The 288,358-nt window shown below is 42.2% G+C and overlaps 7 protein-coding genes and 1 long non-coding RNA gene across 18 annotated transcripts in view; 3 read left to right on the top strand and 5 right to left on the bottom strand.

Annotated features, from left to right (window-relative positions):
• cdc42 (cell division cycle 42) overlaps window positions 1-5,024 on the top strand; it is a 15,038-nt gene extending 10,014 nt beyond the window's left edge. For 2 of the 3 annotated variants that reach the window (XM_030419524.1, XM_030419526.1), the window contains exon 6: window positions 3,146-5,024. In XM_030419524.1, coding sequence (XP_030275384.1) covers window positions 3,146-3,235 — 90 coding nt within the window. In that variant the 3' untranslated portion in view covers window positions 3,236-5,024. Of the gene's footprint in view, window positions 1-805; window positions 2,324-3,145 lie in introns of those variants that run through there. The other variant, XM_030419525.1, reaches the window with a different exon arrangement.
• A 12,558-nt stretch (window positions 5,025-17,582) lies between these two features.
• Window positions 17,583-41,400, bottom strand: wnt4 (wingless-type MMTV integration site family, member 4). Its single transcript, XM_030418745.1, has 6 exons — window positions 40,681-41,400; window positions 21,230-21,311; window positions 20,271-20,424; window positions 19,725-19,856; window positions 19,311-19,453; window positions 17,583-18,461 (listed from the first exon to the last, which is right to left on the bottom strand). The coding sequence occupies exons 1-6, from the start codon at window positions 40,755-40,757 to the stop codon at window positions 17,991-17,993; spliced, it is 1,059 nt and encodes a 352-aa protein (XP_030274605.1). The 5' UTR covers window positions 40,758-41,400; the 3' UTR covers window positions 17,583-17,990.
• Window positions 41,401-174,205: 132,805 nt separating this feature from the next.
• svbp (small vasohibin binding protein) lies at window positions 174,206-178,625 on the top strand. Of its 2 annotated transcripts, XM_030421283.1 has the most exons (4): window positions 174,206-174,307; window positions 174,677-174,779; window positions 176,010-176,144; window positions 176,305-178,625. In XM_030421283.1, the coding sequence occupies exons 3-4, from the start codon at window positions 176,031-176,033 to the stop codon at window positions 176,389-176,391; spliced, it is 201 nt and encodes a 66-aa protein (XP_030277143.1). In that variant the 5' UTR covers window positions 174,206-174,307; window positions 174,677-174,779; window positions 176,010-176,030; the 3' UTR covers window positions 176,392-178,625. The 2 variants fall into 2 exon arrangements, with proteins under 2 accessions (XP_030277143.1, XP_030277142.1); XM_030421282.1 differs by lacking the exons at window positions 174,206-174,307; window positions 174,677-174,779 and adding an exon at window positions 175,267-175,407.
• Window positions 178,626-179,480: 855 nt separating this feature from the next.
• fbxo2 (F-box protein 2) lies at window positions 179,481-184,736 on the bottom strand. Its single transcript, XM_030421281.1, has 6 exons — window positions 184,581-184,736; window positions 183,272-183,336; window positions 182,242-182,368; window positions 181,654-181,746; window positions 181,431-181,569; window positions 179,481-180,029 (listed from the first exon to the last, which is right to left on the bottom strand). Exons 2-6 carry the CDS (start codon window positions 183,306-183,308, stop codon window positions 179,895-179,897), a joined length of 531 nt encoding a protein of 176 aa, XP_030277141.1. The 5' UTR covers window positions 183,309-183,336; window positions 184,581-184,736; the 3' UTR covers window positions 179,481-179,894.
• A 1,686-nt stretch (window positions 184,737-186,422) lies between these two features.
• LOC115584082 (integrin alpha-5-like) lies at window positions 186,423-230,438 on the bottom strand. The gene is made up of 30 exons (XM_030421480.1): window positions 230,077-230,438; window positions 221,387-221,511; window positions 219,022-219,122; window positions 218,467-218,590; window positions 217,924-217,985; window positions 217,708-217,753; window positions 217,400-217,525; window positions 215,481-215,525; window positions 215,122-215,165; window positions 214,902-214,958; window positions 211,362-211,414; window positions 210,465-210,673; window positions 209,691-209,882; window positions 209,554-209,599; window positions 209,353-209,466; window positions 207,576-207,631; window positions 206,845-207,002; window positions 204,667-204,804; window positions 200,101-200,168; window positions 195,480-195,627; window positions 194,443-194,535; window positions 193,920-193,999; window positions 193,621-193,701; window positions 193,423-193,528; window positions 192,940-193,098; window positions 192,683-192,790; window positions 189,566-189,679; window positions 188,592-188,693; window positions 188,332-188,454; window positions 186,423-187,256 (listed from the first exon to the last, which is right to left on the bottom strand). The coding sequence occupies exons 1-30, from the start codon at window positions 230,274-230,276 to the stop codon at window positions 187,173-187,175; spliced, it is 3,162 nt and encodes a 1,053-aa protein (XP_030277340.1). The 5' UTR covers window positions 230,277-230,438; the 3' UTR covers window positions 186,423-187,172.
• A 9,881-nt stretch (window positions 230,439-240,319) lies between these two features.
• bin2b (bridging integrator 2b) lies at window positions 240,320-255,175 on the bottom strand. Of its 3 annotated transcripts, none has more exons than XM_030421485.1 (13): window positions 255,138-255,175; window positions 254,652-254,852; window positions 252,476-252,556; window positions 251,070-251,124; window positions 250,527-250,621; window positions 249,555-249,650; window positions 247,761-247,868; window positions 247,582-247,667; window positions 245,553-245,628; window positions 245,341-245,423; window positions 244,416-245,142; window positions 242,164-242,256; window positions 240,320-240,819 (listed from the first exon to the last, which is right to left on the bottom strand). In XM_030421485.1, exons 2-13 carry the CDS (start codon window positions 254,742-254,744, stop codon window positions 240,706-240,708), a joined length of 1,707 nt encoding a protein of 568 aa, XP_030277345.1. In that variant the 5' UTR covers window positions 254,745-254,852; window positions 255,138-255,175; the 3' UTR covers window positions 240,320-240,705. The 3 variants fall into 3 exon arrangements, with proteins under 3 accessions (XP_030277345.1, XP_030277343.1, XP_030277346.1); XM_030421483.1 differs by lacking the exon at window positions 255,138-255,175 and adding an exon at window positions 254,959-255,108; XM_030421486.1 differs by lacking the exon at window positions 255,138-255,175 and having other exon boundaries at window positions 240,320-240,816; window positions 254,652-255,112.
• Window positions 255,176-262,228: 7,053 nt separating this feature from the next.
• Window positions 262,229-275,292, top strand: txnrd3 (thioredoxin reductase 3). 4 transcript variants are annotated; one of them, XM_030420621.1, is made up of 17 exons: window positions 262,229-262,348; window positions 262,434-262,602; window positions 263,348-263,408; window positions 264,313-264,422; window positions 265,677-265,784; window positions 266,023-266,095; window positions 266,224-266,406; window positions 266,485-266,627; window positions 266,804-266,919; window positions 267,452-267,677; window positions 268,198-268,290; window positions 269,159-269,235; window positions 270,225-270,381; window positions 270,867-270,974; window positions 271,871-271,966; window positions 272,082-272,216; window positions 274,102-275,292. In XM_030420621.1, the coding sequence occupies exons 2-17, from the start codon at window positions 262,486-262,488 to the stop codon at window positions 274,162-274,164; spliced, it is 1,866 nt and encodes a 621-aa protein (XP_030276481.1). In that variant the 5' UTR covers window positions 262,229-262,348; window positions 262,434-262,485; the 3' UTR covers window positions 274,165-275,292. The 4 variants fall into 4 exon arrangements, with proteins under 4 accessions (XP_030276481.1, XP_030276485.1, XP_030276484.1 ...); XM_030420624.1 differs by having other exon boundaries at window positions 262,254-262,307; XM_030420623.1 differs by having other exon boundaries at window positions 262,255-262,319.
• A 789-nt stretch (window positions 275,293-276,081) lies between these two features.
• LOC115584168 (uncharacterized) lies at window positions 276,082-284,985 on the bottom strand. Of its 3 annotated transcripts, none has more exons than XR_003984508.1 (3): window positions 284,887-284,985; window positions 282,820-282,964; window positions 276,082-276,315 (listed from the first exon to the last, which is right to left on the bottom strand). It is a non-coding gene; the product is annotated as an uncharacterized LOC115584168 (long non-coding RNA). The 3 variants fall into 3 exon arrangements; XR_003984506.1 differs by lacking the exon at window positions 276,082-276,315 and adding an exon at window positions 281,953-282,575; XR_003984507.1 differs by lacking the exon at window positions 276,082-276,315 and adding an exon at window positions 281,953-282,575 and having other exon boundaries at window positions 282,820-282,950.
• Window positions 284,986-288,358: the final 3,373 nt, after the last annotated feature.

Raw genomic sequence — 288,358 nt, 5'->3', positions numbered from 1 at the left:
AAGGAAAGAGTTCTGTTTCTATCAAGATTCAAGACGGAAGTAATTAACTCACAGCTGATGTCACATAAAAAAGCTACTGTTTGAGAAGTTAGGGATTCATTTCTATATTTAACAGGGGAGCTGTGGTTGTCAGAGAACCTGCTTCAATAGTGTGTCTGGCTTATTGTTTATTTTACAGTTAATAGGACTAAAAGTAAACAGCATAATTTAGTATTTCTGTTGTTCGTAACTAGTACTTCTCTTGGAATGTCTTTATAAATCAATCAGTGCTTTCATGAGCTTCGCGGCTGATCAAGTTGTGAGTACTTGTGTTGGCATCAGTGCATCCCTGTTTGGAATTTGAGGAGGGAACATGACTCAGAGTAGAACAGATGAGCTCGGCCTCACTCAGGCAGGGAACAATAGTGTTGATGGAGTTGAGGTGTAGCCCCCACCTCCCTGCTCTGCTCCTTCCTTCCTCTTCCCCCCCCCTCTCCCTGGCACAACTGTTGCATAGCTGCTGACGCCATTTCCTGTTTCCTGTCAGGCATCTCAGCAGTCGGTCCACACCTCACTCTCAGCTCACTGCTCAGCGACAGCCCTCTCTCTTTGCTGTAGAGTCACTCTCACCAATTGCCCTTCACTCTTTGTCTTTGTGCCATGCATCTCCTTCAAACAGATTTCCTCCTACACCTTCCCTCTGTATTTCACCCAGACATGTTCCTCCTTGTTCTGCCATGTTCCTCTTATTCTCCTCTCCCATCTATCTCTTTGTGTTTGCTGTGCTAATTGTGCTGTTGTTCTCTTCCCTCTCCTATCCTTGTAGCGAGGGCTGAAGAATGTATTTGACGAAGCTATCCTAGCTGCCCTAGAGCCACCTGAGACGCAGAGAAAGAGGAAATGCTGTATATTTTAAACTCTCTCTGCCACTGCGCTCATGTCTTTCTCCTCTATTTCCATTCCTCTCTGCATTATTATCATTCCTTTACCCCATGTCTATCCTCTCCTTGTTATCTTTACATGTGCTGCTTTTGAAATCTAGACCAATCTCAATTTCAGCCATCTAATTTCCTGATCCATCAGTGGGCCACCAGTCTAACTCTACTCATATTGAGAGAACTTTTACAACTAACTTTGTTTCATGGCCTGATTCACTGGCTCAAGTCCTTCCTGCACTTCAGTGACTTGTTGCCTTTTCTAACTTGTAACTGCTGATATTTGATTTGGTTGGTGTGTTAATGTACTTTATATCTTCTTTCAGGAGGGGTTTATGTGAGTTTAGTTTTACATCACAAATCTAGCACCACACCACTGTATCATTCCTAGGCTTCCTACTGTGGCCCAGTGCTCATTAATGCGGTCCCTGGCCGACAGTAGAGCGGTATCCTACAGAGGATGTAGGACGTAATTTGGGATGTAGCCATTGTTATAGTTAGTCTTTCCCCTCTGTCCTGTCGCAGTAGTTAATGTGAGGAGGGTTTAGACTAAAGTGAGGGCTGGGTGGCTTCATATGGCTCCACACTGAGATTGAACTCAACACTAAACAGATCTTCCATTTCTTATGCTAATGTATTTTTGGTACTATTGATGTCTGATTTAACAGAACTTGGAGTGTGACTATAGTAACATGTAGGGGGTTTAAAGTCATATATAGGGAGTGTTTGGCGTTTTTGACAACATAACCACTAGATACAGTGTTTGGCACCATGATGGTACTGTGCTATTGATCGGGTTTATAGCTAAGCTACACTTGATGTTTCATTAAGTTGTATGCTTATGTAAAATGCTTTCTAACTTGTTTGGCGTACCTCTCCATGTATATGATGCAAATGTGCCATCAAAGGAAAAGTTCACCCAAAATGAAAATCTAGTCATTAACTACTCACCACCATGTTGATGGAAAGTCGGTTGAAGTTTCGCAGCGGACTTGTTTTAAGAAACACAAACAACAACATCATAAAATGGTTCCATACAACTCGGCTTGCATAACGCGAATATCTTTTTTAAGCTGGTATCTTCACTGTAGCCGGAAGCTAAAAGGGTCAGCGTGCACCCCGTCTAAAGTGGGTCGATGAGCTCGACTGCATGCCAAGGAAGTTAATAATGAATTTCTGAATCAATTTAATCTACAAATGCTTCAACACTTTTTTCTACGTGGACTACAAAACTCACTCTTGTGTTGAGTTTCCGTCGACATGAGGCTGAGTAGATCATTTTCCTATTTTGGTCAACCTTTTCTTAAACTGTGGTGCATATCATGCCATCCTGGAAGTCCAGATAATAAAGAGCTATAATTGTGTGAAATGACTTGTGAAATGAATTAATAAAGGACACATGAACTTGCTCTCCGTTCTGTGGCTCCCTTATTTTCCAGTTCTTTGTCAGAGAAGAATGTAGTGGGGTTAGTTGACTGAGTTAAGCAACGCTGAGGGGCTTACTGCTTTACTGCATAGTACAGCACTGTGTCAGAGCAGCTCTGGTTACTTCACATGACCAAGCTTGTGGTGTAAGCAGCTCTGCTCAGGGGCAGAAACAAACAGAAGAAGCAAAAAGAAACACTGAGGCAGAGAATAGACCTCATTTGTGGTGCTTATTATTTTAAATATGTGTTTTCTGTGTTGAATCTGGATGTCCTCTTATAGTGAATAAGTCAGCATGTTCAATCTGAAGAGTAGGGCCAATGAAGAAAAAGCAAAATGGGCGGTGTGGAATGAAAATGCTCAGATACCATTTCTGTTTTGTGCCGTGGCGTCGGGGGTTATGCTCTGTTTTTCCTCCACTTTCTCGTTTGACTTGCCTTTGATTTCAGCACCCAGTTCAGCTGCACTTTGCACTCAAACATGCATGTGATTTATGTTGTAGACACTTGATCCCTGATCTGGCTGGCACACACACACACACACACACACGCACGCATTTATAAGAAAACAGCAAATCCTCCTGAGTTGTTTGTTTCAGATATGATTTGATCTCCTTTCGCGTAATTGTTGAATTGTTTTGTCCCCAACAGCACGCTCACATCTCCCATTTTCTTATGACACTCTACTAAATGATAGTTAATGCTGCTTTGTTACCCCCTAGCTTAATTGTGTTTTCCCTCCCGTTTTTTTATTTGACCTGTGTGTGTTTCATTGAGCCTTTTGTGTTTGTGTGTTTGTGTTCACAGAAAGGCCTAAAGAATGTGTTTGATGAGGCGATATTGGCTGCATTGGAGCCCCCAGAGCCCAAGAAGAAACGCAAATGTGTGCTGCTATGAGAGGCTCCTACCTTTACAAAGCGCACACACACAGAACACATACAATACATGCAACCATCTTAAATACATACACAAACACTTGCATTCTCACACACACACACAGACACATACCCCTTTCCCTTGCTCTGCTAAGGCTGGTTGACAGCATTGTCCTCCGCAGGGAAGACTAGAGAGAAAACAGCCGACCAAGTTTCAGATAATTGTCTGCAATAATATGAAGCTTCACCCCTAAATCTGAGTTTGGGACGAAGATCAACCTAACCTGGCCAACAGGCCGCTGAGGGGTCCGGGCAGGGTGGCACGGCCTCGGACGGGAATCCAGACACCAAGCTTAGAACTCATTCTGTCGAGCTTTTGATAGATCGATTTTGATTCAGTGTTGTGGCCTAATCCACTTTTAGATGCCCAGCCATTTAGTCGTCCTCAGCCAATGTATGGATATGTCATGGATATAAGCCCCGCCCTGCGCCAGCCCCACCCCAGCCTCTCCCAGCTGCCCGATTGGTGGCTGCTCATGCTGCTGGTCCCATCCCCTCTGTTGACGAGCACACTCATCACCCGATCCCTCCCTTCTTTCACAGCACTACCAGAAGAGATTCTGACAGTGTTGTTTTGTTTTTGTTTGCCAACACCCCTTTTCTCCTCAAACACACAAGTCTGAGATATTTATTCCATGTTCCAGGTAGACGCGCTCTTAACCACTAAGGAGACTGTGCAGGTCTGACAGGACTCTGTAATTCGGGCAGTGCAGGTGAAACTACACACAGCTCTCTCATTGAGGAAATTGAATTGGTAAATATTGCCGTCTAGTATCCCGTCCTCTTAGAGCGGACTTCCACAGTGCAGAGTCACAGTCCATTTGGAGTGTGGTAATCACTTGAAGAGCTAAAGGCATCCAGTAGTAATGGGTCTGCTAGTCGACCGCAGGAATTGGCCTTTTAGATGCAGGGAACTTAAACAGTGTTAGCAGAACAAGCGGTGTGTTCTTTATGCGTTGCCAGGGACCAAGGGAGGGTAAAGCAGGACAGTGTTTTAACATTGTCGTCACCTCACACTTCGAATGGGTACAGCAGAGACATCTGTGTCAAACTAATGATCCGTGGCTGGCACCAGCAGCCAAATCTGGAGATCTATATTTAAACAGCTGATCAGTGAACTTCCACCAGAATTCTGTGCCAGGTCAGAATTTGGTGCCTTCCTGTAGCGTGTTTTATTCAGGCTGCGTGTCTGAGGTGTGAAGGGCTGTCCACTCTGTTGTACCCATTCAAACTGTACGGTGCTGCATGTAGCTGAGCCTCGGTCTCTGTTCTAAATGATAGGTTTAACAGATGTAATTATAATGTAAGCTGGCACACAATGTTGATGTAGGCTCCAGGTGTTTTTACCAAAACTTTTTTTTTTTCTTCATTATTTCTGTTTGTGTTTTTTTTTTATTTTATATATATAAATATATGAAAAAAAAAGGTTACTTTCACTCCTTTTACATTTAGGGGTCGGAACTCATCTGAACTCTTACCTGCCAGTTTATAGCAAGAAAACCTCTGATTGGTTTAGTTGAATAAAAACCTCCAATGGCAGAGAGACTGTTTGGTTAAAATTATTTGTGATTGGTTGGTTCTTGTTTTTCTTAACTGGTGGCTTAGAGTTGGGTTGATATCCAGTCCAAGTCAGTATAATTATTATAACCTGTTGTTGTTTTGGTGCAAAACCAAATGCTTTGTCTAAAGTCTTTGTTCTTTGTATATGCATTCTTTTCAAAAATATTAAACTTATACCTTAATTGCCTTTACCACTTTTCCTTTGCCATTCTTTTTTTAAATTAACCGTACAACCTTCTTCACTACTGGACCGAATCGTTTTATAACCCTCATGAGTGGAAAAAGTTTTTTTTTTGTGTGTTTTCTTACATATATTTTTATTATATTTTGCTTTGGTAAAACCTTCATACAGGTGGGCCAAATCAAAGTGGCCTACATGTAAGGTGTACATATGTATATTGATCAGGTAATATAAGCACAGTTTGCCTCATTCAATGTCCTGATGGCACGAGGAGCGGGGCGTTGTGTGTTCAGCCAGCAGGAGGTGCCATCCACCCAAAAATCACCCCTGATGTTGCTGCCCCTCTTTGGGTTACAGTGACGCTGATAAGTATGGAAGCAACTGATGTTAGTCAGAATCTTATGTGATTGATTCTTGCTGTATGGTTGGACTTTAACATTGGGATTGTTTGCGCTCGCTGGATAAAGAGTGGACAATTGTGAGGTAAGATGAAAATCACCCAATAAGGAAATATGTATATAAATGAAACAACAACAACACAAGTGGTTATGTGTCACAGGCTTCAAAGGATGTAGAAGTACCGTGTGTGGAGGGATGACTCAAACTACAGGGTTGCATTATGGGAATTTATAGAGCGTCAATTATCCATCTCAATCATTTGGTCTGATAAGTAGTACTTTGCAAAGGTTCACTTTGGGAGTTTACCCTGAATGACTTAAAAAATTAGAAGGTTCATGTGAATCTTCTTTTATAATTTGAGTCGGGTCTATCCAGCTGACATACAAATTACAGCGATCGAGACAGATAGCTGCCCATGTCCAAGGTTTTCTGCCTGATGAAAGGCAGTTTTTCCCTCACCACTGCCGCCAAGTGCTTTCTCATGGAGGGATGTTGGATATCCGTAAATCATTTTATAAAGAGTGCGGTCCAGACTTGCTCTATATGAAAGATGTCATGAGATAACCTATGTTGTGATTTGGCTCAATACGAATAAATTCAATTTGGATAAATGCACAGAAATGGAATCGGAAACCTTTCTGGGATTACGTTTCTTTACAGGACTTTCAATGTTAAGGTGAATTTCTTGTCCAACCAGATTCCCAGGTATTTGTATGAGGACAGCGCTTGTAATTAAGTTTTATAATATGTTATACTGTATGTTATTATAGAGCATGCCATATGCTGTTTATAGAGTGGTCGTGATTTCTGGAGACATTTATGAATTATTTCACCGTGCTGTCAACCAGCGGTCTGCAGGATCAGCTCAGCTCACTTCGAACCTCCGCCGAGGTGATAGGAAAAAAAGTTAAATGGCACAAAAGACAAAGTCAAAAGTCAAATGGAGTCCAGTCACCCTGCAGTGGAAAAACATTTCATGTATCTTCATAATCTTCATCTCAGTGTTCCCTCTGACAGACAGTCATTGAACCATTATAATGCATCTGCACTGAAGCCGGTTTGCTTTAATCTTTCTGATCTCTAATCTCGTCAATAAATACAACTGCTGAGTGCTGACAGAAGCAATGACATCATCGGTAACCAATGAGGACCGCTGATTGTGACCAGTATTTTAAAATAAGTTCAAATCTGTTTTTTTTTTTTTTTTTTTAAATCTCCAGCTTTATGAAAGTGTATTGACTGATAATAATCTACACTAATCCTGCCTTTCTAGCTCTAACACACACACACACACACACACACACACTAGTATATTGCTGTAATGTTGGTGTTGACAGATCCGTATCACTTTCACACAGCTCACACAGATGTCCAGGAATTCCTCAAATGGCAGCAAATGAGGGTGATGTCCCAGGTTTGGTGACCTGGATCATCTGCCACAGACGGCTGTACCCCGCACCCCCACCCTTGGCGCCCTCCTCCACCCTCATCCACCCCTGTGAGGCGTTCACGCATTCCCTGCGTTTCTGGAGTGCTGTCTGTCAACGCCTTCTTCCACTAAAGAGACGCTGACAGCCATTAATTATCACACAGGCTGAACGAAGGGCATTCCTCTCTGCTGAAATATTGGTGTACACAGACACACACACACACACACACGCACATGTGCTCATCAGCCCTCTACGTCCACACACAAAAGCAGAGGCGCACCACCTGGCCTCCATTGGTCTTCATCATATTTGACAAATGAGTTGAAATGTTTTGTCCTCTGGGGTCGTCCAATCACCATCCAGCCTGGCTGAGTGTGTCCTCTGGGCGGGGACGAGCAGGCAGAGGCGGGGCTGTAATGACCAGGCAAACCCATCAAGGGCGCCTGAGCAACCTGAAACACACACACACACACACACACACACAACACTGGCGGAGAGCTGCCTGTGAGTCTGCGGCACCCGATTTTATGAGACGACTTTATGATGATCTGCACAGATACTGACTTTTGATGAAAAACACGCTGAGGATTTGAGCAGTTTATCAGAGCTCAGCAGTAAATCAGTGTTCAGACTTCTCAGCTATACACTGTACAGTGCGGAGGCATGCCTGCTATGTGTGTGCATGAAAATAAATCTCCAATACTGGCTAGAGATAGGACACAGTCTGCTTATCCAGGCCAGGACTGAACCTTTGACAGTCTCTGCTGCGAGGAGTGTCCAAAGCTCCTGCCAGCACATTGAACCCAATGTGGTTTTCATGTAGATGTTGGCGGTGATGTAGAGGGGGCAGGTTTGGCCCGGTCCGCCTGGTCCAAATGCTCTCCAGCAGGTAGGGTGAGGTGGTGGAGTGAGAGCAAAGGGGGCCATCTTTATTTTAAACCCATACATGTTGTAGATCATGTGTAGAAAAGGATCCACCCTGAAGGATGTCCTGTCCTCCTCTGTGCTCTGTCTTCTTTTCACAGTGTGTGTTCATGTTACAGAATACACCCATGCAGTGGGATATACTGCCATAAATAACTGCTTGTATTAGAGACATCAGCACAGAAACTGTTTTCAAGAGTTGGTTGATCCATTTTAGTGAAAAATAAACCCACCATATTCTTGATTTTATGTGCCAAGGTTTAAGATGTCTGTCTTCACTGTAAGTGAACAGATTGTCATTTATTGTAGGCTGCATTTATATTGCATCTATTTGCATCTATTTCTATCCAAAGGGCTTTACAATTTGCCTTTGATTTATCCTTCACACACACACACACACACACACACACACACTCATTAATAGGAGTGAGATTCTGACCATCAGAAGCAACCAGGGGCTCAGTGCCTTCCACAAGGAAACTTTGACATGTTGACAGTAAGAGATAAAAAACCACCCGCCATGTGATTAGAGGACGACTGTCCTAAACCACGGCCTCACATCACACTGAAACAGAAGTCATGTTGATGTGCATCCCAGGTCAAAGGGGCATTGGGGGTAATGAGGTGGCAGACGGGCTTTAGAGCAGGATAGTCGAGGTGTCTTTCAGTGAAGTAGAAGCAGCAATATTATGGCTGCATGGCAAAAGCATGGAGATACAAGAGTCAAAGGATGTCATCTATATAAGATGGGAATAAAAGCATTATGAAAAACGAGTAACATGTTGATGAAGGTTCTTAGTCATCCAGGTCACGGTGAATCTAAGTGCTGTATTGTAGGCGACTGGAACTAATCACCCAAGAGGCTTCTTCAGTTCCAACTAACTGGAGGGGAGCTGCAGGCTTTTAAACCCCGTGTGGGAGTGTCCTTACAGAGTCGCTAAGGACACGTGTGAGTTTCTCTGAGTTTCAGAGTCGTCGGGGCCACTTGTGGGGTTTTGACCACTAGGTCTAGGTGAGCCCAGGTCGGAATGGCTGTTAAACTGTCTGGGGGGGGGAACTCAGTACTCAGAGTAAAGTGTCATATCAAGACTGAGATTAGTGCACACGTGGTGGAACAATCCAATGCACTCAGTGTGGAAACATCCACTTCTTTAGGAGAGGACACAGTTGGACATGATATCTGTCACTGCCAGAGGTATACAACACACAGAGGAAAGCTGAAGAATGATCTCAGTGCTGAATCTTAAGAATTTACTCAGTGTTTATGAAGAAGACTGATGTCCGTGTCATGTGAAACCAAAAGTCAACAGTGAGTTATTTTACCTTCCCAACATAGTTAACTTACATCACATACATGGCGTAGCTCGAGCTACTCACTTAAAAACATGTGCACATAATTTAAATTACGTAATCAACGTATATTTTATATTACCACCCAACCATGATCTTTTGCTAACCTACATGGCTGAAGGGTCCTGTACGCCTGTCACTGGAATGCTGCATCTTGCTGAGGTTTGGGAAGCATTAGCTATACAGTCGCTCTGGCGTGAGGATGTGTTGTCATGTTCACTGTGTTACATGTGTGGACTGAACCTGTTCACCTTTAGGATAATACAATATGAACATGGTTCAGGGAGGTTAACAGTTGATAGGTGGTATGTTTAATGGCAAAGAAGTTTCAGTTTCTTGTACAAAGCCTTGAAGATGAGACAAAGAAGCCCTTCGTCACATTCAGTTTGTGCCTTGCAAACCCGTGTAGGAGGGCCAGACATTGGCGTGGCCCAGAAATTCAAAGTTTGTAGATCCAGGATTGCCTCTAATTCAATTTAGGCTTTTTGGGCAACGTGTTCTTCCTCGACTGAAAATGATGAAGACAACCAGTCTGATGGGACGGCACCAGCAGTGGCCAATTAGAATCCAAGGGGAGCTCCGTGAGATCTCCCATGTATGCTTTATTTCATTCTGACTTTTCACGTTTATGCTGTAATGCTTCTATTTCATATTGTATCGATTCTTAGATTTCATTTATAAAACATAACACTTTTCAGTACTGTACTTGTGGTTGCATTGTGCTGCTGCAGTAAAAAATATGTTTATCGTAAAAGAAGCAGATCCAAGTGTCGCGCTCATTTTCCATTCCTGTAAAACAACAAAAGCGTACGTGTGTGCATGCGAGCGTGTGTTTTGTGTGAGTCGAGTGCGTTTTCTGACAGCCGTACGACCATCAGGTGACGCTGCCACTGGTCACTGAAAGGATTATTTTGACACGGCAGGTTGCAGTTGGCTAATAGATACATGTAACACACACGCTCCAGCCCCTCTCACCCGCATACACACACCTGTTTAGTGTCCAGGTGTTAAAGGGAAAGTTCTTTGCAGTTCAGCCCGAAATCTCCTTGATGACAGACACATGGCTATAACCACCTGTAGAGAGAGGTGTGTGTTAGTGTCTGTGTGTGTGTGTGTGTGTGGCGAGGTAAGTTCACAGCGAATCCTCCATACCAGCATCTAGAGATGAAGCTCAGCAGCGAAAGCTCTCATCAGCAGCGTGTCGTCACTTTCACTCCTCCCGACTGTTCCTCCCTCTCGATCCGATCCCTCCTTATCTGATCTGTCCGTGCCGGGATGAAATGTGGCCTGAGTGGCCTCGAGATGAGCGCCTGGAATTCACTACAGTCCAAAGCGGCCTCGGAGGGTTTGCACGGACAGATGCGATAAGCAGGCCAGGTTAAATTTCACTGTAAATGTCTCCGAAAATTAAAGGTTCCATCTGCCCAGCGTTGAACCCTGAGCTGTCTTCGGTCTTTTTTTAAGTCCAAGTGAGGTCCCGAGTGTTGTTGAGCAAATCTGAAGCGTTCGTGAGTGATTGCAAGCGTTTCAGCTTTCCAAACTCTAACCACGGTAATTTTGTGTTTGAGTCTTGGTCATGTTTGTAAAAAGCATTTACACAAGATGAAGGTGCTTCTGAGACGTCCTGCAAATTCAAGGATGATCTGACAGCTTCTGTCCTTTCAGCAGGCAACCCAAAGCATGGTATTTTTATGTTCAAGTGACAGAAGCCCTGCAGTGGTCATAGTCAGTGTTGAGGGTAATTTCTTCAAAATAATCCGTCAGAGTACCCAGATTACTTATTTGTTGTTACCATTAACATAGCATTACTTCTGCAATTCAAGTAATTTGTTATTTAGTTCACCTGCTCTCTTCCTGTTTTCTCAGATTCCCAGAATATAGTCGTGATATTATGAGGCTGTAGTCGTCATTTTAAGGCCTGTCGTTAGCCCGTATGTTTTTTTGAAGAGAAATATCAGAAGCGCTAAAATGAGGAAGCATTCAGTTATTTGTGGAACCCAAGCAGGAGCATCATTCACAAGATGCCTCAGATTCATTAGTTAGCACATGCGGCTGTCTGCTCCTCTAATATTCTCCTGTAAGGTAACAAAAAGACTGTCGCTTGAAATTACGACTTTTTATAACAAAATCACGACTTCGACTCTATGCCCCGATATTACAACTTCTTTCTCAAAATATTACATCATAATTCTCTTTCCCTAGTACTGCATGCGTCTGCCTCAGTTCCCTGTCAGGTCGTTGGCAGAATAAAGAGCTGTAAATGTTAAGTTGCGTCTGTCATTCCTATAATCAGGCTGCAGGGTTAGCGATTGTGAGTCGTTAACAAGGCTACAAAATGACCTTATAGTGAATAAATTCACGGCACATGTACAGTTGGCTACACTCTGTCTGAACAATATAACCGACGTGTCGCAAAGGGCTTTTACTGTACTTTTTGGTCACTTTAAAGTACTCCAACATGTTACTTTTCTCAGTAGATAACACAGTTACTTAATGGCAGTAATCTTGTAACGTACGGAGTAACTTTTAAATGTATTGTTACCCAACACTGGTCGTAGTAAGTATGACGGGAGCAAAAGTGAAAGTCAGGTGAAGTTGTTATAAACTCATTTTACACAGCCTGATCAAGGCAGGACTGTTGCGCCTGGCTGTTCTGTATAGAAGGTACAAAGGTGATCGGGGGTCAGTGCTTTGAGCCAGCAGCAGAGGAGGTGACAAGTGAGGAATCGACATCTCTCCAAAAGGAGCTGCCCGCTGAGCCTGCGGGATGGGACGGGGAAGTGACGTGTTGACGACATGTTATGTGTGTGACCTACGAATGGTAGATTTAAATGGAGCTATCAGCAGCTAGCAGCCGCTTCAAGCTGAGCAGAGGACGAGACCACGTAATGCCATTGCTTACAACGTGCGGCTCTACATGAATGTGAAACGTCACACCCAAAACAATCTTTCTCTTAATGTGACCTCGTCGTTTGCGGCCCTTAACCCGCCATAGCTGAGGACCGATCATTCCCTTCTGTTGACTGATGTCAGATCAAAAAAAACACCTGGAGGACTTGAGCTTCGAGCGAGGAAGCAAAGGCATATGTGATGCTGAGATTGTTTAGTGGGATGAATCTGTTCAGAAAGCGATCAGCTGGTACGTTTCCTCCCGTCCTCACGTCACTTCCTCACGTCTGTCTCCATCGCTTGGAGGTGCTAAGAAGCAAGTGAGAGATGCGGATGAGGGAAGCGAGGAGCCACGTGAGCTAAATGATAACTGTGCTCACACATAACGCAACTGGCACGGTTAGCTACCGTTTATAAGACAAACAGTACATTTTGCTGTGGTGTGCTCATGTGACGAGGTTTCGGGCTGCATCTGTGTCAGTCTGTAGTTGATTGTCCGAGTCTCTGTCACGGCCTGCGGGGGGTTTACGGGTACATAGCGAAGGAATGCAGTCCCTAAGCTGTGGATCGCCTCCATCACTCTTCAAAGTCACCCACCAACCCCCCCATTATCCACCTCCCCTGTAGTTTGTGTCGCCGCTCCATCCCCGCAACGACTTCAAACTAGTCGATGATCGACCATCCTTATTTTCTCTGCAAAATTATTCCTACACAACTCCTCGTCAGCCCGCTTCTACACCTGTAATGTATGCACATGAGTAAAGTTCTACGTCATGTAACGACAACCCATCACCCCCTGTGAATTATGATCATATTTGCCCGATCAGCGTCTGCGAGTTACTTTTGCAGCCGCAGGAAATGGTCTCATTCATGTCACAAAACAGAAGTGACGGAGTGAGTGAGCGAGCGCTTCTTGAGATTAATGGCTCGGACCATTTTCATGCCTGTTATTGACATTTGTACCGACGGCACGGCGTGAGAAGGACATCGGCGTGAAGGTGAATCACAGTTAACAGAAGGACCCCTGCGGCAACAAGGAGCCTCGATGTGTCCACGTCTCGACGCCCGTGGGCCCGACCCTCTCGCCCGCTCTGCTCGTGTTGCACAACGTGGCCGTTTCAGGGCAAGAAACGGCGGAGACACCAGAGGAAAGCCGAGAGGGAAGAAGAGGGGAGGAGGGCTGGAGGAGAAAGAATTGCAACTGTCATCACAAACAAGAACCATCTGTCTCATTTGTGTAACTTGTTTTCTTTTAATATGAGAAGTATGCTGAAGAGATCTGGGAGTTTGAGAGAGGCCTGGGAGGGCCGGGCCCTGGGCTAAAGCCAGCCTTCTCCTGGGTTCCATGAGCAAGGGGCATTATTATCCAGCCAACCTGCACTGTTAACCCTTCACACTCACGCAACACGGGAGAGAGAGAGAGAGAGACGGCATCAGAAAACCTTTAACCTGAGGTATGCAGAGGTACCCGAGGTGTAATTTGAACTATTAGCCGCCTGTCTGGGGGAAGAATTGACTGGATGATTTATGCAGAAGGGCAAAGTCACACTATCATTATCACATTACCTCTCATACCTTCAGGAAGTATTTATTAGAGATGCATATTCTGCAGGTTGTGAGTCACACGCGCTGTTTAGACACACGGGTTGATGCACGGTGTGCCACAAGCACTCCATGCTTACACCGCTGTTATTACATCAAGGTTGAAATACTGCTTAAATGTTAGTGCAGTGTAATCTGCAGGACCTCTGTGTTTTGTCTGCCCAGGAGGAGCCTAACATTGTGGCTGCAGAGAGCTGAGGTGAGACCAGAATTCCACTGTAACAACGTGAATAACTACCAGTCTCGGAACAAACCCCACGTAACAAAATGCTATGACACACGTCATATGTTTAGATGGGATAGGTCATTTGTAAACAAAATCATAGCATTCTGTTTTAGCATTCTTTGACAAAACTCATTTCCTATCATCCTCAGACCATCACCAGGTAAAGCTCAGCTCGACAGAAGAGCTGATCTGATGGTTCACAGGTTAACGGCAGGACGGAGAGGACTCCAAAATGCTGAAACGTTTGTTGATGTTTTGAAGACAAAGCACAGACCTTACCGACCTGGGTAATTTATCACGGGCGCTGTAGTTTTCGTCTGCTTACAAACTCGTTATTTTTCTTTGGCCAACACGTCGTGATTTAGGCTCTCTATGGCTAACTGTGCTTTAATGGCTGGTCAGTTTCTTGCCACCTTATCTGAGTATGTTTATTGCAGACAAACTTATAATAAGCTAATATTGAATCAGTGTTGACAAGTTAAATGAAATATGGTTGGTTTTGGGGGAATTTGGGAGTCAACAATGCCTGTCGCTGTGTGTGTTTTATTGTACTACTGCAGTTAATTAATAATAGTATATAATAGTTAAAAGTTCATTTATAATATAATATAATATATATATACAAATATTATAATCTCTCTCTAATTTACATATTATTGAAGAGTTTACCTTTTTTTTTTTTTCAAGTAAGTGTGCTAATGTAGGGTACCACTGTAAAGTGAGACTGTGGCTGTTCAAAGTAGTTGAGCATGCGCTTTTGTGCGAATTAATGACAACAAATCACCTGGTAAGGAAGAAGATAGAAAAACTCCTAATGTCAGGTACTCTGTAGCAAAAGAGAAGAGCCTGTTGTGCAACAGCTTGCAGTAGGAGGTGAGGAGGACCATGTGTGAGCCCGCTCTCTGCTCCCGTGTGTGAATTTCTGTTTATTCACCACAGCACACAGCTGCCACATGTAGCTCTATCACTCAGCTGTTCACGACACATCGACTGCGTGCTGCTCCGTCTCCTCAGACAGGGTGCGCTGTGCCGCTCCCGGGGTGGTGCTCCGAGTAACTAAAGGTGTCCTCCGTCCGAGTTTACGAGCGATCCAGTTTGTGCCAGAGCCCCCGTCACCTTCGATGGAGACCAGCGCGGCGACGTGATGGTTGGCCTACAGGATGGCGGTGAATGCTAAAACCGTGGAACTTGACTGACACAGAGGCGTCAATGAAACAGCAACACATTTCAAAAGTGTGGTAACTCTAGCTAACAATGGTCAGCTGCGGCAGCCGACTGTTCATTCGTTGAGAAAGGGTGTGTTTTATTGCTTTCACCTCTCTGTAGCCTGCAGGAACAATGTATGTACAAATACAAAACAAGCCATTTTATTGCGAGTATTTTTTAACTATACTTGTACAAACATTTGTCTGTCCGAGTGGACTAAATACAGTTTGAGACGATGTATATCTAAGGTGTGTGTATTTAACAGGTGGAAGGTGGTCGTTTCATTCCACAAATATTTGTACCGGCCTTTTATAAACCCCAGAAATCTGTTGCATCATGATTTCGACGCACACTCCCACACACGCAAAAAAAAAAACACTAAGTGGTAAAACCCCACTGTCAGCCTCTTGTCTCGTGTCTCGCCACAATTGCAGCAAACCACAAAAGGCATTACAGCTCTCTGACTGACTGACGGACTGCCTTACTGTACATCTGGCTGTCTGGCAGACTGAGCGCGCACACACACACACACACACACACACACACACACACACGACGCACATGCCAACAGACATTCCCAATCAGTGTGGCCGCCACCACCCACCTCATCTATGCCATCATAGTGGCTTAATGAAGGACAGATCCCCACCGTCGCAGACCAGGAGTGGTTAGGGTTACACTTTCCGCGAAGGGGGAGCGGATTGAAACCAGCCTAATTCAAAGATATTGCAGGAGAAAGAACTAGAGAGCTGTAGGGGGGTAGCATGATATTGACAGAGACAGAAGTAGGGAAAAAGCTTGTGCCATGTGGTCTGCATTTCACTGTAATCCCTGTTCTAGCCCGGTGTTCCTGCCTCTGTTCCCTCTTCAGCCCAAACCCAATCAGGCGGTCGCTGAAACCCGAGCGGCCACTCTGGTTCTTCCCACAACCAGACGACCAGATTCCCAGCGCCGCGGGAAACGCGTCCATTAAGCGCTGGTTTATATACTGTACGCGGTGATATATTGCGCATAAATTATGTTCATAGGTGTCAGGGGTGCAGGGAAGGACCCCGGGGTGTAATGTAGCTCACACAAACAAGCACGCACACACACACGCTTGCACAAAATGCTGCACGGTGCACACTGTGGCCACATAATAATGCAGCTGAAAGACACGGGAAATGGACGATTTTATTGAAATATGTGTATGTCTGTCAGCGGGGCTGTGTGCGTGTTGTGTGCGCGCGTGTGTGTGTGTGTGTGTCACGGAGCTTGGTGGTGGAATAAGATCTGCTCCTTTTCACTTTCCATCCTTCTGTCCTCTCATGTTCTTTCTTTTCCTTCTGGGCAACATAGCTTTTGTGGCATTCTTTCTCTCTCTCTTTATCTCTCACACACACACACACACACACACACGCACACACACACACGCAAACACACGCAGTCCTTTTGAAAGAAGTGACAACAGTCATTTTTGACACAGCATATATTCCATATTAACATACATTCATAGGCAGTATAGTCTTCTTCAGTGTATAAGTCTTTACAGATCTACAGTATGTCTTTATAATGATAGCACGTTATTATAGGAAAGCTTGGCTTTATGGTGGTGGTACAAGACAACAATAGAGTCCTCACAGTGGCATGGGAAACTGTTTGTGTGTGTGTGTGTGTGTGTGTGTATGAAATGAACAGGGATGATTTCAATACGTGGTCGGATGTTTGTTTCTGCGGGGCGAGGGCTCTATGTGCGCTTGGAGAGAAAGTGCTTCAGTCATCATGCATGGCGAACATGCTCGGCAACCCTCTGGCGGACCCCTTTGTCGATGTGTGTGTTTACATTGTGTGTGTTTGCCGGCGCATGCACGTCTCTGCGTGTTTACTCGTGTTCGCATTAAGCCAACTTGCATTCGGCAGATGGCGACGTACGGGAGGGGCACGAGATCAACATGGATCCAGATGAGCACGCACAACATGATGCTCTGAAATGGTAACAAATCAAAAAAAAAATCGGATCTGGAAACTGTTCGGTTTATAAGGTTCCCCCCCCCCGTTGCAGGTAGCAGCTGTGGATGCACAAATGTCGTTTTGGAGCAATGTTTGCTGGGTATGTGTGTGTGTTGTGTGTCTCGTGCCCGTCGCCTGCCAGTGCTACGGGCCTACAGAAAAGACAGGAAGCAGCTGACAGTGGCTTTCACCTGTCCATCGTCATCCTCCCTCTGACCGATAGAGAGGGAGTGTGTGTGAGTGGAGCAGCATCAGGGCATTGCAGGGGGCAAAATAAACGACTCAGCCGCAGCTGAACCTCAGCGCAGCTCAGGAAGCCAATCGCAGTCAGTCCGTCTGCGATGCGTCCCTCTTTGTTGTTCAAGTCCGTCCTCTGACAGACTCTCCCTTTTTGACATCCAGCACTCGAAGTGAGTCCCCGAAGCAGCAGCAGCAGCAGCGGCAGCAGCAGCAAGAACAGAGGGGAAACCACCCTCCACTCGACCCCACCCACCCACCTGCCCACCCATGGGTCCAGTTTGTCCCTTATCATCACCACTCATCTGTCCCCTCCTTCCAGGTTCACCCCCCCCCCCCGTCAATCTCCTCAGTCTCAACAAATAAGTTAAACATTACAAAAATAAGAAGCATCAATGACAAAGCAAATATGAGAGTGATGGAGGGAGGCAGAAAGTGAAAAGACGCTTTCTACTCGAGAAGAAACAAACTGCCTCTGTAGCTTTGTAGGAAATCCCATGCATAATCTATTGATATCCATTACGGTGGCATAAAATGAATAGGATGACATTTGACCTCTCAGCCACTCAGTCTGTTTTCCGTTGACCAGTAGTCGGAGGGTGGGGGCGGTTTCAAGCAGGAGAAGATGGAGCTACACGAGTCGTCCTCGCTCCCTGGCCTTGGAGTAGCAGTGCGGGGCGTTTGTTTAGTTCATCAGCAGTGCCCTCTGTGCAACCCACTCCCATCACCGGCAAGTGTGCATCTCTACCATTTTGCGGCACTGTTTGCATTTGACGTAACAGCACCAGTGGAACTTACAGCTGCACCTGTCCACCACCTCCACCTCCTGCGTCTGGAAGCCGCGGCCGCAGCACATTAGCTCGCAGCCGTCGATGGCCTTTGAGGTTCTGTTACACTGGCGGCCCACTGTGCCCAGCATACCCGGCGAGCGTGGGTCATAGTCGCAGAAATCTGGACTCGGGTCCAGGTAGACCAGATCTTCATCCGTGTGAGGCTTGAACTGGGAGTTTCGAGGCACCAGGACTTTGGTGGTTCCCACCTTGCGCTGCTCCACCTCAGTGGCGCCGTCAAACTTCTCCTTGATGACGTTGCCCACCTTGCGGAATGGCGGCATGGCTTTCCAGCAGGTCTTCACCTCGCAGGAGCCCGACACACCATGACATTTGCACTCCACACGCATGTGTGACAGGATGGCCTGCAGAGAGGCCAAAGAACCTTTGGTTAACGGACAGAACTCGAAAGAATGTGATTACACTGCATATGTCTGTAGAGACCAGCTGCTTTGGATATCAGCATCTCTCAGATATTAGCTGTTTGTGAAGTTTAGTCTTGATCTTCAACGACCTGAGACTCAAGCGGAGTTATCGTAAATGACTTGAGACATGAACTTCAACTTGTATTGAATGACTTGATACTTGCCTTGGGCTTATTTTCAAAATGTCTTGAGACTTGAAATGGACTTATCTTGAATGACTTTAGACTTATCTTGGACTTGTTTTGGTTGACTTGGTACTTGACTTATCTTGAAAGATTTAAGACTGGACTTGGGCTAATCTTGAATAACTTTGAGACTTGACTTAAACTACTTTCAAAAGACTTTTCCCAACTTTAGAAATAAACTTTCTTCTCTTGAATTTGTTTGCGTTATCTCGTCACACTGTACGTTTTGAGTCCCCTCTGAATCAGAGAGAGGCTGAGTTGACGATCTTATACAAGTACAGGTTCAAGTTTTGTCTGGCTAAATTAGGATTTTTTGGTTCCTGTTAATAGGAGCCATTGGCTGAGCAACGACTTTATCCACAGTCACAGCTTCAACCAGCACAGCCTGCTGGTCATGTCAAAAGTGTCACATCATCTCTCCTTCCTGTTGTATCTGCATATTTGTCTTGTGTATTTCTCTGAACCTCAGATGTGGATCAACACACTAACTGTTCCTATGGATCTGGGGGAGGGCAAAATGTATTGCGAGCGAGAGCAAAAGTAGTTCGGGAAGAAAGATCCCACTACGACATGTTCACACAGTACAACAAGGGCAGCGAGTTACCTTCCTCCCAGCCTCGTTGTTGTGCAGGTTCATGAGAGCCCGACTGGACGACTGGCCTTTACTCCGCTCCCTCACGTCCACAAAGGACTGAGAAAATGCTACTCCATACGCAATGTTATCACTGCAGCCCGACCACTGGAACCCTATGAAAAGATGTGAAGTTAAAAAAAAAAGAGGGGGTCATGTTGATGGCACTGTCACCGGTCTGAGATACAGAGATAAGACAGCGCAGTTACTGTAATATGCAACCTGTGATATCTGTCTGGCTCTGTCAATAAAATCATTATTCATAATGTCACGCTGTTCAGTCTTTTTTTACATTAAAATGTACTGGATCACCTTCTGTTTCCTTTGCGTGTGTGTGTGTGTGTGTGTGTTTGTGAGAGAGAGAGAGAGAGAGAGAGAGAGACCTACCCTCTGGGCTGACTCCATGTACATTGTGGTCACAGCCACATTTTTCCAGCTCTCCGCTGCTGCAGGCTCTTGTGACCGCAAACGCCACACTGGCTGCTGAGATGGCGTACACAAAGGCTGCCTCACGGGTGCCTAACACACACATCACACACAAACACAGACGCACACCAACGCGGTCGTGTTATTTCATTATGTAACTCAGGAGACAAGTCATTCTAAATGGCAAAAAAAAACAGCGTGTGTGTGAGGATAACGAGTGCAGTCAAGTCCAAGGACGAAGGCCAAGATGTCAGCATGCAGGAGCCGGTTCAACCGCAAACAAATGGAAACAAGCTAAAAAATTTCAAAATACTTTAAAATGACGTGAAATGATCCAATAATCCATGCTCGGGTCCCAGTTTTCTAAAGAAACGCAGGTAGAAACGCTTGACAGATGAGCCTGTTGCACTGTCAGTCAGCTGTAGCGCTGTCCGTCACACGAGTGTCTCGTCCGTGTCCAGATGCTTGCCGGGAGATCTTCATTAGCGGAGAAGAGTATAAACTTACCCTGGGTGACCACCTTGCCAAACACAGGCATGGTCTCCAGAGTGGAGCAGTTCCATCGACGGTTGCGAAACTGGAACTGACACTCGTCTATAGCCAGCTGGGCTCCCCGACGCACCGCATCCATCACCTCCACACTGCGCTTACAGATCTGAACCTGGAGCGGAAACACACAGGAACGACATCAGCCACAAACACAGTGCCCATTACACTAAGAAAACACTATTTAATCCATCTCATAGATGCTGAGATATTTCACAGGACAGGTATAAATTTTGAATTCCTTGCGGCTTGGAAAAAGTTAGAGGATCGCCAAAGCCATTAGGATTCCAGTGACTTTGCGAATCCTTCCAATATTTGTTGAATTATTTCAGTCGGGGCCAAACTGTTGGACCGATCCGCTAATAGAATGAATTTGCCTTCCCTGGAGCCATGTTGTGTTGTTAGCATTCATATGCAGTATGAAAAAGGTTTGCATTCCCTAATCAGTTAGATTGTTCTATTTCTAGTTTTCACTGGAGAATATTGGCACATATAGTCTTTTCTTTTTTCTTGTCTTTTTTTCTGTCCATATCGGACGGCCAGACAGCTGGAAAAAGATGGGTGCAGATCCATTCTGGAAGAATAAACACCCAGAGTGGCATCAGATTGTTCTCTCATCTGGAGCAGTTTACTGACGGGAGGAGAACTCAGATGTGACTTCTTCACTTTTGAGTAAAGCTGTGCATTTCTCTGAGTTTGAACACTTTTGGAAACGTTAGGGGTAATGTATGTGCACAGCTCAACACAGCATTACATGTCTAGTCATCTTTAGAAACTAAAAAAAATAATAGTTCCATCGTTACATATTATATCTTCTCTCACAGACGGGTGTGTTAACTCTGTAAGTCTAGCAATATATACGTTTGTAATTCATCATCTACATGTTTAAGTCATCGTCGTCAGTAGGCCGAGTTGTGTACCTGTCGCTGGATGAGGCCTCGTAACCTCTCGCATGTCTCCTCGTCCCTGATGCTTCCCACTGACGACAGCTTGGCCAGATACCTGACGGACAAAAACACAACACAACAGGACCTTTAAGAGCGCAGTGAGAACACCATGGAGGTTGCAAATAAACATCCAGAGACGTGACTGGAGGTGCCAAATCTGATATGCAATATCCGATATAGAGGTTATGTATTATCTCCTCTATTGCATCACTTTGGGACAGCACAGTCACAGCTGATGTTCCCCTTTAATGATTGATGATTGAATTGGACGACGTCGTTCAGAAGAAGCAGAGCGCGTGTACAGAGGGTTGGTTCCCATGACGTTGTGGGAATGTTTGGTACAAATGTCTGGTTGTGAGCACACTGAGAGGAGGGAAAGTGGCTTATCATACACAACCACCTCCAGGCCAGACAGGTCAGGGAGATACACCACACACACACACACACACACACACACACGGTCTAAGACGTGTGAGAAAGTGGCATCAGTCTGGATGCCCCGACCCTCACACGTCCACCTCACATCACTTCAGTCTCATATCTCCAGTCCCAGCTGCACCTTACAGAAATAGGTTTTCTCATAAGCTGGCGGTGAGTCTCACAGCCCTGACCGCGTACTGTCTGCACTGCTCGTTTCAACAAATGTTGAGTCTAAAAAAAACCCTTTTGTTTTGTCAAGCAATAGAAAGTTCAGTAGTTTGTGAGATGCAATGACTCATTTCTAGTGCAGTCGCATATTAGAATCGTCTTCTTCTCTTTTTTTTTTTTTTTTTTCTTTCAAAGGAAAAGGTCCACGTTCTTTCTGAGATGAGAAAATTCACATTGCATTCGTGTTTGTGTGTCCAGGGACGGAGTCTTAGCACAGCATAAAGAACCTGGCCCAAAGTGAAAAAATGCCAACAGCGCTTAAACTCACTAATTAACATGACGTATGTTGCTTGTTGAACTTGCGCTGGAACAGAAGCGTATAAACAAGACTATCTTGTTTTAGGAGGAGTTACATGCTGGCGGTGTTGATCAGCAGGTGGTTGATAAGGACTGCGAGCAGCTTTCTGGAGGTTACCAGAGACCACAAACTGTGCTGACATACGTAGGTAATTCTCACACATAATTAATTCCAAAAAAAACACAAATTGTCCTTTTTACATTGCTGTGACGACGCAAACAAAATTCACTGATCTAATGAGTGAAATGTAGAGGTGCTGCTGGATCTCTCATCGGCAGTCTGATGCAGGATTTCCCAAACTCTTCTGTTTTTCTAAGTCTTTCTCGCTGCCTTCAGCCTTTTTCTGATTCAAAGCTTCCCTCCTTGCCGTGACAAACAGCCACATACTGAGAATCCAGAACGCCGTCCCTTCGATATCCTGCGTTTGTGTCGCGTTAAAGAGGATGTCACCGCAGTCACGTGCTGCATCGCTATGGTGATCAGCTCGGAAATCCTGCCAACTTTTAGGGAGGATTACCAGCAGTGGAAAACCCAATCAGGAGAAGTACCTGGCACCAAAACCGAGTCGAGCCGAGCTGCACCACGCTGTGGAGATGACACGGACTTTCTCATCTCACTCTTAAAAGCAACGCAATTAAACGGACTTCCTAAAGTGTTGAACTGTTCTGTTCAGGGATGGTAAAGAAACCACTGTGTTGGTTGACAACATCCAAAGTTCACAGTCAAAATAAACCCAAAAAAAACATGAAATCCAAGTTTCACATCTACATCAGATCGTCCACGGCCTGAAATGTGACTCTAGGCTACAGAGTGGTCCATGCTCACCTAATGAGAGGAACTAAAGCTGGCACCCACTGTGAAATGCTGCACCACAACTGCGTAACAGGAGTCTTGAAGGCATAAAGGAGAAATGTATGAATATTATAACCGGACTCTATACACACACACATGAATTCAGTATTTACAGGCTCCTTTGTGCAGCGGACGGAGTCTGAATATCAAAATGGCCCTGGATAATAAAGTAAAGCGAATTCCAACCAAATTAACTTTCAGGCTACCGTTCTGTACCAGCAGACATGTTTCTCCTTAAGGTTTTCTCGAGCTTGTTTTATGAGTCTCGGGTTATGAGTTCCCGAGACCACACATACCTCTGTAAAGCCCTGTTAGCCCGTCTCAATCAAGCCGTGGCACACGTCCAGACTGCACAGAGTCCTGAAGTCGGATTATTGACAAAGCTATAATGCACAACACAAAGTCCTGCTACCGATGTTTTACACCCGCTGATCGAACTGATGATAAATAATCAGGATGTCGTAAACCCGTCTACAAGACATCCGGATTATTCATCAGCCGAAGTAGCCGAACTGCATGTTTATCATTATGTTTAGTACTACGCGTGCATGTGGTAGTATAATAAGTCGTCGTCCCCTCAGAGGTCAAACAGCTCCTCCTCTCCATTCACCCTCTCATCTCCTCCTCTCAACACTTCAGATAATCGTTCTCCCTCCGTCTCTTTGATGGCCTTCTCTCGCTCTTCCTCTCGGGACAGTGTCAGTATTTTCGCACTCATCGCTCTGATAACCCTCCCCCCCCCCGCTCTCTTCCACTCCACCTCATCTCAGCCGCATCCGCTCCCACCTGCCCCCTCGGCGGTGACCTCACCCTCTCGTAAGTGTGACTCAGTTCGCTATATTTTCGCCTCGTGGACCCTCTCGTCGAAGGCTGCAGTAATCAGTAATTCGTTATCAACAACGGATTAAGAGTGCGCAAGGGGTCGCTTGTGTTGGCAGCGAACAGCCGACCGCTGCTGTCAGCTCCACGGAGCATTCAGTGTGTTTTAGCTCACTGAAAAACTGTTCGCCGGTCACACTGCAGCTTTGCCGTTTGCTCCACTCTCACGGCGCCATTTTTGACGGCGGCAGGCAGCCGTTTACGGAGAAAAAAACCCTGAAAACCAACTAGTAGATTATCTGCTCAACACCAAACAGCAGACAGACACAGTCAGAGAACAGCTGGTGAACACAGTGGAGAACTTGGGAGCTAGAGAGCCAGAACTTGCAGCTCACAACTTGTTGAATACTGGCTCTTTGGGTTGGTGGCTGGCCTGATCACTATCAACTATCAACTATCTTACACACTGGACCTTTAGCATTGTGAGATTTTCATAATTTCTCAGGGAACACAGCATGGAGAAAACAATCAGACGTATTACTGTGGCTGGTGTCTGCAGTGTGAGTGAGTGCAAGAGCAGACTGCTGGGTCTTGGCAGAGGTATGCGCTCTACTGAGATCCATTCTAGAAAGAAAACGGAGCAGGAGTGCCTCAACTAAGATACGAAAAGCGCTTTCAAAGTAGTTTTTCCCATGAAGGTCAGTGATATAAAAATGTGGAAAGACAACATCAAAAACAAGGCCTGCTAATAAAACTGTCCAAAGTCTCCGGATCAACGACATTTTTTTGTGAATTGATTTGCAGTGAATCTAAACTGTTGGCAAATCCTGAACCCCGCTGTCTGTCTCTCTCCGGCTCTCTGTGAGGTTATGTCTCCTCTGAAATCTACAGGTCCTGACCCCCCCCTTGGATCAGCCCCGCTCTGATTTACTCCACTGCAGTTACGAGCTTTCATCAAAGCCATGTGCGGCGTCTGATCCCTCTTTGTTGTATGGCGTAGCCTGCGGCAGGGTGCTGCGTCCTGCAGGGAGACCATCAGACGGCGATAAAAACAACCCAGGGAGAAAACGCAAGATGATGGAAAGCTGCTGTCTGATGGGCAACGCCGCGCTTACAGAGACAGTGTGGCATCCCGCTGCCCTGACAGTCACCCTGGAAACATTTAATAAACACTGGATAAGCTGTTATTCAGGTGATTTTCTGCGGTGTGTGTGTGTGTGTGTGTGTGTGTGTGTGTGTGTGTGTGTGTGTGTATACATGTGGGAAAGCTTCAGCACAGGCCTTGGGCGAGTGTGTGTGAGTGCCCTGTCTCACTTTATCTGTTCACTCTGCTGTGTGTACCCTTCGCTTCCCAGAGACGAGGTTAAAAAAACACCCCGACAGAGGAGTCAACCCGTACAAGGACACAGCAGCAAACACACACACACACACACACACACACACACCATCATCTCAGGTCTCATCCTCATTCCTCTTGCTCTCTCCGGCCTCTGGTGGTTGCGTGCTTAAATCCCAGGGGTCTAAGCCCGGTGGAGCCAGTGGTGTTGTGAAGGCTGCAACGTGTAATGCAACACAAACACGCAGCGGCCTGCGAACGCACCACGGTCCAGGTGGAATGCTCAGTACCTCCCACCCAGAGCCCCCCCACGGCCTCACGGGAGGCTGAAACTGCAAATAAGAGATAATTCTTAAATAGATGAGAGGCAGGTGGTTATCTCCAGACAGGAAACAAAGGACATGGTCAACATGGTGAACACCACACAAAAATGGTTTATATTTACGAACTGAAAATGCAGTAATCCCTGAATAATGCATTATGCATTAAAGAGAGAGAGACTGAAGTGTGGTTGAACGTTCTGAAAGCATGTAAGTGGGCCTTTGAGCTGCAAGTACCCTTTGAGTCAGATGTGAAGATTGAAACAACTCTCATGTTTATATTGTAAATAAGTGGTGTGTTATACTTTTGACAGTCTGAAGATGGAGCTGAGATTGAATTCGCACCTGCGATAACTGCCAGAAAAATAGTTCTGGTCCGGTTAGCCATTGTTAGCAAAACCAGCTGCTAACGATGCAGCATGTGGTATTTTGTGCACACCTGAGTGGCGTCCCCAGAGATATAAATTGGACAGTACTGTGTTTAAGACTGATTTGATTGGATACAAATAAGATATAAGTGCTAATAAACAGTATATTGTATACACACAAAACGGCTTTGACGATTGTTGATGCGCAGAGCAGCCATCTTGGATTTTAAAGGTCAGTGTTGGGGAGGCGTGTCAGGCTTTCCGGGTCAGAAAGTACGGCTCCAGGGGATATTCCAGCAGGGAATTCGGAAATTCCGACTTCAAATAGAACGCATCATGAGAACCGGCTAGGAAGCAGTTATCTTAGCTTAGCATTAAGACTGGTAACGCCTAGCTCTGTTCAGGGGCAACAAAATTCTCCCTCAAGCTCACTTATTAAAAGGCTGTTTCTACTCTGTTTAATCTATAAGAACTGAAATGGAAAAATGACACGTTGGATATTCACTGTCATACAGGTCGCCTGTTGTGTTGATTGGGATCAGTGACGACTTCAATGGTATCGATCTTCCCATCTAACTCTCAGCAGGATGCCAATAAGTGTATTTCCCTAAAATGAGTCAAAGTATTCCCGTTTCTCAAGCAAAAATTCTAGTTAATTGCTGATTTCTTCCCTTTAAAATGTGAGAATTGCCTTTTTTGTGTGCGTTGGTGACTATTTTTACTGACAGGACTACTCATTTTATAGAGTAAATAACAAATAAATGAATCATATAAAACAGCTCAGCCCTGCTGACAAGTAGTCTCTGATGACTTAAGAGAAGTCTTGAGGTGTCCTCTGTATGTTCTGTGTACAGTGCACAACACACGACACAACAGAAACAAGTAGAATTGCATTGATCTGATCAGAAAAACCTTTCCTTTGTACTTAAAAAGTCCTTTTTAAACCCCGGTTTTTACCTGCCTCACATGGTGCTGCACTGTCCAGCCTGAAGTTCATCTGATCCATCAGTTGTATGCCGTTACATCACTATAAAGGCAACTGAGCTGAGAGCCAATGGAAAGGGGAATTAGGGAAAGCAGAGGGAGACGTTCAGGGGCGGGAGGGAACAGAAAGCTTGACACATCTGCATGACTGTCTTGTGCTCCAGTGCACGTCTCAGCATCCATGCTCACACATATACACACACACACACACACAAAGTGACACAAATGCTCACAAACTGCAGCAGACTCACTGTGCCTCCATCACCTCTAGTGTGTATTTATATGAAAATATCCTCGTGTTTGCCTTTCCAGCACTGAGCACACAGCAGAGGTACACACTGACAGGTAAATATAGCGTGGATGGGAAGCGCGAGGAGGAGAGCTGCAAGAAAGAGTCTCAGAAACATCTTTTCTAGTGGAGCACTGTGCACAGACCTGCAGACACTGATGTAACAAGTCACTGTTCAGTGTCTGATGCATGGACAGTATTTTTCTTTAGCTCCATGCCAGTGAAGTGCACAGAAACCCCCATTCAAAATCCCATTCACTTCACTAGTAGAGACTCAGCAGGTAGCACAAATGTAAACTGCTCATAAAGACAGGTATGACCTGAGCTAACCCTCCCTGTCACCCCTGTGGTGGACACCTACAGTATGTAAAACATACAGTGGCCTGTAGAGGGCACTATTCTCTCAGTTTATCTTCAGCCACAAAACCACAGCACAGCACCGAGCTCTTCTTCTTCCCTTCTGAAGCTTTTCATGGCCCTCCTCCTAGCTTCAGATGATCACACTGCTCTGAGCAACCTCTGTCATGTCACATAAGAACACCAGCGTTACATGCACGACGGTTCAGTGCCTGAAATATGGAAAGACTGAAAAATCCTGTGTATAGTTCCCACTTTCCTAAAAGTCATCTTCGCACATCAAGAGAATTCTTCCATGAGTTTGGATCTTTAGTGTTTAACCAGCAACACGTTAAGTATGAATTTTGGCGAAATGCATCTTAACACTGAATATCTGCACATCTAGAAACCAGCATGCAGGTGAAACACCTGCGCGATGTCAACAAGTCCATAAAATGCCTTCGTAATCCACCCGAGTGAGGGACTGTTGTACAAGTCACATCCAAGAGGAGGTGACAGCAGACCTCAGTTATTTCCGATGGAAGAAATATAGTTCAGCAGTCGTTTCACAGAAAAAGTATTGAATGTTGAACCTGTTTGAAGGTGTCAACAATCCTCAGCATTTAGAAAATGTACCAAAATGTTGGTAAATCTGCCAGAATCAACAGTATGTATCATACATGGATGAAGCGCTCAGGCTAGTGTAGTCACGTTGCTGGAATTTGTAACTGTGATACAATACGGAATGATTGAAATTCAATAATACAACTTTGGAAAAAATAGAACATTTTTAGATTTTTATGAAAAGATAAACAAACCAAGGCTGTCTTTAAGAAGAACTGCATTCACTTCTGACTCAAAAGAGCGGGTGGATTTGGACCAAGGCGGCACTGCAGCGGAGTGTGTGCGTGTGTGTGTGTGTGTCAACTCACAGCTGGTACTGGTGTATCGATCCTGCAGATAACTGAAGCAGTTTCAAATAATCCGAATCGATATGTATCAGTGTGTTGATATATTCGACTGCAGCATCTCAAACACCGAAGTGAAGAGTGTGTGAGTGAACTTGACCTGTACGGTCCACTATGTTTAATCTACACTGTAAAACAAGATTTTCACAACACAGTCTTAAATAAGGGTATCTGATTGGCTGGCAGGTCGGCAGATGTGTAATGGAGGACGGACATTTTAGAGATTAACAGTGAATCAAAACAGTGATCAAAATACTGATATATGTGATAGGCCAATATCGGCTAGTGATGTCAGCTAACTGATCAGTCAGGCAATGTATTGAGGAAAGATTTAGAAGAGAGGAGAGAATGGGTGGTTCAAGACTCTGAGGGTGGTGGTGGTAATAATGGGTGGGTGTGTGGGTAATTGTATGGAGGACTAAATGGTTCTAATATTGAGTCATAACATTCAAAAAAGCCTCTATACAAAGGCTGCATACATAGACTTATGTAGTCAGTGACAAATCAAATAAACGTAGGTTGGAGAAAGATACGATGAATGAGGGGGAAGAGGAAAGCAAACATTTTTTCCATTCACTGTCTGACTCAGTTAATTTTAAACTAAGACACTGACGGAGTGAGTAAAACTGAAGCAAAGCAGGGAGAGAGGCAGAACAGAGCGATGAGAAGGCAAGGCGGCGAAAGTGAAAACTATCTGTTGAGTTCAATTAACACATTTACTGAGCAGCCAGAGGCTCACACTACGAGAGATTGTGTGTGTGTGTTTGTGTGTGTGTGTGTGTGTGTGTGAGGGTTGTGGTGTTGGCAGAGCATGTTATTTTTAGGGGGAAATGAGCTCTAGTGGAGCCAGCAGCATATAAATACACCCAGACACACGCGTGGGCACCTACACACACACACACACACACACACACACACACAAGCACACACACATCTTACACAAAAACACACTTTCAAACACATTTGGGAAAAGAGGCAATAAAAGGCATGAAATTAACCTCCTGCCTGGTGTTAGTGCCGTGGTCCCTAAAGGCGAGGAATCAATTAGTGTGTGTGTGTGTGTGTGTCAGTATAATGTCCATGCATACCAGCCTCATCCAACCATCTTTTTTTAAATGTCACTGTCCCCTAATTGTTTGCTTCCTCGTCATGTTTGGGTCTCTAAAGATCTTTCAGGTGATGTCACAAACACTCCGGCGGTGGCGGCCATGTCAGAGGTCTGTTGCTCTCAGGAAACAATAGCTGCGAACAGCTGATTGTTTCTAAATGCAGGACTTGGCAGGAGATGTTTCCTGTGCTGTGTACCTGTCACCATTTCTTCATTCAGGCAAAGTTGGCTTATTAGCTAGCTAACCATACGGCTGGAAATTGGTGCAAATGTATCATTACACCGAACTGACACAGGTGGGATTGGCACAGATGACAGCCATCAATGGTCATAACAGCTTTTGAGTGAGCAAGTCTCTGTATCTGTTTACAACCCTCCATTTTCAGGGTTACAGCTTTATGTTGTAAATGCACAGTATTCTCTCTGTAGTCTCTGGTGACTTTCTCAAAGCTGAACCATATTTTCTCTTTTTTTCCTGTTATAGGAGTGAGTATGATATTGCATGCTAACATGCTCACAATGAGGTAGTACTTTATAATAACCATCATTCATAAATGACACATTTTTAGTAAATATTTATGTGACTGTTAAGAAACAATAAAATTATGTGTAAACCTCATATAAGCTATTGCTTATGGTAAAGTTGCAGCTGATGTTTATAATACTGTGCAGTTTATCTATAAACATTATTAGGACGGCCTGATGTTGATAAACCTTTACAGTCGTTTAACAAATGTTTAAAAGGCACTGCATTGTTCGTTAACAGTCAAATAATTACTATCTACTGTTTAATTAACAATCAATGTACCATTAATTATTGATTGTTAATATAAAGTGTCTAACATGCAGATGTTAAGCAGTTACAGTGTTTCACATGCAGCATTTGTACAGCAACAAGGACAGCTGAGACTGATGGAAATCTTATGTCTTGCAGGTATTTGGTCAGTTTTTATTCAATTGGATGAATTGTAATTTTAACCTCATTATAGCGGAAAAGTAAGAGGACTATCAAAGTGATTGTGATTCATCCTCTGGGGACCATGAATGCCTATACAAAATCTCAATCATCCAGTTGTTGTTGAATTATTGGCACTGCCATCCATAAAGCCATGCCACTAACACGGCTAGAAGGAATAACTTTGTTATCCAGATAGATTGCAAAGGGTTCAGAAGCTAACGTGTGGTTTGGATGTATGAGAAGATAAGCTGGCTGGTAAAACTGAAATCATTCATAGGCAGAGGGCAGGTTTGGACATGCACCATTTACACTCCTGCTTACTATTTACACAGTTAACACACATGTATCAACTGTGTGTTGTACACAAGTATGTGTTTATAAAGAACTCTCTGTGTACCGGCCTCTAATATTCAGCATGGTTCTCACCTATTGGCTACCGACTACTAAACAGAATACCTTTCTTTTATAACTTTAAACCGCCTTAAACTTTTCATTTAAACTGAGATGCTATGTGTGTGTCAAGTCACTTAAAGGGATAAAGTGGCGGTGAATGTTACCTTAAATATTATTAAATTATTATTATTATTACACAAAGTTTGCACTTTCATTACTCCTGGACACAGACTTGAATTAAGGAACTCCTAACCTTGTCTGGCTTGTGTTAAGCCTGTATCTCTCTACACTCTGCAAATTGTCATGATTAAGCTATAGGCAGTTCCTGTTAATGGATGCACAGACATATGGAGGACCAAACCTGACATAAGTATAAATACATAAATAAATGCATAAATGCATAAATAAATACATAAATAAATAAATACATACATAAATAAATGCATAAATAAATAAATAAATGTATAAATAAATAAATGCATAAATAAATAAATGCATAAATAAATGAATAAATAAATAAATGCTGAAATAAATGTATAAATAAATAAATAAAAGTATAAATAAAAGAATAAATGCTTTTTATTTATTTCTACATTTCTGTTCACCTACATTTATTTATTTCTGTATTTCTGTTCACCTACATTTATTTATTTCTGTATTTCTGTATTTCTGTTCACCTGCATATATTTATTTCTGTATTTCTGTGTCCATATGTAAATGAGGAGGTAGGAGGTCCTAACCTCAGTCAAGAGCATGATTGGTCAAATCGGAGAGCCAGACAAAAGCAAACGATTCCTGATCTCAAGCCTCGCTCTCTGTAACGTTGTAAAACAGCTCCAGTTAGCTTAATGGCCTCGACCAGTGTGACAGGTTAACTGGCGTTCATTTTTAACTTGCGAGGGTCCTAGATGTGCTGGTGGTGTGGTTTGAGAATCCTGTCTGGAGAGCCATGTCCGCTAACGAGGAAAAACATTCTGCTCATCGCTCCAAGTCATGTATATGTGTATTCGTTTTGACGTGGCTTGAACACTTCTATCCACACGGAGAAGCCAGGGCTGCGACTTGCAAACCACTGCTAGACGAGCGCTACAGAGCACAAATCGTCCAAAAGTGCATGTTGTCAGTCTCGTATCTTTGTCGTGAATCTCTGTACTCTCAAACAACTCATGTGTGGAACAGTATTAAGCATTTGTTCACGCTGAGCGGCTCAAGAGCGGCATGGACACCGCTGTTAGCAGTTAGCTGCTCGCTGTAGCGCTAAGAGCGTAGCGTCCCGGTTAACTGTTGACACATGTTACCACCGAGAGTGAGATACATGTCTGGGCTTTCCTATGAACCATTGTCGCTACTGGTGTTTGTATCACGGGTTGATCTGGATGTCTCACGATTTGCCACAGCTGATTGACCTCACGCTGAGCTCGGGCTGGATGTCAACGTACTCTGCAGACTGTTTGACCAGCAGGCTGTATGACAGTGTACAGTTTTCACACTGACTTAGCTTCAGCTTAATAACGATGTATGCGGCTCGGAACGATGGCTTTAAGCGACCATTTAAACAGTGCGGAATGAAAAATACCCGATGGTAACCGGTGTCACAAGGTAGCCTGGACGCTGCGCTACAGCGTGCAGCTAACAGCTAACATAAGAGCTAAAAGGGGTCTCCACTATGCTCTCGAGCCGCTCGGTGTGAACAAATGCCTCAGCCTGTTCCACCCATGAGTTATTTGAGAGTACAGACATTCACGACAAAGATATGAGACCGACAACATGCACTTTTGGACGATTTGTGCTCTGTAGCGCTCGTCTAGAATACACATATACATGACTTGGAGCGATGAGCAGAATGTTTTTCCTGGTTAGCGGACATGGCTAAGGACCCCTCTCTCTCCAGATGGGATTCTCAAACCACACCACCAGCACACCTGGGACCCTCGCAAGTTAAAATGAACGCCAGTCAAATTCATAACTAAACCAGAGCTACATGAACAAATGTCAACAACTGCAGCTAACAGTTAGCTGAGCAAGCTTGCTGGTAGCCAGCAACATTCCTGTACAGTGTACAGGAATCAGCGCTGCTAGTAAGGCAGAAGTAGTGGACCCTCATCGAGCACACTCCTGTAACCAATCATGCTCTTGACTGAGGTTAGGACCTCCTACCTCCTCATTTACATATGGACACAGAAATACAGAAATAAATATATGTAGGTGAACAGAAATACAGAAATACAGAAATAAATAAATGTAGGTGAACAGAAATGTAGTAATAAATAAAAAGCATTTATTCTTTTATTTATATTTTCATTTATTTATTTATACATTTATTTCAGCATTTATTTATTTATTCATGTATTTATGCATTTATTTATTTATGCATTTATTTATTTATACATTTATTTATTTATTTCAGCATGTATTTATGTATTTATGTATTTATTTATGTATTTATTTATGCATTTATTTATCTATTTATTTATTTATACTTATGTCAAGTTTGGTCCTCCATACAGACGACCATCAAGGGACTTACTTACTTTTGATACTGTGTTAAACTTCAGGAGTCTCTGCAGCATTTTGGGGTAATAAGGAGCCTCTCATTTCTAAGATTTCTAAGTGGATTCATGGACATCTCAGTGGAGGTCTGAGTTATCCTTGAGAAGTCAAACTGAATCCAAAAATATGTGTATCGTGGCTGAGTGTTCAGATTTGAGTTAAGACTCCAAGATGTGAGTGTGATTTTGGCACAAATTATGGCAATCGGGTGCGAGGGGTTTTTCTAATGATCCCCTCTGATCAGGCATTAATGCATACATAAAACATTCTCTGATGGGTGTCTGACATGGTTTTTTTCAAGAAAGAAAAGGAAATGTGCCACATTAAAAATGCTTAAAACGAGCCCTGCTCCTTCTCCCTCATTAATTAGTACCAACTAATTAATACCGGAACATATCAATGTGCTTCGAGGCCCGCCTCTTAAAATCAAATTCTTATTGAGCTTAGAGAAAATTCACACTTTGAGAGATACATTTGAGAACTGCCTTCTAGTGTCAAACTCAACTACATCGTTATAAACACTGAAGCTCAAACAGGAGGACTTTAAGTGCTTCTCACTAGCTTCTGTGAGCTGAGTGTCACAGCCAGTGCTTCAGTCTGAGCTGCTGTTGGTGAGCGGGACAAACAACAACTGACTTCCAAGTGTTTTTAAAACCAGCGTCTGCACCTGTCTCTGTCACCTCAGCAGCGTCTTCTCCTCAGGCCTTTACTTTGAGTCAATTTGCATATTTTCAAGACATTTTCTGAGTTTTTTTCTGCTGCTGCCATGTTTGATTTCCTCACTACCCAATGCAACTGATAGACTCTGCCGTATACATTCAGAAATGCAATCAGCTGTTCACAGCCATTGTTACCCAGGACCACAAGCCCACCAACATGGCCGCCGGAGTGTATGTTATGTCTCCTAAAAGCCCCGTGCACCTCTCTGTGGATCTGCCAGAGCTGTCTCTCGTCTTTCAGCAACCCAGGTGTTTCCTCGTCACCCCGAGCTCTCCTGGCGGTAATCTGGTCATCCTGAGCGACTCCCCGCGGCTCCGACTGTGTCACGATAATTGCACGCGTGCCGGTGACAAGAGGGCCTGAAATAACATGCCGCAGCTTTACCACATTCATGCGTTTGTCCGTGTGTGAAAGAAGAGTTAGGCGCCAGCGTGCAGAGCAATGCCAAGGTCTCTGCTTTCTCTGGTTACCCATCAGCTGCCCTCTCTTTAGCACCGCACCATGGCTGGTCCAGGACGTATGCATGTACATCCACACACGTACACACTTGACACACACAAAGACTCTGAAAGACAAAGAGAGACACGCGGGAGGGGACGCAAGAAAGAAAGAGCCACTGACAAGACGCTGAAAGTTTAGAGGGAGAATCGTTATAATTCTGCCCAAACCGGAACATTTTGTAATAACGAATAGTGAACTTTCAGCCATGTTGGTTTCCACACTGCGGTTGCTCTGCTGCCGTATCTTTTGCTTCATGTTGACAGTAGCAAATGGCATCCAAAGCTGAACCCACTGTTCCCTACTGAAAGTGAAATGTTTAAAAAGCAAACACTCCACTCTTTCTAGGTTTTAAAGGGCATGAGCTTTCTTGAGCAAATAAATGAGGATTATAATCCTTTCTCCGGAGCAGATTCATGACAGTTTAACCAAACAAATAAACGAAACCAACGGCGCTTTCATTTTTGGTCTCTTCTTTAGACACATGCCAGATGTAATCCTTCTTTTGCCACAGCGGCGGTGAGAGTAATTATTTACGGCCACAAGGGTTTTTCATATTCGTGGGTCAGTGTCAAAGGTTTCTTGACTTTGTAAGTAACCTTTGAGAGAGCATTTGAGTCACATTTGATTAAGCATTAATATCAAAAACAGTCCTTGTAGTGATGTGGTAGAAATGAGACATAGGGCTCGGTTTTCATATCGGCAGGGCCTGTCTGCTCAATGGATCACCAGAGTCACCAGGATTCATCTCAAATCATGAATGTTTGTACCAAATTCCATGAAAAGTCAATGGATCATCAAGGTGAATTAGTGCAATAGCTGTTGAGACATTTCCATCTGGATCAAGTGGTGCATCAACCAACTGACCAACAGGGTCAATGCCATCCCTTCAGCCATGCCGCCAACATTTCTAGGAGACTTTCCTCTAAGAAAATCAACAGCACCAGCTGTTTCAGCAACTGCACCCAAATGACATTTGTTTACACCGAATCGACAAAGCCCTGCAGCTGCCACAGGAGTTAGGGTTCTTGTCCGTCGGGAGCAAAGTAGGAAATCAGGTGACATTATTATGTTTGTCTAACCTTAACTGAGTAGTACTTGAATCCAAACCACGATGTTTCCCTGAACCTTACCAAGTCGTTCTGTGCCTTCACCTAATCAAACTTTGACCACACTGGTGCTGTGGTTGGCCACTCGACACCATGGAGATGACTCCAACGTTTGCACTGGGTTTATGAGCATACTGGCAAATCAGAAAACATTACTGCTCAACTTCTTAAGGAAAATCAAAAAAGGCTATATGCCGGAGCCAGGTCCTCGTCAGCTTTCACAGAGGAGTAACAGAAAGCATCCTGACTGGAAACATCACAAACCGGCATGGCTTGTGCACGGCCCGGGACAGGAAGTGTTCTACAGCGGGTGATTAAATCTGCCCAGAACATCATTGGTACCATCTAGAGAGCGGTAGTGACATTGGTGAGGTGAGATGTCTACACAGAGCCCAAAGGATACTTAAAGCCAACACCCGCCCAGCCACAGTCTGTTCACCCTGCTGCCGTCTGACAAAAGATACAGAAGTATCCACTGCCATACCACCAGACTACAGAGCAGCTTCTTTCCCCGGGCTGGGAGACTCCAGAACTCATCTCAACACTCCACTATGAATAGTTTGAATAGTTGAATAGCACAAAAAAGAATTCTGTTGAGTCAGTACATTTCTTAATTATTTGATTTTTGATTGTATGCATTCACACACAGCAGACACACAACGTCCCTGCCGCCTTTGTAACTGTCTGTGCATATGTCTCTCTGTGAGTTTGTGCCTGGTTGGCGCACTGGGAGTTCTTCTCCGGTCAGCGTGGTAACGTCTGCGTGTGTGCCACTGTTGGGAAACATGCCAGCTGACACGCTTCATCAAAAACAAATCACACACTTACTGAAACTCCGAAGACACACACACACACACACACACACACACGGCAGACCTGGAGCGGCGTGCCGTGCAGGTGCAGCAGAACCAGTCGGAGCAGGGTAAAAGGAGGAAGAGGAGGAGGAGGAGAAGAAGGGTGACGACGGACAAATTAATGAAAAGTAGCATTCAAATCCCCATTCAGCAGCGGGACACTAAACATGACTCAGCAGCCACAGAGATTTGGCAAAGTGATCACATCCTGGCTCACGGGCTAAAGGTGACAGGCACAGGCAGAGCCACAGGTGAGGTAAACAAACAGGCTGCGGTTTGATGTGACGTAAGAACAGCTGAGAGGTGTCAGAAACATTTGAGCTATTCTGAATCATATGCAGTGAACACAGAGAGACGACCTGTCAACAATCCGGAACTGGAGCTTCAGCTAACAATTATGTCCATTATCTTCCCAGTGCGCTCATGATTAATACGTTCAGGATTTGATCTATGAAATGTCACACAGTAGAGGAAAACGCCTCCCACGATTTCCCAGAGCACAAAGTTAAGTATTCAAAGTGCTTCTTCTTTTGATGAACGGTCCAAAACCCCCTGAAGGTATCTGGATTGCAGAAGAAGACAGACGAGAGGTCAGAGCCAGTTAATTTATTTAACAAGGCGATAAGCAAACATAACTGAAGACTGTCCAACACATTTCTTAACCACGCGTTCAGTGTGAATTTATAATCTTGCAAATACTCGCTATTTTTTTCAGCTTGGACGACACTGGTTTTAATATTAAATCAGATTTATATCAAGTGTGCATTAAGTGTCATCTAATTCATGGAAAAGCTACAAGGACTGATACCCAATTTGTTTTTATTTTTCATTTTCTATTTTATTTTTTATTCAGATATCCATGTATCGGACAATATGTATTTGCAACAATCCCTTGAATGAGGTTATCAAACACTTTTGACAAAGATATGTAATAGAGGCAGGATATTTTTCAGTTAAACAATAAACTTCACTGTCAAAAATGAAATCCATGCCCTGAAACAGTAAACTATGCCGGGAATTTAATGATTCTAAATATTATAACCTCTACTTAAAAAACTCTTCATATCCCTGCATATCAGACGATATATATGACAATGCCGATATATATGTGAAAGCCCAATACTGACCAATAATATCAGCCAGCCGATATATCGGTCGGGTTGGGAACACACTTCCATGTTTGTGAGGAGGTCATAGGGACTGACAACAACACAACCATCGCAGACATCAGATTAACGTGCAAAATGATGTATTACGTATGATGATGATTAAGGTTACTAAGCACAGTATTAGCCTGCATCACAATCAAAGCAAATGATAAGCCGATTTATCAAAATGACTTAAAGCTTCTCACGGCTCATTGCAACGCTCTGTCAATGTTATTGGTAGGATACAGTTTCTCCACAGTAATCAGCCCACAGGACTGAAATCTTGACTGTGTGTAATAGTGTGACTATCTGGACTACAGGGCTATTGTATTAACACATGTTCAAAGCAGCCACACTCACAACTACTGTGACAATATCGTATTACTATAAACGCATGATGGAAAAAAAACAATTACAGTGCTGCTGTGTGTATCAGTCAGTGTTCAGATGAAGGTTTGTCGCTGTCTTTCAGCTCTGTCACTCCTTCACGCTGCGTGTCACGAAGTGTAGACGCAGAGCAGATGCCAACGACACCACATGGCACGCTTCCAGCGAGAACAGGAAGTTAAAGGACTGAAAAACAAAGTCGGAGCAGGCCGACTCTTTGATGAGACGCGCAGTGCCAGTTCCTGATTGTCACTATTGTCAAAATGCAATGCAAGTGGCCTGATTACAAACAAACTGACCACAAACAGCTTGAGCCGTGCATGGCTGGCCCTCTCTCCACCTCATTTCATTAAGACATCTGATTTACAGTGACACTCGTAAAAAAAAAAAAAATGAATATATGACATGTGAGTCGTAGTGAGCAGTTAGCTGACATGTGAGAGATGGAGGAAAACAAACAGCAGCGATACTTTGAGGCGTTCCTTTGGCTGTTGAACAACTGTTCTGAGCAGTCTCGGTATGTGCAGCAATAATGTGTCTCCTAATTGCCCTTCCATCCTGTGACCCTGAGTGTACCTGCTGCCGTGTGGAGGTGAAAGTGAAGCTGGAGGGATTGTGGAGGTGTTGAGGGCTGACATACAGCAGCCCCGCGCACATTCTCCACAACAGTGCAGTCCCGTCGAGCAGACTGGCAGCTCGGCAGCCTGCCTGTACATGTCTGCAGAGCTGCTGCTGTCACCACGCCTTCAGCCCCGAACAGCACAATTAGCCTGCACTCAGTGACAGAGTTCAAGGTAGGCAGAGCTGTTTGTCGAGGCTCTAATTTGATTTATTCTGACGAATCTGTCAGCAATATCAGTTAGGCCGCGCGCAGCCCTATCCAGATGTAAACACACAAGGCCGTGCTCATCCTTTTACAAATCTGACAAAATGTGTGAACACGGGGGAAATAACTAAGTGAAAGTAGAGATATGGAAGTGAACACACAGTCACTGTTTGGCACAGCAGTAACCTTTTTATGTGTCACGTCTGGTATTCACACCGCGGGAGCGTCGACTCTCTGCAGAACACAAAAGGTTCTCCCTAACTGATGAGCGCCGCTGGTTAATTTGCAGAAGTTAAGAGGAATGAATGGCAGCAGAAAATGGAGCGGAGCCTGCGGAGGAATGCAGAAACCCACCTAACCACCTCCCACAGGCTGCCAGCCGGGAGAGCAGGCACACACATGCGACCCGACCGACCAGCCCCAGGAAGAGGTGGCACCGCACTCCTCGGCTACAGAGTCACGCTGTGTGTTCCCCCTCCGTCTGAAGGCTCCGACATCCCCCACATCACATCAGCACACCTACAATGAAATATTCTGCTGCGGGTTTGCCGTCCGTCTGTGAGCTTGTCGTGACCTTGTTGAACTTTTTCGCTTTTCCCCCTCATCTCCTACATTTGTACCGTCACCTCGCCTGCAGACTTTAATGGGCAATGAGTGGTCATGTGTATTTTCATTTCAATATTTTTTGTATTACTGTATATGTTGGGAGATCTAGGGAGGATTTAAGGATGCAGGTCAGGATTTTATTTGTGCGCCTTTGAAGGATTTTAAAGTGATGAACTGTCTCTTACCATTTACAAGAAAATAAGCAGATTAAAGGTGCATTATTTAGTTTTTTGGGAAGAAATGTTAACCAGAAGAGAAAAGTCTGCATCCGCAATGATTAAATTAATGTCTGAATATACTGAATAATGAACTGCACTCGAAGGACAACACAATGTCAGACTGTTTCACTTTGTTCATATTTGCAGGACCCGTCTGAGCTGCCGCCTTTCTAGCTCTCTGAGAACAGCATGTTTAATCAATAAGGGGAACATGTTCATCACATAGTTTGAATTTCTTTTCCAACAAAAAAAAAAACTACATTGTGCATCTTTAAGTTTTAAAAATATAATTTCCAAACTCTTCTGAAGGAATAGGGCTGAGAGTTACCAAGGCAAAACTTTTCTTTTTTTAAAAAAAATATACGTGTATTATTGTCTCATTTCCACATGCCATATAAAATGTTATTTTCATACATAAAACCTCTTTCACACATGCAAAATTTCACGTCATTTTCAATCAAGAATATGAGGTTTCACCTTTATGGAAACCTGCACCTTTCCAAATAGAACATGTGCTTTTTCACTTGCGGCTAACTCTTTCTGTAGGGGGGATGTTGGTAAGTTATTAAGTCAGGGAGTGTGTGTGTGTGTGTGTGTGTGTGTGTGTGTGTGTGTGTGTGTGTGTGTGTGTGTGCGTGCGTGTGTGTGTGTGTGATGGTTAACAATTAACCTGCGCGGCCACTGAGCCGGAGGGAAAGGGGACAGGAGAAGATGAGCGGACATGTGAGGATGAGGAGGGACAGGAGGAGAAGGAGGTCAGGTGAACGACAAGGAGAAAAGTGAGGGATGAGGGTCCGCTCTCTGAGTGGAGGATGAGAAAGTCCAACTTACAGCCAGTTACTCGCGTTGGCCGAGAGGAGCGCGCAGCAGAGCATCAGGACGCACCGCAAAACATATTCCTCGGTCATCTCGAGAGGGAGGGAGGGGAGGCCGGTGAGAGCTGAAATAATCCCGAGGTGGACAGGGGCTCGGCGGCGAAAAAGAAGCGGCTGCGGGTTCCGGGGAAGGCTGTTAATCCATCGTCCCGCATCCAGTGGCTCATCCACCGGGGAGGCGCGCAGCTTCACGGTCCGTCCGTCCCGGTTCTCCCGTCCCTCCCTCTGTCACTCCGCGCTCAGAAGGGACGGGGAGAGAGGAGGGAAAAGAGGGATGCTAAAAATACGATCAAAAAACTGTGGAGCCGCTCGGGGCTGAATCGGAGCCTTCTTCTTAATCAACGTGTTTGCTTTCCTTCTCCAGCTGCGCGTTGACGCCAGCCGAGAGAGCGCGTGGAGAGGCGAGTCCAATCAAAACCAAGACGGCACGAGCCGTGAGGAGCTTCTTCCTCCTCTCTCTGTCTCTCTCTCTATCTCTCTCTGTCTCTCTGGAGGCTGCTCACCCGCTGCCGGCTCCGGCTCTGCTGTCTGTCAGCGCGCCGCGGGCTCTCCGACTCTCCCCGGACACATGCACACACACTCTGAGCGTAAATACGCACGGGTCCTCCTCACACGGCACCGTCTCTCGGTGAGTCTGGCTGAGGAGAGAGTGTGTGCGCTGACTTTAGCTGAGGGGCGGCGCGAGGATATAGAGGTATGGCAGCGAGATGGGAGTTTTTTGGGGATGAAGGAGGCGGGTTTTACAGCGCTGCTAAGGTAGCGTGTGTGTGTGTGTGTGTGTGTGTGGGTGTGTGTGGACGGGACAATGTGTGTGTTTTAGAGGTCTCCTGGGAGGATGCAATAGCGCAGCCATTCACTAATGCCCTCCCCAGCCGCCCCTCCACCTCCTCTCCAACACACACACACACACACACACACACACACAAAACGCTCCTCAAACCGCACACACTTCTTGGCAGCACCTCACTCCCCCTGTCACACACTCAACCAAATATTCTGCGGTCAACAGGCTATTTAAAGCTTGGCTGCAAAATGTCTGCATTTGAAACCAGCAAATCCCCAATAATATGACAAATGTCAGCTACACGCTATTGATTGATGAAAACGTTGTAGGAGGATAATAAGGTGAAGCAGCCGCGCTGGACCGTGACACCGCCGAGGAGCGTAGATGACTCACCTGGTCCTGGCGCGGAGAGAAGAGGAGCGAACACCGAAAGATGATATTTTATTTACATAACAAAAAAAACACAAAAAAAAAGAAAGAAAGAAAGAAAGAAAGAAAAACATCATGTGTAGAGGAATCAAAGCTGCCGGGGCCATCATCACACAGGACTGCTTCAAAAACCCACAAAATTTCATTTTGAACTCAAGCGAGATCCCTAAAGTTTCCAAATACACCGAATGTGTCAGAGTGAATTATGTGGAAAGGGGGAAAGGTGTATAAAAAGATGCACAAACAACGTGGAGTATTGTTGTTGAACACGTCGCTGCCGTAACAGACTCCTCCGTGGACCGCGTTTGAATGTCCAGTCAGTGTGAGCAAGTTAGTTTATCAGCTGAAGTACAAAGTTGTTAAAACCAGTCTGAGAGAAGACAGAACCTTAATTTCACCCCACTGGAAATGTGTGTGTGCTCAACATTCATAGTGAAGCACATACCGTACCTGTACGTACACACATGCTCATAAATTAGAGCTCTTTTGTCATCCTGACACTGGGCTACATCCTCTTAGATTTTGGATATCATTACATTGTGAAATGACGCAAGTTTCGTCCTGCTTTTAAAGGCTCCATCACAGTAGATCGGTGTCATCTTCTGAACTTACCAAACACGTTACTGATGATTGTTTAACTAAATGAATCTCATCGTGTTAATATTTGATGAAAGTGCCAGTAGTCATGCCTACAGTATTGTTGCTATATCGATATTGAGGTATTTGGTCTAAAATATTGTGATGTGTGAGTTTGATCCCCAGCTCTGATATCTGTAAGATTTAGAATGATAAGAAAAATAAAACAATAAGAAATAAGAAAGTATTAAAAAAAAAAAATGCCCAGGACCAGTGTTAAACATAAAAATAATGCATTGCCATCATGATGTAGAGGTGTGACAAGTCAGCAAAATGCAATAGAAAACACATGTAGTGTAGTAGATATAAAGGTCACATATTATATTATATTATATTATATTATATTATATTATAATCAAAAAGATTTTATGATAGGATAATAATTGACACTATCATCATTTAGTGATACTGTATTTATTATTTATCTATTTAAGTTCTATTACTGTCTGTACCTATTTATGTTTCAATAATATGATTTAGTACTATATACTATATCCATTACAGAATGCAATAAATATATTAAAATATCATTTTAAAAAATAAGAACTGCTCCAACTGCTTTGTACATGAAGACATAAGGCAGGAGTGCAGTATCAGCACCAGAGGGCTGTTGTAATAACTGATACTATAACCAGTTCTCACAATTAAAGTGAACAAACAGATAAAGAAGGTGCAAACAAAACGCCATGAATGAATAGAAACCAAACAGAGCACGGCAAGACCGCGAAGAACAGACATATTAATGTCTGGCAACACCATGGCTCTCGTGGTGGACGAGGGAATACAAAACTTTTTCAAAAACTTTTTCTAGAGTAGAAACATGACCAGCACTGGCTACTATGTCAGGCTGAGTAAAAGGAGACGGGTTTGAATATTTCACTCACTGTCACCATCAGAGCTTCAATGACGAGCTTGAACAAAATGATGTGGAATACAATATGTTTCACTGTCAGACAACGTAAAACAAGATTTTTTTTTTCTAAGTTAGTTCAGGAGGAAATAAAAAAGGAACATTTCAAATGAAGTGGTTCAGAACAGTAAACATGTGTGTTAACGTGTGACAGCAGAGGGGGTTTCACTCACAGCCGGCAGATGTGGAAAGACAGAAAAAAAGTGAAGGACAGGAGACTTCAGCAGCAGCCTGTCGTCACACATGGCTCAGTCATGAGCTTGTGTGTGTGTGTGTGTGTGTGTGTGTGTGTTCATGTGTGGGCGGTGGTGGTGGTGGTGGTGGCGGTGGTAGCGGTTGAGGTTTGGGTGATGTGTGTGTCTGTGTGTGTGTGTGTGTGTGTGTGTGTGTGTGTAGTCTAATCTCATTTCACTTATTGGGTTTTAGGGAGCTAAGAATACACCCTGCTGGGACGAGACGCTGCAGCCGCGCCACCAGCTGTGTGCAGTGTGGCTCCTGGCTGCCAGACACACACACACACACACACACACACACACACACACACACACGCTGTAGCGTTGAGTAAGACAAGTCATCTGTCTGATTTTGCATACTTAAAGATAAGATAAATGTGCGTTGGTCCCTGTGGGGAGGTTTTTGCTGCCGCAGCCAAACTAAACGAATTCAGCAGTGGAAAAAAAAAGTCGAACACGAGCCCAAAAACAAGAGTATCAGCTAAACACTGAAAACAGCGACTGACAGGGGCTCCAAAGTTTTCTCCTCATCTGAGCGGAAAGTGTGCAGGTTCTTCAGAGAAAGCCACAGAGTCGAAGCTTCTGGACAGCAGAGCGTAGCTGGTGTGGGAACCTGCTGACCTACATTCTGGGTCCGACAGCCTCTTCCAAAACTTCTGCTCCCACTGAACCCGTCGCTGCTCCACAGTCAGACAGATGGCACCTGCACCGAGCTCAGGGGACGGTGCAAACCCCACCGCGCATTACAGAGCCAGCACGAGAGCTGCTGCTGAGCAGTCTGCCGCTGTCGAGGCTTCAGCATCCGGCGCTGACGTGAGACAACATCCCAGAGTGCATCAGTGCCACCTCAAAGATGTCACCTGCGTCAGCCCTGCTGCTGATTGGCCAACAGAGGGGGGAAGTGAGTAAAAGAGCCTGTTAATAAATCAACAACTCATTGAACGCTCTTACATAACTGAGACGTGCCTCCTCATCATATCACCTTCTTGCTGTAAACAGCAGTGGGTGAGACATCTGTTTGTGAGTGAGAAATGTGGGAAAATGTGGAAACTTGTTATAGTAATCATAGCTGGAGGTTTATATCATAATAACGTTTGTTTGTTTTGGGTAAATTCACCACCAACGTGATGAAATAACAATTTAGTCGTGGAAATACTTAACCCCACGGCATCAACAACATTCTTTTTCTTAATCTTTTAAACAGACAGATTGTTGTAAAAGTGCGCATTCACTTTTTTTTTTCAAGTGAACTAAAATATGTCTTATGTCACATATCTCTTCATGTGGACAAGCACAATGTGTAAAATGTGATACACGGTATATCTAAGTTGCTACTTTCCTTTCTTGAGTTTCTCCGTATTTCTCTATGTAACACTTGATTTAAAAAAAAAGACATTTTTAATAAAATTAAAATGTTAAAGTTAGAGTCTTTATATATAAACATACATAAATAAAAAAAAATAAAAAAAATTCTACGATCTGCTGTTTACCACAAACAGAAAACATGCTACAAGTGATTTCGCAGCTGCCTGAAAAGTTCCGATTTCTGAAAAGCCACAGTGTACCCTGGGAACTCACGCTTTAAACAAGCACTACAGATGGCTCGGTCATGTTGACTTCAGTATAATTTTGTGCTGTACCATATGGCCGGGAGGACTCGCCTGCTGAAGGGTTAAGTTGTACGGCTTCCACATTCGAGCTTTTCCCAGGGAAGAGAAAAAAAAGAAACCTTGATTAAAGGAAGTCCTTTCAATGAATTGAGTTGCAGCCGAAACTCATGTGAGACCTGCGATGTCAAAACCAAACTAAATGGCTTGTTAATGGATACAACATGCACACAACATAAAAACAGCAGCAGCCAAACCAGAGTGAAATGAGCTGCAACAAGAGAGAGAGCGAGCGCCCAGTGAGCAAAGTGTTCTCAAATAATATATCTGCTTTTAAGGACATTTTACCCGCAATAAATGATCAACGATAGTGTTAGAAGTGCTTCGATTATTTACTGGAGCAAAATGATCATTTAACGCGATTAAAATACAACATTATGAGTAAAAATGTGTGCAAAAGTCTCGAAGAATGTAAGAAATGAGAGAATACAAGTATGCATGCAGCAGAATATGTTGTTTGACTTCTGATTAGAAACATGTATACTCGGATTATTATCTTTAAACATCAACACGATAGAAGCTTTTAAAATGTTGTAATAGGTGGAGGTGGGACTAACATTCTCCTATCTAATACATCTTGACTTAGAAAAATGCTAAATCCCACCCCCCCAAAAAAATAAAATAGTGTGGACAATGAAGTGTGTTTAATTCATTTATGATCATATTAGCTACTTATTTGATTGTTATGGGAGAATTAAGCCGGCACAGGGAACAGTCTCTACAGTGGTTGTGATTTGTGGCTCCAAATAACTCCTTGTTTCTGTGGTTTATTGGTGTATTTTTTTGTGTTTTATAATATTTTAGCATAACGTATAATGTTGTAGAAAAGCAGAATTCTTCTTTAAATAAATACACAAAAATTAATATGCATTTTTTTTTTTTTTTTATCCTTACATAATGCTGGACTGGAGGCGTTCATTAATCAAATCAAACATTTTACTTATGTATGTTTTCACATAACACACAGTTTCAAGTTTTCCTTGTCAAATGTAATCGTATTTAAAGTCAATTCCTATAATATATTAACACATTTTTATCTCATTAAACCCTATTTTTAATACCCTTTTTCAGCTTGTATTCACTCTGCTGTAGCCATGCCATGTGCTTACATCCATCGGTTACCTCTCTGTGTAACACTCCCACACTGGATTCAGATGCCATGCGCACGTACAAAGGATTCAAGGGAACCTGCACATGTTGAATGCTGCTTAAAGCCCATTTTCTGCCCCCGGTGACTGATGAATGGGTCTTTTCTAATAGAACTATGTGACACTATCGACAAAACCTTTTCAGCGTCACGTCCGGTAAAACCACAGGTGCAGCCAAATCAGCCGGGACTTAAATCTCTGAGCACCACTCATCAGCTTGGCCGGTGTTGTTTTCTCTTACATAATTGTAACATGTGATTAACCTGCTGTATCTCTGCATGTATTTTAGAGTATGTAAATGTGAAGCGGTCGCACAGCTGTCGGTGGACGTGTGGAGGGTTTGACTGAGTCCTCCGCGTGCAGCTGTGAACTGAACTCCTGCTGTGTCCTGAAGTATCCTCTGCTGCTCACAATCAGGATCAAATCTAATTTGCACAAAACACACAAGCATGCGAGCACTCGCGCCAGCACTCGGCAGTTTCAGCCCACTGCTTCCTCTCCAGTGCTTTGTGTGTGTGTGTGTGTGTGTGTGTGTGTTTTGTAACTAACTTCCATTCGGTTTGTTGAAGTGAGATCGCTGCGAGCATGTGCCGCTGCTGAGGGAGACACAAGCTCACACACTCATGCTCATTCAAAATCCCTCTCTCTCTGTCACACACACACACACACACACACACACACACACACACACACACACACACACACACACACACCATCGCCTGTGAAAGAAACCATTATCCCCCATGGAGCCCCAGACATCTGGGCTCGCTACACACTCTGTGCAGGCAGCCCACACACACACACACACACACACACACACACACACACACTGCGCATGACTGTGTGTGACAGATAGAGACAGTGAGAGAGAGAGAGAGAGAGAGAGAGAGACGGACAGCATGGACGGTGTGTGTTCTCGCTGGACACATGAAACACACTGAAAAGGGGGTCATGAGAGAAAAGGTCCGAGTCAGGACGTGTTACCCCAACGACCCCCTCGTCACCATGGCAACGGGGAGCTGGCACACACGCCCGGCACAAAGGCATTCTGGGAAAGCACAGGTTTTATATTGCCCCTGGCTTTACACTCCTGTGCCATCACCCCGGTAACACTAATGCCGCTCGGCCCTCTAACATTTACTCTCAGGCGACACACACAGTCGCGCACAAATGAACTGTTCACACTCACACACACACACACACACACAAAAAGAGCGTGTGTGTGACCCCTGGAAGAGTTATGACAATTCTGACAAGTCTCTTCCTCTCTCTTGGTTTCTCGAGATGGACCTCATACATCATTCTGCCTGAAGGGAGAGAGAGAAGGAGAGAGAGAGAGAGAAGGAGAGAGAGAGAGAGAGAGAGAGAGAGAGAGGGGAGATGTTTGAAGAGGAGAACTGGTGTTGGGGTACATGTGCAGTAGGGTCCTGTTACGGTCAGGTTATGGCTGAATTTAGATTTGGTTTTGTCTCTGCGTATTTAAGCACCATGACAAGCTTTCAGAAATCTAGATAAGCGCCTATCCTGGATTTGAAAACCCGAAACAATTCTAGTACTCGAGTGCGAGGCTTGTGCCAGAGTACCACCAGGGCACAAAGCTTTGAAGCCCTTTGACTCCAGATTTCTGCTCATTCTCTAACCTGTGAACGACTAGCTGGAGTGAAAGTCGTGGGGCCAGACTGGGCTCATCCAAATGTCCGTTGGGAGAAAATAAAAATATGGTATTATATCTAATTCATTTGGCGTGAAATTAAAACTGAACTGAAAGTGAACTGTGGTGTCAATTAAACAAGCGAATGGAGACCGTCTCAGCACGTGGGTCTGTTCCATCACGCACCGCTGTGAAAGCAAAGCAGACCAGCCCGCAGCCTATTGTGATGAGTGATTTAAGCATGAATCCAACAGCTAAACTATTATTAATATATAAATCTATCTCCTGTTTATGGTCTGTCAAGTGATCTGTATGCCAGTATATACAAGATCATCCGGTAACCATGGCAGCTTGGAAGCACGTCACCACATCTGTGCAGGGATGTTTCCTGATCAATCACAAAGTGAAAGGAGTTGAAACAAAAGTGTGCACCTGTGTCCATGTCAGTGTATTTTGGCAGGTCCTTAAGAAGAAGTGAATAAAAAGTCGCGATCGCACAGTAACTAACAATAACAAAAAGGCTAATAAAAGAATTTCTTTGTGAGACAAAGAACACAGCTAACGAATCAGCTGCAGTACAGGTGCTGCGTGACCTGAATTCCATGACAAAAACTGTCCAATCAGTGAGTAACTTTTCAGTCTACTGAGTTGTTCCATTATAAGAAGTTGGAGCAGGACACCGGACCAGAACTCAAAGGAAAAAAATCGTTTTTCTTTTTCCTTTTTTCTTAACTTTTAGAGGGGGTCCTGACTAAATGAACCAAACTGCAGGTATGATAACGACCACAGGCTTCCCTTCACTGCTGCAGATACTAAGAAAACCTCCAAACGCAAGAATCAAGTGGACAAGGAGGTGAATGAGCAGATCTCTCTGTAGCCGGTGTTAACACTCCGGAAATGTATGTAAAAAAAATAAATAAATAAAATGAAATGAAAGTCTTGCAGCAGGTTAAAGGTTAACATGCCGTGTGCCTTCCCTGCCTGCTCTCTTCAAACACAAGCTGGATCAATTCTGTTCAATATTGACGATAGATATCAGCGATGACATCATGTTGACTTTCCCTCTGCATCAGCCATTCATTACACTGATGACTCCTGAAGTCTAATTTTCCTCCAATCAAGTGAAACCTAATCTGCCACAAAAAAATCGGATGATCGTTGTGAGTAATTACACAGAATAATAGCTTTATAATTGGACTAAAATACATTTTTGTTTCAATTCCCTACTTAAATCATAGCTAAGCGGAGGCAGGGATAAAATGACTTCTGACTTGTTGATTCAGTTTTCTTCATTTAATGTGATCTACTGCTTTATTATTACTTATTTTGAAACATTTCCTTGGGCCAGTTTATGTTTTTCTTCCTGACGGACCCAATTATTAGTCGACTTTACCCTCTGTAGGGACTCACTGATCTCAGAGGGAATTCGTTGTCTTTGTGTTTTATTGCTATGATTAAAATATAACTATTATTGTTATTTTACTGCCCTTTACATCACAGGTTCAATTCCCGCCACACAGATAAATCAGATTTCAGTGGACTGGATTTTGTTGTGCTCCTCTTCTGTCTATTTGTGCGTCGTATCTAGCCCGTAGTTACTGATTAGCCTGGGTTGTTGCGTCCTCTGACCCCCCCCCGTGCCGCAGCCACAACACAAATGTCAGAGGTCAAACGCCCTTTGGCCTCCTCCCTCCCCTCCCTCGCTTTGTTACCCTTCCTCCTCACCCTCCTTTTCGTTTCATCGTCTTCTCCTTTCTCCTTCGACTTAGCAGAAAGAGATTTTCACAGGGTGGACGTAGACATGATTTCTGGTGGAAGAAGTGGAGGGATGCAATGAAGTAGAAGAGGATGATGTTAGAGGTGTGTGTGTGTGTTTGTGGGTGTGTGTGTGTGAGAGAGAGAAAGTGTGTGTGTGTGTGTGTGTGTGTGTGTGTTAGGTGTCACGAGGGCTGTCTGGGGTTAGGCCAGTAAATGAACAGCTGAGAGTGGTGATTTAGTCTGTATAAAAGCAGCCCAACTGTCATAACAAAGACACTCTGACAGCAGGCCAACCGGAGACAAAGAGGAGTCACTGGCCCCCAGGAGGCCTCCAAAGACCCCTTTGGACACACACACACACACACACACACACACACACACTTACACAGACAATGGGGACTCAACAGCGGGCTCCCAGAGGCCTTGCTAGGGTCCAGGGGCCAGACTGAGCTTGGGTTGAGGAGACCTGAGAGGCTTCCATTACAAAGCCTGGCAGGCGTCATAGGACCAGAGATGTCAATGGGTCACCCATGGGCCCTGTCCCTGGCACCCTCAGTCTGTCTCACAGGGTGACGCTGTATCAGCAAAAATCTTAACCAACAAGTGCATATAGTGTAGAGATGATAAATGCTGCAGTGTGTGTGGGACTGTGTCTGTCTGAATAACTCAACAGCTCTGATATAGCTGATTCAAGGCATACACTTGAGATGCTAGCCCTAAACTTTCCATGTCAGTGTTGCTGCGAGGGCCTGCACGATCGAAATTTCATCACTTGTCAGTCAAAACAGATTTTTTTTTTTCATCAGAGAATGACCGCAGTCGTTTGCTAGCTTTAGAGCTGCACAGATCAATATTTTTGTATTATTGGATCAAATCGATGTTTGTAAAAGGACATCACTCAGCAGAGTGTTTCCGCCTCTCCCCTGTCATCCTCTTGGTTTTAAGGCTCACAGCACCAAACAGCCAACAGACAAAGTTAGCAATTAGCTGAGAAGACAGACACGGTTAGCCACTAGCTGAGCAGATGGACAAAGTTAGCAACTAGCTGAGTGGACATAGTGAGCAACTAGCTGAGCAGACGGACATGGTTAGCTATTAGCTGAACAGACGGACAAAGTTAGCATCGAGCTGAGTAGACAGACAAAGTTACCCACTACCTGAGCAGATGGACAAGGTTAGTGACTAGCTGAACGAACAAAATTAGCGACTAGCTGAGCAAAGGATAGCTACTAGCTGAACAGGCAGATAAGGTTAGCAACTCGCTAAGTTAGTGTATAGTTTGAAGCACAGTAGACCATTTCGCAGCTAAAGACAAGTATTTACTCTAAGCAGTTGGTTACGAACAACGACAAAAGGAGGATGAATAGTGTGCAGATGTTTGCTACCTTAACCCTAACACATTAATAAATGTTGGCTATTTCACTCACCCAAAGTGGACTCCTAGTTTTACCCACACTGCTATGGGTCATTTCAGAAGACAATAAAAATGTTTTGCAATTTCTGAATGTGGTCTTTCTCTCTTAATGAAATGAAAGCAGTGTGAATATATCCAGGCAAAAACGTTTTACGTTATATCATCAAAACAGTAATAACTCTCTCAATAATAATACATGAAATTAATTAGAAGCTAGACAGGGTGGAGGACAGCCTAAACATTGTTCTTTGAGGGTTATTAATCTTCAGCCTCATACTTAAAAGCAAAATATATCCTTTTTGTTATTTGCCCTGTTTTATAAGTATTATTTTCCCAAATCCTCTGAAGTTTTTCTCCTCATTTTCTCGTCTGTCAGTCAGCCGGAGTCCTGCCGGCCTGTCCAGCATCAGTAAAAGGATGAGTGTGGCCCCTCCATCCTATTAGGCTCCGATTAATCAGCCCTTTCTTCAGAGTCGAGGAGCGTGATGAGGAGAGGCATTGAGCCCTCTGTAACCTCCCGCGCCCCTCCCTCCTCTCCTCCACCCTGCTACCCATCCACCTGCTGTGGCTTTGTCTGTGGCTTTGGAAGAGCTTTGGCTTTCAGCAAGAAGGCAACACTGACCACACACTTCAACCAACGTGCACACACTCAAGCTGGCATAAAGGCTGGAAAAATCTGCTGCCACAGAGTGCTACTCTTGGGCCACCAGAACAGGGTTCTGACCATGAAGGGACACTGAAAGTCATACTGGTGAAATTTTCTGAGTTATGATTGCAGACAGGGCGAGGCAAGTTTCACTTCAGGTTTTATAGACTTCCCACACCACAGTGGAATGATGTCTCTGCTCAGACATCTCATACAAAAATAATCAAAACACAGTCCTGGACAGTTGGGTGGAATCTGATCAAATTATAATTAGACCTTGAAAATGGCTTTGTCTCCATGAGATTAACAAGCATGAAGGAAGTCTGGAGACAATCTCATCTGAAAATGTGATATAATGGGAACTTCAGCCTTTTTACTGCCTCTGAGTATTGAAACTGGACTTTCCCATACTTTTCCCTCAGCTTACAACATAAGCTAAGCTACAAAGCTAACTTGTTTTTAACGTTTTGCAAAATGAAGGCTCCAGTCTTCCCTCACTTTGATAATATTCAAAATAGGCCTTGATAGAGGTAGGCTAACAGCTGTCTCTTTGACAAGACTAACACTCTACAGCCATGCTAGCGGCTCTTCAAGGCTGTACTTAGGCACAGTGGAGTTCTGAGCTAAATGCTAATTTTTGCGTGTTAACATGCTCACATTAACATGCTAACATTCTGATGATTAACAGGTAAAATGCTTACCATGTTCAAGGTTCTGGGTTTAAGGTTTGTTTACAGTCAGCCTGAGGAATCAAGCTGCTCTGTAGTCTGGCAGTACAGCAGCAGACACTTCTGTATCTCTTGCCAGATGCAGAACCTTCCTGTCCTGGACTCTACAGGAACCATGCCAGTTTGTGATATTTCCAGTCAGAATGCTCTATGACTCCTCTGTAAAAGTTGTCGAGATCTTAGCACCAGGATTTAACCTTCTTAAGTTTCCTTAAGCAGTAGAATCTTTCACTCAGTATACTCAGGATTCTCAGGATAAGTGAAAACACTGACGAGAATAAAAGTTTGGGAATCACCATAAGGATTCATCATCTGTGCACCAGGAATATTGACACTAAAATGGTAGACTAACCAACTTGCTGACTTACCGATGGTCTGACATTGCCATCCCTACAGCCATGTTGCTCACTTTACTAAAGACTTACAACCTGGAGAGTTTACCTAACCCTAATAAAGTGTTTTTGCACCTTAACCCAACCAGACATTAACCACAGTTGTGCCACATCATAAAACACAATTAGTTTGTACAATGCGCACAATCAAGAAACAACATATACAAATCTTGTGCTTGTCTACGATCACTATCTAGCATCAACCCCTGTAGCGTACCCTTTCACTCCTATTCTACCTGGGTTACGCACACTGGTTATTCCACCCTAAGGCAAAAAGTTGGAGGGAGAAGGTCGAGGTCATCGACTACATAGGTGCTGGCTCTAGGGCTGGCTGGCCCTCTCTCTCCCCACATTTACTGGCTGTGACTTCCTCCGTTTCTGGTGACAGAAGCCACAACTATGCATGTGTTTATTCCTCTGCGTCACTCAGCAGTTTCCTCACGAGTGGAAGGAAAGTGAGGAAAAACTGTGTGTTTGTGTTGAAAGTTCCAATTTGCCATGTGCATGTTGACAGGAGTGTTCTATACCATGGTTGAGGTGATAAGCAGCATATTGCTTTGCAAGTGTGTGTGTGTGTGTGTGTGTGTCAACTTGTTGAGAGGTCCAGGTCCTCAGGGTATGTTCTCCTACCTTATCAGAGGCGTTTGTGAAGCACACAGGAAATCAGATAGTTGCCTTCAGCTGCGAAGGTTTGTCCAAGTATTCCAGGCACTGACCACAGTGCTGGTGTGAAAACAACAACAGCCGACAGCTCCAGCCTGCCGGGCCTCGCTCTCACCGCGGGTTTCCCTTCCCGGTCCAGCCCAGTGTCATTTTGGCCCACACATAAACACACACACACACTTGCAGCTGAATTTAATTTAGTTCATTCCCCTGTTTTCTGAGGGTGTTGAACCACATCACCTCTCGCTGTCACCACGACTCAGCCATCAGGGATTGACCACAAGTGTGCTCCTCTTTGGCTGCCAGGCAGCATCATGCACAAATATACACACTCATACAACTCATATGTACATATATACAAAGCTATATGTGTGTAAGAGCAGTATTTACTCTCTTTCCCACATGCTAGTTGACCTTTCAAAGACGTTTAGACATATTCAAGAACAAGGACCCTTGTTGGAATAACACATAAGAATAAAGCATAAAAGATATCAGCATCTTTTTCATTTTAGAAATAGTGTTGACACAGCAAAGTCTTGGATGCTACAACAAGGCAAGACGATGATAGAACTACATTCATATTAACCTGGAAATGACTCATTATAGGCCCTACTTTAATTGGGCAATTGTAATGGAGTTATTATAACTAAGGTTCAGGAACAGGACCACGCCAATCCACTTGCCGACCTGCCACCCAGGTCCAGCCACCTCGTCAACCTAACCACCTGCGCCTCATCAATCTAATCACCTGCGCCCAATCAACCCAACCACCTCCACGCTCGATCTCATCACCATTCCAGCCTACATAAGGTAAGCCAAACCATCTCTCTCCCGTTCGTCGCACGTTCTGATAACCCCCCCCCCCCCCAGACCCTCTCTCTCTCCCTCCACCAACCCTTCTCACAGGACCACTGGTAGCCCAGCCTTCGTCACCACCATTCCACGGCAAGGAGACACCAGAGTAGGGACCCGGGCCATCCAGCACACGAGCGGGGGGGAAGATGAAGCCACGCCCGTAAGGACGCGCACTCATCGAGACGTACCCCCACCCTGAGTCTCGATCGTCTCCCCCCCCCCCTCGGCCACACGATGGCTCGGCAACCCCTTTTCATCCACCGACCCCGGCCCCCTCTTCCTCATCCAACCCCACGACCCTTCTTCCTCATCCAACCCCCTCAACCCCTCCTTTTTGTTCCGTCCTCTCCAAATCGTCTCAATACATAATAAACTATTTCAACCGTTCAACTTGGCGTGGTCTTGTTAGTGAACTGACCAATGTAATGCCATTGGTCTTGGGTGCTGAGATTGTGTGGGCGTCTCTATGCACTACCACTTGGTTCACACTGTATGTGCAGCAGGGCAAAGTGCAAAAGAGCTGGATGGAGAGGTGGACTGATTGGAGGGTGGGGTAATTAATACAAACACTTCAAATGACGAAACTGCTGCTACTGCTGTCTGGATGGAGCAGAGCAGCACTGTGCAAACACACAGCACCACAAATCTGCAGCCAGAGGCAAATGGTGTGGGATTTTTAGAGGTCCTGTCTGTAAGAATAGTTGATTTTGGAATGTATTTCTGACTGACGCTTGGGTATCACCCAAAGTTGGGAATAAGACTCAAAACACTTTTCTATTGAAAAGTACCTTTAGATAAGATAATATTCAAGTAATACCTTGAAGCATTTTTTATGATTGCATCAATCGGATACTATTTTTATGTATTTTACATTGTAACTGCTTATATCATATCTTATAATGTTTGATTCATAGTGCAAGAAAAATGTAAAGGAGACTCAATGAGTGAATAACAGACGAGCCTCATGAGAGGAGAGGTTGTTTACAGTCAGTGGCGTGCGCAGACTTTTTGAAGGGCAGGGGCGAAAAGAAGGGCACTTAAGCGCGCATTTTGGCTCCCAAGAGGACACTTTAGCGCGTGTTTTGGCTCCCAAGAGGGCAGTTTATCATGTTTTAACCAGCCAAGGGGGCAGTTGAGTGTGTTTTGCCAACCAAGATGGCACTTTAGCATGCCTTTTTGGCTCTCAGGAGGGCACTTTAGCGCGCGTTTTGGCTCTCAGGAGGGCACTTTAGCGCGCGTTTTTCAACAATTGGGCCACGAGGGGGGACGACTGCCCCCCCTGCCCCCCCCTTGTGCACATCACTGTTTACAGTACATGTTTAACCTTAATGTTTTATTAATGCCACACATTCACCGACTAGGTAGGACTTAACTAAACTACTTTCTGTACCTCATATGCATTATTCTGATATTTATGCACATTTGCTGAAAATGTTTGCCAGTGCGCAGTGTCGTCTTTTCTCAGAAAAGAATCTAAGACACACTTTCCAGCCAAACTACCGAGAACTATGTATTCACTGCCTCATTTAAATCAAACTCCGACATGTTTGTTCTTCCCTGCCACCTGCGCTGAGCACCAAAATACCACACAGACGGCAAAGCCAATGTCAAGGTGAGGAAAATACCAAACTGAGGACTGCTTGTGCTGCTCATTGCCCTGCTTATAATGAAAATTGGTCTTTGTGCCTTCTATAAGTCTAAATAATTTCAACGTATTTATGCTTTATCAGAAGGAAAATAATAGTTTTCAATCTTACAGAAGAAAAAACTTAATGGATGGAGACTTAGTAGTTGGTGTGGAAAGTAAATGTCCCTCATCTTCCCTGAGCTGTTACTACGGGTGCTATCCAGGTTTCACCCGCTGCATGGGAGTAAACAAGAGCTTGTCCACAGTGCCATAATGACCGGCTCTTTGTGACTTCCCTGGAGTTTTTGGCAACACATTTTAAGCTCTTGACGATACATAAGGATAATAAAGCGTTGTGTCATTTGAACACAAGGTGAACATTTATGTAATACTAACCCTGATCACCGGCTGCTCATCAGCTGTGCCCCTGCATCCCCAACTGTCCACCGGTCTTTGTGGTTTTCCTCTGTACACCTCAGAGTGCCTCTGTGTTGGACTATCAGATGGCAGACGGGGATTTAAGGTCGGGGATCTTTCCTGTGTGAGGTCAAAGCTCTGGTATTTCCAGTTGGAATCACAGTTCCACGGAAAAACCACAGCGCGAACCCCACGATCCCCAATTACCAACACACACACACGCACGCACGCAGAAGTCGCTGTCACAAAGGGACAGCACATGTGAGAGGCACACACAGATTTGGTATGTCCACTCTACCGACCTGTTGTGGCTAAAATCAGAGGTACAGTATATCTCTCAGTACAGACAGCCGGGGGATTCTGTTCTTGGGTTCAGAGGTGAGGGCTGGTAATACAGATAATATAAAGAATCTACAGTTGTACCATCAAAAGTCAGCCATATAGCTGGTGCCATCATGAACACAAGGGGAGAGGAACTTCATGATGCTGCTGATGTGTCAGGCCATGCTCGCCCATTTCCTGTCATTTCCATGATTTTATAGATGAAAAACCTGAATCTTGACTCTTAGAAATAAAAAAAATAAAAAAATACATAAATGTTCTTGGGTTGTGGTTGTAAGTCAACATCAAAATACTATAAAACGTTTACTTGTCAAGTGTCCGTTGTCAGCCAGCCTGTCCCCATCAAGCCAAAGTCCAAAGAAGGTGAAAATCCCCTCAAAAACTAGTCCTGACATATGAAAAAATGCTAATCCACCCAATGCTAGGACCAATGTGGCTCAGGAGGTTGAGTGGTTATCCATCAACGGGATGGTCAGAGTTCTATCTCAGGCTCCTGCAGTCTACATGTACAAGTTCTACAAGATACTCAACCCCAGTTTGTTCCTAGTGGGCTCTTCCTTCTGTGTGTGAGTGTGTATGAATGTTTATCACTCCTGATGTGCAGCTGGCACCTTGTATGAGAGCCTCTGCAGGCGGTGTATGAATGTGTGTGAATTGGCGAATGCTCACTTGTGCTGTAAAGCACTTTGAGTAGTCGGTAAGAGTAGAGTCCATTTACTTGAATCAAGTCAAAACAACCTAACCAGTAAATACCAGAGCTGTGTGCAATCCTGTGTGCTCTGCAGTCTCTGTTTCAGTCCACCACTTTGGTGAAAAGTGACTGCAATGGCTCAACAACAGATTAGATGGGTTTCTAAAACAAATTACTTTGCTTTACATATTCAATGGGTTACCATGAAATCCAGATATTAATGTCAGGGTGAACTGTGATAACTTTAGAGATCCCTAATTAGCTTTTTCAAATTAAAACAATTATGAATATTCTAATTTGTCCTGTACGGAAAATACCTGCAAAACTGAAGACATTCCCATCAGCCTCAGCTGTAATTTTTTCATCAGTGCAAATCAGTAAATATTAGCATGCTAACACATTTAACTCGGTTGGTAAACATGGCAAGCATCAGCATGTTAGCATTGTCATTGTAGGCATGTTCGTATGCTGACATGAACCTTAAAGCATCAAGGTGTCTGGTGCAGGCATGGATGCAAACTTAGTTTAAAGGAATTCTGACTCTTCTTTTTATCACACGTGCAGCCAATGAAGGCAGGTGTTGGAAGTACTACTCTCCAAAGGAAGCTGTGCAAAATATCATTTGGCTCTGTTCTTATGGTTTTCATGGGTAATGGTGAGTGTTTTGGTTCAAAATAAAATTTGGTTATCATGACTTTTATTAGGATGAACAGGAACATCGCTGCTCTCAGTTCCTTGCAGCAGGACCTCAGGAAGCTTTTCCCTTTTAAGCCCCCTTTATTGTCAGCCCTGCGTGTATAATAAAGTTATAAATAAATTGATTTTGATGCAGGAAAAAACTCTAATTCTATTTTGAGTCCAAGAATGTCATGAATGCAATGTGAAATCAGTGGTGTACTCTTTGAAATGTGGCTCTGCACCTCTTAGCTGTCCTCATGGCTCTGTTAACAATCAGCAAGTTTGAGTTTGTCGGAGCTGATCAGCTGATTCTTATGATGTGCTCGACTTCCTTGTTTGAGTTGAAATCAAAAAGATGATGTTTGTTGGGTAAACCGGGAGACAGGGAATGGAAACTAAGTTGTCTTTCTCATGTTGAGAATGTTATTGATGGCCCATATATGTATATGAGGAACTGATTTGCCTAAGGGGCGTCGCTACTTTGCAAATACATTTCATGATAAACTATAATTGATAACTTAGCCTGCCAAAAGCCAGTCCATCACTTCATCAGTACGCCTTCATGGGCTTAAACGCATACAGTGACACTGGTAACCCAGCATCTTTCTTCATGAATGCAAAAGCACACGCCTGACTTCAAACCATAACACCCTTTCCCCTTCCCTTTACCCATCCTCACATTATGATTTGTAAATAAAGGATGATGATTTAGGACAGCAAACAACTTTCCTGGTACATGCCTTCAAATACACTCACACATAACTGCACGGATACACACACGCATACACACGTGCAGGCATGACACACGGAGGAGCGTGCTCAGCCATAAAACCACTGGGCTCCAGAGACAAAAGCCTTGTCATGCTCTGGTGGGGTCCTGTCACTAATCCACACAGCTTTAGGGGCTGCAGACAGCAGACACACACACACAGTGTAGATCTATGTGAAAGAGAAATTCGACACACACACTGCCTGGATTTGCGGACACATACTTACACACACTGGCTCTGTCACACACACGGACACAGACAGTGGTGTTGTATAGCCGGCTGGCTGGGTGTTAAGGCCAAGAAGAGCTACTGGCGACAGGTTGGAGAGAGGAGATGGCTCACTAAGCCTAATCCCACAGGGGAATGCTGTCTGGGGCACCTGACCGTCAGACCCCTCACTGTGTGACACTGTGTGTGTTTGTGTATACGCTTACTTACATGTAGTTTTGCGTGTGTGTGTGTGTGTGTGAACTCTGGACGAGGGCAGTCATAATTGGAGCTTATCGCCCTGAACGGGGCAGAAGGAGAGGTGCCAGGGCTGGATTGCGGGCGTCTGATCGGAGCTGGAGCTGAATGGGAGGGTGGGGGGATGTAATGAGTCATCCAGATTCTTACGGGCAAAGCCACACACAGCCGGAGAACATATTCCATACACTGAACTCAGTCCATCCCATAAAACTCAGCATCAATTACTTTAATCCACAGATCAAAGATAGCACAAAATGTTTGATGTTCATCTGCTGATATTCTCTGGAACCTGCTCAGACAGATTGGCACGTCCGGTTTGCTTTTAGTATATCAAATTGCCAACACATTGGAATGATAGTGGATTTTACTACCCAAGGAAATACTGGCCGACCTGAAACGTCTTGTAAAATTCAAAGTCAGTACAACTAAGTGACCGATCCATCGAGCCCCAAATGGATTTGTGGTCACATTGTGATCTAGATGAACAGGCACACATATGTTCACACAATGGCTATAACAATATATATTATAGCATGATACTTCATGTGAGAAATATTAACTTAAGTAAACTTAAGTTTCAATCTCACAGTCGAAGTTATCCAGTTGTCCTAGATTTAGACAACATATTGCTCCTCCTGGAAACAGTTTAAAGAAGAATTTTAGTTGAAAACATTCAGTGTGATGCATGTGTATGGTGCTGCAGTGACATCCACTGAAGTTAGCATGCTAACCAGCTAGCCCTTCCCCCTTATGCTCCAAAGTCACTGTGCTAGCGGTGTGAACATTAACACTCCCTGGGCTCCCAAGCCCCAAGTCTTAACTGCTAGCTGCACTGCTAACTGAGCTAACAACCAGAGGGCAGCTGCACTTAGAAGCAGTGGTTACTCAAGTGATATGCGGTCCCCAGTTGGTTTGGAGGATGAATTTGACATATTGTTGATTCTTACATATTGCAACCTAAAAAAAAAACACAACATTAGATCATAATTAAAATCTTAAGCAAAGTTATATTTTCATCTTCTTATATATCATCATCTACCAAGTCAACATGTTCTCACTTGCAACATGTCAGCTTCGCCAGTTTAGTTTATATACTAAACTAGTATTTGAGGGACGGACACAAATCAACAAATGATTAGTTCTAAAACTCATCATAGAGGCATCAACCCTCTTCACAGTAGGTGATTATTTGTGTCACATTAATTTACATTGAGTGCCTATTGTCATCTGGCCGGGGACTACAGCAGGATATTAGCCATGTTGGCTAAAGCTGCCCCTTTTTACTGTTGTTGATGCAGTTAATTAATTGGGATTGTCTTCGATATAATAAACTAATAAACACATTTCATATTTCATCTTTTGGTTTTACTGTATGTGTTGGATTTGATATTTGTAATGTTAGCAATTATTTTGCCCCCCAAAAAACTATGTATTGTGGGCCTGTACCACAAAGCAGTCATCAAATCAGTTTCATTAACTGGATAATCAATTTAAGATCTTCAGATGTGTGGCCACACACTTCGTCTGGATAAAATGTCAAAACGTTCACACAATTTTTCTCATTCTTGCACACCTAGATACATATACCATCTGTCAGAAGGCACCAGAACAAAGGAAATGCGACCAGGCCTGTCTGTTTCCACGTTAATATGTGAACGATTTTTACAGTTTTACATAAAAAATTTGAGTGGAAAAGCATAAAATTTGACAAAAAAAGCATAAAAAAGATTTTAGGCTTGGCTGAGTTGGAAAATTTGAGAGAGGTTCAGGACACTATTGTGTTCCTCAGATTAATACATGATGCAACTCACTGTGTCCTCTTATATAATAATTTAATGGCACCTGTTACCACCAAATGTTTACCTTGATGAACCAGGTCAACTCAACCAACTCACCAAGCTAGTTTTTTAGGAAGACTCTTTGTTGGTATGTATCTCTGTCCTCATTAAGTTACTTCTTAGATTTGACCTGATGTGAAAAAAGTTTTGTTGTTGGAGGTCCCAGGGGGATAGACGGTGAGAGGTTTTGGAAGAGCATTTGCAGCTCACACTCCATCCGTTTGGTGAATTCCTTTGAACATATGCTGGTGTTGTTGTGAGCAGAGGTGGAGGCTGAAGGAGCTGAAGAAGTAGATGGAGTTTTGTCTGGTGTCCAGCATCTGGAGAGACTCACTCAAATCACAAGAGACTTTTATTGATTTTCTGTTTTAAACATTTTGCCTTTCAACAGTTCCTCTCCCTCTCTGCCACGTTACGAGAGGATTGTCACGAAGTGAACTCGAGAGGAATTTAGAGATTAAAGCTCAAGAGACGTTTTGGTGAGGGTGATGGAAGCTGTTTGGTCGGAGGTGTCTCTGTAAGAAGTTGAGATAGGGTTAGGGTGAAACAGATAGAGCTGCATTTTTCGTTCATGATGAGGGAAAAGCTTATTGAACAGAGGCGCGCTGTAGGGACAGACAGATGTTTCCTGATGTGGTCGTAAGGGAATTCATGTAAAACATTTGCATTCTTCTGCCCCTCCTTGCAAGTGATGGATTTTGAAAGGCTCCTGCAGTCATTGACCTGTAGATGACAGAATATGGCTCCACAACACAGGACACTTCACAGAGAATATGTAGAGATGTGTATATATACATATATATATATATATATATATATATATATCAAACCTCCATTTCCCCGCAGCAAGCCAGTCATCCCTCCATACAGTCTGGGCTCTCTCATCCTGTTTCCTGTCATCTCTGAAGCTGTCCTATCAATTAAGCCATACAAAGGCCAAAAAAACAATTGAAGAAAAATCAGCTTCAGAGATCGAAACTTAAATCGTTTCCACTTTAATCTCCCTTATCCTTATCTTCATGTGTGTTAACACCAGCAGTCCTGTTTCCTATGTCTTCTCCTTCTTGAATTACTGTTAAGAGAATATTCACTCTTAAGCCCGTGCATTGTAGACCTGTCAGCATGTGCCACTAGAACAATCAAAATGTATTTCATTTTTTTGTTTTGACCAACACATGAATGCTCTACTGTTGCAGTTCTCTCATATTATTGTTCTGTTCAAAATCTATAAGCCTGACGTTAGTAAACTGGATAGATAGAACCTGATATGGTACATTGATGATTTACTTTTTAGGCACTTTTGCCAATAACTTTGTCCCAGAGAGCTGGTTGTCAGCAGATGATCTATCTTCATATGCCATTAAAGAAAAGCTCTGCAACAAAACTCAGTCCAGTTTTCACAGACAACTACAACAAGATCTGTTCTGGGCTCTGCTGCTATCAGCTGCTCTAAAATAAGAAGACAAAAAGCCACAAGACTCTGCCCTATGAAACAAATTTTACTTGTATTAACCACCTTTAAATTCTCATGTTTCAATCTCATTCTGATTGCTAGTCAACAAAACAGCAGCTGGGGTTCACTAAGACTAAGCAGGGCAGGTGATGAGCTGCTCTTGCTAGGGTGATGCTTCCTTTGTTGGCTGAAATTCCACTTTTACAGTATATTGTGTTTGCAGTTTTTATCAAAATAATGTGTTTTTGTTTTTTGGTTACAATCTAAGAAATCACAAGCCAGCGAATAAATCAGCAATCTGTAACAGAACTATTTGCTTTCCCAATGCAATAGCCAAAGTAACTCATTCGACTGGTGGGGTGTGTGTGCGCATGTGGGGTGTGTGTGTTTGTGTTTGTGTGTGCTTGCGTGTGTGTTTGCTTCATAGCTAGTAACTATTGTGCTTGTGAAAATGTGCACATTCTTTGCCTGTTGTGTCAGTCATTCTGCTCGATGTCTTGCATCAGACCCCGCAAGCACTGTGAAGAAATGCTCCAGCAAATATCATTCTGGTTATAGGGGAAAATAAATGATCTGGCTCGTTTTAACCCGACCATCCATCCCCGACCCCCTGTACAGACTTTTCACTCTTCATACGACTGCCCCTCACTTCCTCCCTTGCAGTCGCAATACTTACTACAGCCACGAGTGGTCGCCGCCTTACAAAAAAACTAAATATTGGTCGCAATAAGCGGCTGTCATTTTCGCCATGAACCGTAATATTTGCGATGAGGACGTGCGTGTTGACCATCCACATATCCACCAAACCAAATGTACAAGTGCTGAGCATGGAACTTGTGCCGTAGGCGCTCGAAACAAGTTCCGTGCTCAACGCCTTGTATTTCTTACTCCTGTCAGGTAAAACATTTGAATTACAATTTCAGTGGACAGAGAAAGAACAAGTCTGGTAATGAAATTTAGAAGTCAAATATTCGGAGACAGCCCCACAGTCAGACCTGAAACCTCAGGCTCAGGTGATCCGTATCACTCCTACCGCAAAAAATAATTTGCTTAAGCTAACGTGAAACAGAGCTTTGCACTTCTCGGTTACAGTTCGGGTCTTACCCTTTAACCTTTTATGCTGGCTCCACGTTCACCTTTTGGCTTCCTCCCCTCCGTCTAACAGTATTATTGACACCCCGGACCCCAAAGGACCAGCCATTATCATTCTGCCTTGTGGTCCAACACTGTCGTTGCCTCATCCTACTTCCAATATGGTTATGATTAATCACTCTACCAGTAATCGGAGTGCCCTTCTTCCCTCCCGTCCCCTCCCTCTTCTTCCATGGGATCCAGATGACTGTCTGATGTCGGGGCATGAGACAATGGGATCCAGATGCGTGATCGATGGAGGACGGACAATGTTCATAAGCAGCGAGGCATTGTGGTTTAGAGTTACAGACATACGGTCCCATCCGCCGGCCTGGCCCGCCTCATGGCTGCTCGGGTGATTAATGGGACTTTACTGGCAACGAGAGGGACCTGTTTCCGCTCTGACACAGATATAGAACAATACGTTTTGTACACCACACGCACACTTTGAATTGTTAATACATGAATTCATTTGTGCACACACGCAGGCGCACATGTGTGCTCCACTGTCAAAATGATGTGTTCCTTGACGTGGTAGGGTAGGCGGAGATTGGATGCGAGGGGATATGCGGGGGGGAAACGCAGCAAGGACATAAGAACGATGACACGAAGGATGCTTAGTGGGTATGTATTTCTGGTCAGAACACCACGGAGCGTCTTGTAAGTCACATGATCGGCAGGCAGTGAGATATCGTCATGTAGACCGTCATCTGGAAGAGATCACTGAAGCACACGTTCATGCTTAAGCAATGCACTTGCAAGGCAAATTCAGCACAAATCAATAACTGATAACTGCCTCGGGGCTGTCATTTCTCCTCTTCTTCTCCATTTACCATCGCCTCAGTCCCATCCTTCATGTCTTGCGTTTCTCCCTCACCCTGACTCATTTTTCTCCATAAAAGCCCCTCACAGCAGAGCCCCGCTGTCTCTGGAGTGCTGGCCTGGCGGCCGTAGCGTACTGTATGGCATGGCTGCAGGGTCATATGCTGAGCAGATGTGGTTCGTGTGCAATCTCTGGGTGGCTCCGCATGCTATCTGATGATAAGCGGTGGATCAGATCCGAGCTGCTGATTGCAGACTTTTGTTTCCATTTGCAATGAATCTGTCTGATTTGTCTTGTAACTGGTGTTTTTCATATAAACTGCACACAAACGCGCTCCATATGAAAAACATGTACTGTAATAAGCAGCATGTTGTGGATTAAACATCAGAGAGATTGGGGATAAACATCTAGTCTGATAGCTGCTCCGAAACCATAAAGCAGTGTCATGTAAATGTTTATTTCTGCTCTCTGCAGCAAAGTACAAAGGTTACAGGTTTCTGTACATGTTCATATTGTGTATGATTTCATTACTGCCCTACTGCTGTTTCTTTCACACCTTTAAAGTGCTTTAAAACACACTTTATTTTATGACTTTCTTTGTAATTTGCAATTTACCGTTATTCTATCACATTTGCTCTCCGAGGCTACAGTGAAGAGCATAATCTTTGCATCACACAGTGTGTCTTTCCTCCTACAATAGTACATGTGACATGTACCAAAGCTTAGACGGTGTTAACATATCTGCTTATATTGCTCCGTCTCTCTTTCACAAAGTCAAACGCGCTGCCAAGAAAAACAGTTTGCACACGAATGCAGTCAGACGCTGCACCGCGGCTTACCAGAGGTATCATTCTAAGTGTCAGGGATTGAAAATACAATAGCTTGAATCAACACAGAGTGATTAAAATCTCACTATGAGGGAGGCAGAGGTTTATAACCACTGACACTCCCCAAGGTTAGAGCTCTCCACCAGGGTCTCTCTGTCTCTATTAAGTGGCTCCCTGCTGTCATTATTTTTAAGCAGCATTTTGCCAAATGTAGTCCGACAGCGGAGATGGTCTCACTCAGACTTTTTTTTGAGTTTTGCAACGATACAATATCATTGTTGTGGATGCATGCTTGCCAGTTTTTGGTTTTCGAAGAGCAGATCAAAATGGATTGAATCAACCATGAAGATGTTCACCCTAAGTAATAACATAGTATGGTAAAGCTGTAATTCATAGGAAATGGACAGATTTCGAGGGTAGCTCTAAAAGCCTAGTGGGCAGCATAGCCGCTAACTGCTGCTCAGTACGTCGGATTTGATACTCTTGGCCGTTGCTATGTTTGGCTGTAGTGACCAGCCGCCGTGCCAGCTGCCGTTAGCAAGTAGCTCAGTTAGCTATCTGTGGCCCTATTAGCCGACTACAGGCCGCCCGCACTGCAAACTCTGATGATGGGGGGGGGGATTCATCGTGGGCCTGAGGGCTCAGCTCAACCTCTGAGACAGGCAGATGCCAGTTTGAGGACAGGGGATACAGTATAGAAGTGGTTTACAGCAGCTCCCATCAAGGCTACGACTTCATTGACAAGAAGCATGGAGAAGCACGAAGCAGCTGAGGAGGGAGAGACAGTCAGACACCAGCAGTGGGTGAAAACAGTGTGTTGAGCTTGACTTTGTTCACAGTTTGCTCTTTGAATTGAGGATTTATTTCAACCAAACCTGTTTTGTTTTTTGGCACTAGCAAGACTATTCACACTGATGAAACTCGGATACCACGTCATTCCAACGGTGTTATACTGGCTGACATCACCTGAACTAACTGTAAACTATTAATTCACAATAATAATAATGTTTTAAAGAAAAAGAGATGCTTGTATTTTGCACATTTTCACAAGCTCTGTAGGAGGTAGAACAATTAACCCGGTGTATAGGAGTGAAACACTGTCTATGAAAGCCACAGCAGTGATGGGCCTGAACTGGTGATGGTCAGTATATTGACAGTGCAACACAAGCTTTATTTAGCACAATCCCTTCAGTTTTTAAATGGATGATGAGTGATGATGTTGGATCTCACATCATCTCAGATCAATCAAATCAAACTGTCCTAATAAATCCTGTTAACTTTTCTATTTGTCAAACTATTGAATTCAATTAGCTTAGCCTAAGACTCTTTTGCAATCCACTGACAGCCTTTTGTACACATTTAATTAGACTTAAAATCAACAAGCATCCTCAATCAGAAATACTTACACAACCCTCTAGATATGACAGGATAGGACATTTAACCAATTATATCAGAAGTATGAGAGGATCACTGAATCATAAAATATTCACTGATCAGTATATAATGTGTATACAGCATCATACAAGTAGTTCTGATTTCAATACCTGTGGGATGACTGTGTCAGTGCAGGGGTAAACACCGTGCGCAGCATGCAGTTGATCAACTATGAAGTCCAAAACATCCCTCCACCCTGCATGTTCCCGACATTCTCCCCAGCTGTTTCATATCACAGATGCATCACAAACGTGGCCATGCATTGAAGTTGTTTGTTGATCAGAACTTGAGTTATGAATCTGTATTCTTGAGGCCTCATCAAGATGTTGACTCGAAAACAAAAAGCATATTCCACAAACAGCCCGACTGTGTAAACAAATTACATCCAATTGTTACTAATTATAGCAAATCAGCGCATGTACAGAACAGAAACATGGCGATACGATAAACCACAGATGTTCTTCATGACCTTACTCACTGTCACTGTCAGGCAGAGCACGGTCATAATAATTTGCACATTTCCTAAACCCTGATTTTTATTAACTTTTACAACTAGAAGAAATTCAGAGATTTCCATAGTCCATTATTCACAAGACATCCAGGCTGTAATAGATCATCACTTAAGCCTAACTGTAATTCAGATGTCTGTCCTATCAGGTTCCGTTCTGTCAGTCGTGTAATCCAGTACTGACAAGCTCAGATGAGCAACAAGAAACCATGAACGTCTTTCAAACACTTCAAACAGCTGGAATTCAAACTTTATACATCTGGATAGATGGGTAGATCCAAAATGTAGTGTTTTCATCATGAGTTATTCAGTAGTATCAAGTTGCTCATACGATTGTGGCCTTTCTCTGTTTCCACAGGTGCCCTGATCACTCCTCTCGTCCTAATGTTCAAACTTTGCATTTTTTTATTTGCTTAAATTTTAAGATTTCAGCTAAAAGAATCATCAGTGTTATAATTTTTATGGATATCGAACTGACTTTTGACCATACGAATGTGTGATTCCTATAAAAGAAAAAAAACTTTAAAGTGGCAATTTTAGAAAGGTGAATTTAAAACATGAGAAATGGCAGGATTGGCAGGCAGATTTTAAAGCATAATATTCCAATGCAATAAATCCACATGTATATCATTTTGGGTATTCAACAGCAAGGACGTTTCACAATTAGGTGAGTACAGTAATACATTCACGTCCTAAGAAACAATATAAAAAATAATAATTAAGCTGTTGCGTAAGGAAATAAATCATCTTGAATAAAAACAATAGCTCATCTGTAATAGTGTCTTGTATATTAAGTGTGGAAAATGAGTCTGGTCTCCAAGTCAATATTTTTGTGACTGTCTGTGTGCACCATCCTCCTCAAACTGCCTATGACCCGGACAACGTAATTGTCAGACACAACTGACAGAAACCTGTCTGGTGACATGGGTCAAGTCTAGTCCACATGTACACTGGTATTTTTGGAAACTGCGTCTTTAAAATAAAAAACTCTCTAGTTTTAATACTGTCTCTCTCCGTCCATACAACACATCTGCAAATGCATTTCACAACGACATTGAGGTCGACTGTGCGTACGCGTTTCGTAGTAAACAGGAAACAGATTATATATTCCAGTCAGTTTCTGGAACAAGGCAGGGGAACGGGACTGCTCTGCACAGAATCTTCCTGGGTACTTTGTCAGAAAGAGTTTGACGGTGATGCTACGAACACTGAGCATCAACCTGTTTCAGTGATGCAAAACGCAGAAAAGGCAAGCTTTGTTTTAAGAAATACCTGTGTGTGTGTGTGTGTGTGTGTGTGTGTGTGTGTGTGTGTGTGTATGTGTGTGTCGCGGAGCTGAGCCAGTGTCTGTGTCTGTGTGTGGCTTGGCTGAGTGTGTGTTTTGGATTGTGTGCGGCCTCAGGCAGGGGGTGGTCAGTGTGTGTTTTGGGGTCACTCCGAGGGTCTCGGATGGAATTACCTCCCCCTATAACACACACACGAACATATGTGTTCAACAATACACACACACTGGGTTTGTGCTGGTTCCAGTTGAATGTGATTACCACTCCATTGCTTCTGGTATGAGTTTAATCTATCACTCTATTCTGACACTGCGCTTCCATCACCAGCCCGATGGTGAGTCAGTGTGTATGTGTGTGTGTATGAATCTTGCCACCCAGGATGGAGACCACGGTCTAAAGAATCTGCCTCAGGCCTACTGTGCATATGCGTGTGTGTGTGTGTGTGTGTGTGTGTGTTTAGGTCCTGATCACAGCACCCTATCTCTTTTTGTTAACACCTCCCAACTCCTCTCCCTCATCCCCCACTATCCAGATGTGGTGCTGCACTGGTGAAGGTGTGTGTGTGTGTGTGTGTGTGTGGGTCGGTGGGTGGGTGGATCAGTGTTGTGATGTTTCCACGGTGTCTGTGTTAAGATGTGCGATTTTATCTGTGCAGTTGTGTGTGACTGGTGGCGGCGGTGGTGGTGGTGGTGTGTGTGTGTGTGTGTGTGTGTGTTTTGGGGCTGCGGGGCAGCTTTAGCATGACTGATGTGTTGTGAGCGGTGCTGAAGGACACCTGAGACAGCAGGCGGATCAGATGGACATCACTCCATCAGTAAAGTGTCGGTAAGTCACACACGCATGCACACACACACACACACACACACACGTACACCAGTCAGAGAGAAGAACAGGAAGCAATGAGATGAGACAGCGAGGGAGGCATAGAGACAGACACAGAGAGGGAGGCTTGAATGTGTGTGTCAAGTCGGAATGTGTGTGTTCGGCAGGTGAAAAATGAGGAAGCTGTTTTGTAGACAGAACGAGCGTAATTAGTACCACACACACAGGCACACACTCACACACCTTCTGAGAGGGCTGTGCATATGACGTTTGACAGTTTGTTGTGTTCATGGGTTTGAGAGATTATCAGCAAAGCTGCCAATTTATTTTTCATGCAGTTTGTAGTGGAGGACAGCATCATACTACAGACTGTAATGTACTCGAGTGCAAGTTTAAGGTACTTGTCGTTTATCTGTTTATTACTTTAACTACTTTTATCACTGCTCCACATTTAGGAGGAAAATATTACTAACTCTGAAGATTAGATTTGAGATATAAAACTATATATATAGATACAATATATATATATATGCTGAGCTAGATCAAATTACTAAATAATGTTGAAAAAAGTTACAGTTAGCTCCAATTCAACCAGCTACAGCATCGTAACGCTGCTTAGTTAAGTCAAAATGTAATGCCAAAACGTTGTTTGTTATGTGAACATTCTGGTTTGATTTCCTTTACTTAAACAGAAACCAAAGTACTGGATGAACTGAAATTGATGGTGGTGCAAAATGAACCAACGTCAATACAGTTATCCACTGGGGTCAAGAAAGTGTCGTGGAAATCCATCCAATAGCTGTTGAAATATTTTAGTCTTGACCAAAGCGGCGGACTGACCACCACTGTCAACCCCAGAGCTGCGGCTAAAAGTATATCAATGTGGATGAATCAGTTTGGGGCTGAAAACAATCTAACTAACATATTATCATTTCAATAACGAGCTTTGTTAAACATTTGCCTGTCCACATATCTAGCAGGTGTAGAGCAGTAATATTAACTCTCTTTTTAGCTGTTTTTGGTGTCCACGTCTGGCTCTTTAGCTGTTAAATACTGCATCATATTCACCAGCTACTCAGTAGCTTTGGGTGTCATTTGGACAGGTAGATTTGGTTTATTAGTGCAAAATTCCCTACAGCACTACACTGATCGCTACACGCACCAACCGTCACAATGTATTCTGATCCATTGTACATCCAAATTATAGACAGACTATAGAAAGTTTCAAGTATTGCATCTGAGTCGTCCTTCCACCACCATTTATGAGCTGAGTTCAGTGTGTGTGGGTGTGAGTGTGTGGGTGGTTTTGGTGTGTGTTGGACTGTTGTATTGTGACAACAGTCCCGAGGCATGAAGATGTCAGACAGACTGAATCAGAGCGGCAGAAGCAGGAGGATGGAGGGTTACAAATTCTCTACAAATTGGCTCCCGTTCAGGACACAGAAGCCTGCTGATGACAGACGTTCAGCCTCGCGGGCCAACAGGTAGAAGCTGACATTTAATGCCGTTTTTTTTTTTTCCCCCCCCACATCTCCTTCAGTTTTCAGTGTTTCTCGCCCCTTTGTTTTGCTTGCTGCTGCTCCGTCACACTCATAAACACATTCCTGTTGTCAGGTTTGCCGCGGCTCTTTCTCTCCCACCTCCCTGCGTCCCGGCCCGGTCGCGGTGATACGGCAGTGACACAGGCTCATTCACAGGCAGACACCTGACACTGAGCCGCTGCTCTCACACACGGATTAACACTGGCATTCCTCCATCCGTCCCTCCATCCCTCACATATGATTCCTCCCTTCTTTTTCACCACATTTCCTACCTTTCCTTGTTTCTCGCCGAATTGTAATCCTTCATATTATATCTTTATTCAACGTCTTCGCTGTCTCCCCATTCACATTCTTTCCTTCCACGTTGTCTTGTTTCTTATTCCATGCTTTCTTCATTTAATCTATCCATCCCAGTCTTTATTCCCTTCATTTGCTTTCCTTACTATGCTCATTCTCTTCCCAATGTATCCCCTTCAGTCCTTCCTGAGTCCCTTTCCTCTTTCCTGCAAATCTTCTCCTCCCTTGCCCCTTTCCTCACTTTCTTTTCCTTTTCCCTGACTTTCCAATTTATTTTCCCCTTATGGTGTCTCATTTCCTCCTCTCCCATGGCTGGATTAACCTCCTAGGTGGGCCACAGGCAAACATTTCTTATCGGACCCCTATTGACCCCCATAACATATGCCAGAGTTCCTTATGAAATAATTGTATTTGCAGTCTTGCAGCACTATGCTCGAGGTTTTAAGTGTGTTATTTACTTGACACACAGCAAAAATGGAAAAAATACGTAAGTAAGACACATCAAACGACCACAATATAACCTAAAACAGTTAGGGCCTTAAAAGTGAAACTCAAATTTCACTTTTCATGACAGTGGTGCTTGTCCTTCCTACCTTTCAACTTCAACTTTAGAATGACAATGTTAGGGATGAATCTGAGTATTTTCAGTAAGCCAATAGAAAAATATATATTTTCACTTCATTTTTGTTTTATTTAAGAGTTGTTTCTTGGCTTTATTGCTGAAACTGGTATCACCTTTGGTATATATTAATTCAGCAGCTTTGGAGAATAAAACACAGGTTTTGGATTAAAGGGATAGTTCGGGTTTTTTGAAGTGGGGTCATATAAAGTACATATCTATAGTCAATCTGTTTCCTACCGTAATCACCGATCAGCGCAGCCTCAGTTTGGAGAAGTAGAGAGCCGCTCCAGCCCAGACGCTCAGCTTTGTACTGCAGTGAACGGGGTTCAGCAAAAAAGCGAAATTAACCACCTAAAACAAGGCTCACCTAAAAAAATCTATATCAGGTCAAGTGTACGTTGTATAGGCAAAATTCACCGTCAGACCGCGCTTTCTTTTGGCACTACATTTTCTCAACCGCAGAACCCCCGTATCCCTACGCATTAGCGCTAATGCGGAAGGATATGGAGAGTTAAGTTTCGTTTTTATCGAAAGTAAACCTCTCTTCCAGCTGCCGCTCTCAGATCAGCTGTTGCCCAGTTACGCTAATGCGTAGGGATACAAAAGTTCTGTGGTTGAGAAAATGTAGTGCCAAAAGAAAGCGCGGTCCGACAGTGATGTAAAGCGGTGTGAATTTTACCTATAAAACAACATACACTTGAACTGGTGTAAAAAATTTTACGTGAGCCTTGTTTTAGGTGGTTAATTTCGCTTTTTTGCTGAACCCCGTTCACTGCAGTACAAAGCTGAGCGTCTGGGCTGGAGCGGCTCTCTACTTCTCCAAACTGAGGCTGCGCTGATCGGTGATTACGGTAGGAAACAGATCGACTATAGATATGTACTTTATATGACCCCACTTCAAAAAACCCGAACTATCCCTTTAAGCACAGCAGACTTTGTGAAATTCCCTGCTCACGGCATCTTTCTGCTGTTCAGCCAGAGCAGCCGAAGCACAGGAAAGAGGTCTGGGAAAAATAAATAGACCAAAGTGGGGCTCAAGACAACGGGAAAACAGAGACTGTTGTTGCCACATCTTGACAGAGACCTGTCTCCACCACATCATCATGGATCAGGCTTTTGCAGCTGATGTGTGGATCGTGTTGTGAGCTGACAGCGCACAGGTCTGAGGCATGCGAGGGGAGGTGGACTGTGTTGAATTTTAGAGTTCTTATTTTACGCTGTATTTCCTTTAGCAGGAAACGTCTCTGTGCATACATAAGAGTACCTTATTGGTTTGGAAACTGGTATATTAGTTAGGGACGTAATTAAATTTGGACCATTCCTGGACAGGATGGTCTGCACTCATTGTGCTGCCTGATACATTGATTTTAGAAGTTATCCAATAGTGTCATTTATTTGACAGGAAATGTCACCACTGGCACTACTCTGTTGGTTTTGGAAGTTGGCATGTTATTTTGGGAAGTTAATTGAATTTTTTTTAAATGTTATAGTCACGCTTCCAGATATTTCTCCTTCAGAACTATTATGCTGACTTCCAAAAACAAAACCCTTGCTTACATGATCAGTATAGAAACTCTGCATTCATTTTGCTGCTCGATATGATGACTTTATAAGTTATCATCTTGCAGTGTCATTTATTTGCAGGGAGTATCCTATCGGTTTGGCAACTGGTATGTTACTTTGGGTGGTGAATTGAATTTGATGCTTTTGAAAGTCACACTTTGAGGTCCTTCGCCTTCCCAAATTAGTTCGCCGACTTCCATAAACAATACTTTTATTTCCATAATCAACATGGATGTTCTGAATTCATGTTGCTGCATGATTAAGCTATTTTAGAAGTCGTCTAACGGTGCAATTTATTTGAAAGGAAACATCCCTACCTTATTGGTTTTGGAAGTTGCAGTATCATTTTTGGAAGTTACGAGAAGTAAAAAGATTTTGGAAGTCACACTTTCAGGTATTTTCCCTTCCCAGATTACCATGCAGACTGAGAAAAACAATACTTTGACTTCCTCTTTTTGCTCCGTTGCTAAATATTTTCCCTATTTTATTCCCCTTTCTTCTCTCTTCTCTTTAACTACCCGGTTCCCTTCCTCCATCCCAGCTCCCTCCCTCCATACTCACTTGATTTGTGTGCTCTACATGTTATGGTGGAAATGAGTCGGTTTATGAGGAGAGTTAAGTTTCATAACCCACCATCTCCCTGACCCTGGTCATATGAACTACAGCGGCCCCGCTGGACATTATGCACACACACACACACAGCCACATGCAAGCGCGTACACGCACTCTAGCGGGTCCAATAAGAGTGGGAAGTGTGCTTGGATGCAGTTCAACAGCAAACCCACCTTAAGTTTTCCCCAGTGCATCCTATAAAATGCTATATCTCACATCTACTCTGGCTGTGTGGAAAATCATTACACCAATTCACACATCCGCTTTTCCCATCTGCACGCAAATGTTGGCCGGAATCTCTGAGAACGATGTGCTGTAGAACAAAAACATATAAACACACAAAGTTCATCCCTTCTCTCAACTTTCATTGCCGTGTATAAAATGAAGGTCGGACGATGTTGGAGTGGAGCGCCGAACGCACACGTCGAATGTCAAGAGCTGAAAAAATGAGGACGCACTTTAACCTCACAGGTGCTTGTAAACAATGAAAATACTGCAGAGGAAACTTCAGCAGTAGGTTGAAGAGCAGCTCTAGGACAGCAAATATAGACATTGAATGACTGGATCAACAGAACAACTATGTCATTTTATCGTTCTCAAAGGCTCTGTGGAAACTTCTGAGTTGTGCTTGCCACGTTATCAGACTCCATTTCTGGAGTGAGGCACTCGAGAGCGCGCCAAAAGTCACATCCTTTGGACTGTTGCTTAAAATCCGACACAGATGCTTTACAAACAAACCCGTGGTCCGAGAGTATAGACTTTTACAGGCGACTAATGGAGAGCGGGAAGCGAAGCAGTGTTAATATGTGATTGTTCCTCCAGAAAAATTGTGGGATTGACGCAAAAATGAAGGACTTTTTGGACCTGAAATTATGGAATATCACCAGACTTAAACGCTAAGTTTGATTACGTTTTATGCATCCAATTTTATAAGTGAAGTCACTGCCACACTGGTATTACAGAAATAAAATAACCTAGAAAGCTGTCAGGAAGTGGAAGTGGGTAAGTGGGAGCGCACCTGACAGATTCAGCTCCTGGAAATGAAGGAACATGACTGAGGATCGTCTCTCTCAGTCTCATCACCTCTCTGTGCGTCTGTCAGCGCCCGAGCCGTCTGCTGCGATCTTATCTCTCAATTACTGCACCCAGCACATTCCTGTTAACCACACACATGCATGCATGTGCACACGCACCTGCGCGTTCAATGCAAAACATCTCAATATGAGGCACTGCAAGCCGGGTCTCATAACTGCCCTGACATTACTCCCAGCCATCGCTTAATGGGTCACATTTTTCTCGCTGGAAGCACAAGTAACATTTCTCTCACAAGCAAAATCACAAGCGCCGAAACAACTTTTGCAGCCAGAGCTTGTCAGCTCTGTCAAATGATGAGAAATTGCCTTTGTTGTGTTCCATATTTCATACATTTCATTTAAATCATTAAGACACGGAGCCATCACATTCACACACTCGTTTCTCACACCCACTCAAAACAGTGTGAGCTCTCAAGAACAAATGAATCTCACTCATAAAAAGTTTTGAAATACTTACCCGCTGACTCATGTTAGTCTAAGAAATGTCACAGAGCATGAGGTCCGCACACACACACACACACGCACACACACACACGCAAGCACACACACACACGTCGAAAACACATGTGCGCACCCAGGGGCCATTTTGACAAGTGTGAGCCCTCCAAACTGTAATAACACTCAGCTACTCCCTATGAATCATTAGAATATTCAGAAACAGACAGCGTGTGTGTGTGAGAGCGCGTGTGTGTGCATGCCTGCAGTGTGTGCTGTGAGCCCTGTGCATGCCACACACTGTGTATCAATCTTAAAAGGGGCTGACAAAGATTTCGTGGGAACTGGAAAAGCAGGGTGGACACCTCTTGCTGAAGTGAAACCAACCGACAAGATTTGATGAAAATGAAGATTCCGGCATTCGTTCACTATCCATTGTAGCCACAGTTCTTGGGGAGTTTGGGATAAAATGCCCAGAGGTTAAAGCATAGACGCACACTTTAACACCTCAAGCACACACAAGAACACACACCAAGAGTACACATTCAATTTTTTTTTCTGAAACTGAAGAACAAAACTGCTTCCACTCTGTGATGCTGAACTCAGGAATCAGGATCGTTTAACTACAGGTGGTTGTGATTATGGGCAGTCTGCTTGCTAGTTGTTTTACGCAGAGAGCAACTTTGGATATAGGAACCATGGACAGGGGCTCTTGGGTTTTGGCAGCCATTTTTCTCAGCGACTGGCACCATGAATAAACGACTGTCATGTAGCCAGCATTAGCTTATCGTTCCTCCAGCTTTCAGAAAGTTTGACCGCAGTTGGCACTGACAACGTGTGATAGCCACACCCACTTCATTTGCGTACACAAACCTGAAATTAAAAGAGCTGGGAAATAAATGCGTCATTATAAAACAAAACCCCCTTTGAAAAAATTCAAGTTGTCTAGGTTCTCTTTTAAAATAGAAACGTATTTATTTATTTAACTATATCGATTCATTTTAATATTCATATTGAAGTTTCTTCATATATTTATTTCCCTATTTACTTATTTCAGCATATATGTCATTGGCATATTTATGAATTTACACATCTATGTAATATTGACTGTCATTGCAATCTGAAATTTCTAAAATCAAGTCATACTGCACTTACTAGAGCAATGCAGGTAGAGCCACCCAGAGGAAAACTTTGCTGCTCAAAGCTTGCTCCTGTATGGCTATGGAGCCGTAAAGGAGCTCAATGAGAGTTCTCATTTCAGTCTTGTTTTGGTCTCAAACATTTCTCATTTGTTTCTCCTAAAATTCCTTAGGAGCAATAGGTGAGACTTGAGACTTTACCGCTTGCTCCTTTCCAGCACTGGGGAGACATTCTGAAACTTCATTGAGAGCTTGATGAGATCTCCTTTGAAACTTACAGGGAGCCCAAGTTGAGATTTTCCGCACCTGTTTCTCAGGAGAAACAGTTGAGAAACAGGAGAAATCAGCCACAGCCTCACTTTGGTCTCACAGAGATCCCATAGTTGTCTAGGAGAAATGAATGAGACACTACTGAGATCTCTTTTCCAATTTTCGTTTCCTCTGGGCACTAAGGCTCAATCCCAATACTCCCCTTCTCCCTACTACTTATCCCTAACCTCCATTTTGCTCATTCACCTCCAGGGCGGCCTGATTTTCAGTGGGAAACTGAGGTTTTTCAGAGGAACATTTCAAACCATGGTCATTGTATCATGGTCCTTTCCATATGACAAGCAGTGAACAATCACTCCTAGCTTCTTGATGGCTTGGTTAACTCGCTAATGTTACATCGTAATTGATGATTTGTGCATGAAATATTGTATGGAACCTGGTTGTTGTGGAGATTTCAACCACTACCCTTGTAACCCTGTTCAGAGGGGCAAGAAGTTGGGGTAGGGGTAAGATTTGGAAATGGGATTGGACCTCAAAACATCCTGTTGATTTCCCACAGCTCACATTTTTCATGTGTATTCTATAGCACTATGTTGAATTACATGCAGCTGTTTCTCCAAGGCACATTTGTAATCTTTACTCCTCCCACAGTATAACTGTCAGTCCGATCTCCCTGCACTGTACTTCCTCCAGCGACCTGACACATACATTGAAATAAAAGGTGCTGTTGCATTTCTCTGATTCTGATCAGTTCAACCACTGAATGACCTGTATGTGAGAGGTAGTAGTGGCTCACTGGTAGTTAATATATAATTAATCCATGTGTGACTGTTACCATATGGATAGTTGTTGGGTAATGCTAACAGCTAAAAGCTAGCCAGATTTCGGGCCTGTCGTATCGCGTGTAAATGAAAGTCTCTTTAATCTCAATCCAGGTACGAGACACTTGAAATGACAAACATAAATGGGGCTTGAGTTTCACTGGTACCTAAATTGCCCCAACCAATAAAGTGACAGGCATTATTTTATGCAGAGCTATTTTATTACTGATCTGTTCTTTGCCTGCGTTGCTGTTCTCCTCCTTGGCTTCCCTCTTCCCATGCCAACGGACACACACTCAGACACTACACACACTCATTGCCCTCTTGGTTTTACATGAGAAAATGTCTCTCTCTCCATTTCTGACCCCGTGCCCCAAACAAATCCTGAATTAATTAAAAAGGGAAATCCCAATGGTCCTCAGGCATGGACACACACTCTCTCTTTCTCTGTCTCACACACACACAGATTGAGTGTCTCTCACCCTTATGCAGTGGTTAGGGATTAGTGGAGCTTGTTCAATGATGGGAGTGTTTCCAGGTTGACAGAGAGTGACGGAGCTCAAGCAGCCTTGGTTCAAACATTACCAAGCACTTTGCTTTATGGCCATCTAGATGGCAGTTTTACCGACTGAGGGAACTTTGTGACCTCTAACATACCGATTTATCCCAACGATCTATATAATTATGCAAGATGTAACCACCATACACTATAAAATAAACAAATCAATTTAAAAAACACTAACATACCACCAGCAGGGGGTGCCAAAAATACCACATTATAACGGGAAATTATATGAGTAAAACAGTTATTTTCTATACTTAGAATACAGCTATTAGCTTTAATGTAACTCCAGTGAAAGGGCTGGATCACAGCAGATCACATACATTTTTACTTCATGATACATGTTTTCAAGACAACATTGTTGTGACGTAATCAGTTTTGTTTGTTGTTAGCACATACAGTACTGTAAATCTGACAAATTTTTACACACCTGGAATTTGTGTTTACAACAGTGTTGCACTCAGACACTGTGGGGGGCTCCAGACACACAAAATGGCAGTTTCTACATAATGTTGCTTCAATGTTGGATTAAGGATATATGCACAAATAAAAACCATGAACTTACCATTAAATATGGTAGAACGCTGCTATAAAATAAATACCCAGGCTTTTGATTAATTGCAGAAGAGTGCTGTTATTACCTAGGTATAATTCTAGAGTTTTTAGTGAAAAGTATTGTATATTCAATAAATATTTAATGCAATAAAATGATATACCAGTCATAAGCACTTAAATTTTTAAGAATGTTAAAATACTTCTCTTTATCTGGTAATCGGGTGTGTAACCAAGTTATCAGCCAATATTAGCTTAACAACACCGATACATCAGAGTCTGTGTTGTACCAATATGCAATTATGTCAACCCTCTGATGACATTTAACTCAGGATGAGCAACTATTATCACCCTAAAGATTACAGCAGAGTCTAGTGAAAACTACAAACCTGCATGAAAATTTCAATTACCAATATAAACCATGTGCTGCACAACATTGTAGGCGAAAACACTGGCAAGATCATTTCCATCATCACTGATGGTAGCCATTTTGGATTGGTGGCTCTGTCTCAGTTAGCCCGCGTTTTCATGAAGGGGATTTGCTTTTTAACCATCATATGTGAAACATCCACTGAGAAACAAACCTCCACACTGCAAAGTCAGTGAATTGCTGGAGCAGATCAGCACTCTCTTTCTGACCTGTCCACTTCTAAAAAACGAGTGGCTGGTATACTTATATCTGTAAGAACATTCTACATCTGCTCATATCTCCACATAACTTAATGGAAATGACTGTACAATGTCAGAGCTCACTTCAGAAACTGTGCCTTTGTGTCTGCTTTGTTTTCTGGGAACTCATTATGAAATGATTTAGGGCTAAACTTGGCGAGTTGAAGGTGGTGATGAAGGATGTTGTGGCAAACTGAGTAAGGGTCTGTCTCTGCTTTGTTTAGTTAGGATGAAAATAGGCTCAGCCTGTGATCCTGTTGGTTTCCTTCAGGAGCAATCATGTGGATAAATGGATTTTGCTCTGTCTGTAATGAGATTGTGGCTCTGTTGATGATGATTACATGCATACATTTATCTTTCCCTTTCTACACTAATTGTACTCACTCTCAACTCTAATTTTCCTTTTATTCTGTGTACGTTGCTCTGCAACTTTTGTCTTTAAATTTCAATTTTTTATTATTACATAGTTCTAATGTCTTTGTGTAATATGATGTGGTAACTAGTGATAATCAACAATAAACACAAACTCCTAAACAAGCCTGAGAGCTCAACAATCAGATCTCAAAGTCTAAATTGTTCTGAAGCTGTTTGTTTCTGTAGCGTTTCATAGGAAAGCTACAGAGTTCGGAAAGGCTGTAATCAACTTCTCATCTCGTCTCACCGTTGTGTAGTTGCCAGTCCAGAGTTATCTTCTATAAACAAAATCACATCTGTAGAAATCAGGGAAGTGTGGAAACCTAATTGGTTGTTGACTGCGGGTGATTAAGAGACCTTTCCTCATCTGTCGGGCTTGTTGACTGACCACAACGACTGACTTTTCCTCTCTGTTTCCTCTCTGGTGGCTTGTTGATGAGGTCGTTTGGAGCAGGAATATGGGGTTAATCTACGTGGGAATGTCTGGTAAGTAAAACACACACCAACTTTAGGCGGTCTTTGGACATGCTCAGTACGCCGCGTAAACTCTGAACCCCTGAAATCAGATTTTAAAGTGAATTCATTGTACACAAATTCTGAACTCAAGCGAAAGCATTCGAGCCATTCCAAATGAACTGTCCATTAGCAGATGACAGCAACATGGATTCACATTACCTGTGTACATTGTTTTGTAATTAACACTTTAATATCATGCTTATTATTCAATTTTTTTGACAACTGTATATACAAAACACATGAGCAACAACACGTCACATCGCAGTTTGTTGTAGTATTTGCTGAATCTCAACTACGCATAAATAACGACACATATCAACAGAGAAACAGACTTTGACACAACACGGTGCTTTCCATGGAGTGAATGCCTGTCTATTCAGTCCTGTTTTACCTCGTTTTCTATCACTCTCCCTGTTCACTTTCTTTGCTTCTTCCATCAGCGGGGTTCTTTTTCCTTTGCAGATCAGAGTTTCCACTGTTTTTCAAGCTGTTCGACCATCACCCAGGGATAGCAACCAGGTAAAGTGATGCCTCGTGATGTTTTGGTTGTGCAATGGCAGGTGCACTTCCTTTGTGTCGTAATGCAACCTTCATATTTGTGGGAGAAATTGAGCCTGGTAGCACTACATGAAAAGTGGGATTTTCAGCAGTAAGCGGCACTGTAGATTGTCGTGGAGGTTCAGGTCTAACAATTGCACACGGCAATTTGCAGGCCACACCGAAAACTGCCGTGAATTGTCGGAAATCGACGTGGGCCTTGCTTGGCAGTTGTCCCCCCATGACCCCCCTTCCCCTAGTTCCAGGGGAGGCTTTAACATGTTAAGGCCCCCACACACCGCCCAGACGTCCAACTGCCTTATCCGACCACTCTCCGACCACTCCGTTGCCTCTTGTCTGACCCGTTCGGCAGAAAAGTTGCATTGAACACACCGCTTCGACGTGCTGCCTACTCCACAGTAGCGTGTACGTTCTGCGCTTGCGCGAGATGCAATAAGCGGGTGGCGCTTGTGTTGTGAGTTGTAAACGAGAGCCTTGTGCACGCAACTCTCTTTACTTTCGATCAAAACGAAACTTAACTATTTCCGCTAAAAACAGCTGCATACTAAACATGCAGCAAGGCATTACCAAACGAACACAAATTAATTCGTCCTGAACGGACATAACAACTAGTCTGGTGCCAGTACTGCAAAACATGAAAACGGGGAATGACGGAACGGAGTGCATGGAAAAACAATGCGCACACAGTATTCCGCCCCTCCCACACATCGCGCTGATTCGCTAGCACACCGCCAATCAGAATGGCCATTCAGCTGGCACATAACCAGTCAGAGAATCCAATGGCTCAGACGTCCGACGGCCCTCCTCCTCAGACTTCGCATGCTCAGTCGGATCCGACAACGTCCGCGTGGCTCCGAAAGCTTCCGACGCAGCTGAACACACCAAACATATTTGTTCCCGACCTCGTCCGAGTCTCTCCAAACGCTTCAGACGTCCAACGGTTGGGCCAGTGTGTTCCTGCCTTAAATGAAAATGTTGTGAGCTATACAAATGCAAATCAGGGTAGCAGGGGGAGTTTTACCCCAGGTGACCTTTTTCTAAAAGGTATTAACTTCATTTTAAGAAAATCTCTGGTATAAATAGATCAGGCTCAGTATAGCCTAATTATAGACTCTTGAATTTTAGCTTGAATTGATTTATTTAATGAAAGTATGCTAGATTAATTACTGTGTATGTCATTAGCAATGGCAAATGTTGTGTAAAAAAGATACGCAAAATTATTTTTTCTTCTCTCCTGGGAACAAGTTAAAGATAAAACGCCAGTTGTTAAGAAGTTAAAATTTGCATGAAATATTTTGAGGTAAATAAGATATTAAAATGTATAAATAATATCTGTTTAAAATGTGTGACTGTAAAATATAATTTCATGGCTTCTGAATGTTTTAAAAGACGTTGAAAAGTAATTCTTAATTTGTGTGAGAGTTCATGACCTTTAATAGATTTTACACTTCCGAGTAGACCGGAACATCATGAAGAAGGAGCCGTGAGTTAATGACGTGGAGCAGCTAACAGTGGACTGTATGTGTCGTCAGTGTCATTTTTTATCACTAATGGACTGTGAACTGTTGTCAGACGACGTGTTGTGAGTGTGTGAGTAGGACTCTCCATTGCAGTCGAAGTGTTTGTGTTTTACTGGACACAAAGCAAGTTCAGCTAAGCTAGCTAGCAGGAGCTCTACTGTTTTCTCCTTCCTTGTTTAATTTTACTGTGACTTACGTATTTTCATTCAAACCAATCTCATTTAATTGTTTCCCACCTGCCTGTAAGACATATTACGAGACAGTACGCAGGAGCTTCAGGTACAAACAACCAGATCTTGCATCGCAGGTGGAAGCTGTGAAGAGTTCAGCTCTGAGTCGATCGAAAAGAAAGAGGGCAAGACTTATTAGATTAGATCTGTTTTTGGTCAGTGTGACTATTTTTCAGGCGCATTAATAGATGTGTTGTGTCCATACGCAGTGCATCGCGCAGTACTGATTGTCTTCATTGATTGTTTTACAGCTGCTGGAAGCGAGACAGAGTGTGCTAGCTGGGGATGAAGTGGGCCTTTGGAAGTGCTCCACCATAGACCTGATGTCTGATGAGGAAGACGGCATCGTTGGCGGGGTGTCTGGATGGATTGTGCGACCTCCGTTCTGTCGTAGCCAGGAGCTCACCGAGCTCTGTGCCACACTGCAGTTGAGATTAGAGTCAATTCCCAAGTACAGGGCAAAGCACCACAGACGTCTGCAAAATGGACCGAATTTGGACAGAATGCCGCCAGTTACCTACAGCTCTGAGGCGGCAGACAGACACTTCACGGTGCTGTAGGATTTTGGCCTTCTCCTGAGCTTCCCGTTTGTTGTGTGGGCAGATTTGTACATAGTTGTGTGTTTGTGTTTCTGCTAATAAAGCCCTGTCTTTGAATAAACAGCACGTTCCTGGCAAATTTGCCTTTCCTCAATAAATTCATGTCCTTGATGGTAATAATAGTGTAGTCTATATATCATATCATATGAATGAATAAATTGAAACAAAATATATGAAATATATATCTATATATCTATATAGATATATATATATATTTTATATATCATTTTATTATTGGGTGGGGTTTACATTTATAATGCGTGTATGACTCAAAATGAATAAAAAAGTAGTTAAAACAGTGTGTTTGTGCAAAACAAAACACAAACAGGTAAGTGGCTGCTTGCACAAACACACTGTTTTAACTACTTTTTTATTCATTTTGAGTCATACACGCTACAGTGCTGTGTTGTAAGGTGTCTGCTGATGTTGCATAACTTTTGGTGTGAGATGTGGAGCATGTTAAGACGCTTAAAACACAGTGTAAAGCTCTGACCCCATGCTGTTAGCTGTAAACGCTAAATCTCCGTTCACGGAGCTCTGTAATGGTTGGACCAAATGTGTTCGCGTCTTCGGTACTGGCAAGTCAAGGGTAGCTTGAGCAATGAAGCTGCATGTTTAAATCGACCGAAGTTCTCCTTTAAGATGAGTAACTGGACAGCCGCTGAGATCCAGGAGATGCTAGCGTCTCCTCGGTCTCTGTAGCTGTCTTCGTTGTCGGCTTGTTGTTGTAGTGACAAGCTAGGAACGGTCGCTACTTTCAAATTTAAAACCCCCCTGCTGAGAACCCAGATCTAAACTCCAATGGGGTGCAATGTAAAGCTTTTGTTTTGAAGACAAATTCTTTGTCACTGTTCACAGCCCAACTTCGAGCTTCACGTCACGTCACATGTTTACGCCTACCCCAGAGGCGGCTTTTGGAGAAGGAGGAATATTACGCCTCCGTTTTAGAAAGACAGGCCGGCGCATTGCTGCCTCTATTGCTAGTTTACTTCATTTTGTCATATAGCACTTGAGACAGAGTATTCTTACCTTGTGACTTTGATAATTTCATGTAAGGATCATGGTACTTCCCTCACGGTTTGGGTTTTTTGGTTTGTTGATTTCCTGTTTTATTTTGTAGTCTTATTCTCTTGCATCTTGATGTTACTTTGTACTTCCTTCTCACTTGTATACCCACCGTTCTGCCCACACTGATTGATCTCCCAAACCTGCCTCACCGGTCTCGATGGCACTGGCCAGTTTCCAGTGCCTTCACTCTTTGTTGGTTCGTCTGTTCAGTTCTCGTTCTCCCGTCACTCCTGTTGTCATCTTTCCTTCACTCTGCATTCCTGTGTCTTTTGCCTGCCCTCGTGTGCTCCCCGTGTTCTGCATTTTCTTCCCCTTAGATTTATGGTTTGTTCTCTGTTTTTGTTTTACTGTTAAGTTGTCGGGTTTCTCTTCATTACCAGCGTTTTGTTACCTGCATCTCATTTTGGATTTTCGATCATTGGAATGGTTTTCAGCATTCGTTAAAGGATCTCTTTGTAAGAAAGTTGATTTTTGAGTCTTATTCCTAATTGAAGCATTGGGATGGTGGCCGGCCCGACCTACAATCCCAAAGTGTATTTGACGAGTTGAGAATGACTCTAGATCAACTTTTTTTCAGAATAGGTCCTATAAAGTATGCCTTATGCTTCCATGTCTGCATTTAGGTCCTGTTATACCTGACTATCTTCCCTCATGACTCTTTACGCAGCTATTTAAAAGATGGTTAGAAATACGTGTGATTTCATAAATCATGTAGCAATATATTGTCAGCCAAAGCTGTTTTTTTACTGTTATGATTTTGGCCATATTCTTCTTTTAGTCTTAACCTTCAAAACGATACTCAGAGGGTTTTTATTTTGGGACAAAATAAGACAATACTCCTGAACACTGACACATTTAATAACAGTCACTTTAATCAGTCTACTAGACAGCACAGAGCATTGAGCAAACATACCCACTCAAATCTGAAATGAGGGCACAGGAAAATAAATATTTTGGCACTCAGTCATAACACAAGTAAGAAATGATTATGTTCTTGCCCTTTGCATGAGGAAAGTTTCTCTAACTGGACCTCTTTGTTTCAACAGTTTTATCCACCCCGCTGTCTTTATTCCCTAATTTAACGGTGGAACTGGGTTAGGGCCTGTTCTCGTTAAAAATGAACAAAATACTCTACTGATAGTAACAAAAGCTATCTGCCAACCTATACTGTATCAATAGCCCAAAGTCAGGGTCAGTGTCTGTCCTAAGATGCCCAGAAATCCTGAAAAAAAAGGTCATAGCCCAATAAAGCATTGCATAAAGATTGTAGTGAAACGCTTTTTTGGTGACACCCTACATCCAGCAAAGACATGGATGATAATTTATACACTGTTTGGCCTAAATACAATGTTTTATTTTTTCCTGAATGACAGACAGCTGAATTCATGAATAAAAATAATGTTAGCATTGAGTTTTGACTGTCATGTTGTAATATTCATTGCCACCGTGACCACACTCACCGACTCTGTACCCAATTCCACCCATTCTCAATCTGGTCACCCTGGTGTGACACCAGTATGTGACAGAGGGAAAGAGACAGAGATGAATAAAGAAGGAGAGAGTAAGACACAGGAAGGGTATGGAGGCAGGCTCGTAATCCATCATCTATGACTGTTCAGCTTCCATTACAGAGTAAACGGGCTGCTTCTGCAGAAAAGCCACTCATGGGTGGCCCTGTCCTCGCACTGATCCTCCAACCAGTTAACTCCAACGTGTGTGTTGTGTGTTGTGTGTGTGTGTGGATGTGAAAGTGTGTGTGTAAGTGCTGGTAAGTAGGCTACAGTATCTGTGTGAAAGTGTGTGCATCTGAGTGTGTAAGTGCTGCCCTTTCAACCAATCCAGGAGGTAATTTACTCTAATAACAGACCTGACGATGCTCCAAAACCGTTATTAAAAACCATTTCTATTCTCAGTTTGAGTGTGTTTTCCCCACCGGTCGCCCTAACTCTGTTTTTCCTGATCTAAAAGTGGTCAGATGGTCAGAAGCTTGTCATTGTGACCCTTAACCAAGCAATTCCTGTCCACTTAGCCACAATCACTGAGACGTATCATGGTGTTGATGTTGGACTGCAGTCTATCAGCGTGTGTCTAGTCTGGTGTGGGTATTTAAGGCCGTTTTGAAGGAACCTTGGCCATGGGCCCATTCACTTTATCTCCATGCAGTATATCAAGTGGTAAAAATGAATAATTGAAGATTGTGCTCCGCTGCAAACATACAGATAAGCATCTTTAATCATTCAGTGATCCCGGTGTGTAAACTGTTATTACTTTTCAATTATGTTCCATCACGTAATTAAGTCTGAGTTCCATAATTCAGTCTGGTTGCCACCAAAGTTGAGCCTGAGACAACAGCTGAAAACCATAAATTGAAGGTGATGATACACAGGCTAATTTATGAGACAATTTTAGGGCGAAACAGACAGACAGAGGCCCAGAATCAACCAGTTATCACCATTTTCTCATTTGCTAACCCCACGGTATCTCAGGTTATCTTATGATGACATTCCATGTTGAATGAAAAAGCAAACTGAGCAGCATCAGATAACGAGAAAATTCCTCCAAAGAATAAAGTGTTTCGGTGAAACAAAAAGCCGTAAAGACCAAGATATAAATCATTAGAACTAATGTCTGAGTGGCTGTTAAACCATCAGCTTCACGGCGGCAAAATGACTCAATGATAAAACAAACAAGTGTCAGGGCCTGACGAGGACTATCTCTGCAGTCACACACATGTGCCCTGTTTATTCTTAAAGCCATGCACGAACTCAGCCACTCAGCTACTCATCCCAGCCATACACATCATACACAAGCATAGTTCTAAACACAGACCACGCAAACACATATTACAGTGAACACCCATGCTCACTCAATGACAAACCATCCTCAGATATATGCGTACAAACCGCACCTAAGCATGCACGAACGCATGAGCAGAGACAGTGAAGGGATCCGGCTGTGCAGTGAAGGACAGAACAGGGGAGGAGACACAACACAGCTGGAGCACAGCACTTAGCCCCGAGGTCCGACCGAAGTAATGTGTTATCACAATGTGAGGCTAGAATGCTCCCAGCAGAGAGAGGAGTGAGACGGGGTGTGTGAGTCTGTGTCAGGGTTTTGTATTAATTACGTTTTGCAGACATAAATATACTCTCACAGTCACAGTATGGGGACGCACCTAAACCATTCTAAGAGAAAAAAAAAAATCGCACCCACCAAGGTTGACCATGGAGGGTAGGTGAGAATCTTTTCCTTCAGTAGATAAATTGAAAGAGGGCACTATGTTCAGGCTATTTCTCCACTGAAATGCACTGTAAAACATAACTGCCACTCAAGCTAACTGGTCCTGATGAAGGTCACTGACTGAGGTCAGAAAAATGGGCACTCGGAGAGAGGACACAGCTTTTGTAAAGTGGTACCCACATGACTGCCAGTAACCCAACATTTCCCAGCAGACCACTACACTGCAAATAGATGCTTGAAGTCTTCAATTTCACCTTTCAGGGGTTTAAGTTTTGTGGCTGATCAGTGTAAACTGATCAGGCATAACATTATGACCACTGACTGGTGAAGTGAATAACACTGATTGGCTCTTCATCATGGCACCTGTTAATGGGTGGGTTATATTAGGCAGAAAGTGAACCTGTCCTCAGAGTTGTTGTGTTACAAGCAGGAAAAATGGGCAAGCGTACGGATTTGAAGGAGTTTGACAAGGGTCAAATTGTGATGGCTAGACGACTAGGTCAGAGCATCTCCAGAACTTCAGCTCTTGTGGGTTGTTCCTGGTCTGCAGTGGTCAGTTCCCATCAAAAGTGGTCCAAGGAAGGAACAGTGGTGAACCGGTGACAGGATCATGGGCTACCTAGGCTCATTGATGCACGTGGGGAGCGAAGGCTGTCCCGTGTGTTCCGATCCAACAGACAAGCTACCGTTGCTCAAATAGCTGCTGGTTCTGATAGAAGAGTGTCAGAATACACAGTGCATTGCAGGTTGTTGCGTATGGGGCTGCAGAGCCAGGCATGCTGACCCCTGTCCACCCTGAGAGCGCCAACAATGGGCAAGTGACCATCAGAACAGGACCACAGAGCAATGGAAGAAGGTGGCCTGGTCTGATGAATCATGTTTTCTATTACATCACTTGGATGGCCGGGTGCGTGTACATCGCTTAAATGGGGAACACAGGGCATCAGGACGCACAATGGGAAGAAGGGAAGCCGGCGGAGGCAGTGTGATGCTTTGGGCAACATTCTGCTGGGAAAACTTGGGTCCTGCCATCCATGTGGATGTTACTTTGACACGTAACGCCTAGCTATGCATTGTTGCAGACCATGTACCCCCTTTCATGGAAACAGTATTCCCTGCTGGATAATGCGCCATGCCACAAAGCAAAAATGGTTCAGGAATGGTTTGAGGAACACAGCAACGAGTTGGAGGTGTTGACTTGGCCTCCAAATTCCCCAGATCTCAATTCAATTGACTATCTGTGGGATGTGCTGGACAAACAAGTCTGAACCAACTTCCTTACAGGACTTAACGGAGCTACTGCTAACAGCTTGGTGCCAGATAACTGACACTGTGCATCCAGAGCATACAGACTGATACGATTCTGTGTAAATTCCATCTCCAAATCTGGTCAGGTCAGATCAGACCAGATTAGCAGAAGTCACATTCTATTTATATTTTTTTTCTTGAACTCAATCTGGATACAACTTGGATGGCCAAAAAAACGGATTTGGGTTGGTGCTGTGAACATTACCTTAGTATCCGCAGTTGTAGAAAGTACAGGTGTTACTTCGATGGCTTCGTTCTTCACAAGAGCTCCAGGTAGCCATGACAGTGTAAGGGTGAGCTGGCCTGAACAGGACCCTGAAACTGAAGCAGCTAAATGTAATTCACTGATCATTAATCCTGCTGTTTACACCTGTGGTTTTCCCACACACGTATGAATGTAAACGACGTCAAATGCAACATCATGCCAGGTTACTAAACAAGCGTATGTATTTTGTGGCCTAGATTTGTTGTTTATCGTTGGATTTACAAGACGTTTATTGGAATTTAGATTTTTTTTCTTTTCCTTCACCCCATAGACAGTAATAAATAATGACTGTGTGATTATAATTAAAAACTAACTCTATGTCACCCACATTTTGCCCCACCACTCTTTGTGCCACCTGGGGATAGAGAAACATATACAAATTAATAAAGATTAAGGACAGCATGCTAGGGCTATGCTAGACTGAGCTTTCTCTGAGTGGCCAACCCTGACAGACAGGAAAACACCCCCTGAGATCAGTTACAGAGCTAATATGTACCTGTCAAGGGCCCTAATTACACGCACACACACACACACACACACACACACACACACACATTACAGCTGTCAGTACTTCCAGTTATCCCAACAAATCCCCAGCTGCGGAGGCTAGCAGTACCCAGGGACTTTTGCTAACCGGTAGCAGCCTCGGCCTGCAGCGATATGCTAACAGACCAGCACCGGTCCTTGACCCAGTTGGTGACCAGGCTGTGATGGGAGCCGGCTGGGTCGAGCCTGGTGTCTTTACTCCTTTAGCTTCCAAACACGGATGATAAAATCTGACACACATTTGCATTTATATCACAGCACAGCTATAAGTCAGGGCTACAACACCTCTGTTTGGACCAGCACTAAGAAACACACACAGACTTTAGTTGAATAAAGAATACTATAACCACTACTGTCAACTTGTGATGGTTTGGAATTTCAATTATTTTACGATAAATGCCAGTCATAATTATCTTTGGTAGATGTATCAGTTATGATATTTTAAATGTCGATTATTTATAATGTTTGGACAAAGTCATGTCTTGACTCTGATATATTTCTAATAACACTAATTATTTTGGCTAGAAAAAATTCTGCTGGCAACCTTGTTCTTATTTTAGCAGGCCCAGCTCTATGTGTGAGGCAGCTTTAACAGCAGCAATATGACATACATCAGCTCTGTGACTTAACAGGACTGCAGCACAGTGACAAAGGGATTTGTTACCTCACAAAAAAAGAACCTAATTATAAAAACCAAACTGGAGGTGTGAATGTGATTATTCTGATTATTATTATTATTCAGATTATTCTGTGAGCCCTGTGCTGTCCATGCTAAAGAAATTCAAGACTTTAAAATGTAAATCTTACTGTTGATGTATATTTCTTATTCCCTCTATTTTTCTTTGTATCAATTCGTGAAGAGAGACAAAGTAGACATACATGTCATTTAACAGTCTGAGAAGCACCAAAATAACAACCAAGACAATGGACATGATCACATTCTGCCCTTTATGACTGTGGCCTAAACAATTATGTCCTCATACCTAAATCACTAAAAAGGTTGATTGCCGTTGGCATCAAAAACAAAATATATCACTGTTGCAAAAACAATGTGAACACTGGACTTTCATGGTATGCCTGCAGCATGATTAGGTTTATCTTAGCCTTTATATTTTTTTATTTTTGTCCTTTATAAGGCTTTATTGATAGGACAGATTGAGATATGACAGGAAAGGGGGAGCCTCTTCCCTAAGCTGAGTGTCGCTCTTTATGCTTCCTCACCTGACTTCCTCCTGTGGTGCTGAAATAATGGCTACAGCCACTAATTACCCACCGCTTAGCAAGAAACCTAAATATAGGTCATCATAAGCTGCCTTTAAGGTAACCCAGGTACTCAATACTACTTGAAAACCCCAAAAGCATAAAAATGCAACATAAAGTTTCATATTAACCAGTATTAACCAACTTATCCACGTATACATATGCTGCAGTAAATTCGTTTTAATTTATCACACTTTCAGTGAGCACGTGAAACAAAGTTTAGAACCTCAGACATCAGGTATTGGGTTTGCAATATGGCAAAACACAATTAATGAGAATCATATGGTTTATACCTGCCGTGGTGAGGCATGTGATCTACGTGTACTGTATAGAGGTTAAATGACATGCTAACATCCCAGGTGACAGATTTGGTTCCATATTGCCTTAACTGCAGATGTTAGGAGTTAATTGGGACACTGGTTTACTGTTTTACAGGGTTGACAGATCAGTGACTTAAGGGTCATTTCCATGAAGAAACACTCAGGAGCAAAACTAAAAATCAGATCTCTGTGGCTTAAGTTTATACGCCCTACTGGGGTTTATGCAGTTTTATCTGTCAAGTCAAAATGTCTGAGATGCAGCAGTAATGGGAGTGTTTTCTGATCTGTTAAGTCTTGTTCATGGGGGGTGAACTGCTGATGTTGCACAACACAGTACCAGCATGTGGAACCACTGCGAAAGATTAAATGTACTCCTACACTGTGAGCCGTTTCAAAATGAGGAATGCACCAACTGAAACCATGCCTCTCAAAGTGAAAATAACTAAATTACTCAAATGACTGGAGGATTATGATGAATTAAATAACATGAATGAAAATTACAATTGCAGGTTTATGGTACATTAACCATTTACACAGGTTATTTGTGAAGCAGACTACATTTTGTTGTCATATAATACATATTGTGGAAAGAGGGACAAGGAACAACACAGACAATATGAAAGTAGAGGTAGAAAATGGCTCATGAATAAAACTTTTTTAGACACTTTACCAGCATGAACTATATGATGTCATAACCTGATGACAGCAAATACCTAAGAGTAAAAAGTTATACTTCTAATCAGTCTGTGTGGAAACTTTCCCGATTGATCAACAGCCATGCTAGCAGCCTGTACAGCTGTACTGTGCATAGAGATAAATATTAACGCAGGTATATTGTTTACCATCATAGTTTAGCATGTTACCATGCAAAATACAGTACAGAATATCTCAGAGGAAAAATTAAACCTTTGACCTGCTGGTGGAGCTTTAGGCAAAGTCAGTAGGATTTGTCCTCTGGGTGACGTGAGTGTCTGAGGACAAATCCATCCAATCATTGTTGATTAAGTGTTGGACCAACCAACGTTACCATTACCAAGAGACTTGCAGCTAGCGTGGCTAACAAGCAATGCTCCTGCAAATTACATTAGGCTGTTGGACACATTCTAATCATTTCATCAGCTAAACCTTCACACTGGTTTACTCGACTACTTATTTAAACCATGCTGCAGATGTTGCTTTAGCTTTAGTTGAGTTTTTACAGCAGTGATAACCTTGGCAGCTGTTTGAAGGCAGGTGCTGGGTGGAGGCTGCACGTGTGCAGCGGTTAGCAGCTGAATAAGAAGCAGCTGGGACCACTGATAGGCTGCTCTGCCTTCTTTGTCTCCTGCACACTCCACCTCATGTTCAGGAGTTTGTCAGTGCACCTCAGCTCTTTACCTGATGTCATTACAGTTAATGAGGCTGAACCTCGTGGATGTGTGTGTTTGTTGGTTTTAACCCAGAGGAACGAAGCCCCAGTGTTGTGTAACACACACACACACACATGCACAACCCTATACTGTACAGCAAACATGAACAGCAAAAATGGGAGACACGGCGAGGAATTATTTTCACAGTAAGAACAGACTTTCCAACCATGGTCTATGAGGACACAGGGCACAGGATAACTTGATTTCAGTACTCGACAGTAAAGTACTTAGCCGTCCCAGAGTAAACGGTCCAAAAATCAAAGTCAAATTTTTTTTGCTTACTTAGCGTGTACAGTTGACATTCAATGTTCTTTCAGCCTGCCTCAGAACTTTACTGTAGTGATGTTAGCAGTCAGCTGTGTCGGCCCTTAAGCTCCTTTAACTGTTAGCTCCCTAAGCCAAACAAACTGCTGCTAACAGCTTACATGTAGTTCTCCTGCTTTTTCGATTTCAACACAAATTTCACGTTCACATCGGTTGGTTTGTCATTTCAAAATCAACATACAAAAATACCTTTTGTCCCAGAGGTGTCCTGATGAACATCTTTGTTCATCCCAAAAAAATGTTCTACTGTCCCTGGGTCAATGACATGCCATGAGCTTAGAGCGCTATATCTCTATATACCACAATACATTAGTGACAAACAAGTAGATACGAAAGTGCCTTTCTGCTTGTCTGTAAACACAATAGCTAGCTAACATCCAGCTTGATACTTTTCAGTGTGTGATGACAATTTGTAATGTGAAACATTTCAAAAATGCTTGAAGCTGGCATGTTTAACTTCCACACCCAAAGAAAATGATGGCGCATCTGGTGTTGCTAGCTAGCTCTGGAGTACAAAGTTGGGCGGACAGCCAGTCCTTGTGGAGGAATAACTATAAGCAGTCACATGAGATTCTGCTCTGATTTAGGGCCATTGACTGACAGGAGAGCTCATAGGTTCCTATTTAAATTTTGTGGATTAAAAGCTGATTCATCTTCACTCCTGTTTATCATCCTGACTGCACCAGCAATCCGTGGACGTGACCTCCACTGTGAAGTGTACTGTAACGTTGACTGCTCACTGAAAAATGGTATATCACCTCATAGTGTTACAGATGGGAGAAATGGGAAATCAAGAGAGATGAGCTGTTTAGCTGTTTATAGCTAATCTACAGTAATCTAGCTGTTTGAGGCCAATAACTCTCATTCTCTTTAGTTTAGTTTCCTGCTAAACGTTTGAGTCACCATAGCTAGACTCTAACACTGTCTCTTAGTGAGGTGGTGTATGGTGGACTTAGCAAAGCTGATTTACTATTGAAAACAGCATCCCTTGGACCAGTTGTATTATTCCTATCATTTGATGTGTCACTAAAAAACAGTTAATTGAGATGAGCAAATTATTATTTTGATTTATTGGTGATGTTAACAAAACACTGAATGGTGGAGCTTTAATGTCAACACACTTTCAACACATTTGTTGCCTATTACAAGTAATGTCTTTAGAAAGATCATGTTCTAGGAAGATACACATGTGTTTATGTATCATATACATGAGCTTGTAAGGGACATAATGACATCTTTGGCATCTTCTGTATTGCTCTACGCTGACCGATCCCTTCTTGTGTGTTCGTTAAACTTGGCATTTATTATCTATTTAAGCATCCCTGCTTTTATTTTCCCACCTTCTCTTTCTATCCTCTTTCTCTAATTTTCCTCATCCCCTTCTCTACCTATTTTCCACCCCCCATGTCCTCCTCCCCCTCCTCTTTTCCTCCCTCCCTTTCTCCCATTGAGACTGTGTCCCCTACATGTCTAAGCCTGTGCTCACCGGTGTTTGATGTCAGTTAATTTGCTGCGGTGTTGACAGGCGGATGGCTGCTCTGAACGGCATGCATGTGTGTGTGTGTGTGTCTCTGTATGTATTTTCATGTGTATGCTTGTATGTGCATTTAAGTATGAATATGAGCGAAACGTTTGAAAAACAGAAGGGCAGAAGTGAGTGTTTTATTTAAAGCATGTGTCGGCGCTCTGTGCTGAGGTGCCACGCAAGTGAAGCTGTGCATACGGTTTGTCGTAACAATAGTGTGTGTGTGTGTGTGTGTGTGTGTGTGTGTCTGTGTCTGTGTATGTAGGTTCCCAAGCCGTTCACTGTGGTGTAATTGCTGCGTCTGAATTCGCTGCCCTGGATTACTGCAATTTACTCCCCCGGGAGTGCCGAGCACTGTGGGAAAACCGTAAGCAAGAGCGTGTCTGTGTGCACGTGTGTGGATTTGTGTGTGTTTTAGCTCTGTGGGAAAAGTGTGCTTGTTCAGACCGAGGGCACAATACAGCCTTTTCTCTACCGTGGACGTCCATGGAGTCATATTAAACTCACCGACCATAAGCCTATAGTATCCTTAAGCATGCAGGAGTCTCTACCTGTTTATGCACAGCTCATATAACTACCGTGGCTACTGTACAGTCAGTCTCTTGCACATGTGAAAAACTGCCGGTTATTTGCAGTGTTTGGAGCCGCAGTTGTAGAAGAGGGGAATCCTTATCATTCACTATGTTCTATGATTAGGAAAAGAAACCACGATGCACCTGCTCCTGTGAACAGAGCTACTGTGAGGAAGATAAAGCTGCGCTGAAAGAATAGCGCCCTGAAGCCACCCAGCAGATTTCCTCTCAGATCTGAGCTCAGAGAACTACCAATCGTTTTTCCGTTCATTCATATATTTTAACTAACATTGACACTCGTAACACATCTAAAGGGGCAATATGTAAAATCTGATCAGAATTATAGTTTATATCATTCAAAGGCATTTCAACAGAATGTGGAGATGTCTCCTGAAGGTAGCATGCTAAATAGCTAGCCCTGGCACATCCTGCCTCCTAATACTACACTGTATAGAGGTGATAGTCTGATAGTCCACATAGTTTCAACTCGGAGATGAAAAAGTGGTGCGTTTGTTACTTAGTCTAATGAGTAAAAGAAATACACAGACAAAATATTTTTACAACTATTTTCCTTACTGAACAGAAAAAAAGAACAGTACACTGTCCAGATTTTCTGTTTTGTAGAACTAAAATGAGTTTAAGTGCCTTGATAACTCATCGTAAAACACACTACATTCACACTCGACATGAACTTAATAAAACCTAAACTGAACGCAAAGCAACTACGTTTGTCTCTCCACAATCCTCAATTGTAGAAATTGTTTCTGCTCTACATGCCATTTTTGCCTGCTGCTCTAATAGGGCTGCTTAGCCCCACTGCTAACTGAGCTACTTGCTAACCACAGCTAGTCGCTACAGTCACAGACGACCTTCAACTACTGTCCATTTCTTACAAATGACATCTTTAAAGTCTGTAAAGAATGAAAGGCTGGAAGCAACGCAAATTTTTACCCGGACTGTCTCATACAATTACAAACTAAAACGCAATAAACAGCATCACACTTTACCAGCTAAATTTCACCTAAAAGTGTGTTTACACGTGTAGGTCAACTGTATGCTAAAAACACAAGTTGGCACCCAAGCACAGAGCAGGGTTGAGCAGAAGAGGGTAATGTATTGAAATCAAAAGGGTTTTGATGAAGGCTGATGGCGAGGGAGTGGGGAATCCGGAGTGGCTGACCTGAATGGTGGAGTGAGGCTGGCATGAGCGGGGATAAAAGAGGGAGCATGGCAGGCAGGGAATGGATGGCTAGCAGATGGACGAGCAGAGGATGGTGATCTTGGGACAGAGAGCAAGTAGGTTAGAGCCGGGGTCAATGTGCTGCAGGTGGATGAGGTGACGAGAGGCAGGTGTGTTGACTGAACGGAGTGATGAGATTTATGTGTTACTTTTAACAGTTGTGGCTTTAATATATATTTTCCTAATACACTGACAACAATATGCAAAACCAAAGGCAGCCTCAACATCACGGGTTTGATATTTGTGTGAGGGGGCTCAGGATTGTGCTGGTTTACTGGAATGTTTAAGACTTGTATGGTTGGATCATGTTCTCCCAGTCCACTGTGAATGGCATGATAGTGAAATCCTGAATGGAATTTTTTGTGAATGGGTCTTGGTCTCTTTTTTTCTCGTGTGTGACCACAGTGTCAATCCCAGCTGTCCATTTGTATTGTAGCTGTAAATTTAATGTGAATATAAAGGGCAATGGTGCTGAACCCCACATGACAAGGTCATAAAAGTCCGGTGTAGAGTGGACACTAAAGACCATTGAGAAAAGTCTTGCCCTCACTAAAAAACAACCATCAAGTCCCACACACACTCGTGGTATACTGCCATTGTCCCGTAGAATTCCCGCTGGTGTAGCCAGGTAACCTGCTTCAGCAGCCATTAGGACAGATGTGTTTTATGAGATATGAGTTAAGCTTTCTTTAGGCGGCTCTCTGTGTTTCCTTTCAAACAACATATTGTCCTTTGGAACAGAGGTAACCGATGGTGACAACTGAAATAATCTGTTTTGTTCCTGACATGGAGTTGGGTAGCTCCAGCTATTTGTACATACATTCCTAAGGTCTGGTGTAAATTCCTTCTAAGTTCTTAGTAATGAGGAAGTTGTTATTTACGAAATCAAGCTGGACCATTAAAACTTCAGTAATTCTTTCTAGCCTGCTGGCTATTGAAGGCTGTAAGAGATTGCAAATTGTAAAGTGCACACTTGCCCTCTGGTAGTGTTTCAGAAGTAGTTAGTATTAACATAGTTTTGAGTTCATGGTACATATCCACTTTCTTAAACATTATAAAGTTTGCCTCTAGTCTAACGTTTATGGAATAGTAGAATTTGAGGTAGGCTTTATTTGGCTTTATTTTATTACTATGTTTGCACAATGTCATGATTTCTTAATCACGGACATTTCAATTATTTAGAAACTAAGCAACTTGCTGGAAATCTTTCAAAACGATATCTTTTTCAAAGCATTTTGAAAATTTTACATGCCTGTTTAAGTAAGATAATATGAGGCATGGAATCTAGCGAGACATGGCAGCAAGTAGCAATGATAATGCTAACCTAGACTCGACACAAAGTTAGCTCTTCAGATAGTGAGAGATTGACTCGTCGGGCAGCATGGGATAAAGGCACACAACATTAGCATGAACTCTGTTAAATTCTAGCCGTATGATTTTTTTGATCTGAAAAAATTAAAGCTGTTACAATGTGATGGGTTTTCTGTCCGCATTTTCTGTCAGAAAGTCCCACTCAAAGACGAAATGCATGACAAGCCGATCAGCGAAGCTTTAAGGACAATACTCTTACTTGTGCTTAAACACCAACTGTCTCTCTGAGGTAAACACCTCGGTGACTGCAGTGTTTAATTTTGTCCTCTGCTTAAATAAAATCCAACTGCTCTCTATCGGTCCAGTGACATGATTTATTTGTTCTAACCAAGTGGTATGGATTTATGCTGAGACCAGTCACTTTTATGAAAAAAGCATTACATATAAGCTGGCCTTCATTTTCCTGACTCTGTGGTATTTTGGGTTTCTGTTGGTTAAATGAGTCAGTATGTCTTGTGGTGTTTCTCCCCCCATGAGAAACTCTCTCCTGGCAGTTCCTCTCCATTGATCTTCTCGACCTGCTTGGTCCACTCTGAGCAGTCATCCTGTCCAAACAGCCCGAGACCCCTGCTGGGTCTGGACCATCAGTACCTGTATAAGCCAATCATAATGTGTGTGTGTGTGTGTGTGCGTGTGTGTGTGTGTGTGTGTGTGTGTGTGTGTGTGTGTGTATGTCTGAAAACCCGGCCAAGCCATCTGTGTGCCCACGCTGGGCAGTCAAACCCTGTGGCGCCTGGTCCTAATGGATTTGTTTAAAAGGACCTTGACAAACACGGGAGGATAAAGGCTGCTGCTGCCTGGTGAGCAAAACTCTGAATGGTTCCCAAATCTCCCTGGAGTTCCACGGCTAAGAATTTGTGAAAGAAATGTGCATGTGCTCATTTTGTGTGTGTGTTTCCCAAGCCATAGGTCTCTGTCATGTGTCCCATCACTGGGTGCTCAGACCTCCTGAGGTGGCCAGGTAAACACTCACACAAACACACAGCACCACACTCTATCCACACGCTAGCGTCAGCTGTCGCGACCCATGAATGATTTAGAGTCCCTGATGCAACAACAGTAGCAAATAGTATGAAAATACACCATCTGACTGGCCTCAGTTAGAAATTAAGGTTATGTGGATAGTGAACCTTGTTTTACATATCAGACGTTTGTTACGATGAACAGATAATGAAAGTATCGAGAGAAAAAGTACTGATCATTCGCCACATTTTGAGTGACGAAGTACTGTGTCTAATCATTACAGATCTGTTTGTTTGTTGGTTGGATCACAGAGAAACTACTGAACGGATTTCCAGGAAAGTTGGATGGAGAATGAAAGGCCCAGAATAAACCCAGAAAACTTTTGGTGGAGATCTGGCAAATACCGGGATTTTTACCTCTCACTTTCTTAACCATTTTGAGATAGGGTGTTTTCCCAGTGAATAAAGCATGGACCTTAATAAAAAAGGTTGTTTTTTTTTAAATGGGGCGCACTTTGGTGGCTGGTATCTGTGAGCGACTATCTTTTGAGACAGCTCCTCATAAAAATCTGTTTCAGATCTTAATATGTTTCATTTGCTATTAGATTAAGCATGATTGAATTAAAGGGGACTTTTGGGCCTTAGCGGATGAATTTGCCATACTGAGTGCCATTGTAGTAATACTTGTTTTCAGCCCAGAATGCTGCTCCTCTACAGGTTTGCGTGCAGCTAAATAGGCCTGCATTGAATCAGAGTAGTAATGAGTTCAAAATGCTGGAGTAGTTGCTGTAGACGAAACCACCAAAATAGACCCAAAAATTAAAGGTGACTTGATTTAGGACACAGACTATCAAATATGTTTCCACAGGATAATCTATAGTTCCTATCCCATTGGTGATTGGAAGCCTCTTGCCTAAATGCAGCTTGTGAATCCATCAAAATTGTCTATGGGTGTGATTCCAGTCAATAGCATTGCTCAAGCACGGTACATTTCCTCAGCCCTGGCACGGTGTGGACGTTCTCCGTGTTGTTTTCTATAGTGCCGCGATTGCGCTATGACGTGATGACGTATGTACAAGAGGTAACCGTGCTCAGGCCTGGAAGCAATGTGACTGGGGAGGAGGGACAATCGCTTCGGCATGGTACGGAGCAACTGGGCCAAGTTTGAGGGCGCCCTTAGTCAGATTATCAGACAGAGCAGTCCGCGTGCCGCAATAGTGAAGACAAGCAGGTCTATATGAGTGAATGGCATCCCGTCCTCTTCCTTTTCTTCTTGTCTCCTTTGTTTTCTTCAGCTGTGTTCACTGTAACCTCGCAGTCCATTAAAGTTATTTATCATAGCCGGATTCTGCAATCAGTCAATCTACACAGCGGAACTCGCCAAGCTACACATCGACAGACAGGTCGAGGCTTGAGCAAAAAAGAGTGTGAGTTTGAGCAGGAGAGACAGACCACTAAAATATAATCACATCTCTATCCCAGTGACAAGTATGAATGGTCGTCTACTCCTGATTAGCTTATTGCTTCCTCGGGACTTGTGTTGTACTCCCTGATCCGGAAATTGCACATCCTCCCAACAGCCTCGCATCTGCAGGTCCGCAGGTCGCTCCTGCAGAATGTGTGTCTGTCTGTGTATGCACTGGGTACCTAATCTGAAGTGCCTGTATCTCATTGCATCTGACAGGCAACAAGTAATACGTTATTTGCGGAAACATTCCACTCACCGTCCTGTTACAGTGCCCGGTTTGTTCAGAGCCACCTTGCAGGCGGGAGTGTAATGTTATACTGGATGATCTTACACCACAACTCACAACAGTTCTTGGCGCTTTAAAGTATTATAAGTCTTGCCCAATCATTACTAAACTTTAAGGAAATCAACTGCCAAAAATGTGTTGAAGCTTCCTCCTTCCAACAAGTATTAATAAAATGGACTCTGTTCAGGATGTGCAAAATGAATTACATCCAAAAAGAGAGTTGCACAAAGTTAATATTTTCAGTAACCGACACAAGCCTTAACAGCTTATCATTTTGTACAGGGGTGATTTAAAAGCGGTTCTGACCAGGACTATGACTCTGGGACAAGAAGACACCTCAGACGGGGGCAGGAGAGGAGAGAGAGTCCGACACCAGAAAGTGGGTGAAAACGACAGATCTTGCTCAGTGAATTGAGGATTTATTTAGACCAGATGTGATTGTGGAAAGACAAACTGGTGGTCAAGTTGCTTTTTTTAAGGTAAGTCATGAATACGAAATCCACTTTGCACTGATCAGTTGTTACAAGGAAAACTCCAATATGATTCAGCCTGCTCTGTTTTCCCATAAATGTCGCCACTGTGACTCACTGGGTCATGCACTAGCAGCTGGTTATACATTTTTCTTTGTACGCTACGATCCAACATCACAATGGTGACAGCGTTTCATTCCAGCACAGCAAATAGTGTGGGTGAAACTCCTGGTGATGTCACCAGTCCTGACAATGGGAACCAATCGGCGGTGGATAGACATCAGGATACTCCCTACTTCCCGTTTCCTGTCAGACAAGGCAGGGCGAAACAAAGGAGAGGAAAAAAAAGCAAGACTGTTCCTCTGTTTCTGCTCCTCTATACTTATTTGACAGAGGATGCTTAAAGGCTAGTGTCCCTTAAAAGGTGTTACAGCAGTGTGATTTAAATGATAACAGGCAGTCAGTCTAATTTGTGCACTCGTAATATGTGATAAGGTACAATGACTGAACATAAAATAAAGCTAGAGCTTGGAAGGCGCTGGAACTGAAACTGAATTAGTGTCGTCCTCACGAACACAACCAAACCAGAGCACACGCAGACATCCCAGATGTGGAAGAAGATCATATGTGTGTAGTTTGTGTCTGAGGATGATGGAGATGGAGTCTGATGGAGTCACTGCGGGTGTTTGTCAGTGAGATCTGTCAGCCTCGTGTGTTTCACACTGCAGACAGCATGGACGTGGATGTTGAGTGTGTCTCAGTCACACTGAGTGTTTCAGAGTGAAGACAGGAACCGGGACGCCCCGCTGACACAACACACTTGGCACTGTCACTGTGTTTTTACACAGTAATTGTCTGCATATGTGTGTGTGCTTGGTATTAAAATGTTTATGTACGTGTGGTTTGTGTATCAGTGTGTGGACTATTTTCTTCCTTTGAGTTTTAGATTTGTCTCCATGGGGCCTGTGTGGCTGTATATCTATGATTTTATGTGTTTAAATGAGTGTTGAGTGTGTGTGCGCGTATGTGTTACGCATAGATTACACACACACACACACACCTAAAGGCTAAAATATGCTGTGTGTATCCTCCGACTGGAGCGCTCATCAGGACGCGATGCTCCTCTCGGCATTTCCAAGTGACCGTGTGTGCATGTGTCTGTGTGTGACTTGGCTAGTTGTGGCTCTTTTTTAACTAGCATTATTAGCATGTGAGAGGCTAATTGAAGCCATTTGCAGGATGCCTCTTTAGTGACGTTCCAGCGGGTTTTACAACCTCACAGCTGGATCCTATTGTCTCAAATAGTCAGTGGGGAGCAGAAAGGCGGTCAGACAGAGACCGAGGAGGTGAGAGCAGAGAATAGAAGAGTGAAGAACTCAGAGCTCCTCGGTATCCTCCTTAACCTGCCCCAGAACACACTGACTCCCAGCAGCACCAGCGCAACACATACCAAGCTGCTTCACGCTGATCCAGCGCTGATGCTGAATTATGTGCGGAATTTCACACATATGTTGACCCCTGATAAACAGCAGATCTTTTATTGTTTAAATTTAGCAAAACCATCTGTTGGTTCCCTCCTAGATTTTCATGTTTAAAGCTACACGTGGCAACTTCGGATGTTTGGGGCTCTTAAACCGACATTTATAACGCAGAAATCCTGGAACATGATGTCAGCAAATTGCAGACAGGACGGTCATGGTAGCCTCTCTGATGCTTGATGCCAAATGAAAGGCGGGAGGAATGAAGTCTTCTCACATCTTGGTGGCATGTGTGAAAAGGAGTTAGAAAGTCAGAAAACTAAATCTGGCAATTTACCTATAGTCGTACAATTTCCATTAACACTTACCTCCATTTACACCTCAAGTGTTTATGACTCAGCTGCAGAACACACAAGGTGACCATATTCTAAAAATCATTATGGTTGCATCTGGCACACACAGGGCTCGTTTTTTTTGTGAAGGCTGTGGTTCAGATTGCTGTTGAGTGCACCTTGCCCGGTGCATGAGAGGGTTTCACATGCAGTTTTGGTAATTTCGTGACCAGGCTCACCTGAGGCATAATTGATAATGGGGTGGAATCAGAAAAAATACATTATCATACATCATAGGTGGGTTAGTATTGATACATTGATAATTTTTCTCAATACCATCTGTTTAAAATGTTATGTATAATGTATTTATTAATCTATTTATTAAGATCTTAATTCAGATTAGATGTCAGAACAGCCAATTGTTCTTTCACTGTTGCACTCCTTTTCTACTGGTTAAATATCTCACTTGAACCCACCAAGATCGGCTTTTGTGTGATGGGAATGTGTAAATTTATACTCAGGTCAGATGACCCAGGTGAACATGCTAAAGTCCGCCACGTGAAGTGATGACGCCTTATCAACATCCGGTGGTAGCATGAATAAGAATGGAATTTGGGATGTTGTCTATTAAGAATTTTTTATCAATACCAATAAGATGCTTTCTGTCTGACCACACCATTAAGGCTTATTTATGACCCATTTATGTTCAGCAATTAATCTAGTTGAGGTTTGCAAGCCAATAGAATAAAGTCATTGGTATAACATGTTATCTGTGTTTTGTGAGCATTCAAGAGTCTTGGTAGTTACCAGTTTGTGTGAATAAATGTAAAAATGGCTAAGTTATGCAATATGTGCCCAGCATACTGTAGGCCTACTGCCCTAACATTAGCTAGCTAGCATTAGCAAAATGAACGTTACCTAGTGTAAGCTAGATATTGATAGCTAATGTTAACATTAGCTAGCTGGCGTCATTGATGTCAATATTTGCTAGCCAACATGAGCAACATTAACGTTAGCTACTGAAACTGACTGGCAATCACTTGAGGGGGCAGATTATTTGAACAACAGTGGTGTTGTGACGTGAATGCAACGGAAGCTACATTTAGTGTCTGAATGTTAACACTAACACTTTTCAAATATAAAACTTGTATGCAATTTATTTATGAGATACAACTTTGTGGTGGCTTAAACAGGTCGTCGTTAGTTAGCTAAAATGAATGTGAATGAACTGTGTTTACCTGAGTCTAGCATTATACAACATGACTGTTAGCGTCAAGTGTTATTCTTCTGTTCCTCTCTCACTCAGACAAACACACAATGCTCAACATGCCACCGTTTCCTATGGCTGTTTGTCCCGCCGTCACAAAGGTCGCACCTTCTGTGTTTGTACAGTTCAAGTCGCAACTAACAGTTTATAGGATGGCACAAAATGCCTCTACCTGATGACGTGGTTGTCCATGGTGATGGAATTCTGACTGTGCCCGTGTGTGTTTGTGTGTTACCCTGTATAGTTTACCTTCCCATGGCTGAGGACATGCAGTCATTTAGGGTTTAATGTGTCAGTGTAAAACCCTGTCTGACTCTTTCACCTTCAGCTATGTTCATTTCACACTGTCAAGAGTATCTGCCTCTTTGTCTCCTCATGCAATTCTCGATAACTATTTTAATCTGTGATGGAATGGAGTCTTGCCTCAGTCTTCTAGTTTCTACATGCTCCAAACTATTGACAGCATTTAAGGAATTTTGGACTGAGTTCCTTCTACCTGCATTTTTCCATTGCTTCCCAATTCTCTGTCTTCTTAACTCCTTCACTCCTCCCTCTGCTTTTTGAGGAACACATGTGTATGTGTGCCTCTCTGCCTTTCATTTAAAAGGAGCACAGAGTAATTAAACAAATGTGTATTGCTCCAAAATACACAATTTACAGCCTCAAAGTTTGACTTAAATGCTGATGAGAGCTTTGCTGAGTAATGAGCGTGTTAAATGTCTCCCTTGTTGTGGGTGACAATGTGCTGCTCTGTTTGTTCTGAAAGCTAACTTTCACACTGATTTACAGATAACAAGCGTTCGGTTCACAGTAATTGACACCCTGTGGAGGGATATCATGCACAAACACGCACGCTGAACACACAGACGGATGGAAATCCCTCTGAGGTCACACGCTTTCCGTCAAACGCGTCACATCCCTTTCAGAGACGCCGCTCCAGCAGGTACTCCGCCATGAAACACATACATACACACACGCATTAATGTTGATGCAGTGATTAATATCCTGAGCGACTGCAGGGAAATGACCATGCAGAGCTCTAAGGAGGTACTCCCTCACAGCAGAGATAACAGCGGTGTGTGCACTGTATTCATGCAATTCACTGCTTAAACACACCCCCGCACACACATGGCCACACTCTCCAAAAAAAACGTTCCGAACCCCCGACAGATGCAGACTGACTGATTTCCACCCTGATAGTGTTGACTGTTTTACAGTATGCACTAAAGTCTAATAGTTTCCCATAGGAGCCGCTGTGTATGTGTGCATGTTATCGTTGCGCTGGGTGGCTCTGGGTGTTGCCTCTGAGCCACTCTGAGGCTATTTATACAGCCTCTCTGTCAGCCCTATTCCCAGGCTCTGAGCACTGGCTGCCTCTTGGATTGTTATGAACTTGTGTGTCATGGAAGACAGAGGATGTCTCAATGGCCTAGTCCACGCGTACAGGGGTATTTTTGAAATGGGATTTGAAAACGAAAACAATTTGTCTTTGATCTTCTTCAGAAATAATCTCCATACATACTAACACACCTGAAAACACATATTAAATGACACACACTGGGAGGATGCGTGCGTGCTCGCCAATAATGACACACACATACACACACTGATAAGATCACGAAGCGAACATAGGTGTCTGCGTCGTCATGTCCAAAAAACTCAGTTTCTGCCCGTCTAGACGAGTTTCTGAATGTCCACCCTGGATGTTTTTTCAAAATTTCAGTTTTCAGTGATCCTAAACATTTGTTTATGTGTGTAAAAAGGGACAAAACACATCTACAATTTAAAAAAAAATACTGATGTAATTGTGGACAGGGCCTGTGTTGCCATTAACGCATGTAGCTGGTCTCATGTAGGTGTTGATTGACTTTGTGCATCAAACATTAAAAGAAAAAAAACGGAAATCTCGCAAGAAACATTTACATTGTTGCAGTTTCTGTTTTATCAATACACTAAACTTTTCCACCTTAACAAAGTGCAATGGAAACAGAAGAACAATCGTACAAAAAACAAAACAGCTAATACATGATGACGTACATGAAACAAAGGAATTAAACATCCAGATCCTCAAGACTGTTTAAGGTTTCTCTATATTTCTACTTTTATCCTCCTCTGATGCAGAGGTTTTAGGGTACCTTTTTGGAGGATTAATGCTTTCAATTGTTTATCTCAATGTATCCAAGTACTGCTTACCACATAAATAACTGGATGGAAGCGTTAATTCTCAAACGTTTTGGGTTTGGAAGGAGAAAAGCAGCAAATCCTCACACTGGGGAAGCTGCAACTTTTGCCAGTTTGGATTGTAGAGTGAGTTAAATGACTAATCTGTTTTCATTTTAGGGGCCTGCATAAACCACAATGTCTCATGTTCAAGACTGGCATGGAACTAGGGCTGCATCTGTCTATCACTACATTTACTGAGTTATGTATTTGCAGAACTACTCAGGATGCGACTGTTTTATTAGCATTACTGTCATCAGTGTCGGAACCTTTTTCTTTGGTAATATTTTAGAGTTTTAACAATTTCAAATGTCAGATTTGAGTGAGCCATCTAATGGGAGGGAGATCTGCACTTTCTCTACGTGTTATTGAGATAATGAGACATGTTTCATAGAGGATTAGTAGCTTTTGTTTGCACGTGTGCGGTTACTGTATACTCTGCAATGTGTGAAGACAGTAAAATTCTCAGATGAGGGCTTGTCTGCTTTCGGGAAAGTTAACGGGAAGTCTCCAAGCTACGCCCCCACTGACCTGTGACCTCAGCGATGGCCAGATTCAAAAGTGATGCCAGCGTATCCGTGGCGACTGAGCCCCAACAACAACGGGCGATAAAGGAGAGGAAACCGGACGATATAACTGTCAATATAACTGTCACTGGGTTGGACAGTAGCAGTGATCACACACTGACAGCACACACACACATACATGTCCAAACACTGTCTATGCCAACAATGCACTGCCTGCTTAATATTTGAGAATGTTTCAAACACAGCTCTGGCTTCAGTCCATATGTGTCCATACATGGGCTCAGTGCTAATCACACCTCTATGTATTTTATAGGAGGTTGTTTGTCTGCAACTTTATGTTTGTTTTAATGCGTCTGCTTTGCCTGGAACTCTCCTGAGAAAAAGGATTTTAAATAGCAGTGGCCTCACCTACTTACAAAAAGGTCACTGACATAATTAAGTCAAAATTTAACAGTGAGGCTTTTGTTCCTTAAAAGATTATTGGCTGGAAGAGCGAGTTCTGAAAGCCAGAAATCTCAGCGTCTGGCGACAAAACGGAGTCAGTGGTATCGATATGGAACCTAATCAGTCCCCTACAGATACATTATGGTCATTGAGTGGTATGAAAAACATTTTTAAGAATCATACTCATTATTATATTTCGTTATTATTTTTTATTTCTTCATTTCACTGTGGAAAGAAGCTAGAACCATGTGGAGGAAGAAAGAGGAGTGAAATGTAAGAGGGTTTCCAGAACAAACATAGGACACTGTAGCAATGCAGATACGGATATAGAGTTATACCACTGTGTCACCAGGCTACCCAACTTATAGTTGTCAACAATGAACCAAAAATCAACAGAAAATTATCCTTCTATGAGTATTGTGTGACATATCGTATTCCTCATGCCACAGAGTCCCATTGTTGTTCAAAATCACACAGAGGAGCCACACCATTGCAGTGGGTGACATGTTCCTTTGATGACAATGATCCTGGGCACTGTGGTTTATTTTGAGCCAATCCCACATACGCCCTCCTGCTGCTGGAAATACTATCTAAGGCACCATATCTGTTAGATCCACTGATAGTCCCTTACAAAAACACTTTTTATTCATGTCTGAGTGAGATTCGCTGAACTACAATAAGCAGCTTATTATGGAAACTGTTCAGCAATTTCTAAAAATGGAACTACATAATATAGACACGATCTCGAAGTCGCAAAGTATTTTAACATTGGACCAACTTCATGCAATTAGTTGACAGTTAATAGCAATAATCACTGAATTAAAGCCGGTTGCACTATATTAACAAGTTCTTACACAGAGTTAGTTCCATTCTGCCAGATGCAATTGTTGCACGGCTAACTGATCCAACTGACTCCTGCTAGCTTTCTATGGTAGTATGACTCAGCCCAGTTGCCAGATTAAGATGTTAGCAGATAACATTTCTACAAACCAGGGACACGTTCAAATTTGTTTGTCATACATCCTTTATTGACATTTCCAAGAAACATGTTGTTTCACGTTCACACTACATGTATATGAGCTGACTTTCTCGTCTGGAGGTGGTTGTGGCAGCTCCACAAGAGGGCTGCCGAGCTAGAGTCCGCTGTTCGAGACTGTGTTTCAACTTTGTAATGATGAACCCCCTGGATCTTTTATACGAGATGTCAGGGCACTTTCCAGCCGTGTGACAAAACCATGTATTTTGAGACCAAACAGTGTTTTTTGTACCTAAACCTAACTAGACCATAAGCACAACATTGTTAAAACACAAAAGTAAAATTGAATGTTCAGAAGCAAAGTTGCAACATGAAAAAACATATCTGTGGCTTGCAGAAATGTACATTACCAACATACATTCATTGTGGCAATTGGTTTGATTACTAGCCTAAATCAGATTGGAGATGTGATGGACTATGGTTTGCATATCTGGCATTAGATTTGTTCAAAATGCTGTTTAAAAATGTGGTAAACTGAGAAGACTTGACCTGATTCACGGAAAATCTCAAGCTGGGTCACTGAAGTTGGACTAATTTACTCACTCACTCTGAACAGCATTTATAGGAGAACTACCTCTCAGTAGCACATATATTACTCCATTTTTGTATTTATAATTAAACCAATGCCATAACTACATTCACAAAGAATTGGCTGTTAAGTTTCATACATAATCTGCTCCTCAAAAACTGATCTATTTGAAAAAAACAGCTCATGATAACTTCCAGTTACAATGTCTATTGCTTTTGACTGGATGACTTTACATATGTTTCGCAACTGACTGACAGATTGCTTTACTCTTTCCTAGCTAAGACATTTATCAAGTTCCAATGGTGCAGCCTGATTTAATCAGTCCCAGATTCAAACTAAATAGTAGTTGCTGAAAACTTGACTGAACCTAACATACAAACTTAGAAATTGGTTTACAGGTGCAACACATGCCTGGTATTCAGCAGTACCATGATTGTCAAATCATTATATTTGCAGTTTTCTTTAATTACCATTGAGGATGCAGAACAGGATATATGACCAAGAGCAGATAGCAGGATAGCTATCCTGTGTGTGAGACTTGCCATCTCAGTGTGCATCTCTTGTTCTGGTACCTCTGGCAACTGTAATGTAATCTTTGTGATTATCTTTAGCGAGGAGGCTAATATCTCCAGTCTGGGTGAGAGCTGGACTGCCGCTAATAAGGCTGAGTGAGAGCAGTGTTTAGACAGTGGGAGAGTGATCGCTCTCTGGCACTGCTCCCTGTGATTTATGACCTCCTTAATGAATCTCTCTCCCCTCAGTGTGTGTGTGTGTGTGTGCGTGTGTGTATGTGTGTGTGTGTGCGTGCGTGTGTGTGTGTGTCTTAGCTTATCACCAGCATATATGTGATTTCGCTCAAGCACCTCCTTGAGTTTCACCTCTCTCCTTTGGCTGACACTTGCAGTAACACTTAAGGGACCGATTCACATTAAGCTCTGCACCAGCTAAATACTACTGTAGGTGGTATTTTTCGGATAAACACACTCTAATAGACACTTTTTTTTACGCAGGGAAAAAAAAAAATTCTTGGAGCAGCAGTGCATTCCACTGACGGGTGAAAGTGCAGGCATTCAGATACAGCGCACAATCTGACGGGGCAAGTGTCACATTTTGAGTAATCGGAATTGCATCTACAGTTAGTATTGTGGTTGCAGCAGCGTCGGCAACTGATGCAAAGCCATTCCAGTATTTCGGCATCGACAGAAACTCAGTATTCACACACAGGCAGGCGGTCGGATGGACAAGTAGAGTAATGAGACAGAACAAGGTGAAGGGAACAGCTGAGCTGGGCTGCGTCAAAGAGCTGCAGTAGAATCCAACACCCACAGATTGAGGAGAAATCAAAATAAAGTCTAAATTAAGACTCGGAGCAATGTGTGTGTGTGTGTGTGTGTGTGTGTGTGTGTGTGAGTGTGTGTGTGCACGTGTGTGTGTGTGTGACGGTAGAGTATAGGGCTGTTTGGTTTGGCTGCAGCCACTCTGTACAGCATGGCAGCCAAGCAAGACGGAAAGGCCGACCTCGCAACCACACAGGCTGAATGTGCACCGGCTGACTCTCTCCATGCCCTGCTGCTGAGTGGCACTAAAACCTCCCAGAGCCTAAACAGTGACCTGGCTTACCCCGCACTCAGGCCCTTTCTCTTGCATAATCTTTTCCCCCTTGCCGGAAAAGACATACTGTAGCGCCAGTTTTGTCAATCTGCTCCATCTCTTTATTTCGCCGTAATTACATGGCGATGAGGGAATTGGATGATCCACTGTGACAAATGGAAACATTTTCCACGCGGTAGTCTGTCTGGTGGTCTATCTCCTAATGGCGTTTGGGGAATACAGATTTCTTAAAAAGTGTTGCGTTCAGTCGGGCTGATGCTGTCCCCTGTGGGAATGAAAATAGCTTGTGTTGCTACCTGAGAAGCCTCACTGCTGTTATCAGTGGCTTGGCACAAAGCCCTGTTGTGCTCACACTAGCTTTTGAACGCACTACGCCATCTAGCCTCATGCACCGGAGCTGCAACTCGGGGGGGGCCAATACATCATGTGCGGTTGGTGTGTGTGTACATATGAAAGACTGCCTTGGCAACTGAAATCCTTGATTCAGGTCTTTCACAGTATTTCTATCTCCTCTTAGTTTTTATTTTTTTTCATCCTCTCATCAGGTTGATTTATAGAGCGCCTGTACTCATGTCGAGATGGATCTGTTTGAAGAGAAATCTAAGGTATGCGGCTCAAGTCCTCTGTCATAAATTCTCCATGTGGCTCGGTGAGTTTCAGGACCTCACACTAAGGAGGGTGTAAGAGCAGCGTGTCTGAGAGAGAGAGAGAGACCTGGATATCCCTGAAATAGATGGCATGTATTTTGCCAAGCTATAATCTAGAGATAAATTATTTGAACGAAATGGAAACACAGCTCTCGGTTGCTCCGGGGAGCTAGTAACGTCTATTGGTGCGGTGGAGTAATTGATATTAACCTAACGCACTTTCCACAATGAACTCCAGTGATTCTGCGCCCACAAATCAAAATAATTCCTTACCAATTTTCAAGATATACATGTTTGTACGAGAGATAGAATAACAAAAGCAATCCAAGTCATTCATCTTTCATTTGTTCCCAGAAAGAGCAAGGCGGCGATAAATTTGCTTTAAATGTTTCTTCTTACATTGATGCAGCCATGTGATCACGAGCGTATTATACTGAATGCTCTCAGTTTCTCATCTGTGCAGATATATTTACTTTTATAAGTTCCATGAGACATGAGAAACTCTCAACTCTTGCTAACCCAGGAATCAAAATTCACTTTATTTGTCGTACAACACAGGATTGTACAAAAAAATAACAGTTGCAGTGAATGTATGCTACTCAAAACTAAATCCTGTAAATGGATGAGGAGAAAAGCCAGAAGGAAACATTTTGTCTGGTAGAGTGTGATGAATGAGTTTCACAGCCTGAGGAAAGACACTACATACATACGTACTGAGTGCTCTTTATTTGCTTTTGACAAAAGCGAGAAATAATTTCAACATTAAAACAAAGGTGAAAATTTGACTTTAGTTAAATAGTAAAAATATGAAATTTAAAAGTTCTGCATTACAATGTTTAAAAAGGACTGGACCTTTGTTATGTATATTGTGTTGAGATGTGTAGCTACCTCATTTCAAATGTTTCAAACATACCAAAGTCCAAACCCAAAGAAAAACAGTTCACTCAAGGTAACGATGCCTTTCATTTGGGTGACGATCAGAGACTGAGGAAGCAGCAATGTGACTAAACATAATGTGAATTAGAGTAAAATATTCATCTCGTCCTGAAAATTTGGCCTGAGTCATGTCAGATAGACTTTCATCAGCAATAGTGGTTCTTCAATGGTGTGTTCACCAGCGAAGCAAGTTTGCCCCAAACAGCCAGAATACTTTACTGTACATTAGCTGTAAACTAGTGAGAAGCGGCACACACCAAGGGTGTGAGCGTGTTTGAATTCAGGCGAGCGTTTCACTAAAATCAGCACTCACCAGAAACTCCAACTCTCTCTCCTTTTATCCCTCTCTGCTCGCTGAAACATTGTGTTCCTGAGGTAGTTAGCCTACATTTTCCCTCCAGCCCCAGTCGGCAGGCAACAGAAAACATCTGACAATTGATCACTGCTGCAGTCAGGCTGACAACCAAGAGTGAAGATAAATCCACTTCATAATCCCAAAAGCGATGAAGTAATCTCTGAGAAGTCCTTCTGTTGATAAACGGCTCCAGATTAGATCAGAATTCTGCTCATTGGGTGTTTATTCCTCCAGGATGTCTGGCTCTGAGAGTTGGCTCGCTCTCTGACCGGCTGATTAGCAGCTCTGCATCCCCCAGTTCCCATCAACTATCATCGGCTGTCAATTAGTGCTCAATCTCTCTCAAATCAGACAGCCAACAATTACATTTTGTAGGTTGGCCAATTGATGAAATAAACGTTAATACATAAAAAATACAAGTGAGAAGCTTGCTAAGAATGCTGGTCCTGCCACTTATTTCTCAAAGGCTGTAGTAACAGGACAATTTATGGTGCAGGGGGGGTCGCGGTGGCACACTCCGGCTCATCATCACCTTGGTTTGATGATGTATTATTTGCAGCTTCTGATCTAATTTTCAATACATATCAGTAAATAAACATCCTCGGATAGCAGCATCAGCTTCAAATGCCGCAGTTGTCAGTGTTGCTGACGTGGTGTCCTTTTATGTGACACAGACGGTTGGTATTAAATAACAGTTGGAGTGTTTTCCCAGCATCAGATCTGACCCTGACCCAGGGGAGCCTTTGACCGCCTAAACAAACTGTTACTACCCACTTCGACTTTAAACTCTGTGTGACTCCCTATCTCTCTTTTTCTCTCTGAAACTCCATGTTCTTCTCAGTTTTCGCCTCCTGCTCACATCGCTCTTAACTATTTCTCCTCTCTTCTCATCAGCCTCCACCTTCATTGCCTTGTTCTAAAATAAACTAACTAACCCCTCTTGTGAAACTCGACCCTCCACAGCACAACACCGAGAGAAGTACACCTCATAAAAGGACTCGGGGGGTTTATGCACTTCAAACGGAGGCAGGGATTAAAAGGCCATGTCTGTTTACTTACAACCCTCTCTGCAGCTCTTTAGATTCCCACCACTTCCTAATTCAATTACAGAGGCGAGCTGCAGACAAGGCTGAATCTTCAAGAAACACTCTGACGTGGAATTTCCCCCCGTCATACTGACTCACGTTACAGGGTCACTGGTGGTCGCAGTCATGAAGGTCTGTGATGGGAAGGTTTGGTCTAGGTGCGTTTGAGAGCCCAATTTTGGATGTTTTGGGTCCATAAATCTGGCATATAACGAGGATAACCGTGATTAAATCTTTATCTGATTCATGGAGGCTTCCAAGCACCTGGTGTCTGGTCCATCCTTCCAAGGAATAATCATCTGGTAGATAGGACATGATTTGTGCTACATTTCTTGTTTATATTGGAGAGAGAGGGAAATAACTGGACAGTTCGTGAGCACTGACAGCCACAGGAGCTGAGCAGACAGGAAAACGACTGCCCCCTTCAGAGACATTCGGAAACAGAAAATCCACAGTAAAGACATTTATGTAAAAGACTTATAATGGGCCTGACTGCTCAAGACTTCCAGAGTTAGGGTACCTCCGATATGACAGGAGCAAACACGGATCTGCAGGTTACGACTTACTGAAAAGATGACACAAACTGTGTGTTGAATATTTTTAGTCGTACATTTTTTTCAAGAACTAGACCAACTACAGAGGAGTGAGACTGCATTCAAGCTGCTCTTTGTTGTGCAGCACCAGGCCCGTATTCAGTGGCGACATTGTGGGTAGCATTCAGAACCGCAACAGCCCACAGCAGCTGAGAAAACACTGCTCATATGTAGCTCGGTAGGATGCTCGTATGGATGATATTAGCATAGCTGCTGTTTACTCTGCGCTGTTATGGAGCTAACCACATGCACACACACTCACACACACACACACATTACGCAGCAACTCTGCTGCCTATCCTCTGTTAAAGCCAAACCCAAAAGATTTGGCCCTGCATGCAAGTGAGACCACAGGCTGTTAACCTCTCGACATACGCACGCACGCACACACACACACACACACACACACACACACTCACACAGCTGTACCGTTCAGGTCGATCAACAGTTCAGTAATGGGGAACATGCTGTAGCTGTGAGACACAGTAAAAACCTGTGATGAGTGACTAAACTAACGACGGGCGCACAGCTAATTGAGGAGTATTGGTTAGCTGAGGACGATTTAGCTTTCACTTAAAGGATAAGTCCACTCTAAAACAGTTTGACGCTGTTTAAAATGTACCTTGTGCTCCTGAGTCGACTTTGGTGCAGCTGGATGTGACATGCGTCACCAGGGCAGCTACAATTCAATCTGAAACATCTGTCAGTGTGTTATGGATAGCTGTCATGGGAGGAGACAGTAGGACTACTTACTCCTTCCTCTATAAGTAACCACAAAAAAATACAGTATTCATGGAGTTCATGGTGGAGAAACGACCTGTGGAAAGAGCATAGGTGCATACATGTATGAAAGCATGGTACACTTAAGAGTCACAATTGGGGGATTCACCAACTGCTGCAACTATTAAGTAGCTCCAAGCTAACTCTGGCACAATACATATACATTTAAGTAATTCACAGATACATACATACATTCATACACTGATGGTGGTGGCTTCCATGAAAGGTGCCGACCAGCACATCAGGAGCAGTTTGACAAGTATGACATGCCGACCAGGGGAATCAAACCAGCAACCTTACGATAACAAGACACTGGCTGACAATCAGTGTTGGGCACGTTACTTTTAAAAAGTAATTAGTTATAGTTACTAGTTACTTCTTCCAAAAAGTAACTGAGTTAGTAACGGAATTACTCCACTATAAAAGTAACTAGTTACCAGGAAAAGTAACTATTGCGCTACTTTTAATTATTCCCCCTTTTGAGCTTGGTATTCATTTTAGCTACCTGGCATCCATGTATTTAGAAAATGTCTTTCTGCATGGCGGACCGGCACCTGTTCTCCCTGATATTTTTGCCAGTGGGTGCTCTGAAGGAGTCTGAGTCAGCTGTTGATAACAGGAGCATGTCCTCAACAACATACCTGCCTATCATTGCATTCAGTTCAGTCTGTGTCAAGTTTCTGTGAAGCTGGAGAAGAAAAATCCAGCTGTAGCTGCTCGGACAGCTCCGTGTCCTTCTTTGTTAGCGGAGCTCACGTTAGCCACACCTGGCCTGCTGTCATCATCAACAGTGTCAACAACGGTGTTTTTGTCCACTAGTTTTGTAGAAGCGTGTGCCATTGAGTGATGATTCATTAGATTAGAGTTGCTTACAACAGACGTAGACAAAAGAGATTAAAGTAGTGTCTGTACTTCCACTTTGAAAACGTTAACTTTCCCTCCGGACTCGCCATTGCTGCAGCTCACCTCTGATAGCTTGTGTGTGCGAGGCTGCTGTGTGCGTGTGTGATTTGTGTGTAAACTGAACACTGCCTCTGATTGGCTTACAAACTCTCACTCTACCTTAGAGAGCTAATCACCATCACTTATGCGGTTGTCCCGCCCCTCCCTCCTCCCTCACCAAGCTAAAAAAAATAATAAAATAAAACAGCTCTGCAGCTCCGGTGGCTGAGAGCCGAGTCGGATAACAACAGCTTCGATGAGCAGCTTCAGTTTGTAACGCGCCACATTTAATAGTCGGTAACGCTAACAGCATTGTAACGATGAAATAGTAATTAGTTAGATTACCCGTTATTGAAAAAAAGTAGCTCTGTTAGTAACGCCGTTTATTGTAATGCCGTTATTCCCAACTGCTGACAATACATCAAAGGGTAACATGTAGATAATTGATACATTTTCTTTATTCTCATAAAACAACCGATTAGTAACTATAGTCAATCTTTTTTATCAACAAAAGCAGTACATAGTTTAGAAAGGGTAAATGTTTGTGTCTTGCTGGTTTTTGGGCTGATTTAATGGCCATTTGGCTCTTTTATTACACAGACCTGGCAACCCAGGTCACTGCTGTACAGCCACGCAGCCATCACATGCTGTTCATGGAGGCATTGTGGACTGGGAGGGAGGAGGGCTTCAGCATCTTTCTGCTTATTGTTTCCATTTTCCAGCCCACAACTTTTCACCACTCTCATCAGTGTTGTTTTCGTTATCGCAGCAGGGTGCAGTTTGTGAAAAATCTCTGAAAAACCACTGTATGTTTCCTGCCCAGCGGGAGACAGACAGAGTTAGTGGCTAGCTACTGAATACAGTGGAGCTTTTAGCAGGTAAAGAGACGGATCATTTCCTCAGGAGTTGTAGAGCAAGAACAAAGTTAAAAAGAGAGTGAATGATGGGTTTAAGTTCCGCAGGTGGCCACACGCACAAATACAAATGAAGCTGCAACCCTTTATTTTCTATTTTTTATTTAAGCTACGACATCCTTAAATACTGCACTGTACAAGTCATTGCAGGTCTACTCACCATTTCCTCAGAAAAGCAGCAATTTCATCATGATTTTTTTCAGCAGATAGGTAAAACCTGGCCTTACGGCTTTCACCTTTCATTTAAAATTCAACAAATATTATAAATATCCTAGCCCTATAGTGACAAGGCTATAGTTGTATGCTTTGCTAACTCAACATAGAGAAAACTAGAAAGTCATGTGAAGATGGACAATCATGAAAGCCAACCATCTGATTAATTACATGAATGTAATTAATGTTAGCTTGCCTCTACGGTGAGCAGATCGAATGAACGAAAAAGACATTCATTCTATTTAGAACAGGCTTCGAGGGTGCAGCGCATGATGTGTGTGGTCAAATGTCTTTATTTTTATTTCCAAACAAACAGTGTTGAGCCTACCAGGCTGTCTGCACGTGCATCTGATGCATTTGAGAAATGGAGGAAATGGAAAATGGAGGAGGACGATGTCAAAGCAGGTTGAGGGACATGGTAAAGGCTAAAGAGGAAAATTACAAGGATCTACAACTATTCTGGAATCGTTCAATATGTCAAATGAATAATACAGCGCTGTGAAACAAGTGTGTTCATCTGGTGAGTATCAGCTGTCTCCTATGCAGCATTTCAAGCCTGAGAGTGACTTATGACAGGTTTATTAATCAATCAATCAGTCAAGCACAGTTTTACTCCATATACACAGAGCGTGGCGGGATTAAGTGGGAAACCTGTGTCAGCAGGGTATACAGCAATTTCCTTCTCATAGAGTCCCGTGCAAACCACATGATGGGGATAATCTGCGAAACAAATCATATCATCTATTTAGTGTTTTTGTTGGCCTCATGCAGTGTCAGACAAGCCAACACTAACCTACTTGGCTGTCCCTGCTGTCAACAGACAGTAAAATGGAGAGAATTGATAACTTTGTAATGTAACAGGCATATGGAGAAACTCCAGGAGGATCCATACCAGATCTCCAACAGTGAGTTCAGACAGGCCTCTGCTGACAGAAACGATGACCAGACACAACCAGAAAGACCGCCATGAGCCTGTACTGAAAAATAATGGAAAAGGATGCTAATTGGGAGTTATTCCTGGCTCAAACAAAAAATGTGTGCATCATACACTAGTTTACCATGTGTGTGTGTGTGTGTGTGTGTGTGTGTGTAGGTGTGTGTGTGTGTGTGTGTGTGTGTGTGTGTGTGTGTACATGTAGAGCAGGAGAAAGTGTAAAAACATGGATTGGTTTTCAGCAGCTCAGCGTTAATTTGACTGATGCTGCTCTGACAATGTGGTACTTGTGGTCAGTCTGTGTGTGTGTGTGTGTAGGTGTGTGTGTGTGTGTGTGTGTGTGTGTGTGTGTGTGTGTGTGTGTGTGTGTGTGAATGATGGTGGTGGTGGTAGATACCTCAGTCCCGAAAAAAAAAAAAAAAAATGTCTTTGGAAATCTACTTACATGCACTTAAATCATAATTTTGGTTTGTGAGTGATGCTAAAATAACAGACAAGGTCACGTACACACCCACACACCCCCACACACACAGACATCAAGCTTTGGTTATGCTCAGTATCCTGTTAATATAAAGCCGCTGTCAGAATCTGGCCTTCTAGTCTCAAAGTACCAGCGCGAGTGTGTGTGTGTGTGTGTGTGTGTGCAACCATATGTGTTCCACTGCTGGTTAGCTGTAATTTCATGTCGGTTTTAATCCCGGGGTGTCAATCTTCATTCCTGGATAATTTTGACTGGAAACACATAAAGTCAGCACATAGCTCTCTCAGTAATCACCTTCTCAGTTTGTGTGTGTCTGTGTGTGTGTGTGTGTGTTTGAGGGTTGTAAACAGCACCATTTCGCGAAGCAGTAAAACATTTCAGTGACTTTGTGTCTGAACTAGATTTCTGGTTTACCACCAACCTTGCTGTCCATCATGTGCAGTAGAACGTGCCCAGGACATTTTAACTGCTCAAGTCATGATGTAATTATTTAATACTGTAATTACCAAAGGGCATAATTCTTGATCACAACAAACCTCTCAGGCTGTTCCCTGTTAGCCTGTAATAGAATGACAAATTCCATAACAGACTGGCATTAATACAACTGTCAAATTTAACAACACTTGACTATTGCTAAAACATTCAAGGGTGATATATCATACAAAGAGGATTGAATAAACAATATAAGATATGGTGTTAAATGAGTGCCCGTTCTTTGTCTCCTTCTTAATTCCGCGGTATACTTGACTCAAACTCATTTGTACCTACTGTTAAACAGCCACATCTGAAGGTAAATTTGGGTGCATCTGTCTAGATAGCCAGCCCTGAGGCAAGGTACACTCCTATTATGATGTGTTAAGATTTGGACCCAGAAGTAACACTCAGACAGACACAGTATGAAACAGTTGAGTGACGTTTTATTGAAAAAATGATAAGATTAGTATTTGGTGCGCTGATCAATGGTTTTTAGTTAAGCGGGGCAAAAAGTGTGAGTTGGGTTGTTGGCTGAAGGACTAGTGGGAGAGTGGGCTAGCCAGTCAGAGGTCACTGAGGCACAGGCAAATACAGGATAGCTTTTCAATTACTTGATTAATCTATCAATTATTTTTTGGATCACATTGATTATGTCACCAAGTTGCACCAGCCTTCGAAAATACTCAGAACTCCAAGCCAGACCATAGTATTAATACCACTTTAGAAGACTGGAGTAAAACCAGGGTATATACACTGCTCGAGCTTGATGAGTGGATTGTTCAGAGGTGTGGAGGTTGATTGGAAGCAGGAGAAACAGACACACACACACGCACACACACACACACACACACAGTAGGAACACTATGAGGGAGAGACAAAGCCAGACTGCAGGCTAGATTAGTAGCCGGGTGGAAATGATAAGATGGGGATCCAATTCTCTGAATGACTGAGGGCCCCAGGACCTCTTCTTCAGACCGTATCCTTCTCAGTCCACAAGGTACTAGAAACCTCTGCCACGACAGCACACGTTCATTGGATGCTCATAGTATTTTGTTCCTTAAGTCTGACAACAGATGGGTATTAATCGGGTCCACACCATATGGTGGGTTTAACAAAGGAACACTCTTCTGGATTCATTTTAATGGGATATTTTTGGAAGAAAGCTAACTTTTCTGATCTGGTTTGTATTCCACAGCTAGGATCCAGTGGCAGTTGGTAGTGCAGGTCTCCCTCCAAACTTTACAGTACTGGTGAAGTTGGATTTGAACTGAGGGGTGAGCATGTTCACACTTTTTGTAGGAAAACAGGTGCTGATTACCCAAGAACGCTTCAACAGACCTGTTGCTGTGCTGGTCAGGAATTATGGGCATAATTCAATTCAGGTGATCTAGGAGCTCTGGGTTAAAGGTTGGTACAGTCATACTGTATTCGTGCAACATCACAGCCTAGGTAACTCTCCATTTGGCCACTGTGGATTAAACTCACTGTGCACCAAGTGCATGACAGAATGCCTTTCATACCCTGGAGATAAAAATGAGGACCCTGGTCCGAGACAATATCTAGAGGGATGCCATGGGGGTGGAAGACTTGGGGTACTAGGTGGTCAGCTGTTTCTCTGGCTGTGGCAAGTTTGGGAAGAGCCACAAAGTGACTGCTCTGAGATGGCGGAAAACTAGTAAGCAGTAAGTAAACTGAGAATGTTGTAAGACTTGGAACAGGTAAAAGCTGTAGCAGGCTAACTGGTGGATGATGAGATGACTTTCCTCAAGCACAGACTATACAGGTAGATACAAAAGCGTGTTGTTTTAGGATGATGGACCTTTTGATCAGGAATGGAGCAGTGAAAGAGGACTGCCCCTACATCAGTGTCCAAAGAATTGACCTGGATAGGAGGAGAGGTGAAGAGGTTCTTCAGCCTGGAAAAAACATGTTCCATCTCAGAAGTCCCAGAAAATGGTATGGAGGAGGAGCTCGGTCTTTTTTGGGGAGCTGCCACCCTGCTGTAGTTTCTGATGAAGTGGTGGTAGAAATTTACAAAGCCAAGGAACCTTAGAAGTTGTTTATGTGTGGTTGGTTCAGGGTACTCCGCCATGCCTCTGATCTTTTTAGTGTCAGTCTTCACCTGCCTGCACTTGATGATGTATCCCGAGAAACTCCTTGAACTAGCGTGAGACTCACATTTCTCTTATTCTCCATAAGCCTTTGAAGGATGTGGTGGACACGAAATACCAACATGGGTCAGACATGTTCTGGGAGAAAACGAGAATATCATCAGGCACTCAGACACAAGGATATAAACATAGACTAGCAAGACATTGTTTACCAGAACTTGAAAAACAGCAGGACCATTGTTGTGATCAAATGCATGACTAGGTACCAGCTGACTGTCTGAGGTATGAGTAGAAAGCTGTTTTCCATTCGTCTTCCTTCTCGGTTCTGTACAGATTTTATGTCAACCCCAGTTTCAGCTCACCAAGATTGCTTACACTTTGAATATCCCCAAAGTTTAATTAGCGTGGTCTGACCTCTTTCAAGTGACTTTGAGAAAAGTCAAGGCGTAGAGATCCTAAACTAAAGGCTGCTGATGTCAGTCAGCCCTTCATGTTTGTCATGAAAGTTGGTGGTACTGGAGATGTAGCTGTTTTTCCAATTTGAATAGCTTTTCATTTCCATTTTTAGTAAAATTAGACACAACAATTGAAACAGGGTGAGAAAGGGCCCAGTGGTTCAGAACTGTTTCGATCCTTGTGTTAATGATAATCAAAGGAGTACAAGCAGCGGAATAAGAGCATAGTTGGTTTGTGAGGACTGAGTACAAGACCCACGAAGAGTAATGAGACTTAGGCGTTTGACAAGGTGTGTACGTTTTGACAGCTACCGAGGATAGCTCCAGCACCTTATACTTGCAACCTGCCAAAATGTTTTCAGACACAACCCCCTTTTTGCTACAGTGCACATGTTGCTGTGTTTAACTGAGTCTGACCGCACCATAACAAGTTCAATTACTGTCCATTTGCAGTTATTCAGACTCTGCATTGGAATGATGAAATGACAACTGAGTCAGTGCAGTAAAATGTTTGCAACAACTTAAATAAATTTGTTCACAGCACTTTTCCCATTTGCCTTAAGAAAATAAATACCCAATATGAAATGACTCATTAAAATTCATTGCACATTCATCCTCAAGATCCCAGACGTCCATCTGCTGCATTTATATTTACACTTTGTTTTATTATTTCAGCCATTATTACGTTATGGATGTATTGTATTATGTTGGCTGCTCAGTGCACTTCCTGTCGCTAGCTCATGATGAATGGAAGGTCCCTCGCTAGTAGAAATGACAGTAAGGGGTGATTTATTCATCTCATTTCAGGATTGCTATTGGCTCTGTGTGTGTTTGTGTGTGCGTGCCTGCATCCTTAGCCTGACTTTCTTATATCCTGACTCACTGAGACAAATGACCCTGACGTCAGCCCAGAGCTCTGAGGGGTGTCTTCTAGTCTGGTTCTCATTCATCCTCCACAAGGTGAAACTGGAGACCACAGTTTCTCCTTCTAAGACTGGTATAATTGATGTTATGGAATCTGTAAAATGCTTTATTCTTGTCCTTCTGCACTTATTAACCTCTCCTCCCACACCTTGCTGAAGATTTCTGGGATCAAACTCTATCTGAGGTGTGATGGCAGTGGTGATTACCATATTCCTCTGATTGACACAAGGTTTGGGACACAAGTCTCACCTGACAACCGTATCGTTGCTTCTTCCCGACCACAAACCGTTCCGTCTCTCAGCTCAAACACAAATTTGAGTGTGGCACTTCTCTGGAAAGTTTAGCTGATTCTAAATCTGAAACTCTCAGCCAAACCAAAGGTGGTTTTGAGAAAAAAGAAAGATGCTGGAAGTGGTCCAGCGCTGTTGCAAGCACTCTCAGTGATAACTGCAGAGAGCTGATGTTGGATGTCGGAGAATGTTGGAGAAAAGGACACCTGGTAGACACATACCGCAAGATGACAAAAAAGACTTTTAATTTGTGTTTTAACGTTAAAATGAAATGTGCTATAATCTGAAGTTACGTGCCTAATCGTGTCTTAGTTTGTATGAGGGAGCAAGATCAAATTTCACCAATACAGAGGTGAAGTGAGTCAGTCTGAGTCTCAGTGGAATGTGTTGCTGAACATGAGGCGGTGCGATGGAATCTCCTTCCCACCGTTTTGCGTAAATACCTCGGCATACCACGGTTGACCAATGTTGTTTGTTTGGCAGGGGGACAAGTGTTTGTATGTGTATGCATGTGTAGGGGACATTTAGCTACTGTACACTGCAAGCAAAGAGACAGAGAGACTGTTTTTACAGTTTGTTCGGGTCTGACTTCATATCAAGGATGTCCAATCAGTCATAATAACTAAAGAAAAGTGAAATCCACATATATCCAGGAAGTTCAACTAGCATAATTCCCTTAACACACACACATGCGCACACACCGAACCAGACTGAGGGGAGAGCTGAGTGGTTCATTCATGAGGAGGTCCTGGGGGAGATAGGTTATGCCCCGCTTCCTCATAAAGGAGGGTTTATAGAGTGACCTGCAGCCTGTCTCACTCTCCCCTGACAGCACATGACCTGTATTATATGTTGTGTCTATCTCTGTGCCTCGAATCTAAATATCAGACACAAAAACCACAACCTGAGTAACGTCTAGATAAAGCGGTGCCTCACTCCAAACCTACGTTTGTGTTTTTCTAAGCAGAGCTGATTGTGCAATTATTCTTTTAACTGAAGATTTTGACTGCTGACAATCAGTTTTATTCGCCGAGCTTGCAAAGGTGTTGACACATTTTTCACCAGCATTTGTGAGAGCGAGCAGCAGATAATGGAGCTTCAGAGTATTTGTATGAAAATGTAAAACATGAGTGGAACTGTGGTAAATTACCTAAACTTGGTTTGAGGGAGAGAGGATTGAGGGTTGAGATGAGAAGAAAGTTTAAACTGAAAGTTTCCAGTGTGAAGATTTTCACTTTATATTCACTATTTTACTTTTCAGCTAAACCCCCGTCGGTATATTAACTAATTTTGTTGACTTACGATGTAAACTGGCTTAGTCTTTTCTTTTTTTATGTAAGACAGAATGAGTGACAGAAAACTAATATAACAAGCAGTACTGACACATCTCCGTAGTGAAGGAGTAATTGGTAAAGCAGTTTTTAAAGTAGCCCAACAACTTTAGGCAAGTGCATCAAGCTGAGTACATTACACTCGCGTACAATGAGGTCTTGTCTAGCCGGTGAGCAATGCTGATCATGATTGAAAGCTCTGCAGAGATGGGGCCAACTTCTTGTTTGTGCCACTACTGCCAACTTCTCGACTGCCAAATATTCCGCAATAACTTTTATAAATCTTTCTGAGAGAAGTGAAGGAATGTTGAAACTCTTCAGCCCCTACTATACTATGATAAACCTTTTTAACTGTAGCTGTCTACAGTTGATTAGTATACATAGTGCATACACAGTTAATTTGATGCACATGTCACTGTGTTGATTTGTATATACTAAGCAGCAAAAAGCAAAGCAACGTGTGTTCTCATTCCTCTGAACTCTTTGGACACTCTTTGATCTGATAGAAGTGTATCGGTACATATCAGTGTTATTGCCATCATTTCATTGTCGATGACCTAAAGCTTATTTTATATGGATTATCTGGTATTTTGAAAATGTATTTAGCGGCAAACAACTACTCGCTACAGTATGTGAGGATAGTGATGGTGTCCTGAACAGAGACTCATGTCACAATCTCTGGGTGTGTGTTGTAATCCGAGCTTCTCTCCCACGATTGTTTTCTACACGGCGGCCGGGACAGAAACATTAAAATTTTAGCCAAACAGCAAAATTATGTTTCTGAAAACTTGCATTAGCGAGAAATAGGCAATGCAGCAACAGAGCCTTGATAGCAGTGGCCGTTCTAGGGGGGCCAACAGGGGCAAGTGCCCCCATAACTCTGAGTCCAGACCCCCCTGTGGTCCCCCGACAGAGAGTCTGCATCAATAATACAATGACAGATTTCTTGCAGTGATTTTGTACTAAAGGGAAAGGCGGAAATAAAGTGTCTCAGCAGTTTACTACCCAATTAAAACTGTTGAAATTGTAAACACTGTTTTAAGTCTCATTTATCCCTTGTCTGAATGAGGGATTTATCTTTTTTCCCGGATTGTAGGTGCCCCTCTAACAAAAAAGCCGGCCCCAACCTGGCCCCCCTATTAAACCTGGTCTAGAACCACCACTGCTTGACAGCACTGGCTAATTTGACAGCCTGCTGTGAGCAGTGTGTGTATTTAGATGCAGTCCACTCACTCGTTTGTTCTGGAGATCTCAACCATTTCACACTGTCAACGGATGAAGTTTGCTAAACAAGTTTGCTGATACACGTTTGCTTGTAACACACCTTCAAACTTTTTAGGAACTTTTTCAAAATCATTAAATGAGCTTAATGATGAGCTGATCATTCAAGAATCGAGTGTGTTGGAGCATTGAAACATCTAAAAGGGACAGGGCCGAAAAACACTGGTATGGTAGAAAAGTACTGAATTGGTATAGGTACCACAACTCAGGTTGTATGAGCATTATTATCGAGGCCTGTCAGTGGCACTAGAGGGATTGTTGTGTTGACCCTAAAATATAGTTTTGCTTCTTTTGGACTGATCTCCATCAATGTGTCAAAATGAACAATTTGGTTCTACGTTTAAAAAAAAAAAAGAAAAAAAAGTAACAAAAACAGAGCACACAACCTTGTCCAGTCCTGCTTATTTCAATTGAGAAGTTTTGCTAAAATCAAACCACAAAACAGCCAAACACACAGATCTTCTAGTACACACCTCCTCTCGTTGAGACAACTGTGACTCCCTCTTCATAGGTGTCACTCAGTCCTTATTAGCAAGTCTTCAACTGGCCTAAATTACTGCAATAGGGTTGTAGGCAAACACTGGTCGTCAGCCACACATCAACACAGTTCTTGCCTCCCTTCACTGGCTTCCAATAAAGCACAGAATCGATTTCAGAATTTGAATAATCACATCCAGTATAAAGCTCTGTATGGCCTGTTACATGCATACATGACAAAATTACTGAACATATGATCAGGGCCTTTTATCTGTTCACATTTCAAAGCCATAGGTGAACATGCTTTTGCAGTGGCGGCACCATAACTTTGGAACGGCCGTTCCCAGTCTGTGATCTGTTTTAAACAACAGCTGAAAATTAATTGTCACAGTATTTTCATAAATTCTCCCAGCTTTGCCTCACAGGACTCCAATTTTTATCTTCAATTTTGAGTTTGAATCATGCATGATGATGCATTATGTTTGATTATATATATATATGTTGGTATGAATGTATGTATTGACAGTACACTGGGATTTGACTCGTGCACGTTTATGTGAAGGACTTTGTAACTACGTGTTAATAAAGTAATTGTTATCATTATTATTATTTTGATTATTATTATCATTACATAGGGTGCCATAGCTTACTTGGTGCTTGGCTTGATTATGAGAATTATATATTTAACACTGGTCCACTGCAGCCGGTAGTCATTACAACTCACTTATCAAAGTCACTCTGACTCATTACAGGGAGCAGAGACATGATGACTGATTAGTGTGCGAGTGGTCAGGTGAAAGGGCTCGCTGTGACCGGGACACGCTCATTATGGAACCACCTGAAATTGTGTGTATGAGATGCGGGGTCACAGGGTCATGGTCTGAGTCCTGTCCCAACAACACAGCGTCTGTGTCCTCCACCTTCAATAAATAGAGACAGTCATTCATACCTACCACCCATCCATCAGAGCTCTCAACATATCGCCCCGGAAAAAAAAAGAGAGAGAGATGGCTTGTTGTCGAGCCAGACTGGCAAACTTAGATGACTGATGATTATTTAAATCCAAAAAATGATCTTTTTTGTTATCAGAAACTCACAACTATGTGAAAAGTGTCTCTGTTTCAGACATTAGGGACAATTTATTCAGACCACTCACAATTTATTCAGACACTGGTTTCTAATTCATTCATTTAGACAATATTATGAACGCTCAAACCCTAAAATCATGTTTAGCATCATAGATAGAGATCTGCTGTGCAACTTTAGCATCTTTTTAGAGGAACATTAACAGTAGATGCAAAGATTGTTCAAATGATAATTTTTGTAACCAAAAAACAGACAGGACACAATTCCTACAGCGTTCTTATAAGCCTTGAGTAGAGTCTGCAGTCTTTCTCTCAGTCTACAGAGGTAGCACTTAAAATGGTCCAAATTTTCCACTGCAGTTTGGTTGCAGCTCCCCTTCCGGGTTGGTCTGGTTGCTCACTTCCTGGATCCTCCACTACCACACCAACCGGCCACAGCATGTGAGGACTCGGGTCTGTGTGTCGGACACAGTTGCAGTACGGGTGCCCGACAGGGAACAGTCCTGGCCCCTTTCCTGTTCAACCTGCACACTGCAGACTTCTCCCACCAATCACCCCACAGCCATCTACAAAATTTCTCTGATGACTCTGCTATCGTCAGCCTTATCAGGGACGATGACGACAGAGCCTACAGAGAACTTTTTCAGGACTTCGTAGACTGGTGCCAGCAGAACCTCCTCCAGATCAACACCCGGAAGACCAAACAGCTGTGTGTGTGTGAAGGAGAGGTATCGTAGATCCTTCCTTGCTTGAGTCATTTAATGATGGCTTTCCCATTTTAGGAAGTGCTTTGTCCAGTGACTTTTGATGTCATAGTCCGAATACCTTTGGTTACAATAATAAACACGTGGTTAACACTGTGAAACTGAAAATAAACTCTGTGGTTAAAAAATATGTCGTATTTTAATCAAGATCAAATTATTACATCAATTAATAGTATAAGTCCTTATGAAGTCCTTTTTATCATTGAATAAATACAAAATGAGCTAAGGAGCAGCACAAAACTGTCTTTTGAGGGATTGAATCAATAAATCAAGTCATTCAGGCTGCCAGCGGTGCGTGAAGATCGCTAAATGTTGGAGAGGTCTGAGGTCTGAGCAGGAGGAAACACAGCAGTAGATCCTTTCAAAAGACCGAGGATGCCCCTGTCTGCAGTGAAGAACACAACCTCCTGTCCTCTCTAACTTTAGCAGGGCTCGCTCATTTTTATTGTTGATGCAGCTAATTACGCAGCTGTTGTCATAAAACTGTATTTATTCTGATTTTGTCAGCTGATTGTTGGGTCAGCTCAGCAACAAGCTGAAAGTAACTACTGTGGGAGTGAGTCTGAGAGGCCTGATAAATTCTGCCTGGAAGATTTCTTTACTTCTATATTTCAGGGAGCTGAAGTGTTTACACACAATGGGATTTCTGTAGTCAGTCATCTATTAAACTATGCTCCCATGTGTTTGAGCATCAATCCACAGTTGAGGACAAAGTTTTAAGTCATTGTGTGTGTGTGTGTGTGTGTGTGTGTGTGTGTGTGTGTGTGTGTGTGTGTCTTTCTGTTTTGCAGGGCTGTGCCTGCTATGTGGGAGGGTCACTCTAATGGCTCTAACTTATTTTTTTTATCTTATTCTAAGTAATTGGGTAAAATTAACAATCAATAAAGGTTGATGATAATTAGGATGCACTATGTAGAAGACAAGTCTGTGTGCGCCACAGCACATTGTGAGCACATATCAGAGGAAATTTGGATCACTGCTATGAAAATACAGAAGGTAGGCTATAAGCTCTGGATAAAGTGAAGTCATTCCTCAAACTAAACCCCAGACCTTTCCAACAGACCACTGTTAACATTTCCGAGACGGACGACGGCGAAATGTGTAAATTCATCTTGCAGTTTCCTTATGAATAAACAATGTTGTAGCTATTTTCCTAGACTGTTGAATCACATTTCAGGATGCTGAATAAAGCCTATTTAAGACTTTTAACATGCTACTACAGTACATACACTGCCTGGCCTAAAAAATATTCACCACCTGGATTTAACTAAGCAAATAGGTAAGAGCCTTCCACTGCTTAATTACTACAGTGATTAATATGTTTGAGCTGGCAAACACTTATTCGACCCTAATTGATGCAGTGAGTAGCTTCTCATTTTTTAAACAACCACGACTGAAAACATATCCTGTGGTCGTGAAAAAGATGTTACTCTGTTTCAGAAGGGTCAGATTATTGGCCTGCAGGGGGGGTGGGCTCCATCGAAGCAGACTGTGCCAATGAGCAAATCAACATTTTGACCTAGTCAGGCCTTCTCTCATCTGGATTTTAAACAGTTGGACAGTGAGAAAAGAATGTTTAGAGATATATTAGGAAGACCAATTGCACCATCGCTTCTATGGTTTCTCCCTCAACATGCAATCAACCCAACTCACCACGCGTGCAGGTCCTTTTTGACACTGAGGCTAATCTGCAAATCTCCAACTTTTCTACTTTTATTCTCACCTGTCAAATCTCCAAGTTCCAAGGAAACTCATTTCCGCTGTTTTGCAGGACGTCATTCTTTCAGTCACTATAGAGCTTTTGACCACAGGTGAGGGTTGGGACCAGTCAATAGGTAAATCAAGAGGTTAATCTTCTGGACGGCTTCCTTTTTCCTGCAATACTCCATTACAGTTGCCCACATTATTGAAGGCGTCACACCAGTCGACCTGCCAATTTCATGCAGCATACTGTCCTCACATGTGAACAATACTTCAAGATACCTCAACATATTTACAACTTCTTCTTGGAATAGCAAATTACTCAAAAGTTACAGAAGCATTCCATTGTTTTCTGTCTTCCAGCAGAGCACTGAATAATGGCCTCAGACTGAAAAGGTTCAATCTCAGTGATGCTACAGTGAAACTGAAACTAATCTATCTTAAAAAAAAAAAAAAAATCATTGGCTCCTTTCTTGGTGACATGTTCATTCCCAGTCCTTCCCCAGCTGAGCAGATTTAGAAAGGTAATAACATACATGCCAATCACTAAGACATTATTTCCTTTATCTATTCCAGGACGTGCTGCCCCCCCACTTACATTTTATAGTCAGTGTCTCTGCCAGGTAAAACTGCCCAATGACATCACACACATATATGACTTACTGTCTGACTCACACAGGCTTTAATTACTTTTACAGGAGTCCTGAAGCTCGATGAGCTTTTAAATCACAACCTGTGTATATCTTCAGCAAATAGAGATGATAACGACGACTCTTTTATAACTTTGGATGAGGTCAGTGTAATGTGCCGGGCTTATCACCATTAATAGGGCTGTAAGACACAATGATCATGATCCTATCATGGTGCTTCTAAATCACTGCATGGGAGTCAATGGAGGAGTTGTAGGGGATAGATAGACTAGTGACTCAACTCCAAAGGCAATTAAAAGTGTGAGAATAAGAGTGAAATCAAACATTTCTGTCATCTGAAAGTGTGTGAGTGAAAACTATTTGAAAACTCCCTTTAACATTTTGCCCATGGTTAGTATCTTTGTTGCCTAACTTGTCGTAGTTTTCTCATGCAGGTAGAAATCAGGTGGAGTGACCACCAGACAGACCAATATTCTGTGTGTTTACCATGAACCTTTTTCCATCCTACGAGATCATGTCTTTATGTGTTTAAATGGATACCACATTAGCTCTCTTTAGTCCTGCATCAGTATTCCTCTCCCATGTCTGCACCCCGCACCAGATCAACATTTAACCAATAACACATGCAGTAACCACATCAGCCGGAGTTTAAGTTTATTATGCTGATTTATACAGATGCCAGTGCAGATATCCAGTCAAATGATGCTGTCTGACATCACATGGTGAGTCTGTCATTTCTTCCATCCGTTCGACACTGTGGTCAGGAGAATGATATCTCAACAACATGCAGGACATTTATACAGGAATGCTCATAGAGTCAGATAGGAAATGGGGGGAAAGAATGGAGGACATGCAGCAAATGGACTGCTGAGGGGCCTCAGCAGTACATAATAGTAATAGGTTTTAACTCTCTGCATCAAAGTATTAAAATGTGTTTTTTTTATCAAATCCAAGTTACTCTGGAAGAATGGAGTTTTAGTCTCGTATTTTCTTGCAGTTTACTAGATCCCCAACAAAACCTGTCATGCCAGCAATGATTTTTAGATTGCTGAATCACTGATTCAACTAATATCTGAAATTTTCAATGAAAAATAAATGCATGTTTCATTTGTGTCAACACACGAAAATGCATTTGAATAGCAAAGCAAGTAAGAAATGTCCTCAATTGGAGCCCAGAGTCACCTCCCGCACAGGCCCTATGGTTTTTAGCTACACCCCTGCTGCTACTGTCACAGACAGTATTACTTTTAGATTTTGATATGAAACTCAAAACTTATATCTGGTGCTATTACACTGCATGAGGCACCATTTATTAAACCTTTGGATGGACTTTACCTAAAATAACATTTGCACACAACCACACACAAACGCGCTCACACACACATGCACGGCAGATATGCGCTCTGCAGCTAGCAGGCAGGTCATAATTCAATAGGCTAATGTTTGTCATGGCTGCCTGCTTAGTTTAGACATACAGAGACCTGATCCCCCTGGGATGTAACAGTAAAGTTACACACAGGCACACACATGCTCGCCTATCCAGAGGTGCAGAGGTGGCATGGTTTGCATGCAACTCAAGACAGATGATTTTAAATGATCCTCATAAATACCTCTGTGCTCATCCCTGCATACCCACACCCTGAGCCTGACAAGGTGAAACTTATTGAAAGTGAGGGAGAACGAGAGAGACGCCGGTGGAGAGACATGCGTTCCAACATTAAGCGTGTGTGCATGTGTGTAACTCCTCCAGGAGTCCCACTTTAAATCAGGCCTTATTAAAACAGCCTTATGTCAGCCACATTCAACCACTGCTGGACTCCCAGGTTATCACAATAACAATAAATCCCATTCACTCTCTGGCTCTACACACTGCTGTGTGTGTGGGCGCGCGTGTGTGTGTGTTTGTGTGTAAGTGATATAGTGTCCCTGGCTTTGGAAACTCATTAGGAGTTTCCCAATGCCGTCCACTGGAGGGAGGAGTCTTAGGTTGCCACAGCAACACATCATTTTGAGGCTGGAAACCAGCTAACTACCATCAAGAGACTGTGAATGCCTCCCACTGTGTGTGTGTGTGTGTGTGTGTGTGTGTGTGTGTGTGTGTGTGTGTGTGTGTGTGTGTGTGTGTGTGTGTGTGTGTGTCTTTATTAAGTATTGATCATCGACTATTAGATGTCTACTGTGCCTCATCATAGTGACAAGTTGCCGTGATCCGAACCCACACAAGAGGCACACTCCAGGTCTGTTGGTGGTCGACCAGTTAACATAAGATATCATATTAGTGGTAAACTAATATTCAACACAGATATAAGAATCTACAGCCACTGTAGCAGCTCTGTCATATTGTATTTAGGCACTGAGTTGCTCATGGTCCAATTTGTAAGATTTACAAATTCACATTTAAGCTAAAAGGTAACGTCAGAATGATAACATAATGATGAATGATACTGGGTCTGTGTATCAGTTGTTCAAGTGATATTCAATAGAGTATCCAAAATCAGGAAATTCTAAATCGTTATTTATCTATTTATGATTGCATGCTTTGTTTTTCGTTCTTTTGATTTTACGCTCTAGCAGTATGTATGTTCAGGGGCTGTCTGGTGTTAATATGTTGTTCTCGTGTTTTTGTCCACCATCACAGCAAACCTGTCTGCTTTACCTAACGAGTCCAGAGACACTGCAGTTGCAGTCAATTGTAGCTCCGGAGGCTAAGTGACCCCAATAGAACAATATGAATGAATAACTTTACATGGCTTGGAGAAATTTAATATCGAACCCCCAATTGGCCCGTGGCCCATTTTTTAAACTACCAATTTCTGATCTGAGAATAAAATTAACAGTATGTAAAACAAATGTGTTTATTTATTTGTATCACACAAATATTTGTTTGTTTTTTTATGTTTTCTGATGTTGGATTCTCAATTGAATATCAGTATCAGAAAGTGTGACACACAGACCATACTGAGACCTCTTTACAACCTGCATAAGCAAATGCGACCAGTGCTGAGGATGTAATGAGTCTCACAGTCGCACAGAGGAGAGAAGCTGCTCTGTAGTCTGGTGGTATGGCAGCAGACGGCAGCAGAACAACTGGTGTATGAAACATTGTTTTATGATGACCTTGCTGCTGGCTCATCCCAGTCAAGACATAACATTGGGAAATGTTGAAATCTTCAGCTTATTCAACATAACTACTATTACCAAGGAGTTTAATCTGTTATCTGTAGGAGTACATGTAATAATTTATTTTGGAAAACAAGCATTGTTGAAAAGGAGTTTTTTATGCAACACTTTTAAAAGGACAATGAGCAGCTTGAAGCTCCAGACACACTTTGAGACATCTTCTACTCCTGGCTGTAGATTCAGGGGCCAGGAAGACGGCAAATCTAGACTGTCCTCCCCTGTCAGTGTGTTATTGCTGTAAGTGCATTGCTCTGAAAAGATATGAGAAGAGGTGATTTGATTGGACACGATTGATGACCCTGGCACATCCACCAGGAATGTACCCTGCCTGATTTACTCCCCATCAAAGTTGTACTTCTGCTGTGCCAACACCTCTGACCAAAAGTCTGTTGGACATTGTCCACTTTGTTTTGTTATGGGAACTGATATACTTCATCAGCTCTGGTTGTCCCAAATTTTGTTTTTTGTCTTCCATCAGGCTCTTAGTTTGATAAAGCATTGTAGGCTAGACTTTCCTTGATTCCACAGGGCATGTCTCACAGACCTCATGCATGCAAAACATTTTTGTCCCATCCTCCATGCAGCTCCATACCCCACCAAGAGTGTCTCAGAAAAAGCAGTACCCTGTAATCTGTGGGTGAAGAAAGTAGTGTATGTCTAGAGCGGTCTGTTTCTGTGTTTGATTGACAGCAGTAGACGGGCTGAGCTCTGGTAGAGAACGAGAGACAAAGGGGAAAAGAAATTATCTACAGGGTGCAAGCTATGTCAGCTTGTTGCTGTGCCGTTAACAGTGGTACTGAAGAGTCAAAAACATTAGCATCTAACTGAACCAAAGTGATGTCAGCAGGTATGTTAACATGCTGTATTACTGTGCTTCAGATGCTGCTCATTTAATATCCAGCCTTCAAACTGAGGTTAGCAGCAGAGTTATGTAGTGTTTGTTTGGTGGCCCATCCAACAAGCTAACATTAATGTCAGGACTTAATGTGTGTTCATGTTTTTAAATTAGCTAAGAAGTAGACTTTAGCTGGAAATCTTGGTTCTTGAATCTGTGAGTCTTGTGTTCGTCTAAATCTGATCAGCTCTGCCCATAGTACAACCACTGATTGTATAAAATAGTGGACGGAGCCATTGGAACGTCACCCATAGGTTTCTGAAGAACCAGCAGGAAGCTCAAAGTGGGTGATACAGTCCGCCCACCATCTTGGCAGTGCCTGACTGTGCCTAACTCCTGATTAATCAAAAATTGGTAAAGAGAGGGTGCTTGGTTGGAGCTGAGGGGAGCCTAGTTGGTTAAACAAGGCCACCGAGACACATAAGAGTAGCAAATTTCGCCTCTCACAACTCACATGAATTTGACCGCAGGTTTATTTACCCCAAACAGCCAGAATGCCTTGTATATTAGCCGCAAGATAGCGAGCAACAACTGGCACTGATGGTTTTTGTTTATTAGCAAAGTTACACTCATCAGATACTAATTTCTCTCTGTTATCCATAGTATTAACAGGGGTCTTATCTGGAGTGACACACAGCATCAAGGGGCCATTTGAGAGACTGCAGTTTTTGGTACTTCCACATCAGCATTGGTGCTTGGATAGAACGCTGATCTTACTGCTGTATGCAAGATTTGATTGGTTGTGTGAAAAACGATTCCCATCTACATACGTGGAAACTGAATTCCTTCAAATGAATGTAAAGTTAGGGAGTGCTGTCATGAAGTCAGCAACATTTTTCTTTTTAGAGCTGATGTGTATGATGTGATACAAAAAATATGACTATTTATGATAAGCTCTTATGACTTGTTCCTGTTTGTGGGATTATGTCTACGTGTTGTTTTGATGTGTTTACATTTGTGTGTGCAAGTGTTCATGTGTTTGCCCACGTGATTTGCATATATGACTGCATACATATGCAAACGAATGTCCTTGTGTGTGTGTGTGTGTGTGTGTGTGTGTGTGTGTGTGTGTGTTTCCATTGAGTCTGTGGAAGCCCTCAGATCTATTTTCAGCATCAGTGTTCATTGTTCCGTCTGGAGCCAATTAGATAACCTGAATGCAGCGCCGACACAATGTTTTGATACAGTGAAGCTCTGTCCTTTTGGTGTCAATGATGAGATTCCTGAAGAATGTGCACACACACACAGCCTCACACACACAAAAAGCACATGATTAGAAGTTCTTCATAACTCTGTCGCTAAATCACACTATCATTCTGTCACGCATCAACCCTCTTTGTCCTGTTCCACCCATCAACCCACACAAACACACACACACAAGTGCTGTTGGCGAAGGTACCGGTGATGTTATTTGACAGAGTTCTGATCTCTGTCTGCCACACGCAAATGTCTGTGGTCCAAATCAAGTAATCTATCAAACATGTGTCCTTTACACAAAGCACAGCAGAGAACAAGGCACCTCACACACACTTATACACATGCATCACAGTCCGAAGCGTACATGATATCAATCACTTCATTGGCATTCAGACACTGTAACATACTCTCCCACAATAAAACTGTATGTGCGGCTGACCACAGATTCTGTTGGCCAGAGACTCAGAGGAATGTGACAATATCCCAGGGAAATATATTCAGGCCTGAAACTCATAGCCAGAGACCAACACTAGTTAACCCTCCGATTATGTTGTGGGTCAATTTGACCCAATTTATGCTTTTGAGTTGTCTGAAATACTTGTTAGCCTCGCGTTTCTTCCCTGAAATCTTTGGACATTTCCTTATGTTATGATGTTAGCTGTGAGGTGGCTTGCAGGGTAAAAATGAAGTGTAAATCCTTTCAATGCCGCTTAAGATTTTGCCAAATTCAGGCTGAAAAATGTGTTCCAAAAGTCTGAAGGCCAGACAGTCACTTAGGAAAATGTGCATGTGGGATTGGAGATGCTATTTCTTCTATTGTACATACAGCTTGTCTACCATTAACAATTGTTTTTCTTTCTTCTCTGAACCCCCCTCCCAACAGGAGTTGGGTTTAACCACTTAGCTTACTTGAAACACAGGTCTGCAAGATGATCTGTGAGCCTCTGCTACCAATGACTACCCATAACACCGTTGGTGTAGTTGTGCATAGGCCAAAAAGTTTAGGCTAGGAAACAAAGCGTAGACCAAGTTGATTCAGGTGAAAGTAGAGATCAGAAAAGATACAAAATGATATTTTTAGACCACATTAGCATGTGGTCAGATTGGGTAAACCTGTCAATAATGGTCAATTGACTCCTTTACCATTGTTCTTTCTCTGGTGTGTCACGTTCAGCACCACAAAGCCTTTCTGTTGAGACGACAGGAATCCCTGCCATACACTGCTGATAAAGTTGTGTATCTAATTTTGGGAGAATGGAACCCTCAATGTGTGCCTCAACTTTTTTATTTTTCCCATGATCGTGAAGATTTGGCAGGTGTTTTTTTTTCTTTGTCTTTCTGGTCATTAAATTATTTACACATTCATGTGACATCTCTGCAGCATACATATCCTGATAGCCCCGGTTGTCCTGAATAAAATTATGAATATCACCTGATTGTGCATTATAGGGTTGATGTTATACAAGTGTTAGGCCCCTGGTCTAGGGGAACCAGAGACATGACATGGTTTGCTTCTCCCCATTCTTCTCACTCCCAAGAAAGCCAGTGTCACAGGGTAGTTATATTTTGAGTAGCCTTTTATTTTGCTTCAGGGGGAGACATAGCCAACACAACAAACAAAAGAATTTCTTTCCCTACCTTCCTTACACAAACCAAAAATATTAACAAAAAGACAAAATCCTACCTAACCCCTAAATAAGGAAAAACAGGAGATTAAAGAAAAAGGCTTCTCCCTCCTACTGGGCTACCAAACAGTTTTCTATTAACACATTTACAAATTATCAGATTGTAGTTTATTCACAGGTGTCAGCAAACACAAATGCTAGTCAAGCGAGACACTGGACCAAGCTGGAAAGTGAAAGAATTGGTGGAGAGGAAGACTGCAGTCAGTCGGTGCTTCAGAAAGGCTCCTCTCCTCCCTCTGACCAATCCTGGGTGAGCAATCAGGCTGATCAAGCCAATCAGCAGGTCCAACCTGCTCTCAATCACACACACTAGGAGGAGGAGGGGCAGATCAGCAGCAAATGTAAACACAATGACGACAAGGGTCATAACACAAGCACAATTACACAAAAAGTCAAGGCCAACCCAAAATAGGTAAAAAAAAAATAGCTTAGGGCTCAGTACCCCAAAACATTATTATTCAGAATGATAATGTCATCTAGTAAGACTTACAAAATATGATCACAATCTTCTCCTTTTAAATGTGGACCGATTGATTGTTGAGTATTTGATTACCAAGGAATGAGACTCAACAGTCAACTATTTATTTCCAGAATTGCTCACCCACTCATAACCTGAGCACTGTGGATGTGCAAATTTTGTGTGTGCAAACCATTAGCGTTGTTTTTAATAAACACTCCTTGAATGTATTTCATTTTCAGCATGTCATGGCCTGTATGAAATGGAGATTATTATCAGCAAATATAATCATGTGGCATCAGTAGAGAGAAACACCTTATCTTAATATCTTAAAGTCTGATGTTGATTACTGCTGAGATTACACAATCTGACACCAACACACATATTAATGCACCTCCACATGTAATCATGCACACAGATACCAGCATTCACCCCGGGTAAATTGCAACTGCTTGTTCACGTCAGAGGTGTTTATGCTGGCATGATTGGTGCCCGCAGAGCCGCAAGCCCTTACTGCTGTTTCTCCACCCAATAAAACACAAATCTGTTGACATGGATCAGGACTTAAGTGCGCAAACGGAATGTATACAGACATTGCTGTACGGTATATATAAATGGAGACCATAGAGAAGTTTGTGTTTTAAAAGTGTTTCTACACATGAACAGGCTACAGTTCATTAGCAAAGAAATGTATGCAAAGCAGTCAGTGTTTGAATAAAATCTTTCATTTTATTGTGAATTATTCAAAGTAACAATAGGTATCAGTATTTCCCATCTTATTCAACAAATTGTTCCTCAACCTACAGCCACAAAACATTTGCAGTTATTAACAGTGTTTGGTGGGTCTGCGCAGTAAAAAACATCATTTTAAAAAAGGAAGGTTGGTTTGTCTGGGCCACAGAAGCAATGGGAAAATAGTGAGAGCAATTTGACCACCATATAGGAACTTCATCCACACAAAATCCAAATGGGCAGACACCGCAGTATTGATTGACAGGTAAGCTTAAACTGCACATTATAGTGTGGCCTTATATTGTGACTAGTCAAAGGCACAACTGTGCAATAATCATGCTATTTAATCGGCGTCTTGATTACATTAATGTTTGTGTTCGCTGATAGTTTGCACCAAATGTGAGACTAATCAGCCTTTTGTGTTTGCAGCAGAAGCACCTACAGTAATACAACAGGGAGAAGCCAGGAGGGGTGAGTATTTAAAGAATTGTCCTTTAAACTGTAAGGAGTGCACTGACTGCATGATTGTCTGTCAGCAACCAATTTACCTCTGCTGGTCTAGGTACAGCTGCCTGAACTAAATTCTCCTTTTCATAAATCGTTTTGTCATTTTGCCCATGCAGACCTCAATGGGTCGTTTATTGATTATACAGGTTGGTAAGTTTGTCAGTTTGAAAAATATGCTATATAACATATTATATTTGAAAACTAATCATAACCTAGTTATTTCATGTATTATTATTATTATGGCAAATTCAGTCCTTGCTAGTCTGAAGCACAGCCATGCGGTGCAAATAAATGCCAACACATGTCAGAGGAAGTATTCCCTCCATGTCTTATGGTTGTCCCGGGGCAGCCTCCCTGTCTCACCTTGGATCTGAGAGACACCCTTCAGCCACCAGATCTAGCAGCTGTGGCCAGCCAGCCAGCCAACAGAGCCATCTGAGGAGGTTCTGATGGCCACTGGCCTGTCCTGGTTTCCCATGGTTCAGTGTTTTTACGAGCAACTGGAAGCCATTATGGAGATGAGGGTGCTGAACAGAGCGGAGCGGTCCTTTCCCAGTGATGACAGGCCTCTCAGTCTGGGTCCCCTTTCCCTCCCAACATAAATTAAACACAAATGGCCTCTATGCTGTCACACACACATTCCCTGCACACACAGTAATATGCACATGTATTCACATACAAAACATGCCTAGCACCATATTACCAAGAACAAAATCTGTACACATGTACTGAACTGCAGCATCCAAGAGTGATTCACACGTCTCAAACAAACATAAAGTTTATACCGTGTGTGGCATGAATTAATTTCCTGGTTCCTCAACTGAAACAGCATGAAAACAGAACACAAAAAACTGTGGTAAGTTCTTTATTTCTTTCTTTCTTTCTTTCTTTCTTTCTTTCTTCCTTTCTTTCTTCATCATTGTTTCCTTTCTTTCACTCCTCCTCAGTTATGTTTCCCCACAGAGGACAAAGTGTTTCCAACCATCAGTGTGAAGGTACAAATGTGTGTGTGTGTGTGTGTGTGTGTGTGTGTGTGTGTGTGTGTGTGTGTGTGTGTGTGTGTGTGTGTGTGTGTGTGTGTGTGTGTGCTGGAATGTGTGTGGCTTAGCATATCTCTCTGCTCTGATCACAGGGATAGGTGAGTATATTTGGAGGGGGGTCATTTTTCCACCCAGGGAGCAGATGTTCTGTCTTTTACACAAAGTGATCACAGTGACCAGCACTGCTGAATTAACAATGATAAGATGCCACATTAATGTTCCTTGGATCTGAAGATTATTTGATTTACGTAAAGTTGAAAGTAAACCCGATGGTTTGATGCACAGAACCAGCTGGAAAGTTGTCCTCAGAAACTGTAAAATCGGAAAAAATACTTGGCAGGTGATAGGACAAACCATCTGTCTATCACAGCAAACTTCAGCAAATCAGCTCAACAGAAAGAGAGCGCTGACAGCAGATTCCATTTGTAAATCAATCTGTTGTTTAAGCCAGAGGAGCAAAAACATCTTCCCTCAGTGCCATTCTTTTTTCTTCTTGAATTATGCTCTCCAGTTCTGATGGATGCTGACTGATGGAAGTTGGATGCTAACTGATGCTATAGCAGCTATGCTAACCTCTTGAGGAGCTGCCACAGCTGTTTTCAAAATAGTACCTCATAGGTTCTGATTAGCTGTGTTTGGCCACAAACGCACAACTTGAAGCCTGGCAAGATCACATGATAACGTGATCTTGCAAAGCCCGCTGTCTCACATGGTAAGTTGAAAGAAAGAGTTTATATTAAATCGTGCTTTTGCATATTTGAAATTCTTTGATTGTTTTTAGATTTGATTTGATTTGATTTCACTAATATAAATAGAAGTACTCTATATATAATATTTACCCAACTTTACACACAGTAATTTGGAGCAGATCTTCAACGGACTGTTCATACAGATGCATCACAATCACAAAGACTCATTGGACTTCATCAACTATCAATTCTTCATGAGTTCTTTTTATATATATATGCCTATTTATGCATCATGCATTATATGAAGTCACTCTTAAAGCAACAGTCAAGTGATAATTTGAATTGAAGCAGGTTTCGTGTTCGAGTTTTTATCATTTGTACTGGCCAGTAAGAGACCTCCTCTTCAGGCAGTACTTCACCGATTTGGGAATTTTCTTTTGAGTGTCTAAATTTGCTCTGCTCAACCAGAATTATCGTCCTTTTTTTATTTCACACGTTCTTCTTATCAAAAACTGGCAAGTCAAGTCAGTTTTTATTTATATAGCCCAGAATCCAAATTTGTGTTGAAAGGCTTTACAACCTGTACAGCATGAAACAGCCTCTGTGCTTGGCCCTTCAACCCACATTGCAAAGCAACCTGATGCCAGCAGTTCAGAGGTCTGGTAGGCTCACTTCTTTCATACATGTAGTCTTCACCCCCCAACCGCCAAGACTCCTCTTCCTTTGCAAAAATCAAAGTCAGGGAATCACCAAAGGTATTATTAATCATCCTGAGGCTGACATGAATGTCTGCACCAAATTTCACGGCAATTCATCGAATAGCTCAAACCCTTTTTTATTCCAAACCAACAATGTGAAACTCGTGGAAATGTCAGGTGATCATCAACGTCATCTGGTTACAAGGTATTACACTGTATAGGTGAAACTTTTAACTGCTGGAGGTGCGAGAGGAAAGTCAAGATATCACCAAAATATTTAGGATTCACCCCCTGGGGACCGTCAACGTCTGCTCCATAATCCATCCAGTAGTTGTTGAGATAGTTTAAGTCTGGACCGAAGTGGTGCCATGAGCCTGGAGCCATGCTGCTAACATATGAAGGATACCATCTGTGTGTAATTAACAAATCACTTTCTGTGCCAAGCCTGTCATACACAACATAATTCTGCCAGTTGTGAATAAACTTGACTGACAGAATAACCGCACTTATTTTAACAAAAGCTATGATCATTTCCTTATCCTTACCGAAATGCAATCAAATTCCGAGGCCTGATCACCCGTCGCTGGTACTCTCCAACTGTTATATATGCTGTTTTGAGTTTTATTTTGTCATTTTGGTATGAGGACATGTTGCATACAGACAGACTAATCCGATTACTCTCCTTTTTACTGTCTTCGTTCTCACAACCAAGCTATTATTTAGGCCACTTTAAAGGCATCTCGCGTCTGGGTGGGATTGTCCCACTGCTCAACATAAATCAACTAGCACTTCATCATGTCTTTGAAGCCATTTTCGTTTTCCAAAATGCATTCTTCCTCACTCTGATGGGTGACTGGGCTGTAGTGATGCCCAACAAAGCTGGAGAGAAGAAAACAGCTCCGAGCCAAACCCTCACAGTGTTCCTCCCGCCATCCATTAACATCAGCACGGATCTGAGGACAGCTGAACTCATGCTGGCTGCTGAAGATGGTTACAGCACTGCATACAGCACTGGAAGGTGGTTTAAATGTTACAAACAATTCCAAACTTATAAATGATACTGTATATGGACCATGGACAAAAAGCTGATTATTTTTACTATTTTACGATTACTTGAAATATCCCCAGAAAACATGCAACATCAGGGAGACTTTAAGATCCTGTCTGTGTATCAGTCCAGACCCACTTTTGTACATCTGGTAGATGTGCACTACAGGTTTAATGCCTGAACATCTGATTAGGACTCCTCTTGGATTTCTGTGGACATGCAAGAAAAGTTAATATCAGGATATCCAGCCAGGACCTCTTTCTGAGGTCTACAGATATCTAGGACACGTTGTATATCTCATCCAGCCTTGGAACAGTATAACCAGTAAAGCTTATAGTAAATAGGATGCATCAGGCTCTCTCCCTCTCTCAAACCACTCTTCCTCTTTTTCAACAGCGGTACAGGAAAATCAAGTTATCGTATTTATTGAATGTTTTCAAAGGCAAACTGACAGAAGCGACTCGGCGCTCATACACTATGCATGCAGGATGTGTGTCCAACGGGTCAGGATGTCACTTGGATGTCAGAAGAGAAAAAAAAAGAAGTCATTCTGCTGATGTCCTATGAATATTTGAGAAACATGTTACATTGACATCTTCTGGGACGTGTCTTTGCCAACATGTTCTTCCGACCCACTCTACCTACCCCTCAAGCCTCAGTTCTGCACATGAAGGGCTCTGTGGTCGTGGCTTGGTTATGTTTTGGAAAATATCATACTTTGGGTTAAAATCACTGCGATATGTAAAGTCCAAAAATCATGTTACGTACTGAGGTCATTTATGTAGATTCATTTACATTTCATAACTAAGAAATGATTCTTTACTCTTAGTCACAAGCAGGATGCAAACCCTATAGTACTCAGGAGGGGAGTGCAGTGCATGACCCATCCAACCCCTGACTCAGACTTCTCTTGCTTATTATGCTATTGCAATTGATGGGCACTTTAAGAAGTAATGCTAAAGGGATGCAAGAAATGATCCCATCAGCGATTCCACTGATATTTTTTCAAGTGGCATTCTATGTTTTTTTAGTTCAAGCTACTGATCATTGTTATTTATGATATCAAATCATTGAGTAGTTACCTTATAAGACTTTTTTTTTTCTATTGGACTCAAGAGATTCAAAGGTTTATTTATCACATACAATTGGAGTACAGCAGCAGTGTAATGTGATTGCTACTACACCGTAGACTGTGCAAAAAAATTGTGCAACCAGACAGCGGGGAGATATAGGTACATAATAAAACTAAGTAAATAACAAATGAAACGCCCAGTCTGATGGCGTCCGACCACAGCAGAACCATCTTGTTCCCTCTGATCAAAGCATTTTTTATTATATACTAAATTTTAACAGAAAATATTAATTCCCCAATTGCAATATCAGCCCCATCCTGTATGTCAGCAAACCACCATAACCCTACTCAGTTGCGTCGATATCTTGCAGAATTAAATGTCTCATAGTATTTGGAACAGAGTCGATTTGTCCTGCCAGAGGAGAGGTGAGACTCTGAGAGCTGGCTGACAACCGGGGAATGTGTTTCCATCCATCACCTGATGAACAGGTCGAAACAAAACAACGCGGCATTCCAAAGGGGAGGAAAGGCAGGGACGAGATGAGAGGAAAGACGCGGGGATGAGAGGAGAAAACCTAGGAGGACAAAAAGGAAAGGAGTGGAGAGAAAGCAGGAGTGAAGAGGATGAGGAGAGAGGAGGAGAGAAGCTGGAAAAAAAAACAGGAAAGGGGGAGAGAAAAGTGTATAAGTGGCAAGCAGAGGACAGGAGAATAGAAGAGGGGAATGTAGCAAAAGGAGAAAAGAAGAATAGGTTAAAGGAGATCGCAAAAGAGGGTAGGAGAGGGTTGTAGATGATAGGAGGAGAAGGAGGAGGAAAGGAAACCGGGAGACATGAAGGGGAATAGAGGGAAATAATGAAGAGAAGATGAAAGGGCATGACAGAGAGGAGATGAAAGAACGGGAACGAATTGAGGGTGAAAGGAAATGGAAGAAGATGAGGACAGCAGAGGAAATTAGAGGAAAGAGAAAAGGAAATCAGAGGGAAAAAAGTGGAAGAAGAGAAGTCACAACTGGAAAAGACCAGGGGAAAAAAGACGTGGATGGAGACGCAAAGGGCAGGACAAGATAAGAGCAAAAGACAGGAGAAAGGGGGATGCAAAAGTAGAGATGAGGGGGGAGGAGTATGGGGGCTAATTGAAGAAAGAAGGGTGAGAAAAGGAGGGGAAATAAAAGAACACAAGAGGGAAAGTGTGAGAAAGGAGAGAAGACATGATAGTAAAAAAGAGTCATGTTGAGACGGGAAAATGAAGTAAGGGGGTGAAGTGAGAGAATCGGAGGAGACAGAGGAAGACAAGAGAGGGAATTAGTCGAGAGACGAGTGTGAGGACTGGAGGAAAAAAATGAAAGAGGGTGAGAGGACAGGAGACAGAGGGAGACGATGGGTGAGAAAAGGAGAGGAAAGGAAGAATCAAAAGGGGGGAAAAGGAGCGAATAAGAAAGAAGAAGGGATGAGGAGGAGAAATGAAGAGTGGACCAAGAACTGAAGAGCTGACCCAAGGAGAGAAAAAAAAAGGGAGAGAAAGAAGGAAAGAAGATGAAAACAAAGAGAGAAAAGATAAGATGGTGAGTGAGTAAGAAGAGGGCTGGAGATTTACCTTTCACTCATTGTTCAAACAAACACCATCAGTGCTGCTGCCTCCAGCTCCTGCTGATATAATACAGTTTGAGGTGTTCCAGGCCTCTCTAATATCCTGCCCTAAAGAGGCAATGGGCGCTCCGCCACACACACTATTCTTATTACTCCTCACACACACACACACACACACACACACACACTTAGAGTCCATTTTATTAGCACTCTGTAAAGGAGATAAGGCATTCCAGGCTGAAGAGCAGGAGTGAGGAGTCGGGGGGGAGGAGAGTTCAGGAGACTGAGCTGTATACTAATAAAGATGTTTGGGAGCAGCGGGCGCTCGTGTCTCATGATGGATTATGCAGGAATGTTCAGCTATTCTGGTTTTAAAAAAGCAAATAGAAGCTGCTCTATAATGAGTAATCCGCATGCAGCCATCACATTTTCCCTCCAAACCACCTGTGTGATGTTTCAGCTGTCCTGAATGTACTGGCCAGACTTCACAACTTTACGTTACCTTCAAGGCCTGTAGACTCTGATGACTTTTTTTTTCCCTTTTTGTTTATGAGTCTAACTCAGCAAATCACTGCAACCAGCCTAACACATGAAGACCTATAGAGAGATGATTACAGGTTTTAGAAAATATGGGAAGGAGTCGTGCTATGTGTTGTCGAGGTGAAGTCTGAACAAGTGAGTCTTGAGTCTTTTGCGGAAGATGGCGAGCGATTCTGCTGTCCTTACATTGGTCGGAAGTTCAGTCCACCACTGAGGCGCCAGAACAGAGAAGAGCCGCGGCTTTGCTGAGCGACATTTGCTGAGTGACATTTGCTCGCTCTCAGCGATGGTGGTACCAGCCGGCGTGCTCATGCTGGGGGCCTGGGGCGTGTGGTTTGACCAGTGTTTGGAGGTAGATGGGTGCAGTTCCGTTGATGTTCCAATCTGTTGCTAAACCTTTGTTGCAAAATTAAAAATAAAAACATATTTTTTCAGGTGAAGTACTATTCCTCTTACAGATGTTTAAAGACTTTTCTGCTCTAGCTCTCTTTCCCACTAACTTCCAAACACACAACTTCTTTATATTACGGAAACCAGCTACTTTCACTGCCAACGATCCCAGTGGAAGCACTTCATATCAACAAGTGGATTACTTTTAGCAGTGTTTCCACTTTGAGGTTTCAAACTCATTTCACTGTGCAGAGATCATCCAGGCAGATATTCAAGAAAGGTGACTTGGAAACAGTAGGCAGTGCTGCAGCCGTAGCCTGCTCCAGCTGACTGTTAATGGAATATGATTATTCAACCACTTTTGCTTGATAATGAAATGACCTACGACTTACTCACACACCATACGGATGACAGTAGAAAGGGTGCAAGAGAGAAACCGTAGTGCTGCTGTGACATTATGCTTTCCAGGCACTGAGAAGCAGAGGGGAAGAACGAATCATAGAAAATGAGATGAAATAATAGATAAAAAAAACAAGTGATGAAAGGATGGATCTTGGACAGTATCATGAAAGACACTGTTTGCGTGTCGCGGTCCCAAAGCGTGGTGAATTTAACCCAGCAGGGAAAGCAAACACTGGCTGCAGTTTGACTGTGAAGCAACAGAGCCAGATGTTGCAAAAGAGACATCAAGTTAGAGACAAAAACAAACTACTGTGCAGATCTGAGTGTTTACAGAGTCGAAAGTGAGAGTTTTCACCGGGCAGAGTACGTGTCCCTGTGTGTACAAGTTTAAAACCAGTGTTTGCTCCCTCATGTGTGCGTTAATGCACATTCAAAACCCATTAAGCCTGTCATCGCGTCCCATCCATCTATCTGCATCCGTGTGATTCTTTCTCTCCGCGGCACGGCCTCCTGTCACCATGGACGGAGCTACGTGATTGGACAGACACCAGGAAGTCTTAAGAAGGTCATTAGCATAACAGCGCTCATGGGAACATTTTAAAATGAGTGCGGTGTCGTGAGATCTGCAAAACCTCCCTGGAACCGGTTTCCTCTCATCCGCACGAGTAGTCCCAGTGGCTCTGTGATTTGTTGTCCGTCCTGGTTCCTGCTGCCCTCAGTGATGACAGGAGAAGCCACAGTACTGAGAAATAATCCCAGACGACTGGAACCGCATACACACACAATGGCATACTGCGCACACACATACATACATACATACATACATACATACTATAGCCATGCATTCACTGTACATACATACACAACTCAGCAGTAGGCATCAAGTCATTTATGTGAAAGCTGTTAATATATAATTATCCACTGCTAAGACATGCCGGTTGAAATATCTGTCAATATGAATATGCAACAAGCATTAAAGGAGCACTCTGTAGTTTGGGGAGAGAAATTTTAATCAGAGGAGAAAGATTTATGATTTAGATTTATGTCTAAACAAACTCTCTTTGTTTTCATGACTGAAGACAAACTGACCGTAAAGCACAACCATATTTCATATTGTTTTACATTGTTTATCCTTGGCGAACCCTGCCACCTTTCTAGGAATAAGCAGTGTTCTGGGACCGTATTTTCTTCTGAGAACAGCTTGTTTATTCAGTTGTGGAAAAAAATACATATTTCTGAGTTTGTATCATAACCTCATTAATGTTGTAAATATTCAAATTCTGAGTTTGAATTTCTTCTCCAAAAGTACATGGTCTCCCTTAAAACATGAGACCACCATGAAGCGAGCTCTAACCAAATCTTATTTAGACTGCGAGACATTCAGGATCACAAACCACTGGGAATATTTTCAGTCAGATGTCAACACATTTCTAAAAAGGTTTTTTTTTTTTTTTTTTTTAATGTTTCAAAGCAAGTCCCCGTCTTTCTTATACGACAACTTCACCTGATTTTCCAGCAACATAGAGCCAAACAGACAATAATTGAATTCTTATTTGGGTGAACTTATCCTTTAATTGGTAAAGAAGTCCTCATAAGATGTCAAGTGTTAATAGATGCGTCTTAAACATTTTTTATATTTATGTATATATATATATATACATATTACATTTATATTTACAAGCATTTATAAGAAGCATAACTATTATAGACTGCTTAAGTACATTAATAACAAACTTTACACTTTTTTAAGATTGTTAAATATTATTACAAAAATATTTGTGACTTTAATTAACTGATCTACTATGTCAATATTAATCTTTACTAAGAAGTTTTGCTGATTTATCAAGATTAGAACATAACTTTTCTAATTTCTTAGTAGTTAAAGATATAATATGAAGGAATTCCTCATAAATAAGTCTATAAATGACTAGACTTTTGATATGTAAGTTGTTGACTTGTCTATATTATTGCAAATGTTTCCAATATTGTTCAAACCCAGAGAAATCAACATAGATTTTCAACAGCATCGGCAGTTGTTTAAAGGTGTATTCACCATTCACAAGGATGACCAGAGGATCATTTGTGTTTATTTACATCATTTCGGCAGTGTTCATCAGCTCTAAACAGCCAGCCTACAGCCGTAAGCTAACACTCAGATTACAGCTCTCACCAGAAATTCTGGTTCTCTTTCTTCGTGTCCCTTTTCCTCTCTGTGACATTACTTTCACAAAGTAAAGTACATTTCCCCTCCTACATCAGTTGGCAGTCAACATTACGTAAACACTCGACAACTGAGGTCACCTCCGCTCACTGCTGCAGTAAGGCTGATAAACGGGAGTAAAAATAAATCCACTTTTTGATCCCAAAAGTTAAAAAACTGTCTGAGCTTTCCTCCCCTCAGCAAACAACTCAAAATTTAGAGCAGAATCTGACGTGAGTCCAGGTATTTGTTTCTCCGGAATCTGCACCAGACTCTTACTCGGCTCTGAGCAGCTGATTATTGAATTTGGTGACAAATACAGCTGAAATGCTGAATGTACGACAACTGCAGATATGAAGAGTTTGCTGTAAATAAACACATGTCAGGGGGAGATGAGCGATCCATCACATTACCCTCAGTGCTGCTGACTGCAGGCTGCAGAGGGTTCCCCTTGATCCTGTCCCAGCTGTGTAGGTGAGATGTTTTATCAACTAATAATCCTCTTATGTGGGTCATCTAGTGTGCTGCTCTGCTCTCTTCATGCTACACTACACCTGAGATACACACACTCCTCACCTGTGTATAAACGTGCATGCTCCAGCACCCCTCTTATCTGATTCTGCTGTGCTTTCTCTGATAGCCCTGCCAGCAGCAGGCATGTCACTGACACCCAGGTGGTGAGGAACCTTGGTATGTGAGTGGCAGAGTGCTGTATGTCTTACTTACCATACCTTACATGTGAACTCCAGCACAGTACTTGAGTACATTCTTAGGTACTTGTACTTTACTTGAGTATTTCCAATGTATGCTATCTATATATGCCATACGTTTCAGTAAAACATATCATACTTTTGATTCTACTCCATTAATGTCACAGCTACAGGCACTTATTACTTTGGTTCTACATACAAAATATACATACAACAGCCACAACATTACAACTACTGAGAGGTCAAGTGAGTAACATTGATCGGTTTGTTAAAACGCATATGCTTTGGGTCCTGGCATTCATGCAGACGCAGTTTTGACAGGAAACATCCTGCCAAACATAGTTGCAGATCAAATACAACCTCTGACGGTAATGACATTCCTCGATGGCCCCAGCAGGACAATGCGCCCTGCCACACAGCAAAAACTGCTTAGGAACGGCCCAAGAAACGAGACATAGGCCCCAAGGTGTTGACCTGGTCTCTAACTTCCCCCAGATCCCGATCTGATCAACCATGGATGGGATGTGCCGGACCATGTCCGATCAATGGAGGCCCACCTCACAATCCACAGGACTAGAAGCATTCACAGTTAATGCCTTACTTCAAGACACCACAGGACACCCCAAAAGGTCCTGTATCCACGCCTTGATGGGTCAGAGCCAAGTCAGATTAATGGTGAGTTCTCCATGGATTGGACCTGGTCGAACACGTCCCGCTGATGCTTGATCATATTGGAATCTGGGGAATTTGTAGGCCAGGTTGAGGACATGAGCTTTTTGTCACTATCCTCTTGCCAAACCTGAGCAGTTTGGTGAAGAAGGGCACATTCTCCTGCTAGAGATAGATTTCACAGGTGATAGAATCAGGGCGACATAGGTGGTTGAGTCAATGAGGCGAAGGTGGTTAGGTGGATGAGACGCAGGTGGTTCGATTGGCTGGGCCTGGGTGGCACATCAGTGAGGAAGAGTTCCTGAACTTTAGTTATAATATCTCCATTTATCTGTCCATCAGGAAACTCCATCAGACGGAAAACCAAAAATGTACAACACCCTTGAATATTCTCATCCTACCTGCTCATCTGGTTACATAGTGTTGAAACAGACAGCAGAGTGGAGATTTCCTATGTCAAGTCAGTGTAGCATCAAAATGAGCGTTTTATTATTAAGTTCAAATACTGTGGTTATTTAATACTGCTTCAAAGCCACTATGCCCTGTAAGCATAACTGCACGCTGTATTCTTGTTGATGCTGCCAATACAAGGATCCATCTTCTGCCCATGTTATTGGTATTATAGGCACCTACGGCAACTAAAGAGCCCCCTTTTCATTGCTATAGCGAACACTTCACCACACCTCCCCAGACCTTGAATGCACATTGCCAAACACAACGGACAGTTCACAGCTGTGCCAAAGGCAGAGGACTGTGTCATTACTTATCTAACAGTGTAAATATTATAGCACGAGGACAGCAGGTAATCACAGAGGCCTAGAACAGGCCTGATTAAAGCCAATGATTTTCCTTTTGTTAGTATACGCAATTGGTTGCTAAAGGGACAGCATGGTGTAAAAACACAGACAGCCTAAGATTCCCATTGGTCACTGAATTTCAGGAATACTTTGGACCAGTGAGAGATGTCCTCCAGACAGGGAAAGTATGGGGATTTTAGAAATGTTCTGGGAACAATAGGAGTTGTAGAGATGAGTCACACTTATGGAAAAGAAACATAAAAAACAGAAATAATGAGTTTGTCATGAGAAACCGTTGATGGAAAAGTGAGTATATTTCTACGGAACATTTGAGAAATGTCACCGCGGTTCCTTCATCGCTGACAAACAGAGTGAAAGGACAGAGCTGCGAGAATGTCAACGTCTCACCTGCTCTTAGCCTGATCTGTGAGGAAATGACTAGTGAAAGGTGAGGTGAAAAGACCCCGCAGCTCTGAGCATTATCACACTCATCAGATGCCCTATGATATGTAGTGGAGCAGCACATGGGGAACGGAGCCCTCATGTTGAATATCACCTTACTGTAAACTACATGATAAATGCACAGGAGAGCAGAGGGGAGGGGTGAGGACCACTTTATTCAGAACAGGTGGCCGTTCGTGCTAAGGCCAAAATGACAAGCAGCTGTGTGTAGTGTGCTCCTGCCAACACACACATGCACACACACACTTTCTCCCAAAATCCCAAGTTTGACATGATTGTCTGTCAGGCTTTTTCGGCTTTTTAAGATGCTTAGTCACTTTTTGTCCATCCAACAGATCGCTGAACTCTACAGGACAGACGGTCGAAACTGTGATGCGGTTGTACCATGACACAAAGTGGAGTATCTCTTCACTGTCACTCATGAAGTTAAAGCTGTCTGCAAGCGAGAAGTAACTGCATCAGTGTGAACACAATGTAACATTAATCCAACAAAGTCTGAATTGTCATTCAGATTTTATCTTTTATCTTTTTATATTATCTTTCTGTTTTTTTTAAAGAAAGAAAAAATCTTTATTGGAAATGAAATAATCAAGCAACCCAATCACCAAAATAAAGTACATTTCTGCAAAACAATGGATGAGTTCAAATTCAATGTTTCTGTATGTTGCTACTTAACCTTTGTTTAAGTTGAATTTATAATTTCTCTCTGCGCACATTGCTGTGCTTATGGTCTGCTTAAGTTTTGGCACAAAGAACACTTAGTTAGGGTTAGGAAAACATTTCTGTATGACTTAAAATAGCCTACAAGCTTTTGTCACCAAAGAAAACAGCTGGAAGTGTCCCAGGTCCTAAAACAACACACGTCCTCCTTGTTAATACAGTACTATGCTAGAAGTGCAAAAAATGAAATTCCATTGAGTGATGTATATTTCAAAAGCTGGCCAGCTAAAATCAAATTTGTCAGTGAGAGGTTATAGGGTTAGGGGATCTCCGTTGGAGCTAAATGAGAAAATGATAATGATAATGATAATTTGAGCACTCCTTTTTTCTTTTCACTACACAAAAGAGGGCTTTAGGGGTGACATATTATAGTAGGTTGACCTGAAAGTTCGCATTGCCCTGGAAAAAGCCTGTGGGATTTTGGACTAATGCCGTAAATAAGCTCTGTGGCAAACACAAGTTTATTACACTTACATGTTTTGTTCATCGAGATAATCAACACCACTTGAATCGCTTTTGATGCATAAATGAAATCAGCAGAAGTAAAACGCTGACATTAGGCTATAAAACCTCAACCTGGACTTTAAAGTCACCGGCAGTAAGCATCGTATTACAATAAAACAACCGGATGAGGCAGATGGCCACCCACCATTGAGTCCGGTTCTGCTCTGAGGTCTGACTGTTAAGTCGCCAAGTGCTTGCTCACGGTGGAACTGTTGGGTCTCTGTAAATAATGAATCAAGGAGTACGGTTTAGACCTGCTCAGTTTGGAAAGTGTCATGCAACAGAAGCTTGCGCTAACCACTGATCTTATTTAGACATCTAACTGAAAAACCTGTTCAAAAAATTGACTTTGTGACGAGGGAACCTGAAATACAGAAAGTTAACTCATTTCTGTGTTTTAGGACTTGTTCTTAAAGCATAGACATAGACTATTTTAAAGGAGATAGCTAAATCGGATGGCTAAGACCATTAACACTGTCTCTGTGGCATCTTTGTTGGGAGGTTTGTATATATCTTTTGAATGGAGCTACAGTTTTTGTGTGCTTTTGTGGGGTAAGTTGTGCTTGTGTGAGCGGCTGATGAAGTGACTGACATCCCCTACTGTGAGCCAAGCAGCCATGGTCCCATGTTGCAGTCACCTATGGTTCTTGGAGATCTTAGCTCTTATCTCCTGCAGCTAGAGCATGACACTAGGGGCTAAGGGCACAGATTCATGCCAAGTCGCTTTCTCTTTTCACAACTCTCTGAACCTGTATAAGTATGCATGTGTTTATAAATTGCAGTTTGACTGAGTGGCGTGCCTGTCTCGCACGAAGGACCTCCGAGTGCCAGTTTCACGCTAAAGCCCATTCCAACGTCAATTCACTTTGTCAGTCAATTCGCCTAATGGACCTCCTCACCTTTCATGTCGAGCTGTTTATCTGGCTCGCACCCAGCCAGCTCTGTTCTTCCATGGCATGGAGAAACAGACTCTCAGCAGAAAGTTCCACATGTAAACTACTCCGAAAAGCTCTGGGAACACCGATAAGCTTCCATCTTCATATCGTTATATTGCATTTGTGTTTATAGTTGTGTTATCCACCAGGTACTGAAAATCAGCTGCTGCTCATGTCAATAAACCATTTCTCACAGCATGAATTTATACCCATACTGTGCTATTCTTCTACAGTTGGAACAAGAAAATTCGTACATAGACAAGCAGAAACAAATAAACCGTCAGCTTTGGGAAGGCATGTCCAAAGTCTTGATATCCGGCTGGTGTCCTAAACATCCATTCAGGTCTCTGGTCTAGTCTGAAGCCGGGCCAAGAGTAACTCTCTGTGGCTGCTCTGAAGCCCGGCCGTGACTAACAGGAACCACCGTCACCGTCACTGAGCTGCCAGCCAGGAAATAAATACAGCTGGAGAAGACTGTGGACCAACACGCCTTCCAGTTATGTTTGGTCCCAGGTGAACCTCCACAGAACAGGGAGCTGGTAGATCCACACATAAACTTATGACAAGACCTCAAACACATGAAGTCACTCAGTGACCGTGTGCTCTCGGCAAAGATAATTGTGTTGTGAAAGGACTCGTGAAAGCAAAATAATCACATGATTTGATTGTTTAACACTTTGGAACTGCTGACACATGCAAACAGTTTCTGACTGAACAGAGCTTTTTATCTCTACAAGGGAAGATTAAGTGAACATTTAAGTTTGATTAGATAGATTGTTGACAATATTTATTTATTTTAGGAAAGTCACTGTCAGCTTAAGGTCAGTTTGGGCAATCCATCAATCATACGGATGCATTTTTGTTTATTTCAAGTTTGGTCATGTTTCACTCACTCTTCCGTGCCTCATCATTGGAGATCCAGTGGAATTATTAGCCTCCGGCTTTGCCAAAAGGAAATGGACATGGTACACAACACTAATCAGAAACCTCAACATCCTGCAAGAAGTGGCAAGGAAGGTTTTTAACAAGTTGCTGTTAGAAGTAGCCCACCAAAACACGTATCATGGGAACAAGGGTGGTTCATGCATGCACACACTCTAGGAGCACAAAGAGTCACAAAGAGACAGAGATACTTCAGATTTGCCCATAATGTGTTTTTGACGGTGACAACAATTTGGGGGAATTTTTGGTGACGCTTGCTTCGGTGTTGATGTAGTCAGTCCTAACAGTGCTGTGAGTCAGCACTAGAGGAAGCTCTGGATGTAACCATTTTCATTCTGCTAATGAGGACAAAACACTTGTTTGTATTTTATATGTGTATTTAATTGAATTAATCACAATTGTCTTTGTTGGCGCTAAGCCCAGGATGCAGGGACGGTGCCCTTGCAAACCAGTGTTGTTGGAGGGGACTGTTGAACTGGATCATAAACACAAAGATAGCTCCTATTCAGTCTAGGGCTGTCACAATATCAGGTTTTCACTGCAAGATTTATGTGGACAAAAGAATTCACGATAACAATATTATTCCCATATCTACAGAAAAAGAAAATTAATTCAATGAATTCATATTCATCTTTCACTTTGTTTCCTGTCTGTTTTGTCTGTTTTGTTATTTCAAATGAATAACACATAATATGAAAGAAAGGAGGTAGAGAGACTGCCTGTGTAACCGTAACTGCACTGAAATTGTACAAGAATGTGTATTATCAACAGAGAATCAATGTTTTTCCTTTAAAATATCACGATTGTCAATATCGATGTGAGTTATTCCCTCAACCCAACCAGTCGAGGCAGATGGCCACCCACCATTGAGTTCTGCTCTGAGGTTTCTGCCTTTTAAGTCGTCAAGTGCTTGCTTATGGTGGAACTGTTGGGTCTCTGTAAATAATGAATCAAGGAGTACGGTTTAGACCTGCTCAGTTTGGAAAGTGTCATGCCATGACTGTTGTTGTGAATTGGCCCTGTATAAATAAAGATTGATTGAATGACTGAATCTGACACCCCTAATTCACTCCAATAAAAATTGCTCGTCTGGTGCATACCCCAGAAAAGTTTTCTAGCTGTCTGCTTATGCGCCCACAAGTTTGTGCTCAGCCCACAGACTTTACATTGTGATGATGTCAGACGATTTCTCAGTTTTAAAATATAAAACCTGCAAGGATCCAAAATTCCTAACAGAAGAAAAATTAACAGTAAATACAGAATGACATCATGTTTATACATTTGACATAAAATGTGTAAAAGTTAAGGATAGATGTAAACGTTCTGCGGGACATTTATAATATATAATCCATGGCAGCATCTGTAGCCAAGTTGGGTACGAGGCCCTCAGATGCACGGCCCATTTGAGCTGCGTGGTGGAACCGTGCTGCCCAGGCCTGTGTAACTGCAGTGTTGGTGTGACCCATGTCCCGTCCTCTGTGTGCAGAGCAGAGGCATTCCAGCAGCTGTCACGCTCCCATCCTAAAGTAAACCCTGCTGGCGTAATCGTCCGAGGGAAGCAGCCAGACGAGTTGCTAAAACACTGGAATCACGCACTCACTTAACAGTGCCCGCATTGAAGGAGGCTCAGCGAGCGAGGCGGCCCTGAGCAGATCTGCAACACCTGCAACACCTGTCCCATTTAATGCTGCATTCACGTCATGGGGGGGGAGACGGCAGATATGAGATTCCTGCTTGATGAAGCTGTTCTCATCAGATTTCAGAAAAGTCTTTGAACTCAGTTTTCTGGAGGTAACTATAGCGATTTGGGTTTGGCAATAATCCCAGATCACTCTGATTTTACAAATGTTCACATAACTTGGTGTTTAGTTGTGAATTTATGCCGTTTACGAGAGGAAGGGATATGTTCAGTCACACTACAAACAGGTACTGCATTTACTGTGCTATATGATAACACAGATGCATAACTTGTTATGGTTTTTATGATGTAGTTTAGTTTGCTGAAGGGTACATGAGGAAGGAAATGAGGCCAACCAGGGACCGCCCTGCTAATAGCATCTTGATTTTGGGGATTAGGGGATCAAGGCTCCACTCAGACAGGAATGCAAGGTGCACTGAAAACACTAACAACGACAAAAAACAAGCAGGGTTGCAGATCCTTTGTCTCCTATTGGTTTTTTGGCAGTTTGAAGTGATCCATGGTACACGTCAAACTATTTATTTATTATTTATTAACCTCATATCCCATCAGAACTCTCTGTGCAGCAGTCATCATTTAAATACTTAAACTAGCTTTAAGACTTGTTTACATCCATGTCTGTCAAGCCTCTTCATTTTAGGACTATTTTTACAGAAGGAGTACAGAGAACTGATAGAGAGCGTCATCACATGGTGCAAAAACAATCATCTGAAGCCTGATATCAGCAAAACTAATGTACTAGTGGTGGACTACAGTGCTTTGAATGTGGATGTTTCTGCACAGAACTTCACACACCTTTTCCAACAGCACAGGAGATCTCTACAGTCAGCACAGGTTTAAGGTGGACACCTGAGATTAGTGTCACCGATGAAGTATCTGACCAAATGTGCAATAAAGTCTTTCAAAGGAGATGCTGTAGAGATTGTGCTTTTGCATAGCTATGATGATGGTGATTTCAAAGTGAAGCTGACCTTTGAACTTTCAGAAATAAAATGCCACACACAGAAATATTGTAGATATGCATGTACAACATGAAGACTAGCTTTTTTACGTGAGCTCGTTGGTTCATTTTTGACATTATGAAAAGATTTTTGACCTGCTTTTATGGGATGCCAAGATGTAGTTGAAAGCCTCAGAGAAAATCTTTTGCAAGTGAACCTTTGAGTTAAGATTATTTAGCTACACAGTATTTCATTTAGGACCGAAATTTAGAATACATGAATACACACCTATATGTTGACATAATGTCTGCACAATGAGCGAAAATGTGTACATCCCTTGCCTTCATTATGAGTTAGAGAGGAGCACTTTGCACAGCAGATACTGCAGGACATACAGACCCTGATAGATGAGTGAAGTCCTGTTTTCGGGAGGCTTCCACAGAGAGCACTGAATACACACACTTCATTTGGCTTGTAGACATCAATAAATTGTCCACAAAAGGGCCACTGATGCATTTTCCCCTGTGTTATTTACCACAGCATGACTGCTGTCTTCTCCTCATTTCATACATTCTTGTCTAACACACTTTCTCTCTCACTCTCTCTCCGACACACACACACACGCACGCTTGCAGAGACAGACAGACACACATACACACAGAGGAGGGCCTGTAAGCGTCTTCCTCAATTAGGAGTGTTTAGCTTTAACAGTGCACCGGCGTCGGCTAAGCCACGGCTCCCTCGAGACCAAGCCGCCAATCTCACTGAGTCAACACATGCATACATACAGTACCCTGACTGCCCCACAGAATGAGTCAGACACACACACACACACAATTTACTGACAGCTGTAATAGGTCTACCTACTAGTTTGCTCCTTGAACACATGCAGTGCCCCCTGTGGAGGTTCTGTGAACACAGAGTTCAGGTCCTCAGCCTCACCTGTCTGAGCTGTGGTTATATGCCAAATTAGTGCCAATGTGTGTGTATGTACAGGTGGAATACACTACACTCATTCATACAAAGACACCTGGTTTTCTTGGAGAGCATGTTTCTTTGTGTGTGTGTGTGTGTGTGTGCGTGCGCATGCGTGTGTGTGTGTGTGGTGTGTGCACGTGCACGTGCATGTGTGTGTTTTGACAGCTGCGTCTAACCAGGCTGCACAGTGTCCTCAGACGTCCCACAGAAACCTTAACCCTTTGACCTGGCACCTCAATCAGCACCACACGCCACTACACACTGCAGCTCAATTCAACTGCTGAAAAATAATGAATGCAATATTGACTTCAATACTGAAGTCAAGTACTAGTGTTATAATACAGTTAATAGCAATAGCTGAATTTGAGGAGTGCGCTGTCACTGAACAGTCATGCTTTACTGTTAACACGGGAGCACAACATGAACAACCTGCTGAGGTCAAGTCATGTCAATATTGTTTATACAACCCAATATCAAAAGACTTTGCATCAAGGTCGGGCTTCAGAGTCTGTACTGCATACGACACTGCCTATCCTTAGACCCTTGATTCAAATAAAGAAAAGCTTCCCCCATAATGGTAGTAATTATGTAAATTGTGAATTGAATGGTAAGAAGTGACAGACACCTTAAGTCTACAGGGACATCAGGAAGTTTTTCAAAAGTGAAAAAAAAATGAATTGAAAAGTCCATGATGAAAATCTAAAATAAATGAATTGTTAGCGCTCTGTGTTACTGTTACATTTAGCGTGGCAGCCTTCAAGTAGGAATTCTGAATCTTCTGCAGAAAGGTTCAAGTTTTACCAACACACTTTCACCTACAGTGGCCTTTATTTGACTTAATCTTGGAGAAGATTGATCAGAAGCATTCACTGTGATACTAAATCAGACCCAACATTAAACTTACACAAAACCTTATGAGAAGCTACATATATTTATGAAACTGAGTGACAAAAATATCATCATTTTATTGACAAAAAATGAAATCCCACTTGTAGTTGGTACTCGTTCGTCTTAGTATATGGATGTTAATCCAAAGGGGCCGTGCTTCTCCTCGGTAGAACGCTGTGGATCAGGGCAGTACTCTCTCCTCCAGAGCTGGACAGTTCTGAGCAGCGGCTTCGCTCCCCTGCTCTGCCCGGCACTCTGAACACTCTGCAAATATTTTTAGTTTTGTTTTGATTGATACGGTGCCAGACATTACATATTGTGCTTTCAGTCAAGACATTTTCTAGTTTGATCAGGTCTTGGACACTTAAAATAACTAATTCCACTTAGCAACTCTAGAGGAACCAGATTATTTGGAACGGTTCAATTCATCAGTTTTGTTTAAAGCTCCTTGAGTAAAATGTACTAAGCGGTTCGTACCAATGTTGTTTTGTTTGTTTTTTCACTGTTGACATTGTCTCGTGTTCATATTGATGTCAAGTTGTGAATTTTCCTATATGCTTGACTTGCAATAATGACATTTTTTTGCCAGCGGTGTATTTTCGTCAGGCTTCACGTTGCATAAGGGTTCCCCATTTTTCCAAAGAAAAGAGTGACTGTTGGTTGTGATTCAACATCATTCTGTAACATTTTGACCACAGGGCTGCAGTGTGCCTGGACCCTGTTGGGAAACACTCTCCTCTGGAGAATGTTCACTGAATCGAGTGTGTGTTCACAGTCCTGCTGTGTGCGTGTGTGAAGGAGGCCATGGGGATTTAACCCACCTACAATAGTTTTCATAACTACTGGAGGGCACAGCCAGATCTGTCTGTATGTGTGTATGTGTATTTACATGTGTGCGCATGTCTGCATGTGCATGTATCTTCGTGTGTGTATGTGTGTGCATGCGCCAGATCCCAAGAACGCGCGTATTGTTTATCACATTCCTGGTGTGTGTAGGGAAACAGGAGAGAAACCTAAACCTAACAGGGCTGTACACTCGCTGCTCTCCAAGCCCGTCCACAGGCTGTCCCAGACAGAAAATTGGGAGGCTTGGGGTCCAAATTACACTTGGTGAGAGAAGAGAACGCTGCGTTTGTTTCCCGCTCTCCGTGTGTTCAGCGTGTGTACAGTGACAGAGTGTGTGTTGTGGAGTGTAATGGCTGTGTGGCATGTGTTTTTCTCTGGCTCGGCCCAGTGTGGGCGAGAGCAGCCTCACTGTGACAGGCTCTTTAAGGAGTATTATCGATTCTATCTAAACTAAACGGGTGTCAGTGTTCAGCAGAACATAAACACAAGAAACACTGGCACTGTGTGTGTGTGTGTGTGTGTGTGTGTGTGTGTGTGTGTGTGTGGTGGGTGTGTGTGTGTGTGTGTGTGTGTGCAGTGCGTGTGCGTGAGTGTAATTTAGGGGATAAGTGTGGTTTATGTGTTAAATATAACACAAATCTATGCAGTAGTAGAGTTTTCATCAGACAAATCATGATGTGGCACAAAGAGGTCCACTTGTAATTCTCTGCAGAAGCAAAGATCTCTATCTTCCGCATTTGCAAGTTGACCTAAAGTCGTCACCTAAGTGCCCCCCACGTGTCCCCCACGTGTCCCTGTGGTAAGCCGGAGCACAGTGTACCACTCTGTTGTAATAATAGTCCACTCTAAACCTCAACATAAGCCTAGCCCTGCTTGCAGTAGATGTGTCTCTTTTGTTTTTTTCCATGTTGATACCTGGCAAGGTGTTGTGTGACCAGCCTCATCCTTTTCTATATTCTTAGCTGGCAGTTTTGGGTTCTTTTCTTGAGAAAGCTTGTGGTGAAACAAAAATACTTTTCTGGCATATCCCCTGATATCAGATTATAAAATAAAAACATTCTCCCTTGCAACCCTAATTTTGGTGAGGTTGCATCTTGCAGCACTGATTGTGTGATTCAGTCCTGCTTCATACAGATGTAGCTACAACATTTAAGGAAGCTGTTGTGAGCTTGAAATCTTAATTTACCTTGTCCACTAGTACATGTTTTGCTGGCAAAGTAAAATGTTTTGCAAAAAAATTTAATATGCATATATAAGGCTTAGGCCATGTGACCAGTATTAATAGATCAAGTGTTCCAGTACCTGTGTTGGCCTTGTAGACCATGGTATTCTAACGTGCTAGTTCTTTCTTAGCTTTTCCGATTGATTCTGAGCCTCATTGGTAGGTTATGTTGGACATATTTTTGGTGTATTTTTATTTATTTGACAGCAATCAAATGAAATGCTCTGACAAAAAATGGAAGAAATGTGGCCCTCACATGATTCTATTTACTTGACCCAAAAGAAACCTGCCTGTCTACTTACATAACTGCCGACCCCGGCTCGCAATAATGCTGCCCTTGCACTCATCACATATGACTGGAGTCCTCAGTGAGGATAGACGGATGTAATGCTAAAGCTATTTCCAAGAAAGTCTCCTCAGAATGGTGGAGAGAGCATCCAAAATGTTGCTGGACAATAGTGAGTATAAACAATAGCCATGTTGTTGATTACATTCATTATGATAGTGTTGGATGTTTTCTCGCATATGAATGAGCTAGAGGTAGTTGGAGTACACAGCCCCTGAACTGGAGAACAAGCCACAGCGCAGGCCAAAGATTCTTGTTCTGCAGCTTACCCAGTTAGCACCAAGTAAACACTAACCATTTATGAGTCAGTCTCACCGAGAGCGTAACACATTAGAGTACCTTAGAGTTACCAAAAATTGATGTACAAGGACTTTGCTATGTAATAGGAATGACAGACTTTGTTTTGCACACATTCTGACAGCAAACTGGGCAGAGGCACACAGTGTTAAGCACAGCTGTTTCAGTGAAAACAGTACAAAAGCACTCATCCTCCAGGCACAACTTGCATTTCAATGTGATGTTGTTCTTGCCCTTTATGCCCCAAAGATTCAAAATAATAGATATATTTCCAGGAAGTTAATACTGTCCTCTTTGCCATTTAGCATTGACTTAGCTAGCTAGGCACGCACACTGACGTGCACAGCTGCCTACTGAGCTGCAGAAACAGAGCAAATGCTTCAGGAATTTTATTTTTGTGGTAACAAAAGGAAAAGACACCACTAATGGATTAGTTTTATGACAAACTGACTAAATCAGTGGTCTCAAACTGATCCAGTAAAGGGCCGCTGTGGCTGCAGGTTTTCATTCCAAGCAAGCAAGAACACACCTGACTCGACTTATTCAATCAACTGACCCTGATCCAACAAATCAACTGTGTAAAGACAATTCAGTTGATGGAATAAGTCGAGTCAGGTGTGTTCTTGCTTGGTTGGAATGAAAACCTGCTGCCACAGCGGCCCTTTACTGGATGAGTTTGAGACCACTGGACTAAATAATGGACTACTTGAATTGCAAAACTAACACTTTACATCACTAGTTACAACAAGAAAGTAATCTGAGTACTCTAACGGATTACTTTGTAACTGTTACCCCAACACTGCCGATAACAGCAGAGGATCATGGTCTGTTCATGACAACTTTTTTGCTTATGTTTATTTTCCAGTTTTTTTTTCATGTATTCATTAGAGTAAAAGATGTAAGAGACCTTTTTCCGGATGGCTAACGACAGTGACGGTGCAGTCGGTGTCGATGTAGTCAGCCAGTGCCTGGTCATGTGTTTTGGAGGAGTGGCTCGGAATTGAGGCCTGGAGGGAGGGAGGGGGTGGGATGTTTTCACTTGGATACAAAACATAAAAATGTAGCTTATTCTTGCTGGTATGTACAGTCTTTATACAATCTGCGACCCCGGCTTTAATTTAAGAAGTCTTTTGTGAACTACGCTGCCACTGTTTTTGTTTTTTTTTATCCCTGCAGGGGAGGTTATCACCTCCATATGTACTCACACCACTCATGATCTCTATTGTCCTAATAAATGTCACGTAATGATGATCTTAATACTATACTGAACGATTAATGATGAGGACACCTGGGGTTGTTGCTAGAGTACGGTTATGCTTATCGGGAGTGTAACTGGATAAAATATTCTCTCCTGGTATACATCTTCATATTCACCACGCATTCGGTTTGGTTAGACGTGCGTACGGTCGAGGGGGTGTGTGTGTCCACGCTCGGCAAAAGTAAACAGAGTGGTGTGTTCAGCTGATCGCTGGCGTTTAGAGGCTCTGCTAAGTGGCACCTGGTCACGGCCAAAACAAACACAAAAGTGTGTGTGCGTGTGTGTCCGTGATGCGTGTGTGTCTGCGCGTGCACGCGCCGGCGAGCGTGTTGCTGCTAAGTGCCACTGTGTGCCGGCCAAAACAAACAGGCTTAATGAGAAGCAGCTCCTGGGACAGAGAGCGAGAAAGTGAGTGAGAGAGAGAGAGAGAGAGAGAGAGACGGAGGAGACCCGGGCCAGGCCAAACACACTGACCCCGCTGTCTCTCTCGCATGGACTTAAAGGATACACTGTTCCCCTCTGTCCTATAGCACGAACCATCACCTTCATCAGCCTCACCCCTCTCACTCCTCCACGCTCCTTCCTGGCCCCGAATCTCACCCCTCCATTCACCGCTGAGGTGTGAGGGTGAAGGGGGTGATAGGGGAAGAGGGGGGGGGGGGATGTACGAGCTGAGTGATGGCAATTAGAAGTACATTTGTAACTGCGTGTGGGAAACACAGGGCAGTTATGTTGAACAAGCTCGTCCATGGATGCGTTGGCTCAGCAGCTGGGAGTGGAATGAAAAGAAATGCAGGGAACGTAATGAGCCAGCAGGACATTTACATAGGTTTCAGTCAAAACTTCAACAGAGGACAGATTGACACAGTGTGTCACATCTTTTTTAATACATATACAGTCAGTATATCACATTTACTGGTAGATAAAAACAGTTGTTGTGGCTGCTAATGCGGGGTTGATCATCACTATGCAGGCATAACAGAATCCTTGTGATGTTGTTGGGATTCCTTGGTGCCATATAGGTTTATGTTAAAGTAAAAAAATATATAAATGTGCATATTTAAAGGATATATTTCAACCCAACATGTTTCCCATGAATGTGGCCATTGTTACTGACTGTGACTCTGTAGTTCAACAGCGTCTTACAGTGTTTCCAGGAACTAAAAGTGGTGGGATTTATTCAAAATATACAAAAGGAGATGATTAATTATATGATTTTTCTGCCGTGATATGAGGATTTCAGGATGTAGATCTTGGGTCTGCAGCAGGTGTCGGTGGGAGGTACACTGTCAAATTAAATTCAGAATGTTTGTTTTCAATAACCATGTAGTTGAAAAAACCCTGCGTCATGCACTAAATAGAACTTAATTTTCATGATGTTATTCCAGCGTATATACATCTAATTCATCTAAAATTCCTGTTTGATGCTTTCATTTGTCATTAAAAACAACATGTCACTAAGGTTAGGTTGATGAACTAATTTACCTGTTGGGACACAGACTAATGAAGCCCCCTACGGAAGAATTTTTTTTTGTAGTTCTGACTTTAATCTCAGAATTCTGACTACAAAAAAAAATTCACATGTGGCCCTAATCCTCTTCCGTATGAAGCTGACAGCTTGAATCTAACTAAAATACAGCACTTTGATAGCTCTTTGATATCTCACTGACTGGCGGTGACATATCAAAGATCCTGGCAAAGCAACACAGAACACAACACAGACCGCTTTGTTTAACTATTTATCTTTCAACGTCACAGATATGGCTGAAATTAACAACAGAAATATACAAGTTTGCTGATTTCACATATCTCTGTCATGCAAATCAACCGCCAGCTGTCCTCCTGGAGGTAACTATAACTTCTCTCTGCACCTATTGTATATTATGTAAAAGAAGTGACAGTGAGTAGGGTGCATAATGGACTTTGGAACTCAAATTTGTCAAATCAACTTTAAGAAAACAGTGAGAGTACGACAAGAGGTCTGCACCTGCTTTGCGAGGCGACAAAGCATACATCACTCAGTGCCATTTTACATTTGTCTGAAGGAGAGAGTAGTTTATACACATCACCGAATATATCACAGAGTGCATCTGTTTGCTATGCAAGAGACTGACAGAGGAGACAGGAGATTAAGGTCTAAAGTCCCTCAGACTCCAGGAGGATCCTGATGCTGAGAGGGGGGCGGGCCACAGACTGTCGCTGAATACAAATGATTGGGGATTCAGAAGACCTGAGGACTTCTCTTCAGTGTATGCCAGGAGTTGTTATTGTCTCTAAGATGAAGATGGATCACTCACAGTACCACAGCACAGAGGCCCACTTCTACTTCATATAAAGTACTAAAATATCAACAACAACCACATTATCAGCATCTTATCTAGAGCCAGAATTCAACATCAGTCATTAGTTCTCTCTTTTTTACACATCATTGAAGAGATGAGCAGAGAAGGGTGTAGCTGATTGTACAGCAAAGCCTAAATAAAAACAAAATGAAAGTTGTTCATGGCTGTAGCTGCATCCTTTTTGTGTAACTGCTAATGGGAATCTAAATATCTTTGAGGTATTGGGTCACAAAGTTCTGGGTTTTCAAACCAAGATAATACGCAATGTCATAATCCCACTGTTCAAAAAATGGTCAGTTGGAACATGGACATGGACTTGACTTAACTTGCAAAATTGAGGATTTGGCTTGGACTTGAATTCAAGGTTTCGACAAAGACTTGGCCCCAACACTAGAGACTGGATTTTAGACTTGCTCTGCTCGATTTGTAACTTGACTTCCAGGACTTGAGACTCTGACAGACTTGAGATTTGATTTGGACTTTTGGATTTTACTTGGACTCGACCTCAAGATGTTGGTACTTACTTGAGACCTGCTTTGACAGACTCGTGACTTGTCTTGGGCTTGGCCTCAAGTACTTGAGACCTGATTTGAGATTTACTTCAACAGATTTTAGAGTTTATTTGTAGAGTGACTTGAACTTCTGTACTTGAGACTTGGACTTGGACTTGGCCTTTGGTCCTTGAGATTTGACTTGGGCTTTGGTCTGATAGATTTGAGACTTGACTTAGACTTGAAGTCAAGTCGTGGACTCAAACAATGGATTTGAGACTTGACTTGGGATAAACTTAAGGCTTGTTTGGACTTGGCCTTAAGGAGTTTACTTGGGCTTGGCCGAGTCTTCAGTTGTGATTTAAAAGTACTAATAGATGGGCACTGGCGCAAACTGAGGGGGAGAGCATTCCAGTGTGGGGCCAGACTCACACATAGAGCGTAGTCTAGAGGGGGGAATGGAGAGGAGACGGGAATCAGGGGAACGTAGTGAACGGGGTGGCCAATAGGGATGGAGAAGACGGGATAGACAGGGAGGTGCCAGGCCATGAAGACATTTAAAAACCAGAAGAAGCGTTTTAAAAGAGATTCAGTATTGGACTGGGAGCCAATGCAGGTGCTGAAGGGTGGAGGTGATGTGTTCCCAGGACCGTGTGTGAGTTAGGACTCTGGCAGCTGAGTTTTGGACATCTTGACATCTTGACTCACACATAGAGCGTAGTCTAGAGGGGGGAATGGAGAGGAGACGGGAATCAGGGGAACGTAGTGAACGGGGTGGCCAATAGGGATGGAGAAGACGGGATAGACAGGGAGGTGCCAGGCCATGAAGACATTTAAAAACCAGAAGAAGCGTTTTAAAAGAGATTCGGTATTGGACTGGGAGCCAATGCAGGTGCTGAAGACTGGAGGTGATGTGTTCCCAGGACCGTGTGTGAGTTAGGACTCTGGCAGCTGAGTTTTGGACATCTTGACGTTTTTTTAGTCTTCGGTTGGGCAATCCGAGGAGAAGGCTATTGCAGTAATCCAGTCTGGATGTAACGAAGGCATGAATGAGTGTTTCTGTGACAGGGTATAATGAACTCAAGTATTCTACTTGGACGTGACCTCAAGGACTTGAGACTTGACTCGACGAAGGCTTCATCATGCTTTGCGCGCCGCATTTTAACACCGCTGAAATAAAGTCATCCCTGCTGTGTCTCAGGGAAAAACGTCCTCCTCTAAAAACAAGTCTGACACTCAACCGTACAGTTTGTTAAAGGTACAATCTACGATCAAACGTGGATACCTCCGCATGTCACTGTCCATCAAATAAATGTTAGGATGCATCATAGCAGCCACATTTTTAACTTCCTCTTACTTTTACTGTCTTTGCCCAGTTGCCCAATGAAATCATGAAGAAGAACAGTGTTTTCTCTCATCTCCTCAGCACACATCTCAGCAGATCCTGGCGAGGTGCCAGTGAGCAAGGCACTCAACTCTCTGTAACTTCCGCTGTACCAAGCAGCGACCTGTAACTGTATAAATGTGAAGGCAGAGTGGTGTTAAGAAGGCATAAAATCTGAAAACCATTCCTGGCTTCAAAAGAGTAACCTCAAACACAAGCCGACAGGGTTCAGAGTGTGTGTGTGTCTGTGATGATGTTTGTGTGTCTGTGCGTGCGCGAGTGCTGTATCACTCACACTGACCCCTGCTTGTCAGGTCACATCCTGTCCATATCTCTTTTATTTGCCGGTCGCCGCTCGCTGTTTGCTTTGGCGGCTACAGGTCTGTTGGGGTTCAGGTGTGAAGAGAGCAACAGAGTGCGTTCGCATGTTCGTGTCAGGGTGTGTGTACATTCGTGACGACTTTTGTGTGTGCGTGTACAGTGAGCGTATGTTTGTGCATGTGTTTGCGCGGCCAGTTATTTTAGGCACAGTCACCATGGCCGTTTATTTTTAGTCCTGAAAGACTTGGTGTGTATGCGTGTGTACATGTCTACGGGGAGTTGTACACACTGTGCTTACGTGTGTGTGTGTGTGTGTGTGTAGGTGTGTGTGTGCGTGTGTGCTCGTGTGTGTGTGTGTGTGTTTTGGCAGTGGACTGGCGAGCAGGGTTAGGAGGTTGTGGTGAGTTTGTGTGTTCAGGGCCGCTGGTGTGAAAGAGCAGTCAGAGCTGCGCTTCCCCCTGGAGAGAGAGTTTAATTTAGAAGAACAAGGCTCCTAACACACACTTGCGCCGCTGCCGTCTCCTCGGCCCGTCTCTCCGCACCTCATCCCTCCCCTCCCCAGACCTCTCTGCCACTCTATAAAACTTTAACCATCTCTCCATCTACCCTTCCCTTACTTCTCAACCTTTTCATCTCGTTCCGTCTTCTGTCCGTCACTCTGTCCCTGTGCTCAGCGTTCGATGGAAATCCTCGGAAACAGAGGAGATTTCAGCGAGGGGCCAAGAGGTGGCCAGTTTCTCTCGATGATGCAGAGGAAAGAGTTCTTTATCCACATGGTACAACTCCTAAGACAATATTCCAATCAACAGTTTAGACTTGCTCATAAAATATCAGATGTAACCAAACATTCATATGAAAGTCTGGAACATCCAAGTACATCTTTGTTCATTTAAAAAAAGACTAAACTTCCTGAGGTTCTGTCTAAGTTAAGCAGTCCAAAACACCACATTCTGACAGGCATTCTTAAACCATTCTGGTAAATCCATCCAGTCTCAGACAAAGCAAAATTTAGAATCAGGACTTGAAAATGAGCCAGGCTGACACTTACTGCACAGAAAGATATTGGTGTCCAGTCGGTGTAAGTGTAAGAAGCGGCGTGACTTGCCCGTGTTGAAACTCCTCCCAAGCTAACTCAGCAGCATCTGCACCACATTATCATCTTCTCTGCAGGTTAATTGAGGCGCCATCTGGCCACTCGTTGCACCTGCACCACCTTTTTTGCCGTGATTTCTCGCTAAAGTTCGGTTCAGTCACCGCTGCGGGTGTTTGTGCTTTGCTCTTCCCAGAAATCGACCTGTCAATCAAACAGCGTGGTCAGCGCTGTGACGTCTTTCGCCCTGGATTTTCTCTGAGTGGCATACTTTTCTGACAGCCATGATGACTTCCTGACGGCCGAGATTTTTTTTCTTTTTTCTAAATGGAGGATTTTTTTTATTTGCCCCTGTTTTGAACTCTCTTGGTTTACGACAGCAAATGTAAATGTGATTCTATGAACTTGTTGAAGGCTAAATAACTAGCTTGCGGTATTAACTCCTGACAGGGAGCAGCAAAGCAGACGAAAAGATGCCTGATTATTACTTAAATTCCTGGAAAATTAAACATTTAGATGCAGAGTTTTCAACCGAAAACCAATGAGGGGCCACATTTAGCCCCAGCTGCTGACTGCCCCGCTTTATATAAGCATGTTTTTTTTTTCCTTTATGCCGCAGTGCATATGGAGCAGCAGGTCTGGCTGTTGTCTGCAGCATTCAGCAGAAGTTGTTCTTGGCAGGATATTATTTCGAGGGAGAGCGCTCTCCTGTAGTTGGAAGGATAAATCCAGGTAAACCGTTGGTATGCCGCGCGATAAATCTCTGTGGCGTAGCACTGCCAGAGGGCACACATGCACACATTCAGACTCAAGTTCACAACAACACCAGAGACTACCAGTGTTGTCAGGTAGTTTGGTCTGAGGGGACGATTTGCCTCGTTTCGTTTGTGAGGAGTGTTTGATGATTCCGTCCCTTCATGATGATTGTTTTTGTTTCTGAGGTGATAAATGTGCTCCGGACCACCCCTCAGCTGCTGTCAGGCCCACTCCTCACACAGCTGATTTATGCACTGAAGAGGTGCCCTTAGGAGAGTCTGTATAGTGTGTGTGTGTGTGAGAGAGTGTGTGTGTGTGTGTATGGTCTGAGTAGTGTTTATCAGTTAACGGTTCGAAATAAAAAAAAAGAAAATTAAAAACGGGAAAACATTTAGGAAACATTTTGATTATCTAAAGTCATGTCCTGCCCAACAAACAGGTGCAGGGACATCAGGCTGAACAGGTTCACAGTTCATTGGGAATCTCCCATCAAACGTCTGTATGCACCGTCTCAGTCAGACACACACACCAGGTCAATGTTGAGTGATGTCACACGCCTCAAATATCTGCGTTTGATGCACACTCCCATGAGTTTAACTGGACTATTAGACAAGAGCGACCCCGTGTGGTCGGACCTAGCTGGGGAGCAGAACTGATGGGGAAACTTCACTCTTTCCTGCAGCTGCTTTTGTTGGTAAACCTCTGAGAGTCGCCCTCCAACATAAACAAAGAACATTTCGCCTGTCAAGATTGAGTTGGTGTTGCATTATGAAACAAAACAAAAAAAGAAAAGAAATATTGAGTGCATTGCTTATTATTTCCATGGAATGTCAAACCTGGCTACATGTCTCACAAAGGTTTGGCTCGCACAACTCACAAAACACACTGTATCCATTTTACACCTTGTATTCATAATATGGCTAATAAGTACATGTTTTGTGGTTTGAATTGATGAAGTCTTGAGTCGTCCACCTCTGAGATTTTTGCCATCTCTGAGTGAGTAATGATCGGTTGAACTTCACTCTTGGTCTCCCGAGTTTCAAGAATGCAGTTTGACTTAACATCTTGTTTCTGCTGCTCTAAATCTCTCCTGTGATGTTGTTCGATCCCCCAATTATGTATCCTAAAACTAGATATATGGATATGTCATATGTCCCAACCACTTTTGAACACAAAGTGGTTACCACAATTTCAGCCGCATGTTAACTCTGCTGCTGTGACATTTCTTCTCAAAAACAATATCTTAGTTTCTCAGTCCACAGAGGTCACTGTGCACTGTGTTCATAGTATGTTTTTAATCTAAACCAAGGTTCAGTAGTTTGAGTATTTTGAGGAAGGTCAGCATCATCTCGTCACTGCATACGCATTCTAAACACCCTGGAGTTACGGTGTAATCTTTTGTACTAATAGTGTAATCGTCTGTTATCTGGAAGTTTGAGTGATCTAAAGTCATCAATTTCCACAAATCTGCACCAAAGTTTGAACACACAGGTGTGTATGTTTGGTAGTTTAACCAATTATATTTGATGTCATGTATGTATGTATGTAAGTATGTATGTATGTATGTATGTATGTATGTATGTATGTATGTATGTATGTATGTATGTATGTATGTATGTATGTATGTATGTATGTATGTATGTATGTATGTATGTATGTATGTATGTATGTATGTATGTATGTATGTATGTATGTATGTATGTATGTATTTATCTATTTGTTTATTTATTTGTTTGTTTATTTACTTGTCATAAATACATTAATCAAAGTTTATTATTGTCTGGATCTATTCCCACTGTGTGCACGGAACCAATCCTATTTCTTCATTTATATTTTCATTAGATAATATTGATGGATTAGTTATAAGGCACCGTTCTGTCAATACATTGGTCCTTTTTTATCACATGCACTCAAAACAGCTATTTTCAGCTGGGCCTCCTTCCAAACACAACTTTTAAAGAGAATTGTGATTTGGCCCAATGAGCTTCATATACTCTGCTCAAACCTGGTGTTTAATTTATTCCACCTAGACCAGTCTCTTGTTAGAATTTAAAATGTATTTTAATTCTTTCTATGGATTTTTGGGAGAAATATAGATTATTCTCTAATATTAATTTAATGTAGATAATGCTCAAATATTATATTATTGTTTAATTTTGTGAGCAGCTCAACTCTACTACATGTAGAGAGCATACAGTAAATATGATTACAAAACAATAACATATGAAATGAGACAGTTTTTAATAACTTAAAGTGAATGCTCGCCGTCTTCAGTGCAATTATAACTGACAAGACAAGAAATGTTGCTACAAACTGGCGTAGATCTACTAGAATGAAAAGAAAACAAAAAGTTGCAAACAAATCTCAAAAAAAATTAAATCACTAAAAGCATGAATAAAATCAAGTATATACAACAAATATTAGAGGAAAATGAAATATGATGTTTCACTTTTTGTGCCCTACTCACACTCACACACACATCAGTCACTGTCAGGTACATGAGACCCACACATCATTCTGATTTCCAGCTTTTCACTTGGATTTGGAGTTGACTCGTTGCAAATCTAAACTCTGGAAAGACAACTCTGTTGGAGAACTGACAGATTTTTTCTACTGCAAAGTGGATCTTGTTGAAGAAACTAAACTACTGATTCACTCGAGACAACTTTTACGTTTTGTTTTATTTATGACTCATTCATTGATTCTTTTTTAAAACTCTTCCAATCAGTGCATCAGTGTAATTGAATATAAAGTGGACGGTTCACACTGTATTATTAGGTCTGTTGGAAAAACACGGATTTGGTGAAAACAGACTTTCACTTGAAGATTTCATCATGTAAAGCGATAATTTGTTGGACAGAATGTCTCAAATATTCAGGGACAGGTGTGGAATTCAATCACACAGCTTGTACTGGACATGTTCTATGTTACCAAGACTGACATGTTTATCTATTTAGAGCTGTTAATCAAACACCTATATGGGACTGTGTGTGCGCGGTCTGCGTCCAGGAAGCCATGATTCATGCCCCGCTATATGCAGCTCATAAACTGGGAGAACGATGAGTTTATCAACCAGTAGTTTGCTCCTAATGGCCGTTCCATTGGTGTGTGAGTGGTTTGTGAATGGCAGAGAAATATCGCGGGGCACATCATGGGTTTGGATCGCTGGAATGATGGGTAGGGGGGCATTGCAGCCTCTGCATGTGGCATGTGTTGTTAAGCTCTTTGACTGGTTGATAGATTGTGTATCAGACACAGACAGACTTCTCCAACTTCAACTTGATCTTGGAGCTTGAAGAAGTCATCCTGATGTGCCACACAGCAGTGGGGCAGGATCTGGATCAGTCTGTTGATGAGGATGGTTTTCCCTCCATTGTTTACGTCGCCAGTGCCAATGATGTACTCAGATTGCTGAAGTTTGTAAAAAGTTCTTGAAAACGTCAATAAACTGGTCTGGGATCAGACGGGAGGAAAGCCTGAAATACGAGGGACACAGCAGGAAACATTGCGTACCTGATTCGTCTACTTGATCCACCATTTAATCTAAATCACTCTCTAATATATTGTTCACATCCGGATGGCGAGTCACCACGCATGTTCTATGCTTTTTTTAACTAGACTGTAAATGTGTCTGTAGAAGAGCGAATCAACAAACAGTACCAATGAACTTAATTGTTTTTATTCTGATTTCACTTGAAATAGATTAAGATAATCCTTTAGCAGTCACACAATGGAGACATTTTTAGGGCCCGAGCACTCACCAGTGCGAGGACCTATTGAATCTGCTAGGATTATTCTTCTTTTTCTCAACATTGATCACAGTTTTGGAGGCCTGAACATGTAAATCCCTGCATCATACATGCACATAAATTTACTAAATTTAATATGCATATGTATCATGACAAGACGCAAAAAAAACATCTGAGACCGAACCCCTCGGTCCAACAGGAAGTCTGCCATATTGATTTCGGCCGCCATTTTGAAATATTTTCCATGCCGCATACTTTAACAAACTCCTCCTACAGATCTAACACCACAGACTTCACATTCACTCAGTATCATCCTCAGACCTTGAAAATGAAAAGTTATAAACTTAGACAGACTTTATTGTCATTCAGTGCGCAACAGGTGAACACAGAACACAATTTTGTTTCAGAGGCTCAGCATTGAATTAAAATATGAAAGTATATACAAAAAAATACCCCAATAAGAATAATAAGTATCAAAAACAGGAACATACTGAAAGCGCAAATCACTGAAAGTGACATTGTTGAGTTGGGTAGTGCAAATATTTTGAGGAAGCAAGGTATCCAGAATAAACAACAATTGTCACTTAGAGTTAAGCAGTCTGATGACATGGGGGAAAAAGCTGTTACGGAGCCTTGTGGTCCTGCACCGAATGCTGCAGAACCTCTTTCCAGAGGCCAGCACGGAAAAAACAGTCCATGGTGAGAGTGGGAGGAGTCTCTGATAATATACTGAGCTCGGGACACGCAGCACTTGGGAGCAATGTCCTGAATGGAGGGGAGAGAAGTCGCAATGATCTTCTCCGCTGTCCTCACCACTCTCCTCACATTCCTCCAGTCAGAGGCTTTAAAGCTTCCACACCACATGGAGATGCAGCTGGTCAGGATGCTCTCTATGGTGCTCCTGTAGAATGTAGTGAGGATGGGCGGGGACAGGAGGGCTGCCCTGCTGGAAAAACCAGCATAGACCAGCATAGCTGGTGACCAGCATAGACCAGCATATGTTGTGTTTTGGTGCTGGTATGCTGGTGACCAGTATCCCATGCTGGTGCTGGTATGTTGATGCTGGTATGCCAGTGACCAGCATACCAGCATCAGCATGGGATGCTGGTGACCTGCTTCCTCAGCAACATCACCAGCAAGACTATGCTGGTAGGCCATCATAATTAATGGGACCTTGCTGGTGGACCAGCTTCTTCATGCTGGTCCACCAGCTAAACCAGCACCAAACCAGCACTATCCAGCATATGCCAGCATAGACCAGCATGGAAATCGTGCTGGTCTATGCTGGTTTTTTCAGCAGGGTGTCCTCATCCTTCGCAGGAAGTGCAGACGTTGCTGTGCCTTCTTGACCAGTGCCGCAGTGTTCACAGACCAGGTGAGGTTGTCTTGTAAGCCAGGTCGTGGTCATCCCTGATGAGGCCCATCACTGTTGTGTCGTCTGCAGACTTCACAGAGTGGTTGGTGGTGGCCCTTGGTATGCAGTCGTGAGTCATCAGAGTGAACAGCAGGGGGCTCGGGACACAGCCTTGAGGGGAGCCTATGCTGAGGGTAATACACTGGAGGTTTTCTGACCGACCCGCACTGACTGTGGTCTTTCAGTGAGGAAGTCTAGCAGCCAGTTGCACAGGGGGGTGCTGAGGCCCAGGGGTCCCAGGTTGTCTAACAGATGCTGTGGAATGATGGTATTAAACGCTAACCTGAAGTCCAGGAACAGCATCCAAACATGAGTGTTTTTCTTCTCCAGGTGTGACATGCTCAGGTGAAGAGTGGTGGAGATGGCGTCCTCAGCGGAGCAGTTCGGCCAGTAGGCAAACTGGAAGAGGTCAGACGTGGCAGGGAGTCTGGAGGTGATGTGCTTCTTTACCAGCCTTTCAATGCACTTCATGATAACAGGAGTGAGTGCGATGGGCCGTTAGTCATTGAGTGATGTCATTTGAGGTTTCTTTGGCACTGGGATGATGGTGGCAGTTTTGAAACATGATGGGTTTTTTGTTTTACAATGTATGTATTGTGGACAAGCGGGGACGTTTTTTTTTTTTACAATTATATATAATTGTTTGAGAAGTAAAGAACTTAAAATAAGATAACTTGATTAGATGACACATTAATAACTGGTGAGTTATGAAACTGAACTGAAGAGAAATATATTTAAAGGGTCTCATTAGTCCTGTTATTTTAATTACCTTTAAAATATATTTTTATCGTTCATTTATTGTTTTGAACTTCTTGTCCTCACTCCACAACACTGGGTGGCGACAATGCGCACTCAAGTTCTCAGATAAACACAAAGACAGAAGAAGTCAAAGCGGAACCCAAACCATAGACGCTTTGCTGCGACACTCGGATTTGTTTATTGGTGACACCTTGGAACAGCTGTTTTGATCGGCTAGTTCCTAGCTACAGCAGACTTGCTGGCTAACTTACGTTGAACAAATAACTTCACCGTTTTCTTTCATTTCTTTGTATACTTTACTGGTAAGTGCGATGTTGTCTGCAATACCATGTTTTATTGTTGGTTGGATTGTTACAGTATTAAAGTCAACGACAGTTGGCAAGCTAACATTAGCCAACCGGGTAAATGTGAGTCTCCTGACAAGCTAACCTTCAATTTACTAAGGATTAAATCTAGACGTATACAACTGACTTACAGGGTTAACTAGAACTGGGTTTTTTAGCCGGGCAGCGTTGCTAACTTAAAATATGCTGTTCTCATACGACATTGCTAGCACAAATTGTGTGCTAATAACGTAACGTAACGTAACCGTTCTGTAAGAATGAAACGTTAGCTTAAATGTCGAAAAAGTAGCCTGAAGTTATCCGAAAAATACTTTTGTTGGCTGCTTGAGGCAAACAACAAAACACGACTTAAGACCTTAAAGGAGCTGTCAGTATCTGCTCTCCTATACAACACAAACACAACTCCACTCATCACTGAAGTAAACTGAAGGGATTGATCGATAACTCTTATTTATGCTGGATTGCATAAGCAAAAAAAAACTTGTTGTTATTGGCTTGTTGACAGAAGTAAAGTGTCAGAATGTCTAAGGTGTATAACTGGCGTATCTTAACCCTCCCAGGTTGACCGGAAGCCTGTCACCATGGAGCCTGCCTGCCGTAAAGACAAGTCGAAGCTGAACTCGACCCCGACCAGAGGAGACAGAGCCAGACAGAAGTCTGCACAGCAAGAGCTCAAACAGCGACAGAGAGCAGAGGTGACCAACACCAGCATCACTGTTTTAAACTTTGAAATCTTACTGCACTCTATCCTATTCTCCAAGAAACTTAACTAGTCGTATGCCAAATGTATTATATGTAACATTAATCCTCAGTCTTGTTTTATTAATTGTGTCTCCTGTCCTTCTGTATTTACAGATTTATGCGTTGAACAAGGTAATGACTGAGTTGGAGCAGCAGCAGTTTGAGACCTTTTGTAAACAGATGCAGTCACAAGGAGAATGATGTCTTTCTGCCTTCCCCTTTCACCTGGACCAGGACCCGTCCCCTCCGGAAACACCATGTGCGCACGCTATTAAGGACACACAACCAAACACTCACACTTAAGGCTTTTACACACACCACGAACGCGTTGAATGAACGAGAAGAATATGCAAAATACTTGCCTGCTAATATGTCACTTCAAAACTGTTGATAGCATGACGATAGCAGGCTCTAATATGCGATTTTGGGACACAGGTGTATTACTACATTGCCGCAGACTGAGCAGGGCAGGGACTGGTAGAAGAACAGTGCATTATTGCAGAGCTCCGGGGCGGCCCCCGGGATCTTTGGAGTTGTACAGATATATTACAGCTTCAGTTCCCAGTCGGTAAATCCAACACACGCAGCAGTCTGTCAGTGCAGGGAGCAATCAATGTCACCCATCCCCAGTCACCTTTGTCACCTTGTCTGTATAATTTTGTTGTCCTTCGTCATGTAATACAGTGACTGATTGATTGATGCCTTCATTTGCGGTGCAAAAGTTCAGAAAAATCAATCTCGTTCAGATTTTTTATTTTTTATTTTTTTTGCTTTTCACAGTGTAATATTCGCCTTCCGTGTGCAAATACTCACAAAAACATTAGCTCGGAAAAAAGGACATTGTCCTGCAAACGATTGGCCTGAAATGTGTAAAGGCCTCGAGACCTACATTCAGTGAGACAATCCTTGTTCGGCTGACTCTGAAGACTGTACTGTTGAGGTCCTGTGCTTAAATATCAACCTTTGTAACATTACTGTAAGATTAATTTGAGCCTATATGCTCTTAATTGACAGTACTGTCAAAATTCAAAATTGACTTTTTTTGAGAGGTAATTTAAATTGATTTGGTCGAACACAGATCATAAGCTGTATTTAAATCCTTCCTGTGCTAAGGAAGGGCAGATGTTATCAGTGTTGTCAGCTGGTCAGAGACCTGTTACTTAAGGCACAGCTGTATAACCACTGGGATGTGTGTAGATGTAAATAAAGCTGCATTTAGTGACTTTTGATCATTACGGACCCCATTACAAAGAAACTTTTAGTATGCAATGAAGTTTAAACAATCAAGCTGAACACTATCTACCCATGTGTATTTGTTACTGACAGGCGGATGAAGCCCTCTGAAGCTTTGGCGCTTACTTTTGGATTGTGCCAAAACATTATTTGTAGTTTTGGGGCCTTAGACTCATTGAGCAGTTACAGCAGCCCTTTAAGACCGGAGCCAAAGCACTGCAACACCTCACTGTTTTTACAATTTCAATCTCATGGGTGCGAGGAGAAAAATACAAGAAGTTAATGTGTTATTTATTCAATCGCAGGACGCTTCCTTCAGAAGTGCTGCAGTTAATGCACATATTGTGCAATGCTTCAGTAAAATAATGAATTAATGTTTGATCCAAAAAGCCTAATCATAAAATATTTTTGTCGAGGCAAATTATGAATGTACCTTATTGGTGTGGTTCAGACCCAGTGTCCACTGAAAGCCCCTGTATCAGTTAAATGAGACACAATGTATTGATCTGAGATCTGATATTGATTGAAATATCGCTCTTACTGTCTTATTTGGACCAGGTGGATTTGTTCCCATACTTACATCTTCATAGTTTACATTTTCTTAGTTATTTTCCTCTCTTATTATCTCACCAAGTTGTGTATCACTTCAGCATATCGTTCGTTATCGTATATCGTTCAGCATTAAAACTGAATGAACCGTGTTTTTTTTTTTACCTTTGTCGCTGAGGCTGCCATTTGGGATTGCATTGCTAACAGTTCCATGGTTGGATCACATCATCGTTGACTCCTTCAAGACTGGCCACGATAAAGACAAATATAAGATTAAACTGACAAAGTGTCAGCTACTGTTGAATGACCACAGTTCTCAGCTCTCAGCCACAGACATTGATGCTGAGTAGGACGGGCAGAACAAGAGGTTGTTTTAAAGTGATCCATAGCCTTAGCTTAATGTAGCTTCAAAACAGGCAGTTCTCTTAATAAACCAGTGTTAATGGTGCTCACTTTGAGCACTCTCGTCAGTGACACTGTATGCCATGCTAACTGGCCTCAACATGAACAATATTGCATCTTATTGTCACATTGTTTATTGTCAACTTTTGTTTCTGTCTGCTGATGACTGTAAAACATTTCTATTGTTTAGTGCAGTCCACTTTCACTTATGCAATTTTAATTTAATGAAAATAAAAGTTAGTTTTTTTTTTCTTAAATGTTTGTTTTTATTTGAGATCGTCTGCTTGTTGTCCACATTTAATGGTTTCATTTTAGGTAATGTTGTTGCTGTATTATTCTCATTCTCATCCTCATCTTCATTCTCATTAATATTATACAAACCTTAAGATTTATTTTGTGCCCCCCTAAGAGAGGCCTTAGCTTCTAGCTGAAACGACTGAACCAAACTAATTCTATATAGATGTTCTTTCAAGCTCCGCGACCAGCACACTGATGGATCAGTATCAATCTATTAACACCTTAAAATAAAAATAATAATAGGAGTCACAGGGACCATTTTTGAGTAGTGTGTTGTACTGATAATACTAATATACTATTTTGATTGCAGGATTTTTACATTAAATACAGTATTTAGACATTAATGTTGCTTTTACTTGCACATAATCTGAGTGCTTTTCCACCACTGTTTATTGGGGAAATGAAACTATTTACCACTTGTAATGATATAAGGCCCCAACTAGAAACCCTCAAAAGCCAAAAAAAGGTGGGTAACCACTGACTTAATCTAAAAAATGTTATACATTTATCGTATTTGTTTTTTTATGTAAAATATTAATCTGGGAACAAGTACAGTTCTTGCCAGTTGTCACTTTCCGAACTGTTAAAACAAAGCCATCGTGACCATTTGTCTTGTTGAGAATTACAGTCTGCGTATCCTCCACCTGACATCTTCAGCACCTACAGTTTCTTGTAGTAGAGGACAAAGCACAACCACACACACACACACACACACTCACACACTGAATGCTGTGTCTACAGTCACAATTCACTCTTGGGATGAAGGATTATCACGTTCAGTTGAATAGACATTTAAATAAAACAGGCAATGGTGTAATTTTGAATTTATTTCACATTATTATTTCCAGTTTGAAAGATAAAAGACTTGACTGCTTACAACACCCCTCTCCACCAATAACAGGACGTTTAATTCCAGGGTAAGTCAGTGTGCAGAGGTCGTAGTTATTAGATCATCATTAATGACTGGGTCGCAAGCAGTAATTTTAATGGGATTAGTAAATCTGCCTTTCTTTGCACCTGCAGTTTTCATAGCAGCAGCATGTTTCCACAGCATGAACAGCATTGTGTATGATATACAGAGGTGAAAGCTAAGTGCATAAGGCAAAGCTGGTCCTCTTGAAACCTTTTAACTGACACTCCACTCTGTGGAGCCTTTCTATTACTCCACGACACTCCTTCAGTATTCCTGACTCCGTGGTTTCATTCTCCCGTAATTCTTTCGTTTACACATCGACAGTAACAGAGCTCCCAGTGACGCGGACTCCGAACCAACCGTCCCAGAACTTGCTGTCTTGTCCCCCGTGTTCGAAGGAGATATAGCGCAATCCAGAGCCGTACTCAGAAAATTTATGGCTGACCTGGAGTTCGAACAGAGAGAGAAAACAACTGTGATGTGAACAGTTAGGTGTGAGTGAACAAGACTGTTCTCCAAAGAAACGGTATCCGTCATCTCAGCAAGTGTCCCAAAACAACTTGTGTTTAAATGACAGCTCTCTCGAGCAATCATAGTAATTATGATACGAGCAAAGGTGCCAAAGTCTACGTGGGGAGGAGCTCGAGTGTTTTCCAACCATGACCACCCAAGCTCCATGGACTCAACCGGCTGGTTTCTACTGTAACCCTGATGCAAAGGTCCCCTAACCAAAACGTAATTTTAACCCAAATGTTTCTAAACTTAACCAAGGCCGCATCAGACCAACTTTAGCCATGTGTGAAGAAAACGCGGCCATCTCATTCATTTAAATCGAACATCTGTGGGCTCTGAAAAAACAATCCTGATTCATCCAGCTAAAACGTTCACTGGTATCCACTTGTGCTGCGAGGTGCTGCATTTGCCAATCACATACACAACACGTTCCTGGATGATTGCTTTGTTGTGGCATCTTAATCACATTGAGACTGTCCAAATACGCACCTCATACTTATTTAGAGCCCAACCATGATCTTTACCAAAAATCTAACTGAATCTCAACCATATTGTTGTCACATCATGAAATGGTTTTATTGAACACAAGTGAAGTCATAAAATTGAAATTAATAGAATGGACGTATCCATAGAAAATGTGTTTTCCTATCAAACAGAAGAGGAAGTAATGAATGGGGAACTCTAAACCAGCTCAATCCTATTACCAATTCTGACCCCTACCCCTCGTTTTCAATTGCCCCCTTGTCTCTAAGAACAGTTTCAATGGGGAGTTGTTGAAATCTATGAAACGGGACGTATTTGTCGTCGACAGTGTATATGTTAACATACACAACTGGACATTTTGAATATGCCATTTGCCATTTATCTGATGGTGCTAGAAAAGCATTGACGCTCCAAATTCATTCACAACTCAGAACTTTCACAATGCTATCAATTAAGTCTAAAAAAAAGTACTGCTTCATTTTCTTATTACTAGAGGTGATTTATAGGCGAACATTAGCTACCTGTGCTCCTACCCTGAAAGTCTGCACTGATATTATAAGAGAGGTACCAGGTGCAGCAACTTGGCAGCCAGAATTTTGTGTTGAAATACATCAAAATATGAGTCTGTCATGCTCAAATTACAAATAACAATGTAAGGTTGGCTAGCTAGCTAGTTAGTTACCTCAGTTTGGACGGTCATGTAGCCCTTACAATTCACCCTACCCCTCTATCCCAACAGGCTTTGGGACACCTTACCCTAAAAAGGAGAGGTAGGGCTACATGGTAGGGTAGGGGCAAGAGGTGCACTGGGATGGCACTTAGTGTACAGTTTATTGCCCTCTCCATGTACCTGTTTCCACGAGCAGTCATCAGTGTCAGGATCGAGAGTCACTTGTTCAGGTTTGAACTCCTGTATGACCTCATGATTCTCATCCAGCAGACACACAGCCATTTGGTAGGTGCAACCGCAATCTGTCCTCCCGCAGTACCTGCAGGAAGAGTCACTCGTTAAACAGTGGCACTAGTCACTAGCAGGAGGGGCTTACATGCACATCAGTCCACGTCTGTCTTACCAGTCTTCCACTGCCACGACAGGCTGAGCATCCAGCTGTTCAGGGGTGTAGCCCTCCTCTATTAGGTTGATCACCTGCCTCTTCAGACACAGCCTACGATACACAGTTTGTCATTGCACAAAATTCACTTTGACATCAAATGAAAATATGAAATATCTGAGAAAAAATGAACACACAAAGATAGTCAATTGTATTTATATTACGATGCACGGTCGAACTTGTGCACCCACTTCAGAAGGTGCGGCTGAGCAGTTAGAGTGAAGAGTTTGTTTTTTTTTAAAAAAGGGGGGGTCATCTACGGATCTTGGGGAATTCCAAAGCCTGGATTGCACTGGATGAGCTGTATGGAAGCATTTCTCTTTGTTTTTGAATTTCTTTTGGTTATTTAGTCCCCGTCTTCAGTTGAATGCTGCAACCCTGACTTGGTGTGGAGCCCCACAAATATTTTGTGGACTACGATACCTCACATGAACATCCATTGGTACAGGGGTATTAGATAATGACAGAATTTTTCCTTTTTGATGAACTTTTCCATAAAAGGAGAAATGGATTAAATCAAAGACTACACAAACAGTAGAAAGCACTCACTCAAATGAGGTTACAAAGTATTTGGACACTCCGTCTATGCAGAAGTCGTGGCCACAGTCTCCTGGCATGTCCTCCACCTTCCACTGACTGCCTCCATTCTCCGTCAGGTCCCAGAATTCCAGCTGCTCTGGGGGAGAAATGCAGAGTCTCAAGCTGTCAATAGCAGCATAATGCATCAGTCTCAAAAGGACTGACATCAGTTTCATGCTGAGACTTTCTTGCAGATAACTCTGTATGATAGCGGGTACTACCAAGAAATGCTGCGCTCCATGGGTGCTGGTGTAGGCAGATAATGTTTGGACAGAGTAGGTTTAGTGGTTTTCTTTGGAGAAATCATAAATTTCACCTTTACTTCACAATACCTTTAAATGTGAAATGAGCACACTGTTGCCCTTTGTGTCTAATTGATCTAAAAACACCCACTACAGCTGTGCTTTTCACCCTTGGACTTGGGGAAAAATGGGTCAGTAGGCTATATCTAGTGTAGCTCTAAACTAGTTTTCCTCCAATTTATCTCACTGAAAATGTTGTATACACTGATAACAAAGTATCTATGCTCTTAAAAATCGTGGAATGCCTCTGGGATCAATTCTTGGACCCATTTATTTTCATTATATATGCTTACTTAGGTTACTCCATCTGTCATTTTGTTTTATGTGGTATCACTATTATACTGAAGATACTAAACTCTCCTTATCTGTACAGCCCAGTGATGCCTCTGGACCAGGTCTCTACAAACATCGTCCCACACCTTGACGCATTTGCCACATCACAAAATCATGGCTACCAAAACACAGGGTTTTTTTACGTAACACTGCAGCATTTTCATCTCACCGAAGATCAAGACTACATTCTTGTATCTCTAGTTGCTAATTGGACTATAAACAATGATCCGCACTTGAAAGATGAAGTCTAGGCCCCAGTTTTTGTTATCTGTTATTCAGATATCTGCTCCAAACCATTGGCTGTTGCCCCCAATAACCACCAGTTACATCGTGGCCAATCCTCCATGAAGAAAATGACATCTTACCTTCACCATATGGATTCTTCAGCAGGTTTCTGGTCATGACTGCAGTTATACAGTGAAGTCAGGGTCTGCACAAGAGAAACAGGAAAAAACAGCATAGATCAATAATAGTCCGCAGTTTATATCGGACTTTCCAGTTCCCATTCACCGCTACCACTCTGGCTTCGGTGCATTTCAAACAGCTAAACCACACACACACACACACACATGCATAAAGGGATCACTTTACAGTTAAGACACAGGACAGATTTAGACCAACTGAAACGTTTGGTACAATATAAGACTACTATTGACAGACACAGGGTTGAATCCAGTGGTGATGAACAGGTTAAAATTGGTCCAAACCCAAACACTAATACCCTGTCTGCTGATTCACAGCACAACAGATGAAGCAAAAGTCCCCCCTCTGTACAGAGGATCAACCTGTCATCAAACAGACATCAGTCAGCAGGAAATCAAGCTGGGATAACATGTTGCCATAGAAACCAATGCTTTAGGGGCTGTTTGGGACTGTTGTCCTGAGTTAAATACCAAAATGCAATTTTGCTATCTAAACAGCAGATAGAAGTTTACAATCACGTTCTACCTCATACAAATGTAAAGCGCTCTGAGTGGTCATTAGACTGGAAAAGCACCATATAAATGCAAGTCCATTTACCATTTAACTGTCCCGACTGTTTACATTTTGCGAATGCAAATCTGAAGCATGCACAGCCTCAGATTTGCACTGTTTTTGTTATTATTATCGTTGTCGCTTTTTTCTTTATTTATCACATGCTGCCTTGTAAATTTGCTTTATTTTGTATATTCTTGTTGTATATATTTTTGTTCTGTGGACAGCAAAGGAAGAATTTCATTGTACAGGGAAACATGTTTCCTTACTGTGCATATGACATTACACACTTTGAATCTTGAAAGTTGAATTTGCTATAAAGATTGCATACTGTAGGAATTACTGTAGATTTTTCTTTTACTTAGCTAACCACTATTACCTCATGTATACAGTAGATACAAAATAACCCCCCCCCCCCCCCCCCCACAACACGAACAATAATCACTATTTTACAAAGGAGAATTGTAGGAGGTCTATGATACCCAAAGATAGTTGTGCATTCACACGACTTAGTTGCATATTTGTCCTGCATTTCACAGCTCACTGAGGCTCCAAACTCAAACAGCTGAGTCATCTGAACCTGCAGTCTCAGAGTCTTAAGCACAAAAAATGCAGCACATGCACATTAATGTCATGCTCTGCTGTGAATGACGCACTCTTTTCTGTCTAAATACATAAGACAGCAAATGTGTTACTCACAGTCAGGGTGAGGCAATGGCAGTCTTGTGTTTTGTTTGTCTTCCTCTCTGACTTTCACTGGAGCTCCTCTGCAGGATAGTGCCCTCGTGACAGTGTGGCTTTTATAGCAAGGGCAACGCCGCACAAACACTGAGAGACTGAGAGGGGAAGGGAGGGAGAGAGGGAGGGAGGGAGAGAGGGAGAGGAGGAGGAGAGACACAAAACACCTAATCTGCAGCATGGGAGGGAGCATCCATCCAGCGGAACTCAGCAGAACCACACATGCACACACTCAGCACAAATGTCAGCTCGAGCCAGAAACACGTCAACACCAACAGAAGACATTCAGTGCTCCGATTTAAAGTGCATAATTGATTTGCTCAAGTGAAAAGGCTGAACATAAATACAAAAGAAGCATGTTGGAGTTGAGCCAATCTGTGCATTTCACCAGCTCACTGGTGCACATAAATTATTTGCACCGGCACTCACTGTGATCGCGATGCTCACAGTGTATAGCTCATCTGTCATGGCAGGATGAGGAAGACTAAATACAGTATACAGTAAAGACTGTTGACATTTGAGCTGAACTATTTAAGCCACTACTACTCCATTAAAAAAAGCATGTGTGTGTGTGTGTGTGTGTGTGTGTGTGAATGAAGTGAGTGAATTTGGATTTGGATATTGTAACTTTTGTGCTATTGCTCCCTGTGATGCAACAGTAACACTTAAATTACAACAGGAAGTTAAACTTTTTTTGCTTCTAATATGTTGTTATTCTTTACCTTTATTGGTTTTATGTGTATACGTATGTACCCCTTTGACCTTGTGAACAAAAAAAAAGTAAAATCTGGTATTATCCATGAACTTATTATCCAGGTGATGGCTCCATGGTGTCTGTCGACTTCATTCCAATCTTACCGTCAGAAAAATTAAAGGAAGAGTTTGTCATCTAAGCTGATATGCTTTATCACTGACTAGCTGATTGTGTAGAAATTGGTATTTCGTGTGATTTGGTGCAACACCACTACCATAAATTCAAATCCCAGGTAAGTAACAATTTGTCGGATGTAATGTAGGTGCCACTGCAAACCCTCATGAAGTCACGTCAGTGTTATGTGTTGAAAACTTGTATGTTGAAGTAGACATGTATGTAGCGCTGTGATCCTACCCTCTCACTGAAGTTACATAGTGCAGAGATAATGATAGGGGGGCTGGCTGGCTGAGACAGAGACACACCGCTCACACTATTACAAGACATTGCATCATCATAATGATTCTGAAGCTGTTATTAGAAGGTAGAATAGTGACATAATGTTGCTTGGCTTGGCACAAAGACTGGAATTAGGGGTCAACAGGAAGTCACTGCTTCCAGTCAAGAAACAGTCCAGAACATAAAACCCTTAAATGTCGATTTGCTGCTCTGTGCAGCACTTCTGAGCTGATCTCTTCTGATCCAGCTTATTGACAACTCAGCAGGTTCCTAGGGGGTCCAAGGGCTCACAAAGCAATACACATGCACTGACTACACCATTAACCGTGAATGTACAGCAAATATTGCCTTTCTAAAGTCTAAAGTGGGTCGTATTCAATTTACTGTATAGTTGTAGTTGTAGTAACAAATATTACCTGCAGAGGGTGGTAATGAACCACAAACACATTTTACCGAGTTGCGCAATGCATATTTTGGAGAGCTGTTGTCAAATAGTGAAAAAAATATCAATTTAGAAAGGAAAAAAAAAGCTAAATCTACATGACGTATTTTTCCTTGGACGTGGCACCTTTAATTCCAACATACAGCATGTCATGTCCAAAGCAATGGGCGCCGTTTTGTTTTGTTTACTTACGACTCGCACATGAATAAAGTTTTGGGTGGGTATACAAAATAAGGCTTTATTCTGGGCCACAACACCAAAGGGTCATAACACAATGAATACATTTCATACATTACAACGTACACAAAATACCTCCCAATATGGGAGAGGAATGATTCAAGTTCACCATTGCAGTTCGATCAGGATTGTCCTGCAGACAGTACAGTACAACTTTCAACAACCAATACGACAACATTGTGCCATAAATAAAAAGTGGTGTATAAATCATACAAAAGCAGGAATTTCAAGAAATATCAAACATTAGGATTGCAAACATGGCTTAAAACACATCTTTTAGGAATGAAGAAATACTGTAGTTTTAGTGCCTTTTGTTGGAAGTGCATATTTCCCTGTATTGATCTGGGTTGTAAAGTTTGGATCTTTTCCTGGTCGACACATTAGGTATGAGGAGTCCTTTTCCAACAAAACATTCTTCCACAGGGATAAGCTTCTGTGGAGCAAATCCTTGTTGCTGCCCTGTCTGAAGAAGCTTCAGAAATCTTGCTATGATTGTACGAATTCATGTCCAAGACAACAGTGCATATTCAACTGCATGACCCTTATACCTTCCTGCTTTGGCATTTTAGTGCAGCACCAGATATCGTGTATTCCAGTGATACAGCACCCATAAGTGTCCCTTCATAAATGGGTTGCCTGCTTAGCAAGTGTCCTTATTTGTATGGGAATGTGATAATAATTCCAGTTCTTTGGAACAGCTGCAGTCGAGGCTCCTTTCTTGGATCTAAGCTTCAGAGGATGCCTGGGGTTTCAGCTGGGCCTTCTCCATGGTCGTACCATATGGATCTGACCTTTTGAAGAAGCCCATCTGGAGGGGAACATGGAGAGAGGAAGGTCACGTACAGATTAATCTAACACAAAGTCTGGACTGTAAGGTGTGAACTCTCTAGAAATTAATGTTCCCTTTCTCTTTCATGGTTATTCTCATTAATGTTTCTGGCTAACAGAAGCCTTATAAACTCCTCCTATATGAGAGCAAAACACCCAGGCCGAAACAAAAAAAACCCCTACAGATGACAAGGCCGCATCTTTTCTATTATTATCATCTATCTATCCATCTATCATTTTGCATCTTTTTCTACATGGACATTTTGCATCTTTTTTAGATGTTCTATCTTTCTTTCACCGTGGACATTTATTGTCTCTTTGTGATTGTTTTGTGTCTCTGTAGCCCTTTTAAGTCTCTTAAAAGTAGTTTTGTATCTCTTTTTGGTTGTTTTGCATGACTTTTTGGTCATTCTGTCGCTTTGTAATAGTTTTTTAATCTCATTATTATTCTGTGTCTTTTTGTAGTTGATTTGAGTGTCTTTTTCTGTCTTTTGTACTGGTTTCTTATGTTGTGTCTCTGTGTATTCGTACTGCATCCCCTTGTAGTCATTTGGCGTCTCCTTGAAGTCATTCTGTGTCTTTTTGTAGCGACGTAGCATCTCTTTATTTACAATGCGTCTTTTTGGATTGGTTTTGTCTTTCTTTGTAGTGGTCTTTGCGTCTCTTTGTATTCTTAGTGCATTTCTTTGTAGTTGTTTATCTCTCTTTGTAGTCTTTCTGCATCCCTTTTAAGTCCTTTTGCATCTCTTCGTTGTCATTTTGTGTTTTATGGCAGCCTTTCTTCATCTCTATATTTGTATTGCGTCTTTTTGTAATGGTTTTTAGTCAGGTTGCATCTGTTTGCAGTTGTACTACATCGCTACTGAGTCATTTTACTCAACATATGTGTATGCATGTGGAGATAACGATTAATGAGACCACATCGCTGTCAAAAAGTTTGTCTTTTGGTCCTTGTTGTAACATTAACTAACCCCTATTTCAACTGTACCTTAATTGTCAGAAACGGGTATTATTTCTAATAATTGTATAGTCAGAGTTATTTATCAGATTATTACCTTGTATAGTAGATATATGAGCAGGGAGAGCAATAGCAACCCAGCTAGAATAGCCAGGATGATGATCCACACTGGAACATAGAAGAGACTGTCTGGCTTGTTCCACAACACAGCTGTCACCACCTGAACAACAGGAAATGAGATGAGCCTCGGTAGATTTGTACCACCTTTCACTGACACTCACATGTAAATACGCTGAAGTTTACAAGCTCATTACATTTATAAGAAACCAAGAAAAACACAATTTCTGATGAAGGTACCTTTTTGGATCCGGATGGCTTCAATTTTGGAGGGATAGAATAAGGCATCCTGTTCACCCTGTACTGAACGGAGCACTCCATAACATACTGCTTATAAGCCCTCTGTGGACAAGGAAAAGGTCATAAGAAAAACAACCATTTTAATAAGGACTCGACTGATAATTTGATCCTAAAAGGTTCAGTGTGTAGGATCTAGGAGCAGAGATATGATATAATAATCATAATTACGTTTTCTTGAGTGTATAATCACCTCAAACTAAGAATCACTGTTTTCTTTACCCTAGAATGAGCATTTCATGTCTGAAGAGGGAAATTATTAATGCTAAGCATGCCAATGTGCTCGAATGGAATCTTGTAAAATTCAGACTGATACATAAACCAACAGACAGGTAGAACAGAATTTATCAGTTCTACAAAATACAAGCAATAAAGCAAACATCCTGATGTTCAGTCCTCCTGTCTAAGGCCTTGTGCTGTTGACTACATACTAATGCTGCCCATATGCAGGGTGGTCATACTGATAATATTACAATCAAAAGGTGTCTGTATGCATTAAACATGTGAAAAGATGCCGAGGAGCTCCCCACAGATGACTGAAAAGTTACAAAAAAATTGTTGATGATGGTAAGAAGTCCCAGGAAGACGCAGGTAAACAAAAAATGTAGCCCTTGGACAAGACGTGTGATTTGATTCAATGATAAACTGAATGTAAAGTAATTTGTGTATTATAACTGCAAACATATTCTGGGAAAATTAGTAGCTCTATTCAGGTGTAGTAAATACTGTATAGTATAAACATGTAGTATGGAGTTGTAATGTTGCTTAGTGTCCTGCCCAGCAGAGGGCAGTGTGAGAACACAGATGATCTGACTTCACCGTGTTTCTCATCTGCTCTGTGTTTACCTCTTGACTTGAGCTTCCTGCTCTAAACAGATGTGAGCAACACAGCAGAGCAGTGTGTCCTGCAGTCTCACCTCGATGAAGGTTTCAGCCCAGACTCTGGAGCGTACGCTCAGGATAACGCTGGCTCCTCTCTCCAGCAGCCCAACATTACACTGCAGCTGCCAGCACTCCACTGCAGAGCACGTCTACAGAGGGACAGAGCCAGTCAGACACATCGCACACAGATAATGGAGCATTCAGTACTATTCCTTTTCATTTATGATTGTGCTGCCAAACATTGGCCAAGTAGTCTCACAGCCAAAACGATTTGGTGGACTTCTTCCATTATCCACTTTTAATTTTGAAAAGTAGTAGAAGATTCATTGCCTGCATGATATCTTTTTGAAAGCACTTATCCATTTAAAAAGATAAATCCATGCTGCATTGAAATAGAGAGAATAGAGAGAGTATTAATATGAAAAATGTAGATACAGGTAGACAGTAGATACATAGTAGATGTGACTTATACATTGGTCTTTGATCGAGTACTTACTGCACTTATATTGGTAATGGTGTAAATGTCAGCCAGTAAGTGAAAAGCATATCAATACAGAAATGGAAACTATGTCTAAAGTGATTTAGAAAGGGTCATCATGATGTAATATGTCCACCATAGCTGTGGTGTGGTGGTGTCTTGGCAGACGGGTCCACTCTGGCTCACTGGAACCACAGCAGGCAAGTCATTTGTTCCTTGGGTCTGTCCCTAAGACACGGCGCCTCCCTGAACTTGGTGCAGCTTTACAGGGGCGCTTATGTTGCCTTAGAGGAGGCACTACCTTAAAGACTAAAGTCAGGGAAAAGTATCCTGTGCACAGCAAACAAACACATTACTCTGCATGAAACATTGTAACACTGATACACCTCTGCGCCACATATATCATCAGCAGATTTTCCAAACTCCTAAATATTGACATATCAGTCAAAAAAAGCAACCACAAGTTGGGCTGTAATAGAAATTGTCCTCCATTGGGAAAGTCGTTACCACAGTCAGTGCAGTCACAGCAGTAAACAGAGCGTCATAGACTCTATGACCACTGTCAGCAGCCTTTTTCACCCAATAAAAGCTTTGGCACACAGGAAGTGATTTTAAATTTCTGTTGGTCTAACCGGAGTACACATATTACATTTGCAGGAGCTGTGGCTATCTTTGGTACATTAGTAAGCACTAATTCATTTGGTGTTCTGTGCGCCACACCCTCAGTCATTTAGGGCAGCACTTTGATCTATGGTCTATTCATAGGACTTCGTTCTGCTCTCAAAGGTAGTTCCAAAAGACACAAGGGGCAGCATGTCATCAGAGTCACCTTCAATTCTGTTATTTCTGCCTGGACTGGGACCTCTGATCATAGGGGGGAGTCGTCACATGCAGTGGGGCTCAGCTCAACTCGGCTTTATCATCATCCTTAGTCTAAGTTTGGTAAAAGAGAGGGACTTCAATTCAGATGGCGTATTGTTGCATTTTTTGTTTGTTTAGTAAGGAAAATATACATGAGAGTATCTCCTTTCTATACACTTTGTGAGGTTTTTTTGGCCTTCACACACTAAAAGCTCACTTTTTAGTCAGACTATCGCTTCTTGAAGTAGGCTACAAAGTGGTATTACAAGACAGGGCCAGTGCTAGCTGGTTAGCATGCTAACTTCAGTCAAAACAGTAAGTACAGTGGACATCTTTGGCGTATCATAGCTGTTGTTTCTTCACACTGTTTTTTGAATGTTTTCTAGATATCTAGAATATCACTCCTTTAACATCTGGCACGGTTTTAGTGAAATAAATCTGATAACATGTTTTAAATGTTTATTTTGCATAATAGGCTCTGGGTTCCAGGACACTGTCAGAAGTCAGTCACTTCAGATTGCTTGTAATTCTAAAGTAACTTCAATGTGTCAACATTCAACTTTCAAAACAGTGAAGCTTGGAGGTTTGGAAGCAACTTCAACATGTGGTTAGATTCTCTTGTTTAAAGATGATTCATTTAAATACCATGAAGGAGATTAGCTGGCAAACATTACAGTAAGTGACGCAAGCTGCACAAAAGCAACCCACTAAATCAACAAACTAATTAACTTCATCTCACAAATAATTACAGCTAGCAGCAGGAGAGGTTGACCAGAGCTCATTACTGCAGATCTATTTCCTCTGTTGAAAGAAATAATCTCATTATCATTTAAATCTTTTTCAAGCTCAGAGGCCGGAGCTTCCTCCTCCCACAATCTGACTGGACTTTTTTTGGTCTAGGTTTAATACATGCGTGATGAAAGCCCACTCAGGGGACTGAGACACAGGACACTTCCACACACTAATGAAAACACACTCCTGTAAGAAATCCAGTGGGACTGAACACCCAACACAAGAGCCACTGACTATATTTAAGAGCCTCTGTTGTGGTGTGTTTGTAAGAGTGAACCACTCTACAGACTCACGTCACCTCCACATGCTGAGTCAAGCAGGAAAGAGAAGGAGTAGAACAAACACCCCCTGTGGTCTTTATGAGACACATGAGTGAACTGTTCTTTCCTGATGAGGAACAAATGTTCTCAACAAGTTAAAAAAAAAAGAAAAAGGTGAATCCATCAAAAACGGACTGCAGCTTTCAAATCGCTGGAAAGCGGATTTTTGCCTTTGCCAGCTAAGCTCATACCTCAGTGAGTCTCTGTGCTAAGCTGAGCTAAACACAACGGTTGCTGGACAATCAAAATACGATCGTTTCGGGCACACAAAAGTGTAGGCATGTAGTTCAGGGTGTGGTTAGGCTCAGGGTTTATGAACTTAATGCAAACTTTACAGATTTTTGCATCAAAGTCTGTTTACTACTTTAGCATATGTGGGGGAAAAGTCATTTAAACCCTTTTGCGATTCCAGAGAGAGCTCTGCAAAGTCTGACAAATATCCTCAAGTGATGTCACTTGAGTCAGCAGCAGCTGGGGCTGAGGACTACTACATTAGCTGCTACTAGCATAGCAAACACAAATCTACAAATGAACCGTCTGCAGTCACGTTGAATTGTGGGTAATGTAGGTGTTGACAAGGAAGAAGAATGCCTGGAATAAAATGATATCTCTGGTTTTGCTGCATCAATTTTAGACTATTTTTACTTTCCTACAAAACATATTCTCTTTTGTTCATTACAACTATATTGTCTTTGTCTCACCAGGTTTCCTTGATCAGCCAAAAGGTCCCTGTACAGCTCCCTCCTCTGTATGCGATGCTCAGTGCTGGATTTCAGTGATGAGGGACCCTCTGGTGCAGGAGGCTGGAGCTGCAGACATGAAGACATTAACAGAGTCATTAACAAACGCAATCAAATGTTCAAGGCCAGGAATAGACTGAGGGTAATGACCTCACCATGGCAACCAAGCTGTGTGTATGTGTGTGTGTGTGTGTGTGTGTGTGTGTGTGTGTCCTCACCTTGAGTTTCAGTGCATTGAAGGTGTGTTTTGAGGAGCAGCTGAGCGGGCCCTCGGTGAGCACCTCTACAGGGTAGAGCAGCGGGTGGCCGTAAGCCCTCAGAGGACACCTCACCTCTAATGTCGACTGGCTGACCACACTGGGACCATTATTCACCAACTGGAACCGAGATCAGAGTTAGAACTTAGATGCTGGTTCTGAAAACACCTATTTCAAAATCAAAAAGGGCTTTTTGGAGTGAAATAAATCTTCATTACAATTATTTTTTTAACACAACCACTGGGAAAGTCAGTAAGTTAGTAGCCCCACACGCTAAAAACTGGGAGGCTTCAGCTTACATTTACTGCGTCGGGCGCCTGACCCAATCACTTTCAATTCGGGCTTGGTTACTACTCTCTCAGACTCGTTTGGGTTTGGACAGAAAAAGTATGTTCTGCACTCTACAAACTATATCGGGAGGTTTTCTAAGAACTCTCGGTGTACCTCATAGACCTGCTGAAGCTCCGGGCCGATGTCCTGCTCCTCTCTCAGACTCTGGCTAACGCTCCAGTTGGGAGGGGGGAAGATGACTTTGTCTGGGAGAGAAACACTGCAACAGAAACACACCGAGGGACCATTATGATAAGCACGATTGTATGACGGTTATGCGATGTGCCGGAAGACTCGGTGATGAAGCCTCACCCCTGCAGAATGACGTCAGCCATCGCAGCCACCTGCAGCTCGTACAGCACCACCTCACTCTCTGAGTTGTTTGCATTTTTGCTAGAACGGAAAGACAGGAGCGACATTTATTAACAACCTGATGAAAGTGTAGAGAGATATAATTCAATAACTGCAAAATTGGATGGCTTCAAAAAAACTAAATTAAACATTTAACTGCATAACATTGTGTGAACATCGAGACACATTCCAACAAGCACTTGCAGACACCTCTCATGAACCTCACATTATAGTACGGGACCCACTAAAAGGTGACCTACCTTCGTATTTGGAGCTCGAACTCTACAGTTTTGTAAGTGTACTTCAGTCTGGGCACAGTGAAGCGTAGGCCGGCCCACAGCTAGGAAACGACCCAGAGAAACTCTTTACAATTTATCCACGGAATATGACACAGTAATCACAAGAAAAGTACAAAGATGTCTCACATTTGTCTTACGTTTATTTGCTCTTCTTTACCCTGCACTCAATAACTTTTCTACATTCCCTCCACAGCTTTCAGGAGATCTAAAAACAGCTTCTCCCTCTCATTTACATAATAATTCCAACAGATTCTATCTCTGGTATTGAAAGCTGATTTATTCTGGTCTTAAATAATCCCCCTGTCTTTGGAAACAGCGGATGTTCTTTCTACATGAACGTTTGGTTTTGTCTTGTGTGTTTTACCAGGTCAGTGTGAAAACTTTTAAAGTCTGTGTATGAATTACGCCATCCGAGAACAATCTGACTTGAGACACAAAAACTTAAGAAGCCCAAAGACAACATGTGGGCGTTGTTGGCTCTTACACTGGTAGCAGACTTCATGGGGTTTCCCAGATCACACACGAGATAGCGGGTCTGGTTCTCTGCCTCATAGCTGCACGTCAGCTGAGTCAAGCTCTGGTGAAACACAAACACCAAATACTGTTAACTCTGATGTTAAGATTACTACATAGCTACCCACATAAACTACAGTATTTTGCAACACTTGCTTCATAGTTTTATCATAAGACATACCAATACTTTTACAGCTTTTGTGACTATGTGTCTATGATGTGCTTTCTGCCACTAGGAGTGTTTTTATGCTGCTCCCATATTTGTGGGAAAGCACTGCAGCATTTTCCTACTGAACCACTGAAGTGGATGGGGATTTGTTTAAAAACGTAAGCGAAAAAAAACACAAAAGACGTAAAATGGCTCAGTACAGCTCATTCTGTTATTTTTGCGATCTTTTTCAATGCCTAAATCTTCAATGTAGCTACTAGGCCAAAAGCCTGTGCACCACTTTCAGACAGAGTGGCTGTGGCTCAGGCTCAGGGGTAGAGCCAGCGTTATTATTGTGCTTGTTATTAGAAGGTCACTGGTTCGATTCCCCTGGTCTACATGCCGAAGCGTCCTTGGGCAAGATACTAAGCCCCAAATTGCTCCTTGATGTTCTGGTCAGCACCTTGCATGACAGCCACTGCCATCAGTGTATGAATGTATGTATTAATTACTGTTACTGTCTGCTAAATGCACTAAATGTAATGTCCCAAGAGCAACTGGAGACTTGGATTACGCAGGACGAGCTGTAGGGAAACATTTTATGTTTCTTTCATTTGTGTTTTTACATTTCAAAAAAGTCCCCATCTCCTTCAGTTGTTTAGCAGAATACTGCTACTGCTCACTGTGAAGCTCTTTTATGTACTAGGAAAAGTCACACAACTTTCCAACAGCATGGGGCTGAGCAGCTAATGACTGAATTTTCACTTTTGGCCAAATTTCTCACTAAAAACTAAATAATAATAACTATAAAATATAATCATAGCTAAAGCTATAGTTAGAGTGACAGCTGTCGGCCTCACCACGTTGCGGGCTATCCCGCTGTAGTCGGCCTCTGGGGGTAGCACCACATAGAGCTCGGCCTCGTACGCCCCTCCCTCTCCCTCGTTCCTGGCGTTGAAGGTCAGGCTCAAGGAGTTCTCATCGCCCAGGTAAACCTCTGTTCTGTCACTGGAGGAGGAGAACCAAAACATCGTCACTGTATGTCTTCTGAGTGATTTATAGTCATGACTGAACCACTCTTCAAAGGTTGCTGACAGCCATTAAAAGGGCCTTTAATACAGACTTGAGCGTCTCTATTATGATTGCATATCCTGTAGTAAAAAGATGCATACAGAACTCATAATGGAGTCGCATATAAAAAATAAAGAATATCCACTTAAACAGTATTTCTAATTCAGACTGCACAACTTTGATGTAACATTAAAATTGTATTTTAGAGGTCAGTGTTCCCTTCTCCTGGGGCTCCTGTATCATTTCCCTGCTCCAGCCCACCTGATCCAAATGAATGGGTCGTTATCAGGATTCAGCAGAGCTCGATGATGAGCTGATCATGTGAATCAGGTGTGATGGAGTGTGGTAAACCTGCGCTCAGATTTGTTGGCCACTTACAAGGTGCAAACACAACTTCTGATTTTACTTTCACCTTAAAGTTGTGTTTGCAAACTGCTGCACATTTACAAATCCAACACGGATCAACATTAGCATTTATCTGGATTCCTGTTTGTGAACACCAGACAACTGTAAATTCCATATTCACTCTGTTCGTAGCTAGTGTTTGATTCTGACTCCTCAGCTAATAAATGCTCCGCAGACATTTTTTGTATAATACATGTCTCCATGAAGTATGTGTATTGAGTTCATATTTGACCAGTTATGGCGCGTATCAAACTAACTCAGAATATGCCCTCTCTCTGGGGAATCATGATCTTGTCATAATATATCTGTTTTCTTGCCCTTTTTGTATAGTCCAAATCTGAAAATGTTTCAATCCTACACTGAAGGCTTTTATTCAAACACAGATGTAATCTATCAATCAATATCAATATATCAATATCAATATAAAAAACAGAATCACAAAAAAAGACTTTTTCGTGAAGATTAACTTTTCATCCACACACACCAGGTCAAAAATGTTTTGTTACCACTAAATGTGTTCCGAACTGTAGACTTTTGCATCATCCCTACTTTGGCTCTATTGCTTATTAGCAACTGTTTGTATACTAACAGGCTAAAGATACATATACCTGCTAAATATCAGTAAGTTAGCAATGTCGATGCAAGCATATTAGAATGCTGATGTTAGTGTTTAGCTTGTAGCCGCACCACGTGCAGCCTCACAGATCCCTTAGCCTAGGTTAGTTTTTTTAAACGTGGTATTTCCCATGAGTATCTATTACTCATGGTAACTTTTTGTTGGTCTTGAAAAGCCTATCTACTGCAGTCAGAGTGACTGAAAACAGCAGCTTTCATTTCCAGCCTCTTGCCTGAAATACTGGCGCAGTTTGTGCCATGTCTGCTGCTGCGTTCATTTGAAGTGACTCGGTGCAGGGCATGACCAAAATGCCAGAGAAGCAATTGTAAAACGTAATGAAAAGCAGGGACGCGAAATCTTTCCAGACAATGCATCTCTGTTTTCGTCAGTCCCCAAAGGTCATTTTCTCCTGCATATCTGTCTGTGACCGACCTGGGAAATGACCCAAATCTGATCACTGTGATTTGTCTCAGGAAACCGACCCCCCTCCTCATTCCGCGTGTTCACAGTGACGCCCCTGTGTGCAAACACGCTTTCTCTGGTGCAGTGATAAATCCTCTCGACACCCTCCAACTCCAGCCCTCCCCCAGCAGCTACACTCTGTTAGTAAATTCATGTTTCTATTGAGCAGAAAGAGGAGAAAGGCGTCTGGTTGAGGGGTCAGAATCCGGGTTCTTCTTTCATTCCCTTCCGTCCCCCCTCCCCCCTGTCTTCGGAGGGTCTGGACGCAGTGACCCCTCGCTAGGTAAGACAACCACCAGATGAATTTAATTAGGCCCAGGCAAGTTTAGCGAATGAAGAGGAAGCAACACCGATACCCTAACACCAACACTGAACAGATGCTGAGAACGGACACAAGTCTGCGGTGCGCAATGGAGATGTTTACCAAGCTTCATTTGTTGTGAAAATATGAAAGCTCATAAACATATAATTCAAGCCAGCCTGAAGATACAGCTCAAACATCGGTGACAGACTTCTCAGTTGTGAATGTCAAACACACCACTGTTTGCAAATTCTTGGCTAGAGAGACAAAAATGCTGTCTTATAGTAAATGAGTGAAGGGATATTCTGTTCAGTGAAAGCGCTGAATCATTCCAATCCGGTCCCATGGCAGCTGCAAATGCAGATCTTTGAGTTTTCATGGGAGACTTTTTCGCACTGATTGTATTTCTGCAGCTAAGAGAAATCACATGGCCACGTAATGAAAAACACTCCTCATAACAGAGCTGACGGGGAGGAGAGAGTCTGAGCGTGGGTTCGCTTTGTGAATGGACTGAGACTTTGCCAGATAATTGGCTGGCGTCCCTTCACAAACAAGGATATATGATTAATTAAACATAATAAGCTAACGTTCCAGGAGTCAGGGATCTTTCTTCCAGTGTAGGCCTTTTATGAGCTGTAAACAGAGCCTTATCATTTGTGTCCTCAATGATCCAACCTCACGGAACCATGTTTATCCCTTTCAATATCATTCCTAAGCTTCCTCTCCCTGCAGATAAAGTCAATTCTGCGGATAACCATGGCAACTATATTTATTTTTTTCGTAAGCAAACACTGCAATGTTTACATGCAATGTTAAGATATAATGTATATCCTTGTGTTCTAAAAACATATGCATGTTTGAATTCATTTCCTTCAACCTAAAAGATTTGGAAAGCTGACTTTTTTGCCTGCAGATATTTATCCTACAAGCCTTAATGATCAGTGAAATAACATGAAACTATCAACCGAAATGTTTACTGGTTGCTCATGAGCTAATTCGCATGCATGCACTTCCTGATGTGTGTGCACATCATACATCAAGCAGGGAACCATTAATGAAATTGCTCCATAGCACTTCTGTTGGTGAAAAACTTCACAGAGTACCTAACTAATTACCAGAAAAAAAGAAAATCTTTGAAGGTTTACATGCACCTTTCATTTATCCTTGGCCATGGTAAGGATAAATGGTAAGGCCCTCTGATTGGTGGCCTTCATTGGCTGTGTTGGTTGGACTAGGCTACAGTCAAGCATTCTCCCTAGCCCGGACACACGGCTGCGACCGGAGAGGTTGGTATGTTTACAGGGGAAACTAGAGCTCTAATCTACTGTATCATCAGCACCCAACTGTTTCTTTTACCCACCAACCGGAGGAAAAACACAGACACAACCAAAGAATACAGATTCTGTGCTTGACTCAAACTGATAACTCATAGTCCTTCTGAATAAACGTTAAACAGTAATGTTATATTCATTGTGGTTTCAGCTACACTGAGTTAGCAGCCGAATATCAGGGTAAGCCAATCAGATTTAAAGTAATGCAGGTCCTTTCAAAAAAAGTTGTGGGATCCATAATATTTGAAATCAAAATCATGGCTAACTGGGATTACCAGGTAGTCCAATGGCTCTTACCATACAGTATGTCCACAATACCCACGGTCTGATACTGGATACTATATATATATATATATATACATATATATATATATACTGTATATATACATATATATATATAAAATAACCATGGATTAAATGACTACATGTTATGTTTAACTGCAGTGATTACCCCACAAAGAATCATTGCACAACTCTGCAGCTCCCCTCAGCTCTACAGAGTTTTTGGGCACCTTTAAGCATATTGTTTTGGTTTACTGCCTGAATCTTTACTGCCTGAAACACTGCTTTGGTTTAGTCTCAAGGCTCTCATTAACACTATCGTGTGCCATGGGGCTGTTTTCAACCCACTCAGAACAGTGTATGGCCAAGGTTAGCAACTGACAGTCCAGGTAAACAAAGTGAAACATTTAGCAGTTAAAAAGACAGATATTTCCCTCAGGGGCTGGTGGAGACCAAAATAGAGCAAAAAGAGAGTCAATATTGAGCCAGATTTGTTGGAAGGCTAGAGACACAACTCCAAATCAATGCTAATGTTGCTCCGTGTCTGCTGATGTGTTGGCAACTGTCTTCTAACAGCCATATTAACTGTATGTTAATGTATGTTCACAGCTTGTTCCATTTCCCTCAAGTGGCCAGAAGATTAAACTAACTATTAAACTGTCCTGTGGCAATTTCTGTGTGTGTGTGGTTCCTGTAAGTGGTCTCGTTTACTTTTTTCTTTTTCAGCCAAGACTGAAACTACTGCCTTCTCTAACTATGCAGTTCTCCTTTTGTTCATTCCACACTAACCAGAAACATAAAATGTATCACTTCAAGTTCCGCAGAGGAGACAGCCACCACACACACACACACACACTGGATGTCTCACATGGCAAATGTAGTACGGTGAGTCTCTGTTGTGTTGTAACAGTCACAGGTGGAGAAAACAGTGACAGATTAGCACTGCATGAACAGAGGGTTTAAGTTTTGTTTGTTGAATCAGGTAAAGTAATAGAAATTTGACTTCCTCTCACCCATAAACAGCTAGCTTGAGGTCAGGGACGCAGATGTTGTCCTCTCCGCAATCCAGTTGAATCTGGGCCTGGGAGAGGAAAAAAGGATAAAGATAAATGGAGGAAGAGAGAGGAGTGAGGGATGGTTATGACGGGTGAAAGAGGGAGAGGTATCCAGGGAACAGAGTCCAAAAGGTATGGAGAGAGAAAAGCTTTCGAGGACGTGGATGTTTACAGAAGCCAGCACACCAGACTCATGATTTAATGAAAGGATAAGAGAGGATAGAGACTATACATATCCTGCATAAATGCACAAAACTGTAACAACATTTGCAGCAACCAGATGCCAAGACGTTGTGTGAAAGCAGCATCCTTTCATGTTTGCAGGATACAAGTAATACATGTGGGAACGAAGAAAAAGGGAGAACAGAGAAAACATGGGGAAGGCTTAGAAGACTGAAAGGATGATGAATTCCATCTAAACAAATTCGGCATTTTTGTGGAAAAGCCTCGATCAAAAGGGGCAAAAACCTCACATTTAAAAGAGCAAAAGAGCTTAATCTGCTCTTTAGTCTCACGTGACAAACGACTTCATGAAAACCACAGTGCAAGATTAACGTGATCTGATGAGACGGTATTGTCCATGCAGTGCGCCCCCTGAGCTTTTTCCCTTTTCACTCTCTCTTTTCTCCCTTTCTGTCTCCATGCAGCTCCATAATGTCACTGTTGCCATACCCTCATCTCTCCAACATATGGGAAGCATTAGATTCCAGAAGAATGCTACGGAGAGCTACAGAGAGCAGAGAATCAGCCTGGCAATGGTTAACAGCGTCTCAGTGGAGATTCCTCATTCAAGACCCAGCTTTTACATTCACTCCAGACAATAGAGGCTATCGGCCGTTAAAGGCCAAACAGACAGGAGCACACATGCTCTGTAATAGACTTACTAAGATCAAGTGATGAGTCCTCCCTCCCTTCAAACCACTTTCATTTATTTTTCACTTTCATCTCTTTATCTTCCCATATGTTTCATCTATGTGACCCATGTTTCCCTGCAGCTCTTAAAGGGACAGAGCACCCGTTTGGCCTGTTGGTCAACTTCAAGATGTGGGGTGAAAACATAGATATCACTACCAATTTCTGAATTGAGACTTATAATAATACTTCAAGATTTACAGTAATGATGCAAGTGATTTTATCAAACGCTAACTCATTAAATAATCCCTTGCCGAACAGCATACTTTGCAGGGTTTGTCAGTTGCTGTTTGTTAACAGAACATTCGAAGGTGCAAAAGGCCTAAGCGATTCTGGAGAGAGCTCATTGATTGTTGAGTCTCATTCCCAGGTTGAGCACTGGCATTTGACAACTTGGAAATGAGACTCAACAATCAACTATCTTTCTCCAGATTTGCTGATGCCCACAAAATGTCCTGAACAAAGCAAAGTTCAAGGAAAGAAAGAAAATACAATCAGGGACAGGGTCTCTGCAGGCAACGCCACACACCTATAGTGGGTTATAATTGAGAGGGATAACTTTCTTATAAATCTATAGATTAAATAATGATGTCAAGCTCAGCAACCTTCATTTTTAGTGAAAAATCAAAACTTAAAAAGTCGATTCATTTATCAAACAAATACCAAGCAAAAGGAAAAAAACAGCGTGATGTGATGAAATTGTTTTAGGAGGGATTAGGGATTGGTCATTTGGCACATTTACCAAAACAAAAGAAACAAATTCTCACCATTTTGAAAGACATATCTCTTAAACGGTTGACAGGACATCTTAAATACATATAGAGTAAATTATTACTCTATGCATTATGATTTTTTAGTGCAGAGCAAGCATCGACTTTTGTCCTTTTCAAACATGGATGTAAGTTTTCTTGTGAATCCCTTGCACGTAAATTGAATACTCAGTTATGATTTATGCAAAAGTAGCAGCTTGCATTTCACCTGTGTGAATTCTTATTTTTTTTATGAACTGAAAAAAGCCAATCAAACATATAAATTATCTGGGCAGATCAGCAAGTGGCTAACTCAGTCACACAGACAGACCTACATCCATCAGAGCATTTGCTCTCATCAAGAGCAGCACTGTAAAGGTGGAGAAACAAGTGCAGGAAAAAATTACAAACTACAACTAAAGGTCTAACGACGATGCCCTTAGTCCTCAACCTGCTCCCACTCTCAGGAATCCTGGGTAAACTAGTGATAAATTCAAATCACAGGAAAACATTCAACCCTTGTGGATGTGCAATTTAAACCCTGTGGAGAAAGGCGGACCCTGCCGGCAACAATAAAACTACCATTTGGAGAGTCAGTTACAGAATGTAAAGACATTATATGGCTATTAGTGAGAAACATTAATAGTGTCAATAATGGGGTTTGACATCATGAAAATCTGAAGCGGTATAATTTTAACTGAAGGTGTGGTCAGAACTGTGGCCTGGTGCAGTGTGACCACACCCAGCAATGACTTAACATTACACTACACAGCCATGCATCATCACTACCACATTATCAAATATTTAACAGTTTGACGGCAGCAAAACCATGATTTTCAGCTGTGATTCATTTCCTGAAGTACAGTCCTTTCATTTACTGTACTGATGAACTCTTGGTGGACCACTCTATTTAAATGCACACATTAGATTGGTGAGACACAGATACAAGGCTCTGGTCCTCTCATGCCACTCAACTTAGTGTATTCTAAACTGTCCGCATGGAGCCTAGTGTCAGTCTCAGAACTCTAAACTGAAGTGTTAGCGAGAAGCCTCAGGGCCGCCAGTCTACTGGGAACATGCAGAATGTTCTCATACTGATCAATGGATGAAAGGCTGATTAATTCCCCTCACATGAGAAGAAGAGAGAACAAAAACAGATGGAATGTTGCTTTCAAAGTTTCTAGGCTAAAAAAAAGTTGGTGTCTTCTCTTGAAAACAGCCACTTGCGAGTACATGATGTACACGCTCACACACCCACATCACACACCCACTTCACCTTATATCACTCACACAAACATGTGCACGTTTTCAGGCCCTGGCTCTTCCCTGATGGAGGAGACCACTGGCAAAATACATAAACAAACCACAACCAGATGTGTGAGAGCCGAGCGCCGCCCCACCCAAACGGAGCTGTCAGCCATCCCTCTGTGTTTTTGCAGAGCCATGACTCGCCAGTCCTCCATAAACCTTCTAACTCTTCATATAGGAAACTGGAAAAACTACCAGTGGAGACCACGCTGCAGTAATCAGCCTTCTCTCTATCAGGGCCGACCCTCCACCTCTAACCATATGGAGTTCGGCACTGTGGCGGGGCCTTGCATTTGATGTCAATTTTAAAATTGAGGCCTGTAACCTCCACCTCTGCAAGACAAATAAATTCTCTGCATGCTAAATGTAAACAGTAGGAGATGTTCTGTGGTTTGGAGGGTGAAGTTAAACGCTTACAGTCCAGAGAATTGCTGTTTAACAGACATTTGAACATGACTTTAGATTGCTTGGTAAGGCTTAGCGAAATTGTCCATCGTGCCATCTGTTACGTTCTCTCTGCACTGGTAAGCGCTGTGGTGAGTATCTGTTTAGTTCATAAAGAACAAGGCGTGTGGCCCTATAAGTGGTGCGGCTTTAAATGTTTAGTGTGGTAATGTAATATATATAGATAGAGTTTACAACTCTACACAGATACACTTCATAGCTTTGGAAATTGAACTTCCAAGAAGAACTAAAACAGAGCAGTTATTCGTGGATTTAAAGGTTGGATATTCAGCGGAAATCCTTTTAAATAAGAAGTTATACTTTAGCTATAATTAGAGGTTCACGGCCCTGTGAGAGCAAGGGACGGAAATATGTCACCGTAAACACTGCGTGTTGATAAGATGTCTGTAAATAAGACTAATTTTGGTTTTGATCAAATACATTATGAGTGAATGTCACCGTGCATATTCCCATTACCAATACTGATACACAACTGTGTATAGTGATTGAATGTAACTAAGTGCCTTTACTTAAGTTCGGTTGATTACTTACTTACTCAGTACATTTTCATAGGTACTTTTAAGTCACTAAATGTATGTGATAACTTTTGTCACAAGTTATTTTGCAGATTGCGTGCTGCATCCGAGCCAAAGTAGCACATTTCTATATTGATTTATGATATCGACAATCGGAAAAAAATGTATACTGTATTTGATGACATGAGAATGAGACTCAAACAAGGAACATCTTTCTTCTGAATTGCTTTAGGAGTTTGCCTACATTACACACTGGCTTGCCTCACATTTCTGTTTCTCTCTCCTCTCCGTTTCTCTCTACTGGCAACGTTATCTATTATCTCTATTTTTATGAAGTTGGCCAAAAAACACACCTCGAGTTTAGGCTGCACGTTGAAGAAGCTTGGTAAAGTATATCGTGGCAGTGGTATATCGGATATTTACACTACAGGCTAAATATATAGCAGACGCAAAAGTTTAAAAAAATAATGAAAAATCAGCTTTGAAAAAGTTTTGAACCCAATGATCTGCAGTACATGACGTGACACACTGTCTGACCCTTTATGTGGCTATTAGTTCACGGTTAATATACATACCTTCTGCTCTATACGCTGTTCTGTCTGATAGTTGAGGACTGGTCTGAGGCCATGCTGGTCCACTGAGGCATGAGGATCCAGACTGAAGTTTAGGCTGATGTAAATGGGAGACAGTTTGTCCCGAAACTCTTCTTCAGCCTGCAACAGAGAAAGATGCAATCATGTGAGGAACTGATGTCAGTTGTCATACTCTGAATAAAGCTGACACTTCAATAGGAAGCAAAAGATGGATAGAAATTTGTCATCAGGGTAGACATTTCCAGCTTTTTAGAGCCGATTATTGTGAAACCATGTTTCAAGGAAATGTACCAGAAAAAAAATCACCAAATCAAAAGCAGATGTTACAGCTATTGGCCTCCGTGTAGGAATCAGTGTGTTTGAAGTTCCCTAAAACATGACATGAATTGTGTTCGACTAGCCATAATGATGTGGTCCCTTTAAAGAGAAGAGTAAAAAGGAAGAAGAAATGGTGTACAAACAGATAAGTGTTGACTGACGGGTGAGTGGAGGGATGGCACTCAAACCATCTCTTATCCTGTCAAAGAGCAGCGTGCTCTGATTGTTATGTCCTAACAGTGAACATCTACACATATGACCTAAGTGTTTCTGGCAGCCATTCACTTTGATCAGGTCACCACTGAGTGATGAGAAGATTGGTACTGTAGTAGTTTCACCTCAAATAGCACTTCAAACAGCAACTTCAAAACCTGCCTATTAGGAAATGACATTAACCTCCGTCCTACCAACAAGCTAATGACATTCACCTGGTGTCACAGGTGCAAAGTGGTCTCTGATTAGATGACTGGAATGAAAACCAGCAGGGCTCCGGCTCCCAAGGCCCAGGATTAAGGACCGGAAAATGAGTGAAGATATAGAAGGCTAGAGTTGATTGGCCTGAGAAATATTTAGTGCACAGTACTTGCCTTTGTTTTCATGTTTACATGACAGCATGAAATCTGACTGAAATTAAATGAGAAGTCTGTTTATTTATCATAGGACTGCTCATGTGCACTGGCTCTACGGTGGAACAAGAGGTCATCTGGAAACAGCTGTGTGATTGAGTTCAGGCAGTCTCAAACCTTTACACGGTTCCTATAGCTGGGGTTGGGAACATTGGAGAAATCAGTAAGAGCAAGCTACATTTTAAAAGTATCCAACCAAAATAAAACCACCTCCTCCGTTCAGAGACACTCCTACGAAACACATGAAAACAGACTGTCCGACTACACTGACTGCACTACACTACACTGGCCAGTCACATAAAAACATGAATAAACAACTTTGTTAAGTGCACTATCATGTAAACACAAGCAAAATAGCCGTCACAAGCACACCTCAGTCTGAAAAGACTACTTGGCGCGGCAGTTGGTTGGCTGTGTGCTTTGTGCTACCATTAGCCACTGAGCTAGCCTGTTGCTGCCACAGCATCTCTGTTCTTTGGCCCTGGGACTGTGTGCTTTGTGCTACTCTGTTAGCAAGCTTATGAACAACAGGATCAGTGGCTGTGTACCGTGAGTGCAGCAAATCGGAACCATCTCTAACCATATCCAACTACCTCATGTCTTTCTCACAAAACAAAGAAAGATAACATCTACAATAATGAACATAAAAAACTAACATAGTTATTGTTAGTACTCACCACTGTTACGCTAGCATTTTAGCATGCAGAAATTTTAGCTGCATTGTCTCTGCCTTGATATTTTTCAACAAGACATTTTCTAAATATAATATAAATGCCTGTAAAATAACAGACCGACTCCAATTTTAATCTTAGTGCCATTTCTCTGCAACTATTGGATGGATTGCCAAGAAATTTGGTACAAACATTCATGTTCCCTTTGGAAGGATTTCTGATGCTGCTCATGATCTTGCTCATGAAGTTCATCTTGCTCCTCCATCAGGTCAATATTTTTAAAATGGTCCACTACTTTGGTTTATGACCAAATACATGCATAACTAATGACCTTTGCATTGGCTTCTGCTGTACTTTAGCATGCTAACATGTTTAACTAAGCTGTCGAACATCAGTATGTAAGCGTTGTCAAGTTTTAACATATTAGTACGTTGTTGGTGTCAATCTATCCAATGGAAATATGCCTTAGTAACATTTGCAACATTTCAAACGTATTGATCCGATCTGCTTGACATTGAGTTGGAAAAACAACCAGTGTGACTGACCCGCAGATAGATCTTGGCGTCATGGCATGAGCGTTGTCCATTGGCAAGGCTGAGGGTCTTCAGCAAACTAGGCTGCTGACTGTCCAGGAACAGAGTCCTCCTGATGGACTCCTTCTGGTTCTGCTTCACACTGTCTAACTGAACCTCCACCACAAAGCCTTGAAATTATGCACAAATACAGACACACACAAGGCAAGAAAACATAAATATACACACAGTTCATCTACATGCCTGTATTAAACACAAAAATGTATGTAAATGTATGCACTGGCACACAAGCACATATTTGCACTGACATATTACATGCATGCCTCACCACATGCACCCCATACACAAACATAGAGTGGTTAACATTATAATGGTGAATTGTCTTTATGTGCTCCATTCTATACAGCATAGTGAAACACACAGAGGGCATTGCTGTGGCCCATGTGACAAAAACTATGCCGAGAACACAGACAATACACACCAACGCACTTGAAATAAACGCACACACACTTTTCTAAACTGCTGAAGCCCACCAAGTTACCCTGTATTTACATGATTGTTCTTTTATCTTGATCCTAACTGCCAAATTGACCACAGTGAGGTCCAGCATACTTGTGGCTACACAAAGAAAGCAAGGTAATAGGGACCATCTGTGTGTGTGTGTGTGTGTGTGTGTGTGTGTGTGTGTGTGTGTGTGTGTAGGTGTGTGTGTGTGTGTGTGTGTGTGTGTGTGCATGCCTTACCTAGATGGGAGGGGAGGTGCTTCCCATTAGCCAGTAGGCAGAAACTGATGCTGACACTGGAGGTTGAACACGGACAAAAATATGGAGAAAGAAAACAACTGAACACTGAGCTTATAGTGATGTGCATACACTGATATGGGTTCTTTTCTATATTGTTTGTATCTAAAGCGATGATCTTGAAGGTATAAATTCAAACCGCATGATTGATACTATTTAAGGTTTTCATTTTTTATGTAAAACCCATTGAAGGTATTCACACTCAGGTATTATCTCTCTAAACAGTCTCTCTTGTTGGAAGTGGCCGAGTCTGCCATTCCTACACTGGATTCAGGTTGCCGACCAAAAGAGCACAAAATGAAGAAAAAAAGTTTTGGTACACTGAGCTGTTAGATGAGCAGTCACCAATGTAACCAACTTTACCAGAGGAAGCTGCATCTAATCCGATGAATTGCCTCCAGTGATGTCACTCAGTGGCTATGTTGCATTGTGGGTAATGTGGACTCAAGGTTTTGAAAAGGTCAACTGGTCTGGCATTGTGCTCCTGTAACACTATTAGACTCATAATGGATCGCTGAAGTCAAATGATTAAAATCGATACATCAGAACCAGAGGTATCAGCATTTTTATTCAATGCATTAGTCTTCCTGTTCAATGACTGGTACCTATATTACCCACAATGCAATGAATAACTGACTTCAACAGCATGAGCTTGTTTAGATGCACAGTAAACAGATACACCAGCTGGACATCCGTTGCATTTCTGACAGAGCAGCCGCTCAACACATATTTGCTGTAAACTACACTTGTTGCTACCACAGGCATCGCAAAATCATCCAGGACAGAAAGCTTAAGGATCATAGAGGACCCACTCACTCTGTAGATATAAAAGCCTCATTCTAAGGTAATGAAAACACAGTGATTCTTAGTTCCAGGTGATTATACACTAATAAAGCCCAATCATGAATATTCAGTTCCATTCTGCCAATATTTCCTCTTAAATCCTACACACTGGACCTTTAAAGAAAAAAAAACTGTGGTCGTGTAAAGGTTCACACGAAGGGAGGCGTAACCTCATACTGTCAAAATATTCTTAGTGATGGCAAACAATATCTCATTCATCTCCAGAAAGTTACAACCCTTTTCCAACCTTTCGTATGTTAATAACTGCACTCATCTTTCCATAGAACTACTCCACCTTTCTCCCGCTTCCACTTCTCTGTTCCCTCATCTTCTTTTGTTTCCACGGCAGCAAGAACACCAATAAACAGGAAAACAAGACTTTCTTGTATTAACCTACAGGGTAGATACTTAAACACCAGCCAGTTTGGCAGATGCCTCACACAGCAGTCTAAAAATGTTCCACATTTAATATGGTGGTTAAACTGAACTTATGGAAAGAGCGTTGTTGAGCTTTGATTGAATGCGGGGTAAAATTCCCCTTTTTTTTTTTACTGGATCTAAGAATACTGAGTGTGTAGTTCAGAGCAGCTTGGACAGGAAACTGGCAAACATGAAGTCATTTGACATTCTCATGAGGTAAAGTTTGGAAAGCTGCAATTGAACTAAGATGTGTGTTACATAACATTTGCGAGACTTTTCCATGTTCTGTTATAGTCACAACTGCTCACTTTAACGGCTCTTAAACTCTTAAGCGTTTTGTTCAACCATTAAAGATATTTCCTTGGACACTGTGTGCTGGATCTAAACCTTGTATTATCCTGCTATAAATATAGAAGTGGAGCTGTAATGCCTCAAGGAAAAAGGTTGACTTCCATACCAAGACACAGCGATGGTTTCATTCCCTGTGAACAGCTCACACGTCTTCTCCTCCTGGTTGAACATGGTCGGCTGCACTGTAAGAGATGCACTGGCACTCACTATTGGCCGAGCCCTGATTGGAAGCACAGAACAAAAAAGAATTAGAATACAAAGAATTGTCTATATTTTTCTAAGTGCACTCCTATGTGCTATAACATACCTATATACGACTGCTTTATCAGCCCCAAAAGCACCGACAATCAGATCTGAAACAAGGGAAAGTGAGTTAAATGAAGATATCAAAGAGGAGGATAAAGTGTTAACAGAAACCCGAGGGTGGACTTTTTCCTGCAGTACCTGGGTAGCCGTTCTGATCCAGATCTTTGTTGCCTCGTAGAGCAAAGCCAAAACTGTCTGGAAAAGAGCTGGAAGCCCATTGGCCAGAGAGAGTCTGAGTGGGCGTGTCCATCAGTCCTCCGTCATGACCGTTATAAATGAGAACCAATCCATGCTGGTCGTCTCCTCCGTACGGACAGCCGATGGCCATGTCTGATTATAAACAGCAACAACACGCATGAGAAGAGCCCAATATCTTCTTAAAACCTGTTTACACAACCAATATATAAGATATATCACACAAGTTAGTTCTACAATTGATACTGCATAGCCAGACCTACGTATCTCTACAGCACTGTGTCAGCACTGGAGAAAGGTCAGGCTTGTTTGCATTTCTTTAAACCACTCACAACCATCTTGGCTAAATAGTGTTGGGGGGAACTTGTTCTACAAATGAGGAGGCAAACGCTGGCATTAAAAAGGCTAAATCCCTGTGGAAGAAAAAAGTTACAGCTACTTGCTTGTTTATGTTTGTAACGTTGGAGAAGAGGTTAGGGTTAGGCTTACTTGCAGTTTTCAGTATATAGGTTGCTAGCTTGTTGCTGTTTCCCGTAGTGACAGGGATTTTGAAAATGTTAACATGCAACAAGAGATGCCCAATGGAGCAGTCTACATCCACTGAGTTGGACTAATACAGTAGATGGGAAATGGGAAGATTTGCTTTCTGCTACTTAATATCATTGTCAATTGTTAAAATCCCTGCTTATCCAATCACTGCTACTGTTGTACACATACCATTAAAACCATCCTGGTTGAGATCACCCAGGGGAGCCAGCGAGGTGCCGAATCGGCCAAAGGCCTGTTGACCGAGGAGGTGGGACCGGCTTGGTTCCAGCAGCAGAGGGCCTCTCTGCAGGTACACGTACACCTTGCCAAGCTCCTCCAGACGTCCATTGGACCCCCGACGCATGAACATTGGAGCTCCCACCACCAGGTCATCCAAACTAGGGGGCAAGGAGAATAGGCAATATTAGGATATAGACATAAGACAAAGACAGTTATTTTAGATTTTAACACTTGTTTTTTCCCCTTTCAGTATTTCTCCTTTAGCAGCTTTAAGGTTAGGAAAATCATCTTGTTTCAAAAGCACTATTTTTCAGTAGGTTGAGTAATTAAAGAAAAGTGAAAGATGTGAATGTTAGATTGATGAAAGTGGCTAAAAATCATGTTTTCCTCTAACTGATACTATATCAGCAATATAAAAGTACTAAGTAATGGCTGCAATGTATACTGTACACCACACTACAGAATCATTCAGGGGAATGGTAAATAGTCGTTTAAAGGCTATACTGATACTTTAAAAACACAACAAATAGTGTTAAGGGTGTGCCTCTAACAGGGTTCAGGAAGTGAAATCGGCCAAAAGAGAACTTGAGCTTACGAGGAACTGTTTACATAATCAGAGTATTTTCAGAAATGTCCATGACACATTACGAGAGTGACAGGATGACTGAACCTGCGTGGGAAACTACCAAAAAGTCCTACTGTTGTCTCTGTTTCAGTGACCTCGTCCTCCACTTTCAATCATATGCTTCAGCTAATATCTCTGTCCCTCCTCTGTCATTTCACTCATTTTGTTTCCCTTCCCCAATTGTTTTGCCATCATGCCTCACCATCACTCCAGCCACTCACCCGTCGTTGTTGATGTCGGTGGCTGCCACTGCGTAGCCGAAGTAGGACCCCATCTGGAACGCATTACAAACAAGGCCCGGTTAGCCTTTAATCACACCACGATGCATAGATCCCTTTCTTTTCTTTCATTTTCTTTCTTCATGGCCATTTTCTCTTGTGTACCCTTCACCACCGCCCCCAGAAGCTTTCCTCTTCAATCTCTCAATCCCACAATCCCCTGGGGTCTCCACTTCTCCCTTTTCATGGAGCTCAGTGTTAAGAGCTTCTGTAAGTTCGAGGAGAGGTAGGGGGTCTGGGGATCGGGACGCAAACTCCTTTCAAACTCAGAGAAAATTCTCATGGGGCTTGAGTTTTCCGGTTTAATTTCAAACCAATGTATGATAAATTAGGGTCACGTTACATCCCTGGTTGACTCTCACTTCAAAGCGCCTTGCAGTGTAGCCCAGCAGAAGTGAGCTGGGAGACCCTTGTGAAAAACAAGACTCAATATTGGGCATGTCTTCCTGTATCACACATGCAAAACAGCTCACATCAGCATAAATCAAACCGATTCAGGACAAAGTTCAGATTCACCCTGATACCTTTGCCAGACATATTCACACTCCTTGAAATATGATCAACGCTGCCTGTAGAGCTGAACCACCAGGAATGTTCATTTGAGGTGAGATCAGCTAGCCAGCTAAGAGAAGTTGACCACAGATCAACTTTCACATTCATCAGTTATCATTGATCTGATTCCTTTTGATTCTCATATTTCGGATGTGACTTCAATTTTTAGTCAGCAGGGATGAAGAAGTGATTAAACCTGCAATAACTGATTTTTATCCAGTCAACCGGGGGCAGAAGAAACAAGCTGTGAACGAAACATTGGCATATCACTTTTAAAGTTGATATTTTGAACAGACAGTTGCTTATTTAAACATTCTGCAGTTGGAGTTGTGTTTTTCACCACCAATGGCAAATGTAAGTCCAATATTCCCACTCTCTTTAAGCTCTTTTTCTGTTTTTGTCCCTACCACCAGGGAAATATCTGCCTTTATAGCTGCTGAACGCTCCACTATGTTCACCTGCTATTCTCCAACTGTGTCTGTCTGCTGTTTGGTGCTCAGTGGGTAGTGTACAGCGGGCTTTAAGAGCTATTTAAAAGTTATCAGCAGCCAAAAACGGCGTGATAGATAAGTGGCCGAGTGAATCAAAACAGCTGTAGGCCGCACAGCTAAACAGTGAAACTCTCTCAGCCAAGTAGCTGTGGATTTAGCTGATAATCCGTAGGTTTATCACTATGACTCGCCCTTTTTTCTTTTGATTTTATTATTAAAAAAAAATATTGCATTACAGTCGCTTTAAGCAGTTTTATCTAGAGGACTCTAGCCATAAATCTGGCACAATTGTGTTTTAAGGATATACAATACAATACAGTACAAGCCAAACCAAAATCCAAATCTAGTTTGTTTGTGTCCAAGTGGGATACAAACAAAAATTCACACATACAAACACAAAGCACACAGAAATATGGCTTTTTAATGATCGCTGATGTTTCTTAATGTGTAAATAAACAACAGTTTGCCAACATATTCCCCAAATAAGCCTTTTAAGGTGAAAATATATAAATGTTGTGTAAGCTTATTCTGTGAACATTCCCTAACAGGAATGCTAACAGAAACCACAAGCATAATCAAAGCACTTCATGAGTTCAAATCTGAGGCACAAGTCAGGGGAAACTTTGTCCATGTAAACTGAAATATCACTGTGTCCCAATTTCAAATTACATACTCTAATTACAAGTATAAACAGTCTCTGACATCACTCCAGTATGAATATGAAATGCTGGACTTGTTTCAACTGACTTCTTTCAACTTGTTTCACGTGAAACAAGTCCAGCTGCCTACGATACAGCACTCAGGATTACCATGATGCAATAGATGACTGAGAACCTTCATCAGCATCTAGTATAACTACTTACCACTTCATGTTTTGAATGTTATGAACACAACATGAGATAGTAAGCCAACGAAACACGACCAAGCAGAAAAAAATATTGTTGACCAGCATAACAAATGACAAATTTTAAGGGTTTCACTCGGGGCCTCGTTCACAAAGCCCCTCTGGTGTGTTTTTGCAGCTGACTGTGACCACGCAGTCCACGCATCAACAGAGGGCTCAGCATCCACCCACAGAGAGCAGAGAGTCAGTCAGCCTGAAGTTCAACTCGGATCACTCTCACTCTGACTTCACAGTTTACTCAGCGGCCTCCACCCTGACACTGACACCTCCGAGCAGTCACTGATGACCTCCCACACTAAAAAACCACACGGACACATGCTTTCCCACGTGTGCATGGTCACATGCTCTGACATCTTGCACTATGTGCGCAATGAAGCCGATTACATAAGAAAGTAAAAGACAGCTCAGCTTCCCCAATGTTGTCGCTGGCATGTCCTTTATCAAAGGATAGGCTGACATTCATTAAAATCGCTATATATATTGATCTCTTAGTGTCCCTTTTCAACACTTAGAACAATTCTCTCCCAACAACAAGTACGTATGAGCATGTCAGGACTGTATTGCTGACAGCATTAGCATTCTTCCCGTCTAAAGTGGGGTCACAAACCAAACCACGTGTCCAGGGTCTAAATAACGTCTTTTCAGATCAATTTGGTATCTCCAGATCCGATCTACTTCATCTGTTTAGAAGAATGCTGTGAAGAATGTGTGGACTACGAAACCTCACCTAACTTACTATCCACATAGGGATGTCATGAGGAGCAGATGATGATTTAACTTGACTTTTTAGCTGACCTGTTCCCTTAAAGCCACATCATGACACTTGGGATTAGTATTTACGACAGCGGCGTTTGCACGAGCCAAATTCCACAAAATTCCAATTTCTACATAGTGTTGATTTAAGGTGAAAGTCTCATATTCCCATTATCCCAGTGACACTTGCGCCTCATTCATGTTTTGATTTCATAATGCGTCAACAAGTGAAATACAAATTGACATGAAATGGTAGATCACACAATGGAAAGTGACGTGACACGTATCATCAGGAAAAACACGTAGCATGAAATACTACAGGAAGTGGGTGGTAGTAGACATTTCACACCTTAAGAGTGCACGGCAGATGAGTCATTTGTTTGCTTATAAGAATTTTCCCCCAAATAAACCAGGCTTCTAAACAAATTTGTTTAGTGATGTGTTTAGTATGCTGTGGGTAATATCTAAAGCTGTATGACTAAGAGCTCAGCTGGCCAGCACTTCAACTACTTCCCATTTCAAAAGCACACGCTGAATCGATGCAGTGACAACAGACGCTCTCCTGGTCTGCTGTTTCTGGGTTTGATTTACAGCTTTTAGAGACCTTGAGCTGTGCGTACTGTAAGCTAGACCTCTGACCCCGGCATAGGCCTCCTCTCCGTGGGGCAAATTCCTTTATCTTCAACTCCCCCCCCTTCACACATGCCACTTTAAATGTGTACCCACATATGAAAATAGGGGGCCAGGCTAGTACAGAAAATCTACAGCCAGATGTGCACATACCTGCTCCCCTGTCAAGTTGAGCAGAGACTTTAGATCCCTTCCATTCAATATGGAAACCTATAAGAGGCAAACAAAAGTAGGAAGTGATTATAAATCTGAGGTTCATAATCCAAAAATACATGATAGATTATTATCGTTAGTACTGCATGTATGACTGCACTGTAATTTGTACTATTTGTACTGTGAATTGTTGTAAAATGAAAATGCGGGGACTCCTTACTACACCATACAGCATGAGTCCTTTTGGAACTCCTGTGACGAAATCTGCAACAGGTAAAGCAAAGGACAAAAGGTCACAAGGGGCCATCTCAAAACAAACCTGATAACTCAAAGCTGAAACGTTGGATGAAGCAAGTGACCAATCAACAATAACACTGGTTGTGGGATCCATCTTTTGGATTCTTGGGGTTTCAAAATGTCCTTGTTTCCATGAAGACTTTATAATCGCTTTCTTTCACAATACAGCTCAGTGTGTGGAGACTGAGCAGTTAAACATTAGACAATGCTTGGGATTGGGGCCAGTAAACTCTGTACTCAGCCATGCATTTTTTCTCTCTGTAATGTAAATATAACCCTCACCTTCCTCATCATCCCCACTGAACTCGCCACCAGCCACCGAGTAACCTGCAGAGCAAATGAGAGTAAAGTTGAGGCTGAGAGTGGATACGACAGGTTCTAATGAAAGCTTTTCTGATACATCAGTGCACATGATGTATAACTGAATCTAGCTTTTTACTTCTGTAACATTCCCACGAACAGAGAAAAGTCCAATCAGTATATATGTCGTTCATTTATCTTGCTTGTCAAAACCTGACATGAACCACATCGCAAATCATACATATTTTTAGCTGCAAGCCTCAACGTAGGCACTTCTTCTCTCTAAGGGAATTAGTTGCCTCAAGAGCTGTCACCTAAAATTATTAAATCAAGAAACCTAACGGCGAAGCAGGGGTGGACAACAGCACAACATTTTCAAAAGTTTCGATACAATACTAAGTAATAAAAGGCAAATGTCACCATATCAACACAGCCACTTTTTATTTTAAAAAAACAGGACAGCTTTTTAACGCTAATAACGGAAGTGTTGGGCTCTTTGGGAACCAGCTTGATGAAATACTAAAATAATTCATGATAAACTGCATGTGGTCATCTTACACATTTCACAGTTCCACAAAAAGGTTAACATATTCAACCATTTTCATGTTTCCATGGGCCAAATTTATCATTGGATGTCTGAATATAGTATGCTATATTTAAGCATACTAAGATTTGACCAAGATATTGATGTCATTGCATATGCCTGGGTATTCCCCTGAAGAGACTCCAGTGAACTGTCTGGGGGGTCTCAGTGCAGGTGAGGGATTTCCCTCTTCTTCCTCCTCCTCCTCCTCATCCTCCTCCATTCTTTGCTGCAGCTCCGAGTTGTCTTTGTGTTTGTGGTGTTGCCACTCTAGTGAACAGCCCTATACACACATCAACGTCCAAAACTTGGAAAATGTATAACTGTAAAATGGCTCCAAATGACGCTCCTCCTTCATTCAGCCATCACTGCTAGGATGTCAGATCAAACTAGTGGTCAGGGTGCGGACCCGGGCAAGCTGCACATAACCAGTTGAGGTAACTACAATCTGGCTGGCTGGCTTGAGTCGAGCTGACAGGGGCAAGTTCATACCAGTGTGTTCTGATTCTTTTGTCTGAACTGGGCTTAAAAATGTAATTCAACCTCACAGAATGAATGTTTGGAAAATGTTACTTGACATATTGCTGATTTTGAAGAGGGCTAAAAATGTAACAGTGCTAAACGTTTGTCCTGAGGCTGGCACTAGAGTACAGGTCATCACGGTTTTAGTATATATATGTTCGTATCCCATTAGGAGCATGACTGTGCTCAGAATATCAACTGTCAGCATTGCGACAAATCTTGAGTCATACCATGATTCATGTCTACACTGATATTTTGGCCTGATAGTGGAATGAGATGAAAGGTCAAAAGGCTGCACTTATTTTTCAGTTTACTGTGTACAAAGATGACTATCTGATATGAGGGCGGTGTGAGTGGAAAGCTCATGATGTGACTCTTTCTCAGAGAAACATGACTATTGCGACAGAATTTCAGGAAAATCTTCCAATAAGATTTCTTATTTTTTTACAGTCAGGACCATATATAACCATATCGCATTGAATGAAAATCCAATAATTGCTTTTCAAGGTGTATAATTTATTTCACCAAAGCCTTGGTCTGGGGGTCCTTAACTCCTAATATATTATCCTCAGGGAACAATGAATATCCATGTCACATTTCATGGCATCAGCTGCTTGTTGCTCCGGACCAAATTGTCAGGAAAACTTGGATCATGAGGTCCAGCTGCTTGCAGACGTATAAATGTACAGTAGCAATCAAAACAGTTGTCAATGGAACAGTTAACAGTAGAAGTGTAACTAGTATTTGTCCTATCAGTAGCAGTAATATTAGCATTTGTACAAGTGTAGTTACTCACCCAGGTAACTGTCATCATAGCTTCCCTGCACCTGTCGTGTCTGAATCTGCCCGGCGACTGACAGCAGAAAGTACGAGGGGTAGTAGGCCTTAACAATCTCCTCTGTAGTGGCGGAGATCAGCTGACCTGTGAGAAGAAACAAAGAGCCAGAGGTCAGAGGTTAAAGTGAGACATGTGACTTTTGAACTCCGCTGCTCCACGGTAGTTTGTTCACTGACAGAGATGATGGATTTATTTCCCGACTCGATTGAAGGAAAAATCTATTGGAAGATAAAAATCCCCGCCATTCCACATTCCTGTGAGCTCACCTTGCCAGTAAAAGCTGCCTGGTCCTCCAAGCACAACCTTCCCGTCCTGTAACACACAACAGTAGCCAGAGCTGAGGAGTCTGTGAGTCACCAGCTTCATCGGGAGTTTCAAACAAACTCTGCAGATCTCATGTACACAGCGAAATCCCCACTGAGAAACTGTGACTATGTGATTATGTAGGAACCAGGAGACACTCCAACAAATATTTCTCTTACCTTGGTGAAGTCTGCACTAAATCCCCCTTGACAATAGCCCTGCCCAGCAGGTCCATGTCTTTCTGCAACGAACAGCACAAAACATGGGAAACACTAATAAATGATCTGTTTCAGAGAAAATGGGAAAACAAAACACTCTGTTCTGTTGAGGGAAGTGTTCTGCAGAGTGATTTCTGTCACATGTCAGGTGTTCATTGACCCAAAACTAAATTCTAGACCAACATGAGAACATAAGAAACACTAAAATACAAAGTCTCAGTTGAGTAAGAGATGTGCTGTTATTTACTCACTGAGCTATTTAAATATGTAGCTTTGGCTTTATGTTACCTTAACAGTTTCTTTTTGTTAATCTATCCATAGCACTGTCACATTATAAAGGATTACTACAGTAACGGTTGACCAACAAAAAGGAGAGGTGTTATCATGTAACTATGGGCCGTCACATGCCAACAAATGAATACTGATGTTGCTCCATGTCTGCTGGACTAAAGTATCTGCTAACATGTTAGCCATGGAGGTCGGCTGTCATTACAGTTAATTCACCTGTCCGGCAGGGGGCGAACTCCACAAACGTTTTGAGGCTGTCTACAGAGAGGTAGCAGGTTCCTGTGACATCGGAGAAGGGTGTGTCATGTTCGGTCCTCCAGTAATACCTGGGAGCACAAGCCTGGGAGGCACAGTGGGACAGCTCAGTGACAGCAGAACATCACCACCTGATTGTATTGCACAGTCAACAGCCTTGCAGCTAGCCAGAAAGTGAGTCAAGCCTTAGAGTCCTCTAAACTCGGTGGTCAAACGCGTAGGAATGATACTCCCACGCGTAGGAATGAGAGTTTTCAGACTGTCTTATGAGTTTACTTTCTGTTCCACATATTCAAAGCACAGAGTCAGATTAAAGCAATTTTCTGCAACTACGTCTGTACAGCACATCAAGCGACCCAACAAGGAAAGCTCCATACCGAAATACTCTGATGGCAATGTGGACTACAGATGTCACTACATCTGTCAACAGTAACTAAACAAATGCAACCATGTAATCACACAGCATGATGTAGGGGAATTATCCAAACAGACCAACCAACCATGAGCCATTCTTACCAGGATGCTGTTGCCATGGGAACGCACAGTAGCTCCAAACCACTGATGGGACTTGAACTCAACCTGAGTGTTCACGTCATTTATATAAAAATATCGGTCACCTAGAAGAGCACAGAGGAGAAAATACAAATGTAAGAACATATTAAGACAAAAGTTAACGCAGGTCTTCTGTGACTGAATAACTGAAATGGAACACGGAACAAACTTTGGTGATGTCAGGTGTTGTTATTTCAACTGAGTCAAAGATCCCCATGTCATTGGTGTTTGATATTTGTGCTGTTAGGGCTTCATTTAAGAGTATTCCCCACATGTTCTTGGCTTTTTACATGGATTTTTTATGGCCTTGTTCCCCGGGTCTGCAGTCTTAATCCATCCTCCATGCTATGGCAGACATCAAACAGCTCAAAGGGACTTGGACCTTGTTGTTACTGTAACCCAAACGGCTGTACTTCATTGTCAGGCTCTGTTTTAAGAAGAGGCCCTGGCAGTACGAAGGCAAGGAACAGCGAAGGGGGAGGGGGTGGTGGAGCGCCGGAGGTGTGTGTCTGCGAGTGTGTGTGTGTGTGTGTGTGTGTTTCTCCCATTTTGGGGACATAACTCTGTTAACTCACATTGTGGGGACCTGCCTTCCCTACGGGGACAAAACATAAGTCCCTATTACGTAAATTATTAAAATTTAGGTTGAAGTCTGGTTTAGAGTAGGGTAAGTCTGCAGGAGTGTGTGTGGCTGCCAGAGGCTTTACTTTTACAACTTCAGCAGCATTACTCCTCCACGATTTCTGCTTTCAACGATATGCTGTTATAATAATTAATCTGGAAATATACAACAGTAATATTTCTACTTGGATTGCTATCCCTGCTCCATAAAACTCTTAATTCTGCGCCAGGTGGGTGAGCCAGGTTACCTTTATGTCTTATGGAAGACTGTGAAAAGAATTTGTGACTTGGAAAAACAGCTCACATCCTTGTCCAGGTATTTTTGTTCAAAGTTTGTGTTGGGATTTGCTGTCAGTTCCTAATTTCTTCTACATGCAGCATTTTTGTCACACCAACTGTAAAAAAGTCATCAAACATTTTTGCTAGTCAGCAACCTTGAAAAGCCATCTAACAAATCCTGATGCCTTCAACATGGCTGAATGAGAAAGCTTGCCTTTAAGCACTAAAAGTTTAAATCATGCTTAAATGTGCCTGTAACTGTGTAAGCTTTGCTGTGGTATATTTCTGATATATGCGCCGGCAGTCTGTAGCAGAGTGGTGACATTAAACTCTCCTGGCTGCAGCTCAGCGTGCCTGTTAGGTTAATGGAGTCTGGGCTGTGTCCTCAAACACACCATGAATTTTGAGGCCTGTAATGGGAAATGCAAGACTACTGAGTGTAAAAGTACGAGCACTTTCGCGTACGTACGCGAGTGCGAATGCAAGTGTGGTTTTCTGCAAAGTATCGCGTTTCAGAGGCCGTCTGCAGAGACAGTTTGTAAACAATTTGTAGGTGTGTATTTATGTACGCAAAGTTTGCATAGCCACAGCTCTCAGTCTGTGTAAACCATATCAGCATGTGGGAGCGTACGATAAGTTAGACCCTGTGATCCTCAAACGGTGGTCCTTATCGCTTCCTGCATGTCTGATGGAGATGATTATTTTTCTGGCAGAGCTGGGGGCAGCCCAGGTCCTCTGGGGTCCTTGTCCCCGTAATGACTCTGCCTCTAATTAAAGAGCGCTTACAACAGTGGGCCCGAGTCCAGCAAGAAATCAAAGCTCTGTGAAAACACTGTAAACACAGCCCATGTCCCAAAATGGAGACCTTAGCGTCCTCAACCGCCATTAAAACACAGGAGAGACATGAAAGGCTGCTTTCAACCAAAACAGAGAACTGCGAAATCTGGAGCTGTAAGATGGTATGGAGCTGCACAGCCTTTCGCTGGGAGATTATTATTTTGGGACATTTCTTGCTTTATTGGACGTGATAGTGAAGAGGCAGACGAGAAACTGAGGTACAACTTGCAACAAAGGTCAGCGGTTGCGACAATGCGGCCATTCGGCTAAGAAGGATCTCCAGGGAGCTGCACTTCTGACCTCGGGGTTAAACACAGTGGTGCTTAACTCGAGATGCTACCTATATCTTCGCTCTGCCACTTTTATGGCTAGACACAGCTGAGAGTTTACTACACAGTCCCGTCTCAACTGTTTAACAGCTCTGTGAGGGAAAGTGACATTTTTATATCCTGGAACAATGAGTAACCAGCTACTGCTGTGATTATGATGTAGAGAAAATTCTCCCCCTTGGATTTTAAATATTGAGCTTGATTTTTATCTGTGCGGGCACAAAGAGACCGGCAGTCAATTTGGATTTAACAAGACAGCCTACCTTGCTTGTCAAAGTTGATAATGCTGCAGTTAGCCTGGCTCCACGGGCACAAGTACACAGCTCCTCCTTCGGTGATGTCGGGTTGGCTGGTGTTGGCTTTCGGAGCGCCGATCAAAATACTGATGCTAGACAGCAGAAGAGGAAAACAAAATCTTATGTTGTGGTGAAGAACTGAGTCCAGGAAAAGTCTGACATTATACCAAGAAACAACTGTTTTAAACGGAAATCAATGTGCATTTAACTTGTCTTATTAACATGTCATATACACAACTGATGAAATAAGCAGGAATCTGGGCAAAGACTTTTTATTAAGGGGTTGAAGGGTGAAAATGGTGCCAGTGATTGGTTAAACGCTTGATTCATTCAAGTTTCCCCTAATTATGCCTCGAGAGATCGTCAAAATAAATACATGTCGTTGTAACTTGCCAGCGCTCACTGTCTCCTTGCTGTAGCTTCATATCTTCCATACGGACATGAGACTCTAACCTTGAGCAAGAAAGCTCTCTGGCACTGGCCGTCTGATGTCCGATTTAGGCTATGGGGGCAACAGCCAATGTTTTGGAGGTCACAGTGGAGCCAATGGATATTCGGATAACAATTAATGGAGAGCTGGGCCAAGACCTCCTCCTTCCTGTGCCTGTTATTTACAGCTCATTTGACAAGTCAAAGTTGCACTATGTATTGTTGCACATGTACATACAAAAATGTACTATAATTATAAATAGAATGCAAAGCAATAACAGTTTTGAAATCATGGCGTCTGTGTATTATGTTGCAGAGATACCTACTCCAGCCCATAGCCTACTGGTTCAAAGGTCCTCAGCAAGCGGTGTACACACCAACACATCCCCAGTAATCCAAGCTTCCAGTCTGGATTGCTAGATGTACAGCTAACTGAGCTAACTAGCTAATGGTAGCTACAATTACCAGCAGTTAGTGGTTATTCTGGTGATATGCTGCCTTCTGAATTCGAATGGATGCCTGTTCTTACATATTGCACCTTTAAAAGCACGGAAACATTTCACACAACATTTCAGCTAGTATCTTTTAATTTGTATCTGCATTTATTGCTGATACATTTCAAAGAAAAACATAAAAAGCTCTTGGGCACACATCATACCATGCTCGTGCATGACTGTACTGTACCGTGCTGAAGCACATCTCTTCCAACCGCGCAAGGGCCAAGATTGTACCATACTTGAGCAGAGTACAGAGCTCTTATACGAGTCAAACAAACTAGACTTTAAGAAAGAAATGTGCTAGAGCACAGTACAGATTGCCTAGTGTGAATACAACGTTGAAGATCAGTTTGCAGCTCTTACCTCAGTGACAGCTAAACAACTTGTAAACACTGGTATATTATCACCTCATAAAAATGATACAGCGACTGTCTTCTGAGTTAATAAAAATAAAGTAAATTGAGTAAACATTTGGCTCTTTAGCTGTTAAATGCTCCACTAAATTATGCTCACAAGCTAGGTAATGTTATTGTCTGTCTGCTGTTTGGTGCCGAGCAGGTTTACAGTGTGTTACTCGGAGCTTGTCTGATGGAAACAACTGCTTGTTAATCAAACTGATGAGAGCTGTGAGTGTGAACCAAAAGTAAAGCTGTGGGTTGTAAAACCAAAACAATGAGCTAAAGTTGCTAAAAAAAAAACTGAGGGGAGAGCTGATGATACTGCAGGTGATATTACTGTAGGTCTGTCACTTTAGACCATTTTTAACTTATAATATAGACTTTGGAGAGTAAGTTCAATACAAAGTTGCTATATTGCAACAACTACACCAGTTATGAAGAATGATTACATGTCCTAGTGGGCCCTTGCAAAACTGCAGTGATCGTAACACAAGTGCAATTATCGTAGCTCTTTTTAGCATAATGAATGACCATCTCGTGTTGGAACTGGTTGTTTGGTTGCAGTTTTTGCTAAGGTTACATGCTCATCAAGACAATGATGTGATGATTTTTATTGTTCCTCTAGCTATAAAGGGAGGCTATTTCAAGTAAAACACAGTTCTGTAACTGTACAACATCTGTCAGGATTTCCAAAAATATCAATGTCATAACTGTTATTGCAACTCCAGCTACTGTGACTATCTGCGAGTGAACTAGCAATGTGGTTTTAAGCGTTTTATCTCAAAAGGCTTCAAAAGAAAATGTGTAGGGAAATGAATGGTAAGAGACTAAACAAGAAGTTTCAGGAGACAGTTCTGCTTCTTCTCACTGGAAGACAGTCTGGAAATGAATAAATGGCGAGATCATTCAAGGGAGATAGACAAAAACATTATCGCTGCATTCGATTCCATGGATGTGTGTGTCAATGTCATGAGCGCACTCCCACACGCAAATGTACACATGCAAGTATGTGTGCATGATGTGTGAGTGGGCATTACAAATCAGCTGTGCTTTTCAAGGTTTTCAGGCAGCCCTGCTAAAAAGGCCTGGCCCTGAGGAAATGGCACAACTTAAGACATTGGTGACTGATGACATTTGCAGAGATCAGACAGACTCTGTACTCCCCCCCATCCCCCAAATTGTCTGGAGAGCACAGGGGGAATATTTACATGGCTGGATGAGCTTTCCTTATAAACCACTCACTCTCCAGCCACTCAGCTGATCAGGGTGCCGTCTTTCAATGGCCTTCTCCGGCAAAGGTGCAGCACTTTTATCCCAATACCACCCCCTGTGTTCTCTGCACTTGTGAAATTGTAAAATACAGCTGTGAGTCAATTAAAAGCACTCCTAATGAAAACTAAACAAGCAACAATAGCCTCCACGACAATACGACGTGTATCAGTAGGATGATGGACGCGTCTGTCGAGACCTGAAACAAGAATTCCTTTCCTTTTAACTCATGTTCGACAGTAACATCTGCAGACAAGGAAATGGCTCAGAGGCGTAGCAAGGTCAACGATGCAACATGTAATTTTTACTAAAGGATTTATGAGCTTCAGTCAATGCAATTACATGGCCACATTATTATGAAACAAGTCATATCCTAATTATAGGTCTTACTCAATGTAACTGATCATAAATATTACATCTACACTGTTTTTTCCTTTCTCCAGTAAGTCTTCATTGTCTTTAAAATGTTGAATACTTTAACCCTTTCAGGCATCTAAAATATATATATAAATTATAGTGTTTAAAACTATTTGAACAGCTGATGGCTTTGGTTTAATTTCACACAATGTCTTAAATAAACATGTGTCATGGGGTCACATGTAGACACTGCTTTATTGTAAGGGGCACAAGCAAAAAAGGATAGGAACCATTGAGGTATACAGATATGACCTTTTATGATATTCAGTAATGAACACAATGTCCCCACTAACCCTGTTCAGGTTTCTCAAGATTTTATCTGGGTTGTTATAATAAACAGACTTATATGAGTCAGATCCTCAACCTGAATATCTGCTTTGTTTGGTTAACACGTAAACACACTCAATAAGCTCTTACATATGTGGGTGGCCACGAACAATCTGACATACAATTCAATTAGTGTGTTTTCTTTCCTGTTGTCCCAATCATGAGATCGTGACTGAACCTGTAGAAGTAATAGAGAGTAATGGGCATGAATAGGGCTGTACATTTGCTTGGTTGTCCAAATGACGTTTGTATTTTAAATGAGGATTGAATGAAACAAAGAGTAAATCCGCCCTTGTCTGTAGAGCTCACAGACAAGTTGTTAACAAAAAGAATTTCAATAACTCAAGTATGTTAAAACACTCGCACAAGACTTGAGGCCTGTAGATATGCTAACATCTCTGCAAGGCTGTACGTGCACAGATGAATGGTCACATCCAAATGCTAACATGCCTGCAATGAGTCAGAGGTTAAAGTTTATAAAATGTATCCTCTTGGGACCATGAGTGTGGGTAAAATTCATGCTGATTCATCTAATGTTTCAACAATAAACTCAAATGTCAACACAATTACGCCAATAAACACAAGTAAACAATCGATCCAGTAAATGTCTGAATATGGCGAATATCCTTAGAGCTATTATGCTAGCATAATAATACTATTAGTCCATAAATACAGAGAAAAACCTTGCAGTTAATAGTAAATCAGGCTGAGGAACATCTTGGACAACAAGGAAATAGATAATAATCTTTAGTTTTCTGTTTGTGAAGATTAACTGGCAGTGAGAATCTGAAGCTGCAGTTTGATTGATGTTGGCACAATTTTGTGAAAGAAAGTCAAAGAAAGGATGTAGCACTGACAATTATAGTAAAATTAAATATCAGAACAAAAAGCTCCTGGCACACAGACCTTCATCCTTCACAAAGCTGCCCGTCCTCATCAGAAAAACAACCATGCAGGTCGACTGTCAAAGCAGCTTATTACGACCCACATTTACATTTGTTGTTAGGTGATGACCTCTAGTGGCCATAGTCACTATTATAGCAGTAAAGGAGGGAGACAGGTTAAGTAGTTTACAGAGTGAAAAAGTCCACATAGGGAGGAGACTGGATATGGGTGGTTGGGTCAAACAAGCAAGACTTTTGACGAGGAAACTTTGTGTCTATTGTCAAACCAAAAGCAAACAGCGCGATATTTCAATTTACAAACTTATTGATATTCCATCATGTACATATGTAACTGAAGTTATGTAACTATCGCAGGTTTTGTAACCAAGCCTAAGGCTAACCAAGTGGTTTTATTGTCTTAACAGAGAGTGCATGATGTGGGCCTGGTAAGATGTTTTGGGCACATTTTCTATAGGTCGTGTTGAGAGTCACCGACAATCGACCTTGGGTTAGGTTTGAGGATGTGTCGTAATAATGATATTAAGGAAATAATAAGAACAATAACTTAAGAAGGCCAGTGTACCGAAACCTTGTCATTAAATGGTGGTCTTCACGCGTGGATGCACAGTTTTGCAAGGTTTTGCTCAGTAAAATGAAAAAAAAAAAATCATTTTTTGCTGAAAAAAAAGAAATAACTGAGTGCCCTAATAAGCCCCTATGGTTAGTGCGCTGAAACATTCCAAACCTCATTCATTTCTTGCTTTGATTATCTCAAAATTGGTTAACGTGAACCAGCTCTACAAACACACTTGATTCCTGCCTCCTGAACTAGACTTCCTGACTAAAACTGGACATGTGTGCTGACACAATGAAAGCAGAGATGGCATGGGGAGAAAGAGGAGCACCTATTAGCAAGCATCCCTACAGCCAAACAGTCTAGTAATTGTCAGAATGCATGACAACCGCAGAAACAATCCCATCACCAGAAAGAAAACATCTCCCTCATTCAGGAAAGCATCCTCTTCCTGCTGCGTTGTTTACCCACCACAGAGCAAGAATCAGTGGTTTCACATGAAGACGTTTTGGGCAATTTTGGGCTTTCTACGACATGAATTGTCCTAAAACAAAATGTGAAGCTGTTCAGTGTGAGCAAAGCTATTGCAAGTAAAATGGGGGTTAGTAGGGGCCTTTTGCAAATTGGTCTAAATCAACATCTCAGTAATTACTCGACAACATGGCCTCTAGCTGCCAGAAGCTTAGTTAAGCAAACAGAGAGAATCTTAACCAATTTCCTCACAGGGACATTTCTACATTCATAAACCAACATTGCTCTTACTCTGTGAGCCCTCAAAGGTGTTAGTGAGGGAAAACTGAGACACAGAGCTGATAAGGTGTAAGTGGGATTTATGCGGCAAAGATCTGAGCAGTTTAACGTTTTACAGGAGCAGCTGTGTCCCAAATGTTTGCTGCGTACCTGCTCTCCAGCAGGTTATCATACAGCAGATAAAGAAGGGAAACAGCTGATATGCAGCAGATTTGCGTTATAACCTGTACAGGGTTTTCGGGTGATGTAACACTTCCTTTCGACTACGTCCCTCAGCTCAGATAGGGTGTTTTGGCAACAGTAGACAAAATTTATTTGACTGTCTTGACAGAAATAACTTGAATGTAATCAATCAGATAAGGGCTGCAACTAAGGACTATTTTAATTATCGATTCATCTGCCAATGTTTTTAATGATTCATAGTTGAGTCTATAAAGTGTATAAATCACAATTTCCTGGAGCCCAGAGTGACTTATTCTAATATTGTCTGTCCAACCAAAGTCCAAAACCCAAAGACTCTTTAGTTAGTCATGCCAAAGAAAAGCAGCTAATCCTCACAATAAAAAGCTGGTACCAGCAAATGTTTGACAGATTTTATTGAAAAATTTATGAAACCATTCATTCATTATCCAAAAAAAAGGGGGGTGGAAACTTATGTTCTTGCGATCAACTAGGGTTTTTTAATTGTGTTTTGGGGTATGATATTGATGTTAAGCTGCTCCAACACACCTGATTCAAATGATCAGCTCGTCATCAAGCCCTGCTGAAGCCTGATAACAACCCATTCAGGTGGATCAGGTGTGTTGGGGCAGGCAAACATGTAAAAATGCAGTCCAGTGGCCCCAAGGACAAGGACTGAAAAACACTATTAATCAAATAACTGTTGCAGCTCTCAGGTTGTTCAGTGTTTCAATCAGTTTTTTTTTTGGCAGGTTAACTGTTATCATGCCAGATAGCCATTAATGTCTTGAAGTGGTAAATAAAAGATTTTTCATGTGTTAACTTGTAATCAGTAGGCTAGCATACAATAACTTCTAAATTGTAAGAACTGATTTAGCACAGCTGCTCTGTTGTTTGTAGCGGAGCTTGGTCAGGCATGTGTGAGCTGACCAATCAGCGGAGACTGGGTATTTTAGGAGGGGGGCTTTAAAGGGACAGGAGCTAAAACAGAGCGTTTTGGACAAATGGAGAATACAATGACGAAACTGATGTGTTTTTTGAGCATTAAAGCATGTAAACCTATTCTACTAGTGACCCACAATAAAATCAGGAACCTGAAAACGAGCATAATATGTATCCTTTAACTACTGCCACTGTGGCAAAATGTGACAATTAAGTGATGATGCTAAAAAGTAAACCATAGTGTAATATTCGCACAAGCATAAAAAATAAACGAACAGTGCCAGGTCAAGTCTGTTACACAGCAATACCTTAAATGTAAGGTTTGCTAACATTAGCCATCAAAGGCTAATGTTAGCAGACCAACACCTTTTGACACCTCAGGAATTTGTTGTTACAGTCTCACTTTAACTGAAAAGTTTTTTCAAAGCCTCATTTCAGACTGAATTCAGACTTTGTCTGTGTGTAGCACCACATTGTGCCTATCATATACTGTATTACCATTACATTCAAGGCACAAAGTTAAACATCTGATTTTTCCAAGGAATACATGCCTGGGGATCTTTGAAAAACCCAGAAGGTCTTGCAACAAAATGTACTGCTATTATGAAGGTATTTCCACAACCCTCAAAGATTCTTCTTGACATCTGGATGTCCTTTCTTAAAACACAAACACATTTCATATTTTGGTACATTTCAGACAAATTGAGCAAGTAGATTAATCGTTTCTGGCTAAGTTTGTTTGGATGAGGAAAAATCATGCAGGGGACCACATTTTCTTTTTTTTCTTAGCCAGATGTTTACAGAAGCCTTTCAGGACTCTGTACCTTCAACTGTAGACCTGATGTTGAAGAACCGTCTTGCTTTTTCAAAGATCAGGTAAATATTTTTGGGAAATTTCATGTATAGCTCTGTGACTCAAATGTCAGACATGAGAGGCAAAAACTGTCTATGTCCGCTGCTAATGAACGGAGCCCCATCTGACCGTCAGCCTCAGTTGGTACACTTCACACCTCATACATGGCCAAGATAGTTTGGGTATTATGACTGTGTGTGTTCACTGGCGCCCAGAGGAGAGTTATCTCGGTGAGCAGAAACAGGTGATGGAACGTGCCGTGTCTGACGCGTTTGATCTCTGACTTCATCTCACTCAGCAGCTCCTCGCCTGTCACCAGAAAAACCCAGCAGGAAACTCCTACTGTCCCCTAAGTGTGTGTTCAGAAGAAGATTATCATATTTCTTAATTCGCTGTTGGTTAACCCCCTCCTCTCTGAATCACACACACACACACACACACACACACACAGAGTCGTGTGTCTGTTTCCAATCATAGTCGGGCTGGAATCCAGTGTGTGTTTGTGTGTGTGAGACAGAGAGAGAAAGAGAAAGAGAGGGAGAGGGAGAGGGGGAGATGCATGCTATATGAGAGATATTTAGCTTTATACCCTAAAATGCACACCACTGTATCACTAGGAAACATATTTAAAGGGCTAATACTGAACTTTAAAATGTTGAAGATGAGTCTAAAAATATAGAGTGGACTTAGACTTATTTATTGACTTTATTCAAACTACTACTTTTGAGGAATATTATCATGGGAATTGTCAAAGCCACATTGTAAGGAAAGTACTGCATACAAAAATATGAAATATGGCAGCCGGAGCACATACACAACTACAATGTTGGAGTATAAAAATATGAGGATGCCATAGAGGAGAATAAATGTAATGGCCACTGTGTAAGACAGTCATAAAGACTCGGGACTATAAACAATGTTGATTTCATGAGGGACAGGACTACACATCAGTGCCATTACCAGTGAAGAGCTCAGTTCCTCTTTAATTCACACACTCCTCATAGCTATAGAGTTTTATAAGGAGGTGATTCTGAACTGTAAATAACGCTGTAAACTTTCCCCCAATAACCTCCCAAAAGTAAAGGGAGAGTATCAAGTTTTTGAAATGCTGCATTTATGTATATGTACTTTATGTACCTGGATGAGTTGGTGAAGAACTCTACTGAGTAGCCGAAGTAGCTGCCCCGTGGTCCGGTGAAAACGACGCGTTCCTGCGTGTCCAAGTTAAAGGCGGCGCAGAGCTGCAGCAGGAGCGCCACTACAGGTACAGCCCACACGGACCACTGACAACGTTTTCCCCCTGACCGGGTAGGTGAAGGTCCAGGAGCGGTGCCCATCTCTTCTTCTTCTGCGCGGCTCTTTTTTCATTGAGTGGCTGAACGCGCATCATCCGTGCCGGTCCCTGCGCCTAAGGGTCGTGGTCATAGATGTGGTGTCCTGAGTAATCCCTTCAGCTCCAACAGGTCCGGCGTACTGATCCAGAGTGAACGGTGAAGTGTGAGGAGAGGCAGAACAGAGTCAGACAGACAGAGGGGGGCGGAGGGAGGGGAGGAGGGGAGAAGAGGGGGAGAGGAGGGGGGGAGTCATTGCAACCTCATTTGGGGTGGAGCTTTGAATTTTACCAGTCGGGCTGGTCCCAGAGAGGAAGAGGCTGGGATGTTGTAAAACGCGCCAAGACAAGGAATCAAAACTGTCACAGCAAAACTTATTTCAAAGTAGAAATGACAATAGAACATGATGACACAGTCGATGCTAACCCGAGCAAAACAAACACACTGATTAACTTGTTCATAAGGAGATGATAGAAAACACATCGAGAGAATCGTGTATGCAGCTCTTTGTAATTGTATTCATCAAAGCCAAGTGTGAATGTGCTATTCATCTAACACGTTATAGTACGAAATGCACAGGTGTGATAAATAAAATCATCATTAGTGGTTGTCATTACCAGTCCTCCTGGCGCCACCAGTTACGTTATTATCTACATACGGTACACTTTCTTCCCATTGGCCTGTGTTCAGGAAAAAAGTTTTATTTCACTGACTTTTTTTTTGGCCACCTGGGGGCAGTGGTAGCAAACTGTGAACGCAGCACTGAGAAATAACCTTTATAAGTACATCATTTCTGCCACTAGGGGTCTCAATAAGTCAATTACATGGGGACATGGGCGTTGTCGTCTTCAGTGTTTAACAACTGCTATCGCTGAAGAAAATCTATCTGGGCTACATAACTCTGACAGAAACGTTGACAGATGAGAGAATGTATTAAAGTTTGGTTCACGTTACATTTAGTCCTGTTAGTCAACGTCCCTGCCCACTCTCTGAGTCTCTCCCTGAAGTTATAGTGACAGGTGACCAAAGGAAACACTGTTATCTTCAGTAAAATAACTTTTTTCCCTGAGTTTGGACACTGTTGTAAGCAGCTTGTAATATATAAGTACACAACTCAACATAATATATACCAAACGTCAATTCAGTTTTAGACATTTTAGTGCAGTAATGTTACAGATAATGACTTAAAGGCTATTTGGTGAACTTGATGCTATGGTTGCTAATGCACATATCCAGCAGCAACATTTGGAGTTGTGCTTCTGTCCACCTCTAACTTTTAGCTCTGACTTTGGTCTCTACCAACTCCCGAGGGGAGTATCTGACTCTTCAGCTGCTAAACTATGTTCATCAGCCAGTCTCTCACTGTGTCTGTCTGCTGTTTGGTGCTGAGAAGGCGGTCTAAGGGGACATTTCTGAGCTTTTTTTGCCAAAAACAACACTATGAGAGCAACAAGATTGACCAAAAGCAGTACAATTGACATCAGACAGCAAAACAGTGAGCTGAAACTCACTATAAAGCTCTGTAAATCCAAGATCCAGAGGGATATCTCTCTGTAGATTTCATTCTGACCACTTATCTTTATTAATATTTATTACATTCATTGTTCCGTTCTGTTCCGTTTTCTTCCGCTTTTTCCGTGAGGGTCGCGGGGATGTTTTATCCCCCTTTTTCAGGGGGGGGGTTACTGGGGCCAAATCCAGTTAGCTTATGGGCGAAGGCCAGGGTACTCATTGTTAATATTAATGTTAGAATGTTGACTAGAGCAGCTTTTAAGATAGCTTTATTGAAACAACTATGACAGTTGGCTAAACTAGGAGCAACAGCTATGTTTTCACATTGTCATCTGATACATTATTATCATGATTGATCATATGACATATGATTGATTATGATTATAACCACTTTAAAAAAAAAAACACCTGTGAGTTTATACAAATAATCAAAATGACTGTCTTGAGTCTGAGCATCTTTAAACGTATACTCTTTATAAATAATTTTACTATAGTTATACAGGAGGACATGGTGCATTAAGTGTGGTCTGTGAGGCAGACAATAAGTGGTGCCTTGGATTAAAACAAGGCATATGCAAACATCAGTATTTGTGTCATCTTTAAATGTTTCAACTACATACAGTTTAAAAGTAACAAACACACATGTTGACGTTCTTTATGACACCTGACATGATACTTAACTCAGGACTTCACAGCCAAGACATGAGACATGTTTGTGACTTTGTCTCTCTCTAACATTCGACACTTGACATTAAAATGTATGCAAGTGTGAAACAAAGTGTCAGTCTGACGTAAATTGAATAAGGAGTGAGTTAAACAGAGATAGGCATCTCCCTGCTGAATGAGTGCAGTGATGAATGTCATGATATGGACAAAACTTCAGAACATGAGAAATCTTCTTAAGGTGCTCACTGTCAGAAGGTTCTAGTGTTGTTCTCACATATTCTACATGTCAAGACAGCAGTCAGTGTGACTAAACCTGGAAAACCCACAGACATCCATCTTCAGCTGCCTCTCATCACTTTGTTGGAACTGAACTTGCTCTCATGGCAGACTGACAGGCAGGCAAGCAAAGCATACAGTACGTGATTATTTGGAGGTCTCCTCATGGTTATGTGTGTGTGTGTGTGTGTGTGTGTGTGTGTGTGTGTGTGTGTGTGTGTGTGTGTGTGTGTGTGTGTGTGTGTGTGTAGCCTATAGGAAAAGAGGGCCCCACATTTTAAGAAGTCTGAGTCAAGAAGTGTTACCTGCCAAAGGCAATAGAGCTTGGACAAAGAGAGTTTTCTCTCTGTAAAAACACATTTTCACATGGCACAGAGGCAGCACACTGCACTGGAGCTACTGATAATACAACAATTAGTTCCCCTCAAACACTAACAAACACCAGCTGATGTGGTAATACACCGGACGTTACTTTATACAGCAGTTTATTTCATTGAGAGGTTTAAATAGCAACATTTATAAACATAAAAAAATATATTTGAAAGGACAATTTTCTCACATTTTGAAGTTATACACAGCACAGAAGTCGTTCTAAAATCATTTATGTGCCCACCAGATTATTGTAAAATCAGATTGTACAGTGAAAATGGTTATACATTATTAAGATTGGAGTGAGTGCCATGGTTGTGAGACAAAGACTATGGGAGCTAAATTCAAAAATGCTGTATTAATGGCCCAGGATGTATTTGTGATTAAAAGAGATCAAGTAAGCTGTGACCTTTATTGACCTCTATTGGCATGAAGTATGAACTGCAATATCTCATGCCACAAAATTAAACAGCCGTTCTGCAGTTTGTAGTACAGCCCCAGTTTTAAAATGGTCAACAGCCAGTCACAGAGAAACAATAAAGTGTAATGAACATTTGAGATAGCTTATCAGAGCAAATACAGAAGCTGAAGTCTAGTTATAAGGAAACACTGTACTCTATATCTGACTTGAGAGCCATCTGGTGAAGTAACCGCTAATTTTGTATGCAATGAGCTGTCCTACACTAACGGACAGGAATTAACATCTAGTGTCCCACTAAAGCAAGTGTAGGCCTACAGTTAGCATTACTGTAAACACCACCAAAGCACACCAAATAGTTTTTTGGCGTAGCTGAAGATTACTTTGAAACAGCTTTTGTGTTGCTGCGTTCAAGTGCTTTTGGGAAAACCTAGAGTCATGCTAAATGGAAACTGCAAATTAAACATAGTAGCTCAGTGGTTTTTGTGTTTCTGCGCCCAAAGTACACCTAAGGGCAAGCCAAAATCTCAGGGTAAATCTCTGTGATCTGTGTGTGCGTGCATGCGTGTGTGTGTGTGTGTGTGTGTGTGTGTGTGTGTGTGCGTGCGTGCGTGCGTGTGCGTGTGAATGTCCCTCCGCCCACCTCCACCACAACAACAGCAACAAGAACACACACACAAAAAAAACAGAAAAGTCATCATTGCTATTGAACGTAGAAACAGTCAGCATCCCCAGATTCCAAGTATTGTTATTGTTGCTGCTGCTGTCACGATGACAACCGGATCATTTTCTCTTTTCCTCAGCAACTACCAACAACACAGGAAAAAAAGCATGTCTTTATACATTCATGTAGTCTATAATGAAGATGTAAACACAGATGAAAATGGTGCCAGGCTGCCAGGCATCTAGCCTGACTAGATCACAGGTCAGCCTTTATTTTCCCAAGCAGATTTCATGGTCGATAACTGACAAAATTGCATCATGAAAGGCAAGTCTAATTGCTGATTGTGTAATTATTCTATAGCATTATTTTGTGCATTCAGCATTTACTTCATAATAATACGTTAAAGTTAAAAAAAAAAGTGGCACATTGCCAGTTTAAAGTAAAAGCAATGTAAAACATCACTAATCAGTGATTTCTGAATTGACAGTGGTTCACAATGTGAAAAATGAACACTGGACTTTCATCCATCAGGTGGCCTGAAATGAGGCTTGAAATGAGTGCTAAGACTGTGCTGTGTCTGCTGGATGTGTACGTGGGCTTGCTAACATGTTCATCGGAACAATCTTTGATTTGATTTTTGACCTTACAGAGGGTCAAGCACTCAAGGTAAACTTGAAGTTCGAGCATTGTTGGCTGTTTGATGTATGGCCTCTCCACATCAGCGCGGACAGTGTGTTGTTTTACCAACTTTTCACGGAGAGAAGAGAGGAAAGAGTGAACATGGGTGACCTTTTCTGATTTGGCTCTTAACCGTGGAAAAAAGAGCCTGTTCCATGCAACAAGGAGCACGCTGAAACTGCAAAAGCTCAAGGGCCTGCTGTGCTATAGCTACATCTGCAGGCTAATTGGAAAAGCCTGAGAAAAGACGCACACTAGAACACCTATTTCTGCAATTATTTTGCTATGTGGATGCTTGTAAAGTTTAAAGCGTTTCATTTTCCACTGGTCAACTTGCCAGCCATGTGGGGGATTTTATTTATGTCTTCTCAGAGCCAAAATTACCTCCCAACCCCCACACACACTCTCAGACACACACACACACAGGACTGTCTGCATTATGTCAGGGTTAAGGTGATAAGAGACATAACACACTCCCACTAGGAGTGTCTGAATGTTGTCTCAAGCACTGAGAGATGGAGGAAGGAGCACTCTTCCTTCCACACACATAAATGCACAAGGCCACCTACACGCACAGGAAGCCACATGATTACCACAATTAAAACAAGGCTGCTAATGTGTGGCTCCAGAGGTTCAGACACATGACTTTATCAGGACTTTATGCAACGCTGTTTGATCCCTAGCTTGCCTTAGCAGTGTCAAGGGATTTATTCTACAGAGCTACACTTAAGTAATTACCTTTCACGCAACTTTATGTTTTCTTTATATTCATATTTATATTTGATTCACTTAATATCAACCTACAGCTATCAAACTCATTAAAGCTTTTCCATTTGATGTTCCAAACGCTGGTGTATGTATGGCACAGAGGGTCTTTCCAGGTGAGCGGTGGCTCTGGCAGTGGCGGTTCTAGACCAGTTTTAATAGGGGGGCCAGGTGGGGGCCGGCTTTTTTGTAAGGGGGCACATACAACCCGGAAAAAAGGACAAAGCCCTCATTCAGACAAAACAGTGTTTACAATTTCAGCCATTTTGATTGGGAAGTAAACTGCTGAGACACTTTATTCCTGCCTTTCCCTTCAGAACAAAATCATTGCAAGAAATCTGTCATGGTATTATATGCTTAAGGCCGACATCTCCGGTCAGGGTGCCCAGTGGTTGGTGCACCAGGTTAGGGGCGGGGTCCCATGGAGAAAAGTTCAAGATGCTAAATCCCTTATTGTAAACGAACAGAAGTTAAGTTTACGTTCAGTCTCACTGCACTCAGCAAAAACACACTCTATGTATCTAGCAAATGTATCGCGTGCATTTCCCCCCTCATGAAACATTTGCATGGCTGATTATTAAAGGTCTCACATTACGCACACTTTCAGCTACAAACTCTTATTTTGGGTCTGCATGAGAAAATGTTTACATCCTTGAGTGTTCACACTTTCCATTGTTGCAGCACCTCTATTCGCCCCCTCTGTCAGAATGCTGTTTTGGTGCCTGTCTCTTTAAGGCCCGTCTTGCAAAAAGCCCAGCCTGCCCTCACATGGTCTGTCACTGTCGAGGACGTCACAGTACCGCCTTCGTCGACAGCGAGGAACCTGGGCGTAATCCTCGTGGATGGACTATCCTGCACCCCCAACGTGACTGCTGTGGGCCGATCCTGCAGATTTGCCCTCTACAACATCTGCAGGATCCGGTCTTTCCTCACAAAGGATGCAATGCAACTCCCGGTCCAAGCACTGGTCATCTCAAGCCTGGACTACTGCAACTCCCGCTTGGCTGGACTCCTGGCCTCTGCAACTACACTGCTGCAGCGTATCGAGAGCACTGCAGCACGCCTTGTTTTCAATCTACCCAAATTCTCCCATGTGAACCCCCTCCTCCATGACTCCATCGCTGAGAGCAAACAAAGCCGCTCAGCGAAGTCGCGACCTCAGTGGTGGAACGAACTCCAGTGTCAGGACAGCAGATTCACTCGCTATCTTCCGCAAAAGACTCAAGACTCATTTGTTCAGACTGCACCTCAATCCCGCATAGCATAGCACTGGGAAACAATGGTCAGGATTACCCGCACATACGCATGTGTGTCCTCTGCATATGCACAAAATAATGATAACAGGGACCCTCAAAACAGCTCTATGATGCTACCAGAAGCCCAAAACCTATAAAAGTTACCTTTAAAGCAGCAATAAAAAGGTATTTTTCTGTGTTAACAATGAACTAAATGACTATATGTAATCAGAAAGATGTCACTCATAGTGACAAATCCAAGAGGAATCATTGTCTATGCAATTTCCTTATGGAGTGTTTGGCATCTCTCAGCTCATTGGTGTGGTTTTACAAACCCCCAATTTAAATGTTTCACAATAAGTAGAATATACAGATGAGCTTTGTGTGAGCCAGCATCATTTTTCTTATTGACTTCTTGTGTGTTCAAACTCCAGTGACAGCAAGCATCCATCCTGCTGAAGTGTTGGTGAGTCAAGGGATGTTTTTGTGTTGCTAAGCATGACCTCTGACCTCACCCGGACCTTTAAACTCAGCATTGGGGAAGAGGAAAAAGGATATCATTACAGGAAGAAATAAAGATGAATGATTTACCCTCCTCTATTCCACAGAGATTCACTCATTCTTGGTTTTCACGATTAAATGTCTCTGCGATCTTTTCCCCATCTCAGTATAAGTGTATGATCTATGTAGACTGCCAAAGTTTGAGTGACTTTGTTGAAAATATCCATAAACACACCGCGGTATGAAGCTGAACTGTTGAACTACACATGAGTGTGACCGAACCAGTGGTTGAAAATCCATAGCTCTCTCGGAGACCTTGCACAAGTTTATCTTTCATCCACCTTGTCAACATAAGACTGCTTGTTAATGGAGCTGAGCTAATACAGCAGTTAGCCCTGTGTGACCTACACGCCTATTCCCCCAAGCAGCCACGAGGAAAACTCACACCGCAAACAAGCAGAGCAGCACGAGGCCGGAGGAGAAGAAACAGCCCTCTGAGATGTTCTCGCCCTGATAAAGGCCCCTCATTGAGAAAAAGACTAGAAACAATGCATTATATTCATATTGGAGGAGAGCCCGGAGACTTCCACTGTGAAGATCACCTTTCAATATTAACCTCTCAGTGATGGAGCAACTCTATAAATAACAGAATCTTAGTTACTGTTGGATCTCTATCAGAAGGGGAGGCTTGTGTGTGGTTGTCTCTTTTCCTGTTCTGTCAGTGTGTCTTTCCACAGGGTAGCTCTATACATATATATACAGTGGCGTGCGCAGACTTTTTGAAGGGCAGGGGCGAAAAGAAGGGCACTTTAGCGCGCGTTTTGGCTCCCAAGAGGACACTTTAGCGCGTTTTGGCTCCCAAGAGGGCACTTTAGCGCGTGTTTTGGCTCCCAAGAGGGCAGTTTATCAGTGCTTTGACTCCCAAGGGGGCAGTTTAGTCGTGTTTTAGCCAACCAAGAGGGCATTTTGGCATGCTTTTTTGGCTCATCAAGGAGGGCACTTTAGCGTGCTTTTTGGCTCTCAGGAGGGCACTTTAGCGTGCGTTTTGGCTCTCAGGAGGGCACTTTAGCGCGCGTTTTTCAACAATTGGGCCATGAGGGGGGGCGACTATATTCCACTGAGAGGTGTCAACACTCACCTACAGTAATGTGTGGAAAGCAACATATATACCTAATTATCTTATTTTTGAGGAGAAGTGCGAGGGAAATTTAAAAGTTTACACCATTGTTATCAATCGGCAGCCGTGGCAAGATCTACCTGAAAAGGCTGTAAGTAAGAAGAGCCATAAACTGTGTATGAGAAAATGATGCAGAGGAAAATGTTTTCTCCATATAATCGGTCAAACCAACAGCTGTGAATCAGAGGCCATGAAGTTGTAAACCACTTGTGATATCCAGTCTAATGCTCTTCTTCCAGGAATCAGAGCTGATGGGAGTCTAATCCAGTATTACACCAAGTCCTTGTGTCACTGTAGTGACTTCATTTCACAGGAATGGTGCAGAACGAGGTTTATGCCAATAAAAGAGACTTTCACAGTTATGCAGCAGTATCTCATCTGGAACAGAAGAGACACAGGACGTTATTTCGCTCCACCCTTTATTCCTGCCTCTAGGACATCAACGCCAGCCATTGCATTTAAGTATCTGCTCATTTGTTAGTTTTTCTGAAGCTTTCAATTATATCAGATGATCCTATCATCAGATGTTCCCTAAGTTTTCATGAATTGTAGATGTTTTGTGGTCAGATCATGTGTCTAGTCTTGAGCTCCTCTCACAGTATATGACAGTGGTGTGGTGGGTAAAGGTATCACTATAGGTATCTTTGGAAGCCGGTTGTTAGTTTATGGTGGTTGTGAGGGACATAGTTTTGGATCGACTGACATGAAATCTGGTTTATGACTTAACTCTACAGCGGCATGCACCTTTAACAGTAGGTTGTAATCCCCCGGTAAAACTACAGAAGATGAGTCAATACTTAAAGGTGCAATATTTAGGAATTTTATTTAAACACATTCGAAAATTAACTACATTTATCTGCAGAAATGATTTAAAAAAAAATGGATTAGTTGCACAGCAATACATTACAGTTTTATAACACCTAAAAACTTGGCCGAGTTGCATTGAATTACACCTACAATGACAATCACATACACAGATCTGGTGTAATTTTCTTCAAGGTGTAGGAATCCTGTCACCTTAGCATTCTGAATAACACCATTAGTCTTCTAACACCCTGCATAATATATGAAACTGAAAGTGACTCTAAAGCCTAATAGTGCTCCATAGGGATGATAACCCACTCTTCAGTCTTGTTTTAAGGCTAAATGTGTGATGCTCACTTGTGTCAGTCATTTGGAAACATGGGAAATTGAGTTTGGTGGAATGGGAGCATGTTGACAGTCCCTGCTGTTTAACCTGACTGTTAGCCACACCAAACCCAAACCCAAAAGCAAATTGCAGCCAGCTGTCTGAAACCCAAGAAACAGCTCTGATGCAGGGCGGCCCTGTAGCTGTAGGCTTCTGTCATTTAACACTCCCTTTTGGTGTTGGATTATCAACAAACAGGTTACGTCTGTGTATAGACTTGTGTTATGCCAAAAAAAAACCCATAACACTTAAGTTTATCATTTCCACGCAGCAGAACTGCCAAACTAGGGTGAATGAGTACCATCCAGGTAGGTTACAGGACAGACCTCTTTTCTTCCATAAACTCCTCACAGTCAGTCAATCAGTCGGTGTGTCTCAGTTCCTGGTCCTGACAATATTTTCACATTCCATTCGTGTGAATCATTGTAGTCCCCACTTCAGTTCAGGCTGTGTATCTGCAGTCTTGCAGCAGCAATTTCCTCTGTTTACAACACGCAAATCAAATTTACTTTATGTTCTCCGCTTCTTCTACACTGGAAATTATCATATCAGCTGAATGAAAGGCGTGATATGGAGCCTTGCAGTTAATACCAGAACACCACCATCCACCGTTTTTTATTTTCAACTTTATTAGGAAATTTCACACAAGAGCATAGCATCAATATAAAAAGAGTTTTGGTTTCACAGTGTTTCATATAAAAGATTTTAAAAGGTAAAAAAGGGCAAAATACTGTAATGTTTAACAATCTGAACATCTCTCACAAAATGTTTTCAATGTTCACTTTTGTTCCAAAAGTTGCAACATCGGTGCATGCAAGTAACCACGTGTCTGTCTGTCACGTCATCTGTTTGGACAGCTTCTGCACCCAAAACATATGGGCTCACTTCCTGTGTGTGTGTGTGAGAGAGACTGAGAGACTGAGAGAGAGAGAAAAACTGCTCAATAGAAGAAGAGAGTATTACAGACTGAGGGGTGACTATTGCCTCACTCCGCCTCAATGGGCTGGATGAGTTTTTCCAAGAAGGTCCCAGAGTGATTTTCTAGATCCCGGTGCTGGTTCCAGCTCTCCTCCCTGATCCCCCTCAGCAGGCCTTCCTGCTGCGACACACAGGCATTAAAACACATGTAAGATATTAAGAAAACAAATCCACCCTCTGATCAGATATTTTTGTGAGTCAGCGTTAGAGTTGACTTTTGGTGCGATTTCCTGCTTTCTAAGCGACTGCCAAAAATCGTACCATTAGGTGGCACAACAAGTTCTAGCTTTAAGTGTTTCCTTTTAAAGGGTACAGCCACCAAGTTTCACATTAAAGAGTGTTTGCAGGTGTTGGTGAATACTACTGCAATATAGGAACATTAGCATAAATCATGTTGCAGCTCCAGAGGAAGCTGCAAGTCTAATAAATTGCCTCCTGTGAAGTCACTCAGTGGTTACATTGCATTGTGGGTAAAGTAAGTACCATGTTTGTAAATTGTATTTAAACAACAAACAATATAAAAAAAAATGTATTACATTTATATCAATGAAACTATAAGAATTGAGAACAGATTTAATTTATGACAGAAAATCAAGCGCCGACTTGTTCTTTGACTTGTTGACATGTTTCCTTGGATGGTATACATCAACGCTTAGCACATAAAGTCATTCCATTTGTTGATGGCCATAAAATCAGCTGTTTTTGTTCAATTCATTTGCTGGTTGTTCATTGTAAACCTAATGAACCCTTTCTGGGTTTGATGAATAATTCTCACAGACAGCTGGGATATTCTGATGTCAACAGCACTGCCAAAAGAATTTTTTCCTTTTTCAAAAAAAAGCAAAAAAGAGTTGGGCAAGCAATCATCTCTGTTGCTATCCTTATTAACTCAACTACTATCAAAATATGCTTTGAAAACTTTATTAGCTTTATTACAAGACAGTGATGAGAAGAGGCTCATTACCTGTACGTTTTGACGGAGTAAGAACAGACCTTACTGACTTAGGAGCCTTCTGTCTTGAATCGTACTTCACTTAGTCTGACTCTAAGCACTTAAATGCTTTGTAAATTGCTCTTAAACCAAAAACTTAGCCTAGGGATGTTTTGTGAATAAGGTCCCTGATGCTCAGTAGATATATTTTAATTTTGACATTTGAAACATTTTCTGCTGCCAGACAAAATTTCATATGCAGTGGAAAAATCTCAGGGTGACATTTGTTTGGCTAGTTATCAACGGGAAAAATAAAGATTGACTCGACACAGACATGGTGGAAAAAAGCATCACCAGCAGGATGCACACATGGTTCAAACAGAAAACAAAACCAGATCAAATCTGCACAGTATACTGGTCAATAGAAAAAGTCAGAAGTCTTAAAAAAGGAAACAGAGTTTATAGAAAACATGTCATCTTCGATCCGTTATGTACCACATGAGGTGAGCAATGACTAAACAATCACACACTAACCTGTTGAGCGTCCTCGAGCACCAGGATGATGTCTCCTTCATCAAACTGTAGCTGTCCGTCCTCAGATGCTGCATGGTTCTCTAGCGCCACCCCCTGGTGTAAAACACAAAATCACAATAATGCAAACTTCAGACTGATTATCACACAATGTTGTCAGTTAACTTTAAAAAGAACAACAACCATTAACAGATTTTTCCAGGTTTGGCGTCATTGAATAGTCATTCCAACCCTTTACACTGAAGGTTTAATGCATTTTGTTTCTGGGGTTCAAATATTTTAAAAGAAATACAGGTCAATCTCCGCCAGTAGTTTTCTAATTGTTGTGTGCAGCCACAAAGAAAATTTTAGTCACCTCCTTTGTACTGAGGAGGTAAAGACAGACATATTAGCCAATCAAACCACAGCTACAAACCACCTAAGATAACTGATAAAATCTTGTTAATTGCCGTCGTAATATTGACCTCAGTCAGAAACTCTTAAGATACTACTGTGTTCAAAAACTGTGCATGAAACAAACAATTCAGTGTATTCAATGTCCTAATTTCCTTCACTTTATGATTTTAAAGCAAAAAGGTAATAATCTCTAGAAAGAGATCTGAGAAAAAAAAATGCTGAATTGAGCAATAAAACACACTCTTGCTTAATTCAACACTCTCAGGGGTTTCCAACTACAGCCTCATCTGGTTTGTTATGAGTGGAGCTAATTGTGGTTAATCTTACTTGCAAACTGTAGCTAGATATTTGTATTTCATCATCTGCTTCTTCTCTTGTGCAACTGTTGTTTTACTCCGAAGGAATCATTAATCATTCAGGGAAAAGCCTTACATTCTTTCATTAAGAGGGTTAGACGAGAAAGTCAATATCTCATTTTGGTTAAATACAGAACACGTATACAACAAGATTAGGCCTATTTTGGCACATAATCTGGAAGTGGAGGGAAATAACTTTTTTTTTTTAAAAGCGCTTTCTTGCTGGCGGTTTTTGAACTACTTTCATGTATGAATTAAGAAATGAGATACGGTTTGTTCATTTTCTATCTTTTATCTTTATCTAAATATACTGCTAGGCCTATTTTGAACTTCAGCCCTGTTGAGCTGTTACTGACTCCAGCACTGTACTTGGCACATCAGTGCAGTGCTACTGCATATGTGGAAAGAGTCGCCTAAAACCCCTTTGTGGTTCCAGAGAAAGCGAAATTGCCTAAAGTGATGTCACTTGAGTCAGTGTGTGTCAGTTGGTGCTGAAGCCTGCTTACCAGACATCTGAAGCCCTGTCTCCATGTTGTGTTGTGGGGATGACCTGTTGGCAACGTTCCAACTTGCAGATTTATCAATTTCAAAAAAGTGTGTATCGCATGGGGGTAGTGGAATCCTAGTGGTGGTCACGCTAGTGGGTGACCCTGGTGAAGTCTGATTTTGACATGAGCTTTTTTTTAATTCTGGAAACTGCAATTATGTTTCAAATCTGGTGCCAATTTGAAAAGATCATCTTGCTGAACAATACACAAGTATCAAACTATACTTCTATTCACTACCCTCTTTTGGATCATTGTTTAGCAGTAGGCAGATGTTTTCTGATTAAAGCTCTCAAGGCCATTACTAGCATAACACGTCAAAATCTTCACTCAAACTTTCTGTGATTGAGTTTTTAAAATGGGTTTTTAGTTCAATACCTGAAATAAAGTTGGCAGTTACTTCAAGACATTTATACTTTTTGTTTTATAACATAAAACACACTGTCACATTTCCGACAATTGAATTATAAAGTGCTTATGTGTCTTAAAGATGGCGGGTGCTAACAAGTGGCAAAATGACACTACAGAAGTTGTCATGGACATTAAACTTAACCACACCAAACACGCAGACTCATTCACTCGCTAGTCTGACTTTACAGGCCGACTTTAGGTGCAAACTACTCTGACTAACTTTTATTTTGCAGATTGATCAATTTATAGAAAATGTGTATAGTAATAAATTAGAAAGATGATTAGTTGTGGTGACATTTAAGACTGTGATGTCTTCTGTTTATAGCCTCACATTGGTTTACTTCCAGCGGTTTAATTTGCGCTTTGAAAATCACAAAAGTGGTGTTCATCTGTGAAGATTATCTTGTTGAACAAAACATGCAAGTATCATAAACTTGTGTTTGCCACAGAAATGATTTTTCGGTTGATATTGATCCTCTCATCTCACCCTCAGACAGAATGCAAACAACTTCAGTCACCCAAATGTTTAAGTCTTTGTTTAGTCTACCTTGTACAGGAAGCCAGGTGGATTGTCGGAACAGGAGTCATCCTCCGAGTCAGCTGTCTCCTGGTTGGCTGATGGTTCCTCCCTCTCCTCCTCCTCCTTCTCCTCATCCTTCCCCTCCTCCTTCTCCTTCTCCTCCTCCTTCTCCTCCTCCTCCTCCTGCTCTTTTGCATTTAAGAGGGGGCGTTTATCTGTGGAGCGGAAGGAGACGCGCGGGGCAGGTACCGGTGGAGCTTTGGGCTTGGTCGCCTCTGAAGGTGGATCACTCACATTCTCCTGTTCTGGACTCGGTGGAACATCGCTATCTGCAGAATCAGAGGGATTGGACACTTCCTGACTTGCAGCCTCTGACTTCTGTACACCCACCCCGGAGTCATCCGAATGGTTTGTAGCAAGTTCAGCTTCTTCTGCCTCTGCTGCAGCCTCTGCCTCCTCTGGACTTTGACTGCTGCGCTCGTCACACACCGACTGCCTCTTTGGCGTGTTGGTGCCAGCGGAGCTGAGATCGGAGTCTGACGAGTTGACATCTTTGGATGAGCCACCACTCTCTTCTGGTTGGCTAGTTTCTTCAGAAATGCTTTGAGTTCTTTGGTTAGGGGAAGAGGGTACAGCTTCTTTTGCATCATCAGTGGAAGAATGGATGGAAACATGGTCAGTTGGGAATGCTGTATTGCAAGGGATGGGATTGGAAATGACCAAGGACTTTCTCTTCTTTGACTTGGTTGTCATGCTATTAGAGGAAAAAGTAAAAAAAAAAATTATTGGTGGACTTGCATACAGCGTTAGAATAGTGAGAAAAGAGTGGGCTTTTACTGTAGCAGATTGAGCACAAGTGGCAGATAGACAGCATTAGTTATGATTTGGTAGAAAAGACTTTCTTGTTGGGCTCAGGATACAGCGAGGAAACGCGTAACAGACAGCGACTGACCTGTTCAGACCCTTAATGATGAAAGCTTTTCCTGAGTGTTGAGTCTCCAGTTTCTTCATCACATTGTACAGCTCCCGGTTAAGCTGCAATGCAAGCACACAAACCATAAAGATTATTTTAAGACGCAGCTTGTTTACAGGGTATTTTCTTTACACTTAAATACTTTGATAAATATGAAAGTGAGGAATTAAAGGGTGTGTGTCATATCTTACCACACTCATTTCCTTATAGAAGACATCTCTCAGGTTTGATATGTTTTGGAACACAGTCACATAGCAACCTATCCGGCTGCAGAGACAAAAACAGTTCCCAGTTTGTCTTTCAGTTCATCCACATGACCTCTTTGAAAAAACTGCAAGCTACATTTTCTAATGTTGTCCGATGTGCATTCTGGAAAAAAAATCTGCTTGGACTGTTTCCATCTGTAAACACTCCAGGGTGTAAAAACACCCTAGAGCAACAGTTTATTATTCAGGCACAGCTGGAGTTAATGTGTGAAAGCAAACGTATGTCTTTAAAAAACATTTACACTGATAAGGACATGTGGTGTCGGGGTGTTGGCAGCCACGGCCAAGGGGTTACGCTGAAAAAATGATGTAACAATTGTAAATGGAAATCAAAATCATCAAGCCACTGAGGGCTGGATTCAAAATCACGTAGAAAGTAGAACATTTAAATCACAGGTTGATGCAATTTTTGTTGATGCAATTTTTTCACAGCAACTCAGTAGTGTGTACGGCCCCCGCGTAAATGTATGCGCTACCGACAATGTCTGGGCATGCTCCTGATGAATCAACGGATGGTGTCCTGGGGATCTCCTCCCAGACCTGGATCAGGGCATCAGTGAGCTCCTGGACAGTCTGTGGTAGTACTTGGCGTTGTCAGATGCACAGACACATAACGTCCCACATGAACTCAATTGTGATTGGGTCAGGGGAACGAGAGGGCTAGTCAATGGCACCAATGCCTTCATCATCCAGGAACTGCCTACACACTCAGGCCTTATGAGGTTGGACATTGTCCTGCACCAGGAGGAACCCAGAGTAAGGTCTGACAATTGCTTTGAGGGTTTCATCCCGGTACCCGACAGCAGTCGTGGTACCATTGGCTATGACATGGAGGTCTGTGCGACCCTCCAAGGATTCCTCTCCCCAGACCATCACTGACCCACTGCCAAACTGGTCATACTGGATGATGTTACATGCAGCATAACATTCATCACAGCGTCTCCTCACTCTTTCAAGCCTGTCACATGTGCTCAGTGTTAACCTGCTCGCATCTGTGAAGAGAACAGCGTGCTAATGGTGGACCTGCCAATTCTGGTGAGCTCTTGCAAATGTCAGTCAAGGTGCACGGTGCTGGGCTGTGAGCACAGCTTCCACTAGAGCACATCATGGAGTCTCTTTCTGACTGTCTGGCCTGCTGGAGGTCATTTTGTTTTGCCATAGCAGCGCTCCTCCTGTTCCTCCACAAAGGAGCAGATACCAGTCCTGCTACTGGGTTGATGCCCTCCTACAGCCCTCTCCAGCTCTCCTCGTGTAACAGCCAGTCTCCTGGTATCTCCTCCATGTTCTGTGCTGGGAGGAACAGCAAACCTTTCGACTGCAGGTCTGATCGTCTGGATGTGCCGTCCAGACGTGCAGTTGAAAGGTTTGCTGGGAGGAACAGCAAACTTTTCGATTGCACGTCTGGATGTGCCGTCCTTGAGGCGATGGACTACTTGTGCAACCTGATTGGACTGCGGGTACCACCTCATGCTACCAGTAATGACAAAATGCTACCAGACACAAAACTAGATAAGGATCCGTCAAGAAGGATAAGGAGAGAGTATTTGTATGTGACTATTACATGCAAAACCATTCCCTTTTAGGAGGTTGTCTTGTTTTTGGACTCACCATTGCACATGTTGTCACTTTCATTTGCACCAAAGCAGGTGAAACTGATTCACAATCAGTTGTGCTTCCTAAATGGACAGACTGATATGCCTGAAGTTTAAGTGACTTGGTGTTATATTATGACTATTAAGTGTTTCCTTAATTTTTTAAGAAGTGTAACACAAAAACTGGAACTGCTCACTTTTCTCATAATACCCAAAGAGACACTTGCACGACAACTTCTAACCTGTTTATTCATACAAAGATATTGTACCTTCACTGATCTTATCATGATCCAAACTCCGCTATTAGATTCCACTGTTATCTAGCACTGCTTTAATTTACTGCGCTGGACGATCAACCTTACCTCTGATAGAGAACAGGCAGTTCCTCCCTAAGCTCGTTATTTATTTCTTCGAAGACATTCTGGGCTTTGTTGAACTCTTCCTCTGCCTGTTGGAGAGGATTTGAAAGTAGATTTGTTTTAAAAAATAATTCCATTAGAAACCACTTTCTGTGCTGTGCGTGCAGTGATGCTCATGCTACCTTTGTTATTTTGGCTTCGTCCTTCTTCTTGGCACTCTGTAGCGCTTCCAGGTGGTGTCGTGCTGAATCGTAGTCCACCAGCTTCCGACCGCGTTTAGCTACACGCTCCTGAAACAAAGACCAGAGTTTCTTTAGGTAAACATGGTGTCCACTAGTAAGTGGATGGATGAGAGGTGTCAGAAATCAGACTGGTCGTATCAAAGACCCTGGTTATACCTGGTATTGACATATGTCCTGAGTGAACTGATCACAAGTTGAAAGCTCTAATCCTTTAATTGACACCTGGCATTAACACTTGTCTTGACATGCATCTTGAGTGACCACTTCTGAAGGGAGTGCATTTCCTAGCTTTATAATAAGCAACCACATCACAGGGACGTATGGACACAATATTTTTAACACAAAAAATAATTTATGAATCACAAGAAGGCCCATGTTAGTAATAATTTGTCATAGACAGCTTTTGCAAAGATTTTCCTCTGGACTTTCCAAATGGAAATCAGACGCGTAATCAGTGCATTATCCATTCTGCCTGTTGTTGTGGCTTCTTGTTGCTTCACAGTGAGCATCGGTTAATGTGTAGTCCCTTCAATGTGGACTACGTCATCCAAGCTGCTATGGAATGTGGTCACATGCAGACCAGATGTGGTCTAATGTGGTCTGAGTGATCAGGGGCCTCATTTATAAAACTGTGCGTAGGATTGACGTCAAAAGGTTGCGTACGCACAAAACACAGAAAGTGCGTAAGCACAAAAATATCCTGATTTATAAAACAGTGCGCAGGCACGTCCTACGCCGATTTCCCTTTATAAATCACAATCCACTCTAAATGTGGTGCACCTGTGTGCGGGTCATACCACGCCCATAGTCGCCTATGAATATTCAGAGAAACACCCCTAATTAATATTCATTCATGACTGAAAGCATGCCGAAAGCAGAGAGAAAGGCGAAGAAGCGCAATTTCACCCAGTGTGAGGTGGAAGTTCTTGTCGGGGAGGTGGAGAAGAGGAAGGCTGTATTATTTGGTGGACACAGTGTTGGGTCAGGTCACCAATGCCAAAAAGGCTCTGGAGTGGCAGCATGTGGCAGACAATCAGAAGGTCGGAGTGTGGCCCGAAGTGAAAAAAAAAAAGTGATCAGACATAAAAGTGGAAGCAAAAAAGCGCCTGGCGTCACACAGGCAGAGCGTCTGTGCCACGGCCGGGGGAACGGGCCAACCGGAGCTCACCCCGCTGGATGAACAACTGACGGGGATCATCGTCTATGATATAAGATATTAATATATTAAACTGCATTCATATCAGTGTAAACGTAATTTGCTCTACTGTTGTCTTACTATTGTTCTAAATCATATGTTTCCCGTGTGCACTCCAGGGAGTATGTTTGTTTATTCACTGTAGAAATATTTTTTTGAATAGATGTTCACAGTTTCTCCCGTTTCTCTCTTCTGCCATCAGTGGCGCAGTTTCTCCTTACCCCAGTTATGCACGTAAGCATGGGTCAGAATTTGCGTGGAGGACCGCACATTTTCGCGCCAAGTACTCTTTATAAATCCCACGGTGTGCGTAGAGAGTGGCGCACGCCTTCTTTTGTGCGTACGCAAAGTTTATAAATGAGGCCCCAGATCTCAAATGCAGAAACTACACATGTACTCACAGCTGTCCACTTGCGATTAGATCAGAAAGGACAGGTGGTAATACCAGGTTTCAACAGTGCAAAATAGGCCCAAAAGCCAATCTCGTACCTGTGTGCAATTTCGCAGGAAATGATTCATGTTAACATGCATTTCCTCACCTTGACCTCGGGGAACTGGCTTGTGTAGTTCTCCATGGTGCGGACAATCTGGTCATTTAGTTTCTCTTCGTAGTCGTTCCACAGCAAGTCTTCACTCTAAGAGACCAAGTAGTTACATCAATGGTACATCAAACTGTAACAAGTCCCTCCGAATGAATGATGAATGACTAGCTTGTTAAATCAAGCCAACCGTACAGTACAGGACAGGATGCATGACCATGTTTGTAAGTTAAGGAGACTTTAGCAGGAAAGCCAATGAGGTTATTGATTCTGTGGCTATAGTGATGTGTAACACGCCAGTCTGTCTACTGTCTCCTGCAAAATTTGATTGGGTGTATGAAAACAAGGTCTCCATCTCAGTTGTCTCCAGGATACTGTGATTAGGCATTTTTTGAATCTAAAGATGCATTAAACTATATTATTTTTATGAATAATGTGCAATGTGTATGGAGTTGCTAGTAGTGACAAAACCCGCATAAATTAATCAATTAAGTGCCTTTTTAGTTAAGTCTTCACATGAACATATGCAGAGCATTGAGCAGCTGAAGATACAAGGATCCTCAGGAGCTGGTCAAGACCAAAATAGAGATTAAAGACAGTAAATGTTACTTAGAAACATGATCCAAGAAGAATACAAATGTCGCTGCTGGATCTATTCGGAAGTGTCTGATTACCAACAGGTTAGCATTATATGGCCATAAAAACACATAGCCATCTTGTTGAAAAGAAAAAGAAAACAAAAAACAATGATTCTGCCTTGACCTGCAGTCTACGTATATGCCTGACATAAGGCATATAGTTTATGATTATATTTCTATCATAATTTCTATGAAAGCTATTTTAAACCTGCTTTATAAAACTAGGTTTCTTGAAAAAAACCCTGACCTGCTGAAATGAAACTGATTTTATCAGATGATCAGCTCTCAGATCACTTTTCAAGCCAATGCTCACACAAACGCTTCATGAACATACTTCTGTAATGACAGAGAGGTCCTGCACTCCATTCCAGTCTGATTCGTAGATGTCTCGCAGTGTCTGGGACAGCCTCTTGGACGTGTCATGCACGGCTGTGAAAAGAACAGGAAATTGTAGGAGGACAAAAAAAAAAATAATTCTTAAAATATAATCATGACTCGGTGAGGATCGAGTTATCATCCAGCATCAGCAGTGCATAAAATTGTAGTGGTATTGTTTTTTAGGGTTTGTGGTGCCGTTGCTACACCCACACCAAGAAGGTCAGAACAACACTGGTTTCCTGACTGGAGCTCACAATGCAGGAACGTTAGCTGACAACACTAAAAACACAACAGATTCTTTTACATGAATCACACATCCATTGCTGAATCTGCTTTTTCACTGCAGGATTTGTATTTGCTGTTGTACAAGATTGCAACACCGACAAATTGCAAAAGTCGACACAGGATCCAAGAATAGGGGAAATTCACTTCCCCATTATTCATCAACTAGAGTGGTGTGCCGTTAACAGTTATATGGATCTGTGCTTTCAGAACTTACCTTTTACCGCTGTATGGTAGGCTTTGACTTCTTTAAACAACCTGTTTCCATCGATCTGTGTGCAGAAGCAAAAGCAGAAAATATATACAAGTTAGATTCAGTGACACCCAGTAACAGTATCTCCCTGGAAGATCTGAGCCATTTACACTTCATCATTTCCTGAACAACCTTAAATGATGAAATTAGTGTGCTTCTGTTCGCAGTGTAACTTTTTCAGTGCACATAGTTCCAAACTGTATTGAATCCAAAATACCTGTTTATCTGACTAGAATACGAGTTTAAATTAACAACAATCATAACATCTGATGTGGTGATGTTGGTGGTGAAGTGAAAGCAGCGTGCCTTAGCAGCTTAGACTTCCTTCCTGTGGCTCCTCATCACTTTCCCTCCAAAATGCACTATATTTTGTATATCTTAACACTGAATGAGCTACTTCAAAGTTAAAATGTTTAACTTTTGTTTGAAAGCAGCAATTGTGGCCACAAGTGAGTTACAGGATTATAATGAAAGCTAAAACATAGACGAACTGTAACAAAAGTAAAACATTTATTTTAGCTAGCATTATCTATGTAATGTTAGTTAACGTTAACACACAAGCTAACGGTCACATGAGATTGAGTATGGCTATAATAACAAAGCCCCTGAGTGGATTATAATGGGAAAGGGTGCATATCATTCCTTTTATATTGAACCTTCATCAGTAAAATTAAGTTTACAGTAGTTCAGCTTTCAAATGTTACATATCATTTAAACATCTTTTTTTTCATATTCAATATTAAACTCATACTCCAGACTAACAAGGGCAGCACATCACAAGAGAAGCTAACTGCTAGCTGTATTCTATTTTTGACTGTAGCTTCTGTTAGCTTGTTAGCTCAGGTAGCTGTGCAGCTCACCGCAGAGTTGGTATTTACACCACTGGCACAGGATCTTTTGATCGCTTGAAAAAGAGGTTTTCAAGCCTCAAAACTTATTACAAATTGCACCTTTAAAGACCAAATGCGGGCTAAGTTTTCCATAGATGAGAATAGGATTAATGCCCGAAACAGACAGTTTCGTTAACATATGCACACTAGGGAAATGTTTGTGTATGGGTATCTAGATGAGACATAACAAGCAGTATTTATGCAGAACAGATAAGAAAATAAGAGAGCTGCATCTTGATTCAAGTATTTCCTGTTTTCAAGGCCAAGCTGATTGTCTGAACTTGTGGGTTGGCACTCAACAGCAAAAACAAAAAGACACAGTTCTCTTATTCATCCTTCAAACTGCAGTGCTCTGCTTTTCTGGAGACTATTGGTAAAGGGGATCAGTGATTTTTTTAAAACTATAAAAGTGGAGTAAAGTGCTTTTTTGCAGGACCTTTTCAGTTGTTTTCATGTTAAAAAGGTTACATGCTGGTGTACCTGTTGTTTGTTGAGGCTCTGGGAACACTGCTCAAACTGTTCATCCTTGGTCTCCATTGTTTTGCCCAGTTTTTGAAGGACCTGAAAGAGGACATTAGTTTCAGCATTAGGTAGACAAGGGTTGTAGCATTAAAGGGTAACTCCACCACATTTACATATACAATTGGTTTAACTGATCTCAGGGAGTACTACCTCATATGTGAAAAAATAGTATAAAACCTGTGTTGCTCCAGAGGGATCTGCATGTAATCTGACAAACTGACACCAATTAGGTCCTTGAGTGGCTAAGTTGGTTTTAAAAAGCAGTCCTCTGGTCTAGCATTGTCCTATTACAACATTGTTGGACGTGTTATGGGTAGTTTAACAATTAAAAAGGTCAAAAAACGATACAGCAGAACCAGATATATGACCGCTTTATTCCATGCATTCTTCTTCCATTCACAATCAGGTGCATACATTACCCACAATGCAACACAGCCACCGAATTACCCTTTAATGATCGCTAGTAAAAGGATAACGCTACAAATGTATCACATCAAAGTGTGTTGCATATGTGAAGAAAGATAAGTACATTTCCTCAAGTGATGTCATGAATCCGCATCAGTTGGGTCTGAAGACTAAACATTTGAAAAAAATGACAAAAAAAAAACTAGCAGCTTGAGGCAATATTAGCCACAACTAGCATCACACACACCCACTTCTCAGAATGAAATGTTAGCTTTAGAGTTGCATTGTGGGTAATGTGGATGCCAGGCTTTGGCAATGAAGAAGGATGTGTGGAGTAAAAAGAGATTATATTTCTGGTTCTGCTTATCTCACCACTTTATTCTAATCTGTACATTGTCGGTGTTACAGAAGGGCAAAGTTAAATTGCTGGAATTCTCCTTTATTGGCCAGGCTGACAGATCAAACCACATCAGCTTATGGCAGACAAACGGTGGCTCGGTTTCTAAATGACCTCAAACGTGTCTTTGCCATTCCTCTCCTGCAATTTCTTATTACTTATCGGTTAACATATGCTGATACCGATGATCAGGTGATGCAGACGCCTGGCTCTATACATAGCACGGATGCACCTGATATAGAACCACCTACTCATATACTCTCCTTAAAACTAGACACATGGCTAATTATTACAGCGTCCTTCACAGTCCACTGCTCGCAGCTGTTTGAAACCCTGAATGCCACATCCAATGACCTTTAACTTTAAATCTGCAACAAAGCCTCTCATTATAATGGCTAGCCTCCCACAATAAGAAAAAAAAAAAATCCCTAAAATCCTTAAAATAGGCTCTGTCTTGCCATTTCAGAGTAAATGTAAACTTCTGTAGCTGCTGTTGTGAGGTGGAGCAGCGAAAATAAACCACAAACTGAGTGAGAAAGGCTCGGCAAAGCGAGAGGAAGTGCACAGACAGGAAGTGGCAGCTTTTGTGTCCACGCGCAGCTGTACAGCACTGAACAACACTGTGATGCTCAGATTGGTAACGTTCACGCTTGTGTTTCACGAATGCAACACACTTGGCAGTCAAAATCATTAAAAAAAAAAAAGTTGCAACATGCAGCTGAAAAGTCTAAGAGCATGTGGCTTATAATCTTGTACATTTTAACAGCCTGATGGGGAGCTTTTCCTTGTCCCTTCCATGGTCACAGGCTCTTACACTTGGTTATGATGAGGTTCAGCAGATAGGGTTGACTTGATTTTATCCCCCCCACCCACCCCACATGGGAGCTTCATTAAGAGTCACAATTTGGTACAGAGCTAGATAACGGAACTACACACTGGGAAAGTACCAACAACTGTAGCTGCAGAGAAACATGTTCCACCAGCAGCACAGATAGAAAGTTGCTCTCATTTGCCAATTCCTACATTAAACTAATCCCCTGAAGGAGCTGCGTGTCCATGTTTGGGGGCCTTGCTGTAGATCTGAATCTACTAGAAGCTGCAGCCCCTTTAGATAAGTCTCATACTCTGCTTCTACAGACAGCTGTGTGCGAGTAACGCCGAGGAGAAGTTCAAATGAGTTTATACTAACACTGGATATAAAAGCAGGACGACAAACCACGCTTGAATAAATCTGTCGTGTGGCTCACCAGACTGATGACAGGGCTTCTAGCACACAGTGTTGAAGTTAAACAGACCCACGGTAACTTAGCAAAGAGGAGCTCCCTCACCCACCTTCTCCTGAGCTCGGTTCAAAGACTTCTGCATCCGTTTGGCGAGGAGTCCGGCTCCGGCCTGGATGTTTGGGCCCATCTTGCTCTCAGCCATCGTCGGTTTTCGTCTCTCGGTCTCTCCACAGTAAGCGCAGTCCGCCTCCCCGTCCGCTTCTTCCTGAGAAACTGCCTCCGCTGCTAAACTTCACTTCGAGTCAAGGCGGTGGAGGTGGAGCAACAATAGTGTCAAGACACACAGGGACGGACTGACACACACGCACGCACACACACAGGCGGTGTTAAACCCAGCGTAGAGTCAACTCCTTTACATCATCGTCATCTTCATCAGCGGCTGTCTGCTCCTGTCCAGACTCGTTGAAGGAATGACTGAAGTGTTTGTGAGTGTCCTTATCTGTTCAACAACTCCACACTGTTGCAAAACTCTGCTTCACCCAACGACGCTCACCTGGAAAGTATGTGTGTAAATTGGGTTTGTGATGATGCCTACCTGATTCAGCAGCGTGACGTAGGCAGGGAAGTGGCGGATTAGCGGTAGTAGTTCAAGTGCTGCCTTCAAATGTGCCACGAAAACGCAGGGTTTTTTTTAGCTTTTACATCAGAGCTGAAAGATTGCGGTCTACATGATTGCGCAGGTGCTCAAGCGTTGTCAGTTTGTTGTACAATATCTAGCTCAATGACATTTAAAACACACATTAATTTCCGCTCCGTTTCTGATCAGCCAGTTTAATATCTCTGATATCATGTGGCGTCACCGGCTTGTTGGTGAACTGAGCGGTCTTGTTTGCTCAGTTGGTCATTGTTGACTCATCTGCTTCTGTTAATAGGCCCTGATGATATGAGTAACCTGTAGGTTTAGGTCCCAACCAGTTTGGTGTAGACAGGTTCACATTAAAGGGGCGTTATGTAGTTTTGGAGGAGAAATTCGAACTCTGATATTTAATATTTACAGTGTTAATAAGGTAATAATTCAAACTCAAATATTTGAATTAACTATGGGTTCTCAGAGGAAAATGAGGCTCCCAGAAAACTGACCTTAGAAAATTGAGCTGGGTTTGCCATACATAAACAAAGTAAACAGTATGGAACTGCATTGTGCTTTAAGGTCAGTTTAATTATTCAGTTAATTCAGACATTCAAACAAAGAGACTTTGTTTGTTTAGTTTGTTTCGGCATAAAAAAAATCACTTGTGATCTTTCTTTTCTGATTCTGAGCAAGTTTATTTGTATTGCACAATTCAGACACAAGGCCACTCAAAGTGCTTAAGGATGAACATTTTTAGTAAAGTACCAAAGAAATCAAAGCTTTACTGATTGAACCTGTGCCCTAAAAACCTGAAACAATAATTTAGATTATGGTATTGACTGAAAAACATGTATGTGTAAATATAGTGGAAAATCCACTCCCTGTTTGGGTTTTAAAAGAATGTAGATTTGTAAATGAAAGGATTAGGCCTACAGTTCACTTGACACAAACCAACCACAAAGATAGAGAAATGACCACAAGAAGCCACAAAACAGCTACTTAAAGACACAAAACAACCATAGAAAGACAAGCCATCACACACAGATGTGGATTACAAAAAAGGGTGCAGAATGACCAAACTATGAACAAAGTAACCATAAAGAGACCGATATTACACCAAAGATACACAAAATGAATACAAAGAAACACAAAACAACCATCAAAAGACATTCATCCATTCCACGCAGAGAACGATTACAAAAAAGGTTGCAAAATGACCAAAATAGAAACAAAATAAACACTAAGAGACAGAAAAGGACCATATAAGACATACATCCATCTCAGACGGAAGGAATGCAAGATGGCAGGACAATGTACAAGGTATATTTATCTTCAGGATTTAAAAAAACAAAACAGTGTTTGAGTCCTTTAAGTTCATCTATTTTAGACAATGGAGTGTTGATGACGAACGGAGGAGTCGCACAGCCTGGGGAAAGAAGCTGCTCTGCAGTCTGGTGGCACGGCAGCAGATACTTCTGTATCTTTTGTCAGATGGCAGCAGGGTGAACAGACTGTGGCTGGGGTGGGTGTTGTCTTTTAGTATCCTTCGGGCTCTGTGCAGAGACTTCATTTTACCGACGTCACTGATGCTCTGTAGCTTGGTACCAATGATGTTCTGTGCAGTTTTAATCAACCACTGTAGAGTCTTCCTGTCCTGGGCCGTGCATGCACCATGCCAGTTTGTACCAACCACAGAGAGACCAAACTGACATTAAATAAACCACACACACAGAGGATGATTAGAAAAGGTAATGGAAAATGACCAAAAGAGATATAAGGCAACCACAAAGAGACACAAAGCTAATTTAAGTTTGGTAGTGTGTGTGTGTGTGTGTGTGTGTGTGTGCATGCGTGCGTGCATGTGTCTTTATCTGTTTATCTTGTCAACTTTAATTATTTAAAGAACAAATACAACCAATAAGTAAAGATTAGTTCACATGATAATTGTATGTATTTATAATTTTAAAGGGGTTCTCTTCCAATTTTACACATATATCTTTTTTAGGCTACTTGTCATGTGGCGTGCTTCTCAGCATGTAAACCGGTAGCATAACGACTTCTTTGGGTCTGAAGGAAATGGTACATTTTGATCTGATGATGTCATCGGGGTTATCTCAATTTTTGGAATGATACTCTAACATTTTAATTGAAAGCCGGTGTTGCGGACTGGGTGTGACGTCTAACATAAGACGCTTTGTGGGCGTGCAGGATCCTGAAAGTTTGAGAGCTTGACCAATATTAGGGACTAAAACTCAGAATATCTCTGCCTCTGCTGCTTTGATTTGATCTTTTTTATTTATCTATTTTTTGTGAGTTGCTGGAGAGCCCTCTTTCCCTCTCTTGTTTTTACTTATTTGACTATTTTGAGTGACGGCAAACAGATTACTGTAGACACATACTATGCCACAGTGAACTGACACTGATTTGATGGGAAAGTATTCCTAAGTAGGCTACACTCAGGCCTGTCGGCCCTACAGTGTCTCAAGATTAGTCTGTTTTACAATATTAAAACGATCACGGGAATAGCCTACATTAGAAGAGCTATTGACAGTGGCGTGCACAGACATTTTGGGGGGCAGGTGCTCAGTGAAAAATAAGGGCACTTTATGCGGCATGTAGAACTGACGGCTGCCTTATTATGGCAGCGTGAGATTTAAAAAAATAAATAAACATTACGGGCACATGTTGAATGTAATTGCATATTTATTTATGTCAATATCTTAATAAAATTACTTGACCTTTGAACTGGTACAGTTTCACACTATAGCACTGATCAGTCAATCACTATTGTTTTAGTTCTTTGGAGTGAACGCACACGGAGAGGTTTTAAGCGAGTTACAAGCTACAATGATAGATTAGTGTACTCTTTTTCCCCTGTCAGAACAAAAGAAGTGTACAAAGTGTCATTTTGAAGTGAGGAGTGAAGAGTGAGCGTTACCACTCTCTAAAGCAGCATCCTCCTTGGTGCCATGTCTTTAAAGAGTCCGATGACCTCACTATGATTTACCTGGATGTCTTTCTCTATGGCAAGCAGGAGAAGGTCAGAGAGTCGTTCTTCTCCACACAGACTTTCTTAGTTTGTTTTTGATGATTTTCAGCTTTGAAAATGATCTCTCCACAGAGGCAAGTTGTCACTGGCAATGTTGCATAGATTTGTATCATTTTCACAAAGGCAGGAAAGAGGAGCTGCCCACTGTTTTCCTTCAGTATGGCAAATATTTCTTTGAGGTCTTTTGCAGGAAAGCTGGAGTGGAACACCTTTAGTTCTGTCTTCAGCTGGTCCTCGTCTTCTCCATAGAAATCACAGAGAATGTGGACAGCTTCCTTGGCTTCTGCATTTGGCATGCTTACCCAGTTGGCATGTACAGTTAAGGAGTGGAAGGACTGAATGATTCTGGCAGTGGGACTTCCAGTGTTGTCCCCCTTGAATCTCCTGTTTAGCTCCTCAGTCATAGTATCCAGAAAGGTGAAATACACACTACTCCTGAAGTATGCCTCCACAGACTCAAACTGAGCACCTACTTGAGACACTGTTGGGCTGTGTTGGAAACGCACTGGCACTTTCCGTTTCCTCTCCTGACCAGGCACTACAGTAGGTAATGGGATGTCGAGACTCTCTGCCTTCTCTGATGCATATCCAAATATTTCCCCAAACTTCTCCTCAGACCTCATGGTTTGCAATGTGTGAAGCACACCATCAATTACCTTGGAGGCAGTGGAGTGGTCCAAGCGTTCTTCCTGCAGAGAATCTGATGCCATAGCAGTGACTTCGAACACTGGGGTGGCAATTTCCAGGCAGAGAATAAACATGAAGTTGATGGCATTTCTGTACATCTGAGCATCACCCCGGGCCAGGTTAGGTGGGTCGCTGTCACTGATGCCATCAAGGAGCTTCAAAATAGCCTTCAGATTTCTCTGAAGGGCCTTCAGTGCTTTCTCCCTGCAAGCCCATCGGGTATCTGACAGCTGCTGGAGTTCCATAACACGCTGTCCAGGATACAGGGACTCCTGCCATTTCACCGAGGCAGCATGGCGCTTTGGGGAGCCTGTGCAAAAGGCATACAATTTCTCCACAAGGTTGAAAAATGTCACAAAATTCTTGTTGGACTTTGACGCTTCCACTAGGACCAGATTGAGACAGTGTGCCTTGCGGTGCACATAGAGGGCCTTCTCATTGTGTGCACGTATTCTGGCTTGAAGACCTTTATGCATACCACTCATGTTGGCTGCTCCATCGTAGCCTTGGCCTTACATATTCTTCAGCTCTAGGCCATTCTTCTGCAGAAGCGAGAACACAGTATTCTCCAGCTCCTGGCCTGTAGTTGTATCAACATTGCACACCTCAATGAATCTCGCCTTTATTTGCATATGATGAAAATATCGCACAACAAATGACACTTGTTCTTTGTGTGAAACATCAGAGGTTTCATCAAGTAGGATGGAGTACATTTCAGCCTCTTTTATTTCACTTTGCATCTCCCTCCTGATGTGGGTACCAAGTGCTGAAATTATGTCATTTTGGCTTCTATTAGAAAGCAGTGACACCTGGGGCCTTGTCTTGGTGACTTTAACTTTGGCAACTTTTTCCATATGTATATTCAGCACACTGTCATGACGGGAAAACTCATCCACCAGTTCGAGGAAGTTTCCACGGTTGTTACCGGACTTGCTCCCATCATGACCTCGGAATGCTTGTCCCTGACGTGCAAGATACACTGTAAGATCAATTAATCTTGTCAGGATTTCTCTATTTGCCTGCCTCTCTCGCTCTCTAAGCTCCACCCCCTTTACATCTGAAACGTCAAATGCAGACTGGAGAGCCTTTTTTTTGGAAATGTGTCCATCTAACCATGGTTGTCATGTGCATCTCTGTGATGGAGTGTTGCTTGATTTTTTCAAGAGCAGTGTTCCACTTTCTTATGCCATCAGTTGTCCACGCTGTTCTGTTTTTACACTTTTCTTCAGTGAGGAAAAGGCGACAACTAAAACAGTGGATTGAATTAGCAGTGGGAGAGTATTCCAGCCACACATTTCCAGAAAGCCATTGTTTCTGGAATGACCGCCCCTCGGCATTTTTTGGGTAAGGCATGTCTGGTTGACATGGGCCAACGCTGCAGCACATTGAAATGTAGCTGTCATCACACTTGATATTAAATGTTTCAACATGTGAAGGATCTGTTGGATATTGCATAGCTGCTATCTTTTTAATTGTGTCATCTCTTTCACATACAGCTGCTACATCATGCCTTTTCTTGTTCTCCCTCATTTTGGTCATCAGACAGCACTTCTGATTCTGTAACTGTGCATAGACTTGGTGCTGCTATGGACTCTGCTTTATCTGTAGATGAATCTGGAGATTCATCTATCTCAACTTCTTTGCTGGCAGATGCCTACTGCTTCCCTGCTGTAGCTGCCTAGAATAGAATAATAATAGTTTTCGTAATAGCCTATTTTTTAAGGTTGAATATAGCCTATTAAGGTAAATACAAGATTACTGCAAGTCTTTTAACATAGAAATAACTTGTTGGTACAAAATAATATAATTAGCTAAAATAGCTTAATGCCTAATTTAGTACAGCCAAACCACTTTGTGTAGTTAAAATAAAATGTGGACAGCTTTTAAGATATTTCAGTAAAATTAGAAGAACAGTTCAACTTTAAAATCTGATCTTTAAAATGCCCTAAACAGTGAACATGACTCTTGACTCTGACCTTTCATCTTCATCTTCCTCTTCCTCCTTGCTGCTTGTGGATGCTTTTATCCAGGAGAGCAGAGAGCTGCTCCCCTGGGCTGCCTGCTGTAGCTCCCTTTCTTTTTCCTTTCTTATCCTCTCCTTTCTAGGCATTATGCTGGAATTGGTAAATAAAAAGAGACCAACAATATGAATAAGACTGTTTGGTTATATTTCAACAAGGCACAGGGCTACTTTTTCTGCAGGCAATTGGGAATTGCCTGTTTGTCATTTAGCAAATAAATTACTGCAAGTGTTAATTATGTCGCCTAATGTAAACCTACACAATAGCCTACTAAATATTCATCTTAAGTAAGTATACTGGTAGATTCACATGCTGTAGGATAACAATGACAAACTCTACCGGTGGTCATCATCACGTCATATCTATTACTTAGGGGCAAACAACACACTCGACTCGATTCATTTATGTGTTACCCGGCTGGTGGGCAGGGGAGGAGGTGTGTTTGGGCTGCAGCTGTGCACTGTCTGCTACTACAACGCGCCTCCGTTTGTGTCCGCTCTGCGCGTTCACGTTGACAGAGGTGTGTGCGGGTGGGGTGGGGGGTGGAGGGAATATTAATTGGGGCATTATTATCACACGCTTTTAATCGACGAGCACTTATAGATGATCATGTCAGCATGGGCCACAAAAAAAAACCCAAAAAAAACACCGAACTTTCAAAAGGGCACTTGCTTAGTCCAGAGGGCAGGGGGCAGGTGCTTTAGCACCACCTAGTGTCTACCTGTGCACGCCACTGACTATTGACTAGGCCTTTTAGTAAATTATACGGGGACAGTGCACCTGTACTGTTACTTGTCATATCTACTTTCACCAGCAGTCGGCGCTGGATAACCAACTATTCTCATGGACCAACACAGACAAGTAGAGGTTACTTAGAGATCGAAATCTGGAATCAGAGCGAGAAAACTTTAAATCATCGACTTTATCTTATCTTGCTGTCAATATTAATACTGCGATGCTTTTCTTCGCTTCACTTCTTTCTTAATTTGGAATTACCCGTATTCCAGAGGCGCTTGTAGGTCCTCTTATTTCTGTTATCGCCGCCCCATTATACTAGCGGGTCTACATTTTGTATTTAAACACGCGTCTGATAATGATGTATTATTATTGTAATCTTTACATTATATAATTATTATTTTACCCAGTTACGGCATGTAAATAGGCAACCCTGTGACGTTTTTGTAGGTAGGCGCGTTTTGATGCAAAGGGCTGAGCGTGCGGGCGGAGTTCTTCCTGTTGTCAATGACGAGCAACGTAATAACCGTGGAACAGGGCGACTCTGATCGAGCGCACCCAAAGCAGTGACACAAGAGATGGTAAAAGGCGTTTGGCGCGGTCGGTACACTATCTGCTGACAGCGGAGGGAGAGCAGCCGAGGTCAGACCGCCGGTTTGTCCTCCTTATAGCATTTTCTCCTGGTAATAGTATAGAGAGACATTCGTTCATACATTTACCAAGAGAGAGTTGGTGCGGTTTAATTTCGTTTTTTCCCTCATTCTCTAGTCCGCTGTCTGTCGAAGCTTGCCTTGCGCAGGCGGACGGAAATACCTTGAAAATGCCTCCCATCGAAAATGATACCGGGAAGAATGAACTCAAAACTCGGATACAAGATCTTATTGACTCCAATCAAGTGTTGGTCTTCAGTAAGAGCTACTGTCCATATTGTGTTAAGGTAAGGTACTCATTTTGTCGAAGAGGGGGGGACCTCGCTTGTGCCGGTCGGAAACTTCCATCTTCTCCCGCGAAGTACACGGGCTCGGTCTAATTGCTGGTTTGTCCTTGCTGCGTTACCCAGCCTGCGCCTTCAGTTCGTCAGAGCCTGAATACTAAGAGTTACTGTAAGTCATCCAGAACGAGAAACAATTCACGCCGAGAAGCTTAGCGGAAATTCACCAAGGCTGACCTTGTGTGAAGAATATATCATTAAAAATAACTGTACTAATTTAAGTCATAAATGTGTTGGCTGTTTATCTAAATGTGGTCGAAAAGTTACCGGTACAACATTATAGTTTATAGCTTACTTAACGCCTCATAAGACCTCAGGTCTAAGACCAAGAGTCAATTTAGCACACATCCTGATCACAGACGAGCTCTTGTTTTGGTCTGAAGTTCCAACATTTGTCATGTGTGCTCTTGTATGAAGTTTCTGTCTTTCGCCAACACAAGTCACACACAGAGGAGGTTAGCTTTGAACAGCTAGCAGGGTTATGTGACTTTACTGGAACAAAGCAATGTTTTATGACTCATTAAGAAGATGGCTGTGGAGTAACGATCTGCCATTAAAGCAATGTTTTGTTAATCTTTTGCTCATAGTGAAGGAATCTTCCGAGTCATGTTGGTGTCTTTTGTATTCGGGGACCATGAACCATGTCACTGAAGAAATAGACTAATTATTTTTCATATCTGTTTCTTTCTAGGTGAAGGATTTGTTCAAAGAGCTGAAAGTCGAGTGTAATGTGGTGGAGTTGGATCTAATGGGTAAGACTGATTTGGTGTGTGTGTGTGTGTGTGTAAATTATAATAATTATACATTTTAACCACCCCATTTATAATTTTTATAAGCAGTATATGAACACAAATGCTGTACATTAACACGCACAGATGTCCTCATCCACGCTTAAAACTACATAATCCTGTGTTACAAACCATTCAGTAATTTGTCAGTATAAAATGCCTTCGTATCCACAACAACTGGGGATGTTGTGCCACCCCAGACTGTGCTGCGATCTCACTTTGCAGCAGCACAAAACATGCTGAGTCACTCACCAAAGATATCTTGGCCCTGTGCCATATCTCAGTAAACTCCAACCTCTCTGCTCTGGGTTATTTCTGTCACAGTTGCAGCTGCAGGTAATATATAGGGATGCTGAGGCTTAATCATCATTAAGAAGATAAAACTTGACAGAAAATTACATAAAGGTTTAAGTTCATAACAGTTGTAAGACAAAGTCGGCATGCCAAATTTGGCTTTGAGCAACCTGTTAGAACTGACGTGTTTCTTGCCACAACTGGAGACCAAAACTGATAAAACAGGACACTCATAACAACAGAGTGAGGAATAGTAGGAATATTGAACTACAGGTAACAATAACAACATTGCATTGTGTGTCTAGCTGACTACATAGAAATGTTAGTATGTATTTGACTGTTTGAACACAGACACTCTTTGTACTTATAAGTGGCCATGGTGGTGACACAGAAAGAGACTTGTACGTTTTGCTGATGTGTGAAAATGATGAACTTGGTGTAAACATTTCCTCCGATGCTTCCCCTTTTTTACTCTTTTTGTATACAATTTGCATTTTAATGTATTCAGTATCATGTGCGTGTATTTGTAATCAACAAAAACTTGAACCTAAACAAGACGAACTCTTCTGTCCAGAGGAAGGAACCAACTACCAGGAGATGCTGCTTGAGATGACTGGACAGAAAACTGTTCCGAATGTCTTCATCAACAAGACACACCTTGGTGGCTGTGACAACACACTGAAGGTGAGGAACAAGTGTGTGTCAATAATTGACTGTCTTGTGGGGAGTTAGTTCTTTAGTGCTCAACAATCTTGTGTTACACGATCGCCATGAGATGTTGCTCGATGAAGTGGCTTGCTCAGATACCCGTGGCTGTGTACAAACAAGCCTGTGTGGCTCAAGTTGCAATCAAAGTTTTTTTGATTTGCATTGAAAGGACTTGTGAATTACGATGTGAACAATGACTTCAGTCTTAACCACAGAAAAAGAATATACATAGAGCGTTGTCACAGCAGACACAGCATGAAAGGAAAGGTATGTAACCAAAAAGATCTAGGTGTGCCAAGAGAACATACCAGTGAGTCATGAATGTTACCTGCAAGCAAATAGTGGAAACATGAGAAGACTGTTACAGTGATAATGCCCTCTGAGGTGTGGTGATCAAGGAGGATGGAGGGGACTCTTTTGTCTTTGTACAGACAACAGCTACACTAGTATATGGCTACATGGGCAGGCAAACCTACTTATGAAGTGCATATGCAGCAGCAGGTTATGTTGATGTTGTGGTAAACTGCTGTTTCACGTTTTCATGACTTTAAAACATTGAATGGGGCAGCACAATAACTTAAACATTTTTAATTACATCTCTAAAAACTGTTGGCTCTTTCCCATTACAGGAACCTCGCAATCTGTAACCTGGAGCCTCCTATAATCAGAACAGGGCAGGCACCAAGGTTCTGCTTTGTTTGTTTTACAGACCAACATGTTTTTTGGTTTTCAGTTGTTGAAACATTTACACAATACGGTGAAACTAGGACAAATATTTGAATTTTTACTCTCTGATCAGTGAGCTACTATGCTGATTGCCATTCAGACAACAATGGAGAAAGTTGCAGTAGCATTTCTCTTCCAACCTCTTCCATGTGGAGACCTTTTTAAATATCAGTATTGTAAGAGTGTCTTACCTGTGGTAAAAAAGCTCACTACTGGAAATATTGCATGCTTTTGAAAAGACCAGGACTACCTGAAAATTACTGGGAAACTTTGCATTTTGAAACAAGCCATCAGTGTTTATGTAAGGCCTGAAAAAACCTGGGATTTGAATTTAGTACCTCATCCGGAGCAGGGCTGAAATGTTGGTTCAGGAAACTGCCCCTAGAATTGGATGGGTCCCTGTAGAGAAAAAGGCAGAATCTGTGACAATGGCTACAAGCTCACTACACAATAATGTACATAAGATGTACATTGATACTAATATTGTGTGAATGTTTCTGTTAGGCACATAAAGACGGTAGCTTGCAGCAGCTATTAAGCGGAGAAAATGAAGCTTATGACTACGACTTGATCGTCATTGGAGGAGGATCTGGAGGCCTCGCCTGCTCAAAGGTAACAGCAACACATACATAGTGAAACTTGTTGAAGCTTATTGTAGTGACTGTTGTGCAATTCTGTGCTTTGCAGAGACTCAGAATGAAACAAAAGCTAATGTTGTAATGCTGTAATCAGTAACCACACTTATGTTTGAACCATTAACTGTTTCCAGTTGCAGACAGACTGCAGCTATATGTTTAGTAAATCCCAGAATTACGCAATGTCGCAGTAACATTAACTTTGTTGGCAACAGGAATCTGCTAATTTGGGGAAGAAGGTCATGGTACTGGACTATGTTGTGCCCACACCAAAGGGAACCAGCTGGGGTAAGATACTTCCACTTCAGGATACCTAGTTACATACTGTACATGTGATGCTGCATTTATTTAAATCTAATTTGGTTGGTTAGTGATCATATTCATGTGGTGTTAATGTGTCCTGCTGTGGTGAACAGGTCTAGGTGGAACATGTGTGAATGTGGGCTGCATTCCCAAGAAACTGATGCACCAGACGGCCTTGCTCAGCACGGCAATGCAGGACGCGCGCAAGTTTGGCTGGGAGTTTGACGAGACAGGTGAGCGCTCAGAGCAGCGACCCAGAAGGTCACGAAGGGGGGACATCGGAACAGCTCCCTGTGGTAAATCAGAGGCAAGCCTCTTCAGTAGTCACTTGTTGTCTTTCTTCTGATTCAACTGATGGACATCTATCTACACAGTGAAACACAACTGGAACACGATGAAGGAGGCGGTGAACAACTACATCGGCTCATTGAACTGGGGCTACAGGGTGGCACTGAGAGACAAGAATGTCAACTATGTCAATGCCTACGCAGAGTTCATTGAACCACACAAAATCAAGGTAAATGACTGCTCGTAATATAGGACATTTCAGTGTCTCACTCGCCTAGTTGTCACACCAAACTCTTCGCTAATCTTGATAAACTGTGTGCTTTGAAACGTTGTCTAACCTGTTGTGACAGTTTTAAATATTGCATATTGTAGCACCTGCTTCAACAAGTGTTTATTTGCTGACAGGCAACAAACAAACGAGGGAAGGAGACATTTTACACAGCGGCTAAGTTCATTTTGGCTACAGGCGAGAGGCCACGCTACCTGGGCATCCCTGGAGACCGGGAGTACTGCATCACCAGGTGAGGGTACAGTGCCATTAGCCTGATTGGATGACATGCTGTGCACTGGACCCTTCAACCAGAACTCATTTTTAGATTGGATTGTGTTTTCAGCAAATGTTCAAAGAGGCATATCAGGCCAATGTGATCTCTGATAACACAAACATGCCCTTTAATGGTATGGACTCTTGTATTATCCTTCACAGGCAGCATTGCTTTATGACATTCATGAATCTCCCAGCTGTCTAAATGGTATACAGCATTATCCTCAGGTGTCGCTGGTTATTATGCTGCCTTGGCAACATACAAATCATCTCATGCTGCTTACTTGGTCCCACAGATCCTCAAACCAAAGGTTGTTGTGTGACATGAGACACAGCCCCATCCTGGGCACTTCTGTGTGGACAACATTTAGCTTTTTGTCCTATAGAGGCATATTTGTTGTTAAGAGGAAGTGTATGGACATGGTTCATTTTGGAGGTTTGAACCCAAAGAGTATCTGTTTTATGTTTTACCCCTGCTGTGTTTGTCCTCCTATGTGTTTGTCCACCAGTGATGACCTCTTCTCGTTGTCTTACTGTCCGGGAAAGACCCTGGTGATTGGGGCATCGTACGTGGCTCTGGAGTGCGGTGGTTTCCTGGCTGGCCTTGGTCTCGATGTCACCGTCATGGTGCGGTCCATCCTGTTGAGAGGCTTCGACCAGGACATGGCCAACCGTGCTGGTGAACACATGGAGGAGCACGGTGTAAAGTTCCTCCGCAAATATGTCCCTGTAAAGGTGGGTGTTGAGTGGAAGCGCTAACGCATTTTTATAGCTGCAGTAGAAGTGGATGGGGCCATTCAAAATTACAGTATGTGCTTAACCCTTTATTGGGCACTCATTGAAACAAAAACATGTTCTAAAAGGTCTATCTATATCTATCTCTCTATATCTATATATCTATATCTATATCTATATATAAAGGTATAAGTAAAACACATAAAAACTTTATATATCTCATAACATTTATCTCATAACATGTATCTCATGTATCAAAGTCCAGTTCAGTCATTTATGCCACATAGCATTGCTGGATAAAGAGTTAAAGTTTTTTTTTTTATTTGACAATTTTAAAAAGGATTGGAAATTGTAAACAATTCATTGGTAACAAGGCAATAGGTTTTCTGATGACTTGGATCTGTGTGTTATTGTACAGTATCAGATTTGTAGTCGTAGCATCTTGCATCAAAAATTTGATCTGTCAAGCTAGACATTTGACAAAAGCACAAACTGACTTTCCTGCATCTGTGTGTGTCAGGTGGAAGAGCTGGAAGCAGGCACTCCTGGCAAGCTGAAGGTGACAGCCAAGTCCACAGAGACCGATGAGATCATCGAGGGAGAGTACAACACCGTATGTACTGATCAGTTCGTTCTTCACTAAACTCTCAATGTTTTAAAGGTGCTCGTCAAAAACTGATGCTTTGGGGGGGTGGCCGACCCATCCTACGTCACAAAGCATCAGTTTTTGATGATTTGGGAAACCCAGAGCATCATTATTTGACGCGTTGGGACTGAGTTTCTTTCGGGGACAGTTTTGTAAGTATTCAAAATGAAATGCATAAAAAATATTTTTTTAAATAAGTAATCACTTGAATAAACGGTGGAAAAAAATATTAACTAACAATGTGTGGTGTAATTGAAGAAATGTTTCCTTTTAATTATTTGGATTTATTATTTATAACAATTGGATATTCATTATAGAAATTGTTTTTTTCAGAACTGAATCTGGTACCATTTGTTGAGAGGCAGGGGATATATAATTGGCTGAGAGTGAATAAAATTAAACCTTTTATTAAACTCTGTTATGGTAAATTGATGTATGAAATGACATAAAAAAAATAATGAGCTGATTTGGAACAATTCAGAAATAATTTGGGAAAATATTTAAAAATTTAAAATATGTCACAATTTATTGATATGACAGATTTTTCAGAATTGATAGCATTTTGTGTGTCTGTTTCTATTGGCCACATCTGGACAAACATAAATGTGATGTTTCAGATTGTGATTTAATTTGGTTGTCGAACTCTTACAATCTGAATGTCAGCATGAATCATCACGTTTGTTCAAACAAACTTTGACATTCCTTTGGTGCAGAATGTTTTTCTTTTCTCTTGTTACGTGCATTTGTCTCCAGCCTACATTGAGTCATCCATGTGTCAATAAAACACCAGCAACGACTTCCTTTAAACTCAGCAAGCCATTTCCTTGTTCTTCAGGTATTGATAGCAGTGGGCCGAGACGCATGCACAGACAAGATTGGCCTGGACAAGGCAGGGGTCAAAGTCAACCCCAAGTAAGTTTATTGGCTCATTGTATATTTCTGTATACATTTATGCAATGCGATGTGGGCGGCCTGTGCCTTTAAGACTCATGGGAACAGTCATGGTGATTCAGCAGTTATTGCCTCCCCATGGTGCTCTGCAGGGGTTGTGTGTGACTGCGTCGGGGGATGTGGTTGAGAGAGGAGGGGTGTCTTGTTAGCAACATGAGAAAGGCCCTGTACGATGTATCGGCAACATAAAGTCAATTATCTTAATGTAAGAGCTTTTCCTAATGTCATTATGTTGCATTTTCTGATCTGGGTGGATGCCTTCCGTCAATACATTTCCTGTTGTCTAATTCTCTGCCCATTTATGATTTCAGAGCTGAGGTTAGAAGAATGTTTGAGTTAAAAAGAAAACAAAAAACATTGTATGTTTTGCAGTTGATAATTTATTTAAATCGCACAAAGAAAATATTCCCTTTTTCTTTGAAGATGTTTTCTTTCCACTGTTTTGTGAATGACTGAATGATTCAGCCCATGAGGCAAACAGGGATTAAGACACCATGAGGTCGGCTTAAAAGAGTGCTCCATGAGTCATATGCCCCAGTCTTATGACCCAAGTAGTATTCAGATGAAGCCGATACACAGTCATAGGGCCGTGGGTTCAGGGGCCATCAGCCTGTCTGTAGAATATAACGTGGCTTAAAGAAATACTACTACAGTTGTGTTTCTCCTTTCTGCCCAACATGACATTACACCCACCTAATTGAATTTCTGCCTTGTGATGATAGACTGCCCTGTGTTGCTTCTATAGAGGTGTTGAGTTCTTGTTGTTCCTTTGGCCAAATAGATCGATATTTAGAACAAACTGGAATAAAACTTAACAGTGAGTAAAGATGTATATTATTGATGAATATTATTCACAATGGTTTGCATTTAGTATGGTAAAATGGATGCAAGCTTCAAACACAACATGAAATTGAAATTAAGTAATGCTTGTTCTCTGTGCCATCCTTCAGGAATGGAAAAATTCCAGTGAATGATGAAGAGCAGACCAACGTGCCCCACATCTATGCCATTGGAGACATTCTGCAAGACAAGTGGGAGCTGACGCCTGTAGCCATTCAGGCTGGCAAGCTGCTGGCACGACGCCTCTATGCAGGCTCAAAAGCCAAGGTATGTATCCTTTTCAAGAGTCTTCTGATATAGACATGCAAATTGTCTGATTTCCTGTCGGCATGTTAGATTTTAACATGTTAACAATAAGTAGAGCTGCTTACTGTCAAGTTTAGATGCAACAAACCATCACAATTATACATTGCACAAATAGACTATGAAAGACTGAAGCGCATATAAATCCAACTCATCACACAGGTGGTCTTCATTGAACTTTTCATGATGTTCAAAAGCAGTTTGCTGCTTTTGTTGTAATGTATGTGTGCCAGAGTGAAATTTGGTTTTGTTGTGCAGGGTCACAACTCAAATAAAACCACTGACATTCAAAGATTTTTAAACAAACCCTGCAAAGTGCAATAAATCATTTATGTAACTACCTGATGTGATATTAATTTTATAGGCTACACTGGAACTGCTATATTGTGTGACATGTGGTAGCAGGCGCCTTCACGTCACAAACGGTAATTAATTGTCTGTGTTTGCAGTGCGACTATGTCAACGTTCCCACCACTGTGTTCACCCCACTGGAGTACGGAGCCTGTGGTCTGTCAGAGGAGAGAGCCACTGAGCTCTACGGGCAGGAGAACATTGAGGTAACACACACACGAACACACACACACATTCATCTGAATTATTGATTAACTATCTGGTTCACCTGACTGTGAACCTCGTGGCAGGCTAGAGTAAAGTGCATATCTAAGATTGATGAAGACTTGTAATGTAAAACATATTGGTTGCATTTCTTCTTAATTTAAAAGTTCTCATTTGGTCACCTTCGTAAAACTTTTAAGCTTTCGCCCAGGCTGAGGTGTGCTCAGTGGCGTATTGTAAGTATTTAGAGTTAGTTCAGTTCAAATACTAATACTACACCATTAAAGTACTATTACAAGTAAAAGTCCTCCAATAATTGTTACTAAAGTAAATGTATGTTAGTATAGTCATACTCTCTACATTCATCTCACAGCTTTAGTTAATTGTTAGAAATCCTCTTCATAAGTGTAAAGAGGCAGGGGGGAAAAAAAAACTAAAGTACAAGTAACTTGATTTTGTACTTGTAGACAATCCTTGAGTTTATAGTACTTTCCATTCCACCCCTGGGTTTGGTACATATAATGAGCTACAGAACTCTTCCAGTAAGATTAGTTTTTGTCTGAAAGTTTCCTTGTAGTTGCTGCTTGCAGTCTGAACGTCTCAGTTATACTTCACTGATATTCAATTCTACATGTTCATACATGCATGTTTGTCAATGTTCCAGGAAAAATAAAGTAGTATAACCGTTTTTCAGTAATGAATCTCAGTACGCCCAGACAGATGTTGACAGCAGACTTAGTTGTACAATAAAATGTCCTCTTTGTTTTGTTATTTTTAAGGATCTTTAGAAATGGCAGACAATAGATTTGTCATTCAATGCGTCATTGGTAATACAGTAAAGGTGATTGCTGTTGTCACTGGAATAGCGCCTCACTGTGTTTGTGTTCTCTGTGTTCAGGTGTTCCACAGTCTGTTCTGGCCTCTGGAGTTCACTTTGCCCAACAGAGACAACAACAAATGCTACGCCAAGATCATCTGCAATAAACTTGACAATGTAAGATTGTTGCTACTTAAACATTGTTGTATCATTTCTGAGCCTTTAGCAACCAGCGCCATATACCCTTATGTTACATGAATGATGACATTGTTTTGTTCCTGTCTCACTGTAGGATCGAGTCATTGGTTTCCACTATCTGGGTCCAAATGCTGGAGAGGTGACGCAGGGATTCGGGGCAGCTATGAAATGTGGGGCAACCAAGGAGCAGCTGGATGGCACGATTGGCATCCACCCAACCTGTGCTGAGGTAAGAAGGCAACTCTGTTAGATGCCATAGGGTGCATGTTAACAGCTTCTTTAGTACTGAACATCATGGTTGTGATGTGAGAAGTCCCATGTGCAGGCAGATGATAAGAAACCTGTAAACTGTAGTCATGTGTATAGATTGATGAAAAACCAGATTTCTTGTACTCCATATAAAAATCATAGCCTGAATTTGGTTCAAATCAGGATAAGACTTAATGACAGTACTAGTGCCCTGCACATGTAAACAAGCTCACTGACTGTTGCCATGGAAAATAGCTCTGAGGCTATGTTCAGACTGCAGGGAAATCAGATTTGTGTCTCAAATCACATTTTTAAGACAAACTGTCTGCACTGTTGTTTCTAAGTGACCAGATCAGATTTTTCTATCTGGACATCACCCTATCACACTATCTGTTTGGGTTGTCGTTCTCGCGATGTAGGCATCACTAAATGTGCTGGTGAAGTATCATTTCAGCATGAAAGCATTAAAAGATTCAAGCTGCCAAGTCATGAAGAAGACAATTCGTTTTAGCATGACTGTCCATAGACTGTTGTTCTGTGTTAGCCTGAGGTGGCTAATTTTTTTGGTTTACATAGTCTTAATTTATGTAACTATGGAACTGTCAAATTTGAATCGGACTAATCTGAGGGCAAAAATGATGACTGACTACTACACTCCAGACCAGTGAAAATTACCCCAATACTTAACAAACTTACCAAAACCTTGATGTTTTTTATTTTTAGTTAGTTGTTTTACCGTGTGTTGCTACAGTATTCTGTTGACCACTAATAAGAGCAGGCAAGAAATGAAAATGCTTTAAAGCAAAATACTTGTTAGCAATTGCATGTTGAACTCAAACACAAAGCATGTGTATGCATGTACAGTGCCTTGCAAATGTATTCACCCCCTTGAACTACTTTTGCACACCACACTTTTCTGTTTTTTGTTTGTTTTTAAAAAAAAAAAAAAAAGCCATGCATCCTTTTCCTTCCACTTTACAATTATGCACCACTTTGTGTTGGTCTATCACATAAAATCCCAATAAAATACATTTACATTTGTGGTTAAAATGTGACAAAATGTGGAAAAGTTCAAGGGGGGTGAATACTTTTGCAAAGCACTGTAGATATCCTGTCCTTATGCTTCAGGCTGATTTTAAAGATTTGCACTGCCTGTATCCGTAGGACAAGCAGTAAAAATCTTAATCACTCTGCACTTTGATCAGCTTTGCAAAGGTCATGAACCCTTGCTTCCTGTTAAAATATTTCCTGCTCCCTGGCTTGTTTTCCAGTCTAATTCTAGAGTCTAATTTTCAGTGCCAGACACAGGTCTGATCAGAATACATATAACTGGGCAGCCACAGTCGGAGGCTTAAAGTATTAACATGTCTGTTTCAGAGGCCTGACTTTGTTGTATCTTGTAGTATATTTAGTTTTTTCTGTTATTAACCTGAGTTAATATTTTAATTTCAGCTACTGTTGTGCATGCTGTTCTTTAATTAGCTTAATGAAAGACCTGTCTCAGCATTTCACATTCATTATGTTAATAGGGTATGGTGATAATTGCAGCACATTAAGCTGCTCAATTGCCTCTTGTTTGATGTTTTAAACTACTTGCATTTCCATTTTGAAACAAAGTGTTGGACACTGTTCATTTAACCATGTCATGCCCATGTCCAAGTTAGATATTGTTTTATTCAACTATAATTTGAAACGCCAAAAAATGGAATAGCCCTCATTTGACCAATTAGTTTAGCCTTTTTTGAATTGTTTAATTCCCTTTAACCTTAAAATGTTTTGTGCTTTGCTCCTGAAGCTTAAACAGATTGTTGTATGGCTGCAAGATAAAGCTGCACTGCCTGACATGTGTTTCTCTTAACCCACAGATCTTTACCACCATGGAGGTGACCAAGAGCTCCGGTGGAGACATCACCCAGGCCGGCTGCTGAGGTTAAACCCTGCTCGTTTAGCGGGCTGCTCTCATACTAGACTCTCCTAACATCATCTTAGTTTCCAGTCAACCTCCAAGCTCAGCCTCACATCCAGCTGCTCACTTTACAGGGCAGTTGTTTCTCAGGACAGAACTAACACCGTGGCCTGAATCGGTGAAATAACTCATTCAGGCTTGCTGAGAGCTAAGAGGTGACTGGCAGAGGTCAGAGCTGAGGATGTGAGTCTGTGGCTCTGGCTGAGGTACTTTGATATGAGAGCAGCCGGCTGAACAGCGGGGTTACTCTGCTGGTTTTTTTTATTGGCCTCCACCAGTGTGTCTTTCTCAGAGGAGCACCAACACACACACTGCTGCAGAGTATGTGTGTGTGTTTGGGCTGTTTGTGACGTCCTGACCCGTAACCTGAAATACTGAGGTGGGTGAGGATCGATATCCCTCTGCAGAAGCTCCTGATGGTGGCCCTAATCCTTCGTCCAACCCCCAACTTCAAACACTTCTCATTCAGCCCCAGTGTACAGATGGCGCACACACTGAAATTGACAGATTTAAATTGGCACACATAACAGGTTTGAATGGATGCACAGCTCTGGACTCCACTTAGTGATGGAAACGTGTTATTTAATCTGGCGTATGTATGTATGCGTGCTTGTGTCTCTTATGTTGAGCCTTCTTCATTCCACACATTCCTCTTACCAGGTGTATACATGTTGCTGTCAATATTTGTCTTTGCTGTGTGGAGGCTCCAGGATTTTTCTTTTTTTTTTTTTACCCATCATCTCTACCAAAGCGTTCATCTAAAAAGTCTGCCGAGAGATAAGAGCTGACAAATGCAGATCATTCAAACCTTTATGTGCTGCAACACTTTTGTTGTAGAATTGAATGGAAAATACAAGCTGAACGGTGTCTTTAAAAAAAAACATCACCTGTTTTTACTCATTTAATTTAATGCTTGTTTGTTGCATCTTGGTGTTTGCCTCTACATTATGTGTATGTAAAAGATATATTCATTCTTCTAGAGGACAGTATGACAGGTGACTTTGGTCATCTGTATAAACAACTTGTTTGTTGGTGTCAAACCACTGTAGATTACTTCTTTCAAGATTGAATAAAGGATTAATTAATTCACCATCGGCTTCATCACTTTTTCACTTTCAGACTGAACTGAATCCTTAAACTCAGACTTTCCTTCCATAAAGTCTCTGCAGGGCAATTGTTCAGCCTCTGGTAATAAACCAACAGTTTATGTAAATGGGGACTATATGTAAGAACAGTGTTGATATTAAATTTGTTGATTTATATTTTTATACAACATTACACCGATTTAGACTTTACATTGACACTAGGTCTCTGTGGCCTAATGGGAAATGTGCAATACTAAATAAGACATCATGAAGTACATTGTGCAAAATATATCAATAAACCTATAAATTGTGAAATTATTTAAAAAAAAAATAATGGCATTTCACTTATGTCAATCAACTGCTCAAGTGTGATAATTGAAGAGGTTTCTATTATGAATCTAATGCCATAAAATTCATGATTAAAATTAAATTCCAGAATCATTTGAAAACATTTTCAAAATGTTTAATTTTTTGATGGCATTTTTCCCAACGACACTTACATTTTGTTACTTATGACAATGTTTTATTGTATAATAATGTTCCTTTCCATCATGATGGTGGAGTTGTCGCAGTCAACCCCTCAACGTTTTACCAATCACATGCCTGCTGCCTCTCTAAGCAGTCTAAAAAAAAAAAAAAAATATATATATATATATATATATATATATATATATATATATATATATATATATATATATATATATATATATATATATATATATATATATATATATATATATATATATATATGGGCTGCTGAATATGCTGTAAGATTCAGGACAGTTTACTAACTACATTTGGATTTGTGTCTGGATTGTTACTCTTCTTCAAGGTTACTTTTGCAGCCTTGTGGTGAAGACTAGGAACCCTACCAAGTCCTTGTGTCTCATGTCTCAAGCTGCAGCACAGTTTTAAGAATGAAGCGATGAGTCGGTTCGATATCTCGGGCACTGCTCATCCACAGGTACAGTGGATCAAAATCGTCCGGTTGAAGTGGGCAGCCCATTCACATCATCTACATCAGAGAGCTGTGGAGAAATAATAGCATCATTTTCTCTGGGCGTCTGTGTTTCTGTGGGACTATTCAGCCCCCCGAGTGGCGGTCTTCATCAATAGCATCTGTGCTGGTGTGAAGCCTTTGTTCGTCCCACCGGCTCACATCTGAAAAGCCTGTCACCTGCAAACGCTGCCATGACAACTCGGGCTTTGATGAGTTATTTTTGCTGAAACACATTTTATTGAGCACAATCTATCTGTAATTTGAGCTAATTGATTCACTGTCTGTCTGTTTGTTAATCCAGTAGCACACAAACACAGAGGCTTGTTTAAATGCTGTTCTGAGGCGACCAGAGCTGAAATGCTTCTCCTGCCACCTATATAATGCTCGTTCAACTCGCTTTATGTATAGTTTGTTAACATCCTCATACGACCACAGGAATGAGGGAGTGTCAGACCACCAGTAACTACGTTTCACTTTACAGATTTCTTTTCCACTCCGGTGTTCCAAATGAACAAAAAGGCGTGGGATCTCATTGTCCCCTGATGACCTTAACAAGTGCGTCAGAGGCTTCTCCAACCTTGATACTAGATGAAATATCTTCTAGGCTTGGTTACATAAAGTGTTCTCAGGTTGTTAGTGTAAAGTTACAAAGTCAGCCTACTATCACCTTAAGAATATATCCAGGATAAGAGGGCTTATGTCTCGGCAGGATTTGGAGAAACTTGTTCACGCATTTATCTTCAGCAGACTCGACTACTGTAATGGTGCCCTTACAGGACTCCCTAAAAACTCCATCAGACAGTTGCAGCTGATTCAGAACGCTGCTGCTCGAGTCCTAACAAGAACCAAAAAAGTAGATCACATCACTCCAGTTCTTAGATCTTTACACTGGCTTCCTGTCTATCAAAGAATAGATTTCAAAGTCCTGTTGTTGGTTTATAAAGCATTGAATGGTTTCGGGCCAAAATACATTTCTGATCTGCTGCCACGTTATGAACCATCCAGACCTCTGAGATCGTCAGGTACCGGTCTGCTTTCAATCCCCAGAGTCAGAAGTAAACATGGAGAAGCAGTTACTATGCGCCACATATTTGGAACAAACTCCCTGAAAATTGCAGGTCTGCTCCAACACTCACCTCTTTTAAATCAAGACTTAAAACATTTCTTTTTGCCACTGCTTTTAACTGAAGCAATTCAAGTCTTTGAACTGCATTATGACTCTGACTCTACAGTCTTGTTTCTATTTTAGCCTACTTGTTTTGATCTTTGTTTCTTAATGTTTTATGCAATTTTTAATGTCTTTTAAATTAAATTTTGATGTCTTTTAATGTAATTTGTGTGTGCCTGTAAAGCACTTTGAGTTGCCTTGTGTCTGAATTGTGCTATACAAAATAAACTTGCCTTGCCTTGCCTTGCCTAAACTTTGACAAACAAATATACACAGGAATTATTTTCAAAGTAGGAAGGGGTGCATACAACTCTAGGGATTATGGTAAGTGAAAAGGAGAACTAAGTAATCATGTCATTTATCTTCTCTCTGTTGTCATCTTGTTTCTCTTTCTAGTTTTTTGCATCTCTTTGTTCCTCTGGTCATTTTATGTCACTTTCTAGTCTTTTTCTATCTCTTCGTAGTCGCTTTGAATGTCTTTTTGGTCCTTTTTGCATCCCTTAGCCATTTCATGTATCTTTGTGGTCATTGGAATCTCTTTGTACTCGTTTTATGTCCCTTTTTAGTTGTTTTGCATCCAACTGTAATCACTTTGTGCTTCTTTGTAGTCGTTTAGTGTCTCTTCGTATTCATTACGTGTCTCGTAGTGATTTCGGGCCCCTTTTAGTCGTTTTGAGTCTCTGTTGTTCTTTCCGCATCCCTCTATATTTTTTGCCCTGTTGCCCATTAAGAGCCTTTTCTTTTTGTGTTTCTGACAACATAGATGGATTTAAATTTAGGGGGAGATTTGTGTTCATAGTCACAACACCACAGACACACACACACACACATATATATATATAAATACAGAGAAACACACAGATATAGATAGCCCATATAACCTTCATGTACATATTTTTGCCCCGTGCTCAGTATCCCAGCTGACAACAGGGCCAGCAAGGCAGTTTGTTGTGTGGAGATTGTAACAAAGCCTGGGGAATGGCTCAGATGGATGAGCTGATTATCTTCCAACAATCCACCTGCTACTGTTGAAAGAACAAAATCGTTTTACGCAACCACCTTCTTATAAGGAAGTGATATGTGCAACAGCTGATGTTGGAACCATAGCAGGGACAAACCAGTAGACTTTATTCTTACCTCTTCCTCTGCAATATGAGTCATTATTCATTCCCTGCTTATAGCTGATTTAACCTGCCTTTAGAAAACTAAGGGGTTATATCATTTATGCAATAATACTTTAGAAAAAAAAGGCAATTTCCTGTAATTCTTTCTACAGATAACAGCTTTGTGAAGACCCAATTCAGGATAAAGTGTCCTGGAAAGCTGGAAGTTGGCAAAAGGAAACTCCAGCCTTCTTGAACACTACAGTGTGTAATCACAAGTCAAAAGTTATCAGTGTCTCACAATGACTGGCTGGTTTCACAGCACACTCCCTATCATGACTGGCCAGCATGACCTATTGGTGAAACCAAGGCTTGCATAATCAAATCTCACATGTTTTACAACTGTGGACATAAATGACTAAATGTGTTGGTTTTGTAAATGCTCGACATACACTTACACAAAGCAAAGAAGTTCAAGTCAGTCTGCAAGTTTCAAATATATCAGATTAAATGAAGTTCGACATGGCCAACGGTTAAAAAGTGCTGATCTTATCTGAACACTGAGTTATGCAACCAGTTTTACCTGGAATGGTGTCTGTCTTGATCAGGAGTGGACTGGCAATCACAACTACTACTGTTAAAATTGTCAGACGCTTTTGTTTATGCCAGCCCGGCTTTCCTCTTCACCCACAGAATGCTACATCTATCTATATACTATATCTATATATCTACATATATATCTACACCTATATATATCTCTACATCTATGTATCTATATATCTATATGTATATATCTACATATATATCGACACCTATATATCTACATCTATGTATCTATATCTACATCTATATCTCTATATCTACACCTATATATCTACATCTATGTATCTATATCTACATCTATATCTCTATATCTACACCTATATATCTCTACATCTATATCCGTATATCAACATATATATCTATATCTACACCGATATATACATATATATATATATAAGTGTGTGTGTGTGTGTGTATATATACGGTATTTCATGTAAAAACAAGTCATGTATGTATGTTTGTGTAATATATATATATATATATATATATATATGTATATACACACATGACTTGTTTACATGATAACTCATAGTCAATGTCATAATTTCTTATACGTCACACTGACAGGTGTGATGTCCACACCGTGCAGCCACACAGACTAAATAAAGGGAATCCCCTCTCTGTACTCATAGGCACATCCGTTTGCTGTTCCACTGACAACAAATTCTACACAAAGTGAAAGTGAGCAATAAGTCAGTTTTCTATGAAGGATTTATGCAAACTTTTTGAATCATTTGACATCAGGTGAGTGAGATGTGGCTCTTGGTGCTCCGCAAGAAAAGGGGCCATGCTCCCCCTAGTGGTGGAGTGAAGCAGGTGCACACCTCACTCCGTGCTGTGCTGCAAAGTGTAGTTGAGTGAGCGCAGGCTAAAGGTGTGTGCTGAGGTTTACAGGGAATCACTAAATAATTGTTTCTGACAATCGTCATTGCTTGCTCTCTTTAAATCACCTGGCCTGTGAGACTTATTGATTGCAGTGGTGTGTTGTGGACTTAGCCCCTGCTTTGTGAACATACTGGGAAGTGAACTGTAAAGATTAATCATCATCAATCATCACGGATGTGTGTGCTGCTGCACCCCACGGTGTACACCACCACCACCACATTTCATGTGCCAGAATGCCGTCCTTGTAACTGCATCTGCTGTGATATTGAAAAGCTACAATATGATTAACAATCTGATAGTTCAGGTTTCCAGCAGATAAAAATCAACTAAAAGCTTCTGCAATGGAAGCTATAGTTGGAATGACTGTGGTTTACTTTACAGCCCACCGGCGCCGTACCAATCAGCACAAATCAGATGACAATGACAACAAAAGCTGATGGACCATGGACTTATCATGAGAATAGTTGCTAGGTTACATCCATTTCCCCATCAATATCAAGAGTTAATACTAGTAATTTGAAAAGTTAAGCCATTTCAAATGTGAAATGTGATTGGCAATTGACTGGGGAGGGAGTGTGTGTCAGGGATGAGAAGGCCGGAAGCAGAACAAATAAGTGGGCACCATCAGTGAGATGATGTCGACAATGGAGGACTTTAAATAAATGTGGAATGCCTCAGAAGTTTGGTAACAAATATATTGTAGATGGAGCTACGGTGAACTGTGTAAAGATGATGCTCGCTGCCCCTTTGAGTGCTGGCTGGAGCTCCCATGTGAACAACGCGTACATGCGAGCACCAAGTAGAATCAATTTTACTGTTTTATGCTTTTCAATGCAAAGACTTTTATGAGTTTAACAGAAACATCATTTGTTCAGAGCTCATTATAAGCGAGTCAAGCAGTCTAGAACTGGCTTTAGGCTCTGACTTAATGCTTCGGTGCTATTTTCTTTTCTTCCTTTCCATAGCTCACTAAAATAAGCTTTACTTCTGTAGCCCTGCAATGTGTCTGTAAGGACGCCAACTACATCTACAACCCTTTCCAGATCAAGACTGCTGGACTGCTGATCTGCCACTGGAGGTAGTATCAGGGGCGCATCACTGGTGAACTGAACCAGTGTGAACGGATAAGCTGACGGTGCGGAGCAGGGGCGTGTCGATCATACAGTCTGATAACTGACTCAACTTAATAAAGAGAAATTTCCCACAAAGCAACATTACATGACCAAACAAAAGTAACATACTAACTGTAACTGTCTTTGGCAACTTATTTCTGCCTGTCACATTTCTGTCACCGGCAAAAAACTTAAACTCACCGAGTGTTTGTGATGAAAATAAGTCACCGCGAGACTTCAGTGAACTTTCCACCGGAAAAAAGCCTCCCTCCCCGCGAGTGAGTCAGACAGCTTTCAGTTTCAAAAACGTAACTTTGTCACTTTTCAGGATGTTTGGTGGGTCAGGATCTCAGCATCCATATGATTATGAACTGTCTGCGGGTTTAGATTGACAGGAGGACACCGGGGAAACACCTTGAAAACAAACCGACGTCATCATCATGACATGTACGGTACATGTCATGATGATGACGTCTTTAGGAGCCGCAGCGCAGGCTTTCTGTTGTGAATTACACAGAAGTTCGTCTTTAAGGTGGAGATGCTGCTCTCTGTGTGAATCATAATCGACGGAGAATTGGCGAGAATTGGCAAACCCACTTGATATGAACAGCAGAGCTGGATACAAATCTATCAATGTTATGCAGAAGTGCAAAAAAGTCACCAACTTCAGACACTGACTTCACCACATCAAAAATAACTTAACTTAAGCAGTGTTCATTACAGCTCACATGTAAGTGCAGGAAGCTTTCATGGATGGCACCGTGGTAATAGTAACACACAACTAAAGATATCTGTTCCTTTTGTTGTAAGTCTTTAGTTTCATCAGCCAACACACTAAACACTTCACTTTCCTTTACTTCTACTACAATTTTCTTCTGGACCATTTCCACTAATCCCTAGAGAATCTCATTTTGCCACATGCATTTAGTCTTCTCTCAATAAAGGGGTCATGCCTTGCAAGTTGATCCAAAAGTGCCCTTACTGCCTGAGTTATCAGATTCCTGATGACCCCTCTGTGCGATATTTTGAGTTACACTTACTGGTAGCAGCTTATGCTACTTTGATTTTCCTCAACTTTCTTTTTTCTACCCTCATTTAAGGCGTCACATATCGATTTAACACTCTCAGTGCCCCTTTTGTATTCACTCCAGGCACACATGGTATTCACGTGTTGTTGTGACTTTTAGTGAAGTTTAAACCCGGCATCTTTAAACAAGGCTTTTTTCCAGCTGACTCGGATGGGAAGGCCAAGTCCTGCGTAATAGGGAGGGAAAAATGCCCGCAGGTGAAACAGTGACCGGCATGTTGACTTAGAGAGTACTCCAGCCATGGACTGTCCCGATACCAAGAACTGCGGAATGTCCTCTTCCTTGTTCCATGTTGAGTTCTTGGGAACATCTGACCCTCCTCTCTGGATCTTGAGATGTCCAGAATACAAATTGTACTTCAATACAAGGTTAAGTACTGTGGCTCACAGTGGCTAACTCATTTATTTGTAGAGCATTTGCACAATGAAAAGCTTCTGTTCACTGTAAGTGCAGCTGAATCTGGACCTTAGGCTTATTAATGCCATTAGTAGCACCTGTGTTTGCCATACTATATCATGTCAGAACAGCTGCTGTTCAAAAGGTTCATAGATAGGTGAGTAAGTTTGGGCCTACCACTTGGTCCTTTATGAGCATAATATGTGGTGCTTGATGTGGATGTGGGGGGTTCGGTGGCATCTCCCCCTAGCAGCTCTGGCTCACTGTCTTCCTTCTCAGAAGCAGACGTATGTGTCACTTGATTGTCACTACATTGATGAAACTGCATTGTAAAAAATATAGATGCAGTAAAAATAAACAAAACAGCCATATAATAACATTACACACAAAATCATCTAGTGTTACAAGCTCAACATTCAAAATTAGGCTCAATCTGTCAAAATCACCTTTTGTTACAGTGTGAGGCCAAACTTTTCAATGTCCTAACTGGGCATGCAGTTTACTGCCTCTGTCAGCTCTGACCTGGGGCTGGTAGACTGGCTCCTTGTGTCTGAACACACTGACTTGCATGGATAGCTCCAGGTTCAGAGCTGCCAGGGCTGCTGACATTGGGGCTGGGGTATGTCTGGACCTGAGCTGTGCCTCATTTGTGCCTCTTTTTTTAAAAAAGCCTGAAATATCTCCCTTCCTATTCATTATTATCTGTCCTTATACAAAATAAGACAGCCTGGTTACACCACGAAATTGTATTATGCAGAATCTTAAACTGTTCGTCCTCATTCTCGTGCGAGGGTTCTCCCCAGACGGTGGAACAGCGGCGCTGCACCGCTATACCGCTATGGCGGGTGGATAGTGCCAATGCAAGGATTACCAGGAGAAGGAGAAGGAGCAACCTCCCCTTCGTCACCGCCTGACCGTGTGGATTTTTGAATGGGGGTGAATGGGACAGCAGATGAGACACTGGCGGCGACTTCACGGCGAACGAAAGAACGTGTATCGACGGCGACGTGACGACGGCGTATGTTAGAATTACTAACAAAATATACGCCTGAAACACACGTCGTCACCAAAGTACGTCGTCACTAAAGTACGTCGTCACACAGATTTTTTTAAGATGAAAAGTGCAACATGTAAGAATTGGCAGACTATAAGTGCTCAAAACAAATAGAGGGCAGCACATCTCTAATATAACTATTAACAGCTACTGTGGGACAGTGGCTTAAAAGGACACCCCCCCTACATATTTGTTTAATTGTTACCTCAATAGCTCACCTGGTAGGAGTAGCATCACAGTTCGAGTCCTGCTGTGTTTCCTTTTTTTTTTTCAGTCCGGTATATTTTATTTATTTTTATTTGTGTACCATTAATAAGTATATCATATAAAATAATCAGGTGGAAACATGCAATTTACAAAATAAAGTAGACCTATTTAATAAATGTTATAGGCTACACAAGATGCTGATAAAAAAACAATAAAAACAATCTTAGATTAATTATGTTAATATGTTTGTTGATGGTTTCAAATAACTACTCTTGCCCTCTACGTGTGCTGAGATTAGCCTACTGTAAAGTTTACATAAGCCAAACAGAACTGATTTATGGAGACCAGAACCGATGTGATTTAGAAAGATGACATTGTGTGCGTGTGCGTGTGTGTGTGTGTGTGTGTGGGGGGGGGGGGGGGGGGGCATGACGGCGTAGGTGAGGCGACGTACTTATCAACGACGACTTGCACTGGCGACGTAAGCCAGTTCAGACGTTGATGTCACACGAGAGTCTCCCGCGGTAAGGTTACCCTGGTATGGCGGGTGGATAGTGCCAGGGTAACCCTGACATGGACACTGACATAATCTCTGAGGATTCATGACAGTTTGTTTTGAGCTATAGTATAAAATTCTTGCTAACTGAGCAGCAGGGGTTGATTGAAAGTCCCTTACTGAAAAACCAACTATGACCGGGTACACCCACATTATTCTAAGCTAGTGCTACATAGCTTCAGGCTAACATTAGGTTACTGTCTTTAATAACGTTGGCGGCTGTGCGGGGCGGAACATGTAGCGTCGCCTTCTCCTGCTCCAGATGCATATTTTTTTCTAATTACCTTCCGTTAGGTTACTGTGCGAGTAAGCTAACAGTTAGCCTGCTCGCACAGTTGAACTATTGGGGACGAGATCTCTTCTTTAAATGTGCAGTCAAATCGTCAGTGTGGAACAATTGCTCATCAAGAACCACTTTAAAACTTACTTCAGGGTGATGTATTTAAAGTAGGTCCTCTCGGTCCATTCGTGTTTTGAAAGACGTTTATTCTGCCTCCCGCGTTTGCCTTTCCGTAATGAGCTACTGTCAACGAGACGTGTGGTGACCTGTCAATCAAATGGCCATCCCTGTAGCTCCGCCCCTTTATGCATTTTCATACAAATATTGCTTCATGAAAATTCTTTTCAGGCCATTTTAGCCAAAACGTGGCAAATAAATACAAAAGTAAAGCAATTTAAAACGGGAAAACTGTTTGGTGAGTGAGTGATTATGTGAGTATTGGCTGGGACTGTGTGTCAGGCATAATAACTGGCAAAATAATCAAAGTGGCCACCATGAATGATACAAGGACAACGCGAGAGGTCTATAAATACGGGTGGAGTTCCTCGTTGCTATTGTAGGAGATGATTTCACTGTTACAGCTCCCGCTGTATAGCTGGTTGATCCATGCCTCACAGCATCGGATCCCCGCTAAGCTTGTAGAGCATGACAACCCCGCAGACAGGCAGTCCCCGCCATGAGTGACGGTTGAGGCCCGGCTCCCTCTCATAGGCCGAGGGACGCCCGAGCGGGGGGCCAATGCACGGCAATACAGCGGTAGAGCTGCGGTGGAGTTAGCTCCTACCCGGCTGCTACTAAACTGGTAGAGTAGCAGTCGGTTATATAGTTTTGTATTTCATGTCAATGTGAAAGCTTCAATGACTATGACAGAAATCAATATTATTTTTTTTATTTTAAATATTATATTATATTGTTATTATATTACATTACTTTGAATAGCTAAACCCTTGTTTGAGGTGAAAAAGAGTTGTCTTCACTTTATGTGTAAACGGTTCAGAGGGGCAAATAACTTTTTTGGGACATTAGACATGCACCTCTTGATCATGTGAAACTTAATTTGTATTATTTGTGTGTAAACTAATAAAATATCACAAAAAAAGCGAATGCATCAAATATGAAGATATCAATGTTTAACATCTAGTCTAGAAATGTTTGAACACAGAAGAGATATTCTGCTTTGTTTGTGTCTCATATAATTTTACCTTTTTCCTTTTTTGTCTTAAAATGACCTGTACTTCTTCTCCTTGATCAAAAAAAACAAATCAATGATTATGCGATGTTTCTAATTAGAAAAGTTAAAATACTGGATATAAAATGCCTCCTGCTTCTCTGTTTAGTCCATTCTGTCTTTGTCTCAGTGTTTACTGGTGGTTTTTACCTGACTGTGATTGGCTTCCAACAGTTGTGATGTCATGCCTGAGGTCACCGTGATTGTACAGGTGTGTTGCTTTTCTTATTGTACCTGTACAGTATGTACTGTATCATGTGGCACAGTCATTACACACAGCTCCAGCACTTAGTGCCGTGTAAAGGACCTGATAATAGGTCACACCTGAAGGGATTCTTACTCCCCAACTATACAGGAATGACTTTGTGGCATTTTTACATGAAATAGATATTTAAGAGACCCATGGGAATGAATATCATTAGATAGCTTCTCTTCTGTCATGTTTCATCACCAGGTTAGGTCACATTTTAAACCTTTCAACTCTTTAAACGTCATCAACATTTGAGCTGTCTGACACCTGACAGGTGTTACTGATCACATTAATGATGTGATGTAGAAGTCTCCCAGTGAACCATGGAGGTGTGACAGACAGTGAGCCACGATTCATCATATCAGTGAGATTCTTTGGTAGCTCCAAAACAACAGCTAGAAATGACATTACAATAGAGAAGAAGCTTGTAAATACATCAAGTAAGGAGAAATATATAAAATGGAGTACGAAGGAATGTTGGAACAAGCAACAACAAAGAGCAATGATGAGTAATGATATTCAGTGTTAAGTAAAGGTTTCAGAAAAAGGAAGCAGTTCATAATAAATGAAGAGCTGATATTACACACACACACACACACAGACACACACCACCAACGTCACAAAAAGGTAGATAGGTGTCACACTGGCTGCTGTGACTGATGCTCACTGCTCCTCTCCTCCAGGTGGAGGCGGTGTAGGACAAACAAACACAGCTGGTTTGTGGAGGTTTTTCTGCTGGAAACAAGAAGCTAAATGAGCAGTGATGAAGCTGCTGTAACATATAAACACGTTGTTGTTGAGCGTGTGTGTTGAAGAGTATAAAGACTGGGTCCCGCTGTGTTACTCAGGCTGCACTACAGCGTCTATTCACAGGCGCGATCCCACTACTGAGCGGCACGGGGGCTTTGACCTGCTCCGTCTCCGACCTGGGCCGGTGCACCCCTCCTTAGACGACCTGGTGGTCCCGGGCTCCCCCAGGAGCACCATATCGATACCGAACTTAGTGCGGACACCCGATCGACATAGTCCGCTGCAGCTCAGAGGTCCTGAGCTCAAACGATCCTCCAGCCTCAGCCTCCCGGGAGCTTGGATTACAGGCGCGCGCCACCGCACCCGGCGAGAAAACTCTGCGTCATAGAGGGTTTGGACTTTGACTGACGTGACGTCATCAGGGAGTACCCTCAGGGAGCATTTAGCGACGAAACAAACGTGCATCTGCAGTGTGGACTCAGTAGATTTTTCATGGGAACTTTTTTGCAGAAGACTCCAGAGGGACGCAGTGAGAATCAGGGCCAGCTCTTGGCATAAGACATACTACTAATTCATGTATTTATTTATGAATGTATTTATTTATCCTCATTTGCAATACATTTTACTCTGTTTTTGTTGTTCTGTTTGTTATATGTGTGGTGTCGTTAAGTGCTTTTAAAGGCGCCTTTAAATAAAATGCATCATTATTATTAATTATTACTATACAGGCGGTCGCCAAGAGCCCACATGCTTGGAGGGCCACTGCAAATAATAATAAAAAAAAGATTTTCTGTCTTAAAAAAATAACAAATAAACAAAGAATGAAAGAAGAACAAACTGTGCCTCCCTGTTGCTCGTAGATATAGGCTAGGCACGTTGAGGCACTGACGCTACGAGCTCGCCAGACCAAACCCCTTTTTTTCGAAGTCAAAAGCCCTCATCTCAGACGGCCGAGCGGTTTAGATGCATGCCATTTCGAGTGTTCCAATGCGCATGCGCTCATCTGCTGAGATACGAGGTTGGTGAGTTCGCGCCCAGATCGGGACCAGCCTCCCCCAGATGTCCCTGCCAATGTCTGCGTCTATAATAACCAGTTCCTGATGTGTAAATGTGGGAATAAAAAGCACCAACGTCGTTTTTATAAATACAGTGATTTTTGATCATCTAATAATAACTATCATGGAGACAAAAATTAACAAAGTCTGTAAACTGGCAGTGAGCCTGCTTTCTTTTTTGTAAGCAGTGAAGTGATAAACTCATTAAACTATGATAATAATCGTATTATTATTATTATTATTATTATTATAAGTAGTAGTCGTAGTAATACTATATTAATCAATTTATATATCGAAGTAATTATTATTATTAAAAAATAACTATAATAATATTAA

This window comes from Sparus aurata, chromosome 6 (genome assembly GCF_900880675.1).
Source record: "Sparus aurata chromosome 6, fSpaAur1.1, whole genome shotgun sequence".
Lineage (NCBI taxonomy): Eukaryota > Metazoa > Chordata > Actinopteri > Spariformes > Sparidae > Sparus > Sparus aurata.
This window is presented reverse-complemented; position numbering and strand designations above follow the sequence as displayed.

Coding starts and splice junctions, on each gene's coding strand:
- wnt4 (XM_030418745.1), bottom strand. CDS start 40,757: ATGACCGAGGAATATGTTTTGCGGTGCGTCCTGATGCTCTGCTGCGCG. Junction 20,425..21,229: donor GAGGCCTCATCCAGCGACAG/GTACACAACTCG, acceptor TTTCCGCTCCAG/GTTCAGATCTGTAAGCGCAG. Junction 19,454..19,724: donor ACATGGAGTCAGCCCAGAGG/GTAGGTCTCTCT, acceptor ATCTTTTCATAG/GGTTCCAGTGGTCGGGCTGC.
- svbp (XM_030421283.1), top strand. CDS start 176,031: ATGGAGCCTGCCTGCCGTAAAGACAAGTCGAAGCTGAACTCGACCCCG. Junction 176,145..176,304: donor AACAGCGACAGAGAGCAGAG/GTGACCAACACC, acceptor CTGTATTTACAG/ATTTATGCGTTGAACAAGGT.
- fbxo2 (XM_030421281.1), bottom strand. CDS start 183,308: ATGACCAGAAACCTGCTGAAGAATCCATATGGTGAAG. Junction 181,747..182,241: donor TACTTTGTAACCTCATTTGA/GTGAGTGCTTTC, acceptor TGTGTATCGTAG/GCTGTGTCTGAAGAGGCAGG. Junction 181,570..181,653: donor GTCGTGGCAGTGGAAGACTG/GTAAGACAGACG, acceptor CTCTTCCTGCAG/GTACTGCGGGAGGACAGATT.
- LOC115584082 (XM_030421480.1), bottom strand. CDS start 230,276: ATGGGCACCGCTCCTGGACCTTCACCTACCCGGTCAGGGGGAAAACGT. Junction 204,805..206,844: donor ACGCCAAGATCTATCTGCGG/GTCAGTCACACT, acceptor TCTCTGTTGCAG/GCTGAAGAAGAGTTTCGGGA. Junction 193,529..193,620: donor GCTGACGTCATTCTGCAGGG/GTGAGGCTTCAT, acceptor TTTCTGTTGCAG/TGTTTCTCTCCCAGACAAAG.
- bin2b (XM_030421485.1), bottom strand. CDS start 254,744: ATGGCTGAGAGCAAGATGGGCCCAAACATCCAGGCCGGAGCCGGACTC. Junction 249,651..250,526: donor ACCTCTCTGTCATTACAGAA/GTATGTTCATGA, acceptor TTGGTCTCTTAG/AGTGAAGACTTGCTGTGGAA. Junction 247,869..249,554: donor GCCAGTTCCCCGAGGTCAAG/GTGAGGAAATGC, acceptor TCTTTGTTTCAG/GAGCGTGTAGCTAAACGCGG.
- txnrd3 (XM_030420621.1), top strand. CDS start 262,486: ATGCCTCCCATCGAAAATGATACCGGGAAGAATGAACTCAAAACTCGG. Junction 266,096..266,223: donor ACCAAAGGGAACCAGCTGGG/GTAAGATACTTC, acceptor TGTGGTGAACAG/GTCTAGGTGGAACATGTGTG. Junction 269,236..270,224: donor GGGGTCAAAGTCAACCCCAA/GTAAGTTTATTG, acceptor GCCATCCTTCAG/GAATGGAAAAATTCCAGTGA.